This window comes from Plectrocnemia conspersa, unplaced genomic scaffold (assembly GCF_051122295.1).
Source record: "Plectrocnemia conspersa isolate PC_06_02 unplaced genomic scaffold, ASM5112229v1 ptg000001l, whole genome shotgun sequence".
NCBI lineage: Eukaryota > Metazoa > Arthropoda > Insecta > Trichoptera > Polycentropodidae > Plectrocnemia > Plectrocnemia conspersa.
The window spans coordinates 22959600-23220636 of NW_028277165.1; the positions used below are offsets into that span (position 1 = coordinate 22959600).

The 261037-nt window shown below is 32.1% G+C and overlaps 12 protein-coding genes, 4 non-coding genes and 1 pseudogene across 25 annotated transcripts; 12 read left to right on the forward strand and 5 right to left on the reverse strand.

The window, feature by feature from the left end:
- Window positions 1-209: 209 nt before the first annotated feature.
- On the forward strand, window positions 210-16080 carry Spt6 (transcription elongation factor Spt6). 2 transcript variants are annotated; one of them, XM_088194583.1, is made up of 25 exons: window positions 210-344; window positions 533-623; window positions 5094-5296; window positions 5361-5480; window positions 5548-5714; window positions 5782-6169; window positions 6244-6429; window positions 6503-6645; window positions 6708-6842; window positions 6909-7066; window positions 7136-7445; window positions 7514-7856; window positions 7929-8357; window positions 8856-8993; window positions 10638-10933; window positions 11004-11205; window positions 11289-11585; window positions 11655-11902; window positions 11971-12175; window positions 12260-12356; window positions 13102-13313; window positions 13378-13728; window positions 13799-14016; window positions 14079-14453; window positions 14888-16080. In XM_088194583.1, the coding sequence occupies exons 1-25, from the start codon at window positions 306-308 to the stop codon at window positions 15105-15107; spliced, it is 5571 nt and encodes a 1856-aa protein (XP_088050709.1). In that variant the 5' UTR covers window positions 210-305; the 3' UTR covers window positions 15108-16080. The 2 variants fall into 2 exon arrangements, with proteins under 2 accessions (XP_088050709.1, XP_088050719.1); XM_088194593.1 differs by having other exon boundaries at window positions 14082-14453.
- Window positions 16081-16324: 244 nt separating this feature from the next.
- LOC148239265 (uncharacterized) lies at window positions 16325-29995 on the forward strand. Of its 6 annotated transcripts, none has more exons than XM_088194632.1 (8): window positions 16325-16366; window positions 21422-21859; window positions 23310-23857; window positions 24391-24827; window positions 24896-25062; window positions 26226-26365; window positions 26442-26637; window positions 26706-29995. In XM_088194632.1, the coding sequence occupies exons 2-8, from the start codon at window positions 21511-21513 to the stop codon at window positions 26792-26794; spliced, it is 1926 nt and encodes a 641-aa protein (XP_088050758.1). In that variant the 5' UTR covers window positions 16325-16366; window positions 21422-21510; the 3' UTR covers window positions 26795-29995. The 6 variants fall into 6 exon arrangements, with proteins under 6 accessions (XP_088050758.1, XP_088050751.1, XP_088050733.1 ...); XM_088194625.1 differs by lacking the exon at window positions 16325-16366 and adding an exon at window positions 17489-17638; XM_088194607.1 differs by lacking the exon at window positions 16325-16366 and adding an exon at window positions 17489-17625.
- An 88-nt stretch (window positions 29996-30083) lies between these two features.
- Window positions 30084-47448, forward strand: LOC148239266 (uncharacterized). 2 transcript variants are annotated; one of them, XR_015811020.1, is made up of 8 exons: window positions 30084-30111; window positions 30192-30310; window positions 33889-34294; window positions 35845-36356; window positions 36739-37172; window positions 37238-37393; window positions 40633-40922; window positions 46873-47448. XR_015811020.1 is itself a non-coding variant. In XM_088194654.1 (6 exons), exons 2-6 carry the CDS (start codon window positions 33985-33987, stop codon window positions 46889-46891), a joined length of 1431 nt encoding a protein of 476 aa, XP_088050780.1. In that variant the 5' UTR covers window positions 32944-33031; window positions 33889-33984; the 3' UTR covers window positions 46892-47448. The 2 variants fall into 2 exon arrangements, 1 of the variants encoding a protein (XP_088050780.1); XM_088194654.1 differs by lacking the exons at window positions 30084-30111; window positions 30192-30310; window positions 40633-40922 and adding an exon at window positions 32944-33031.
- A 5670-nt stretch (window positions 47449-53118) lies between these two features.
- On the forward strand, window positions 53119-58872 carry LOC148239267 (phospholipase A1-like). 2 transcript variants are annotated; one of them, XM_088186511.1, is made up of 10 exons: window positions 53119-53664; window positions 53733-53881; window positions 53946-54233; window positions 54301-54404; window positions 54465-54592; window positions 55030-55170; window positions 55242-55340; window positions 57828-57939; window positions 58006-58130; window positions 58625-58872. In XM_088186511.1, the coding sequence occupies exons 1-10, from the start codon at window positions 53589-53591 to the stop codon at window positions 58786-58788; spliced, it is 1386 nt and encodes a 461-aa protein (XP_088042637.1). In that variant the 5' UTR covers window positions 53119-53588; the 3' UTR covers window positions 58789-58872. The 2 variants fall into 2 exon arrangements, with proteins under 2 accessions (XP_088042637.1, XP_088042717.1); XM_088186591.1 differs by having other exon boundaries at window positions 53387-53664; window positions 58304-58872.
- A 1858-nt stretch (window positions 58873-60730) lies between these two features.
- On the reverse strand, window positions 60731-77932 carry LOC148239268 (uncharacterized). Its single transcript, XM_088181391.1, has 15 exons — window positions 77706-77932; window positions 77164-77290; window positions 75414-77101; window positions 68312-70938; window positions 68144-68157; window positions 63940-63986; window positions 63846-63876; window positions 63701-63768; window positions 63606-63633; window positions 63236-63547; window positions 63112-63164; window positions 63022-63049; window positions 61340-62964; window positions 60944-61022; window positions 60731-60886 (listed from the first exon to the last, which is right to left on the reverse strand). The coding sequence occupies exons 1-15, from the start codon at window positions 77829-77831 to the stop codon at window positions 60837-60839; spliced, it is 6903 nt and encodes a 2300-aa protein (XP_088037517.1). The 5' UTR covers window positions 77832-77932; the 3' UTR covers window positions 60731-60836.
- On the forward strand, window positions 65310-67270 carry LOC148239269 (pre-rRNA-processing protein TSR2 homolog). Its single transcript, XM_088186714.1, has 5 exons — window positions 65310-65382; window positions 65467-65633; window positions 65704-65842; window positions 65905-66038; window positions 66109-67270. Exons 2-5 carry the CDS (start codon window positions 65517-65519, stop codon window positions 66238-66240), a joined length of 522 nt encoding a protein of 173 aa, XP_088042840.1. The 5' UTR covers window positions 65310-65382; window positions 65467-65516; the 3' UTR covers window positions 66241-67270.
- A 2011-nt stretch (window positions 77933-79943) lies between the features above and the next one.
- mus101 (mutagen-sensitive 101) lies at window positions 79944-89898 on the forward strand. Its single transcript, XM_088185141.1, has 24 exons — window positions 79944-80059; window positions 80313-80464; window positions 81063-81195; window positions 81257-81364; window positions 81435-81694; window positions 81765-81940; window positions 83296-83399; window positions 83469-83594; window positions 83669-83902; window positions 84525-84732; window positions 84801-84962; window positions 85029-85210; window positions 85281-85444; window positions 85857-86056; window positions 86128-86604; window positions 86669-86812; window positions 86964-87100; window positions 88029-88121; window positions 88208-88252; window positions 88370-88541; window positions 88615-88754; window positions 88835-89035; window positions 89102-89322; window positions 89394-89898. Exons 1-24 carry the CDS (start codon window positions 79979-79981, stop codon window positions 89599-89601), a joined length of 4128 nt encoding a protein of 1375 aa, XP_088041267.1. The 5' UTR covers window positions 79944-79978; the 3' UTR covers window positions 89602-89898.
- Window positions 89690-93242, reverse strand: LOC148239271 (uncharacterized). Its single transcript, XM_088185154.1, has 2 exons — window positions 92762-93242; window positions 89690-91212 (listed from the first exon to the last, which is right to left on the reverse strand). Exons 1-2 carry the CDS (start codon window positions 93027-93029, stop codon window positions 90518-90520), a joined length of 963 nt encoding a protein of 320 aa, XP_088041280.1. The 5' UTR covers window positions 93030-93242; the 3' UTR covers window positions 89690-90517.
- LOC148239272 (uncharacterized) lies at window positions 91477-92181 on the forward strand (annotated as a pseudogene).
- Window positions 93243-94991: 1749 nt separating the features above from the next.
- Window positions 94992-156599, forward strand: LOC148239273 (uncharacterized). Its single transcript, XM_088199822.1, has 10 exons — window positions 94992-95157; window positions 99260-99700; window positions 152910-153091; window positions 154027-154122; window positions 154198-154303; window positions 154376-154515; window positions 154584-154748; window positions 154941-155075; window positions 155189-155340; window positions 155413-156599. Exons 2-10 carry the CDS (start codon window positions 99501-99503, stop codon window positions 155632-155634), a joined length of 1398 nt encoding a protein of 465 aa, XP_088055948.1. The 5' UTR covers window positions 94992-95157; window positions 99260-99500; the 3' UTR covers window positions 155635-156599.
- LOC148239274 (putative multidrug resistance-associated protein lethal(2)03659) lies at window positions 111221-190778 on the reverse strand. Of its 2 annotated transcripts, XM_088199788.1 has the most exons (23): window positions 190647-190778; window positions 175862-175950; window positions 172472-172557; window positions 172248-172392; window positions 171972-172179; window positions 171401-171623; window positions 171179-171335; window positions 170888-171090; window positions 170375-170774; window positions 170157-170299; window positions 169943-170095; window positions 169686-169879; window positions 169415-169612; window positions 167489-167688; window positions 166960-167114; window positions 166671-166897; window positions 166340-166490; window positions 165511-165741; window positions 165324-165441; window positions 164460-164699; window positions 164205-164391; window positions 163966-164138; window positions 163489-163892 (listed from the first exon to the last, which is right to left on the reverse strand). In XM_088199788.1, the coding sequence occupies exons 2-23, from the start codon at window positions 175942-175944 to the stop codon at window positions 163619-163621; spliced, it is 4149 nt and encodes a 1382-aa protein (XP_088055914.1). In that variant the 5' UTR covers window positions 175945-175950; window positions 190647-190778; the 3' UTR covers window positions 163489-163618. The 2 variants fall into 2 exon arrangements, with proteins under 2 accessions (XP_088055924.1, XP_088055914.1); XM_088199798.1 differs by lacking the exons at window positions 163489-163892; window positions 163966-164138; window positions 164205-164391; ... (1 more) ...; window positions 165324-165441; window positions 165511-165741 and adding an exon at window positions 111221-111651 and having other exon boundaries at window positions 166328-166490.
- LOC148239275 (uncharacterized) lies at window positions 158270-160328 on the forward strand. Its single transcript, XM_088191937.1, has one exon. The coding sequence runs from the start codon at window positions 158311-158313 to the stop codon at window positions 160291-160293; it is 1983 nt and encodes a 660-aa protein (XP_088048063.1). The 5' UTR covers window positions 158270-158310; the 3' UTR covers window positions 160294-160328.
- A 2228-nt stretch (window positions 190779-193006) lies between the features above and the next one.
- Window positions 193007-198818, reverse strand: Uxs (UDP-xylose synthase). Its single transcript, XM_088199809.1, has 9 exons — window positions 198732-198818; window positions 197970-198442; window positions 197721-197900; window positions 197551-197656; window positions 197379-197492; window positions 197115-197302; window positions 194001-194133; window positions 193791-193927; window positions 193007-193726 (listed from the first exon to the last, which is right to left on the reverse strand). Exons 1-9 carry the CDS (start codon window positions 198787-198789, stop codon window positions 193604-193606), a joined length of 1512 nt encoding a protein of 503 aa, XP_088055935.1. The 5' UTR covers window positions 198790-198818; the 3' UTR covers window positions 193007-193603.
- A 10624-nt stretch (window positions 198819-209442) lies between these two features.
- Window positions 209443-209515, forward strand: TRNAR-CCU (transfer RNA arginine (anticodon CCU)). The gene has a single exon. It is a non-coding gene; the product is annotated as a tRNA-Arg (tRNA).
- A 10507-nt stretch (window positions 209516-220022) lies between these two features.
- Window positions 220023-220104, forward strand: TRNAS-GCU (transfer RNA serine (anticodon GCU)). The gene has a single exon. It is a non-coding gene; the product is annotated as a tRNA-Ser (tRNA).
- A 13696-nt stretch (window positions 220105-233800) lies between these two features.
- Window positions 233801-233882, reverse strand: TRNAS-GCU (transfer RNA serine (anticodon GCU)). The gene has a single exon. It is a non-coding gene; the product is annotated as a tRNA-Ser (tRNA).
- Window positions 233883-237364: 3482 nt separating this feature from the next.
- TRNAS-GCU (transfer RNA serine (anticodon GCU)) lies at window positions 237365-237446 on the forward strand. The gene has a single exon. It is a non-coding gene; the product is annotated as a tRNA-Ser (tRNA).
- Window positions 237447-261037: the final 23591 nt, after the last annotated feature.

A 261037-nucleotide genomic window follows, 5' to 3' on the forward strand; every position in this document is an offset into this window, starting at 1 on the left:
CTTTATTTGATAAAATTAGTTCCTAGTTAAAATGATTTCCAAAAAAATGACTAGATAAAAACTTTTTCTTTTTTTTTAATTTATTTGAACCTAAATTTTAATTATGTATTTTTAATAACAAAAACTGCATTTACATGTTTTTTTAAATTATTTCCGAGAGCGTTCGCATTCAGTGTTGCCATAAGGGCTATAAACGTCAGGGGGCTTCTGTCGCGACGGGCCGCGTGAAGTTAGCGGTGGTAGGCGCGACAGCTGCGACTTCAAGGCCCTCGCCCCCTTGACCGGCGTCTCCCGAGCCACCGGTGATGGCCGACTTCCTAGACTCCGAGGCCGAGGAAAGCGAGGTTAGTCCGCCATTTTCCATTCGCACTGATGCGCCAATGCCGTAACGAAAAACTACGCGTCCTTTACCCTTTCAACCCCAAACACGCGCCAATATCCTCCAGTTCTGCTTTGACGTTTTGAGGTTATCTCGAATCAGCTACGCCCCCGTTCGCAACGACGCTAACCATATTTTACGTTGTATTTATAGCAGGAGACCGACGACGAACAGCAGCATACCACCGAGAGGCGGAAGCCCAAAAGGAAAGTCGTCCAGAGTGACGACGAGGAGGAAGAGGAAGGTTTGTATTACTGTGTTTTTATTTGCATGACCTCCATACATCAATCAATATATTTCAAAATGAGGTTATGTTTTACAACACTTGATATTACCAATCAAATTTGCCTAATTTAATCATAATATCTAACTAATGAATCTTTCTAGTTGTGACAAGTAGTTATTTGGTTTAGTAACTTGCCGGTCTCCTACACTTCGGCGATTTCAATATTCCTGCAACAGTTTGTATGGAATTTCAAACATGTTAACAACCGTTATTTATTTCTATTGAGTATTACTCTCCGTCATAATCGCCTAATGCGAGGCCTGTTATTTGTTACCCTATTGTAACGCATTATAATTTACAATATATAAATTAAAACATTTTTAAACTGTGAGTAACAAAATGATTTTCGTTATCAAATTTTCAAAAAGATCTTGGAGGGCTGATGCATAAAATGAAAATTTACACGCAGTTAGCATTACTATCTACACTACCATGAGTTGTGGTATATAAGTTACGCTATTTTCATTCAGAAGAATATTGTAAAAATGCTAAAAAAAATTATAGGTCATTATAAACAAAGTAAACAAGCAAATATATATTTATTCCTGCTCTCTACCAAGTAGTTTCCTAATTTAAGGTACACAAATGCGATGGAATAATATGTACTTAGTGCTAGAACGTTTGTCCGTACAAAAGGACACGGAAAATATAACGGTTAAAAGCTCAGATATACATATATATTTTATAATAGATTACTTATTTCATTAAAATAAATGCAATACCTTTAATTTCCAGTGCTTCGACTGGTGTTGTATCGTTGTCTGTCTTCACCTATAATTCATACTACACAATCTTTATAATGTTTCTCTATCAATTTTGTGTTTAATAATTCCCTTGTGGGTTTTAATTCTGCTGCATCATTTCTAAATTCGATTGCATCCCAAGCTCAACAATTTGATTGGTTATATTAGAAGTTTCGCTAGCATCTGAGTTCTTGACCTTGTCCCAAGATTTTTATATTCAATTCAGTGTATCAAATACTTCAAAAAGTCTCTTATGATTAATAAAATATATTAGTTCATATTTGCAAAATGCGTGATAAAACCTTTTCATATAACTGATAAGGACTAGGAGGAGGAATTGATTAGACAAAAGACTTGTAAATGAGTAGAAGTTGTATTGGTTCTGACTTCACTCTCTCTATTTCCTTCCTCTATATATATTTAACATGTGATGATCTTTAATGGATTTTACCAGCAACAGTACCTTATTGTTCTTGGTATCAAGTATCAAGATAACATTATCGAAAATCAATCCCTTGTTTACACTTATAGTTTCACTATAAACAAACGTTCATATAACTTGATTCCTGCAATTAACAAATTACGTCACAGTAATATTAAATTATATAATATTAAAAATACATATTACAAATCAAGATTATATAACATAACTATGTGAAAAGAAAGACAAACACTTGAAATCGTTTTATATCTGTTTAAAATATTATTCCTTTCCACCATAAAGAGCTTAACATTAATTAATTAATTTCAATTCACTATTTGATATAGTTACTCTAATGTTGGTATTGGTGATAAGACTTTTCTGTTTTCTGTAGTTCTACCATTTACGGATATGTCCAAGACAAGTTTTTTGCTGAAAGTAGCTGAATACATATTACTCAACATTCGTCTATAAATCTATCCTTATAGTTTACCTGCTTAACCCTAATATTTTTTTTATGCTATTCTTGTCTGAAAATATATGTATTGATATAGGCCAGGACTGTCCAGTCCTACCTTAAGCAACTTTTTTATTGAAATAATAGAATACACTCATATGTGCGTTTGTATCAGAGACATTTGACACTCATAAATCAGGAAATGAAACACTATGGTCCTAGTATTTTTTTAACATGTTTCTATTCAAGATATGCCTATTACGCAAATTATCAAATACAATTTCAACATATTTACTGGAATACATATCAATTAATTGGTAAAAAAACAGAAGCTGTAAGCTTCAAATAATTTTTCAGGGAATCTATTTAGAGTTGCGTATTATATCCAGATAGTAAAATATATACACGAACCAGATGATAAAATATTTATGTATAAAATCCACAAAAATTAAAACCAAAGTTTAGTTTGTCAGGTCCTTAAGTTGTTTGATTCAATTCTGACGTTGTTTGTACCTATTTTACACGCGTCGATAATTGCTGGTCGATTGTTGACTTTCGTTTTATGTTAGAAAAACGCTCATAGATTATTTTAATCCAGTTGAGTAAATATAAATAGTAGCGATGACATTCTGAGACAACGATAATTTTTCTTAGGCAATGAGTCAGACCAAAAAATTCAGAAGATTTTAATAAGCCTATTGACTTCTTTCAACTTCACAAATGAGCGCGGACAAATGGGCGTGCGTCAAAAGAGCGCTGCATTATAAGCGCTGCATCATAAGAGCGTTTATCAAAGTAGCGCTGTAACAAAATAGCGTGTGTCAAATGCGCAGACAGTCATATGAGCGTTTGACAAAAGAGAGCACGTCATAAAAGCGCAAAAATACTTGGAGAAAATCAAGTAATGAATATTTTAGGAATTAGGTATACAAAATATATGTAAATTGAGAGAAATTTACAAAGAATAAAAATTCACGAGATATAGGCGGTAAAATTAGTATTTTATGTGCCAGAGCGTAATGACAATTAAAATGATTAGCCAATGAAAACATTATTATTTATTAATTATTACGTACGTACGAATGTATGACTCCCCATCCCCATACGTACGATATACATATATTTTTACTAAAATGAAACGCTGCTTTTGAATTTATCATTAGATTTGTTCTGTAATGTTTCATTAAATTGACAAATAATTATCGACTCAACTTGCAATAAATGCGTACAGTTATAGGGCAGGTATATGGCTAGTCAGACCTTATATCTTATATATAATTGTTCTAATATATATATATATACATACCTACATACAAATAAAGTTTATTTTCGAAAATATATTTGTTTATTTATTTTAATTTGATAGAAAAATTTTCTGTTAAATAAAGTTTTATACCTACTTTATCATTGATTAGTAATACCATTTAAAGATATAATACTGAAGTTCTTCATTGATAATAAAATCCAATTTAATGATTCGAACAAAAATTAATAGTTGACTGATATTAGTTTGATCAGTACTTTTGTCCAGACACAACGAAGAGTATTCGCATTTTGATATTTTGTCACACAACTTTTTAGAAACGTATTCACATGTGGTCCACTCGTCAACCATCTGATGAGATAATGCCACTGTTTCGAATTTTCCAGCTAATTTGAGGTCGCCAAATTATTTTGCCATTTCTATCGCACATATCTTCACTATTACACCGTCACTAAATGTTTTTCTTCGCTTTCGCTAGCTTCAAAGCTACATTACCAAGCGATACTTTCTTGAAAAATGTTTGCTGCGTCAGTTTCTTCTTGCATCTCCGTTATAAATATAATTTTTTTAATAAATTCAGTATAGTGTCGTTTCACATTGTACTCTTTAGGTAATGCTATAATTTGTATGCAAACAAGGCACTTTTGTAATCGAATTCCCATCAGCTTCGGTACACTCGTTTTTCTTCTTCAATTTTTCATTTCTTGCCAAACATGATAACAACAAAAAAGCGCTCTGATCCCGGCAAATGATAACATACGATAAGACAATGATGTCCTTACATCTTGACTGTTATACATATCTTATACAAAATCTACCAGAGATCTGCGTGCTTCAAAGAATTATTTCGTGGGCCGCGTGTTGAACAGTCCTGTTATAAACCAAACATATTTATCGAATTTGGAACTAAACATACAAAAATGTAATACTCAACTATCTATTCCTCTATATGTGTTACCGAGCACTTTTACTAAGACGGCGTTGACATGTTTTTACAATTCCAAGAAATTAGACTGAACACATTGAAACCAAATTGGTCATTTTAACCCTTTGCGCTCCAAAGACATTTTCAAAAGTTTTTCAACGACAGTCATTTTCAGTGAATTTGTCAATAATTATGTTTGAATTACCGCAGAAATACAGATGATCACGGCGATAGGTTGTGACACAGATTATTGTATCAAGCACCAGATGTTGAATGAATGGGTATTTGATCGTAGAATCAAAAATTTGTCTCTTAAAACCATTACCTGATATTTCAAAAGCAAAAAAATAACAAAATAGATTTAAATTATTTAAAAAATGTCGAGCTCACCTTGACATAATCGTTGAAAGGGTTAATTTCTTATCTTCATATTGCAAAAAAATCTCGCTTTTCAGTCAAAAGCATTTGCCATCGTAGTGTGAACAATTGCTTAGATTAGTAAGAGTTTCTTGAGATTCTTATAAAAGTTTAAAATTTCTGTTTTAATTTAGTTCTAGCGTAATATATGATGAATATGAAGTGTATCATAAAAGACCATAAACACAAAATAACTTGCAGATGACGAAGAACGCATCCGTGAAGAACTCAAAGATCTAATCGACGATAATCCTATAGAAGAAGAATCTGGTAGCGATGGTGAAGATTCGGACGTATCGGGCAATTCTAAAAAGCGTAAGAAAAGCGACGACGAACTCGATGATCGGTTAGAAGATGAAGATTATGACTTAATTGAGGAAAATCTTGGTGTCAAAGTCGAAAGAGTACGTATCATGATTTTTATTTATAAACCAACCATTATACTCATATGAATGTGACATTATACAGAAAAAGTTTAAACGCCTTCGTCGCATACAAGATGATGAAAGCGACGGTGAACAACAAGAAGACGATGGACTAGATCGTGAAGTTATCGCTGATCAACTATTCATCGGTGGATCTGACGATGTGAGTTGTTTTATATTTGATATAAATTACTTTATAATTGTATTTTGATATATATTTTTAACTTTAGGAGGAGGAACGTAGGTCGGAAAGATCTCATCAAAAAGAACAGCATGAAACATTTGATGAAGAACGCAGCGATGAAGATTATTCTGATGCCGATGATTTTATTGTCGATGACGACGGACGTCCGATTGCAGAAAAGAAGAAAAAAAGAAGGCCGATCTTCACGGATGCGTAAATATTTTTTCTTCGTTTCAGTGTTATGAGTTATGATATCTGATTAATTGAAATATTTGTTTAGCTCTCTTCAAGAAGGTCAGGATATCTTCGGTGTAGACTTTGATTATGATGAATTCGATAAGCACGATATTGATGAGTACGAAGATGAAGACGAAGATCTCGACGAGTACACGGACGAAGAAGAAGGCGAAGCTAGAGCCAGGAAAGCGAAAAAAGTCAAAGCTAAGCGTCCGACTAAAAAGTCAATCTTTGAAATATACGAACCTAGCGAGTTAAAGCGAGGACACTTTACGGATCTCGACAACGAAATTAGGAATACGGACATTCCGGAGCGGATGCAAATTCGCGAAGTTCCGGTAACACCGACAGCTGAAGGTTCGAGTGAATTAGACGATGAAGCTGAATGGATTTATCGCCAAGCTTTCACTAAGCCGTCAATTTCGCAACAAGTATATTTTTATGTGCTACTATAAATAGTATTTTGTGTGTATTTTATTACATGATATCAATTCATTATAAACAGGATGGTCCTGAAGGTAGAGATAGAGTACGGAAAGGTCCTCAAACTGTCGGCAAGATTCGTACGGCTCTCGATTACATGAGAAATCAATCTTTAGAGGTTCCTTTCATTGCTTTTTATCGTAAGGAATATGTCCAACCAGAACTGAACATGAATGATTTGTGGAAAATTTATCGTTTCGATGCTAAGGTTTGAATTTTATCATAGCATGTATAGAAAAATCTTTGACGTCTTTTTAAATGTACTTTTTCAATTATTTCAGTGGTGCCAATTACGATCGCGTAAAGAAAACTTATTAAAATTGTTTGATAAGATGCGAAACTATCAATTGGATCAACTGATGAAAAATCCTGATGCTCCTATTCCAGACAATGTTAGATTAATTAAAGATGATGATATTGATAGGTGAGTGTTTATTATTTTATGTTTTTAAATATATTTTTTATAATTGTTAATTTTATCCTTAGATTGAAAGCTGTGCAAACATCTGAAGAATTAAAAGACGTTCATACTCATTTCTTATTATATTATTCACCGGATATTCCCAAAATGCAAGAATCTTGGAAGGCTAAAGAGAAGGAAAAAGCAAGAGAGGCTCGACGGTAAATACCATTATTGGCCATCCTATCGATTGAAGAACTTTAGTTTATATTAAATCTATATTATAGCACTCAGCGTCGTTTAGCCATGGAAGCTAAAGGTGACGATGCTTACATTGATTATGTAGATGATGAAGAACCTGAAATAGTTGAGGATACACAACCTGACACTTTAAAACAAGCTTGTCGTGGTGGACCTTATGCTATGTGTAGAAAAGCTGGACTTGGTAAATATTAATCTAATAATACATTATATATTCTTATAAAAAAATATAATTATGATTATTTTATTGCAGATGGTTTTGTTAAAAAATTTGGTTTGACGCCGGAACAATACGCTGAAAATTTACGAGATAACTACCAAAGGCATGAAGTAGAACAAGATCCAAACGAGCCATTAGTAACAGCTGAACAATATGTTTGCGATAAGTTCCCAATTTCTACGGATATAATTCACGCAGCTAAATATATGGCTGCTACTCAGCTTGCTAGAGAGCCATTGTTAAGATCGTGCGTCAGAGAAGTGTTCTACGAAAGATGCAAAGTCACTGTTGTTCCCACGAAGAAAGGCTTGAAAGAGATTGATGAGAATCATCCGTGCTATGCGTATGTATTATGACTGTTTGTGTATTTTTATATCATCGATTGTTTTGTATAATTGTAGTTTATTATAGAATGAAATTCATCAAAACTAAGCCGGTTAGGGATTTAGTCGGCGATCAGTTTTTAAAGCTCGTCATGGCTGAAGAAGATAAATTGCTTGCTGTTACTCTGAGTGATAACATCGAAGGCAATACGAGTTCCTCATATTTAGAAGAAGTGAAACAGCTCTTCCAAAAAGATGAGTTTGCCAAAAATGTGGAAGATTGGAACAATTTGAGGGCAGAGTGTGTATCGCTAGCTCTTACCAGAATGGTTTTGCCTGATCTAAGGAAAGAGTTACACGCTCTTCTATTAGCAGAAGCGAGAGAATTTGTTCTTAAAGCGTGTTGTAGAAAACTTTATAATTGGATCAAAGTAATATAAATTTGTGTATACTTCAATACAATTAAACTTGATCTATCAATTTCTAATTTACTTGAATTTTAGGTATCCCCATACTCCGTCGATTTCCCTGATGAAGACGACGACGACTGGGTCACTACCAAAGGTCTAAGGATCATGGGACTCGCTTATGTACCAGACTTTTCTCAAGCAGCTTTCTGTTGTGTTGTCGCGCCCGATAGCGATGTGATCGATCATCTACGGTTGCCTCATCTGCTAAAGCGAAAAAACTCTTATAATAATTCCGAAAAGTACTTAAAAGAATCAGATTTGTCTGCGTTGAAGAACTTCATCATGGCCAAGAAGCCTCACGTGATAGTTATAGGCGGCGAATCGAGAGAGGCAATCATGGTCAAAGCGGATCTGACTGATATTATATCGCAACTGGTTGATGAAGAGCAATTCCCACGAATTCCAGTCGAAATTGCCGATAATCACCTTCCTAAAGTGTATGCAAACTCCAACAAGGGAATGGTATGTTTTGTTTTATCGCTACATAACACTACAAGATTTTCGCTACCTCGATTTATCTGTACCATTAGTTTTTTTCTGTAAGATCTTGTTTTTAGATATCGTTGATTTTATTTTTGGCCAAATTCATAGTTTTTCAACAGCTGGTGAGCCATGACAATAAATAATACCCAAGGATAGTTACTTAATATTGATTGATTTGAGCTATAAACGCTTCTATCGTGATAAATTTTGTGTTACAAGCAGAGCATCGATAACACCTGTATGTTAAAGCAAATTAAAATATTTCAACAAAAAATATCAAGTTGAAGGATACAATATAACTGGGAACAAAACGCAGGCGAAGTCAGGTATGAAAACTAGTCAATTATAAAAATACGCGATTCAGCTGAAATCAGTGTAATTCTACATATAAATCGAGTTGTCTAATCTTTGTGGTAAAAATCTTGTGGTCGGTTATCGAATGCCAATTTCTATGATTGATCCATTTTAATGTTTTAGAGTGATTTTCGAGAATATCCTGATGTCTTGAGACAAGCAGTTTCCTTGGCCAGAGTTATTCAAGATCCACTTGTGGAATACTCGCAGTTATGTTCGGCTGACGAAGAAATCTTGTGTCTTCGGTTTCATCCCTTACAGGTTTGTATCACTAACTTTATAAATATAGTCCACACAGTTTTATTTGGTTTCGCAATCAATAAAAACCCTATCCCTATCACAATATTCAGCAAACATAAATTGTTTAAAAATATAAAATAATTGTTCCATAAAACGAATTGTTTATACATTACTGTTAGATGGATTATGTGCGAGGGAGCATTGGTCGGAACAGTGAACACCTCATGTATAACTGTAACGAATCCTTTTCGGAATATATACCTTACATAAATGAACAAACAATTCATTTTATGGAACAAAGTATTTATTTAAATGCACATATCCCTATTAAATCGCACTCATTGCTTAACCACTTCCTGGTAACAGTATTTTTTGTTTAAAAATCACCCTTTTCTATGCAGCGGTATGTAAAACAATTTAAGACATTCTTATAAATTTAATTTTCAACAAAAATAGCTATGATTATTTTCTCAAGAAATTTGCTGATGTTTGAGATAAAAATTCACAAAATACAAATGTTAATTAAACATTATTGTTTACTCATGCATGACCGGAAAGGGCTTAACACATTGTTTTCGGGTGATTTCGCGCATTGTTTCAAGCCTGGCGCGGGCCATTTTTTAGCAGCCGCGGAATTTTTCGGAAACGAAGAATTTCCGCGCTTTTTTTCGGAAACTCGCCATAACTTTTATACTATACAATATAAAATTATGAAATTTTAAACATAGACTGACCATAAACAGTACTATCAAATGAAGAAGAAACATGGAGGTTGACAGTTTTATATTCACTGAAAACTTGCGTTTATTTTGCACATAAAAGTACTATAAAAATGTATGTAATAAAAAATCGAATTAAACACTAAATAAAACTAAAATATGGCACAATCTGTTTTTATGAATAGTTTTTCAACGTATGATATCTCTAAAAACACGTACCTCTGTGTAGAGGTATGTCAAAAGATACATAGCTACACTTTTGGTCCAATTATCAATAATCAGATAAATTATCCACACAAAATTCATCGTCAGATTTATTTTTATCGGGTGAAAACATTTCGGGGTGTAAAACTATTTTTTAGACAACCGAACGACCGAACATTTACGCGTAACTGTAATGATGTCTTTTTTTTTATAACAAGTCACAGATGTCGCAATGACTGTTTATTGTTATCTACCCCAGGTCAAGTTTCATTGGAATTTGTTTTGTTTTCTCACTCCCAACCATCCCTTCTTTTACATCAGGTAGAAAGTAATTCCTCGAAGTATCTTGAATAGAATTGAACATAATAGAAGATATTTGGGATAACAGGAATTGTTTATAGTTCGTTATTTAATTTTTTGTACGGAATAAAAATTCAATATCAAAATTAGTACAATACATTTGGTGGAAATGTAATAAATGGGACGACGAATAAAATAATGTCTTTACTAAATATCAAAGCAGTGACATCTAGCTGCTGACAACAAAAAAAAATGCAGTTCAAATTACACGGATAAACACGTGAGCCGACTTCTAGCAACAGACTACAAAAAACGGATTTTTACGGGTTCCGCAATCCAGCAGCAGTTCCGCAAAAACGGAAAAATCCGTGTCCCGACAACAATGTGTTAAGAGGCTTTATACCTTAATATATGATGTTGCTGACGTGATATTCAATTTCAGGATCAAATACCGCGCGAGGAGTTAATAGAGAACCTGTACTTGGAATTTGTGAATCGTACTAATGAAGTCGGTGTGGACATTAATATGGCCGTTCAAGTCGGGCTCACAGTCAATTTAATTCAGTTCATATGCGGATTGGGTCCGAGAAAAGGTCAAGCTCTGATCAAAATGCTCAAGCAGACCAATCAGAGACTGGAGAACAGAACGCAACTAGTCACAATCTGTCATATGGGTCCGAAAGTTTTCATAAACTGTTCCGGGTTCATCAAGATCGATACAAACAGCTTAGGGGATAGGTAAATATATATTTTAATAAATCAATAACTGTTCATAGGCAGGTTTTTTAGTATAATTGTTATTTATTAGCACGGAAGCTTATGTGGAAGTGTTGGACGGATCGAGAGTACATCCCGAAACGTACGAATGGGCTAGAAAGATGGCTGTGGATGCTTTAGAATATGAAGACGAAGACGCTAATCCGGCCGGTGCTTTAGAGGAAATCTTAGATGCTCCCGAGCGACTTAAAGATCTAGATCTAGATGCTTTTGCTGAAGAGTTAGAAAGACAAGTAATATTATTGTGACAATTTGCATTAAAGCATTATTTATAATAATATACTTTTCATGGCTTATTGCTGTATTTTATTTGCAGGGTTTCGGTAATAAAAGCATCACCTTATACGACATTCGTGCTGAGTTAAATTGTCGATATAAAGATCTGCGAGTCAGCCACAGACCTCCAAATCCTGGCGAACTATTCGATATATTGACAAAAGAAACGCCGGAAACTTTTTACATTGGCAAAATGGTGCTTGCTACAGTGATCGGTATATCGCACAGGAAACCTGCTCGGGAGCAACTAGATCAGGCGAATCCTGTGAGGAACGAAGCGACGGGTATGTGGCAGTGTCAGTTTTGTAGAAAGAATGATTTTTCAGAATTGTCAGAGGTATATTTCAAATCAATTTATGGTATGTTTTGGTAAAAATAAGTTTTGAAAATAAATATTTATTTGCAGGTGTGGAGCCATTTCGATGCCGGCGCTTGTCCCGGTCAAGCCACAGGAGTCAGAGTGCGTCTCGATAACGGTCTATCTGGATACATTCACGTGAAGAACTTGTCGGATAAACACGTCGACGATCCAGCAGAAAGAGTCAGATCCGGACAAACTATACACTGTAGAGTAATTAAAATCGACGTAGAACGCTTCTCAGTCGAATGTTCTTCTAAAAGTTCTGATCTTCTAGATAAAAATAGTGACTGGAGGTGATTAAATTATTTTGTATATTTGCTGTATTTAACAACTGATTCTATATCAATTTTTAACAATACAGGCCAACCAAAGATCCTTTCTATGATCAAGAATCTGAGGATAAAGAGACTAAGAAGGAGATCGACGCTAAGCAGATCAAGCAGCGGCAACAGTATACAAAACGGGTTATTGTGCATCCTTCTTTCCATAACATATCATTCTCTCAGGCCGAAAAGTTAATGGCTAATATGGAGCAAGGAGATTCGATAATTAGACCGAGTAGTAAGGTGAGTCTCAAAACTTGAAAAAGTATGTAAATATATTAATCATAAATATGTAACTTATTTCTGATGCGCTTATGTTTTTAATAGGGCTCTGATCATTTGACTGTCACATGGAAAGTATGCGAAGGAATTTATCAACATATAGACGTTCGAGAAGAAGGAAAAGAAAATGCGTATTCCTTAGGTGTGATTCTATTATAATTTCTAAATATATTCGGTTAAGACTCATATTTTTCGGGTCTAATTTTTAGTGCGGTTGTGGTCAAAATTTATATTAAACTGTTCAAATTTAAATTGGACTCGTTAAAATTTATATTAAATGGTAAGAATTATTTTGATAAGACGGTCAGAATCATTTTTTCAGTTGGCAATAGTGTTATCATTAGTGTTATTGCTGTAAAGCTGAAGATTGGTTCAACTGGTAGATCTGTCATTCACATATTGACAGTTCATTATCGTTATGATTATCAAAGTGTTTTAGGCAACTTGTTCAATTGGACACGACATTGTCAGATATCAACACAATAATCAAGCGTGCTCTTCGCCGCCGCTCTATCGTTATTCCTGCTTCATTCATCGCTCTGAATACCTTCGCGTCTTACTTACAATTAAACAGATTTGTTGAGTTATTTATGGGGTGCGAACGAAATATTTTATAAGATATTTCTAAAATAAATAATTTATTTCCCATTAATATTTATAAATGTAATAAAAAAAATTTAATTCACATGAATGCTCTATATTTTAATTCTGATCGTCTTATATTTTTATTTTGACCTTATGCTATTTTTATTCTAACCATTTGATATTTAATCTGACCCTGAATAACATAATTATGCCCAAGCTGTTAATAAAATTCTGACCGAGATTTGCTTTTTATTCTGATTATTTAATTTGTTGCTAAAAATTACCATTATTTTGATATATAGGTAGTAGTTTATGGATTGGCCGTGAAGAGTTTGAAGATTTAGATGAAATTGTAGCCCGTCACGTAAACCCAATGGCTGGACACGCTAGAGATCTATTGAATTTCAAGTATTATAAGGATTTAGGTGGCATGAAAGATAAAGCCGAAGAGGCGTTGCGAGAAGAAAAAAAGAAAAACTCTAATAAGATTCATTATTTTATATCTGCAGCAAAGGTAAATCAAAATATATATATATTGATTTAAAAATATACATATAACATGTTCTTTTTTTTTACAGAACTACCCTGGCAAGTTCATGCTGTCGTATCTTCCTGTGCAGAGATGCAGACACGAATTCGTAACAATAACCCCCGAGGGCTTCCGATTTAGGCAACAAATTTTCGATTCAGTGACCAGCTTACTGAGGTGGTTCAAAGAACACTTCAAAGATCCCATTCCTGGAACGCCAGTCATCACTCCCCGAGGGAGCAACGCTTCCGTCAGAACGCCATACCAACCGCACACTCCCGGAGGAGGCATGTCCTCGGATGCGATCCAAAGGGTAGCTCAAAGCATGCCACAACACATGCTCCATTCGTTATCTCAGGTCGCAACATATCCACACACCCCCGCTATGTACATAAATACGGTAAGCTATTTTAATAATAATAAATAATGAGGATAATTGTGAAAGAAATTCATTCAACGATTTTTTATAGCCATATACTCCATCTGCTCAAACCCCTTACATGACTCCATATGGCACTCCTCATGGAACGCCTCAACCACAAATGCCTAGCACACCTCGCCCTACACCTAGTGCCAACAATGATGGATTTTTACATCCCGGTGCAGTCACACCCCGCAGGCATCAACCGTCACCAGCAACAAATAGTCATTATTATAATCAACATTCTAATTCGAGGGATTCTAATAGGTATGTTTCTTGCCTCTTTGTTATATTATATAAGGAAAGTATAACTAATCTGTTGTTGATAGTAGGGTTCTTGATAGTGGAAGAGGCAGTGACAGCGGAAGAGGCGGCGATAGCGGTAGAGGCGGCGACAGCGGTAGAGGCGGTGACAGTGGTAGAGGCGGTGATAGTGGAAGAGGCGGTGATAGTGGTAGAGGTGGTGATAGCGGAAGAGGCAGCGACAGTGGTAGAGGCGGCGACAGTGGCAGAGGTGGTGATAGCGGAAGAGGCGGCGACAGCGGAAGAGACGGTGGAAGAGGTGGAGATAGTGGCAGGCCTGTCCCGTCATATACCAACGATCCGATGGATTGGCAGAAGGCAGCCGAAGCTTGGGCGAAACTACAAAACAAGGATTCGAGCGGAACACCTAGGAGCGACGGAAGAAACACTCCGAGGGGCAGGTGAGGCTATTTTTAAAACATTAAGTTTTGTGTAAATACACCCTTAAAATATATCTTATCTAAAAAAAATAGGATTATTTTTTGATTAATTAAAAGCCAATCTTTAGAATAGGGCACTTCTTATGTTATTTTGTTTGTTCGCTTGAGTGGAATTTTGAGAAAAATAAGTAGCAGGAAGTCATGCCTAGGTTTCACTGGTTTTTAATATTTAATTATACAAGTAAGATTAGTTCAAATTTATCTCTATAGAAGTTAAATTCGGACCAAATGGCTTTTGCACAATCTTCAAGTGTCCAGTCCTGATGTTGTCGATCCCATTTCATTTTTTAAAGGCCATAGTTTTATTATATATGTCTCAAAATTTACACCTAGTAATATAATTACTCAGAACTTTAAATGAGAAAATCCTAAAACTTGTAATTTTAAAATTTCAGCACAACAAGAACGCCTCGCTATGACGACTCTAGCATCGGCCGAAGAACTCCTCAATACGATTCTAGAAATCCTCAACCGTCGCCCGGCGGCAGGTCTTCTCGTCAGTCGGGGCACTTGAGTACGAGATCGCCTCGTTCGGCTCGTAGCACACCTCACACCAACACGTCACCGCGATCCATGTCCTTCGGCGATGCTACTCCATTATACGACGAAAACTAATTCGTATAGTGCAATTTTGAATTTTCTGCTTAACACTCGGAAAACCTGACAGAAAATGTTTGTGATGTAAATATAATACACGTAATAGGGTTGTTTCTCAAAGAAAGGCTTGTATAAATCCTAAATATATATATAGATAGATCTATATAGTAATTATAAATTATTATCGTCGTGTTTGTTTATAACTGCGACATTTTCCTTTGTATCGCTATTGTTTTAATTACCGTTTATTTGTTGAACTCAATTTAAATAATTAATATTTAAACTGATTCGCGCTAGGTATGGCAATTTCTTGTTATACCCGTTTCGACGAGGATGGAGATCCGTGTAATTAATTTTTCAATTATTAACGAATCAACGCAAGTCAGAAAATATTTTTTTCTGAAACGATATTTATGTATCTATTTATATGATTAATGTACAGTTACTATAACATTATTGATTTGTTATTAGATATAAGTTTTTATACCTCTTTTTAGGTTGATCGCAAAGTGATGAGGCGGAAATTAACCGTGAATTTTGCTTTACGTATGTTCGTATTCCGTATTAAAAAATACATATCTCGTTTGCGACATTATTTGTGGATATTGCAATAATTTTCGCTTTGGGTTGCCAAATGTTATTATTTTTGCCGTAATGTTAAGTATAATATATTTCCCGTCCCGTTAATAGTGCATCGTTCAAAAAATGTAGCATTATTCAAACGCGAGTAAGAACCAACTCAAAATGTAACAAACGACGCACATTTCTCAAAAATCTAATATGATCTCCGTGTATGCACGTGTAATTAGTCAATGATATCTGTTTATAAGTAAACATATTACACTCGCATACATCTGTGTTGAATTTAAAATACTAACTAAAAATATTTTTCCGCAATACGATAATTGTATCAAACGATTTATATGTTTTTTTTAATAAAAATACATTTGATTTTATTGACTGATGGAATATATTTACTTGTACAAGACAATCAAAGGTTGTTTTATTTATTACCAATTGCACACAACGTCTAGTAGGCATTGTTGTGCTTTTTTGTGCCCACGTTTTTTACGCATTGAAAGTTGAGCAATCTCAGCAGCGGCATCGTTTATAATTATGCGCATTTATTTTCATGAAGGTTAATTTGGTTTCGTCGCGGGAGATCGGACCCACGCGATGTCAAAGGGGGAATCTCCTCATTTACAGTCAGTCATAACTGACGCCCCGCGCTGGTGTGACGGTAATTAAACATTTTTCACACATTCTGCGCTAAATACGTAAGTCGCGCCCGTTAAAATTTATTTTTTAATTCGCGAATAAAAGCACTATTTTTAGTGACCATGTGCGTACATTTTTAGCGGTTTGCCATAATCGTAATTTGATTTATTATTATACCGCCGCTTTCTAACCGTGAATTCTTTACATATGTAAATATCGTTTTGAAATAAAATTGTCAGACTGCAAAATTAGAAATGGAAATCAGCAAATTAACAAGTTCAAAACTCAATTATAAATACATATGTAGATTTCGTTATTAATTGAATATTTTCTGACTAATAAAATTTGTGAATGAAAAATTAACTAAAGCTCTATTGGTACTCCCACATTTTTTTAATTACTTATTGCATTTAATTGCTAGCTATAGGTGTCTGTATTAGACTTTGGATGTATGCAGTAATTAATCATTACTTAATTGAGCGAATGCAGCACAATTATATACGCTCGAGGCCTCTTATTGATTTTATTTTTCCGTGCATATTTAAAATAATCTATCAACGAGTAAAATATTATAAAAAAAACAAACAAATTATTTTCTCCGAGAAGATTAAAAGAGGACAGATTGCCGCGAAAGCTAAAAAAAAGAATGGGGGGTCATGGAAATATTTGTTTAAAAATTATCTCGGAATTTTTAAGAAAGACAAATTCCTGAAAAAGCCAAAAAAAGTCGTCACGGAAATTTTTGTTAAACAACCATCTCAGGTTTTTCGTATAAGGAAAATTAATTGCTGAATGAGCTAAACTTAAATAATGCCATTTAGAAAATTTTTCGAGAAATCGAGGAGATATCGATATCTTTTTTAATATAATCAAATTCACTGTTTTGACCAAGAGCTTAGGTGCGAGCGAAATATTTTATAAGATATTTTATATATTTACTTAAATTTAAATTAAAGTGGCAAATTTAGTTGAAAATAGTTGTTTGTTGGTGAAGTATTACATTATTGCACTGCGTGTTTATTCCATTTGAATAAAATAAAATAACAAGTTTTGAAGAAATTAAAAAAAATTTTGTTTAATAAATTAAATGTAATAAAAGCAAGTGTTTACGGCGATAAATTATAAAAATCATAATAAATTCGTAGAAATTTTGTAACACGCACCAGACGCGGAACATCCTTAGCGGACAAATAGTAACGTCTCGGTGGTCACGTCTGGGGAGCGGCGCTGTCGTTGCCGCCTCCGACCGCCTCCGCCCCCGCCTCCTTGCGCGTCAACGTCTTTCCGAAGACAGACCCAATCCGGGACGCGATGCCTAGTGAGTTTCTACGGTAAAACCACCGCGTGCAAGATCGTCGACCCCCGATAATTGTTTTGTGAACGCCCCGACGACACATCTAAATATTTACAATAAATATTATACATCGCATAAAAAGTGGCCTCTGACTTGAAATTGCAATACTCCGATCCTCGACGATCGGAATATTGCAGAATAGACGAAGCGAATCCTTATAACGATCATAACATTAATGCGATCGAAAAGTGGCCGTGTTCCTTTTCTTCTTCTTTTCGCTCATATTTTGTGTTTCGATTTTATGCAGTCTTAACTTTTTTATAGTCGGCCATGAATGACACACGAGTCGTATTTACAAACGTCAAAGGAGGCGCCACCGTCTTTCGGTCACGTGACAGTTTTGACAGGCGGCGCTCAGTGAGTCATGGCCTCGTATGCGTCAGTTTGTCCATGAAAGCGAAATGCAAATTGCGCCTTTATTGGCGAACCGTCGCTGTGCGCCGCATCCTGATTAACGCTCGCATTTCGACTGGGTGTGTTTGTGCATACGGATGTGTCGCTGTTCAACTTCATTCGAGTATGTGTACTGTTCTAATTACGCTGCTGATTGTCACGTATAAAATACGTTTTACACTTTTTGTACCAAATTCAAAATATAAAAACAGCTGTATTTCTATAATGTTTCTAAATTATCTGCGGTCCGGTCTGCATATATATTGTGTATGATTAGTAAATTAGCATTATGCAAATTGTTTTGAGGCCGCATTGCTTTCGACTGATACATATCGATGTTCATATGTATATTTTTATCCTACGACTCGCTAACAATTATTAAAAAGAATTAATAATGGATGTTATCAAATTGCATATTTTGACTTCTATAGCAGTACAATATATTGCAGAAGGTCTCATCTTGCAACTTCTGAAATACAACACCACACTATATTTTTCTTGTTGACTGAAGTCGATTTTGTAGTAACGAGCAAACTGCCAAAGATAAAAAATTAAATTAAAACCACAAAAATACAATTTTACTGTTTAATCATTTATTTTATAAAAATAAATGATTAAACAGTAAAATTGTATCAATAATTACAAAACTTAATTGAAATCGTGTATAATCACTAATAACCAATAATCACAAAAGATATTATTTTGTGGTTGCACCCCCCTTTAGCCTTCAACACTGCTAAAATAATGAAAGACATGGAATTAATTAACTATTCAACTAGTTTACGGTCCAATTCATCGTGGCACACTATTGATCACTTTATAGATTCTTGTTTGCTCGTTGACTTGTGTAATTGATTTTTTTAGCCATTTAAGCAATATCTCCGTATATGTACAGTGATCGATCATTCACTATTTTGCGGTACCCTAGATAGTTATATACATATATAACTGAAGAAATAAATAAAAAACATTATTTTCATGTAATAAAACGTTCAATTTGGTTTAATGTAAATGTTTTCTATACAAAATAATACCAATAAATTAAAGAGTACGAAATAAATGAGCATAACAAAAAATATTTTATACTCATTTTATAAAAAAATATTGAGAGGCTCTGAATTGATTTGAATTTTGAAGCATTTTACTCGCTACGTTAATGTAGCTTAAAATATCACACTAAATTATAATACAACAAAGAAATTCATGGTCTCTAATTTTAAATGCTAAATTTTTAGCTTCATATTTTGTGTTATTGTTTTTGTCATTATCATTATCGTCGATTAATGCCTCCAATATTATTCTTTAATGGAAAAAGTGCATTAATTATTGGTTTCCACCAAATATCTGATAAAGACGTTAGTGTGATTTTAATAAATTGTTTTAATACATCCCACTAATCAGTCGAAGCAATTAAAACATTGTAGAGGTTTTGTATAATTCTGAAAAAAGATACTATCGTTTCCGCGTTCACTTTAGCACTATCAATGACCACCAAGTATGTGCCGTACATGCAACGTAAAAGAGTTGAATGTATGTCTTTGAACTCTGTTGTTTACCACGAATATTCGCTCCATTATCATATCCTTGACCGCATAATTTTTTTTAATCTAAATTTCATTCTTTAATTGTATTTAATATGTACGTAAACAAACTACTTCTATAAAGCCCAAAAAAGTTATTCTACGGAAAGCACATTATTGTGGCTCCTGCCTTTGTTTTAACTAGCAAATTATGATTTATTTTATATTTAAACTGTTACTTTTATGATAAAAAGTATGGTGGTTTTTGACTTGTTATACGACTATACACTATACCTAAACCGTATTTTGACCAATAGGAGAGTATAAAATATAAATAATAATAAATAAAAACAAATAAAATCGTGCGTCGCCGTCACAGTGTGAACGCTTGTTACCGAGCATTCCCACTGTGGCTGCTCCGACACGATTTTATTGCTTTTGATGTGAATTTTTGACTTCTGGGAAGTGATAATCGTTTTTGCGCCCTCCTATTGACCAAAATTCGGTTTGAATATACTTTGATCAACCCTCTTATATCAGAAGTCCATAGTGGTATCAGTAAGGATCTCTATCATATTTTTTAAATATAGTGTTATATCCAAGTGCAGACTAACTATGGATCAATATGCGAGATGCGACGTCCGTCTGTACTACTTCTGCTTATTTATCCCCGAGAGATTAGTTGCCTTAGTTTGTATTTTTGACTTGATCTAATGAAAGTACTTAAATTATGATTTGTTTTAGAACTTTCACTAGGCTAAGTTTGGGTTAGATATGAAATGTATGTTTCGCAACTGTCAAATTGACTTTCATAAACATTTTAGAACAGCATATAATTTCACTAGCACCTATCAGTTAAGTAATATTTTCGCTAGTAGAAATATATATCTACTGATGAAAATGTATTCGGATTTCACTAGTGAAAATATAAATTCACTGAAAAATACACATTCACTGCAACATTTATACATCGCATGTAAATAAATATATATATTACTACGTTTAGAAAAGTTGAAATCATATAATTTTACTAGCACATGGCAGATAAATTATATTTTCACTAGTAAATATATATATATCTACCAGTGAAAATGTATTCTGATATATCACTGAAATGACATATTTTTAAAAATATTTTCGGTCTAGATTCGAGACTATTTTTTAGATTTTCTTTGAGGATTTCTGGTTTAGAATCAGGGACGTTATTTCAGATTTTTCCAGTTAGCAAGTCAACGGTTGTTTTTTTATATTTCGATTTCATTAAATGGCATGCATTTTTCTGGCCGAATCCAACAGAAAGCGAATGCTTCCACTTGCCTCTCCCCAAATGACATCACTGTTCGAGAAGTGATGCATTTTTTTCAACGCTAATATATGTAATAGCAACATAAATAATAAATATGTTCCATTCACACACAGACAAAATCTACTCGATTCTTGTGGCAAAGTTTTATGGTTTTAAAGAATTTATAACCCAATTTTTTTTTTTAATTCAAGGAAATATATTACAATTAGTTTGAAAGTAAATACATACCATAAAATAAATGTCTACATTCTTGAGTCTTAATTGGCTCACTGTATATAATTGTAATATAATGTAAAATGAACCATGTTTACTGATGATGTTACCTTGAACGACGCATTATTGAAATATATCTTAACACAAACTAGAACACTCCGTGCAGTAATTTAATACCATAACCATTAACCGTTGAATACACATATTTATCAGCATTTTTATCAATACAAATTTTGATGCAATAAAAGATAAACAATATAATTTGAACATTAAAGATAAAATCTTATCTTTAAAGTTTATACTGATTTTATTTTATTTATAATTTTAGGTTCATTTTGAAGATTACAAACGAAATTAACAGTGTAGTGTTAGAGAGGATAATGGTATTTGGCAGACAGTAAAAGAGACGTTTTAAGAATGCCTGGACCTCCGCCTCCACCGCCGCCTCCGATGGGCGCTCCGCCTCCGCCGTCCATGCCTGTCTTCAGCTCCAGCAAGTCTGGAGCCGGGGACGGCAGGAATCAACTCCTGCAGTCTATAAGACAGGGCTCTAAGCTCAAGAAGACTGTTACGGTGGACAAGAGTGCGCCGTTAATCTCCGGAAAGAGTGCGAATGTGGAAAGCAGCGCAGGATCTGGAGCGGGAGGAGCCATCGGGAACGGAATCGGAGCAAGAGGGCCCCCCGTGAACGGCGGTGGTCCCATGGGCTTAGGCGGATTGTTCGCAGGGGGAATGCCAAAGTTGAAACCGACCGGACGAGGAATAGGTTTGATATTAATTTTTATTTTGCATTAGATTATGCTTTTTATCTAATTTAGTACAATATATGTCTTAATCTGTTGTAAACTACGCATTTTCTCTTTATCAATGCATGAGTTAAAAAACTTTTTATGATTAAGCTTCCATAATTTTTTATTTGATGTTAATTATACATATTGCTTTATGTTACCAAAAAATGTCATTCGCATAACGTACACAAGATTAACTGTAAATTTTTGTTTAAAAGAAAATACATATAGTTTATACCAACATGGTTTTATTAAACATATGCTTACGTCATAGTCTCACACGTATGTAATAATATTTTGTTTATTATATATCATCATCCACTGTCTTGAGTCAAAATGAGACGTTTAACCATCTGAGTTATATAAAAATTTGGATTTGTATGTACGTCCATATTTTAGTTTTGAAATGACTTCATTGTACTACTTATTTCATCTTCGCTCAAATTCATAGCAACGCATTCTTTTATGCCAGCTAAACTTGTTTATTTTTTTACACATGGCTATTGTGACAACCCATAGCCCTTTGTAGTAATTATTTCTTGAACATTCCTTAGACAGTACGCTATATGGTATCTTATACATTTAAAGTTATTTCTGCTTGTCCTTGCGCTAATACAACAATATATTTTTCCTTTGGTGGTTTATTTATTACTGAGCTGCTTTCATTGTAAATTGTTGTTTTATTAATCATTCAAAAGTTTTGATTTTTTATGGTGTTTTATAACTAAAATAAATTTCCTCTTGCTTTGTGTTAATTAGTTCATTTTAGACTTCTTTTTGACAAAAATATTATATTGATCCATTACTAAATACCCTTTACAAGCACAGGCAAACTTTGAGAATGATAGTATATTTAATTAGCCCAAGGTAGACCTCCTATTCTAAAGCCATATTGCCAAAATTGGTATATTAAAATATAAAAAATCCATAATTTATTATCAAATTATATAATTATATAATTTACTTTGTTTAGATCATCAATACACAAAAATTAATCTTTGCTACGTTTCACATGCAAGAGATTAAAATATATAATTATAGTTTGAACTCAGTACTATGAAGGAATATTGTTAATCCCTTTTATCTGACGCCATCAATGTATATAACTGATATCGTTTTTAATGTTAGTCATTTATGAATCTTTGTGATAATGCATGACCTTAGTGGTTACGATGTTTAATTTGTGGTTTTTGTTATATAATATAAATATAGATTGTGCATGCGTAATTTATATGTAACTTTTTTTGTGTTAATGCATGATTAATGTTTTCATATTGTTCTTAAATTTGCTTAACGGGAAAAAAAAAACATCACTACCGGGATAACTGCGATCGAAATTATTACACATATAAATTACGCGGTGTTACTCATTACTGATGGGATGCCCTTTTGAAAATAAAGATAATTTCTATTATTTAAATTTCGCAGTTGCAGCTCAAACTTTATCAAATAGTGTTGCAAAACCATCTTTGAACACTCAGTTATCCCAAGAGAGATCGTCTACGAAAAGTCACGGTTGGAGTCCGCAACCTGATAAAAAATCAGACATCGCACCAAAGCCGACGGCTCACAATGGCAAAAACATGACATTGCCTAATCCGAATAAGAGGAATTCGGCCCACAAATCGCAACAGAGATATCAACAGCCGAACGCGTCCACCGTGCCACAACCGCTTGCTTTGAATCAGGGTAGCCAGCATGTTAGAAACATAGTTCAGAGTAGATTCACTGCGAACGTGCATGCCGACGTGTCGCCCGTAGTCGTTGAAAAGCATAAGTTTTCCACTTTGAATAACACTAAAAAAAGTCAAATTAGTCAGTTATTAAATCAAACCCTCGGTGGGGGTGTCGCAGGGGGTAGCAAACCGGATCAGCAAGGGCCGAGGAGACCACAGGGCGCGAATGCGTCTAATAGGGCTCCTCCGCCACAGCCGCCGCCTCCTCAGCCATCTTCGTTGAAGACAAACCCTCCACAGGTATGAGCATATCACATTATATTTTTTTTAAATTAGTTAATAAGATTGTATAAATGAAAAAGTATGCGAGCACTGAGCATTCATGGCCTTAAGATTTATATGGAGTTACTTGCTCAAAAGCATTACAATGTACATTATTTCCATGTATATTTTGACAGCCCCTATGAGATAGATCTACTATGTATACAATTATATTGATATAAAACTTTTTGAATAAACTAACTGGTCTTGTGAACACCATTTTTTCAATGCATATCCCTAAAATGATGATGCGTTAATAAATAGATCATATAAGTGTAAACTGACTTATGTAAAAGCGTCGCAAGGAAATTTAATTTAACGTTTGGAAAATTGGAAAAAAATACTGAAAACAAGAATCTTCATTTTGTGATGCTTATTGCTTAAAGAGGACGATACTTTATTTGTACTGCAATGTAGCGATTTGGTTCATCTACTTCTATTCAATTTATGATTCTTAAATGAATCATCAGCGATATTATTGTGGTTTTTAACCTTATTTAAAAATGTTTCAGCCGCCACAAGAATCTGCAACTAGTCCAACCATAACACAAAGAATAACCAGCTTACACAATCAACCTGAAGAAGTCGTTGTGAGAAACGCAGTCCCAAACGCCAGCAGCTTACATAGAAACTCGTTCAAATTCGGCGCACCGGCTCCGTTGAAAATTCCTGAACCGACTGGGTGGACCACTTCACTCAACCAAGATTCCAATTACGGTGGAAGCATGCCTTCTTTAGTCCAATCGATCCCGACACCGATTGCAGTCGCTGAATCCGACACTCACTTATCAGACAGCGGTCCCAAGATAATAAGTCACGGAAAACCGAACGTTGCTCCGAAGCCTCCAGGCATTCAGCCAATCAGTGGAGGTTCAACTGCTCAATCGCCCAAAATATTAAACGCTAACGGGAGACCTGTGTCAAGAGCTCAAAGTTTCAAAGTGACAAGGTATTACATATAAAGAATAATTTATTTTATATTGTTTTTATTAATGAGCCTTTTTTCTTTATAAATAGATCTCCTCCAGCGACGCCCAATCCTGCAGATTCTATGTCTATGGGTATGATGATAAATAATGGCTTCAGCACATTGAGGCCAAACAAGATTTCACAGTCACAGGAAGCTGTGAATAAACGGCCTTTGCCGATTATTCCGAAAACAAATGCACCTCAACCTCCACCAGGTATAGAAATTATCTTTAACCCTTTGACCTGTATCGCTGTACATGCATAGTTGTCGATCTTTCACTGTTTTGTAGTACCTCAGATACTTTTATATTAACCCTTTAAACGCCAGCGACTTTTTAGTGAGCCACCTGTTATTTCTCTTCAAGGGTCAGTATCTCTTTCTAAAAATAAATATAAAATACTTGGTTTAATGATAAATGAAGCTAGTACAATACACTTAAATAATTAAAAAAATATATTTTGCAAATAATTAGTCAACTTGTTTTAAAAAATGAATTTGTAAAAAAAATAATTAACATAAAACGAACCGGCGAGTTGCTGGCGTTTAAGTGGTTAATGACAATCTAACCCTTTCACCACAGCTGATATTTTTATGCGCCATTTCGAAAGTTGCTAATATGTTGGTGAGCATCTATTTATGCTATAAGTTATTTCAATAAATTAAAGTATTTTTTAACCTTAAATTATACAAAAAAAAACATGTTAACAGGCTCAAAGGTTCAGAACACCTTTAGGTGTCTAATGCACACTCACGATTTTCTTGACGACTTCTATAAGTGTCATCCGCAGTTAAAGGATTAAATGGGCAATATATAAAATAATTGTTCCATAAAACGAATTGTTTGTGCATTACTGCCGGACATATTAAGTGCGCGAGCGAGCATTTGTCAGAACAGTGAACACCCCATGAATAACTGCAACGAATTTTTTTCCAAAGAAAAATCCAAAAATTTACCTTTAATAAATGCACAAAAATTTCTTATTTCACCCTTTGGATGCTAAACAACGATATATCATCGTTCGTCATATAAAATAAGTGCTAACAAAGATATAAAAATATTCTATCTACAATTTTTTATTATTAGAATAATAACAGAAGTGCAATGAAAAAATAATTTCAACGATTCGTAAAAATGATTATTTTCCTGTTTTTTGAGAATGTTCAATCACAAAAAACCATGTTTGAAAAATAAGATATTTATACAACGTATGTTTAAATTGTTTGCTCTTAATCTCCCTTTATAATTTTCTATCTGTAACTGCCGCATTTTCTTAATTGATACTATTATTTTCAAGCTATGAAACTATACAACTTAGACTGGATCTTCTAAAATATCTACTTTTAATGTGTTTTATGAATATTTGTTTTCTGTTACAGGATTGAGAATGCCTGGAAGGCCTTTGCGGCCACCGATGCATTGTCCACCGCCTCCTCCAAGCCGACCGACAAATCTACCGCCTCCACCTCCTCCTCCGCACCGCCATCCAGTTCCTCCAGCGCCTTTATCAAACACTGATGTAAATATATTATTATTAAATTTGCTTTAGGTTGTATATATCATTGTTATAAACGTTTTTATTTATAAATTCGCAGTTGGGACATGGTGGAAATCCACCACAACCTCCAGTGAGAGGATCTTCAATGCGCAATGTAGAAAAAGATCTAGATAACCGATTTGGGGATCGGTTTCGTACGATCAATCATTTTTCCTTCCCAGATGCATTTCTTAGAATTGAAAAAACATATTCTAGCACACTAATAGAACATTCACATTCAACAAACGCCAATGGTATATTTTTTTGTGTTGAATTGCTTAATAATAATATTTACAATGCTAATGACGACTTTTATACGCAGCTAACAAACAACAAGCTCCACCACCGCCTCCGATGATGCACATCCAACTCGGAAACAAGATGTGGCCAGACAACACGTCAGCCTGCTAGCACCAACTATCGGTCGAGCGGAAATCAGCCACATCGACCGAGCCTCCAAGTATCTCTAGAAGCCCAATTCACGAGCATATTTCTCTGCCGTCGCCTTCAGCAAAACTGCAAGACCACCAGCGCTCTACGTGGATAAGTGCCCCCATTTTACAAAACAGTACGTGTGAAGTTCTCCGTGATCCATGCAAATTATTGTGTGAAAGTTCGTCGTTACTCGCCTTGATACCGTGTTCGAGATTCGCCCCGGTCAAGTTGGAAAGAGACTTTGAAGAAGTTAAAGAGTGTGTACAACAGACTAGTAGTAGTGATACGGAAAATGTGCCTGAGTTACTGGACGACGATGATATGTGCATGAGCGTGATAGAAGGTAATCTGTTAGATGAGATAATGTCTTCGGTTTCATCACTGGAATTCGAAACTAAATCGTCTGAAGAGTCATTGTTAGATGAGCCTGTTGAAGTAATTCAAGAAGAAGTTAAAGAAATTGAGCAAACGAACGTTGAAAATTGGAACTCGGATGGCGATGACAGTTTCAAAGACGTAATAGACGCCATCAACAGGCTTTGCGACACAATGTCTTCGTCCGGTTCCGAAGATCATTGCACACAGAGTACACCGAACACATATCGTAACGATTCAGGCGAAGAGCGTTGCCAATTCAATTCTCTTCCGAATGATCCTTCAGTTAATTTTGACGACTATTTTACTAAAAGCAACGGAGATTACTATAACAGCGCTTTTACATGCAACTCGCAAGAGATCATATTTTTCGATAACAATCGAACTGTCCAAGATGATGATTCTATCGAACTCATCGAAGAGCTAGACGAGCGCGTTATTTTGGCAAATGATAATAATTTACATAGCCTAGATAATTCTTCTTCCAATGACCAAAATAATTTACCGCAGCGTGATACTAATGTTAGTGTTATTATTCCTGAAGATGCTTTACCCGAATCGCACTCTCCGAATCTTGAAGAGATACCTGCGCCTGGCCACGTGGCTGCTATGAGGATGAGATTCGAAACAATCACATGCGTCAGCACGATGCGGCTGCTGAAAAAGGCGGACGAGTGATCGCTCGAGATCGTATTAAATAGCAATAGTCTATATTTCAATTATCTATGATTAATCCTGTAGATAGTATTGTTTAAATTTTTGGATCTTAGAAATATCTACGGAAATATTCTCCAAACATATTTTTTTATCTGCTAATATTATATTATGGTTTTTGATCATCGATGATAATATAACGAATACTAGCCAAACTTTTTCAGTAAAATAACATTCAATATTTTTGCTCAAAAAATTAAAAGTTATAGATGTCTTGTTGACTTTGTTATTTTAATATTTATAATCGACGTTTCGGAGAATATTTTCGCATCATATTAATCACTATAGACTGATTTGAAACGTATCTGTAATATTTTGACGTCATGATTTTTCAGAAGAGGATCAAAGGATTCCATCTTGTCAAACTGATTGTTATGTGTCAAATGTTATATATCAATTAACTTGTACTGACTTCAGTTATATATTACTTTATTATATATGTAGGTGGAAAAGTTGAAAAAGTGAATTTTAAAACGCTCAAAAATATTAATTACATATTATATAATAAATACTACTTAGTCTCGACTTATAATTCCAAACTGTAATGGAACATTATATTAATTAATGATAGAAAGAAAGAGATACTCGTTGCAGAGTTATATATTTTTTCCTTCGGTGGTGTGTGAACGTAGCGATTAGAAGTTTGTCATTGTAACCATTGTAACGGTAATTATCATAATATAATCAATTTATAATTTATGTTATATATTAAAATGAAAGATAGTGTTACATTAACTGTATTATTATATACGCGAGTTGAAGGTTCAATTTGTTATAAATTTAACATAAAAAAGTTACCTTAATTTTACGGAATATTAATTATTTTTAATATTATTTTTATTTTGGATGGATATTTTAGTATGTAAATTCCATTGCTCACTACTAAAGCTATGATTGTTTGATTTTACCTCTTGTGGGACGAGTGATGGTTTTATAGTTAAAATTGTGCATGGAAGTGGTTGTGATGTAGTTAGTTTATTAAATACTATTTTGTGCCAGAACATCGTTCAGTGAATATACTTTTTGAAAGGTTTCGTTATTCTATCTACTATTTTATGTTCTTTCAAATAAGATTTATATAAGTTATGTTGAATCTGTCCAATTCGATCTTAAATAAGAATAGGTTGAATCGACAAAATTTACGATTATAAAAAGTCACTTGTTAACGAGTTCACGGTGCAAATTTTTAAATTTACTTAAACAAATGTAATGTTTATCCTTATAGAATATTGTAATGTTTATCCTTATAAATCTAACGCAATAATATTCAACTCGAATATTAACACATGATTGATGATAAAAAATATATCGAGCACAAAGATTATAATAATTAATTACGAGTCATTTTTTTCAACTTTATACAGAAAGATACTAGTCATTCGGCTTTCATAGCAATATTTATGTAAACGTGTATAATTAGTCTTGTTAATTTTTGATACACATGAACAAAATCGTTAAACTCCATTGTATGCATTTTAAGTTAACATACTATACGTATGTGAATATATTTTTTTAATCTGTACGATATTTTTTATTTTTTTATATAAGGTCTACAATTCAAGCGTAATGTGTGTTTACATATGGAAACGAAAACATTTTTATATTAAACTAGCTTTATTATGCAGTATTTCGTATTACGACCATTAGCGTATTAATTTGTATTGCATTTAGGGAGGTATTATTCAAAAAATAGTATTTTTTACGTTTAAATATTAGAATAATTGTAATGAAGCGATAGTTAATTAACACTTACTCTACCTTAAAGGCCTGTATTTAAACCAGAACTGACCTTTGTATATGTATAATGTAATATTATGCCTATTTAATACTGACCGACATGTATGTAGTACTTTAAGGAATCAGTGCCTATTCTTTTAATTGTTTTTTTTTCTTTTTAATTATTAGTAACACTTTTTTACATTGTTTTTATGCACATAATGGCAATATGTTGTTAAAGTTTGTACATACAGATTTATGTATTCAAGTTATTGTTGTTCGTATTATTGTAAATAGCAATGTAACTATTTAACCTGTACAAAATAAACATGATTTATTAATACATAATCCAAAAAAATAACAATTTTTAAATCGAGTTGTTTTATTTTCATATCAAATATATTGTCAATTGTCTACATAACAAATGAACACATCAAATAAAGTGGTAGTCATGTATACTAGTTGTTAATGTGTCATTGACATGTATGGTAAAATGCTTATAGCTCTTGCATTTAAAACTACTTTTCTGCCTCAGATCTTAATTTTTAAAATTCTTTGCTTTACTCAGGATTTTTCTCCACCCCGCTTCATCTTGATCCACGCAGCGCCAACACTGATGCCGAGCGTTCGGAGATCCTTTTGTGTTTCGTACAGCCATTTGCGATCTAACTGCATCAATACTATCAGGTTTACAGAACAATAATCACTTTACGGGTTTCAAGCCCTCCATACCGAATATACACATGTCATATATCCGACCCTTTTAATATACTGATGCAATTCGTAGACTAAAAATCTTCGTTCGAAAGCCTGCAGCTGCTGGTGCTCAGTGTCCAGATCTCACACGCATATACCCAGTAGTGTAGTGGTACTGGAATATTGTTTCAGTACATTTTTTCACGACCGGAATGCGCTCCGGTATGATTTGTTAGCAGAGCTGTTAAAATTTATTTGAGTTATAACTACATGGAATCCATTGCGTGCACCACTGCCGTTATCGGTAATAATGCCCTACGAGTCCAACCCTTCGGGTGGGCACCCAGCTTGTAACGGCCGGGTGAGCGGTTCCCTACCTCCGTAGTACTAAATATGTTATTGGAGATATATTAATTTTTCTCCCGAGTGCTAAAAAGAAAGGTTCTCGTTGACTAGCCGGCATTGCATGCATTGTGTATCATCCTAGTAATAGCACCACCCCCCAGGTTTACAATGGGTGCTTATGCTACCTCACCCGTGGCCTTTAGCCCTCGGAACCCCAGTAGGGGCCGTGCCGCGCATGCTTGCATTACTTTTCTATGCTTTATTCGTCCTAGGTATTGCTTTGTTCTCGCGTCCAATGTCCCCCCCCCCCACAATAGTAATTTAAAATTACTATATAATAGTTGTTAATCGTATTTATATTTATAATTATTTAATAAATTAACGCATGGATGGCGGGACTAGCGCCCAACTTAAAGCTACCGATAGTAAGGTGGACATCCTTTGATGATGCTAGTCCTCCTTCCAAAAAATTTCCAAAAAAAACCTTTTTAGCTCCCGCAGAAATTTGTATTATTAAAAAAAAAAACGTGGTGAACTTTTTATTTGTATGGTCCTCCTTTGATATTTTTAAAATCTGGTCACCTTCCAATAGCACATTTTTAAACCACACACTGCACAATCCAACTACAACGCAACAAACAAAATAACCAGGGTAACTTATTTTTAGTAGTACTTATATTTTTAGAACTACACAGCTACTTGCCTTAATAGACTTGTAAATAGTATGTCTGAATGGTGAATGTACTTTTGAAGTGTATGTGTAGACCGCAAATAAATATGATTGAAATCAATCTCGGTGCTAAAATTATTTTTGCATAAGCAAGAGTTCCCATATAAATAAATTTATCAATTCAGACATTCTCGGAATGTATCATTCTCGTAATTCTATTGATTCCGCTGCGCGTTGTAAATCCTGGTACGCCTCTACAACTGCTCTCTTGTAAACTAAGCCGTGCAAAATTTCCCCTCTAATTTTTTCGGGTCTTGAGGCCGAAAGGGTGTGACTTTGCAGTCAAAATACGCGTCGGAAAAATCTGGTAACAGTTTATTATCAAGTTGTACAATTTACCAAAGCGAAATAGTGTCGAGTTCAATGACGAATCCATGGAATCCATGGGGGATGTTTTGAAAAAAATATTTACCTGTTAAAAAATAAAAAAAACTTAAGCGACACTTATACCAACACATTTACAAATACTAATTAAATAAAGAATGTCTTATAAAATATACTGTTGGGGGCATATTTATTTATTTTATTATAACCACAACTAGGCGACACTTTGGTAACCCTGCCGTGACGGCTACAGAGGGCAACACATTATTTGGTGGACTTCGACGGGAGTTTGACGAACGACGGCACCTTGTACGCCGATCACATATATAATTAAATGACACGTAACTAAATTGTAAATTTTCAAATAAATACTACTGCAGCGGCTCAATATGTGTGTAAATGCCACCCGTCACCATCTGTCCGTAAAAATACATAAAAATAAATTTAAATATGGTTTTAATGAGACTTTTATGGTAGTTCAGCTTCGTTTACCAAAGTAAATATATATATTTCGAAATTTTTGGTTGTCAATCTTAATAAATTTAATTTGGCAATGTGCTTTTTTTTATCCAAAGATTTTTAATCCAAAATTTCCCAATCTTGGATACTTCTCTGCTGATAATAACTTAAAAAATCTTATTATCTTGTCCGAAAAGTGAACTTCTATATTACCCGACTTTTTTCTATAAAGCATGCAATTCAATATATTTATTGTATTAATTTTATTTATTTGGGAAATAACTTGGCTATTTGCATATATAATGTATAAAAGAAGTCATACTTATAGACAAATAAAGTTAAAGCAAAATATATTTTTAATTCCCCTCTTCGCGACGCCTCTGCGCCCTATTGTTTAATTAATAATCATTAAAACCATAATACACCCATTTCTCGATTCACATTGAAGATATTTTAATTTATTCATTGTTATTTAATTTTATAATTTGCTGATTAATTTTAGAATTAAGTGGTCGCTTAAATTAAGAGATACTAAATTGTAAATAAACATTGGGTTTCTTTGCTGGATTTTATTATCTTTATGATAAATATTTATATATGCATTTATAAATATAATTCAGATAATATACATGATATTCATAAGTACACATCATATTAACATTACAACAAATCAGCAATGGCGAACCTTTTTAAGGCAGCGGGACAAAATTATGTGAAAGGGAAATGATTAGTAGTTTACTTTTGCGCATAAAATACAAAATCTACCAGAGGTCCGCGTGCCGCGTGTTGGACAGTCCTGCCGTATCATATACCGATATCTTCAGTTCGTTCTTGTCTTTTGAGAAAAACAGGCGGTAATATTTTTCTGTTTTTTTTTTTTAAATAATATTAAAATAAATGATATAGTTTCAGAATTAAATAACTTAATTAGCGTAAATTCCTAGTTTCAATTTGAATTGTTAATATTAACATAGTAGATAGTAGTTAAATATGTTGTATTTTTTTATTATTTAGTTTATTCCGCATGAGTAAAAACAACTTTCTGCGGTTACAATTTGATACATTAAAATTATAATTACGCCAGATTCGTACGTACGTATTGCCAAAAAGTATGAGTACATATTTTATAATCCCCCAACTACATGCACCCAAATAGCACGTCTCCAATTGATCGTGCTATTGGGGGTTTTACTGTATGTCTTTCATGTGAACATCGAAAGCAAAATTTAACAAATTTTTAAAGCACTATTTTAACTAACATGATTTTAATTTTAATTTACTTGTAAATCTCCAAACGCAAGACATGCATACTATGTATGTTAGATGACTATGAATATGTGCATAATAAATGTTTAATCTACTTTTATTCGATAATTTATTTTGAAACCTATATAAAAAAATGACTTTGCTAAAAAAATATTATTTAATGAATATCCTTTATTAATTATTATATTTATATTGTCACTTTTTGTAATTAGAGAATTATTTACAGTGTATGTGATATGGAAAGTTTTATTAAATATCAAAAAATATAGAAAGTTTTATAGGATTATTTCATGAATCTTAATACAACTGAATACACACATTTATCAGCATATTAATCAAAACAAATTTTGATTCGATAAAAGATGAACAATATAATTTGAACATTCAAGATAAAATCTTATCTTTCAAGTACATGTGTATATACTGATTTTATTTATAATTTTAGTTTCTATTTGAAGATTCCAAACGACATGAACAGTGTAGTGTCCGAGAGAATGATGTTATTTGGCAGACAGTAAAAGAATGCTTGGACCGCCGCCCAATGGGCGCTCCGCCTCCGCCGTCCATCCCAGTCTTCAACTCCGGCAAACCTGGAGCCGGGGACGGCAGAAATCAACTCCTACAGTCTATAAGACAGGGCTCTACGCTCAAGAAGACGGATACGGTGGACACGAGTTCGCCGTTAATCTCCGGAAAGAGTACGAACGTGGAAAGCAGCGCAGGATCCGGAGAGGGAGGAACCATCGGGAACGGAATCGGAGCGAGAAGACCCAACGGCGGTGGTCCCATGGACTTAAGCAGATTATTCGCAGGCGGAATGCCAAAGTTGAAACCAACTGGACCAGAAATAGGTATTTTGAATTAGATTATGCATTTTATCTAATTTAGTATGATAAATGATTAAGCTGTTATAAATTACGCATTGCTTTTATAGCAATGATTCGAAAAACTTTTTACTTCTTATGATTATGCTTTTATTATTTTGTAGTTGATGTTAATTATAGATGACAATTTATATGAATATATATATATATATATATATATATATATATATATATATATATATATATATATATATATATATATATATATATATATATATATATATATATATATATATATATATATATATATATATATATATATATATATATATATATATATATATATATATATATATATATATATATATATATATATATATATATATATATATATATATATATATATATATATATATATATATATATATATATATATATATATATATATATATATATATATATATATATATATATATATATATATATATATATATATATATATATATATATATATAATAATAATAATTTTTCCATAAAAAGAATTCTTCGTGCATTACTGTTGCTCAAAACAGTGCACACCTTATGAATAACTCTCTGCAACGAATCCTTTTCCGAAGATTTACTTTATATTAATGCACAGGCAATCAGTTTAATGAAACAAAGTATCTATTCAAATGCACATAATGTTGCGTGTAAGGATACGCGTGCTGGTTAGTTCTTAGCTCGGAGTGGTCCAACCGCTTCGTAACGACTATCGGAGCCGACTGACTGTCAAAACCAGGACAATCCCGAACGCTGTAAGACGGCGTTCGCGAACGCATAAAAACTATGATTAGTTTCAGAATTTTCATTTAGTTAGGTTTGGATTTGACCCACAAATGGACATTTCACCACTGTCAAATTGCGTTTCATACACATTATAGAGCAGCATATAAAATTACCAGCGCCAATCAGTTAATATATATTTTCGCTAGTAGAAATAGAAGCATATATAAACCAAATTTTGTTAATATACAAAAATAATTATATATAATTAAAATAATACACAACAAAATAATACATAGAAATAAACAATAAAAAAAATCAGAAAATATTAAAATTACTTCAATTTAAAGGGGTGGCAAATCGATTGAAATTATTACACATATAAATTACGCGGTGTTACACTGATGCCCTTTTGAAAAAACTGATAATTTATTTTGATGCAATCCAACCCCTGCTTTTTAGCGAAGTATGGTACGGAGCGTTTTCTTGCTGGAATCGGAGTAGCGTGGTCTGTGCTTAGAAATATGTTTCAGTAGGAATCTGTTAAAATGGATTCCAACATTGAAATATAAATGTCAATACTCATACTACCTACGCCTGCTGTTGTCATGCAACACTAGAACATAACGCTTCCGCCATTATATTTGACTTTGGGTACTACGCAATAAGCTAGATATTCTCCTCCGACTCTTCAACGCACGTATACCACACCATAGGTCGCAAAAACTTAAAAAAATATAATTATTTGAATTATTTAAATTAAATAAAATTTCTAAATAAAAAATATAATTCCTGTTATTTAAATTTCGCAGTTGCAGCTCAAACTTCGTCAAGTAATGTCGCAAAACCATCTCTGAACACTCAGTTATTCCAAGAGAGATCGCCTACGAAAAGTCAGGTTTTGAGTCCGCAACCTGATAAAAAATCATACATCGCACCAAAGCCGACGGCTCACAATAGCATATATAAGACATTGCCTAATCCGAAGAAGAGGACTGAGGACCACAAATCGCAACAGATACATCAACAGCCGAACGCGTCTACCGTGCCACAACCGCTTAGCCAGCATCTTAAAAACATAGAGCAGAGTAGATTCACTGCGAACGTGCATGCCAATGAGTCGCCTGTAGTCGTTGTAAAGCATAAGTTTTCCGCTTTGAATAACACTAAAAAAAGCCAGTTATCAAACCAAACCCTCGGTGGGGGTAGCAAACTGCATCAGCAAGGGCCAATAAGACCACAGGACGCAAACGCGTTTAACAGGACTCCTCCGCCACAGTCGCAGCCTTCTCGGTCGATTTTGTTGAGAACGAATCTAACACAGGTATATCGCATTATATATGTGCATAAAAGTAAAATATATGAAAATATAGAATTACAAGGCGCGTATGGGCGTGTGTTACATGCGGAACGCATGTAACACACACCCTTATCTCTCACTCACTCTCGTCATTTAACACGCGAGCGAGCGAAAGGGAAAGTATCTCACGGTACGCGCCTGCTATTGACATAAATAACACTTTGTATACGGAAAATGAGAATCTTCGCTTCGTGACGCTTATCGGTTAAATACGGGAGACGAGGAGAAAACTTTTTTGTACTTCAATGTGGGGATTTCGTTCCTCTACTCCTATAAAATTTATGATTCTAAAATAAATCATCAGCGATATTATCAAGGCTTATAAATCTTTTAAAATATGTTTCAGCCGCCGGAAGAATTTGCAACTTGTCCAACCATAACACGAAGAATAACCATCTTACACAATCAACCCAAGAAAATCGTCGTGAGAAACGCAGTCCCTAACACCAGCAGCTTACATAAGAACTCGTTCAAATTCGGTGCACCGACTACGCTGAAAATTTTTAAGCCTTCCCCGTGGACCACTTCGCTCAACCAAGATTCCAATTACGGAGGAAGCATGCCTTCTTTATTCCAATCGACTCCGAAGTCGATAGCAGTCGCCAAATCTGAACCTCACTTATCAGACAGCGGTCCCAAGATAAGTCACAGAAAACCGAACGTTGCTTCAAAGCCTCCAGGGATTCTACCAATCAGCGAAGGTTCATTTGCTCATATGCCTAAAATATTATACGCTAACGGGAGACCTTTGTCAAGGGTTCAACATTTCAAATTGACGAGGTATTATATAAAGAATATAATTTTATATTATGTTTTTATTAATGAGCTTTTTTTCGTATATATAGATCTCCTCCGGCTACACCCAATCCTGAAGATTCTATGTCGCTCGGTATGATGATAAATAATGGCTACTGCACATTGAGGCCAAACAATATTTCACATCCACAGAAAAATTCTTTTGCCGATTATTTCGAAAACAAACGCGCTTCAACCTCCACCAGGTAAAGAAATCATCTTTAAACTGTTCTTTTAAGAATATTCTTTCTACAATTTATTATTATTAGAGTAAAATTAGTTATAACATAAGTACGATAAAAAAATATTTCCAACGATTACTATGTTTCCGTTTATTGAGAATTTTATGAGAATCACACAGAACCATGTTTAAAAAATAGAAAGACTGAACTCGTGCAATACGATATTTACAGTGCTTACCTTTTTTATGCATACTAAAAGAAATAAAAGGAGTGGAACATTGCCTTCAAAAGTATTTTAATAATAAGCATTATAAATCAAAGGAACAGAGTTTATTTTTTTATGCTGCTCCGTTTGTGTTAAAATTTGTTTGCAAATTATTGTTGATTTAATTACTTTCTGAACATTAAAAAATATTACATTTAGTTGGGAGAAAATACCCAACGAATATAAATGAGTAGCAGGAAATTTAGGTATTTGATCTGAATTTTCAGATCGACGAAAGAGGAAGGCCGAGAAATAACAAAGAATCAAAAATAACACCAGCTAAATTAAATAAATTTAATGTTTTTACAGATTGTATTATTGGTAATTTGACAAACAAATTTGATACAGCAAATGAAGTAAATAATGCTTTCAGTTTCATATGGTTATTTCGCGACTTGAATGATGATGAGATTCGGGAAAAGGTTAAAAAAGGACGTCCTCAGGGGGAAGGACAGGTTGGGGCAATTGCCCACCCCCCCCCTGATTCTTAAATAGAAATTCTCAGGTTATCCCTCAAAAAAATGTAAGAAAAACAGTCTTAAATCTATCCCAAAATATTTTTTAAACTATCATTTCAGTGAAATTATATCGAAATATATACAGAAAATTCATCACAGCCGAAATATAGAAATGTAAGTGTAAATCGCACTAAAAAATACATATGTATATATTTACCAGCGAAAATATAATTTATCTGGCAGTTGCTAGTAAAATTATATGATTTCATTTACATTTACACACTTATCATTATTTATTTCCAAGTATAAATGAATAAATTTTACAGTAAATGTGTATTTTTCAGTAAAGTTATATTTTCACTAGTGAAGTCCAAATACATTTTCATCAGTAGATGTATCTTTCTACGAGCCGTGACTTCTGAAAAGTGATAATTACTTTTTGCGCCCTCCTATTGGTCAAATTTCGGTTTAGATTTGATTCATTCAATTCTTACTTATCGTAAATCGCGATATTGTTATAAAAAATCTTAATATAAACGCTAGATTACCGAGAATTTCCACTGTTACGGCGACGGCACGATTTTATTGCTTTTGACGTGGATTTTTGTGTAAAATATGAATGTCATTTAATAAAATACTATGAAACTTGATGTAATGGAAATTTTAAAAAACGACCACACATCCTTTATACGTATTGCAAAAAAAATATGAGTATTTTCTATCCCCCTAACTACACGCATCCAAATAACACGTCCCTAATTTACTGTGTTATGGGTTAATTCTTATTACTCATACAACTCGTAGTCTCAAAAATGTTCTTAAAAGTCTGCAGCTGCTGGTTCGCTGCGGAAAATAAGAAGAATTAAAAATTACGCACCTGGTTTGCAAGCAGGTGACCTCCTAGGCGCGAACCAGCTCATAAAAAAATCACTATCATTGAATTATATCACTGTTTTGTGGTCATCACTGTTTAAACAATATTCTGTAAATTTCAGTTGTTGTGTTAATAATTTATTAATAATGTTTTTTTTAATTAACTTCTTCTGAGATCATGTCTGATTCCAGAAGTTGGCGACCCACATTTTTGATTAGTTTCAATATGGTAAATCAACACACAACTAAAAAATATATGACAAAACTGTATATTAAATCTATATAAAGCAGTACCAGACAATTGTAGCTCATTTAACGCACTTAATAGTTATTCTAATTTCTAGAACATGAAATTCAATGAAAAATTTGTTTTAGAATATGTACAGATTTTGCAAAAGTGAAAAATGTTGCTCACCTAAACATCAGGAGTTTGTATTCTATTGTATAAAATAAATTGTTAAGCTTTTTTTTCATCGGGAGTTGCGGCAAAGAAAACGTCGTATCAGATGTTAAATAGATAATTGTAGTATTATTGTTAATAAAATAATTTATATAAATGCGCAATATGTGCATCAGCAATATACATTAGTGATAAGCCACGTTCTACTTAACTAATCAAAACGATATGTACGTGAGCTACGCTGATTTTGCTAGATTTATAAATGGCACGTTGTAGGTGTTGGCAAGTTCCTCTATGATTCACTATAAAACAACGTAACATTATTTAGATATTTTTTCTGTAAATTTTCTTTAAATTTTTTTTTTTTTTAAATTACTTTTTATCATATTATTTTTAACCCTTAACCCTTACATGCGGAATTAAATTTCATAAAAAGTCACGAAATGAGTCAATTATCCAAAAAAAAGTGAAGTTGAAGATTTAATTACGATTTTTTTATTTGTATATAGTTAGTTATACCTTCAAAATTAAAAAAATAATAATATCTATTTTAAAAATTAAAAATCTGCCTCCTTCTGCAAATTCCTTTCCCTTTTTCTTGCATGATGAGGGCATGATACTGCACACTTGATAATTGCGTTGGTATTTTTTGTCCTCATACTTCGTCGGAAAATGCTAGCCTATCAATATTCGACTTTTCGTTGGGTCCTTTATCTTTCTTCCTCTTCTGATAATTGTTTTTTTTTTATAAATTCTAAAATTGTAAACAGTGAAATTCGAGGTGCACCAATACTCTTCGACTTCAGAATTAAACTGAATGTAAGCTATATAATATATTATAATGGAATTCATTGGAATGACAGATCTTTGACTAAAAAAAATTGGGTCACTCCCCCCCAGAGCTCTTGTGATGTACAAAAAAATAACATGTGTTCTAATTGTTGGTAATAAAAGTAATTAAATGAGGGTAGAAAGCCATTGGAACATACCATCATAATAACATCATTATACATCTTATACATCGTAAAAAAATATGTGTTAAATTTGAGACAAAGACCTGCTTTATAATATTCCGATATATACGCTCCTCGCACTTAAGAGATGCGTTTTTTCTTGACTGTGAGATCTATCCGCTTCTCGCACTTACGGGACATGCGATGTGAAGCGGATTTTTCCGCTCCTCGCACGTAAAGGGTTAAAAGTATGGTTGTTTTTGACTGTTTATGACTCTATACACTGTATATCTAAAATGAATTTAGACCAATAGGAAAGCGCAAACAACAATTATCCCATCTCAAAAGTAAAAAATCTACGTCAAAAGAAATAAAATCGTGCCGTCGCCGTCACAGTGGGAACGCTCGGTAACGAGCGACGTCATAAATTTGGTATTTATGATATGGTCACGTTTGTTAATTTTTCATTGATTCACGTCAAAGAAAAAAAGCACGTATTTTATTAATATAAAAGCAGAGAATTTCGTTAAAGAATTATCAGTTCTGTTCTTACTGTTCAACCAGCAAGATGGCTACCAACGTGTTTGCTTTGATATTCCTTAGTGTAAGTATAAAAATAATGTAATATATATAAAACCAGTATCGTATCGATAAATATATAATATTTAACGATGAAGTTTTGCTTTATATTTATTTACGGTACTAACTAATTTAAGGGGCATATGTATTTTATGTGAAATGTATTATTAAAAGATAATTTTGCCGCATAGCACAATTTTTTTGGATAATTGACTTTAAACTAATATTTTTAATAATTGATTTAGAAGTAAATTTATCGCGAAGACTTTAAATATTTTATTCATAAATATCTATAATATTATATGAAAACATTTTTAAAAATACCTATATATATATATATATATATATATATATATATATATATATATATATATATATATATATATATATATATATATATATATATATATATATATATATATATATATATATATATATATATATATATTTTTTTTTTTTTTTTTTTTTTTTTTGTGAGGGGGGAAATCTTCAAAAGACAGCGCGTTGCTAGTGTGAGATTTCTACTCACTAAAACCCCCCTCCGCTCCTGCTGCCTCCCGGCACGTCCGTTAGGTAGTACTTCGAGAGGCAGCTGGGCCCGGCGCACTTCTTGCGCTCTTCGTTTCTTTCGGGATCCGAGGGGCACGCCTCAGCGTTGGGTCACCCCTCGATCTCCTCGTCTTATCTTGTCGTCTTCTACTCCGTGAGACGCTTTCGTTGTGCTATTGGCCGTTTGTCGGTTGGGCGCCTTGCGGTAGTCGTCGTCGGCTCCTGTCCTCCTCTTCTTTGGCCTGCATCACGCTCGAGGCAAAAGCCACCCACGCTGACCACTTGTTCTTGTTTTGGAGCATGGACGGGACCATCTGCTCGGGTGATACTTCTGCTTCTTCCCCGAGGGCTTCCTTGAGCCGGGACCTTTCTTGGGTCCACGCCACGCACTTGAACAGTGTGTGGTCAGCATCGTCGACTGGCTCCTCGCAGTGGTGGCACCCCTCTGTTGGCTCCTTTCCGATCTTTTTTAAGAAGGACCCGAAGCAGCCGTGTCCAGTGAGCACTTGGGTCAAGTAGTAGCTCAGCTCGCCGTGGCCCCTCTGGCACCATGCCTTGAGGTTCGGGATGAGCTTCTGGGTCCACCGGCCCTTGAGCGTCGTGTCCCACCGTTCTTGCCATCGGTCGAGCGTGCGCTTTCTGGCGTCGTTCCTTGGCAGGCCTTCGTGCATCTCCTGCCTCTCTAGCGCGAGCAGGTCGATTGGCGGTATGCCGGTCACGGTCAGCGTCGCAGCCTCAGAGACCGTACGGTAGGCAGATGCGACCCTCAACGCACTTCGTCTCTGGACTCTGGCCAGTTTCAGCCTCGTTCGTTCCACCCTCATGGAGTCGGCCCAGACTGGGGCCCCATATAGTAGGATGGAATGGACCACTTCGTTGTAAAGCCGTCTTCGTTTCGACTTTGGTCCGCCGATGTTTGGCATCAGTCTGGCCAGTTCTCCAGCGACGCGGGCGGCCTTCGCCGCTGCCTGCTCTGCATGGACTGTGAAGCGGAGCTTGTCGTCAAGGTGCACTCCAAGGTATTTCATTGACCTGGCGTATGGCACCTTGAAGCCGTCGAAGACAAGTTTGGGAGGTTCTGTCTTTCTTCGTCTGGTGAAGAACACTGCCTCTGTCTTGTGAACTGCGAGCTCCAGCCCGGCGCCGTCCAGCCATCTCTTGACTGAGTGCAGTGCCTCTTGTCCAGCTAACTGTAGGGCAGTTGTTGACTTTCCGGTGATTAGGATGGCGACGTCGTCGGCAGAGGCTACCATGCTGGCTTCCTCGGGCATGGGCACTCTTAGCAGTCCGTCGTACATGACGTTCCAAAGAGCGGGTCCGAGGACCGACCCCTGGGGAACGCCTGCCGTGACCGCTCGTTGAGTGCTCACGCCCATGCTGTCGTACTCCAGCACCCTGTCCGAGAAGTAGTTCTCAATCATGCGGATCAGGTATGCCGGAGTGCCGATTTTAACCAGTGCGTCAAGGGTTGAGCGCCATCGCGCCGAGTTGAATGCATTTTTTATGTCTATCGCGATCAGCACGACGTTCTTGCTTTGCTTGACGCTCCCTTGCCAGGCTTCGCGAATAGTCGTAACTACGCGGCCTATGGCGTCTATCGTGGAGCGTCCGCGGCGGAAGCCGTACTGATGCGGTGAGAGTCCCCTATCTGTGTCCTCCAGGGTGCGTTGAAGGCGCTCGAGGATCATCCTCTCTTGTAGTTTGCCCAGTCCGTCCAGCATGCATAGTGGTCGGTACGCAGAGGGGCCGGGCGTCGCCTTGTTGCCCTTCGGGATGAGGACGAGCCTTTGGCGCTTCCATGAAGCATCAAAGACTCCCTCAGAGAGACAGGCGTTGAAGGCGGAAAGAAGCAGCGCGGGGTCTTTTTCTGCGATTCGCTTGATCACGGCGTTTGGGACGCCGTCGGGTCCCGGAGCCCTTGCAGAGTTGATGCGCTTCGCTGCTCCTTGCAGTTCCTCCTTTGAGAACGGTAGGAACTCCTCTTCTGCAGCTGCCTGGCCGCTGTGCAGTGCTTTGTCAGTCGTGGGGTGCTGCGGGAACAGTCCTTCGACCACCGCCTCCATGTTGCCGGCATTGTTGAGGAAGTGGTCTTTGTTTTTGTCCACCAGCTTATTTCTGACGATCCTGTATGGCCTCCCCCAGGGATCTTCGTCGATTGCCTTGCACATTTCGGACCAGCACCGCGCCTTGCTCTCCTTTATCGCACGGCGCAGGGCGCTTCTCGCCTCCTTGTAGCTGCGGTGTTTTTCTTCGCTGCCGTGGTGTCTTTGCGCGCCTCTCCGGGCGGCTAGGCACGTGCGTCGAAGGTCGGCAATGTCATCGGTCCACCAGTATGCTGATCTGCGGCGGGTGTTGCCCCCGAGTCTGGGCATCGAGGCATCGCAGGCGTCGCGCAGGAGCTCGTTCAGCGAGCGTACTACGCTTTCCGCTCCGGCTTCAGCGTGCGCGGCGGTCTTGATAGCCTCGCTCTTCGCTGCAATCGCTTCGTCCAGTGCTGCGACGTTCAGCTTTCTCACACTCCATCCGCGTTTGACCTCTGGCGGTGGTCTCTGGTTGCGGATGGTGAGCTCAAAACTGATATATCTGTGGTCGCTGTGCGAGTATTTTTCTAGCACTTGCCAGCCTCGGATCATGCCCGCTGTCAGTTCGTCAGCAAAGGTCACATCGATGACCGACCCTGAGCCGCCCCGGGCGAAGGTGAAGCCTCTTCCTACGTTGGCCGCGTGTAGGTGGAGGTTCGAGGCCATCTCGCAGAGCAAGTTGCCTCTTCGGTCGGTCACCGTGGAGCCCCATTCAGCGGCTTTGGCGTTGAAGTCGCCGGCGATGATGACCGGCGCAGCCGATGATCGGACGCTCTCCTCGAGGTCAGCAAGGCCGCGGGCGAAGTCTTTGATTGGTGCGTTGGGCGAGAAATAGCAGCTGTAGACTCTGGTCCCGTCCAGCTCGATCCAGGTCCATCCTTCGGTGCTGGCCGTCTCGGCGCTGGTTACGCGCAGTCGGGTCGAGGGCACGTGTATGGCTGCCCTTGAGGTCGCATCCGAGTACCAGCTGCGTGGGAGGTTGCGGTACTGCTCAGACACGATGACTACGTCCGCTAGCTCCTCGGCGATCGTCTGCTGTAGTAGGTCCTGGGCGGCCCTGCAGCCATGTAGGTTTATTTGGAGGAACCGTGTCATTGTTTGGCCTTGCCTCCTCGCGCCAGTGCGTCTCTGAAGGACCTGCAGTGGCTGCTCCCGCTGGGGTGTGCCGCGTCTGTAAGATTTTCACTTTTTTGGCTGCATAGTGAGCAGCGTGGTTGGTTTTTGCAGGCGGCGATTTGGTGCCCTAGTTGTCCGCACCCTCTGCATTCCTGAGACCTGTCTGGACCGCTGCATCTTGCTGCGGTGTGCCCGAAGTCCATGCAGCGAAAGCATCGGAGAACTTCGATGCGCTCGCGCACTCGGCATCTCACCAGGCCGATCTTGATGCGCCCTATTTTTAAGAGGGCGGCGGCTTTGCTGGTGCGTGGTATTCTCGCGACGCACACTTGCGTGCCGCTGTGCGCGGGTCGGAGGTTCAGCGTTTCGATGAGGCTCTGGTGTTCTTCGCCGAGGGAAGCCATTAAGGCCATGGTGACGTCATTCTTGGTCACACCTTCGTCCAGATCTTTTATTATCACGACTCGGGTGGGGACCGTGCACCGTATTGTGGCTTTTGGCCCAGCTACCTCAGCTAAGATTGCTTGCAGTTCGTTTGAGCCTTCGCCGTTTTTTCCTAAGGTGAAGGCGAGCTCCCCCTTTGGTGTCCGTCTGATTGAGCGGATGTCGACTTTTGTGTCCTTGGCAGCCTTGTGGACATTGCGCAGGACGTTTGCGTAGGACGCTGGCGCCGGGTTGTCTGTGCCTGGGCAAGAGACTGTTATGGTCACCGCCCTGTGTCTTTGCGGTCTGGCTTTCGGTTGTTGGTAGGGAGCTGCCTCGTCTTTTTTCGCAGCCTTCTTTTTTGGTTGTGGGCGCTCTGCTTGCCTCTTCGCCTCCTTGCTGGGTGGTTCCGTGCGTTTTTTCCTGCCCTTCTTTTGGACTACATTCCATTCCTGTGGGGGCAGTGGATGGGGTGCGTTCATCTCAGGAGTTTGCGAGGGTCCAGGTGGCGGCGTCTGGGTGGATGCTGAAGGTCGCTCCGTCCCCTTGTCCTCCGATCTGTTGTTTGGGAGAGGCGTGTTGGAGGCTGCTGTGTGAGTGTTCTCCCTTTGTTGCTCGATTTCAGAGAGAGCTAGTTTTATTTTCAGGATGCCCTCCCTGATTGGCACGTGCACGGTCGGGTGGCTCTTGATGTATGTGCAGAGCTCCTCCACTATCTCCTGCGTTTTTCTTAGCTGCTTGGCGTAGTGTGCCTCCATTGCGATGGGTGGCAACACTGGACCGTGCGCGTCGGCGCGCTCGCGAACTGCGTTGCTGGCGTGCGCTTTGACAGCTGTCAGTTTTGACAGCTGTCAAATTATATATATATATATATATATATATATATATATATATATATATATATATATATATATATATATATATATATATATATATATATATATATATATATATATATATATATATATATATATATATATATATATATATATATATATATATATATATATATATATATATATATATATATATATATATATATATATATATATATATATATATATATATATATATATATATATATATATATATATATATATATATATATATATATATATATATATATATATATATATATATATATATATATATATATATATATATATATATATATATATATATATATATATATATATATATATATATATATATATATATATATATATATATATATATATATATATATATATATATATATATATATATATATATATATATATTCTCATATTTACATGAAATTGTAGTTTTGTATTTGGAAGAATAAAAAAATCTTTCCAATTTAATTTTATATCTTACTAACATAAAATCTAACCAATTTTTTTATCTTGTCTAGAAATGTTAGTCTAATGTAACATTCATCGTAACGTACTACATATATTTTTATATTTTTTTATATATATAATATTTCTGTATTTAATATCAATATATTATTCTAGCTGAACTGTTATACTCATTAAACTATAATAGTATTATTTTGGGTTTCAATTCGGCAAAGTATTAACCACATTTTAGTATTTAAAATTGGTATTAAAATTTATAAACTATTTTTAAAAACCTACAAATTTTAACACTTGGATCCAACTACCTCAAAGTATTTTACGAATATACACATTTATCAGATACACTATACTTCCACTGTAAAATTATACTGAAAAATGGATTCTTATACTTAATTCTTAAATTTCATCCGCATTTAAATAATCCATATTGAAACTGATTGATTTTATATCGCTTATTATGTTTCAGATGTTCGTTGTTGGAATAAACTGCAATGAAAGTAAATTTAAAGACGATTCGGAATTCAGTACTCCAATCATCTATATTACGTTTAAACGTCTTGAAGCTCTGAGGAAGGATTTGCTGTGGTATCAGCTGATGACATTCTTGCTTTATGTTGCTATTATGTTAATCGGATGCGCTTATTTCTACCACTTTATCAACAAAAAAAATATTAATAACCGTGATAGCAAAACTATAACTGTGAAGAATATTCCTAAACAAATAATCGAACAAAGCACACCGATCGAAAAAAAATATGAATGTCTCCAATATCATCTAGACTTGAAGCACATGATCAAGAAGATAATATCAAGAGTTCAGCGGTCGATAAAACATGATGAAATGATTCAAAATCCAGTAAATGAAACCGATTGCGGATATGGAAATAAAGAAAAAAATGAATTGTCCGAAAATCTATCAGTCGTGTGAGTCTGAAAATCTATCAGTCAAAAATCTATAAGTGGTCTAAACCTATTTTATTTAAATCATTGTAATGTAATCAATATTTTGGACTTAATAAACATATTTGGCAAATATATAAAATATTTTTTTATTGTAAGAGTACACCTTTTCTTCCAAGTTCTACAGCTCTGGATGGGCTTGGCTGCCTCCAAAAGATTTCTCCACTGTCCTGTTCCCTACTCTACCTACTCTACCGAATTTAAATACTGACCTAATAAATAGATACTTTACAATTATCGTTCTTTTTCATATAAAATATTATGATTTTTATTTCATTAATATTAATATAAATTCATACTAAAATTTAATGTATTTAAAAATTATTTAATAAAAAAGAGAAACAACATCTTTGTAGTTTGTCCCCGGAACGCCACTGTGAATCCTTATATTTGAGTATTAACTACCATACTTTTTAGTTTGAGAATCGCTGACATCTTTATAATAACTTATGAATTATTATGTATATTATAATTTATAATCAATAGATATCACTTAATAGTGCATTTTTATATAAATAAAAAAATGCACTAATATTCACAAGACATTGCTCTCTCAGATTTTCATATGTTCCAGTCTCTGTAGAAGCAGAGCTGAATCACCTGTTTCACTCTGCATGGCAAGAATCTTAATTCCATGGAAGCTTTCGAAAACCGCCACACACTTTTTCTTAAAGAAAAGCCAAACTCATTCTACAAAAATGAAATGGAAAAACTAATAAAACATTGGAAAATAATTATACAGGAGGACTGTGGCTGTATAATTAATTAATAAAACTGTTTATTAATTAATTATTTTTTCAATTCAGGCACGAGCTTAAGTGTAATATAATATAATATAAATTGAACCACGTTCATGGGCGATGTTACCTTGAACAACAGTAATTGAAATATGTCTTAATACAATTTTTAACACTCTTTACAGTAAGTTAATACCATTACCATTAATCATCGCATATACACATTTATCAGCATTTTTATTAATACAAATTTTGATTCGGTTAAAGATAAACGATATAATTTGAACATTAATGATAAAATCTTATCTTTAAAGTTTATATTGATTTTATTTTATTTATAATTTAGATTCATTTGAAGACTCTGCACGAAATTAACAGTCTAGTGTCCGAGAGGATAATAGTATTTGTCAGACAATGAAAAAATGCCTGGACCTCCACCTCCACCGCCGCCTCCGCCGTCCAAGCATGTCTTCATCTCCAACAAGTCTGGAGCCGCGGACGGCAGGAATCAACTCTTGCAGTCTATAAGACAGGGCTCTAAGCTCAAAAAGACGGTTACGATGGACAAGAGTGCACCGTTAATCTCCGGAAAGAGTGCGAATGTGGAAAGCAGCGCAGGATCAGAAGCGAGAGGGCCCCCCGTGAACGTCGGTAGTCCCGTGGGCTTAGGCGGATTGTTCGCAGGGGGAATGCCAAAGTTAAAACCAACTGGACGAGGAATAGGTTTGCTACTTATTTTTTTTGTTGCATTAGATTATGCTTTTGATCTAATTTAGTATAATATATGCCTTAATCTGTCCTTAAACTACGCATTCTTTTTTTTATCAATGCATGAGTTGAAAAACTTTCTCTTTGTGATTACGCTTTCATTATTTTATATTTATATTTTAAATACTATTTATTGCTTTGTTATTTATATTTTAAATACCTTTATAATAAAATCAATAAATAATTTTTGTTTACCATAGTAATATTTTAAACAAGTGTAACTGTTTATAATTATGTTGTCATGATAATAAACAACTAATATTTTTTGTTAGAGAGAAACAAACATTTAGTTTATTATGTCTAACAAATATATTTTTAACACACGGCTATTGTGACAACTCATAGCACCTTGTGGTAATTATTTCTTGAACATTACTTAGACAGTATGATATATGATATCTTATGTATTTATAAGTTCTTTCGTCTTAACCTTGCGTTAATACAACAATGTTATATTTTTATGGAGCTGCTTTCATTGTAAATTGTTGTTTTACTAATCATCCAAAATTTTTTATTTTCTCTGTTGTTTTATTACTAAAATATATTTCCTTTACTTCATAGTAATTAGTTCATTGTTTCCGCTACATTACGTATTGGGCATTTTAGACATCTTTATGATATCTATCGATTATTAAACACAATTTACAAGCACAGATAAACTTTGATAATATTCATCATGATTTAATCTTCTGGTTTGAAACAAAATTGGTAGTCAAATTACCAAAATTCCTTCATAAAACATAATTTTTTTATAATTTATTATAAAATTACATAATTTACTTTGACTGTTTACATTATCAAATGCAAGAGATTAAAACATATAAATATAATTATGATTCAGTACTGTGAAGACATATTATTAATCGCTTTACAACTGATATCGTTTTTTATGCGAGTCATAAATAAATTATTAATCTTTGTGATAATGTATATATGGTTTGTGGTTTTTGTTATATAATATTAAAAATTTATTATTATTTCAGCTTTTTTTAGGGAAGGGAAGCAAAATTTCGCCATTCAGTGGTCGTTTTTTAATATTTCGATTTCATCAAGATTCATAGTATTTCATTATATGACATGCATTTTTCTAGCGATATTCAAAGCACGTCAAAAGCAATAAAATCGTGCCTTCGCCGTCGCAGTAGAAACGCCCGGTTATATAGCATTCATATTAATACCTTTTATAACAATATTACCACTTACAATAAGTAAGAAACATATCTAAACCGAATTTTGACCAATAGGAGAGCGCTAAAAACAATTATCCCTTCTCAGAAGTCAAAAATCCACGTCAAAAGCAATAAAATCATGCCGTCGCCGTCGCAGTGGGAACGCTCGTTACCGAGCGTTCCCACTGCGACGGCGCCGACACGATTTTATTGCTTTTGACGTGAATTTTTGACTTCTGAGAAGTGATAATTGTTTTTGCGACCTCCTATTGACCAAAATTCGATTTGAATATACTTTAATCAATACTCTCATATCAAAAGTCTGTAGTAATATCAATAAGGATAAAGATATTTTTAAAACGTAGTGTAATATCCATGTGCAGACGAACTATGATGCTTTATACGAGATGCGAAGTCTGTCTGTACTTTTTCTTCCGCTTATTTTCCCCTGAGAGATGAGTTGGCAATATGCAACATAATTTTTACACTTATACAAACTTCAATATCTCATTTGAATATCTATTATAAAAATATATTATACATTATTTAATCAATTTTATTATCAATTCATACATATGTGTATCTACAGGCTTGGCCATAATAATGGGGCACCCAAATACATGTGTTATATCCTTAAAAATCGTGAAAATATAAATAAAAAACCGATTAAGATTGTTAAGTGTTTATTTTTAATATTTAGTAGGTATACCCTTGGCTGTAGTGGGTCCGTTCAATCTGCCTTTTTTACTCGCAGCTCAATTTTGGTATGCGATTGTGTTGGGCAACCTTTCCTTTTATTTTTTTCCATAAATGCCCTATAAAATCTAGTGACTGTGTAACTGTAGACCATACTAAAATCATCAAACCATTTGATGCAATCCAACCCCTGCTTTTTAACGAAATATGGTACGGAGCGTTTTCTTGCTGGATTGGAGTAGCATGGTCTGTGCTTAGAAATATTTTTCAGTAGGAATCTGTTGAAATGGATTCCAACATTGAAATATAAATGTCAACACTCATACTACTCTCGCAAATGCACAGGTTTCCTGCGCTTGCTGCTGTCATGCAAATCCAGAACATAATGCTTCCGCCACAATATTTGACTTTGGGTACTACGCAATAAACTAGATATTCTCTTCCGACTTTTCTACGCATGTATACCTCACCAAAAGTCCCAAAAACTTTAAAAAATATTTAAAAAGTATGATTATTTCAATTAATTAAGTTAAATAAAATTTCTATATAAAAAATATAACCAGCATCTTAAAACTCATTTTACATACTTATTTCTAATTTTGAAAAAGAATTTTAACCGTAAAATATTCTGGATTTTGCAAATATTTGATTAATGACATCATTGCCTTCTTCGGTTATATAATTTTTCTTTGATTGCCCGTTGAAATTTTGAGCTTAGCGCAGAATTGATATTTTCAAATTGTTCTAACAAAAAATATGCCCCCTTCGGCTGTCAATAACAATCATGATACAATTGGCAATAACAGCTCTTGCTACTTTACAAAAACAATGCAAAAAAACACCTTTATGAATTATTGAAAAATAAAAATTACCCTTAATCGTTTTGCATTCAGCCGATTCTCATGCGCATTTTTTCTTATTGGAGTGGTTTCTTAGATCACCAAAGCAAAGATAAAGCTGCCAGCGGGTTAAAAATTTGTAAACAATTTTTTTGTCATTCACAGACCTTCCAATAAGTATGCTTTTTAGGCATGAACCCACCTTCACTTATGCACGATACGTTATAAAAATGGCAGTGGTTGTCAACCTTTTAAAAATATTCGTACAAATTTAATTTTATATAATAAAAAATGCTTTATAAAATTTCTCGAGAAATCAGAAAACTTCTCTAAAAATAAGAATTCTCTATTTGCCCTTTTTTCGAGAAGAAACACTAGGTCACGACAAAAGAAAAACGCATACGGGCTGAATCTATCCATTTTTCTTTAAATTCTTTAAAGTTTATTGCAAACACATGTTATTAATACTAAACTTATTCATTGAGGTAAAATGATGAAGAATTCGGCAATTTCTCGCTATCCGGGAGTTTTTTCACTTATGGCAATACTTGTATGCGAGCGTCTTGACGAAAATAAAAACCATTATATAAAACCCAAATCTATTTTTTTTTACTTTTTTAGATGGCAATATATTTTTTCAATTATGTTTTAAATATGACCCCAATGAGAATGCGCAAAAAACAAATATTTCTTCTCAGAAGTCAAAAATTCACGTCAAAAGCAATAAAATCATGACGATGCCGTCGCAGTGGAAACGCTTTTTCTAAATTGCTGTTTTTTTTAATTAGGATTTTATTAAAATTCATAGTATTTTTTTATTTTTTGGCCAAATTCAAAGGAGGGCAAATGCCCCCCCAAATGATATTGTTCATGATTAACTGTCTAAGTGCCAAGCGAAATTAGACGGTGTATGCTAAGAATGCTAAGCATTTATTTTTGCAAATTCAGATGGTTTTATAAATATATTTAAACAAAAACATTTCTGAAAATTTTTATTTTTTAGTATGAACCACTATTTATTATAAAAACAAAATTAAATCCAGTTTATACAAGTAAATACACAAAAAGTATAAAAAAAAAATATTTCATAATTTTACAAAAAAAAATACAAACATAGAAACGGACACCCTCGTCCTAGCGGCATTCATGTCGTCGTTCATAAGCGGACACCGTCCTTACGTCATTCAAACGGATAAAGCAGTAATGTATTGTAATATTTTTACCCTCGATACTCTTGAAGAGCTAAATTCATTTTTCTATTAAGTTAATGTTCATGCAGTGGCGTAGCTAGAGTAAGTGGTGCCTGGGGCGATCCTTAAAATTGCCCCCCCCCCCTATATATTTTTGCATGGTCATAAAATCAGCATTTCTTATAATAATTAATTGGTTATTGTTAAACTCTTGCTATTCGTGGATATATATTTATATATATTAGTGCATTTAGGGTTAAGTACCACACTAGACGATCCCATCGCAAATATGCCGCCCCCAAGCAAGTGCCGCCCGGGGCGGCCTGCCTCCCTCGCCCCACCGTAGCTACGCCACTGTGTTCATGATTTTCCATATTCACGGTTCAGACGTTATTATAAGAAATGACCTGATAGAATAAATTACAATTCAAAAAGACTAGCATTTAGAGTAATTAAAAATTAGTGAACAACAAATATATTTTATCTAAAACTTCTCCGAGTGTATTTGCTAAAATATTTTTTTTTTTTTTAATTTGCATTATTTACGTCTCACTAAAAATGTTGTATAATATATAGTTTTTTGACACTGCCATCTATGCAAATTGCTTAGAAACTATGTTTGTATATTTTTTGTCTCACTTTCCACTGCAGTTTATTTATAGCATGTGACGTTCTGTGGTTTCATAAAATATTCTAATTATCGCCAACATCAGTCTTACTACCAACAGCTACTAGTAAACACGTATGTCGCGTCTAATTTACTAACAGGTTTATTCTATACGTGGATACGCGTACTAAATACAACCTCAATCTTTATTGCAAAATGTTAAAAACTATTTTGCTTTCTCTCTTCATACAAAATCTACTGTTACAAAATGTAATATGTGTTGATGAAAATCGTAAGTAAATTATTTTTTAAAATAATTTTTGCTTTAAATATTATAAATTATATGTTTATTAAATTTAGTGGAGAGCTACATTAATAGTTCTGACATTGAATTGCTAGAAAAGTATGATGAAAGTACAACTGAATCTCAAGCAAAAGGTGCTGAAAATACAGAAACATCAACTAATATTCACGATCAATATTTGAAGGAAATACTAGAGCAAGAAAACGTATGATCTTAATAATACTCTCATAACCTCTAAAAATAAGTTAGTAAATAAACATATATTTTAGAATAAAGCTGATTCAGAAGAAGTCGACTGCTTTGGATTTGGAAATGTGACGCGAAAAATGAGCTGGATTCTAAACTTGAAACCGAAAAGTACAAACGAAATCTTGACTGATTTTTACTTTTCTAGCAGAAAACAAAGGCAGAAAGTTCAAGTCATAAATGGGAAAGAACTAATATTGAAATGGGTTTATTATGATCCTAAAATACCGACTATTATTATAGTTCATGGATTCATGAGTTACGGTGGTGCTTCTTGGGTCACTAATATGACGAACGCGTTTTTGGATTGGGTATTTATTAAATTAATTATATTTTGTAACAATACAATTACATCAATAAGCACTATTTCTTTTCCAGAAAGATGTTAATGTTATAACTGTAGATTGGAGTAGAGGTGGAAGAACTTGGAAGTACTGGAGGGCTGTAGCTAACACAAGAACTGTTGGAACAGAACTAGCAGAGTAATAATAACAATTACTTATGTTATCAATTGAGTGTATGCTTAAATTGCTTGGTTATAGTTTTCTAGGAAGATTGATAGATCAAACGAAGGCAAATACGAAAGATTTCCATTTTCTTGGACATAGTCTAGGTGCACATATTTGTTCTTATGCTGCAGTTAAACTGAAAGGAGTTGGAAGAATTACTGGTAAGAACTGTTGTTGATTAAGTAAATAACATTAAACTCTTTTCCTCATAGATTAAATTTATTTAATTTTTCCTTGTTGCATTTATTTTTGCAGTAAATGGGGACTTACCTTTTCTATGTTGTTTATTTAATGTTTTTATCAGTACTTAGTCATTATCTTGTGGTCATGAACATAGATTGTAAACGTTTTCTTAATTTCTTAGTAGATGCAATTTTAATGAAAACGATAAATTTTAAGACCTTTAGATATGCTATAATGATAACTTCATAAACATTGGTCTCATCGTAATTACATTAGAGCTTACTTGTTTATTTTCATGCAAAGCATTGTGAACAATTAACAACATCGAAGCGGTTTTTACGAATAACAAACCTAAGTAAACATGCTCTAATTGATATTGCGGTTTTAATTTATTTTTGTATAATAATAATTCCAGGTTTAGATCCAGCTCAACCATGTTTCAAAACAACTGACATGAACATGCTATTGGATAAATCAGATGCTGATTTCGTAGATGTAATACACACGAATGGCAGAAATATGTCAAAATTGGGCCTGGGTGTCCAACGAGCCTTTGGTATGTATTATTATTATTATTACAACATGAGATAATTATTTTGATTGTATTACTGTTTATTGTAATATCAGGACATCAAGACTTTTATCCCAACGGCGGTATGAAGCAACCAGGCTGTCACAACAAATCGTTATCATTCTTCTCCAGGATCAATCCATTATCTGCAGCTAGTGAGTATTGCTTACAATGTTTAGCGTAATATTAGTAATAAATAGCAATTAGTATAGATAATTGACAATATTATTTTGGTACATATTGTATGTCTTTATGCATATAAAAATCATCAATTTTGTATTTATAATAGATCTGATTTTATAAAATACAACAATATTATTAGGACGTATTGGGCGTTAAAATAGTATGTTTTTTTATTATATATAATAATATTCAGACAGTTTTAAAATGTTTAGAATTAGATTAATAATTTTTAATTAAGCTTATTAAATTATTAAAAATATAACATAATAATTATAAATTTACCAAAAAAATCTTATCATATTTATAAGATTTTCGTAGCATTATTGTAAAATTATATTACAGCTAATTTTATTAATTACCAATCATAATTATTAAATATTATATACAGAATAGCTAGTGTTTCTTCTCGAGAAATTCTCAAATCGAGTATTCTCATTTCTCGAGAAACTTTATAAATCATTTTTTTATTATATGAGATTAAATTTGTGCGATTTTAAAAAATTACAACATTTGCCCATTTTATAACGCTGCATAAGTAAAGGTGTGTTCGTGCCTAATATGCATACTTCTTGGAAGGTATTTAATAGAGGGCTAGGAATCACAAAAAAAATGTTTACAAATTTTTATCACTAGCCTTAATTTAAAATTTAAAATTTTAGCTCGCTTAATTTTTGCTTGAGTAATAAAAGACGACACTCAGATAAGAAACCTTCCGAAGGTGCTCGTGCCAGATGTTTGAAAATATGCATACTTTCTCGGAAGATCAAAAGTATTTTAATGACCAAAAATATGATTTTAAATATAACTATATAATATTTTTACTTTTTGCATCTAATAAAATGCTTTTTTTACTACTGTTTAATTTCGCAAATATTTTATAGTATTTTTAAATGTGCTTCGTCAGCTACCTAAAAATATTATTCACCATTCAATGCCGTTAAGTTAATTCTTGTTTCAAGGTTATTATTTGTTGTTACGTTTTAGCTAATTATAGTTAAACAGAGCAAATACTATAACCTCGGAAATGTAATTCAATATTTCATACATTGCTATGATATCCAATATCATTAGTGAAAAAAATTAAAATACTTGATAAATTGAATAATATAAAAAACACGTAAATTTCACTTTTTTTTACTTCACTATATAAACACATTCCTGAATAATAAAGTCAGATTTTCTTTTTGTTTGTTTGCCTTATCTTTTTGTTCGTTATAATAATATTATTTATCTAAAATAGTGCTGTCCAACTGGCGGCCGCCCGTGAACTTACTTAGCGGCCGGAAAAAAAAACATATTTTTAAAATTAAAAAAAGTGAGCTAAAACTGTCATCTCTTACATTTTTGTTCGTTTACCCAGTATTTGTACAATCAAAACAAGTATTTTTAGCCTCCAAGAGCAAAAGATCTTTTGGCCCCCAAAATGTTTGCAAAAGAAAAAATGGCCCACGAACTAAAAAAGTTGGAGAGAGCTGATCTAGAATATGCTCTAAAGCAACACGGTCTAGATGGGCAATCAAGCGATATTTAACCGAAAAGTAAAAGAACAATAGTATTTTTTGCATGGTAGAATATACTATCGGAACTTACGGGTGATTAACGTCTCGGGACGGATATGATATTATGTGGTTTGTGCAATATTTCCAATTATTAACGCAATTATTTGGTCACGAGATCTCTCTTCCATTGTTTTGTGAATATATTGTGTGTGTGCTTCGACGATCGAGACGGGTTGATTTCTCTTTTCTTTGTTCTAAATAGTCATTAGCGTGAAATATATTATTTATTTTGTTCATGTCTTAGAAACGTAAATCACAACTAGAGATTGCAATAATACCGGGATTTTCAATTACGGTATTACCGAGAAAAAAAATTATCAATACCGGTATTGAAGTATATTCTTGAAATGTTTTTCTGTGCTGCTCGAAGGTCGTCTATGGCCTTGGCACTTAGATCAGCCAAAATAAGTCATATAAATAAAAACAAGTACCCAGTTTTTTCTACACACTGAGATAAAAAAATCCACTTCCAACTATATAATGCACCACTTTTGGCGCTTATGCATACACAATTAAGCCTTCTCTGACATAATTCATCAAGAAAGAGCTAATAACCACAAGTACGTAATTTCGTGAATACTACTACAGTAACGACCTAGTTTGCTTTTATATAATCACCTTGATTTAATTTATTCAAGTGTTAGTGCCATGGTTAGCAAAAAAAATACCTCCATGAACTGCATTAAATTCTTTTCCATATAGGAAAATAATAGCATTTGCAATAAATCATATTTCTATCAAAATCTACCTAGCAAATGACTTTAGAACACTAGTTTCTCAAATAACGTCCTTTACTGACAAATTGTAAAATATGATATCTCTAATATGTTGTACCGCTAATTCTTATTTCTCAACTCTACATCACCACATTCATGCAAATATAATTATCTCTTTTTTAAGGATTTAAACGAGCCAAATGTAATCACGGTCGTTCTCATCTTTTGTTTACTGAAAGTTTGAAGAAAAACAACTGCACTCTAATAGGACACTCTTGGAATATGGCTTATTCGAGGTGAAATTGCGAATTTTATAATCCTTAAAAAATATAACCTTATTGTTTATTATGTATTTATTTCAGTGTCAATGTTACCATTGCAACTCCTTGCACAGAAGGCACGTGTGCAGAATTAGGAATCAATGCAATCAACTCTCCAGCTCGAGGAACCTTTTACGTGATAACTACATCTGAAAAACCATATTGTGGTAATGAATTAAATTAGCTTACTATAACAAATTAAAAATATAATGTGTAGTATATAATGTATAATCTAAAAATAACGACAGATTTATAATTTTACATATAAATCAAATTATCTAATCTTAGTGACAAAAGTGCATATGTGTTTCTCAAACAATATTTTACTGGAAATTTTCAGATATTTCGAGAGCTTCATCTACTTAATTGTACTAGAAAACGTGTATAAAAGTTCACCTGTATTCACTATCACAGTCAATTCGTTATTTCTTAAAGCCAAATGATATAAGTACTAATTATCACTAATAAAATAGTAAGACAGATTTTTTGCAAAAAATCTTTATGATCAATATATATTAGAATAATGCAATTTTGAAACATATAAACATTGATTTCCTTCGGTTACTTGTTGTTGAATTTTTAGCACTTGTATCTGTTGGCTTCTATGGTTGTCATGTGTGTCATGGTCATAGTTTACATGTAGTTATTATTTTATTGTCAGATTCGAAAGCGATAGATCCAGAAATGGATTTGCTCAGCGATATCAAACTCACGCAGATCTACTCAGCGGTATCATATTCACAAAGCTCCACTGCGAAATACGAACCATATTTTAGATTAATTATGTTTATGTTGTTCGGCATATTTGTGTTTTATTTTAATTAAAAAATGTGATATTTATTAGTCATTAATAATATATGTATATAAGCAAATATAGCGGTTGATGAAAATACATTTTTGGAACTATAATTTTATATTATTTCTTAAAATTATGTATGTAATAAAATCTTTTTACCTTTGTGGCACCAGCGGTGGTAGTTAAGCAGTTCTCTCCGGAACGCCGTTCATGTAAAAGGTTTGGCAACGAATCGTTTTTATAGTTTAAAAATATTGTGTTTTATAATTAAAATAATTTTTACCCCATATAAAACTCATTTTCTTCTTCATCATAAAGCATTTTTATACGCAAGCATAATATAAACAACACTGCTACTGATAAATGCATTCCCATAATTCTGAACTGTTGGGTATATCATTCGAACCACCTTTAATTCATCAATTCATCGTCAGGTGCACTTTTGTCATTTCCTTATTATTTTCTTCCTTCTGACAGTTCCGTAATTAACATTTAGCAAGGTGTGTTTTGCTTGTTTCTCAAGCTCTTTAAAATCTACTCTAATTGTCTTGAAATGACTCATACAAACCTGCACAAGCACTCAATAACAGATCTAATTTTTAAATTACTTGATTGACCTTGTGACAATGATACTAACATACGTTTCCAAAAATGCAACTTTAACACAAATAATTATTGTATTTTATGTAAAAGATTATCTCCTTTAAGGCTAGTATCACCCATTAGATTAACATCAAAGTACAAGTGACTGAGGGCATCAGTGATAGCACTGTAATTTTACAAAATAGCTTCTATGGCTTTTGCCCGTGTCTCCAAAATATTTAGACCCTTTCGACTATGGTCCAGATGTGATTTTAGAATTACCCATCTCTTTGCAGAGGATGAAAAGAAGATAAAAAAATGATTGACAACGCCAAAACGTCAAGGCAATAATCAACAACTGAACGCCCACCAGCGCATGGAACGAATCTTTCATATTTGATTTTGTCAATGATTTTTTGCTACATTGTCATAGGACCGCTCTCAGCATTTTCTGAAGTCAATGTCAAGCTCAGTAGTGAGATAGTTAAACACTAAATCAACTATGTTTTATCCTGAATCAGCTTTTTCCAGGGATCGGTTTTTAATATTTACATTTCATTAAGATTGCTAGTATTTATTTTCTGTTAGATTAGAATTCACATCAAAAGCAATAAAATCTTGCCGTCGCCATCGCAGTGGAAACGCTTCTATTGACCAAAATCCGGTTTGAATACACTTCGACCAATACTCTCATACTATATTAATATCATTAATGATAGCTACCATATTTTTAAAACATCGTGTAATATCCAAGTAAAGACAAACTATGGAGCAATATGCGAGATGCGAAGTGTCTGTACTTCTTCTTCCGCTTATTTTTCCACTGAGAGATGAGTTGGTTTGATTTGTATTTTGGACTTTACCTAATGTAACTTTCATTCGGTTTGGTTTGGGTTTGAACAGAAAATGGACGTTTCGCAACTGGCAAATATAGTTTCATGGGCATTATAGAGCACCAAATAGTTTCACTAGCGCCTATCAGTTAATTTATATTTTCGCTAGTAAACATGTATACCTACTAGTGAACATTAATTTACATACTGATTGATGTAAGCATGTAAAAATGGATCGAATTTTTTTACTAGTTCAAATAGACCAAGATAATTTCCGTAATTTAGAGATCCAAATTGTTATTATTCACCTAGGCCGGAGGTCCTTGACTGTAGCCTAGCCTATAAGGAGATTCGGCCCTGTCCACAACCCTGCTTTATACACATAAGAAAATTGGGATAGTTATTGTGTAAACAAATTGTAATCATACAAGAAGTATAAATTTATATTATTATATTTGTCAAAAATCATTTTACAATTAAACAGGATATTTTATAAATTTATCTACCAACACTATATATATTATAAATAATATAATAAATAAAAACTATTAGATTGCATAATAATATAAATATATTTAAAGATATAACTGTCTTTTAAATAATATTCAATTAACGATTTTCCATAACAAGTCTTAAAAAATATGTATAGTTATATATTGCTTTTAAGTTTCAATAATTTCAGCGTCAAATTCTTGTTTAATATTGTTGTATTCTATAAAAAAATATCTTCTATAACATAAAAAATACTATCTATATATTTTTATCTCACCTATCTCAAGCATATCATCCATTTCCTCGATATGATTTTCATAGTCATTCTCAACAAATTCCTTCTTTATATCTTCAACCTTAAAAAAATAATATGTAATTAATATAGCAATCAAACTCATAAAAATAAACTTTACCATCGATATCAGACATGTCTGTTTTTTACGTCTACTTTACAGAAATGTAGAGAAAGTGAACATCTTTAAAACGAGTTATTTTAAATATCACATTATATTTTTAAAAATCAATTTAAAATTGCGTTTTATTCCAAAGTGATTATATTTTTAGTCCAGCAAAGTTATGATCATTCTCAGACATAAGCATAAACAACAAATTAATACATTTCAAAACTGATATTGATTCTTGACGTCACAAATAATATTACTATTTGATTCACCTTAACGTTCACTGATTCTGAAAAATTTTCCATGTGTATAATTGCATTTGCCTTATTTTTCTTCATGTGAACATTTATATGTTTACGAAAACTTGATTCAGACAAAAACGTCTTTCTGCATTCGGTGCATTCAAAATTATAAGCATTATGCTTATGCTTAAGTGCATTTTTCTTTGATTTATCAAAGAAATGCAAATGAAATATCAGATTTCGCTTTCTTTTAAACGCTTTATTGCACATCTCACATTTGTAGTTGTATATTATCTGAGCTACTTTATTTTTGTGCATTTTGTATGTATGACGCAAGAGTCGCGACTTTGTTTCATACGCTTTATTACAGCTCTTGCATTTATAATCATAAGATAGTTTATGTTTTTTTCTATGATTTTCTAGGTAAAATTTAGTTTTAAATGATTTTTCGCAATGATTACATTTATGGTCTTGAGTACTTTGATGTATTTCCGTATGTCTTTGTAGACCGAGTTTGGTTTTGAATACTTTATTGCAAGTTGTGCATTTGTAGTCATAAGCATTTCGATGACTTTTCATATGGTAAATAATATACGATTTTGCTTTGAATGACTTTTTGCATATGTCGCATATATAGTTCATATTTTTATGTAAACGTTTATGGTGCCTAAGCGAAAACATCGAACTAAACAGCTTTTCGCAAAGAGAACATTTAAAATTCATCCCTCTCTCGTGTTTGTCTGTGTGAAATAAGAGCAAACTCTCATTTGAAAAACATTTTCTACAATAGTTGCATCTAAACGTGGAACCGTTATGATTGCTCATATGATTGATGAGAGATATTTTAACTTTAAACGATTTATCGCAAAAATCACATATGAATCTGTCAGAATCATTATGAATCTTTAAATGCTTCAAAAGGTAATGTCTAGCTCTAAATGGCTTTGTGCATATTTCACATTTATGATTTAACATTTCTACGTGCAGATTTAGATGCTTCTTGAGACCGCCCTTGCGAGTGAAAAACTTCCCGCATTTTAAACATTCATGTTTCTTAGTGCCCTCGTTGTATGCCATGTGGATTTTAAAATCCATTTCTTTATCTTTCGATTCATCGTAGACATACGCATGAGTCTTCTTATGTTTTAAAAATGAATATTTAGTTTTAAAAGATTTTTCACAAATGTCACATTTATAGGTATGCAAGATCGTATGTGTCTTCATATGCTGTTGAAGATTACGATTATTGTTAAAGAAACTATCGCAGAGCGTGCATTTAAATTCCGTTTCTTCCTCGTGACTTTTCATGTGAAACAATAGCATTCTTTTATTACTAAAAGACTTTTCACACTGCAAACATTCAAATTTGATAGGATCTGTATGCTTTTTCATATGATTTATAAGATAAAACATTATTTTAAATGTTTTTTCGCATATTTGACATTTATATTTGTAAGAATCGCTATGAATTCTCATATGTTTTATTAGGTAAGATTCCAATTTAAACGTTTTTCCACACACATCACAATGAAAAGGCAAATGATCGGAATGCACAACTAAATGACGATTGAGACAGCCCTTGCGATCGAAAGATTTTGGACAAAGCGTGCATTTAAATCTCTTTTCTTCTTCTTGAAACTTGTCTAAATCATCATCTAAAATAAACGGTACTTTAAAGTAATTTTCTTAAATAATAAAATATTCAAGATTACCTTTTAATCCAGATGTTCCTTCTAATAACTGTTTAAAAGAATTAAAATTAATTAAATTAAGTTAATTTTAAAATATTCCACTGTACATACCTCTCCATTAACACATTGATCTAAATGACGATTATGGCAAGCATTGTTTGATTCTAAAAGTATGATTAAATTAGAATATAAAATAGTATTTTCTATTTTAATTTGATTAATTCAAGATCTTGACCATTTTGATTAAACGCTTCCCCAATATTATCTTCGTTATGCTGCTTCATATGATTTATTAAATAAAACTTCATTTTAAACGACTTTCCGCACACGTCGCATGAATATATGTATGGATCACTATGAACTTTCACATGTTTTACTAAGTATGATTCCATTTTGAATGCTTTTCCACATACATAACACTGATAAGGTGAAGCATCTGAATGTACAATTAAATGACGCTTAAGGCAGCCTTTACGAACAAAAGCTTTTGGACAAAGTGTGCATTTATATATCTTTTCTTCCTCTGGAACTTTGCATGTTTCATCACCTAAAACAAAAACACATTAAAAAATATTCCTCAACGCTAAGAGCATTTTTATGGTTACCTTTTAATTCAGATTTCTCTTCTACTAACTGCTCAAAACAACTTGAATTAAAACATATAATAAGCTTTTATTTTAAAACATTGCACCGTACATACCTCCACTTTAATGCATTGTTGGATTAATGAGGGATCTAAATCATGCTCGTCACTATCACCTCTGGATTCTGAAAATATGATTGTTTATAATTAAATAAAGAAATTTAACCATTTTGATTAAATGTTGTTCTAATATGATCATTACCATGACTATTATCGACTTTACTTCCTCCACCCTAAAACACAAAAAAATACATTAACTAATATATTATTAAATGTTAAAATAAATCATTTCTGACCTTAAAATCATTTTTAGCACTTCCTTCTGTATTTTCATCTTCTGATTCTACAAAATTAACCATAAATATAATATTTTAAAACTATATAATTTAAAATATATTATGTTACCGGTTGAAATTAGTTTTGATAACATCGTTGCGGTTAATCAACAAACAGAATTCGACGCCAAATGGCAAACGTCAAATGATGATAATTTTTTGGTCTAAGCAATATTATGAGTGACTAAAATCTAAAATTTATAAAATTACATTTATTTTTTTTATTCTAAATATTTCTAATTATTAAAGAATGATCTCACTTTACTTTCGATACCTTTAAAAAACACAAATGAAAGGATATTTTCGTATTTTTTTTAATAACCAAACATTTGATATGATTTATTTTTTAAAATATAAAATCAATTAATGGCCACATCTGGACCTTTTTCAACATCCGATCCTTTCGATGTAATTACTGATAACTTTTTCGTACATCTCGGGCGCTATCTCGACTATTACTTAGCGGACGTTGCTCCAACCTTTCCGTTTTGTCAGCTTAGATATGACGTAGCCCTACAAAATAAATTTAACTACGTTAAATCGCATGATTTTTGCTTTCAGTTGACATTACCAAAACGTGAAATAACGCGACGTTGGAATTTTCACGCAATACAATCAATTGGGCACCTTATGTGTGGCAAGTTGCGCTGTCTTGATGTAACCACGTTTCTTTCACATCGATATCTTCGATTTTGCGGCATAATAATAACTATTCATGCGCCTATAGCGCTCACAGTCGACTGTTACAGTCCAGCCTTCATCGCATCCGCACAAAATAGTCACTTTTTGGGCATGTAATAATCTCTCATGAATCACGTGAAGATTTTCTTCGCCCCATATGCGGCAATTTTGCTTATTAACATACACGGAGAGGTAGAAATGTGTCTCATCAGAAAAGAATTAAAAATTCAGAAAGTTATCTGAATTTTTACGGGTGTGTGTACAAGTTTAGATGCAAAATTCGCAAAAGGGACATAAGAAATATCATTGTTTAGCTGCCGTTGCAATTTTACCTCTTCAAAATAATTTTAGAGATTGCCTTAGCAAATTTTTTACAAATTTTTGCTATTTTCAAAATCTGGTCAACTTATCCAATACGATACAAATAAACATAAATATTTTATTACTTTAAAAATGTACAATTTACTAATCTAACTATATTACGCAGTCCAATCAAGTCTTTGCTAATAAATTTAATTAAATTTTATTCTGAATTTAAAATATAATTAAATTATTTTTAATTATTTATAAATGCAAATATTTAATTCTATATTCGATTACTTACAATAGATATTTTTTAAATATAAATTTACATATGGCTTAAAAATCACGTGTTATGGCGAAGTATTGTTTTTAATATGTTGACGTTCCTTCGCAGACGATGTGTTCTATTTCAATTTTGAGGTTAGTTTACAATATTTTTTTGCTAGAAATGTACATATTGCTTAAGATTTTTAACACAAATATATATAACTTTACTCGTTTCAGAATTGAGTGTAAATTATAGATCATATAAACTATACAGCTTTAAACACATCATGTCTCATCCAGCTTATCAAATGCAATTTACATCAGTAGTCGAAAGAATATTCAACAGATGGACAGCTCTGCAATTAGCTATAAACAATGGAATGGGAGGACACAATCCTAAACAAGTAATAAACGAATTCTAGGTAAAATTAAATGTTTTTCTATAAACAAATGCTTATAAAACTGATATTTCAGACTGCAGAAATGATGACAGATTATATCACCGGTTATTGTTTATCTCATCAAAATTTGGACGTTGGAGAACTGAAGTTGATATTGGACGATATTATGAATGAAGAATTTGATACAATATGTGAAGACAACTCTACACAAGGTATTTTATATGAATTAATAATTACAAAAAAAAGATTATATCACGTCTTTATCTGATTTTAGAAATAGCAGAGTCACTCGTCAAGTATATTTGCATGTGTCGTTCTAATATGGTCGCCGAGATGATGATGGAAGTAGCAAGCCTGAGTCCCTGTAGATTAGATCGTTCCAGACAGCAAGTGTTAAATACTTTACCCGTATGTCTCCCCGAATATTGTGCTATTGCAATAATTTCATATTTTTTTTAAATATTCTTTATAATTTCAGATTCAACCTAATGAAGTTATACACGATGACGATGAATTATGCGAAGAAGACGAAGAATCAAATCAACAGGACGAACCGATGGAAGAAGACGTTGAACCTGGTTGGACTGTTGTCAAAACAAAACGAAAATAATGTCATATGCATAAATACATATTAAATTTGAATGTAAGGGTTTGAAAAAATCACACACAGATACGTTTTAATTCGTTTAATAATCCCAAAAGGAATCAACAATTTCACAATTACAATAATTTACACATAAACAGGTAGACTTTCAGTTATCATTATTGTTTTCTTTTCTAAAATAAAAAATAACGTTCTATTTCCAACGTTGTAACAGTGTAACTTTAAGTGCATAGTGTAAAAAATCATTTAGAAGCAATTCAATATCATTTCTATAAATAATAAGCCAATGTTGTAAAAAAATGTGAGATTTTGGTTGCGAGACCCATATTTGTATTACACATTCACTTAGAAGATAATGTAGGTATACACAACAAAGTATTGTCAAGTATTCAAGAACCGAACTTAAACTACATAACCATATAAATTAAGGGTTGCCGTCTTCCACTAATAAATCTTAGATTAAATTGAGTTCTTGAGTACTTGACAAACACACAATCTTATATTTTAACACAAACACACACACCATCAAAAAAATTTGCTCATAAGACTAAAAGTTACACGATTAAAATTCAATATGACACTTCAGTGACTCGTTCGCATTATTACATTTTCAAAAAAATCAATATCATATAAACGAGATTCGTATAACAATTTAATTAAAAATATTTATTTACATATATAAAAATGAGAATGTAACACGTTTAAGTATATACATTATTTTTTAAGCAACTAAGATAATATCATCATGAAAACAATATTTTTGGGTCACCTTATACGTTTGTAGATCATGGATCCAAATTTAAAATGGAATGCCTTAAACATCTAAATTACGTCCGTCGTCAAATTGTAAAACAGTATAAAACATTTTTTATACGCATTATAGAAATATATACAACATAACTGTATAATGTACATAATGGTCATAGTATATTATTAAATTGATTAATAAGAATTTAATTATTTAATCCATACAATTATAATTATTTCGATGATGTATTTTGTGCCAATAAAAAATCACCATTCTCAAATTTATAAACATCCCTTGACCTTACTTTGAAAAATTCACCCTACACTATTAATTCATTAACACTAAAAATACTTTTTAGCTGATGTTACAAAGATAATAAATAAATGAACATATAAAACAAACATTTTTTTAAAGATACCATAACCTGATTTACATGTAAAATTGTGGTTCCCACTAGACTAAAAATGCAGGTCATTTTTAAAATCTGTATGCCACAGAAATAAAACTTGACTGCATCTAAATAGCAAATTTGTAGAAATAGTGGTCATAATTTTCGATATATGATGCCACAATGTAGCCACTTTTTGTATGGCATATGGAAAATTTATTTAGATATTTACAAATTAACAGTCAACACAGTTCAGTTAAGTAAATTTCTAAAATATTCTAAAAAATACATAAATACTGAAATCATTGACAAAAGGTGTACACATATGTAAATTTTATATATATACATAAGATCGAATATGATCCCAAAAAGAATATTTTTCATCTGACCTGCTACACATTTGTATAGCAGTTTTTCACGATTGCCACCAAAAGATTTTTTTAAGTTATAAACAAATTTCATTAAATATTAAATCACTATATGGTCTATATCTCTGCTATAGGTAATATTTCTATCGAAATTTATCTTAAAATTACGTGCTGGAAGAAAAACTAACGGCAATAATAATCTAGATCCACATACATACAAAAATCAGGTTATACTATCTTTGTGGCAACAAATACGTATTGGGTGTCGCAATAAAGAAGCACAGTAATAATGGCAAGTAATACTATAAGTTAAGATCGATCGCCCTAAGGATCATTAGAAGTTTTAACGTTTTATTATAGAAAAGTATAAATCTCTTCTCAAAAACATATTTACAATCCAAATACTTCGGGAACGAGATCTTTCAATATACAGATAAAATTGTAAATACGAAATTGACTAGCATATACACGCATGTCCTTTAATAAATGCTCCTACTTAATAATTAATAAATACGCTACTTCTATTTATAAATCACTCGAAGTACCATAATTAACAACAAATAAAAGTTTTACGTTTCATTCAAGCCATGGTCCATATAGTTGTAATGATGATCGATCGGTTCGCTCTTGATGAAAATGTCGCACTCTTCGCCCTCTTTGTTTTCGTTGCCGGCAGAACTTAAAGATATCGTCGACGATATGACCGGCGAGAAATTATCGAACGAAGTTTGCGACATATTATCTCCGTTACTTACCATGGACGAGTCCAAGTCAGATTTAATGGCAACTGCCGAAAAATCTGTATGATTGTAGCTAGAATCCTCCTCGATCGTGTTAATCATCTTATTATTGCCGTCGTATAATCGCTTAATTTCAAATGGTTTATAATCGGCGATAGTGAGACTCATTAAGTCGCCGTCGAACTCAACGGCCGTATCCGGATTTACTGTAGATTTACCACAATCGTGATCCATGTAAGCTTGATGCGATAAGAAATATTTATAACATTGGCCACACTGTATATCTTGATGGTATTTATAATGGCGGTATATATTCGAGAATGACTTTTTACATATCAGGCATTCGACAGCCGGGAATTCGGCTCGGTAATCTAAAGTCTCATTTATATTGTGTTCGACTTTTAAATGATCAAAATACTCTTGGTGTCTATTAAAAGTGGTAGAGCAAATTCGGCATTGTAACGGATTATCGTTAAACTTTTGATTTCTGTGAGACGCAAAGTGATACTTTAAAGTTGACTTCATTGAGAATCGCTTGCTGCATAATCTGCATCCATAACTTTGATTGTTATAATGGTTATAGTTGTGCTTTGATTTACAATTTTGACCCGTGAAGGGTTTAAAACAAAAATCGCACTCTTCTACCCAATCCGCATCAGAAGCGTCCGTCTCAACCTTGACTTTTTTATCCATTTCATCGTCACTCTCTATTTCGCACACATGCTCACCGAACAATATCTCTGAATAGAAATGCTTCAAACACTTCTTACATTTATACTTTTCATGATACATAAGGTGCCGCTGTAGATTTGCAAATTCTTTGTTGCATATATTGCACTTTTCGCTGGGATTATCGAGCACTTCGCTCCAAACTAACGTTTCGTTGTGAACCAACGTCAAATGATTGCTATAAGAACGAATAGTTGTAAAGTTTTCGTCGCAATGTTCGCACGTTATTGGATTGTCTTCAAACGACTCGGAATAATGTTGCACTTTATGTTTTTTAAACTGTATCGGTCGCAGAGCCTTTTCACAAAATTTGCACTTCAAGATTGAGACATAAAAATGTGACTTTCGATGCGATAACATCTTTTCTTCGCAATGGAACACAGAGAAGCAAAAATCACACGGTGATACTTTTTTAACACCTGAATTACTATCAGGTTCGGCGTTATGTTGTACCTTCAAATGACAATACAGTTTTATAGCGACTGAAAACGGTTTTAAACACACGTGGCACTTCATCTTCTTTTCATACTGATCCGAATTACCTAAAACTTTCTTTTTCTCGCAATGATACTTCACGTGAGTCGCTACAAAGCCTTTCGAATTAAAATATTTACAGCAGTAGTTGCAACGACGTTCGTTATGCCACATTAGATGTCGCTGATATGTGCTCTCGCTACTAAGGATCTTCTCACAAATATGACACTGTTTATCTTTCAGATCCGTAGGCTCGATAGCATCATCTTTATCCAGCTTCGTAACATAATCTTCGATTATATCATGATCGTTTTGTAGATGCGTTCGCAACTCTTGTCTACGAATGAATTTCTTATCGCAATTTTCACACTTTAACGGATTGCTCAAATGATACTGTTGCAGATGTAATTTTGTTAGATGCAATAAATGCATCTTCATCGTAGCTGATTTCTTACAACATATAGTACATTTGAACAAATTCGGTGTCAGATTGTGTACCGGAATATGTTCTTGCAGTTCTTCGGGACTGTTGAAGTATTTTTGACAAAAAACACACTGATTAGCTTTCATGCTTTCAGTGTCAATCTCGATCCTCTCAATTTTAATCGGTTCCAAAGGGGCGATTTCCATAATGGACTTACTACTCTTAACAATCAGATGCTTCCTGTCCGGATGGATATTGGAAAGGTGCTTATAATATCCGCCTTGAGTTGCAAACACCAAGTCGCAAAACGAACAGTGGAACTTGCCCGATTTTAATTTTTTATCAGTTAATAACTCTGGATTGGCAATATCTATTTGTATGTTGTGATTAGTCAACATGTGCGTTACTAAAGCATATTTGGCAACGAATTGCTTATTACAATGAGTACATTTGAACTCTACTTTCTTTTTATTATTACTTGCTTGCTGACCTCTCTTATGGCAAGTAATATGATACTGTAACGAATTATGAGTATCAAAGTATTTTTTGCAAATGTGACACTTGTGCTTCGTAGCCATGCCCATGTCTTTGATGCTGACATTATGAAAGCCTTTCATGTGCTTCGCGTAGTAGTTGGAATACGGAAAAGTCTTGTTGCATAAATAACATTGGAAGGTGCCCGAATTGCTATGCCACGATATATGAGCGATGTACGAACGCATGTTTTTGGATGGTTTATTGCATAGCTTGCACACAAGCAAAGAAGTATCTATGTTTTTATCGTTATAGTGCTCTTTCATGTGCTGACGGTGCTCATTTTCATCATAGAATTCCTGAAAAAATTATATAGATCATTTATTATTTTTAAAACATTTTTGTATCAATATTAACAAAGGTAAATTAAAAATAAAGATAGACCATTTAAAAATAATACTTACAATAAAACCCAAAAAATCAAAAACATGACATGAGGTACACTATGAAAATGGCATGTGTATATTACATAATAGTAAGCTATATCTATTCATTGCCTGGCATTTGATAATGTTAATCGAAAAATGGCACTTGGAAAAACTCCAACAGTTTTGATCTGCGGGCCGGATTACAATTTTTCGAAGACCAGTGAGCCACAACCCGATATTAAGTACCACTTTTTTTAAAAAACACTTTTAGATAAATAGTAATTATATAATGCATATCATTTTTCATGAACTGCATTAATATCTCTTGAATTTTGTTTTTAAGTTAGATGGCACCTACATACCATGGTGTGACAAGATCTTAAACTTCTCAGTATTGTAGTCAGCTGAACGATACAGAGCAAACATGTCAAAATAATTCTGTTTTTATAACAAGTAAATTACACTTTTGGTTTTAATATTGTACATACATACACTCACATCAAATTATTTCGATATTGAATTATTATATTTTAATAGATGGAGAAAAAAATAAAAATATACAGTGAATGCAAAGCATTTAAAGAACAATGGAGACTTCTAATATTTCATGATTGATGCTGGAAATAAGGCAATCTGTTTAATTTGCAAAGAAAGTCCTCAAATAATATAATGTAAAACGTCAGGAAAATTTGAAAATTTATTGAAAAACGAGCTTTACTCCCAGCAGCTGATTATCAAGAATTTGAATTCTGGACAAGAAAGGAAAGCCATTCACTAATGGAAAAATAATCAAGCAATGCATGATCAAAGCAGCAGAAGAAATATGTCCAGATAAAGCTACTTTATTCAATCAAATAACTTTGTCTGGAAACACAGTGGTGCGAAGAATAGAAGAATGAATCAAGATATTGGCGAAAACTTATCATCTCAGACGACTGAAGCTATTCAACAGCTGGAATGGATTCCTTCAAATTTATGAGGAAATGCTTGATGTTCATAGCATGCACGGAACAACTAAAGGAAAGGATATTTTTAAATGTGTAGAAAAAAATATTCAGAAAAACAACTTAACAATGAGATAAATTAAAGTGTATCACAACTTATGGCGGTAGAAACATATGCGGCCAAAAAGAAGGCCTAGTTGGTCATTTAATTAAGGCTGTACAAAACTACAACTGCCCAAAACCATCATTTATCAACAAGCTGTATGTGGAAAATATTACTCAGTAATATGATGTCTGTCCTATTAACTGATAATTTTATTCGGTCGTACGCACTAAACCATCGGCAATTCGGTGAATTTATTTCAGAAATTAACATACCTTATCATACTTCGATTCGCTAATTAAGCTGTGAAAGTTTTGGCACGTTTTTTTGAACTCCGGATGGAAATTAAGACCTCTAGCTGAGTCGAGTATCAATTAACAAATAATTGTTTCGTTCATTTCAAGGCATGTAAAGAATTTAGTCTATGGATTCCTAGTGACTAAGAGGGCTAAACATCTAGTAATTTCTGTAGCTATAAGCCATAGGTTATGCTGTATAAAGGAAAAATTATAAATTACAGCCACATATGTGCATATGCACCTATTAAGACAAATTGGAAGAAAAGTAGAATTTCATGAACTCTTGGACAAATATGGGGGGGGGGGGGGCAAATGCCTCACCCCCCTTAAATTTGGCCAGAAAAATGCATGTCATTTAATGATATATTATGAATCTTAACTAAACCGAAATATTAAAAAACCGATACTGACTGGCAAACTTTTGACCCCCCCCCCAGGAAAAATCTGAAATGACATTCCTGATTTTAAACCAAAAATTCTCAGGTTATCCCGCAAAGAAAATCTAAATAAAGTCTCAAAAATATTTTTTAAAATATGTCATTTCAAAATCGTCGCAGTCGCAGTGGGAACGCTCATTACCATGGCAAAAGCAATAAAATGCTTTTGCTGTGGATTTTTGACTTCTGGGAAGGGATAGTTGTTTTTTGTGCTCTCCTATTGGTCAGAATTCGGTTTATATATACTTTATTCGGTCAGAATTCGGTTTATATATTATATATGTAATATTGTAAAAAAGTATTTTTATGAAAGTGTTTCCACCGCAAAGACAGGGTTTTACTTTTTTGACGTGAATTCCAAATAGGGACACTTGAATTAGGGCATAAAAATACTTGTCATTTAATGAAATATGTACTATGATTCTTAATGAAATGGAAATTTAAAAAAAAATTACATTCCTGCTTATGACGAATGCCCCGGACATGACATACATGACATAATTATACTTGGAGATATGAATGCTAGTGGGTAAGAATCAATTTGCCTAACTAACAATAGGCAAATACAGTTTACATAATATCAGTAGCAACAATGGCTAATTAACTTCACCGCATCACATAGCATGGTAATTGAAGGAACCTTGTTCCAACACGGAAACATACATAAAGGAACATGGCATACTCCAAACAGAAATATGTGTAACCAAATAAAACATGTTCTAATATTAGCCAGACATTGCTCAAACTGGATGTAAGAAGTTTCAGAGGCATAAATGTGCATTAGGACCACATACTGGTAATGTAAGCAAACAATCAGAGATAACATAAATACATTACAAACAACCTGAAAATCTTAGATAAAGAGAATAAGTACGTGTCAAAATTGAAATCTGCATTAGCAGAAAACCCTCTAGACTTCAGATATCAATTCCACTTGAATAAAACTCAGGGGTACTATACATAAAGCAGCAGAAAATCAATTGGGGAAAATTAGGACGACACAAAATACCAGAATAGTATGATGAAAAATGTAAGCATGTAACTATGAACAAAAACCAAGTATATAAAAAAAATGTAATAAAGAAACTATGAGAAGGTACAAGAATGTTATGCACTAAAAGAAGAGAAAAAAAGCGAGTTCATAGAAGGAAAAAAATAATTTTTAAAAAAGAACAGTTGGATCAATTAGAAATATTAAATAACAAAAATAAGAGTAGACTATTCTAATTCTACCAAAACATAAATAGATCGAGATAAAGCTATAAGCCACAAGTAACCTGTTGCCGAAATGATAGTGGGGAGATAAACCCAGATATGCCCAAGAAATTTTGCTCTTTTTAAATTAAAAAAAAACCGCACAGCTTCACCAGACGACAAACAACACTAGACTTAACAATATTCCGGTTTTTATTGTTTAGGAGTTATTATTAGACCCTTTTTATGAGTTCATTCACGTTTTGACTCATGTAAAAGTAATAAAAACGTCATAATTGTAAAAAACAGTGGCACGATTTTAGTGACCTACCCATAGGACAGTAGGCATATCTGGGTTTTAAACGATAGGGGAGATGTACTAAATAGATGGTCAGAGCACTTCAGTAAAATACTGAGTAATTATGATTATATTGGCAATGATAATTACGAAATGGTATTAAAAAAAAATCAAAATCATTTTATTTTTTTATGATTTTTCCTGGTTAGCTAAAGATTGCTTATTTGTCTGATTTTTACTTCTTTGAATGAACTAAATTTAAGCCTCCAATGTGTAGCTACAAATATATTTGAATAGTTAAAAATAAAATAAAAGCGATTATAAAAAATCGACTTGTGGTCGAAACGCATTAACAACTGTGTATATGAGACTTTTCTAACACTTCCAATAATAAAACACGGCAGATTTTTGTTGAAAATATAATAGTTCTAAAATTAATTATTTTCCTAGACCTGATTCTGGCAACAAAGATCCATTTAACATGGAAGTTACTAATGCTTAACATATTTTTGTATTTGGACAACATATTCTAATTGAATTGTCATGCAATACATCTTTGAGACTACATTTCAAAAAACTGAACTCATAATTTTTTTCTCACAAAAAACCGATTACTTTTCACATACACAAAACACTTCAGCAATGGATTCCGTTCTGCACACCATATTTATGTAAACAGACTTTTTCGGTATTATCTATGAAATCAAAATATAAAAACAAACTCAATATAGAAGTGGACCTAAGAATAAAATTTTCTATGTACAGTAGTATTAGATACTTTTAATAAACATCAACATATTTACCACAAAGTATTTAAATACTTTAAGCAAAATTCACTCAATCTTCCAGTTTAATTTTATCTTATAGAAGAATGTGTTAATAGGGAAAAGTATTACCCTATGAGAAACAATTGTCAACCTAATACTGGTACATAAACTAAAATAAGTCTGTGCATACTGACGAGTTATAACCGGCAAATAGAAAAACCTAAATATAGCAACCTAAAACTGATCTCGGTGGAAAACTATCATAAACTATAATATCCAAATTGGTGCGAGGCTCAGAAAAAATATAATAAATAAACCATCTTTAACTTTTGATTTACCCTGGGTCGTAAAAAAAATACTTTACCTCATCGCACACCATGCATGTAATCAAATTTTGTTCCGAGTTGGTATCTCTCTCGTGCAATCTCATATGTCCCTGATACGTCTTCAACGATTTCAAACTTTCGTTGCATATCGTACACGTATAACCGATGCTCGCGATCGACGTTTGCGACTGATCGTTATCGTACTCCAATTCAGGTACAAATTCTATTTCGACAGTATCGCAATCGTTGGGTAGATCGCTCGTGACTTCGCAGAAATTAGTTATGCTCGCATCGAACACCTCCTCTTCGTCTTCCGCCTCATCTTTCACTTCGCCCTCGTGTACTTTATAATGAATTTGGAAAGTTTTCGTGTTGGTAAATTTCATACTGCACTGCGGACACATGTACTCGTTCTTAGGTTTTTCGTTCATTTTTATGTGCACTTGATTGTGCAGCTTTCGTTCGCGTTTATTCGACAGTATCAAATTGCAATGCAAACACCTAGAAGATAACTTCGAGTAGTTGAATGCTGATTTGTCATCTCCCTCGATACCGTCGGCTATTTCCATCGAAACTACCTGCATCGTATGCTTTTTCTTTTTATGTATTGCCAGTGATTTCGCGTATTGGAAGGACTTATCGCATAAATCGCAAGTGTTGTTACTCTCTTCGAATTCCTGTTTAATCGTCATCGTATCTCGGTGAGATTTCATATGGTTTATGATGGATGATTTGAATCTGAATTTTTTGTTACATTTTGGGCATTTGTAAGGAATGGCAAACTTAGATGAATTCTTAGGTCTGATGTCGACATTGTTCAAGTGCTTTGATATGTGCGTAGCGAGTTTGAACTGATTATCAAAAACCATAAAGCACTTATGACATTTAAACGAGTTATTCATGGCTGGTTTCAAAATGGTCCAAGCTTGCGGAGCGCCGCCATTTTCCTCGCTATAAATATGCACCAATCTGATGTGTTTGACGAAAGCTTTTCTATTTAAATAGTTGAGATCGCATGTGATGCATGACATTTTTTTGAGGCCGTTCACTTCTACGCATTTATAAAAATGTCTGAGCATCGCCATGTACGACGTCAATTCCATATCACAATTGGAACATTGCGGTTTCTGATTTTTCGAGTTGGTTTTGCTCTCTCCTCCGCACTCTAAATTCTTTTCCAAATGGAACACGAGATGGAATCTTTTCTTGAAGACTCTCGTACAATTCGGACATTCGAACTCGCCCGATTCGTTGCCGGGACAATCTCTCAAGTGCTTCGCAAAAATATATTTCTTTACACAGGTATGTTCACAATGTTTGCAAGTGAAACTCGCGTCTTTCGTAGCGTTCAGACCCTGCGATGAATTATTTGCTCCGACATTAGTCTTTGCTAATTCGTCCCTCTTATGCGATCGCATATGTGATGATTTACCCTTGTTCGTCTTAAACGTTGCAAAGCATAATTCACACTTAATCTTTTTCTTAGTCGTAGACGCCAGACTAACCGAACTCGAATCGGACAATCTGCGTATCTTTATATTCATAGGATGAGTATTTTCAAACGATAAAGTATCAGAGACATCGACGCTGTAACTCTCCTCTAATAAATTAGCCGTAGGCGAATACTTGGTAATGATGTCTTCGCCTCGATTTCTCTTCAAAGATCTTTGCCGCCTCTCGTCATTTTCGGTGCTCTGATTACCGTGCACGGCCGTGATCGTAATATCTGTAATGAAGAAATTGCTTAATATATCGCTTGCTTTTTTTTTATTTCTTAAAGTAACTTACTAGGTTTAAATGATTTCCTCAGTTCGGCATCGGATCTTTCACACTGTTGTTTGAAAATAAATGCAGAGCTCAATTTTTCAACGCATTCACTGCAGATCTTGTCGGGAAGTCCGTCACCTTCGAATATCTGTCGATTTAAAATGAAGATTATGTTCAAATGAAAAAAACAGTATTGCCGAAGAATGCGTTACATCACTCTAAAAAAAATCAATTAAAAACAACAGATGATGTTTTTAAGTGTTAATAGGCTTTTATTATAAACATGAAAATCTAAAGGGGTTAAAATAAAGATGGAGGCGATACATCCATCCCCTCCGTTTAGTACATATTATATACGTTAGTAATCGAAACGAAACGACGATGACAAAATGACGAACGTGTGTTTCACTTTCGCGTCGCCTGAAAGCGATGCTAGAACCGATATGTCAACGCCGAATAGCAGAAGAGCATAAAAATTGACCGAAAGGCGTTCTAACCGAGGGGGCGTAGCCCGCTGTTGTACGTAAACATAAACAATCGTTACGGTTCGGAATACAACTCGCCTTGACTTCCGAGCAAGCCATCGCCATCCTTGCCAACTGTATGGAGTTGTCCTCGGCGAATATGGAGTAGAAGTCGCCGAGCTTGAGGCAGAGCCGGCACTTGCTGAGCGCCCCCAGAGCGGCCATTGCGCCGCCCCCGCGCTTTGGGCTCCGAGGCACACGAAAATTTCGACACCGGCGCTCGATAAGCGACCCGCGCGGGCTCTCGATCGCGACTCTACCACTGTGGTCATAACAATCTAAATTACCGGCATATCACACATTTTTTTATAACGCTTGACCATTTTCAACCTTATCGGCGATTCTTATATGATATAAATTAGAATAAATTGCTAAACATGTATTTCAAATATTATTAGTCGTTATGAAGATAGAACAATAGTAATCAAAGAATATGTTTTTTTGAAGATGAATAAATAAAAACAATAAGTACAAAATTATGAAAAATTTACACTTTCTTTTAACATTTCTTAAAACAAAATACCAAGATCTCAAGAAATCAAGAACTGTAAGCAGATCATAAGTAATGTACGTTATTTTTTTCTCTCAATATTTGCATCAAAAAAATTAAATAAATATTTATTATTTTTTTATCAAAAAATTGCTTTTTTTTAAATCTTTGCTTAATAAACTATATTACCTATCCGTGTTAAATAAAAATAAAAATACGACAATTATCTTAGTTCAAACTATGAATAAGTACCCAAATTACTTTTCTTCTGAGAGAGAGTAAGTGACGAATAAACAAGGGTTGGCACTAGTTTATGAGTTTGTTGCCACCTTAACCCTTTCACCGAGGCTGACAGTTTTGCGCGCCGTTTCGAAATTCGCTAATATATTCGGTAATATGCCATCAGTTATTTAAGAATTATTTCAATACATTTAAGTGTCTTTCAACCTTAAATTATAAAAAACATATTACAAGGCTCAAAGGTTCATGACGATAATAAGCATTTTAAGATTTATAATTTAAAGGACGAACGATGATGGGTATCAATTACACACTGACTGAGCCGCTGCAGTATTATTTTATTGTGAGTAATAAAGTTTTTATATTTTGGGTATGAAAATATATATGAGTAAATGGTGAACGAGGAAGCACCGGCCGTTGTCTCCCTGTCTAGGTCCACCAAAAGAATATCCAGCCCTCCGCTCCACTCACGTCAGTATTACCAGAGTGTCACCAAGTTTTGACCATAATGAAGAAATAAAAAAATATGTAAATATGCCCCCCCCCCTCTACAATAGTAATTTAAATTAACTATATAATAGTTGTCAGTCGTATTAACATTTATCATTATTTATTAAATTTACGCATTTAACCCTTTCGCGGACACTTGAAAATGTATGTAGACATGTAAGTATAGGGAAAATGTAAGTACCCTGGAACACTAAAATATGTAAAAAAAATTAAAAAACAATTTTTAAATGTCTAAAAGTTAATATTTTATGACTTTTTAATGCAAAATAAAATTCAATAATTGAATAGACATGTTGAATAAATGGAATATTATTTATTTATACCATATATTAATCGTTTGAGGAAAGGAATAATACGATATCAACTAATTCACTCTATCAACACCGGGCATATATTTCGTGTATTCTGCAATTTCGATTGGCTTAATTTTAATATTTCCATGCCTATTTATTATTTAATTTTTTTTTGTTATACACCACCATTTTTATGGCGTCTTTTCACCTCAGTGCAACTGACATTTTGTCTAAAATAATTTATAAGTAATTTATAAGTAGATGTGTCATAGCAATTATAAGCCTTAATAAATAGTAAAGGTTATTTTCAAATATCGCCGATTACCTTTAATAATTTTGAGAGTTCTATAATTCTCAGTGGCTTCTGATAGTGTGCCCGCGGTTGCACTTATACTCGCTAATTCCATATATTTTTAGCAATGTTGTTTGAAAATTTTGAAGGAAATGGGACGCTCTTATTTTGATATTTCGTCGCCCCTTTGGAGCTGGTACCTCAGATCAAAAACTGGAGAATCTTGATGCAGGACCAGAAGAACTGGACAAAATTCTTCGAGGAGGCAAAGATCCATATTGGGTTGTTGGGCCAAAAATGAATATTTTACAAACAATTTAATAATTTCTGTTCGCTAAAAATGTAGTGCAGCAAATTTAAATATTTTGTAAACAAGAGATTTTTGTCTTTCAGAAAAATATATTCACAAAATTATTATCGCTTATCCTTTTTTATATTTGCATTATGGCAACATTACAAGAGTTGGCGCCGGCCATAGGCGGTGAAAATGTCGGTGGCCGTTCGATTCGTGGCCTACGAAGCCAATGAGTCCTCAAGGAGCGACCCTGACATGCAAAATGCTTTTGACGTGAGTGTAATTTCGTAATAACATTTTCTTTTTTCGCGACACGTCCGCTCTGTGTCATTTGTTTGTATACATCTCCTTATCATATGTAAAAACAATTTATTTTTAAGAATAACTAATAACTACAATTTTGCGCTTTGTACGTTGAATACAAACATCAACCTTAAAAAGCTTATACAATTAAGATAAAAAAATAGTAATTATATGATAGAGGCATTTTGTGATATTGCTTATGTATCAATTTGCTATTTTTCAGTTATGCGAACAGTATAGATCGAACGGAATGGACGCCGAATGGATCTCGAGCGAAGACTGCCTTAATATGACTGAATTCACTAAAAAAGACGTATTCGTATTGCATAAATTCAAAGGACCCGTTTTTGATAAATTAGTCACCACAACAGCAGTGTGAGTATTATTTTATTTACCAATTTGTGACAAATTAAATCATTTAAAAATTGATACTTCCCTGTTATTAAGGGTCAAATTTATTCTAAAAAAGTATTTACATTAAATTATAAATGACATTTTTAAAGTATTTAAACAAATACAAGTGGCGCTGTTTTATACATAAACTTATTTTGTTACTTCATAAAATATAATGAACTTGTCAATTTATATATAAAGTTTCTATTCAATTCATAAAAGTTAGAATATGTGTTGAACATTCGGTGTAAATTGTAAATGACAGGGATTTACTTGTGCGCTCTATTCAATTCTATAATAAATCGATGACAGCACTGCGGTGGCGAAAATTGGAAACACCAATAATTCTTTGAAAAATATTTAATTTCAATATATCTACAAATGTTTTTTACATTTGTTAAAGATTTTACTATTCTGTTTAAGCAATTTTCAACCCTAACATATATGAAACAACTGCGATATAAGGTTCAAAAGTTGATGACGCTAGATCCGTTATCTGCGCTTAGAGCTTGTTCGCCATGACGCCTAGAGACGTCAAACACGGTGAAAGAGTTAATATATAATTGTATTATTTTTACAGAGTAATAGGTCCTAGATGTTTATCCTGTTGTCTAACAGAAGGATCGGAAATTCCACCCGGGCCGGATCCCGTTTTTACAATTGCCATGAGAAATCTTGTAGTAACGATAAGTCTCTTGGATGCTGATACAAAAGTAAAACTTTAAAATATATTATATCTATTTTGTCATATTGAAATTTTATTAATTGCTTTAGATAAAGTTTGGTATAAAAATCAAACGGATGGGCGGAAGATATGAAAATGTTTTGAGTGAAGAAACAACACATTTAATCTCGGGGACTGTTTTATCTGATAAATATATAGTAAACAACTTTATTTTCTGTTTTCATAAACGATGAAGCATCAATTATTAATATATTGTCAATATTTTAGAAAGCTACTGCTCGTAAAATTAAAATAATGTCTCCAGAGTGGGTGAACGCCGTGTGGGAGAGTTCACTCGAAAAGAACATATCAGCAACAAGTCCACAATTCGATAAATACTCACTGCCCGTATTCTTCAATTTGTATATGTGCTCCACTGGATTCACCAAATCTAAAAAAAAAGAATTGACAAATTTAGTCGAAAGCAACGGCGGTATAATGATGAAAACTTATGAAACTGAAAAAGTTAAAATCTTGGTTGTAGATATGTGAGTTAAGCGACGAAGTACTGTTAGGTATATTTTGATTAAATATTAAGTTTAAATTTTATATTTTCAGAAGCGCTATTACTTCCGAAAAATATAAGGTATCCCAGCAATTTGATATTCCGTGCGTTTCGGCAGATTGGGTACATAAATCAGTCGAATTGGGATACTCAGTAGACTATAAGGATTATATCATGCAGACTACTAAAACATCCAGTCCAAACAGACCGTCACAGTTGCCGAATATGTGTAAGAAATTATTACACTAATATCAAAAATAATATATAAAAATAATATATATCAAAAATAATAATATAATAATATAATATGGTAAATAAAAATAATAATTGCAATGTTAAAAACATATAAACATGTTATTTTATTAATATTTTTAACACATCGCTTATCGGACATTATTCCTAAAAATGCGACTGTGCTTATTTACGAAAATTAGAACCTAAACTTTTTTTTTTAAACCATCGTGACTTTTTAATTAGTTAACGTTTTAACGTCATATTTAAAATACAGTTTCGTAATGATCGTTTTTTTTATTTACAATGGTAAAATCAGTAAACATTAAACTGGATTGCGTACCAATAACATAAAAAATAAATTTATTTTTAAAATCAAATATATATATTTAAAAAATAAAAACAATACAAATTATGATAAATTAATAATGAAATTCTTTCACTTATTTTTAAAACCACAAATATCAGTCATGTGTTTATCAGTCTTCAAACATTCTTCAGAAGAAGATATCGCCGTTGCAACATTGTATTGGTCAGAATATGACCCTCCAGGAAGCTTAAACAATTTTGAAGGTGTGCCAGTTCGTTGATGATGCTTCGTTTCTGACTATCAGAGGAGACGAACCAATATCGGGGAAAAAATCACTGTAAATAAGTAACTTCGGTCCACTCGTGAAAATGGAGAGATATTATAGTCTCAAAATAAAAATATTAATTATTGTAATAGTTTGAACCAATCCTAGAATGAAAACTCCATATTTTAGAAAAACAGTGAGTCCATACCACGCAAACATAAATATTAAATTTAAAATTTCATTAGTGTTAAAATATATTGTGCAAATATCAAGCCAAATGACTAAGTTGCATGGTTGGATGCCGTGCGACTATCAACATATTGACCGTAAAGTGTTAAAAATTATTTAAATACATTTTTATTTTTTTTGTATTTTTTGTTTGATTCACAGCTTTATGGTAACTGATTTAATTATTACGAATATATAATATGTGGGATATATTCATAGAAAAAATCTGTAAACACCGCCTTTAAACGAAATTTTTTTACATAAGTTTTGTGCCTCTAGAAGTTTGGGTATCGATTTTTTTCAATTATATTAGTTAGTATAATATTATTAACATCTTTGGCTAGAGCACTAAATGAATATGTTACGGTAAATACGCAGTTTAACGTGTGATAAAGTTGAAATTACGAAAAGCACAAATTTGTGCACATGGTATTCAATGTGTTAAAATGCACTATTTTCGATTTTCACTCAAATATTCATCATTGTCGCCAAAACGTAAGCTACAAACATTTCGATTGATAATAAAAAACTTTCTTTTTACTATTTACAGCTTTAGACTTTTCCATTATACCTAATATAAGATCATTGGACAATAACGAAACGTTTATGACGATGGCCAGCGATATGACTGATTCTAGCTCAACAACAAAAAGAGTTACCCACATTTTAAATAAAAATATATAAATATTAATATCCCTTTAATTATTGATTGATACTTTTAAGGAGATTGTGAAGAATCCGAAAAGAGTCAATAGATTCGACCCAATTGCTAAAGAACTAGCACAAATCGTCGACTCAATCGATATCAAAGATGTCAAAAGATCTGGGTTATTCTTGGATGGATGTTTTGTAAATTACAAATTAATATATTATCTCATGTATACTAAGTAAAGAAAATATTATTTTGTTGTGTGTATTTTTAGATTTTTGTATATGGCTTAACTGCAACTAGACGAGAAAAATTGCAGAGAGTTGTAGCCAGAGCTGGTGCTGTGCGATATGATCAACCAGTAGAAGCCGTCACTCACGCTATTTGCGGAGATCCTTCCTCAGCATCTCAGAGTACGTATCAGAGTACAATGCCTTGCGCTGTACATGTTACAGTGCGTTGGCTGGCTGATAGTATTCATGCTCGAAAAGCGTTGGAAGAGACACCGGTGAGTTCCCTTAAATTAAAAAATTTAGATTTTTTCCATAAAAATTGGATAACTCGATTTATAAATTAAATTATACACTATAACTTTGTTTTTGAAAATCCTCAATAAAATTCAACGTTTTTCCAACACTTGAAAGATAGATACACTCTCTCATTTAAAAATACATAATGTAACCAGCCTTACATTATTTTAATATGAACTCTATTGCATTATCTATCATACTCAACGATAAAAATATGTATTAAATTTTTACTTTCAAATAAATAGTACTATATATATATATAAAAAGTAATGACAGATTTGAACCAATTGAGTTATTTTATCTTTATGGGATAAAAGTGCAAAATGTATGTGTTTACTGAAATGGTTGTGTTATGGCAGATGGGAATACATAAAAAAATGATTGTTTTTGTTACATTGTATTATATATCACGATTAATAATTTAGCTTGTATGTGTTTTACTACTAATACTACAACCATCACCAGAGTACTGTTATTGATGTACCTTTTTACTATGTAATAAATTGTAATAAAAAAACAATGTTTTAAAATGAAATCTCCTGCCTTCAAAACACTACCAAAATATGACTCAAGTTATATTTAATTAAAAACAAATTTTAGTATCTGGTATTCAGTGGCGATAAACTTAGTGATAATAAAAAGAAGAACGTTTTGTCTTCAGCATCGCCAATGAGCAAACGAAATTTGCAATTATTACAAACACCGTTGCAATTGCCTCCTGTGCCATTGTTCTCTTTAGATGAAGACGAAGAAAAAGATGAAGTTATTCAACAATATATAGATCATAAAAATAAAACCACCGTGAACGGTAAGCAAATATATATTTAAATTTTATCATCTTAGAATATTGATGATTGTTTCTAATATTACTTTTAGAAGACAAAGATACCCTTGAAGAGTATGTGGCCGATAACACTAAAAGCGATACCACAATGAAATCTAAAGATAAATCTAGTGTCGATAATAACCAAGAGAAAACTTTAACTCAAGCTCAAAATTCTGACGATGATTCTGAAGTGCAAGAAATGATATTTGAAGGTAACTGGCGACCTAAGTGTCTTATATTTCTTTTTAAATGCAAGGAAACTAAATTAATATTTTTAGGTATAACTTTCGAGTTGCAAGATATAGATGATGCGAGTGAGCAAATCACGGAACGTATCCTCGAATCGGGAGGCGTAATGGTGCCGCCAGGTAAAGGCGGTTCATATATTATCGTTCCGATGGATTGTGACGATGTTAAAGTAACTAGCGAAGACTCGAAAATTGTCACTTCACTGTGGCTGGTGAATGTTTATAAAATTTTACATCTTAAAATACACGAGTATGTAGGTCTTATTAATATTGTGCTTTAAGGATGACTGTATATTGAAGAAAACACTGCTCCCTGTCGAATATTACCATAAGCCAGTGAAAACGACTGACGCCAAGCCTCTGGAAAATCTCGTTTTCGCCATATCCACATACACAGGAAGCGAACGAGAGTTTTTAATGGAAGTTGCTACTCTTTTCGGGGCTAGGTATAATCCAAATATTTCTGTATACAGTAGTACCTCAGTTTTTGTTGTCTTCGGTTATCGTCGATTTTTTTCGCGAAAAATTTGTCTCGGTTTTCGTCGGTTGCCTCGAATTTCACAGCGTATGCGACGTTGTTTATTGTGTGAGCATCTAGCCAAACAATTCCATTGCTTGCCAGTGTTAGTGTTTTTGTGTTTTTTTTTATTGATTGCGAGTGTTAATTCATACTACAATTACATGCTTCGTAATGTTAATACATACTACAAATAATTGCCTCGGATTTCAACAATTGTTTTTGGACGGATTATCGACTAAAACCGAGGTACCACTGTAGTCTCAAACTTTTAAGTAGATGTCAATAAATACAAGTTAGGGTTTTAACTCATATTTCATAATTTACTTCTTACAACATAGAGTTCAACCCTCACTGCAAAGACGCGACACTGCCAATGCATTTCGTTCCACTCATCTAATTTGCAGTGAAGCATCCAGTGCAAAGTACAATGGCGCCGTAAATTGGGGCCTGCCGGTGGTAACTAGTCAATGGTTGTTGAATTGCGTAATGGCTAACGAAAGATTATCTGAAAAGCCATATTTGCTTGGTAAAAGCGCTGGTAAATATAATTATAATTTATTTAAATAAAATAGAATTTGTTTTGCACATCATAAAAATGAACTATTGCAGAACTATACAAGATCCCTGATGATAGTGTAAGGAGCAATGCAAATGAAAAAGCCAACATTACAAGTAAAAACAATAAAGAAAATGAAACTGTTAGTGAAAAACTTGATTCTATAATTACAAATATTCAAGTGCATAAGAATACTGACGATAGCATAAAGGGCGCTGCAAACGTAACTTACAAAGAAAATGAAACTACAAGTGTAAAAACTGATGCACTTATTGAAAATGTTCAAACAGAGCCTAAAATCGTAAACATGAAAAAGGAAGAGCAAGCCAAGCTTTTTACGCCGCCGACTAAAGCGAGCAAACCGAATGCAACTCCTTTACCGAGATCTAGCTCTAAGCTATTAGCAGATAATAACGTAGATATGTCACCGGGATCCCGTTACATCGCTATGGCTAGACAAGGTCTACTAGGTTTTGAATCTCAAGAATCGCCTAAAAGAGTTTCAGAAGCTCCTCGGTCTTCTCCACATAGTAAGTTTTATAATTATTTTATGTATTGATAAGAATGCTTATTGATTGAATGCAATAATTACAGATTTGACTATGAGCACACCTCCAATTGATAATGCTTTGGCTACTCCCAACCTTGCACTGTTCTCTCCGACGACTAGAAGAAGAGTGATGGCAATAAAAAGAGGCGAAAGACCATCCAATCCACCAAGAACTCCGAAAAATATTTGTAAGTAATTAATTTTATAACCTAAGTAAACTAAGCTTAACTGTGACTCATCTCTGTGTGAAATTACAAGCATGCAAATGTAATCATACCATTGTCATCGTGTTCGGGGAATATTATTAGTAGATATTGTAAAATAATTGTTTAATTTTAGTTGAATCATCTATAGCAACTCCGGAAAGTCCGTTTGGATCTGCCTTAAATATGCCTAAGGAGTCTCGTAAAAGATTGAAAAAGTTGTGCGACGATTTGAAAACGCCATCTGCAAAACTGATTGAAAAGCAAGAAACTGTGAGTATAGAACTTTGGGTGCATCAAATAAAATCTCGAAATTGCGATAAAAGAAAGACTGCCATTGTAATTAGACACGGTGAATTTTATTTTTGACATTTATGGCAAAATTTAGGGTAAGCAAATGACGTCCCTGTGTTTCAAAATGAATAAATACGAAAATTCCAGTATTCCTAGATCTATAATGATAAAGAATGGAACATTCCTATCGTAGGTTTTACCGAAAGTGTTCTCCATGTTTTCATTTCTTTATGTGAAAAAAAAAACAAATTTATTTTTCAAATAAATAAAGTTTGTGAAAAACAAAATTAGCTTAAAAACATAATTTTATCGAATTTATTATATAGACGATAGCTAATAATGTTTTGAACGAATTTTGATATACATAAAGATCTGATCCATATCGCTGTTTGTTTTGTGCGAATTTGCATGTGAATTGAATAACTAGAAATAAATTAACAGTGATCGAATTATTGAACTGATTGAAATAAAATCTTTGCGTCTTTAAACATTTTGCCTTTCCAACATTTTGTTTCTAACGAATGAATTATGCGAATTCGGTCATAGTAAACACCGCCACAAACATTATATTCATAAATATTTTTTGAAAACATTTTTTTTTTTTTTGAGGAGCGTCAAATTGTCATTCATTTCTGAATAAAATAAAGGCACATAAAGGATCATGGGTTTTAGAGCAGCACTAGTAACTCGGGTATATTGAGAAAAAAAACATATGTGTTACTCAAGTATACAAATTGTTTCATTCTAAGATTTTTTCAAATTTAATCTGAGATAGTAAAAACGAATATTTGTTTGAAAACTCTAGACCTGGATCCCACGAGATTTTATAGAAGAATATGTGCATTTTTTATTGACCCAAGAATATATAGAAAAAATATATATTTATCTAATTGTGTGCCACTTATAGCCTGTTTCAGAACTCTGTAAAAAATATTTTACAAATCGGATAAATAGTGGTGCTATAGAAAAACCGGCAGCTGCTAGAGCGCTCGATATTGATGTAAGCCATAATATTATATAATACATAGTTGACTGAAAAGTGCAATTTTATATCTGTTTTACTTAAATTTAATAAATATTTGATAGAATGCTGATACTCCACCAGCTAAACAGAGGAAATTGAGCGAAAATGTGAGTAATTTTTATATATTTTATTCCTTACATTAACAGAATTTTCAATATATAATAAATAATTCCACAATCAAGATAGGATTCATAATAAATCAGTAAAATATCATTTTATTTTAGGTATCTGTGAATTCTGAATTGCAACTACAGCTACAGCAATTAAATTCCATCTTAACGGACTCTTCAAATTGTACGCCAAAATCATTTAAAGGCAAACGAAGTTTTCATTCATCGCCTGCGCAAACATCTACTTTCAAAACCGACACTTGTTTAGAGCACATCAATGAAGCTGGTAAGTAACTTTTAAGTTTGAAGTTTCTTTATCATTTATATTATTATGAAAAATGGCGTATCTTCCTTTTTAGTTCAGATAGAGACTGTGGATTCGCAATTGAACACGGTTGGATGGGATGATATGTCTGAATCTGGATTAGTAGTAAAAAATCCTCTTGTAAACGAAGAACCACCAAAAGTATACAAATTCATGATTTCAACGAATGTTGATGTAATTAATTTAAAATAATTATTAATCGTTTATATTTTATATATTAATATGTATCTACAATGATTATCGTTATATTACAGAATGCTGAGGAAATAAAAATGATCATTGAACGATTAGGAGGCGAAGTGTTAGACAATACAGGCGTTGATCTTACTGCATCACATTTGTTGTGTACACGTCTTGGCAGGTCAGAAAAGTTCTTGGGTTGCCTGGCCGCCGGTAAATGGATTCTTCATCCATCTTACATAGTCAGATGTCAGGAAGCTGGAGTGTTTATTGATGTAATTATTTTGTTATAAGCTTACCATTATAATTAGTTGTTTATCGCATATATTTTAAATAAACAGGAGGAGTTGTACGAATGGGGTAATCCAAAATCAGATTACTGTGGTAATGAAGAAAATGAAAAAAAATTTGCGGCAGCTGTATATCGCTGGCGATTAAAGCGTACGAATTCCGAACCACCTCCATTTGAAAACTTCAAAATCATCATGCATGTCCAGGAAGAAAGGAAATGTCCACTATTACGGGTTCTTCTTGCTGGAGGCGGAGAAGTCGTAGAAGCTAGGTTATTTTTTTTTTTTGATATAATGATTTTTTTATATGACGATTTTTTATATCTTTATCAAATATTTTCAGTCCACCGTATAGGGGATCCATAAACGCGACTCATTGCCTTGTTGAACAAAAAAGATTGGGTCTGTCACAAAGCGACATGGCTTACTTTGCTTCACGTCGAATTCCAGTGTGTCCTCCTCTGCTCCTCAACTCGATATTAGTTGAAAGTACACCACCGACTGCTCTAGAATCAGCTTACCCTGAATACAGGCAGTTATTAAAAGATTGAGTTTAATCAAAATAATTTATTGTTTATATATTTGATAATTAAAATATTATTTTATTTAAATATTGTTATCGCTCAATAAACAAGTACTAATAATTTTTTTTTAATGTATTATCAGTGCCTTTATAATACAATATAAAAGTACAATAATCTATGTACTGAAATAATGAAAGTAACTTAATATTTAATACAATTGAAAAAAAAATTATGTTAAATATAACCATAATTAAAACAAAATTGTAATGTTAAGCGAAATAAATCCTTAATAAACTATAAGCAATAAATATTTTTAAACTTTTACCTTGATTGCATTAATTACTAAATATTGTTATTTATTACATACTGTAGTGAAGAAAATAAAACTTTAAATTGCCAACTAAAACATAAGTGTTGTCCAATATTTTTAGACATGCAGTCCGATTTTGGATTTAACAGACATTTGACTGCCATGACAATAAAATTCTAGGGCTAGGCGCGCACTAGGCAACTGGCTGCCGCAGCCAAGATTTTGCGCAGCCAGTCGTGTCATTTGCGTCCAGCGAGATGGAAGTGGAGGACACAATAATTATCTATCTCTTGCATCAAAAGAAACAAAAAGCAAAAAACGCTATTGGATTCACCCCCTTATTCTTGAGCTGCACACAAAAGGCGCATTTCACAATTACTTTATGGATCTTCGCAACAATCCAGATCGTATTTTTAATTATACAAGAATGTCGGTGCAGTCATTTAATATCCTATTGGAAATTTTAAGAGAATCAATTACATGTACTATATATATATAGAAAACATATTTACGTAACTAATATTAATAACACTCATGTAGGTATATATACACATTTATACATAATAACAAATTAGTTAAACAGTAAAAACATTTATATATATATATATATGTACATATAGATAATTTAAGATTTTAATTATTTAATAAATCATTAACAGAATCTTGGGACGATAAAGTGGTGCAAGTCGGCGAAAGTGCCTCGTCAAATATTTCATTGGAATCATTGCTTGAAGCAGTCATGGAATATATAGGGCCATGTCCACTGCCAGACGTTCCTGGTCCATGGTCTGCCTGTGTTGTATATTCACAGTGATATGTTTCTGGTGCACCAGAGTAGCCACGGTGAAATTGTCCATGTGGCGTACGATGACTTTCCAATGAATCACTTTGTAATCTATTAATTACATCGATAATTTCCCTTTTTGCTGTCAGTTTTCGGTGGTCGGGAATCCTTTTGAAGTCATTCACCAGCGAAAGCATGAACAATCTGTCTGAATCAAATTCCAGATTCTGATCACGGTCCTCTCTCGCTGCGATACATTTTTTGAGTTCGTCTATCAAGCCATCACCTTCCGTTTTTTTCTTCTTATCGCTAACAGGTGAATAACTCTGGACAGAATCATCATTGTTTTCAGGAACATCTGTTTCATTGATGCTACTTTGCGTTTTATTATTTACAGTAGTATCTTTGAGAAACCGCAGCTGACCAAAATACGTATAGGGTCTCTTACGTGAAGCAGCTGATTCACTTTTGGCAGCTGCTCTGCGTCTCAATTCCCTGCTGAAACACGATCTGATGTTTTTCCACTTTAGCTGTAATGATTTTCCTGAAAAATAATAATAATCGTTAATAATTTGTTAATGATATCTCGCTCTGGCAGAATTGAGTCATAATTATCGTTAAATAATAATTATCATAATCGGATTTACTACTGTCAGAGAAATTATTTATAAAGTATGCTTGGCGATTTGGGATAAAATGAGACATACAGTTTCCCGAATTGACGAAAGAAAAATGGACTGAGATAGCAAATGGATTTAATAAAAATGCGAATTATCCCAATTGTTATTGACGGGAAACATGACGGGTAATAAAACCATGCAATTTAGGCTCACTCTACTATAATTATAAAAACTATTTTTCAATTGTTCTACTTGCTGTATGCGATGCGGATTACAATATTATTTATATAGATGTTGGAGCTTATGGAAAATGTAGTGACTCATCTGTTTATAGAAACTCAACTTTGTATGAAAATATGGACAAGAAAAATTTAAATATACCGGAATAAAGGCCTATATAAAACAATGGTGCACCAATGCCATATGTCATTGTTTGAGACAAAACATTTGGTTTATCTGAAAATTTAATGCGTCCTTTTGGAGGAAAAGGTTTAACCTACAAAAAAAGAATCTTTAATTATCGTACGTTTGGCATTCTGGCAAATAAGTGGACAATTTTCCACCACCCAATGGATGTTCAAGAAGAATTTGCAATTGCCATAGTAAAATCGTGCTGTATTTTACATAATTTTGTGCGAGAAAGAGATAGGTATAAATTCCATGACACATTATACGTCCTCCGGAATAAGAAATTCCGGTACGTCCCTCAACTAGAAAAAGCCAATTATCTGCATCTTACAGAGATTCGTTTGCTAATTATTTTGTAGATGAAAATCCACTAGAATGGCAAGACAGAGTGGCAGGTTAGATTATATTTATTGTAAGCAATCTGTGAATTATATTTAATGAAATTAACTAACCGAACTTTGTCTTTTATTTTCGATTAAATTGAAAAAGAGAGTGTAAATTTCAAACTAAATTGGCGTATCAGAATTCAAAGAAACGCCAATCGGGATCTATGGATTTAAAAAATATATTTTATGTCGATGTTTCGAGTATATATTGTAGAAACCATGGCCGATATTGCTAACTTCTGAGAATTTTTGCGCTAGTCTCAAGTAAATACTTGTTTGACGCATAGGCGATCAGAATTTTACCAAAATAAAGCGTTTATTTATTAAAAACATGCTTAAAAAAATACGATGTAAATATATTTATAAAAAATACAAGTAATTTTATTTTGCTCTCATTTTCATGGTATAAGTATTATTCTTAAAATCCACAATTAACATTTTTATCGCAAATTAAATAAAATAATTCTCTCATTTTTTATACGCATCGTGTAAGTTCAGAAATTCCCACATTTTAAGAGAAAGCATCACAAATTAAAAAGTTGTAAAATCCAGTAATCAGCCCCTATCTAATGGTAGATAAAATCAACAAAAAATCGACAAAATTTTTTTAAAATCCATAGATCTCGTCCATACATGCAGCAAATTAAAAAAATGTTTATAATTTATAAAATTATCTTACGTAATTCGTTCTTTTCATTTTCGGGTAAATTCTCCTTACACATTGAATTTGTTATTTCCTTCCATATCCTTCTCTTGAGACGGTGATCATTATATTCTGCCAGTGATTTATCCCAGATTGGGGCTCGGCTTTCAATTTCTTCTATTAACTTTGCCGTATTGTAAAACATCGTGAATCTCGTAAGGACACAAAAAACGTATAACCTCAACGGCAAGCGCACGGGGACTGTATGCCTAGTGTGTGGTCTACCAAAGGAGCCCCGCCCCATACATTCATTGCGTTGTCTCTGTTGTTTCTGGTTGCGAGGAGCCACTAGCTGCGAGCAATCATTTGTTGCGAGCAGCCAGTGACGGAGGCTACGGTTAACGCAACCAGAGCATCCGTAGCTTCCGGCGTACGCGGCATCTCAGGTACCCAATACATTTCTATGTGCTGTCAAAAAGATTTCCAGCAGAGAAAATCTGTCACACCAGTGCTACCAGAGTGCCGCCAAGTTTTGGCCCTAACAAAATCTAATTGATTATATATAAATATAAATGGGCCCCCTACAATTATTTTGGCGGACAGATACTGATGGGTGGTAATTAGACACAGATTGAGCAACTGTTGTGGTATTTTATTGAGATATAGTTGAGTTTACATGTTATTTATGAAAGTGAACGGTGGGCGAGGCACCACCGCCATTGTCTATACGTCGAAGTCCACCAAAAAAATCTGCCACCAGAGATTGTTCGACAAGTTTGATGTGCTTAAATTGTCTTAGTCTTCAACAAAGCTCTTGTTGGAGTGGTAATTAGATTAATCTGCGAAAATCTGCGTTCACATTCACTTAACAAAAAATATGTAAATGTAATCTTTCGTTAAAATTTTTATTTATTGTATGATCATGCATTGTTTCTTTAAAATGATTCAAAGTTATTCAACACAGCACAATTCTACAAAACTAGATGACACCCATCGGATATTTAAAATTATTTCAATTATCAGCAATTCAATCCCAAGTAATTCTGCACAGTAACGCAACTCTCAATTACTATTGTTGAAAATATTTGACGTAAAGTTTACCAATAAATTATTTGAATTTATTTACTCCTGATGTTTCTTTGATATCATCACTTATTGATAAAATTATAGTCTGTGACTAAAACAATGCCAAACTAGAACATAAAGAAAACATTATGGCAGAATTTTTTTCACTCCATTTGTACACCTTAACAACACAGCAACGATGTCACATACAAGAGAAACCAAATATTTTTTAAATAGTCATCCCATAAGAGTGAGAGACATTGGGGTTAAGAAATCGAATACTTCTTTTGCCGTTTCATTTATTAACATGACCCTATTATTACCATGAATTATTACATATTAAAATACATAGTTACATATGAAAATATAACTGATATTATTTAGAAACGAGTTAAAAGATTAAAACGTTCAACAGTCTAAACAAACTATAAAAGTTAATTCAACTTTAGTTATCGAACACATAAATTAAGGATATCTTCAGATTTTTATTAATCGAACGTTTGAAGTATTTCGTTAATTATGAAAAATACTATTAATTAAATGGCCGCCTCTGGACCTTTTGCAGCAGCCGATTCTTTCGATGACTTTTTTGTACATTTCGGGCGGTATCTCAGCAATTTTTTGGTGGATGTTGGCTTTTAGGTGCTCCAACGTTTCTGGTTTGTCGGCGTAGACACGAAAAATCCAACGGCGTTAAGTAGTAGGTATAATCTTGGTATATTAAGTGGCATTAAATATATTATCATTTCGTAACCCTATTATATGCCACCACGTCCACACCGAGAAGCCCGCAAAATAAAAAACATCACTATAAAATATTTTTTTTAGAAAAGTAATTCGTTACACGCTTTAAAAATAGTTTTTTGATTTGCGTTGTTTTTCTTACATTATTTGTACTGTTTTTTTTATTAGACTATTCGGGTCAGTAAAAATTTTTGTTCCTAACAACCATATATGTGGTCTAGTCTTGACATCGTAACACATTAAAAAATAATATTTGCAGAACTGAAATGGGTCACTTCAAATCATCAAACAGGTCACTTGGTGACCAACGGGTCATAGGTTGCCGAGCCCTGCTATAGAGTAATAATAAAATATTTGAATAAATTACTTTTATTCTACTGTTACAATATAGGGGTAATATCGAACAGCCGCACGCCTCGGCACATCACTGCTGCGCTCGTTTGTCATTTTTGAAGCCAGTCACATGGCGCCGTGCTCGTGTTCGGTTGCGTCGATAGACAGTGTGGCGGTGACGTTTTTCAATACGACACTTTCACCGGTCGCGGTTTTTCCGATCGCACATTCGACACTGACACAAAACGGACGGACTACGTAGATTTAATTTCGCTTTGAGGAATCAGCAGGTTAGTCGAGCACTCGCACATCGATTTTCGCATATAAATGGTGAAAATATCTATTTTTTGTAATTTGGTACTTTACATTGTAATATAATCATATCATCCTGTGAATTAATCACCGCAACGAGTGTTTATTTTAACAATAAAAATTTGCGGTTTTAATATCATTATATTTATAAATAAGTATTTCAATGACAAGAAAATTTAATTAAAAATGATAAAGTACTTATTTTTGTTCTACATTAGTATTATATGATGTAATTTTTAACTAATTTAAGAGGACTATTATAAGTAGTAACGTGTTTTAATCTATCGGAATCTTTATTTAGATGTGTTTTTATTTTAAAGATTTTACCTGTTTGAACATGATTCTAACTCCTCCGTGACGTCATCATCGTATCTTCTCTTCTCCGAATTCGGATTTCCCCTTATGTTTATACACCTATACCTGTTTATATTCGCACAAGTTGCGACTACAAAATACGCCGAGATGATGCAAGACGTTAGAGATGCATAGGAAGAAAAGTGGTATCTGATAAAGATACCACCGACATGCCTAAGTTGCGCATGGTCATAGAAATAAAGAGTAGCATTTTTGTTTCTAGTCGTTCCGCATTTTCAAAACACTTTCTCGCAGATAAATCCATTTCGGTGAAGACAATATTATAATGGTATTGTATCTAGGTCGCGCTTATTGTTCACATTCGCACACAATGTTAGGAAAGTCGTTTTTATCAGTGATCTTCAATATCGCAATAATTTTATATAGGTCATTTTAAAGGGGGGAGTTTTATGGATGTTCGCACGCTAACTGTCACACTTCCGAGTAGCGATTGGCATCTAAAACAAACATCGTAGTGCGATTATGATTCTCGGATTTCATTTCAGGGATAATTAAGCGACCGCTGCACTGAAAACAGATAACTCTTTTCCAAGAAAGAGTTTCGTTTTGGCACAGGCCATAAAGCATATCGTTTTTCCGTTATCGCTGTCTCAAGCTTATCGGCGACGTTCAAAAGAAATAGCATCTGTGTAACAGTTTTTAATTTGTCTGTTAGTTAAGTTGGCTTCTTTGGAGATTACTTTGGTCGTTTTGTTTCGATCTAATGACATAACCTATTTTTGAGCCGGATCTGATTACTATTACGATCGCAGATAACGTCAAATGAACAGTGATCGATATAATACATATAATTTTGAGCTCTGACGCAATCTTGTTTTTTAAAAAATAAATACATTCCTTTCGAAATACGCATGGTGCCGCAATTCTAGGGAGAAGCAATCGAATTTCCCTCGTATTTTTCAGGTCAGAATTTATATTGAAAGGTCAGAAAACATCGGTCAAAATTAAACGGCTAGAATACATATTAGATGGTTAGAATTTATATTAAATGGCAAGACAGATCCAAATACCAGGGATTAGCTCTTGACTCCAAACTGACATGGAAATCCCATATAGATAAAATTACTTCAAAAGTAAAGTCAACTCGTGCTCGCTCATATCCATTACTATACAGAAAGCAATTTAAATGTAAATAACAAACTGCTTCTGTATAATCCGATCATCCGACCAGTTATTTCATATGCATCCTCCCCCGTCTGGGTATTATACTTAATTACCGAAAATATTCCAAATCGTTACAAACGCAACAAAATATTTCTCTAAGAATGGCGACAAATGCTCACTGGTTTGTCCGTAACTTGAACAATCCTGAAGATGCCAAAGTGGATATTTTACGGGACCACTTCACATTAATTACCATAAAATAAATCAAAATCATTCTAATCCATTAATTAAAAAACTTTTTAAAACTATAAACAAATAAACATTAAATAACATAAAATACCGTTAAAAATGCTAGTTGATGTGCTCAAATGCTCAAAAAATAGAAAGGAAATTAATTACCCAGGTAATGGCTCATGCCAAGGAACTGGGAAATAAAATATTAGACATTATACATTTTAACAGATGGTCAGAATCATTTTTTTCAATCAACATTTATTACACGTATTTTAACCTCACGGTCAGTTTTATGTAAAGGGGTACATTTGCCCCCCCCCCCCCCCCAAATATTGTACTTTATTTTAAAATAATTTAATATAATATATCTTTGCGTTTATTTTCGTCACGATATCTTGAAAAGCTTGCTCTGCTGTTTTTTTATAAATTTGGGAAAATTATTTATTTACTCACGTATTTGCAAATATAACAATATGTGTGTAAGAAATATAGGAATTGTTCAGAAACACTTTTCAGAGTAGTTCCGAAATATAGCGAGAGTTAAAAAACATATTTCATATACATTACATTAATTTACTTTTATTTATTTTTAAATTACGATCAACTATTATAACTATAATTATGTTTATATCCATCACCATTCATTAATATATTTTGTTTAACAAATCAGCAGATTTCATAATCAAGATTATCCGTATGCTTCCGATTTTTAAATCAAAAATACCTAATTGCCCCATTATTATTTAACCCGGATATTTTTTTGTAAAACCGGATAAAATTATTTAAAAAATAGTGCATGAATTGATTTTTTTACTTTGTGTCGTGTTAATGTTTAAATTAAATAAATTTTCCTATAAAATTTCCTTTATTTAACCCTGTTAGTGCCAAGCGAAATTAGGCGGTGTAAGCTAAGAATGACAAGCATTTTTGACGTTTTTATCAATATATTTAAAAAAAATATTTCTGAAATTTAAATTTTTTCGTGTGCACTTCTATTAATTATAGGATCAAAATAAAACTTGGTTTATACCAACCAGTGCCCAAAAAGTATCGAAAAAATATACAAAAAAAAATACGAAAATAAGAACGGACACCCGCGTTCTAGCGGCATTCATGTCGTTCGTATTTGCCATATGAGCAATGATCACCGAACCGTTTTAATTGAATGTTATATTTTCGACAGATACTTCTATGATTTAAATTTTACAGAGATTTTCTTTTTGTAAAATTTAAATCAATAAATGTTATATTTATATTTTCAGTGTATGTTGTTTACAGAATTTTATTTTATTTTAACTTAAATACGATTTTTTTGAGAAGTATCTCATTATTTTAACGAATCACACATTTTTGTGGCAACATTTAGGGTAAGCAAATGCACCCCCCAAATGACGCCCTGTGTCTCAAAATGAATAATGAAAAGTCATAATGTATTTATTTCATTATTTTGTTTTTTGCGCTCTCCTATTAATCAAAATTCGGTTTAGATGTGCCTTAGATTTGCTGAGTCGTAATATTGTTATAAAAAATCTTGCGTGAACGCTTCCACTGCGACGGCAACGGCAAAATTTTAATACTTTTGCTGTGTATTCTAAGCAGGGACGTCATTTACCGAATTTGTATTTGGCCAGAAAAGTGCATGTCATTTAATTGAATACTATGAATCTTAATGAAGTCGAAGTATTAAAAAAACGACCACTGATGAGTCAACTTTTGCCCCCCTCCTCTCCCCTCCTGTCATTATTAAGGTGATTTAGTGCTTGCAACATTGTCAAATGTCAACACAACAAATTAAGCGTGCTCTCCTATGCCGCTCTGTCGTTATTCCCGCTTCGTTCGTCGCTTTAAATACCTTCGTGTCCTACATACAATTAAATAGATTCATTGAGACTTATTTATGGGGTGTTCAATGTTCTGACCATCGCTCAATTGCTCGCACCTAATCTGTTTAACATTTATAGTGTGAGCGAGCGAAATATTTAAAAAAAAATATTGCAAATTTATCACATGATCATCATCTTATATTTTTATTTTGACAATATGCTATTTTTATTCTAACCATTTGATATTTATTCTGACCTTAAATAATATAATTATGACCATTCATAATTTTGATACTGATCGTCCTATATTTTTATTCTGACCAGGGTTTGATTTAAATTCCGACCATTTAATTTGTTGCAATTATATGCCTGCGAATCATCAGGCTTTCTTTATAATGTCGCAGTTTGAATATATCTGACAAATACGGCGCATGCGTAGTACGCGCAACTATATTTTTTTCAAATGAAATAGTTGAATTTTATTAAATTAATTCATTTATGTATCTAAAATAATCGATTTATATAATTTTATTTAAATTTTCAGGTTCGACGTGATCGATCGTCGAGATTCGCGAACGCGCACCGCTAGTTTTTGATTTATTTTCGGCAGTGCATAATTTAAAATTGATAATCGTACCGAACGGTTTTGTGTTTGTTCACGAATAGTAGCCATTGAACACACAAATACGAGTCGTGTTACTGTGCAAACAATCTTTTGTCCGACGCAAATATTTGCCATATATGCTATAATCTAGTTCGGATTAATTCGTATAAAAAGTGTCAAGATGTCTTGGGGAGTAATTTTATTGTTGGCGTGTGTATCGTGCTCGACGGCCGAGCTGGTGGACTATTGCACGACGAATACGTTCATCTCTAACTCTTCGTGGATGCAGTTCACCAAAGAGGCCACCACGACGGAGTACGTGGTGAAGAACAAGTTCAAGAGCTTGCACTGCTGCGCCAAAGGATACAGAAGCATAGAATGGTAAGATTTTTTTTAAATAAAATTTATCATTAAATCGATACTATTTAACCACTCGCACACCATATACGATTAACATAATTTATTAACCGATGCAATAATGGTTTCTTGGAACGGAATCACAATACCGCTATGTAAATCGATCGTCATACACACACACAATGGCAAACTTTTAATGATGCTATTTTATTTACTATAGTATGTAATAACGTGTCGCATGACTAATTTGCCCGAAAGCGAGACTTTTGTTTCGACTATAGTACCGTGAATGATGAACTGTTATCTAGAATAAAAACGGTTCCACAATAGTAGAAACTGTTGGGCGTCGCTGCGCTGCATAAAATCGCAAATATGTCCAAATGTGTGCATACACGGGACAATGGCCGCGAATAATCCGGGGAGAATGTCTTTTGTTGTCTTTCACACTCTGTCCATTGAATTTTGTGACACTCGCAAATGGCAGCTTTCTACGGTTCTGTATTGTCATCTCATTTTCCGGACGGGACGAGCAATCGAAGTGCATTGTTGCGTGTCTATTTGTTGTGGATAATCACCCCTATTCACGGGGAAAATGTCTACATTCTGGATTCACAGATTGTTGCACCCTCCAACTACTGCACGATTCGATCGTTTAATGCGATTTGTTTGCTCGTGCACCTGGATGAGCACATAGCTCAATTAGGGATTATAATCTCCTAATTTTATATATAATTTATGATTTTAGATTTCATTTTGTAAATTTGTGTCGTAGTGTATTTTGCAGAAGTACAGACCGTTGCACTTGTATGATTAATACTACTACAGATAGGAGAGTATTGGTCAAAGTATATTCAAACCTAATTTTGGTCAATAGGCGAGCGCAAAAACAATTATCATTTCTCAGAAGTCAAAAATTTACGTCAAAAGCAATAAAATCATGTCGGCGCCGTCGCAGTGGGAACGCTCGGTAACGAGCGTTTCCACTGTTACTTTCACTAGCGCTTATCAGTTAAATTATATTTTCGTTAGTAGAAATATATATCTACAGGTCTAGTAAAAATATAACATAAAAATACACATTCACTGTAACATTTATACATCGAATGTAAGTATGCACTACACATACAACCTGCCAGATAATACCTATATATTTAAAAATATATATTTACCGGTGAAAATGTACTTCGATATAATTTCACTGAAATTACATATTTAAAAAAATATTTTCTGGATAGATTCGAAACTGCTTTTCTTAGATTTACTTTGAGGGATAACCCAAGAATTTCTGGCTTAGAATCAGGGACGATTTCTTTAAGATTCATAGTATTTCATTAAATTACGTGCATTTTTGTGGCCAAATTCAAGAGGGGGGGGGGGGTTCTGCTTCCTGCCCCCCCCCCCTCCAAATGTCACTGAAGTCTCAGTATCGCTGAAATGGTCGCTAACTTCGAACATTTTAAATTCAGGATAGTCCTAATATTTTATTAACGATAGTTATTATATATTTTATTAAGTATAGTTATTATATAATATTTCACTAACCAGTGAATATTATGGTTCGTTCATTTTTATCCATGTGATCAATGAAAAAATACATCAAAAAGCTTAAAAAAAATATTTTTATAGAACATAAATTAAAAAAAATATATTAAAAATATGTAGCTCGGTTTAAATTCAAATGTAAAGGACGTCCGTTGATGCAATACAACTTATACGTCAAATCAAATGCTTATAAAAATAGCAAACATTTGTTTTAACGTGTTTGAGCATAAAATTCTAGGAAAGTAACGGACCATAAAAGTTAAATCTTTCATGAAAAAAAAATTGTTCCTTGTGAGCGCTGCGCCGCCGCGCGACCAACGGCGGGTTAAAAAAGTGGGTTCTTTGGAATAGTTCGTACAAAATGTTTCCACTTTTGAAAAAAAAGCTAATTTTCAACATAGTTTCTCAACACTTGAGGGACTTAACTGTGTTTTTACTATAATATTTATATTCATAATTTCTGTTAGTGGTCCATGAAACGTTTTTCATATTTTCAGTGATCCACAGGTGTAAACATATTGAAAAACACTGTTCTATACCTTGGCTAAGTCATTGATTGATAAATTCAAAGTTGAATTCTATCCTCTAATAAATAAATCAATTTATATTTAAAAAAATGAAGCAGTAGTACTTATTAAGTATCGTTAATATCAATACTATATTAACTAAAAAACATTTTTAGTTGTGTCGTTATTGTAGCGTATCATGTAAATTTTACACGAACCTTTTAATTACGATTGAATCCTATAATATCTCGATTTTAATTGAATATAGATACTACATATACATATAGATGAAATTTAATACGCAATACGTAGCTCGACATCCGCATTGGAATATATAGAAAAAAATCTCATTGAATGCACTCAGTTCACGTTTTTGTAGTCGCGCTCGACTAACTCTATCTGCTTTTTTTTCTATCATCCACTCACAATGTGTATTGGCGGAGCAAATGCTATTATGGAAGGACTCTCAATTTATTCTCCCTTAAAAGGCACTCATGCCGGGACCATTATTCTCACCTTTGCTTTGTGCCAATGCGTATACACATAATATATTTTTTTAAACGGGATCGTTTCAGGTAAACCTCACACAATGTAACACGAGGAGAGAAAAAAAATCTTACGGCCGATTTCAATTAAGACGATCATCTCTATAATATATCAAATTTGGTCCAATTAAGACCACTCTTGATTAATTAAATTCCGAGAATATCCCGCTGATGCGTTTCCATCGACATCAGCGTCCGGATCACAGGCTCTTAAACTGTATTTCGCCTAATATTATATACATTTTAAAACGAAATTATAAAGCCATTATTCTTGTTCTAGGAACTGTATTTTAAATCGCGTCATTGCAATTATTATAATTGTGTGCTCTACGTTTGAGTGTTTTTTTCGGAAATTTTACTGATGCAATCATATGAGCACGTGTTCTTGTGTAATCAGAAAAGCCGATAAAGTGCAATTAAATGGATCGTATGTACTAATTCCAATAGTTTAGTTTGTGAAAGCTTATGAGTTAATCGTATAAAGCTGATCATGAAAGGAGGCTATATTCACCGAACTATTAGGATCTCTGCTTTGCATTCATAATATTATAATTGGTTAGTTATGCATATATTTAACACAAACTTTCAAAAACAGGTGCTTTTTGAAATCATGATTTATATTTAATATAGAACAGTTCTTGCTACCATAGACATGACAATCTTTTTTTTAAATACGTTTATTTCAATAATATAAATAATTTTACAGACATACTAATTATATATAATATTTATGTTACTGGTTATTAGCTTAATGTATTAAAAAAAAAATATAAGACAAAACGTTTGTGGTTATAATTTGAAGAAAAAATTAAAAAACATGTGAAAGAAAAAATATTTAGTGATAGTTTGAGTACATTTCATCGAAGAACTGGAATTGTTGATATGTTGTCTTTAACCTTTAAAGCAATATGTGATTTGAAATTTTGTGCTTGTATTTAAATCTAATGTTTGTATTGTACCGATATACAAGATTAGTGGGTTTGTATGGTTTCGCGAATTTTTTGGTGTAAAAATGAGTGTTCTATGATTCTTTTTATTTTAAGGCTAATACGCATTTTTTTAAGATTAGTATAAAAATGTGTGCTATATATTATTTTTATAGCTTTGTTTTGAATGACTTGTAATTTAGAAAAAATAGTATTTCTGGCGTTTCTCCAGACCGGATATGCATATGTTCGAATGGGTCTAATTAATTGTTTATAGATTAAAAAAAAATATATTTAACGCGCTCTTTCTATTAAATATCGGGTTATAATGGACCGCAATGTCGACAAGCCCTTAAGAGCGAAGTTACAAAATGTTTATTAAGTCCAGGGCCAATGATTCATTAAAAAACAATGATTCCACATGACAAAAATGGATATGAAATAGTATTTGCATTATATTTTTAGTGACGACCCTGAACCATCAAGTACATTTATAATTAACTTGTTTTATCTTGAGCAAGTCAGATTTTTTTTTTCATATGCATGTATCAACACTAAAACGAACATTTATTGTCTATTAAATTATCATATATTTTATTAGGGTGCTCGAATCATAGTTTGGTACAAGAAAAAAAATTCTTCGAGGTCATGTTCAAATTGTCAGAAAATCGATAGAGCCTACCTTTAAACGTGTGTATGAAATACGCCTATGATTTCTCAGAACCATAAACGTAGTAATAATCATTTCCGACACGTGAAAAACCAACCACCTGTTGGTCGGAGTCACGGAACGAATGTTGCCTTTCGCACGTGGTCGCTTTTCCAAGAAACCGAGAAAAGTCAGACTCGTAAACGGAAAATTCGACCCCTGACTCGCGTTTCCAAGAAATGTATACTTTTTGCCAAGAAGATAGAAAAAAATGTGCGGGAAGCACGACATCGTGTGGCAGAGGATCGATAAGGGTAGACACGCAGAGAGTATAGAATGTTAAAAGCGACAGTGACAATGACATAGGAGCGGTCATTGTCAGGATACATTTGTATCAAAACTTACACCATGCCATTTTTTTAATCCAATAGTATTATTTATGCATAAACAGAACTCATGTAATTATATTATCAGTGTCGAATAAATGACCCTCCCATTCGATGAACTTTTTAAAAAGATTTTTTTAATGCAATTTAAAATTTAAATTACTGCCATTTTAATCTAGTTTAAATATAGAACCAGTTTTTTCAACACGACATGTACTGATCATTTTTGTAATGTCTCCAGTCCAATGATAAATAAAAGGCATACATTACATAATGGGTAAAATAATATTTATTGTAAATATATTTACGTCTTACCTAATTCTTCCAATAATACATTTTCCTTTTCCCAAAAGTCATTTTAGATATTAAAAAAACATTTATAGCAAGAAAAACTCTAGTTTATATATATATTTGACTCGCATGAAAAAGTGGAGTTGATCACCTTCACTTGCTGTGTCTATTTTCCATCTGTTATCTATAACTTCGCGACACATTTGCGATCATTTTAAAAAGAAACATAATCATAAAATTAGTTATATTTTTATGGGTAAAAACAGGTAAATTCCGAATATAATTGCGCACCCGATAATTCCGCACATTAATATAAGATTGAAATTTTAAATATATTGATTCCACATTTGATATTTTATATACACATCAAACTGGAAAATGTGAAATTTAATGACATAAATATGGCAGTAACAAATTCAAGTTTTCTTCTGTGTGCAGATGATTTAAAACTGTTTAAATGCATTCAATCTGTTGCGGACTCATATCTACAGCAGTGCCTGTCAAACTGTGCGCCGATACGAACAATACCTGATTTAATTATAATTTTAATAAATTATTTCTATTATTTTAATCCATTTTTAGTGAAGAGAAAATATCAGGTTGTACCACATGAACTTGTTTTGTCAGTATAGATACGATTTATACACAACATGTAAATATCTAAAATACAATAATTATCTTTCCAAAATTACTGACCTTTAGGTTATTATAATAATTACGTTTACTCTCGATATTTATAAAAGTTTTTGTTATAGAATGTATTCTAACATTTAATTTTTTTAGAAATTAATTTAATTAATTGTATTAAATGGTTTTCCATTGGAGATTGATGAAACATATGGTATTGATCATATATATATATATTAAAAAATACCTATGCCCTTAATGATGTTAATACCATATTGACAATTTTATTTTAATTTGGCACTGAATTAACTATAGTTAAACTTATTTAAATTTAAGTTTTTAAACGAATACGGATTATATCTTCTGATGGGTATATTCTACCTCCCTTATTTTTTAAGTCGATTAATGAACTACTGTTTTCACAAAATAAAACATCACAGCACGTTTAGCATTTTAATAATTTTTTTGCTTGTTAAACATCTGAGCTTTTTAAGCCCATTTTCTGAAAGACTCGCCTATGACTGTCGTTAATCGACATATATTTAATATTTGTATCATTAAAGTTTAATATTTTATGATTTTTTTCGTACTTCTATTTATTGTGTATTTTAATAATACTATACATAATTATTTAATCAACGAAATGCATTGGAATAATTTAGTAGGACACAATGGTTTTAATTTGAATAAATATAAGTATATATATTTTTTCATCGGGTATTCTTTTAGCTTTTTAGGATTACACTTCTCTGAACGATTAATAGTTCCATTTCAAAGCATACAATAGAAGCGCTTTCAGCACAGCCACACACCACCGTCAGTTTTCATGGCATTTCTTCGTATCCAAAGCCCTCGACCGACAGCTTACATCGAAATCGATAAATTGAAAATACTCCGTAATCCGTCGCCTTCGGCGAATTGTCGTTCGATTAAAAACCGCAACGACGTATTACATACATACACTTTGTCATATTCGGTTTCAGCAACCGTCGGTGCGCGAGCGAGCCACCTTTTGTTGCACGGCCATTATCAATCAAAAAGCATTAACCCGATTTCCGTACCGGTTTTATGTACAGTCGAGTGTTTACATCGTTAGGTGTGCTTTTGCCATGACTCACAATGATGAATCATAGTTTAGCCTATTACGCGATCTTTCAAATGTTGACAGATGCACGACTCGAATCGAAACTTGTCCGCTAAAGAATTGATTCTATGTATAAACACTCAAGTTTTTGCGCGTCCTTCGTCCGAATGACCATCACGTGGGTGGCTCTCGATTGTCTCCGTAATTTATATACGAAGTTTACGTGACTGAGTTGGGATTTAATCAAAAGTTGTGGATTAAAATTTCACTTTTGCGTGGGTCTGCTTAATGGTTCCCTGGAGGTCAGAGTTAAACCTTGATTTCTCTTTTATATGGCTGTAAGATCTAATCTAGTCGAGGATTGTTTATAGAGCAGCGAGTATTTGTATATATAATATGTAGGTCGTCGCGTTTTTAAACCGAATATAGGGAAAATATAATATATGTACATATCAGGCGCGGGCGGTGAGATAATTTCCCTCTCGGTCGCTCGCGTGTTAAACGACGAGAGTGAGTGAGAGATAAGAGCATGCGGTCAGCATGCTCTTATCACTCTTGTTACTTAACACGCGAGCGATCGAAAGGGAAAGTATAATATTTCACCGCCCACCCCTGGTACATATGTATGTTATCCAAACTGTACCAACTTAATCATTTTTATTTTTTATTATTATTAATTTATTTAGCTAATTGTTTATACTATATATTGAATTCAGTTTTACATCAATATAGATAAGAAATTAAACAATTCCCGGATCTGTATCGCGCACTTTCGTGTCTTCGCGTGATTAATATTTTACCTTGACAGTAATATAATAAAAAAATGTAACCATATCATGCCGAATTTTCAGAATACCGAAAAGTTGACGCACGAATGTCACGCGATCGATTGATTGACGCGTTTATTAATCCACCAAAGAAAGGCTTGTTTATGTAACGCGCTTCTAAGAAATAAAGTGTGTATGTGTGTAGATTTTACATGCGATTCTATAACTGTGTCATTAATAACTAGGTTGTTTCTATTGAATATTTTAAACATTGGCCATGAATTTGACTGCTACTGGTATTTTTAATCTAAAATTAACTTGGTTTTACAACTTTACGTTACTGCGAATTTTGGTTCAAATGTAACTAGCTGACCGCGTGCGATAAACATGCTTTTGTACATTGTGCAGATCAAACGTGAAGTTTAAAATTTGGACGATTCCCAAAAATATAGGTATAGAATAAAATAACATCGCTTCAGAATATAATCCTGTAATAATAATAAAGTTTTCAGAATAAGAAGTTCTTGGAAAAGGCATAATAATAAAGAGATATAGCTTTAAATTTGAATATTATTTTAGAACACAGATTTAACCAAAATTTCCAGGAATTCCACTCATTAAATAAATATAAAATATTATTTTATGGTACGAAGTTATTTTTATATCAATATAACAAATTATAATAAAGAGTTATATCAAAATCGAAATATATCTCGCAGCACTGCTTATCCTGTATATTAAAATGACCAGACGTTCTTTTATATTCAAAAAACCTTTTTTTAAGCTTCCGTTGCAAATTCTCCCCATCAAAAAATTTTCAAAGATGGCATTTGAACAACATTTTCGAAATGCCTTTTTTTATGCTCCCGCAGCAATAATGATCTTTTTATTTTTAGTGTCGTTTGATATTTTCAAAATCTGGTCACCTTATGTATATGTTACAGTGAATGCAAATATAAATGTAATCATTTTTTTCTCTCAATATACCCTAATGACTAGTACCGCTCCAAAATCTATGGTCTTGATGCGCCTTTATTTTGATTCGAAATGCGAGACAATGATACGCTTCTCAACAAAAAATACTTTTACGCCTTCGAAAAATATTTGTAAATAGAAAGTTTATCCGCGGTATCTACTATGACCAAAATTCGCAGAATTCGTTCGTTGAACGAAACAAAATGTTGGAAAGGCCCACCTTTATTAGCGTGAAACGCTTATCTCAAAAACAGGTGTGAGTTGCAAATGCTTGTGAATTCGTTTTACGTTATTATTTTTGTTGTTTAAGACGCAAAGATTATATTTCAATCAGTTCCATGAATTTAAATCGTTTTATCATTTTTTATGAATTAATTCAATTGCATCTGATCTTAATCCTTTTGATTTTAAAAAGCTGAAATTGCGTTCCTGATCAAAAAGTATGCAAAATAATAAATTAAGCAGTTTCGTTGTGACGCTTTTACTTCGCACAGTGTGTAATGCATATTTCACAATTCGAAACGATTATGAAAGTAATTAAATATTAATTTAAGTAATTATTACTAACCAATAATTATTTTTTAATTAAATATTATTTATGGTACAAACCGAGAAAAAATTACATATATCTATATTTGAATATTCAATACTACGAATAATTAAGAACCCTAATTTGAGACCATTTCTGCCTTAGAATCAGCTTTTTATAATATTTTTATTTCGCTTAGGTTTATACTATTTAATTAAATGAAACATTTTTTCTGGCCAAATTAAAGGGGGTAAATTATGTTTCCCCCCCCCCCCAAATAACGTCACTGGTTTACACAATTTCGACATTACATTTTAATTGAATTGATGACGGTGAAACGAGGCTTGCAAAAATAAGATTAAAGAACTTCAGTTTTATGCGAAGTTCTTATTTAAAATATATTTTTAACGTTTGGTTAACAGCCAGGTCGCGCTATTTATTTTCACAGACAACTCGTTTTGACTCATCAGATAATTGATAAAAAAAGTTATATTTATTCCCATGAGTCCCAAAGCATTTATATAATCATGTTCTGAATATAAATAAATGTATATGAATGAAAAATTTTAGCTGATTGTCCTTGAGATATTAAGTTAATGTTTACATTATCTCTCGGTTACCATAATTCTGCATCAAGAGTTTAGGTAAATAACCCCAAGTAAATATTTAATTTAAAACGTTGCTGTTTTTGCGTCATCAAAGTCGATTGAAAATTCATTCAAGAATTATATCTACTTCAAGATGTAATCTCATAGCATTCCTAAAAATATCTTCATCACTCTTTTTCGCCGACTTGCATAAAATCGGCAACGCGGCTCATCCGCGCCGATTATCCAACGGGGCCGAATCGGCGATGCTGTTAAATTGTAATCTAATATACCTAAATATATAATAACCAGACTCGCATCCATCTCAGAATTCGTCTTCTGCATTGCCTGGCTTTCGCGGTTGCTGTAGCACAGGTAAATTTTTCCGAGAATCCGAGAAGGACCCTCCCTGGCACACAATGAACACTGCTACCTTCACCTGTAGTTGTATGTGTAGCAACAACGATCCTTCGCGTGTGCTATCCATTCTATGAAATTTAATATGCCTTATCCTGGGCGTTATTGTTTTTGCCCGACTACTACCTGTCGTTTCGCAAAATGTTTATCGAATGGATTATCCATATTCGCCTACCATACACCTTTAGCGGTTTAGCCGATTACGGCGGTGTGGGGTATTCGATTTAGTCCCAACAATGCATTCTATGGTTTGAGTGAGCCATCGTTCCAGGTACGGCCTTCGCAATTGAAACAACGGTTTTGCACCCGAGGATTACCTGCTTCTATTGTAACGCTTCCAAAAATAGTTTTTTCTTCTTTCTTCATTGAACAATCAAAGCCGCTTCAGAAGTGACACTACAATTACCGAGTACCCGCAGACCCCCCCAAACGCATGAATAGTAAACCTTGACTTTATTATCTTACACATTTCGCTCCGCTCCTGTAATGCAATATTTAGATACGAGATTTTTTTACCCATAGGATGACTTCATTTATTTGTTGTGTTATTTTTCTGCACGCAAGTGTATCACGTTATATTTTATGTCCGAGCGCTCTATGGATGTTGATATAATTCAAACTGACACATTAATTTCGCGTCGTTTTGTTTCGGTCGTGGTGGTTGTCAGAATTTGTATTATTTACGATTTTGGAGGTGTCATGTTTTGGTATGCAGGTAAAACCCGAGATTTCGTAAATCGATAAGCGATCGTTCGAATCGACGAGGCTCGTAATTTCGATTGCTTTATCGCATTTTGTACTTGTCGATAACTAGTGAGATATTTCAATTTGTTGATGATTATTATTAATAATTGGTTACGCTAAACTGCTGTTCTTAATCTATATTCCAAAACAACTTGTATCAAGGCATGGGAATTGTATAAAATATTTCTTTACCAGAATATTTTCGATACCTGATACAATGGAATCACCAATTTTAGGATAAGATATACAAGGTGTATCACTATTTATTTCATATACCTTTATAAATGACTGCCATTTTATCCGATGGAAATTTAACGGAGAGCTTATTTATCATAACAGTTATAAATTAACAGATAGCTTAACCTACAATTTCTTGTTCAAATACGTTATATTAACTATAAACCATTCATGAAAAATTCTTACATACATACATATTAATCTAGCCATTTATTAATTATTACCATCAAGTATAAGAATAATACATATAGCTTAAAATAATAATGTAAATATAATACAATGTTTTAAATAAATTAGATTATTCACGCTCAGGACGATAATCCAAAAAATATATAAAAAGTATTGAAGACCTCGTCATTATGAGCGTGTTGTGATGACATCACTGCGAAATTAATATATTTTTTTTATTATATAATATGATATATTTTATGAGTTCAAGTTGCTCATTATTAGAGAACTTTCAATAGCTAATATGTATGAGCTCAATTTGAATTAATCATCACGATATTCATTAAATCTAAGAAAACCTAATCTGTGATGATCGATGAGAATTATCATTATATATTAATCCGAACACAAAAGTTCATATGGGATTCGAACTCAGGTCTTTCAATTTTTTTTAACATTTACTTTACGGATTATTTTTGAATATACATATTTATATGTTTGTGTATAAAATATCATATATTTTCATTGTTTTCATCGTCCGAAAAGTGTGCTTGAATTTTTTTGTTTACAAATGTGAAAAAGTTTGAGAACCGCTGGTTTACTCAATTTAATTTTTTTTATTTCAATTCCTAGATTATTCGTTTTTATAATTTTAAAATCAAGATAATCAATTTTAAAATCTTATAATAAGGAAATGTAATAATTTATTTTTATTTCCGGCCAACCACATGTTGAGAACCACTTAATAATTTATGCATTAATACATTTATATCATGTTTAGAAAAATTCATTGAAATATTCGGACTTGTTCGTATTTGTCCAAATATAATAAAAAAAAAATTCAAAATATAATGAAAATTCATATGTACATGTATTTAGTCATCTCTTAAAAAAAACAAATAATTTTAATTTGCCATAGACGCCAATTGGCGTCCGCGGTGCTTAACGTTCGGCACGCTCAGGACGCCGATTGGCGTGACCGGTAGGTAAAAGTGCTAATGGTATAATTTTCGTTGATTTTCATTGTTGAAAAATATTTTTTTAGCTCCCCCTTATGGTAGAGCAGCTCAATTATTTTACTCTCCGCATCTTGTTAATCTACTATACACAATTTTGTTAACTACTGTTATATTCTTTGGTCTGTGGTTACCATACAGTTTTTTTGCGTTGATCTATATTTTTTAGGTTTTAAATGCGTTAATTCATTGAATAATTATAATATGACAATCAATCACTATTTAGTTAATTTGAATGACTAATAATTGCGAAAGATGATGAAGTAGTATTTGATTATTATATTTAATGTATGTATCAGCTTATGTTTTTTTTTAACATATTTTTTTAACCAGCTTAGTTTTTCTGCATTAAATAAACTAGGGCCATCCCTTCATATATGTATAAATAAAAAATTATATTGTCCGATTTTATAAAATACAATGTCTCTTTTTTTAAATACAACAATATTTTAGTACAATTCGATTCGATTAATATTTTTAAAATCAAATTGTTTTCTTGTAATCTAATATTCACGTACAGCTATATTTAAACTTGTTTTGCGGAACACTTATGTTTTATAACTTACAATTCGCTACGGATTTCCCGTGTTAAATTAAATTAGCGGTTCCAATGAAATAACATTTAAAGTGTAAGATTTTGAATACCAGTTTATTAGTATATTATATGTATTTGTATATATTTGTGTGCTAATTAAACACAGATTGTGCCGCTTTATTGAAGTTATCGTGTAACAGTTATTGAATGTTATGAATGAGCTAGCGGACGAGGCGCCGCTGATCACCGTCTTTCCGTCGTAGTCAACCCCCACATATTATACATACTATATGAAGCATACTTCACAACGTTTCAATAATTTCCGTTGTTTGTTTAGTATCAAATCATCGATCCATAGAAATGGCGATGAGGTATTTAAAATAAAATATTTTTCACGTTAATTATAATAAATTATCAGGCAAATATTGATTGCTGGTTTGTCGGTGTTGTTTTTATTGTGTGTGTAATTACGGCTGATATCTTATTCTAAATAATTATTATTTCTAGGAATATTTAACTAGTATAAATATTTAACAATTTTACTAAATTATCATCATTCGCGCTCTGCTTCTCAATATCTTTCACCTGTTAACCTCGCACTTTTCCGAGTATTTTGTAATTATATAAATGTATACGCATTTAAATATGTAATTGCTCGTTGAAAAGAGTGCACACCTGTAGACCGTGGATAACGACATGCCAAATCGATTCCGCGAATGCTTTCATATTGCAATTTCAGAAAACTACATTGAAACCCTTGTGTTCAAAGATGATTTATTTGGCGCCGATTCGCAATAATAATTGGAAGAGATGATGGATGTATGTAGATGTTCGGTTGGTGCCCAACAAAGGGCATTGTATTCGATCTATAAATTTTCTAAAATTTTGTGAGCAAAAAATATATTATACAACGCGGGAGAGCAGGGTCGAAGCTCGGGGATTTTTATTATTAAAGTCTTGCGAATCTGTCTGGCGCCCGAAAGGTTCGAAGGCTTCGCGGGTGGACATAAAAACTCCTGAATGGGCTGGTCGCGAGCGGCAAAGGCTTCTAAAAAAGAACCATAAACAAAGAATTCCATGTCGTGACGCATAATTAACTCGTCCGGTCGGTCTCTCGGTATTGGTCAAGTCGGGACAGGACACGGTATGACAAAAACGACGCGATGATGCATGGCAGGGTCAGTTTTTTTGAACGACGCCAAAGGGCAGCGTCTACTTAAAGGTAGGGTCACACGGAATGATGACAGGGGCGGATTATAAAGAAAAAATATAATTCAAGCTCGTTAAAACCAGATCAAGATTGAAACAAACCTAGAGAAAGATTTCAATTGGTAATTTAAAATTGAGCTATCGTGGTGGTTTTATTTAAAACAAGCACTAAAAGCGAAAGGCGCATTTTTCAAATTATATTGTTTATATTTTACAGTGAATGTATTATTTTAATGAACAATATATAAAATAATTGTACCATAAAATGAATTGTTTGTGCAACACTGTTGAACAGATTATTGTTCAGAACAGTGAACACCCCATTAACAACTCTCTGCAATGAATCCTTTTCGGAAGAAAAAATCCGTTTTATGGAATAAATGATTTAAATGCACATATCTCTTAAAATAATTCCCTGTTAAATCGCACCCAGTAAAGTTACGTTTTACTAGTTTTACAAATGCAGCCAGTATAATGTATCGAAAGTAGTGTTTTGTAAATTTGTTTAAGATAGGTTTGGGTTTGAACATGAAAGACACGTTTCGCAACAGTCAAATTAAGTTATGTAGAGCAGCACTTTCGCTTGTAGAAATATATATCTACCAGTGAAAATGTATTCGGATATGATTTTACTGAAACGCCAGTGAAAATATCACTTCCTTGATACATATAATTCACATTCATTGTAATATATACATTTTTTCCTTTTATATTAAATGCTATCCTTTCTAATGTTTACTAAGCTGAACTCATCATCTACTTTGAAACGTTTTTGCCTAAATCCAGTAGGAAGCAGCGCCACAAGTATTTTTTAATAAAAATACTTGTGGCGCTAAAATACTTACAAACGCATATATTTTGCTTTCAAAAGGGATAATTGCAAAACTTATATGTTTAGTTATATTCGTATATTATTTCTAAAGAACCCATTATACTAACACATATGTATATTTTTAAGTAAAATGCTTTCTTTTAATATATGAATGTATTTATCTAGTCTTTCCTTGACCTGATAAGATGGATATTCTAACGCTTGAATAATAATAATAATATTAATTACATTAATATCAAATTGTGTATTAACCTTCGGATATCTTTGTTTATTGTAAATCATTTTATAATTAGTTTACTTAGTCTAATGTTATTTACTTAGATAATTTTATAATACAATATACGCATCTTGCTTTTACAATTGCATTACAATTTTTATTAAAAATATGTATTATAATTGCATAATTATAAATTTAATTACGGTTTAAATTAGTTTGGAGTTGAGTTGAATCAGTGGGTTTATTTTGGATTGCATTTTTAATTATTATCGAGTTTATTTGCACTTTTAAAGTAACATAATAATGGCACAAACTTAACTTATTTTTTATATATATTTGATTTACGTAATTCCGCATGAGTAAGAAATAACTCATTCTGCGGTTACAATTTGATACATTAAAATTATAAATATAATACGTTAACATATAGAAAAATATAATAAGTACACTTAAAATATTTATTATTAAATTTTAAAAGAACAAATAATAAAAATAAAAAGCATAGTAAAGAAAAACAAAAATTACAATTATTTTCGAGGAATATTTTTCGCCTTCCGTGGCTTCCTTCTTTCTGTTCTTGGTCTTCAATACTTACCATCAAAGAAGAATTTTTAAATACGGCTTTATTAAATTGAACACATGCGTTCTTCTGGTTGCGAAGTCAGTCTCGCTGCTCCTCTAAAACATATTTTTGATCTAATTCTCAAGACATCATTTCCTGATCTATGGAAAACTAAACTTCTGTCTTTCGCCAAAACGGTGACAGAATCTCTCGATGCGGGAATTCAAGTAGACGTCGTATATACAGATTTTGAGAAGGCCTTCGACAAGGTTTGTCATGGGTTATTATTAAAAAAAATGTAAAACCTCAAACAAAATTCTAAATAGTTTCGTAATATATGATACTATTTAGAATTACAAGCATCTACATATTTTATTATTATGATCATGACTTTTAATATATATAATGGTTGTTGGTTGGAAGCCATTTTGGAATTCAGCTTCTGCTACCATCCCTCATTTCACGAGTCATTGTTCGCTCGGGAGATTTTCCGAACAGATAGGCTTCCCATTGAAAACGACAATGCCACTTCTCACATGTCCTCTCTCTCTTTGCGGTTTCGATCTCAAAGAACGAGGAAACAAGGGTCACATTGGCTCGATCGATCGGTTCGGTAGCGCCGGCGATCCTGACCCTTTGGAGCTCTCGTCGAAACCGAGATAGACTTCTATCCGCCTATGTGTGTATTGTCGTCCCCAAACCAAAGAGTGTGTGTTTTTTTATTTCATTTTACCCAAAACGTTGTTCTTTTGAGTGTTCCGCCTGTTGAACAACATAATGGGACGCGAAGAATTACATTATGCGTTTTTTGTCGCTTTGATTTATTTGGTCGTTTTTTGATTGTTTGCCTTTCTTGTTAGGATTGTTCCAGTAAACTGGGCCGTATCGAGTTTTTCGGTTCGACGTGGGATATAATGATGTTTTATTATCGTAGAATATAAATATTAAAAATAATAATTGATCGCAAACATACACTTCCACTACATTTCAGCTACAGCTCCTCGCTAATTAAAACATAGTCTAGATACCTTGTTAACTAATGTGTTAGGCCGACGGTCGAAGTTCCATTTCATTATAATTTTCCATTTCACAGGCGCCAGCTTTGTATTATTTGATTGTCTGGAATATAAAAATTCATAATACTTTTTAAACATTGAGATGATTATCTTGATTTTTTGGTATAAAAAAACACTCGCCTCACACGTAGATTTTAAACATTGTGCAACGACCTGAGTTCTCTCGCGTTATAAACACAAACCTTACACACAATATTTTTTTAATACCCGCATGTGAAAATTTTCGGGTTCCGAAAGATAGCATCTTACGTGGGACCGTAGAGTTTGTGTGAAGAAGGAATGTCGGTGTGATTTGTTTCTGTTTATCGCATCAAAAGACTTGCACAAACACATTCGGGTGGCAACTACTCACTGCCTTAATATGTTATTTTTAGATTATTGGTTGTTGTCAGGTGTGTGCGACAGGAAGTCTGCAAGGCGATATGTGCCAAAAAAGGATTCGTTTTCGTCGTAGGTCGACATCCTGGCGTCGGACGACAGGAAACAAGTCCGGACGACAACCTTCCCTTATCGATACATCTTCGCATTATTGATTCCTCATAGTCGGCTTCTAAGCACGTGAATGTATTTCAAATTGTTTGTTGTTGGCTCGATGTTGGCTTTTTGTTGCCCACCCAGACGTCTATTTGTCGAAGGTAGACGAACTGGGGTCAATGTCAAGTACAGAATTTACTATGGACGATGGACAAAGGTATTTTTAAGTTCTAAATTAAACCAATTGTAGCTTAAGATTTAAATTAGCATATGAATAAGAGGCGGAGGCAAAAAAGGCGAACAAAATGGACATAATAAAACCCATGTTTTTCTTTATTTTTATTTTATTTTATTTACCATCTGGTTAAAAATACTGCAATATAATAAATGAAATAATCAAACGCCGTTGGTTAAATGTGCAAAAGAAATCTTCCAGACAGGCTACATATGTATGTATGTATTTATTAGAATTATTATTTCTCATTAGAAATTTCTTAGATTTGTTTTTAAAAGATAATCAGATAATTTCTGGTTTAGAATCGGGAATGTCATTTTAACTTTATCCGGTGGGTGGGGGGGGGGGGAGGGGCAAAAGTTTGTCATTCCGTGATTGTTTTTTTTTAATATTTTGATTTCATTAAATTCATGGTATTTCATTAAATGGCACGCATTTTTCTGACCAAATTCAAAGGTGAGCCTCCACCTCCCCCTCCCCCCTCCGATACTAGTAATAACTCAAGAACCTTTTCTTTTTTGGGGATTCCGAATTATAGACAGTCGCATAGCTATAGTTTGTGATGCTCGGGGTGACTCTTAATTTTGCCCCCTCCCCCCCACACCAAAAATTATCTAATACAAAATCTGTAACTTAATGCATGTCTTCAATATTCCAAAATTTTGCGACCCTTTTTTAAACCCCCCCCCTCCCGGTTTCAGTTCATACATACATGCATATTAAAAAAATTGTGCTAACAATTTTCAAGTTTGAAGAAATATGTTATTAAGAATTTCATTATTTTATCACGTGCTCGAATGGAACAAACAATCTGGAACATCTGGTGTAGCTTCGACATTTACTGATTCTAAGAAACTGGTTGGGAAAAAATATTTGTATCTATAATAAGGGCGGCATTTTATGATCGGCCGAGTCATAAAATCAGTATTTTAAACTGTTGCTTATTGTTCTCATATATTCAATTTAGCTCTTAGCTATTTGTGAATATATATTTTTTTAGCGCATTCTGTTTATAAACCACATTACACGAACGGTCCTTCCATCGTGAAAATTCCGCCCCTAAGTCGGTTCCGGCCGAGGCGGTCCGAGGCTAAATTTAATTAAATTCAAAGTTGACGGACCAGATTTTGTTTATAAAATTCGTGAAGTTGAATTATGTAAGATATTTATATTCATTTCATATTTCAAAAATACCTTACTATTTTTTTTTATTAAATATTTTTTTATCGGTGTAACAAAGTAATTCAAACTATTATATGTATACGTATACTTTTTTTCATATTTATTTATATCTATATGTTTATTTTTAATTGAGTACAATATATTCAGAAATATAAAAGCAAATCAACAAAAGTTGATAAAGCAATGATAATATGGAAAATTAATTTTTTTAACGGACCTTAAACAGGTTTATCGGAAATTAAAGTACAAAAAAATATTTACAAAACAGCGTTTTAGAGCTACTTTATTTAATCGGTCGAAAAAGTAATTATCACTGTTAGTTAGTTATTCTTAAAACTATGACTCCCTTCAAGCTTCTTCGAACTAGTGAAAGCTATTCGGGTTTTTCCTGCAATTACCCAAATGCGACACGCATTCCGTGAAAAATGGATTTTCAAGTTGAATTTCAATGTTGAAATAATCAATATAATATTATATACTAACCTACATAAATCTGTGTAAGTAACTGGGTCATCTCGACTAATCTCGGTTTATCGGATAGCTGACCGGATTCCCTAGTATCGATCCAGCTCGCTGTCTCTTCTGCCTTATTGTGGTCATAAATCGTCTCGACTGCACTCTAGTATTCAGTCTTTGGAACAAATGGCATCTCGAAGCCCTTAAATCTTGTTTTCTAGCGCATAACGTATTCGCAACGTGGTTCTCCTGGGTACTTCCAGCACGCGATGCGACCCACCATCGTGCATAATAAAAGACCAGCCAGCCTGTTGCATACATTAAAAGTTGCATACATTCCGAGACAATGGCTCCTTTGGGCACGAAGAGCTTTTCTCTCGTTAAAAAATGCAACTTTTGGTGCTGGAGATTTCGCTCTTTCTATTGATTGAGTCATACTGATTTTTGAGGCGTTTCCTTTAAATTACATGGTTGAGTATGATTCATTTATCTTGAGGCTACATGCAAATAAATCAACTCGAAACTTATAATAAATATAGGCTTGCTTTATATTATTATCACAATGGAAAAACCAGTGAAAAGACGATCGCCGCAATTTAATTATGAAAAATGCTTGTCAAACTATTTGTGGTTTTGAGGTTTAATGTCCGCAATACCGGCATTCATTGTGTACCGTTGAAATACATGATTAATTATAGATATTGTACGTTGCGCAATCTCGTCCAATGGTCGGCAAATGTTTTATTGACAATTTAAAACAAACATTTTAAGTAATAATTTTCAGTCAATAAAAATGTGTTCTATTGAATGCAGTATACTCTCGATTGCTGGGGAGGGAGGCCACGGATGAATCGAACAATCGATTTTTATTTGGTTTTAAAATATGTATAACATTTTTATTTGGGATTCTTGTTTGCTTTTGAGAATCTCTCAATAATTTTCGAATATTTTACTGATAATTATTATATCGCTGTATTTAAATCTACTTTACTTGATATAGTTTAATTTTTGACTGTTATTTTCTCATTACGAGTCAATTAGCACCACAAATATTTTGATTACAATGGAGTATCACATTATTATTCGCATTTTTTTTTAAAGAAAACAAGTTAAATTAATCGTGATTTTCCTTAAAAAAAATTTATCCTGCTTTTGTACATTTTTTCCGTCTTCGTTATAAAAATGTAAAGACACTTAACAATGTTGAGAAACGCTGGAATGTATTTATTATTTGTATGTGTATTTATATTCGAAGAATAATTTCCATCTTATGATTCATACCATTTTATAGCTGTTCTCTGAATCGAAAATGAGCTCTCTGAAATATCGAGTTGTGAATTATGTGATTGGATTGTGTTTTATGTTATTAGGTTATATTTAACACTTGGCTTGATATTTCTTCAACAAAAAGTGTCGACTCACAAGCGAAACACTCTATTTTGTGGTGCACTTAAAAGTAGCTCTCAACTTTCCACGTACATCGTGAAAATAGCCAATGTTTTAGTGCTAAATTAATTAAAGCTTTAATTTTATTTTTACTGTATAATTGACTTTTTATTAAAATTTATTTAGCGTGGGATAAATCCGAAAGAGCCGTACACAGTGATTCGGATTTACCCGCATCTAGCACATAAAAGGTTAAGCAGCCTAAATCAGAAAAATGAAGAAAAGCAACACACGTCTGTTGTAAAAACGAAATTTGAGAATACGATGGCCCCGAGGCACCAGACGTACAAATTATACACCAATTTCCAGACAGACCCAAAGATTGGATAATTCTGGTGCTCCTTGCAATCCTTCAGAAAATTAGTTGAATTTTAGTTGCGTTACAATACAATCCGCTGCATATCCAGTTTCCATGTACACAAGGTAGTGCATATTGTGTTACGTCATTGACCGGAAATTGCTATCCGGGTTCAATCTCGATAATTGCGTAGTCGCGTATTGCCCATTGTTTCAATCGAACTCCAGGAATTCTCTATAGATTGGTGCTGATTGACTAGGTATCTATGAGCACGGTTAATTTTATGATTTCGCACGCGCACGCGCAAAGCATTCGATGCAAATTAGGTTCGATCTAATAGACCTATTGTATATTATAAGCAGCTGCTTAAATATTTATTCGATAGCTTTCTTAATGTGTATTTTAAAAATTCAGGAAATTCAATGATTCAATTTTTACATAAAAAAAATAGTATCTATGTAAAACAAATATCTTGATTATTTATATAAAATTTTTAAGGTAATTTTTAGGTAAATCTGTGCCTTGGAATCTTCATGATAAAATAGAGCTTTCGTTTAATTTATATTGCGATTTTGTAACGACTGTGCTCCAGTAATATTTATTATGATAAATATGTTTTTATTTCACATAAAAATTGTGCTTTATCATGCGTATCAGATTATAAATCAAATGCTTATGTAATACATGAATAAATGAATATGTATCTTCCTTTCGTGTATTATTCATAATTTTCTCGCATGCTAAAGCGTGTTATGTTATAATAATCCACGTTTTCGTATTGCAGCCCGCGAAATTATTTTCTTGCGTGACCTTATTTAACATTTTGACACAATATTAAAAATTGTTCTGCTTGGTATACATGCGCAATGTGTATGAGGAGGGGAGGGAGTTTAATTAATTTTGAAGCTAAGTACATTTTCGAATGCTTCGCTTATGTCATCTTCGCTAAAACACCAGATGACGACATCAAAAATATGATGGACGTGAGTTTTTCTTTTGAAGTGAGTCGAGGATTATAATCAAAGATGTGTGAAAAGATTGGGAGGAAGACGTGCACTAGACACGTGAAGTTTTTTGAACAACTTCCAAAACATTTCCGCGAATTGTTATACGATGTTTATCTCAGCTTTTATATCACAATTCACTGGAAACATTGAGATAGCTTTTCATTATCCTAATGACATCTCTATGACTGCGCTAATGTGACAGATTTAAATATAAAAATTAACAATCGCTTCATCGGATTACTTTGGCTGCTAAACAACGATATATCGTTGTTCGCGATGACATTAAATAAATACTAACGACGATCATTATGCTAGAAAATCTATATTAATTTGGGTGTGTGTTAGTGTTTTAATAGCATGAAACAGATTTTTTATATATATTTAATTTCATTGTTGAGTAAAATGAACTGATGAATATGTGACAAAATAAGATTTTGGAAAATATCAGTGAAAATATTAAAATATCTCTCTGAACGGATCAGTTTTTGTTTATAAAATTCGCGATATTAAATGGTAGAATTATTTAATAATAATTTGCACCTCTAAAACCGATTGGACATATTTCAAAAATACGTTTCTATTTTTTTTAGTAAATATTTTTTTATTGCTCAAACAAATATAAAACGAATTAATACTATTTATGTATACGTTGATTTTTTTTATTGAGTACGATATATTCGGAAAAGTAAAATAAAATTAAAAAGGTCGATGATAAAGAAAATTTATTTTCTTTTATCAGTGAATGGGGGCAGTAATATAAATTTGCAAAATTACGTTATTTAATCAATAATAATATATTGTTAAATAAATCAAGGTTTGGTTCACACTAAAAAATTGCTAGCAATATTTTTTTATATACAAAATATGTATTAATAATATAGCATATATGCATTTTTGTGCGCAATTTTTAATATCTACATTCTATGTTAAAGTTTAAGTTTAACAAAGTGAATGTGTTGATTTCATTGTTTCAACTTGCTTGTGTTTATTTTAGTTTAATAACAGGAAATCATAAAAAAACTACAGAGTAGGATTATACACGTTTGTAATAGTATCTGGCTCATCTTCGCGTTGTTCCAAATCGCTTTCTGCGAAAAGCACGTGTTTAGATCGGGGAAAAACATAAATGCGCTAAATTCGAGATTCGCAGATGTTCCCGCAAAGCGTTTTACGACTTTTTGAGCGATACGGTAATTTAACCCTTCTGGTCTAGTAATGCAGACTCGTTTTATTAAATTTGCATATTTATAGTATTTCTTTAAAGCGTTTAAACGTATGTATTCGGGCAAACTTTCGCTGTCATGATTTTACTAGTCGAATTCTTCGGACTTGACATAATAAAAGTTCTAAAATTATAATTAGTTAGAGAACATTCATTAGGTTAGGTTTGGGTTTGAACAGCAAATGAACGTTTCGCAATTGTCAAATTGAGCTTAATCGATATTTTACAGCCACATATCAATTAAATTATATCTATTGGTGAAAATATAACTTTACCAAAAAATACATATTCACTGTAACATTTATACATCAGATGTAAATAAATAATGATAAGCATATAAATATATATTACTACATATAGTAAAGTTTAAATCATATAATTGTACTAGCACCTATCAGATAATTTATATTTTCACTAGTAATCTACTAGAAAAATATATATCTAAAAATATATAACAACCACATGAAACTGCCTGTATTATTTATTTATTTTTCTGTATTAAATCCAGTTGTCAAATTACTGGTAATACAATACTAAATTTACTGCTACTAATTTACATTCGTTGAATATTTTCTCTCATGTCTAATATATTTTTAAACGTTCAAAAAGCAATAATTTGCATACACATTTTAGCACAAACAGAGCCACGTCAAAGAACTACAATATGTCCCTTTGAATATTTTTTTTTGTTATAGTATTGCTTATGAAGTGGGTGCTTTTGAAGGCAATGTATGTATAAAAAGGGCCGAAAGAACTTTTATTTCATTAGTATATACATCTCAACTACTGTATTCATTACACAGGGATTTAATCTGGGTTCTCTGCTATTTTTGCTCCTTTTATTACCAACGATTCACTCGTCTTTACCAGAAAGACCTAAAGTCGCTGAGGAGGTAGTCAATCAACAATCGATTACCTTTCAGCTTCATCAAGTGTCACGTCGACACATTTTCCAGATATTTTTGCCCGGCGGAATTCTCTTACAGTTTTAACGGATGTATTTTAAGCAGAAATACTTCCGTCTAACGACTTGGGAGTGATAAGAGATGCTCGCTTTTGATATGCGGAGCGCGTGTCACTTTAATAATTTATTGGCGATTCGCGTTCTGTACGATACGCTATTTCGTAGCGTCCTCGAATATCAATTTTTTTAATAAAAATTTGACAACGTTGGGATTAAGTCCCTTTCCTTTTCAATTGAAGTGGACTTGTATGTAGTCATCAAAGCATCGAACAACTTTTGCATATTTTTATAATAATTCCTCTACTTCTATATATTTGTAATTCGTTTTGTAGAATTTTTGATGTAATATCTGATGTTTTGGCTTATATATTTTTATTTTCAAATGCTGCATTGATAGGATCAGCCAATCTTTCATTCATAAGATTAAGGCAAATCTTCCGTAGAAGCAAATTGCATATCCAATGTTTGTATATTTTTTTAAAGGCACGAGATATTGGCTTCTTTTAAATAAAATTTCCCGGGAAAATTTTGGATTTTCACCGTAAACGAAAAGCAAAAAAAATCTGTATAATCCACAAATAACACGTGAAACAATCAACACAAATTTATTACAGCTACTCCGTATTAAATACCAAGATATATAAATGTAGTTACGTAAATACAATAGTTAGTAACTGTAAAGATATTTGGACTACAAATATAATCAAACATTTCTATATTACGTCAAATATGTCGAAATAAAATTAGTGTAAAATATAAAACAACTATTAATTTATTTTTATTAAATGTAAAAAGATTTAGATTTTTTATCTTCATAAATTGCCATTTTCTGTCTCATAAAAAATATTTTTATTAAAAAGAAATTTGCTTATAAATTACAATTTTATACACTGGTATACGTCTTCTATGGATTATCTCAATCATTATGGCAATAGATTATTAATAAAATTACATTTTCGTATTCCTTCCACGACTGATAGAAACATAATATTATAATATAATTCGTTACTTGTTATGATTAATGAATCAGATGTAATACTTAGATAAAGAAGACATAGACAACAATATCCACTAACTGCTTTCAAATGAATGGAAGTATACTTTTTGATTTATTCGTGCAATATAATAGTTACGTATAAATGCACCATTACTGATTGATTTTCATTTCCCAGAATTATCAACATCCGAATAATATAATGTATGACTTTTGAGCGCTTGGTCGATTGCTCGTTGTCCAAAATTTGTATTGTTGCCGCTCTCTCGTATTACCATCATTAGTAAATTTATATATATTATTGTACACAAAGGACCGCACGCATGCTCGAATTGGTTAATAATACATTTATAGTTTATAAAGAAGAGACTATTTTGATCCGCATTTTGCAAACTGTTAAAACCCTTTTAATGCTCGAATGTGACGTCACGGTGTGTGGTCTTTCTAGGAACGCGTGCTGTCATGTAGCGATTTCCATTGTGATTCTATTGAAAATGCGCTATTATTTATTTTATTTTATGTATTAAATTCCGGGTATTTTTCAGTAAAATAATTGGCGTGCCGAATGTATGTTTGTAGTCGAATTTCTGATCGGAATCCGGATATCAAACACTAGTATGAAATAGGTTATTGGAAAACCATGTACTTAAAAAAAAGCAGAATGTCAACGAATGAAAAAATGTATCTTGAGTTTTATATGTACATATATTAATAAATATTTAACAAGTACGATAAATATTTAAAAGAAAAAAAAAACAGTAAAAATTTAATTTTTTCTTGGTTGGCAAACCTGTTTTATTTTATTTTTTTTTAGATTCGCGAATGTGTCAGTTTTTCAGGTCTAATGCGCATAACAGTTATGCTTGCAGTGTGTACTTAAAAAAAGCCATATCAATTCCTATTCCTGAAGTTGTAAAGGAAAACCTGCTTGCAATATTCATCGCCAACCAAATTATGTGTGATATTATTGCTCTTATAAACCATATCAATACTTATTTATACAAAAATGCTCTTACAAGCTTCTTTTGATAATATGTAACCTTATTGTTGAAATTCTGATTACGGTCTGATAACAATAACCGACATTTTCATATACAAATATTAGGTTTATTCAACCATTTGAAATATGCATGCATTGTATACTAACGTGTGTATACTGTAAACATAATTAGAAACGTATTTTACGGTGGATGAATGCTCCTGAAATGGTGCATGATATTTCAGGTTGGATGACTAAATAAAATTATTAAATTTAACGTGCTATTCATTTTAAAATGTCAGTATCAACGGAGAGTTCGTAACTAAGTTTATTTTAATTTCAATTTAATTTCAATGTATGTATATAGAAATACGCTATTTAAAATCAGCTCAATTGATTATGACATGTGAATAATATTGTTGTATTTTATAAAATCGGACAATGTAAAAAAAATTTTTTGTGTTTTTTTCACATATATGTATGTACTAGTTAGGACAAACATACATTTTACATATACGTATAAATCTGTAGCTAATTAACTTAACATTCGTATGAGAGGTATAAGATGCGAATCCGTGCGCTATAAAGCATTCTTATAATCAGGGTATATGTAAATAAAATAAATAATAAACTAATTACAAAGTTAATTTAACATTTATTATTAACACGACTCCGGGCTTATTCCTATAATAACTAAATGATGCAATTCTTTATATATTAAAATATTATACAATCCTGCTTAAAATTAATAGACTTATATTTTTCAATCAAATTAATACATTATATTCTCGATTATCCGGGCTAATGCTGGGGAGGGAGTAACGAATAATTCGAACAATAAATTTTTCTTTGGTTTTAAAATATGTATAATATTTTTACAATACAGATTGTCATTTTTTATGTAGTTTGTGATTCTTATTAATTTTTGAGAATCTCTCAATAATTTTCGAATATCAGTACGTTAGTATTTTATTCACATTTATTCTTACAATCACTATCTTAATCTTCTGTTTGAGTGACAATATCAACGAAATCCGCATCATTTAAACATTGAAAACCCGAATCATTTGCATCGCGATTAAACCGCTCCTCAATATTTTTCCAATCGACATTTTCAAAGCATTTTAAGTTTTCTATTAACCTGCATATTTCAGATGTACTTGCCTCTGTTTCATCAGAATCCAATACACCTATTTCCACGTTAGGAAAAATCTTTCTCCACGATCGAACAAGTGTTACTGGCTTTACGTTTGACCAAGATTGTGCTATTCCATGCATATCATCAAATGTAGTAATTTTTTCCGGAAATTGATCAAGCCATCATCTTCTTCAGCAAGAATTTTGAGAAGACTAGCACGGCAAAGCCGTTTCATTGCTGATATAACACTTTGGTCCATGGATTGAATTAAACTTGTAACATTAGCCAGTAAAATGTTTGCATCTATTCGTTTTCAATATGCTTTCATTCGGATGAGAAGGATCATTATCTTTTAAAAATACTGTTTTTGTGGAAACTATTACTTAAAAATACTATCATTTCAGGAAACTATTTGCTTTTGAATTAATCTTTAAAAATCTATCCATCCATGCTCTTTTTGGTTAAAATAATCAACAGAAAGTCTACCTAAATGATCTAGATATTTTGTTTTTCCAATGACGGTTTTTTTTAGATGATTTATTAAAAAAATATCTATTTAAATATCTACAGATAATCGAAAGTACAAATAAAGAAAATTACTTGAAATTGTTTTACTTGTAGTTGTGTTATTTTATTTAAATACGATATTAAGAGGCAAATGACATCAGACACTTTTTATATGATTACGAAATTTAAAATTTATTAAAAAAATAATATTTCAATCACGTATAATCCGCAAACCCGAAAATTTGCACTACGCTGTTTTCTGTTCCAGAGCTTGAAATAGAATTTCGTGGAATCATAATTAACCTCATAAACTGTCACTAGTGTGAAATTTCTTATATTTCATTTGCACCTGTTACACTTTCCTAGTTACGGCTTTAGTACTTTATATTAATAACATTTTTACAAGTCACTTTTATAACATTGCTTCTCTTCGAGTATAAGAAGCATTTTGAAAAACAGTGCTGTACTGATGTCCTCTAATTTTAGTCTTATCATTTTATTACATGAAGTCGTTGTGGTTAAATAGATTGAGCGACATTACGCATGACTCAAACTACACTATCGCCCCCTTGTTCATCGTTTACCGATCGTTGGACCGTTTATATCATTGTTTTAACGATTTCGAAGAAATGATAAAAGCATTTCCTCTCCGTTCAACGTCAGTGCATTCTCGCATGGATGCGCTTTATTGCATGTCTAGTTTTCCGACGGATTGATTGTCGGTTCTGCGTATGCAATTACCGGCCTGTTTAACTATATTATATTATACATTATAATACACGTGTAGAGCAGTAGCAGCAGTGGTAGAAAAAATCGACCATAATAAGTCGTAATTAGCTGCAGCGGACGTTTCTCGAAAACGCTTTCATGTGCAACAATTATGTATTTTTTTTTTTTGTTAAATTATAATTATAATTTATAAATCACTTTTATCTCTCATCTCGTTGCTTATTATAATGCTATTTAATGCGATGTGTTTAGTTAATTCGATATTGTATGCTAATAACGATGTTTGATTAATTTTTCATTGTGTTATATAAAGAAGCGAAAGTGATATCGATGCGCGCGCGTGCCACAAACCCGATTGTTTAAAATTTATTTATTTATTCAACATCATGCAAATCTGATCCGAATGTGCTTGTTTGTATGATTTTCAGTGTCAGCTTTACGCGTTGTAACTAAAAATAGATTTGTTTGTGAGTAAGATGCACTATTAGACCTCGGATCTGTTTTCTTCAAATTCATGCATATATAATATTATATTAAAATTTTAAAACATTATTTTTAATTATGAAATAGTTTTTCATATTAATTATGTTATGTATAATAAAAGTAGTATCTGTTAACCTAAACCTAACCTTATGAAAGTTCTAAAACTAATTATAGTCCAAAATACAAAATTAAGCCAACTTATCTCTCAGGGGAAAATAAGCGGAAGAATAAGTACAGACATACATAGCATCTAACATATTGCTCCATATTTTGTCTGCATTTCGATAATACACCATGTTTTAAAAATAAGATAGCTATTCTTACCGACTATGGACTTCTAATATAATAGGGCTGATCAATGAATTTTGGTCAATAGGAGAGCGCAAAAACAATTATCACTTCTCAGAAGTCAAAAATTCACGTCAAAAGCAATAAAATCGTTTCGTCTCCGTCGCAGTGGAAACGCTCGTTGCCGAGCTATATGAGATGGGCTGACCAAAGTATATTCAAACCGAATTTTGGTCAATAGGAGGGCGCAAAAAACAATTATCCCTCCTCGGAAGTCAAAAATTCACGTCAAAAGCAATAAAATCGTGTCGGTGCCGTCGCAGTGGGAACGCTCGGTAACGAGCGTTCCCGCTGCGACGGCACCGACACGATTTTATTACTTTTGACGTGGATTTTTGACTTCTGAGAAGGGATAATGGTTTTTGCGCTCTTCTATTGGTCAAAGTTCGGTTTAGATGTGCTTTATTCGATTCTCACTTTTTCTAAAAATATTTCACCGCGATGGGTACGACTTTATTGCTTTTGACTTGAGGTGAAAATCCACTATATGCCTTTACTAAGCAGCAAAGAAAACGGCTAATTATCAAGTTAATATTACGAGTAGATAATTTTAATAATTTTACTGACTAATTAAAATATGTCGCAACGGTGGCTAATTTTTATATTTATTTGTAGCAACTCGTACCTATTATTATTTATTCAAGAAATTATATTAAAGTTAAAAAATATATAAAATTATATTTTTGTCATTGAGGCCCGGAATCATTGTTTTCCTAAGGCTTGGTTCCACTCTCGGCGGCCCTAATAAAAATGTTCATACCCAAACCTAACCTAGACGAATTATCAAATCTAACTTGATCTAATTCAAAAATTATAGTTAGATTTAGAACTTTCATTTAAATCAAGATTATTTTAGGTTTGGGTTTAAACAGCAAATAGACGTTTCGTAACTGTCAAATTGAGTTACATCAACAGTAGGACGACACTCACTTGTTAAGACCAAAATGTTATGATTATAACAAAACAGTTCCACTGATATTGACCAATAAAATGAATTGTTTGATACATTTTCACTGGCCTAGTTAGTGAAATTATGTTTTTACTAGCGAAAAAAATATTTCATTTAAAAATATACATTTACTGTAACAACTCTATGAGAATGATAATATAACTAATTCATGCGGTTAACGAAATTTGATATGAGTAGGCGGGGCATTTTATATGTTATTATTAATGGAAATATGATAATGGAATATATTATAATAACATTTATCAAGTGTCAGGAAATGACAGACCGAATTATAAATTGATTAGATAGGGGGTTAATTAATAACATGAAAACGAGGAAAAACTACTATTATTAGTCATATAATATAATCGATTAAATTAAATTTAATTTTTATAATTAGTACGCAGAGGTAAAATGTAGAGATACGTAAATGTTTTAAATAGATAAATGGAATTCAGTTTTCACTCCTGGATTTTTATTGTGAAATTATTTTGCGCAAATTATTATTATTATATATAGACAACGATCGTGCGTCGCAACTTTCTGCAACGTTGATCGCATCGCAACAATGCGAAGCTTCCAAGAAGTTTCCAAAGCTTTCGGCACGCACTGTACCACGTCGGGCTTGCACGAACGATCATTTTTTTCACCAGCGACGTCCAACCTTTTCGCTCAGATTTATCACTAGAATTTGAGCGGGTGAATCCGATACTTTGCGATAACGCGAATACTCGATCAAACACGCTTACTTCTTATTCGTCAAAATCGAACAGGTGTGACGAAAAAAGTTGGTCGATCGCTGCAGGTGGTCGATAAAGCGACAGCTGATGGATTTTCTTGGTAAATATCGCAATTGCGACTCATAAGCCCACCCACTGGGTTTTTTTTACGTAATTTTTCTGCCGCTTAGCAATTTTTTAATTAATAAACTCCTTATTGATTATTGCTTTTATACAGAAGGAAAATACACGTGTTTTTCGGACGAAATTCTTCCTGTTTTGTTGTGATTGTTTAAATGTCAATCTCGGCTTACGTCATTTAGCTGCTAAACTGGTAATTTGATCATAATTACCATAATAATGCGGCGTTGGACGTCATCCGATGAATTTATATTACCTTAATTAATTTAATATACAAATTAGTTATATTTTGGCAAATTGTTTCAGAAGTGATTTATTACAATATTATCATATAATTTATTTGATCGATTATCTCAGATTAGGTATTCATATCTATACAATAATTCTAATTGAAGTAAGTTTCTATGATTTATGACTTTAATCTTCCATGTTTAAATAAAAATCAATATCTCGAGAAACAATGTTGCAGAAGAAAACATTAAAAGAAAAGAAAAATATCCTGAAATGATTTTATTTTTCTGTAATGTTAAAAGTTCACGGTCTTATCTACATTTGTCTTAATACATAAACTAAGTAGTCATAAATCTATTAAGTTACTACCATTGTTACTAGTTAATTGAGAGTACTATAATTATTTATGTATAGCGGTATTTTATTTTTACTGTTTTTCCGTTATCTATAAAGCATAGGTTTTTTCAATTGCCTATACTGAAAACTTACGGAGATAAAAATAAATTTACATTTTACAGTCTGGTGTTAGTTGTTACCCCTTTATAATAAAACTAATAACTAGTTTCGCACCCGTATAAGTATAAACGAAGAATATACTAAGTTACTATAATATATTTATTTATAAATTTATGAAATATGCAGTATATTATTATTATATACATATACTATTTATATGCATATAAATTTATTATATATATATATTACCAAGAAATTATTCATGATTTAGATTCAGTTTTTGAGTTGTCTTGAAAACTGAAGGATCGATTTCTCCATTGTTTCATAGTCGCCGTGCGGCATTTTGTTTTATCTCATTTTCTCGCGGTCATCGTCGCGTTTTCAGCCGCGACAAAGGGTTAAGTGGTATATCGGGTGTATGTACGTATACCGGTTCGTCCCGGGGACGACGGCGTCTCGCTGTCATACAAGTTGACATACAAGTTTTTTGTCGCCAGAGTCGTACATCACTAGGGTCGATCGGTATACGCGTCACGGACGTCGGTGTCGATTAACGATGTCAACTACAAATTTTTGCCCCCACCACTTTTTGCATTTTTCTTAATTGTATATATTTTGTATTTAATTATTAACAAAAAAAATATTGACGCATACCGCATCAACACAACCACTGCACCTTATTCGTTTTAAAATCGCATTCCTAGATCAAGAATACATTGTAAAATATTTTCACACAGCGAAAATTCTGAACATAAATGATTAAAGTTGAACGTTAAATTTCAATATATTTTTTGTTCGCGCAATAATCATGTCATATATATTTGTAATGGCTATTGAAACTTTATATTCTTGTGCTATTTCTCTAAACGTTATCAGTGAACCGATCTGGCTTCATTAAAAAATGGATCGCCCACTGCTTCAATAATGTCTGGCATCTGAAAAAATAGTGAGTTAACTGATCCTAATGGTTGGACGCTCATGATAAAAAGTCGCCGGCGAAATTTGTAAAGGGACAGATAAAATTGCTTGAATCTGATGCAAAAATCGAAACGTGTGTAGGATGCTTATGCGTTACTAAATGCACAGAGATCCGAACACAATAGAGTTGAAAAGTTTATCGTCATATAGAATATATTATAGATAGACATAAAATAGTCATTGTCTAGTGATTCCTGGAAAGTTCAGCTGTGAGTATACGATATTATATACACACAGTTTGATAGATAAACGTTTTTTTGCTGCTTTCATTGTTATGGAGACAGCACAATAGCAGAGTTTATTAATTTTTTTTTGTTTTTTTTTGTTTCAGGTGAGTCAACTCAATGTGTAATAAATATAAACTGAGCTTCTGTAAGTGACATTTATTTTTATCTTCTATAATGGATTAATCGGGGTTATACATATATTCATAAACATATAATTTGCACATCCACTGATAACCTAACGTTGAAAACAAAGACTTAATTACGAAAGTGACGAAAGCAATGATTGAGAATGTGTCGATTTTATCAGCATCAGCCAAAGTATTCAAAATCATTCTTCATAAATATATTTCAAACCATACCGAAAAATACTTGCTTGATCAGCAGCATAATTTTCGTGTATCAAGATCAGTAGCAGCGAATATGCTCTGTTTTTCTAATTTTGTGATGAAAAATCTCAGTAAAGATGTCATCTACGATTCTACACTGATATTTTATATATGCTTTTGATAAATTTTGTCATACTTTATTAATAATTGCACTTTTCAAATTCTTGTATTCCTTAAAATATCACTAAGGATTGTAAACTACTTCAATATGATGTTGCAAATCTATATGCGTGATCATCCGCTATTAGATTACCATTTAGCATTAAAAAATGATATATTCTAGAGCAAAAACACCATTTAAATTTGATAATATATACCAAAATGCTACATAGCATGTAAGCGATACCCGATTTGGCTGTCTTATTTCAATAGGAATATTGCTTCTCTTAGTATATATAACACATACAATAATAAAAATGTAATTGAAAAGCTCGAGGGCACCGTGTGCCTTGTATAATCACTTGCGTGGTACCCTTGAAAATGTTTCTTTGATCTGATTGCCAAATAATGCAACCTACTCACTTTTAATAGAATATGCTGGGATATGATTCCCTCGAATGTATTTAGAAAAGCACTTTTTCAAGCTGTTAGTAGCGAATATATACACAGTTCGTTTTTGTGCGCAACCAGCGTTTCTAAGTATTATTTGAACAGTAGTATTGCACAACTCATTCGTCGGATGGTATTGATTTGTTCTCATCCAGGTACTCACAGTTGGTGGACGCATTGTGGTTAGGGATTGCAATACCGGTATTACAAAATAAAATATCTGTAGCGCCGAAAATATTGTTTTATTTTTTTAAAAACGATATCTCCATGGCTTAGAACTACGAAAACGACGAAGCCCATATTGCTTGAAAGCAAAAGCGTATAATAAAATGATCCTCATTGTAGGGGATTAACCAAGTAATTTTATCGGGGTAGTATATTTCGGCGCAAATTTTTAAAATTTAATTCAACGTGTTCTATATTTTTGTATATGCGCGATGTGTTAACCAAAAAGTGAATAGAACAGTACCTCGCAGTTCCCAATAATTCTGTTATGTAACAGAGGAATGATCGCGCCTTTTTTATGATAGGGATGGCTGGCGAAGTAAAAACAAAAGCAAGTATTTCATGCACTAAATTTGTACATTTTTATCTCCATTCAGACATATGCTTACCAAAATAATTTAAGGAATACGCTTCACTAAACATAGGTGTTAAATATTAGCAATAATTATATTTAAGTAAAAAACGTAATTGAAAACATTGCTCGAAATGTATGTTTTTTTAAAAAAAAATTTTTTATTGGAAAATAGTACAATGTATTTATTTTTCAGCTATCAACTAAATATATTTTGTAATAGAAAATGTAATTAAAATTTGTTGACTGGTGTTTTTTTTAAAATCAAACTTGATAAATATTTTATTTTTTAAAGTAAATAAATATGTTTTTTTTGTTGCAACATTTAAATATTATTGGTTTTTATTGCCTCACATTGAGAGCACACAACATACATATGTATAACAATAATTTTTCAAGAAAAAAATTCGCATGCGTTAGTCTAAATTGTCTGTAATTTAAAAGAGTATTTTTTATTGTGCATTGGTGTAAAGCTGTTATACCCTGCAGGTTTATTAGAATTAAAAGTACTTAGTTTAATATCAAAATCTGATTATAAAATAGTTTGTGTTATTAATTAAAATTGGAAGAATGGAATCCGCAAAGCAGCAAATAAAATTTTATTGAAAAAAATACAGTGATTGATTGAAATCTATATTATAAAATAGTTGGCTTGTACTCCGACCATGTGTTCGTTGATAATAGCTCTAGCGTATTTTATGCCACAACGGATTATTATGTTTAAAGCCTTACAGGTTTTATTGTTTAATTTTAATTGCGAAATCCTTCAATACAGCACGTGTCTATAAAACCTCTCACACACCTATCAATGAAGTACATACTCGTTATTCATCCAAAACATGAGGCAAAAAGCACGCGACTACTCCAAGTGCTCAAACAGAGTGAACCTCCTCCTCTGACGCGATGGGGATGTTACACTCTGTCTCTTGGAACGTTTCGATTTTAATAATGGCCCTTGAGTTATTGCCTCGCAAGAGAGCAGATTGCAAAAACCGGTTCTGGCGATGGCCGGGTTCATTCAATCGCGAATTGGACGAACGATTCGGCGCCGAGGCCGAAACGAGGGAGATTGTAGGGGGCCGAGGTAGTACATATACCCATCTACAACCATCCTCCTGGATGACCATTTGTAAAAAAAAGCCTTTCATTCGATGCGCTCGAAGCATACCCGGCTATAACGACGGCCGGCGTTGCGGAACTAATGTCGCCGACGTGTTCGTGAAGGATATTTCGCGAGATAAATTGGCAAAATTGTTCGAACATGACAGGCCGACAAAGCGAAAATGCAATTTGAAATTTCAGTCGATCGACTCGAAACACGGCTTCTCTGAATTCGGGCTTCGACGAAACACAGTATTTTCAAGCTATATCCATTGCTAAATTGCATTTCCATCTTAATAAACGCCTTTATCTATTTTTCTCAAGGAAATATATAGTTTCCATTTATCAATATATATATATACATACATAAATATATACTTTTAGTGCTATTTGGCAAACCGAATTTATAAATAGTAGGTAGATCTTATCAAAAAACAGACTTTTGACTTGAAAATCTGCAGTACTTTTAGAAGATCGAGGTCATTCCTTAGACATTTTTCGAAAATACTGCAGTTACTTAAATAAATTTGCAATGTACAAACGCATGGGTTAATGGAACCTCTCCCGCTGCCCATGCAGTGTGCTTTGCTCGTTCAATTTATAATTTAAAGGAACGTTAAAAAGTACATGTGAATATTATTCGAACGTTTCATAACAAATTTCATTCTTTGCTTTGATTTACGCGATACCTGAAATGTATCTACTACGTTGAGTGTAGTATGTATTACGTTTAATGTTGCACAGCAATAATTATATATTCGTAATCATTTTACTGTGTGTATGCACTAGAACTTTACTTAGCATGATTCTTCTCATCTGCAACCCTTCGAAACAATCTGTGCATAAATTATAGCGATATTGCTTTCCGAAAAGAAATTGTCATGCATAATGTACGTTTAGTAAATCAAAAATCAATCAATTGTCAAATCAACATTGTAGCGGTAGGTGCATTATCAATTAGCGCATATTCTAACCATGACGATTGCTCGCTCTTGTGCACCAGTGCCAAAATATAATTATTTTTATAGTGAAAAGAGTATCAATCGATATCTAGAGTGCAGCAGCGCTTGCGCTTTCCTCATATACGTGATTCATCCTAAATGAGATTACGTGATTCAGCTGAAAAGTGCTCGCTACGTAGAAATCTCAAAAGCGTCACGTTGGATGTTGTTATATGTCTCGAATCTCAATATCTCTCGGAGATGTATTTAATACAAGCACGAGCTTATATCTGATATTTATTTATTTTAATACACGGACAGATAAAAACCATAGAAAATATATTCACAGAAATAATTAGATTAAATTGTATACAATAATGAACATGCGTCCTCCAACTGCGAGTACCTAGATGAAAACAAATCATTATCTACTGTCTTGTATGCGGTATTTTTTTATTTTAATACATATAAGATATGTCTATCAGATATGTACGACCTAGCTCGATTTTAATCAATCGTCACGATATTCATCCGTGAGATTAGAAAAATCCAGGTAAACATAATCTGTGATTATCAATCGGAATGATAATTATATAATATTCACTAATTCCGATCTCCCGGATACGATAAAAAATTAAAAACACCAAAGTCCGTATAGGATTCGAACCCAGGTCTTTCAAGTCAATAGTCTGAGACTTATACCTGTGCTGGTAATATAATATATGTATTATATATGTTTCCGCAATCTCCGGATTGTGTATATTCCCCACAAGCAGCTTGAATAAGTCCTTTTCCAAGTAAACCCTAGGGAATCGTATCCCAGCACACTTTGTAGAATTTTTGTGTGAAATAAAAATGGACAATATATTCCCTCGTGTACAGTTATCTGATGAACTTTTTTTATACATTTTTTTATTAAAAGTGTGTCGATTACATTATTTGGCAACCTGACAAAAGAAACATGCTCGAGGGTACAAGTTTATACAAGGTACACAGTGCCCTTGAGCTCCTCAATTGATGCGCGTATGTTTTCTATAAGCTGATGAAATCTGTATTCCTCTTGAAATAAGGCGATTACCATTTCAATGCGAAGCGATCCATTTTATAATTTTAAGTTGTATTTTACTTCTTGAATATGTAATGGAATGGATATATGTATATGGTTTATAATTACATATCGATAGCTTAAGTTTAAAATTGCTACCTTCATAATTGTCAATACAGGAAAGATCGACGATTGTGTATAGTCAATTATGTATAGTAAATCAAGATATTTTAGATTTACCTGGTTCTTATAAATTTTCTGTATTTTCATCAGTTATTTCTATCATGTGTCTCATTTTTAAAGCAAAACGTTTCCGATTATTTTCTAAACCATTGATTATTGAACACAAACATCTGCTAATCGACTGAATCATTATTACGAGATTTGGTCGCCACCATTATGACTAATTGCTTGACATTGAAAGCGAATTCTCGGGACAAAGATCTCTCCTATTAATTTCCCTAGTCCACATAAGCCTTCCAACGGACTAGGATTTTCTATTTATTTATTTAGCTTCTCTATATTTTGATTTACGCATTAGTCATCTTGTCCTTTTCTGGGTTACCCACATGCTCTTCAAAAGGCTATATCAAGGCGAATGTTTGATGATCTCACCAATTTGCGTGGACAAGCAAATGATCACAATTTCTATTATAAATCGGTTGATGCATTCTGTATTATATTTAGGTTTATATGTAGTATATAATAATTTATTTGTACATAAAAATCTAAATTAATATTTGAATCTCAAGGTTCACGCGTATTTTATGTTTAAAAATGACTTCACAAGAACATATGTATATTATATATATGACATAACAATGTCGTTAGCTATGTTCTTTTTAATTTACAGAATATTTAAAATATCTAGCCGTTTATTAAATATGTATCATTTTAATTTGTCTATTTAACTATTTGCAAAATATTCGTTCATATATGTTCATAACAATTAATAACCGAAAAACAAAATAATGAAGAAAAAACACTTTGTAATTGCCGAAATTTTAAAAAATACCCATATTTCATGGTCAATATTGTGTGGCTGTGGACTTTTTCAATGGCTGTAATTTAATTTTAAATCATTATGAAATAAATGTAATATTTTTTTGCGGCATATTTTTCGACAGCTGTTGTAATTGAAGTTAGTACTGATTTAATGTTTGAAACACTTAATACTCTATTATATTATTTATAACATTAATTTATTTGTGTATGATTGTGTATTCACTATTCAGTCTGTATTTTTAAGAATATATTTCAATATTTTGTCGTTTACTATTTTATATTCGAATAGTTAAAAATAACGAATATTTGGAAACCCTAGTTTTATCCGTCTTCAATTACTGCTCCAGAGTTCTGGGTCAATATCTTCTTATATAATTAAATTTAACTTTTTTTATTCCGATTTATTTTTGGTCTAATTGAAATAATGCATTTTTATAATTTTGCTTGATTTAGTAGTAACCAAATTGTTTATAATATTTCTTGTAAGTAACTTTAAACGTAGGTTTACCGGAGAATTTGGAAACAATTTACTGATTTATTTATATAAATACATATGTATTTTGCAGTAGATACTTTTATGACATTTTTGTTATTTTCGGACGTTTGTAAAGAAATAAAACCTTGACACATTTGGCGTCTGCGGCACTATTTCTCATGACTTAAAATTATGTACAAGTAATTATTTTGAACAATGGTTCATATAAAAAGGTTAACTAATTTTTATCTATGTTTATTATTCACAGTAGGCCATAGTTGTTTATCACTGATCATAAGCGGAACAAAATATTCGTTATTTCATCTGCCGCTTTTCACACTCTGTAAAAATTATAATCTTTGTCTTTTTGATGTTTTACCTCCATAATAAACAACGCGCCTATTTCTTAGAGAATAATAAACATTTTGACACCAAAGAAGCGTTTGATATTTTCTGAAGTTGTAACTGTTTATTGAGTATTATAAAGTCTGTATAATGACGTTGTTTATTCACAAGACGTGTGAGAAGCTTTTAAGTAGTTTTGAAATACATAATGCTATCATAATTAGCTGATATTTATGTAGACTTTCGAAAAAGAAAAAACCTCTTTTCAAAATGTTTCGTAATGCAACTTTACCTTGTATTGTACATTCAGACCGCGATATTGCAATACTTTCGTTATTGTCTCAGAATTCTACAGAACCATTTTGAAACCAATGCAACGAATTGTACTGCAAATTATATAACTGTGCATTTCGGTTCCATTGCGGTTTTGATTTAATTTGTAATATTTTACGTTTAAATAAATTAATTTGACTAGTTATATTTACTTTGAACGATAATTGGTACCAAATTGATGAGGTTTATGTTCTATATTAATACATTTAATTATTCATTTCAATATTTCGGTCCGGTGAATATGGAGGCTGCTAAAAAACTTTCCAACCGAGTTTGCTGAATCAATCTATAATATATAATCACTCAATCGTGTTAAAAGTTTACTCACTTCTTCCATCACTGTTTCCCCTTGTTTTTTAACACTTTAAAATAATTAATTTCTTTGGAATCTCACCATACAAGAAGAACAGCATTTTAGGATGCAATCCGGATTTAGGGGTTGAAATTGCCTTTTCTATATTAGGTAGTCAGTGTTTTTCTCGATCACATTTCAGTAAAGGACCCACTTTTCGTTCCCAGTGATTTTGGAGAAATGTGTTGATCCTCATTGCTTTGCAGTAATCGGATAATTCACGGGGATCCCAAACCCAAATATTTAAAAAAATAATTAGGTAGTAGATCATTAAGTATCGACCTTGTTTGATAATTATTCGATGATTACTATTAGATATGCTAATGACTATTCATCCCCCAAGTTGTTGGAATCAGATTTAATTTTTTAAACCATCTTTGGCATTGTCTGACATAAATCGCACAAATATTTTTTTTGTGGCAGCTGTTTCTTTTCATATAAAATTCATACAATATGCAGCTCCGTAGAAATAAATTTGAAGGACAAATAAAAGGATCACGTAAAATAGTATTTTTTTTATATACATGTTTACTACTCAGGTATGCCGAATGGGTGGGGGGGGAGAGGGGACAAATTAATAGCTATCCTTACCGATATTGCTATGGACTTCTAATGTAAAAGGGCTAATCAAGGTATATTCAAAATGAATTTTGGTCAATTGGAGAGCGCAAAAACAATTATCAAATCGAAAGCAATAAAATCACGTCGGTGTCGTCGCAGTGGGAACGGCGACGGCACGATTTTATTGCTTTCGACGTGGATTTTTGACTTCTGAAAAGGGATAATTATTTTTAGCGCTCTCGTATTGAGCAAAATTCAGTTTAGATGTACTTTATTCGATTCTGGAATCGATCGTGGGAACGCTCATTACCGAGCGTTCCCACTGCAACGGCGCCAACACGAGTTTATTGCTTTTGACGTGAATTTTTGCCTTCTGAGAAGTGATAATTGTTGTTTGCGCTCTCCTATTGGGCAATATTCGGTTTAGATATACTTTATTTGGTTCTCACTCGTAATATTGCTAAACGCTTGATAATCGAGCGTTTTCACCGCGATGGCACGATTTTATTGCTTTTGACCTGGACTGGAAATTCACTATATGATAACACTAAGCAGCAAAGAAAACACGACTAATTATCAGATAAATATTATCAGTAGATATTTTTAATATTTTTTAATGCCTAATTAAAATATTTCGCATTAAATATGATTTCAGAAAATATGTCGCAACGGTGGCTAATTTTTATATTTATTTGTAGCATCGAAAGGGTTAACTTGTACCTATTATTATTTAAAAAAAATATATTACGATGTTAAAAAATATATAAAATGCCATTTTTGTCATGAGGCCCGGAATCATTGTTTTTCCAGGGCCTAGGTTCGCTCTCTGTCGCCTTGTCCGAAATTAATAATTTTCATAAACTATAGGACATACACATAACGACATTACTTCTGGGTACCCATAATTTATAATATATTATTATATTATACAGATATGAAACAACTACATATATTTAATAACTCACTACATTTACGTACATTTAATATTTTAATAAAATGCTTTTTTAATATTTTTTCAAAAAATATTAAAAAAGTTTTTTTGTATAAACTTTTCATAAAATCATTTATCTAATACAATACATTATCAAATAATTTCCACGAAGTAATTATTGTCTAATCTCAATCAACTACACCGCCTACCAATGGACGCATTATAGGATAGTGTCGGCGTATTCAGTCATTCGTACATCATCTTCTATCGGTTAGCTTTCCAGGAATGGAATTATTGCATGTTCCGTTTAATTATATGGTGTTTTGGCCACCGCCAACGGTTCGATGGCTGTTGATTATTATTCCCCGCCGAAACGTTTTCTCGGAAGCAACCACTACTGCCAACGCTGACTGAGCGTTCGATCTTTGAGATTAGGTTGAATATTCCGTTTCTGTGTTCTTCCCATGCATATTACACTTATGATTGATATAGCTGTATTTCTCCATGATGGATGGTCGCCTCTCATTTCTGATCCCACGCGTTATTATCGTCGGAAGTCTGATAATTTGAAAGCTAGTAATGAGCACGTATCGGTTGAGGGTTATTACGGAAAATCTCTAATTAGCACCCAAGCTTCGGAAAGAAAATATTGCTTTGGATAATAAAAAATGTATTGCTATTAGTTGGGACACATCGCAATTCAAGTATAAATATATACCATTCCCATTATATATTTTCTTAAGAGAAACATAATAAAATATGTAAGATAATAGTCAGTACTAAAACAAAATATTAAAAAAAAATTGTATTGAAGGACGCAAGAGAGATATAATTTTAATAATTATATTTTACTTATAGGTTTTGTTACCATTATTTTTAGTATCAATATTTTTAAACTACAGTAGTCATTATGTCATTAATTATATCAAATAGCGAATCTCTTATCCAATAAATTAGCGAATAATGCGAATTGTAACAATAATTTATTTAAATTGAACAATGATATTGATTTATTTGTATATGTACTTATACGCTGATTTTCACTATATCACTAGATATTATTTAAATTAAATTAAGACCATCGTGACCTAACAGGTTACCCCAATCCGTCACGATAGCTAAAAAATACAATACACAAAAAATATATATAAAATAATACCTAATTTAAAAATAGAAAAAAAATCATAAATATTAAAATTAAACGATACGAACCGGATCAGCTCCTCGTAGCTGACATTAATTATATGCCAGCGCGTATTAACCCTTTATGTGGTATGGCCGTACATGTACGGTGATCGATCTTTCACTGTTTTGAGGTAACAGAAAGTTATTTATTTATATATATAACTGAAGAAGTAATGAATATATTTATGTAATATTCTTTTAAATTTGATTTATAAAATAATATCAAAGAATTAAAGAGTACGAAATAAATGAACATAACAAAAAATATGTTATATTAATAAAAAAAATTCTCCTATTGGTCAAAATTCGGTTCAGCTAAGCTTCATTCGATTCCCACTTATTTAAGTCGTAATATTTTTATAAAAAGTATTAATATGAACGCCAGATAATCGAGCATTCATCTAGCTCCTTAATACGCTGGCATTGTACATTCATATATGTAATGTCAGATACGAGGAGCTGGTCCGATTCGTATCATTAAAATTAATATTTACGTTTTTTCCTTTTTTATTTTTTGTGTATTGTATTAATACAATGGATATATTTTTTACCATCGTGACGCTTCGTGGTAACTTGGTAGGTCAAGATGGTTATAATTTAATGTAAATAAATCACAGCATAACATTCATAGAACGAACAAAGCTTTTCAATGAAAAGTACTTTACGATGAATAAGGCAAACAGGTATTGAACAAAATTTTCTATAGAAAGAACTATAAATTAGATTTCTAAATATTCGGCAGAATACATACATAAAAATAGGCGAAGCACCGGATGAAAGAAGTAACTTTTCTTAAATATAGAAAAATAAAGAATTTTCTTAAATATATTTCGTAAAATTTGTTTTTAGAATCCGTTTACAAATGTGTAATTTAAAGTAAATTTTTGAAGCCTTGACATTAATACAAAACATTAAAACTGCAACTCTTTAAAATTCTACATATGTATTATGTATGTATTAATGTCGAAGCTGCTCTCCGAATAGTTTTCACTGTTTCCGTTTCTAGCAAGTTAAAATTATTTTAAATAAACTGTAGAAAATATTTTCATAATATCGTTTAAAATATTAATTATGATGATGTATTCAATGAAATGAAAGCCTTAAAGGTACAATTAAATTAATTATTTTTGCCTTTGAATTTAAATAAAATGTATACACAACACATATTTGTAAACAATTTATAATTTTTGGAAAAACCTTTCACATAGCAAATAAAAAGCTAGTCACGCCACTGATCATATACACCTACTGCTGATTTTTTCAATTAAAAAAGCACGTGGCTACAAGAATTGTGTGCTTACATCTCTAATGGCCTATAAATGTCATTCTTATTTCTCTGTACAATCGTTCCGCTAAACGCCATCAAAATCGCATTGTCATTCAATTTGAGCTTCTGCTTTTTTTGGACACGCGGCACGTGTCAGAATCGGGCCGAGGTCCTAGAATCGAACGCACTATGTTTGCAAATCGAACTGCCAAACTTTTTTTTGGGCTCTTGACCCGCGAGTGCTGTCAATTAGTATTCCGGCGAGATGGAAAAGAGTGTCATAATGGGATACGACACCTTAACTAACCAACTTGATTTACTTTGCCCGACACATTGAGGGCAAGCTGTGTCAAATGCTATATCTATATCATCATTATAAATTTGTGTTCCGCGTATCAGTAACAGAAATATGTTAATAGAATTTAAACAGGTCTAGGTATATAGGGTTGCGAGAAGAGAACCCGCGTCACGATCTTGCAAGTCACCCTGTTACACACCTATTGTCACGCCTCGTGAAGATCAGATAGGGAACTGGTTCGTCGCTCCATAATATATTACATTATAAATTATTTATGTATCATAAATTTGTTTCACTTTTATTTAATTATAAACGTAATGGCTCTGACTGCAGGTATTAAAAATAAATAAAATATTATGTTATTTTGTGTAAAATTAAAGAATGTAGTACAGTGTTAATTGTTTGTAATTAAAGGAAAAACTTACTTTGAAGAATAGTTATTCTAGAATTACAAAAGAACAGGTACAAAATTTTATTTTAAATATACAGGTTTGAAACGGTCGTTTAACGAGTGTGAGAATATGGCAATTTTGCGACCCGTATTTTTGATTTGTAATATGTTTATAGCACTTGCAGAAAGGTTTGAATAAATATTATGATTTTTTAGTTTATTCCTTCTATTGTCACGTAAGGTCTACACTGTAAATAAATCATAAATAGATTTATGGCGTTCTTAATTCGTAGAAAGTTTTGTTCTTACGGTTAATGCGTTAATTTCAATAAAGCTTTTAATGTACACTGATGGGTCACTGTGAATCCCACAATTTTATTAAAAAAATAATCAATAAATAATATTTACTGTACTTGAATGTTTATCTGTCGGACAAAATATATTGGAACCTTGAATTATTTTGCAGTTGAAGGAATAACTTGACATTATAATTTTATCGCTTTCGCCGGATATTCGCGAACAAAATGACAGTATGACATTTTCTGACCTCTTTAGAGAATCTAAATCACTTTGTAGAGAGAAAGAGTTCGCAACAGATCGATGCATTTAATCAAGCTTAAATCATCTGCATATTAAAAAATACTTGAATCTGTATCTGCTGTTTTTATGTCAATTATAAATATCGGGAATAGCAGAGGGCCCTAGGTTAGACCCTTGAGGTACCCCTGATGGTGAAATATTCTTTCGAAGGTCGGAATTTGTTAAATTTTGCTTCTAGAATTCATATATTATTTTAACAAAGCGTTTGGCTTTGATGACCGCCTTTAATCATAAAATCTTAAGTGATTCAGTGTGTTTCAGTGTTTAGGTCCTGAACTTTGTGCCTCTGCACCTATTTTCCTTGCCTAGTTATGAAATCGCAGGATTGCTAATATTAATAGCTTCTGAATTTTACTCGATTCATTCCCTATATGAATCATATTTAACACATTATTGATAACATATATTAGATAATGTCCTACAAAAAATAAACTGCGCTAAGATAAGCGATACTTTCACGGTTCATATTATCTCATGCTACGATATCGTTTATCATTTCTACGATAATTGATGATAAACCTTTGTCAATGAAAAATATCAATGCATATGTATGTATGTGTATACACTGTCAGATATAGAATACATTTGTATGCATATTTGGGACAGGTACGGGTTATTTTTATGGCATCGTTTTAATTTTACAGAGCTATAAAAATATAATAGAAACAAAATTGCCCGAATTAGGGGCGAGGCATTCTTTCAGGTCTATCCGGGAACCTGTTAAAGTAGAAATTCTCAGGAACGGTTTTATTAATCATAATTGGAACAATAAAATTCGCTCGGTCTAGGCGGAGGAGGAAAAAAAGAGCAATGGCTCGAGGAAAGGATAGAGTTACGAGTAGATAATAGAAAAAGATCTGAGCGGATGCGAACTGGATTCCTTCGGCTTACAATATGAATCAAAGATATTATGTTTCAGAATATCATAGAACAGTGATTGGAGAAAAAATGGTGGAGATGATAACAAGACTATGAAGTAGCATTCCAGCTCATATTAAAGTCGAGACTATTGAATTTTTAATTATGTAATATAATCAAATCAATACAACATGTGGTTCTCGAAACGCAATAAGCCTTGAAAAAGTAGATGATATACACATATTATTTTTAATTATGATTTCATTAATTTCCCTCGCAATATCAGTTAGTATTCGGTGCGCGTTTTCCTTTCCTTTTGATAGATTACTGTGTTATTTTTAGTATGTGTATATAGAAAAAAAACTGACACATCACGTCTGAAAGTGTTACCGACTCATCGAGCCCCACTTTACCGGCGATTGAGACGAAAATAAGAGTAAATTATAGATCGACGGCTCTTCCCCACAGAGATTGTTGCACAGTCACCGTCCAGGCCCTATTATGTAGCTCTGGTGCATATTTTTATTGCTCTAGTCAGATTTTTTGTAACGTCACACCTACTCGAAAAGTTCCGAGTATTTTCATTTTTACATCTCGTTTTAGAGAGGAATACTCATTAAATCGATACGTCTCAAACTTTATCTGTATTACTAAAAACTAATGAATGAAACACTACCGAATTATTTTGACAAATTTTAGATTAATTAAATAATATTATGTATGCAGATACAAGTACCTAAAACTATTTGCTTCGAAAACGAGAAATACTTGCGTCAATTAATGTAAAAGTCGATTTAAGAGATGATACTAATTGCAGCGTCATTTTGCTCAAAGTTGCTATTTTTTTATAGTTTATTTCTTAATTAATTTCTTCAACTTCGAATCCACGTGATTTTCATAAGTTAAATTATCCCCAAATTAGACAGCCTTATGCATTTTAAAACACTAAAACTGCATTAGAACATGGTTGTCTATGAAGTCCTTAAACACAGGTATCGTTCTTGATTGAAATATTTAAAGTTTAAATATGTTTATTCTCTTTGCTTTAACCTTCGAGTATCGAAACCTTTATTTTCTACTTAGCTTTGCCTTTACCATGACCTGGCCTACCGAGAAGCGGGGGGAGAGGGCCCAACATTATTATTTAAAGGGACAGATTGTAGTTTTTTGTCACGACTCCGTTTGTATTAAAATTTGTTTGCAAATAAATTATTGTTGACTATTGTTTTTTGAACGTTTTAAAAATATTAACATGAGAGAAAATATTCAAGAAATTAGTAACAGGTATTCGAGCTTAAAATTCAGATCCAATACCTAAGGAAAAAGCAAAGAAATAACAAAAACTAAACAACAGCACCAGCTGAATTATATAAATTCAATGTTTTTTTATAGATTGTATTATCAGTAATTTGACAACTGAATTTAATGCAGCAAAATAAATAAATAATACATTCAAAATCTAGAAAAAAAAAACAGTCTCGAATCTATCCCAAAAATATTTTTTAAAATATGTCGTTTCAGTAAAATCATATCAGAATACATTTTCACCAGTAGATATATATTTTTACCAGTGAAAGTATAATTTATATGGCTGGTGCTAGTACAATTATATGATTTCAACTTTTCTATATGTAGTAATATATATCATTATTTATTTACATCCGATGTATAAATGTTACAGTGAATGTGTATTTTTTGGTAAAGTTATATTTTTACTAGTAAAGTCCAAATACATTTTTTCCAGTAGATGTATATTTCTACTGGCGAAAATATAATTTAACTGATATGCTGCTTTAAAATGTCGATGAAGCTCAATTTGACAATTGCAAAACGTCCATTTGCTGTTCAAACCCAAACCTAACATAATTAAAGTTATACAACTAATTAGTTTTAGAACTTTTATCTCAGGGGAAAATAAGCGAAAGAATGATTACAGACATTGCATAAATAATTTGTCTGCATTTCGATATTACACTGTTTAAAAAATATGATAGCTATCCTTTCCGATATTACTATGGACTTATAATATAAGAGGGCTGATCAAAATATTTTTAAACCGAATTTTGGTCAATAGGAGAGCGCAAAAACAATTATCCCTTCTCAGAAGGCAAAAATTCACGTCAAAAGCAATAAAATCGTGTCGGCGCATTCGCAGTGGGAACGCTCGGTAACGAGCGTTCCCACTGCGACGGCGACGACACGATTTTATTGCTTTTGACGTGGATTTTTGACTTCTGAGAAGGGATAATTGTTATTGCGCTCTCCTATTGGTCAAAATTCAGTTTAGATGTGCTTTAATCGATGCTCACTCGTAAAATTGTTATTAAAAGTTTAATATAAACGCTTGATAATCAAGAATTTTCACTGCGATGGCACGATTTAATTGCTTTTGACTTGGACTGAAAATTCATTATGTGGCAACACTGAGCAGTATAGAAATCACGACTAATTATCAGGTGGCAAATTTTTATATTTATTTGTAGCATAGAAAGGGTTAAGTCGTACCTATTATTATTTATTTAAAAAATATATTACGATGTTAAAAAGTATATAAAATGCCATTTTTGTCATGAGGCCCGGAATCATTGTTTTCCCAGGACCCGGATTCGTTCTCGGCGGCCCTGATCACGACAATAAATAAGTCACAAGGATAGCGCTCTATGTGACGAGTTGAATGCTTCTATCGTGGCAGATCAAACCGATTCGATAAAAGATATTTGAATATAACTTAATATTTTACCAAAATCAAAATAGAATACAACCTGTCCTGGTTTATGCTGAACGTTAAATATGTCTTATTAGTCTTTTCGTTCAAAAATTTTGTTTCAAAATACTTTGTTGATTTTTCAGCGCGTGCGATGTTAGTGTTGTAGAAAAATGGTTAGTGGATTTAGATACACAATTGAATTAATTTGGCGTTACAATCATTCCTTGCATCGGATTGAAGCGGACGTAGAATTTAATTAAAATAATTGAGTGTTCCGTATCGACGGGGCGCCAATAAACAAGCAACACCTCGTTATCTGGACCCTATAGAATTTGAGGCCCCCATGCGGCGGCCAAATTCGGTTTATGCCCACTACACGTAATGACCGGGCCTGAGTTTTTCAATTATTCGATGTCGAGATTCGAACGTTTTTATTTTCAATTGTAAAAAAATATTATAATTGTACTCTAATTGACGCTCCAAAAACACTTATTTCAAGAAGAACTGATAATGCACCTTTTCCTATTAAATGAAGCAACTTCTTAAGACGTTACTTTTAAATTAATCTGTTAATAATGAACTACTTTCACCATTGTGTTATTTGGAAAAACTAAAATTGAAACTGAGTATTATTTTACTCGCTGATCTCGATCAGTGTGTCACGGCATGGAAATGACCGTTTCGATACACGTCAACTCTCAAGAGCGCATCTTTTTCTCATTCTTTGTCCCATCTAACTCCGTAGAAGGTCTAGTAGGGGGCAATCGTAGCGTACCGGTCGTTCCTTTTTCAGACCAATCCGCGTAACTCCACTTCTAGGAGCAAACGGTCCGAGGCGGTTGAGCGACCAAGACGTTTTTCCAGCTAAGCACCAGTCTGTCATGTGGCTCCAATTAGATCTCCCTCTGTGTGTAGACTGCAGCTGCCGAGATCTCCATTATTGCGTTACGGTTCGGATTCGATTCGCGGAACCCAGATCCCGGAGAATGAGTATATCTAAACATTTCCCTAGATATACATATATATGATGTTCGCAAGGAAGACGTCTTGTTTGCTTATGCAAGGCGAGCTTCTGCGAAAACGGGTTAAGATGAGACAAGGAGGCGAAATTTTAATCGGAAATAAGATACAACTTTTACATTCCAGTGCTTCTTTCTGGGTATCTTATAGCTATGAATGTTTTTGAAATAGACTACCTAAGCTAATTAAAATTGCTTTGCCTAGGTTGCATATGTTTATTTGTGAAAATATACTATTCGATATTAAACGAGTGGTATAAGTCGCTGATTATTGACCTGAAAGACCTGGGTACAAATTCTATCGTGTCCGGGGAGATTGGAATTAATGATTTTTATATAATTTTAAATCTGAACGATGATCACAATTTTTTCTTATTTATCTAATCTCATAATCATGATCAATTAAAATCGAGCTAGCTTATAGAAGTGTGAAAAGAGGGGATCGATCTTAAAATAATTGAAAATCTGTATTTATCGATGCCAGAAAATACAAGAATTTATTAAAAATTGAGGTGAAATTACGTCAAAATATAAAAGTGTTTTATTTACAAGCTTCTAATTTTTAAATGTCCTCGATATTGTTTTCTTTTAATTGAACCAAAAAATAGGGTCGCGCGCACGTGTTGAGTTAGAGGCTCGCCATTATGCACTTGCTGGGACGACAAAAAAATGCACCTATCCTAGAATTTACGCAATTATACCTTTCTAATTTTACAATACCCGTATTTTTTTTTAAAGTTAACAATTATAATTATCTATTATATATTAAAAAAACGTTTAAAAAATGCATCAAAGATGATAAAATAATCAAAATACGTATAAGAACCGCCATGTCAACTTTCAATTGGCCACAGCTGTATATACATACATAAATACCAAAACATTCATCTTCAATATTTTGTAATTTTTGCAACAATCTAATTTATTAAACATGTCTAATATTGCTGCATAATGACTTTTTTATATAATAATTTATGAACTGGAGGACTTAATAAACGCAATTGAGAGTCTTAAAGATTTATATTTGGTTCAACTTCCGAACATTATGTTTTGCGATTCGCTCTGTACTCTATAAGATAAATTAGGAAAGAGATAAGTGTTCCGAAAAGTGGCTCACTTGAGAAGCAAATACGTCTTAGTATTGATTAAATGTTATTTTGAAGCAGTGCTTCAACTGCCTATATAATTTTATAGTATACATATAATACATAGCCATAGACTGAGCTCGCTTAAAGTGATACACGATTCAATCTCGGAAAGTTTAACTTGTAAAACATTTTTATTGTTTCTACGACATTATATGATCAGTTCAGAAACTGACTTGCTACATTAATAATGAACTCTCTTATTTAATCAATTTTTATATACTGCAATCGGTAAGATGTTAACTACTTATGTTGAAAATCCGTTCCGCCGCAACAATCGATCAAAATTATGCAGCAACTGATGCGCAGGTGCACTGTCCACAATTGCATCTGACACGAAACATTGAAGCAAAACGTCAAATTATCGCAATTATTCGTTCCCCTTACAGCAGCAAATCGACGGAAGCTTTCATTCGAGTGTTCCGCTTCGAATTATCATGTTTTTCCCTCGAGTCGAGCTATGATTTTGCTAAAGCTCCGGTTCAATAACTACCACGCCACGATTGATGTCGTAAGAAATTATTATAACACCGGTTCAAGACTGCTGCTACTGCTGCTTTTTTTGAAAATACACGTATGTACAAGATGCCGGCAGATGCGAAAAAACACTTGTTACGGTTCTGCAGAAGCATGCGCTCTTTATAGGGGGGCGGCTTTGGTTCGGTTCTCCTCGTCGGCGCGGCTCAGAAGTAGAGAACCTTTCTGTGAGTAATTCTTGGCATTCTGAGATGAAATGCGACTGCTTTTCAATTGAGGGCGAAACCACATAAGAAATAATGTTGGTATCCAAGGTACATAGCTGCGGTGGCGATGCAACTGCATATAATATAATTTGATGCGATCTTTGTTGCATGTCCATAATTTTTTAAAGGCTTATTCTATTCTCAATTTTTTTCTAGAATGAAATAATTTGTACACTTGAGCAACACAGGTAGTCGCTTTTTTTTATCAATATATCCGAGTGACTAGTGCCGCTCTAAAATCCATATTTCGAAATGCGAGACAATGAGACGCTCCTTCTCAGCAAAAAATGCTTACGAAAATCATTTGTGAATAGAATGTTTGTGGCCGTGCTTACTATGACTGAATTCGCAGAATTCGTTCGTTGAACGAAACGAAATGTTGACAAGGCCCACCCTTTATTATCGTTTAACGCTTATCTCAAATTGTTATTAAGTTAAGATTTATTTGTATTTATTTATTTTTAGCGATTAATTTATTTCTAGTTATTTAATTTATATGCAAATTTGCACAAACCAAACCGATCTTTATGTATATCATATTTGTTACAAACATTTAGCTATTGTATATACAATAAATTCGACAAAATGATATATTTAAAATGTTCCATCAATTTAGCTGAATTAATTCAATCGCAGCTGATCTTAATTTTGGTGATTTAATTTATATGCAATTCCGAACAATACAAACGATGAAACGACTCTGGTCTATGTATTATATATACTACATTGAATTTGTTCCAAAAACTATATACAAGATATAGTAAGTTATTGAATATGAATTCGAATAAAATTATGTATTTAACCTCATTTTCTTTTTCACAAATTATTCAATTGAAAAATTTATCACATCGTGAAATGAAAGCATTGAGAATTGAAACGGTCGTTTTGCAGAAATTCAATATTACTTCGTAGAAATAAGCATTAACGAAAGTGCACTTTCGGTAAAACCTACGATAGGAATAGTTCATTCTTTATCTTTATGTATATTTTCTCAAATATTGTTACTATGTATGTACATAAAGAATTTTCGTATTTATTCATTTCGTGGGAATATGTAGTTAATTACGGTTAAGAATACATTATTCTACTTGAGAAAATGCGTATAATGTTTTAGCCAGCTGCTCTCAAACTTTTTATTTTCTGTTATGATCAAACATCGACATATGTATTCACGTAAATGAATCGTTTAACCTTTTCTGATAACTCTTTATACGAACGAAGCTATTGTCTATTGTTATAATTATAGAAAGGTAATGTATCAATATTTCCTATTGATAATCAATTGTACATTTCAATTTACAAATGTCATATCATGATTGTTTGTAATGGCTACCGTGTTTATATTTATCGATTCCATTTAAAATGCTTAAAAACAATATATTGCGATAAAAACAAGCAGAAATAATCGAAGATCAATAGCGAAAAACCTTGAGAGATTATAACAAACCCGGAAACGTTTCTGTGAATCAAATAAAACCTTGTAAATTATAACATCTCAGTTGAAAGCCAGATCCTATTGCTGTTCCTGTTCATTTTTTATTCCTCGCATACTTACTAAGCATTGAAATACATGACTGATTTTTACATTTAAGAACCTAAAACATCGACGACCGACCAAATGCATTGATATGCATAATCCGATACGTCCAACCCAGCGTGGCTTCCTTCGCTTGTCCGTAAATTATCCTTCAAAAAAATATCGATTTCAATCCTTTGAACGCAGGTGATAATTTCGTATGCCAATTAGACCCGCGTGGGAACTTACATGACCGCCGAATTCGAACGGAAGTTGAACGAACCATTTACAGATTTTTTTATTGCACTTACAGGTACAAAGATTCGCGCGCGTATCCGTGGGCCGGCGATGTGTCTTCGTTCATCCTGTACCCGGAGGCCGCAAATCAAACTGTCTACACCCAACTGGCCACCGAGTACGACAGCGGCAACTACACGTGCCTGCTCAAGAACGACACGCACCACATGCTGCACACGATCATACTCACTTCAGTCGGTGAGTACTCTAATTATCAGTTGGTAATGCGGTCTGAATGTTTTCAACACATTTCTTATGTGTTCAACTGCACCCGGCCAGAGCCACGCCTGAGTTTTTTTAATTCACACTTAGCCTGTACGTCTGTAACCTACATTGTACATTTCTAATTGTCAGTGGATATATAAAGTCTGTTTTTTTAGAGGTATGGAACTTTAAAATGAAATAAAACACTGGCAATGGCCATGGTATTGGCTTTATTGGAAAGATACTTTTATGCCAGTATTTAAATATGATTTCTAGAAGTCCAATTTTCGAGCAGCTGGGGCCGTATATCGGTAATAACGCGGCGAATGTTGGCTTCCAAGTCGTCCATCGTCTCTGGTTTATCTGCGTAGACTAGCGACTTCATATATCCCCATAGAAAAGAATCCAAAGGTGTTAAATCACACGACCTTGAAGGCCAATTCACAAGTCCATTAAGCGCTCATCGAATGTTGGAACCAAAGCTCTTCGCAAGAGGGCGCAAAAACAATTATCGCTTCTCAGAAGTCAAAAATTCACGTCAAAAGCAATAAAATCGTGTCGTCGCCGTCGCAATTTTCCCACTGCGATGACACGATTTTATTGCTTTTGACGTGGATTTCAAACTTTGAATTTGGCTAGAAAAATCCATGTCATTTAATGAAATAATATGAATCTTAACAAAATGGAAATATTAAAAAAACGACCACTGAATGGCCAACTTTTTCCCCCTCCCGGAAAAAGCTGAAATGACAAAAGTAGGCTGGGTTTTGAAGGACTTTTTCATTGATGAGTGCCTAAAAATAAGTAAAATCCTTTTGCATATTTTTATTACAAGAATCAAGTTTTTTAGTAACTTTGCGATTAATTTATATGAAAGATTATAGGTTAATTTATATTAATATTGAACCTAATATTTTAATCATTTACAGAGAAACCATCTCCGGAGCCTCGTGCTACATTCAGACCTACCGATAAATGGTCAGCGCTTGGATCTAGTATCAGACTCTATTGCGAAGCCTTCGTTGGTGAGTTTTATTGAATAAAATTATTAAATTAAATAATAAAATTAGGTGCAAAATAACCGATTATATTTTTTTCAGGCCGTATAAACCTTCCGGATGCTCATAGCGAAATATCTTGGAAGCGTATTTACCCCGAGGGCTCTAAGCATAGCACTCAACAAGTTCCACAACATCAGATTCAAAGGTTACCTATTTTTTTTTTAAATAAATGTATGAATATTTTTTTCTGATACTAAAAGTGATTGTTGCATTACAGAGAGTACCGAGACGATAGCCAAATAATCGGAGCTTATTTTAGCATCAATCACATCAGATCTGACGATTATGGGCAATACATGTGCTCCGTCACTAATGGTGACTCATTGATTGAAATGCCAGTGTGGCTCCATCATAAAGGTATTAAATGTTCTATCGATTGAGACCACGATTAAGTTGATAAATGCTGATCAAATTTACTTTTTCAGTGTCGAAAGTTATCACTCAAGATAACTCGATTCCGTGGAAAGATCTCACGTTCTTCACTATCATTTCAATTTTGATTATATTGACACTGAGTGCATTGTACATACGCTTTGGATCGCAAATGGTAGTAAGATGCAAAAGCATTGGAGTGATCGGATCTAAAAATGGTAATTATTATGATTAGAATGACTTTTAAAAATTAGAAATCAATATCAATCAGTGAAATAAATAAATAAATAAAAAAATGCTGTATTTATTGATAATAAATTAAATTTTCCTATTGAGGATAAATAAAAAAACTAAACAATTATTTGAAAAAACTAATGACAGATTATAAATTGTGTTATTTTATGTTACAGTCAATAAAGAATACGACGTACTAGTCCTTTCGTCTGATGTTGAAGCTTCGACGACAGAGGTGATGGTGACTATATTAAATGACAAATATGGCTTCAAATCGTCGACTTGCCTCCTATCCAAAGAATCTACTAATTGTAAGATTTATTTTATATTTATCACTGATCGGTTTCGGTTACAACACTTATTAACAATTTATTAATATAATAACTTTTGGTGAAGTGTATAATTAATATTAATATATTTTTAGGGTACAATGAAGCGATTCAATTATCGCGAATGAGCCACAGCATAATCGCCGTAATATCACCCGCTCATTATTCTCCGACACATTTAAAAGAAATCATTGCCAAATTGCACACACTCACACATGGTTCAAGGCCAATCATTGTATGTTTACAGGTAACGGCGTCGTAAATTTTTACAAATAGCATAAATCCGTATAATTCAAAATAATCATCAATGATCTTTCAGGAATTGCCTAAAATTCAAATCGAGCCCAAAGACGCCAACGGGGAGAACCTTCAAATTTTGATCAACAAGTCTAAATTGGTGCTGTGGCGGAATCTGCGAGACGAGAGTATATTCCTGGAACTCCAAAGACTGCTGCCGTTGCCGTGCAAGAAGGCCAAGAAAGTGGAATCGAATCTGAGAATCGATGCTAACTCTGAATGCGATCCTGCCGTCATGGTGTAAATCCCTATGACTTTAGAATGGATATTCAATTGAAAAGGAAACATGTTGATCACTGTGTTTAAAAGTAACGATGTGGTTTTAGATATTCGAATGCCTATTTGTATATACGTGATTGTTTAAAATAGGCCAATCTCAATTTGTGATTACGTTTACGTGAGGAAGAAAGGAGAGTGATTTTGTCGTGCGTCAGATATTGAACGCAATGATGATAATAAATTAGTCAGTATTTTAGTTATGTAGAAAATTGCGATTTTATTATAAAATATTCATTTTGGCTTACTTCTAAGTACTCGTTAAGAATGTACATAAATATAATTGTGATAAATATTTTTTCTACATATGTTAATCTAAGATGTGTATTAATAAAATTTGGTGATATCAAAGAATGTAATCGTGTTATATAAACGGTATAAAATAAAACAAATAATTATAAAAATGGTAATGAAATTATTTATTTTATAATAGTTTAAAATTAGCATGCATTTTCTTTTTTATATCGAAGGAGGCCATACAATAGCGCAATTTTGTTGTATAGTAGTGATAAAGTTTTGTTTTCTGTTTACTTTTCTCAAATTATTTTGAAAATTGTAATTGATAAAAATTGTACTGATTATGTTTTTTTTATTATTTATTTTTAGTTTTATGCTTAGGAATTATTGCCTAATTTTTTCAACATTTCTCATTTAATGGACGCGGACTAAAGATCGCACTTGAGTTATGCTGCTCTTCAGGCTATTATAAGAAGTTATCGACTTTTAGAAATGAATTTAGTTTTGTAAAAATAATTTCATTAACATTGAAATGTAATGTTAAGCATGTTTTTCATTTATATTTTTAAGATTATCGGTTCAATTCCGTCAACAAGCATTCCACTGTTGAGAAAAATGTGTAACTCTGTATATAGTCTATAAGATTTGGAACTGAAATTTTGTATTTGATGAGTAATAAACGTTAATCGGCAAATATTACTAAGGGTTTTATTAATATCTTATTAAAAAATAAGTATAACAATTATTTACCGATATTTAAAAAAATAGTTTATATTTTTTTTTATATTACAGTTATATTATTTGTAATAAATATTTAATTTAATGATAATAACTTTTATTTAAATGATAAGATCAGGTAAATTAATGTTAAAAATTATTAATAAAGGATTTTCATAATATGACTTCGTTTATTTTATTATATTTTTAATTTTCTTTAATAAAAAAGTAAACATTATTATTTATGCATAGTGCTGGCACTTTATATACATTTTGTATTTGCAATTGTTTCTGGGGTAGTTTTAATACCATTGTTTAATATTTTGCTCTATTACAAAAGTAACGTGGTACAAAACACGACAGTACATAAATCAAAACAGGTAGTGCAGCACTGTACATAGCCAAAGTAATACTTTTGTGACGGGTTTTGGCATCTAATAATCATAGTAAAAATTTAGCAAAATCCCAGTTAGAGATAAATTTAAGACCTTTAAAAAATGCTAATTTTAGTATTGTGATAAATATTATATACAAAGACATGTAGATATTTGTTAGTTAGCATGGCTCCATGCTCAAAAAACACTAGTTGTTACCCCCCCCCTCGCATGTTAGCCAATCGGGGTTTTTATGAATTAATTATATGAAATGAAAATTAATATAAAAAGCCAACAAATTAAATAGTCAGAATTTAAATCAACTATGTATCAGAATGAAAATCAAATCTCGGTCAGAATTTTTTGAACAGCACGGGAAGCACAGTGGGGAGTATCAACTAGTGGTTGTTGAGCGTTGCACCGGGTTAACTTACACGTACCAATATTTATTTATAAATAAATATAATGGGCATACATCTATAAAATATTAAAATACTAAATATAAATTATTTTCCAAATGAAGGGGACAATACAGAACATCGCTTTTAATAAATTCTTATACATGTTACAGACAAGTGTCAATTTCGACAATGCATACATTAACTAGGCAATCTATGCACTGTCAAATCACTATAGTTACAGTACACACTAAAGAATTTATGAACAATGTAACTAGTTATTATATGCTCTTACTGTTCAATGATTGTCAAAGTATTCAAAATATTCAACGTACACTGAAGTTGCCATTCTAAAAAAAACAAAAAACTTCAATAGAATATGCCAATTCTAGAGACATAAATATTAAAAAATCGTAATTATCTTTTTAATCACATGTATGTACATATAATTTTTTTTTAAATATCGTTTAAATTTAAAGCGTTGTGGTCTGGGTTGCATAGCAGCAGCAGGGGTAGGAAACCTCTACACTTACGAGGGTAGTATGAATGGTGACATTTTTATTTCCATGTTTGAGTCCATTTTAATGGATTCCTGCTAGAAATTATTTCCAAGCACACCACGTTACCATCCGATTCCAGCAAGAAGACGCTTCGTGCCATAACGTAACGGCTGGCTTGCGTTAAAGGATTTGACACTTTAGAATGGCCTACACAGTTACCAGACTTAAAATCTATAGAGCATTGACGGGAAAAAATTAAAAGGAAAAGTTGCCCAGCACAATTGCAAATCCAAAATTGAATTATATTTTTTTTACGAATTAATCCTATAAATACAAATATTTGAAAAATATCTATGGATTAAGACCAAGCTGACTATGGCAACACTATTGCATACGACAAACGTCAAAACAACCGATCATGAAGCTGGTGAAGTTAGGCTCTGTCATTTTACAAGACTTCACTAAGTTTCCCAATAGCATAGTCGAATCTCAGCACGGCGACTTTGCAATAATACTAGAAAAAGGAATAGAAGTAATCCATTTGCGACCCACTAAAATAGGTTATGTTTCTGAAAACTCGCCGCCTAAGTTCGAACAGACGTTCATGAATACGCCGAACGGTTGTCCTACGAGAAACGCAGGATATAATGAAAAACACGATAGGTATTTGAATCCAGATGACGTAGCCGAAGTCAGTTTAAATCCTTTGCTTGTACCCGAATCGCATTGGTTAATATCTCCTTCGCCCAATGTCACAAAAGTAGATTGGGGACCGCCTGGATTGCTTCAAGGTCAAGTTTCTCCCTTGGCTGTATTGACGAATATGGGATATGTTTCTGTTTATGAACGTACAGACAGATTAACAAGTCTTGTTGATATACCTCAATGTATTTATGACGATTTAGTACTTAAAAAACACTTACATACATTAAACGATAGTGAAAATTATATGAAAAAATTGAGAGAAAATTGCGACGCCTTACAGTCAACCGGAATAGGGTGGTGCGATCGAGTTTCAAAGAAAGAAACGTATGAAACTTATTTCGTCACGGCCCAAAAAAACGGTCAAATCTACATATGGAACATGATGTCAGCCAAGACTTACGAAACAGACGTGCAGTTCGTTTTGAAGCATACTTTCAATTGTAACATACGCCACGTTAACATGATACATTGGATTAGTTTAAATGGAACTAGATCCATATTAGTTTTGTGTAACGACCAAGGCTTAGTTGAAGCATTTCAACTAGAGATTATAGCAAATGAGTTTAAAATATTGAAACAGAACAAGATTTGGTCCGAAGAGGATAAAATGGACGTTAATGTGATAAAGTCGTTCCTCTGGGAGTCGGAATTTTTGTGTTTGGTATTCACCAAAAAGTCGTTCATCATCTCTGTGATAATAGACGATCAATTGAACGTCAAGTACAAGTGTTTCGAAAATTTAGGCAATATTCAGATAACGGGCCTTAAAATGACACAGCAAAATGAGTTCGCAATTTCAACTTTAACTGGTCAAATGTTCAAATTGAATCTTACACCGAATAAGTTCAAAAAAGTGATTAAGTACGAACAAATTGAATTTGATTATGATTTTGCTCACTGGGCTCTTTATGGATTGGGTACTTCTAGTAATAATGCTTTTAATTTGTTACTAGTATCCCCCTGTAGAGCTGTAGATAAAGTATGCGGAAAAACGGTATCAAAATTAGTGTTTTGTTATAACGACAGCAGAAATCACATAGAAGAATTGAAAATGAACAGAACGATGCTACTCACGGATTATTGGGACAGTTTAGATTTGGCCAAAATCATTTCTTTTAAGAATAAATATGCTAAAGAAGATTGGCCTACAGAATTATTTGATAACATGACTTCGTATGAAATGAAACTTTGCATGTGGTCGCAATATACAATCCAAGAGATCAACAACAAAAAGGCTACTCTGAATGAAGACATGCTGAAAGTCATTCTTTACGAACATGTCAAAAAAATGCTGGGCTATTACGTTAATCTCCCAATTGATTATCTGTTGAGCGAATTTCAATTGAAGACGATAATGTTGTACATGAAGTACATAGACAATTACGACGGTGAAATCAATCGGAAGTTTCCGAGCGATTTGATGATCAAAGCCATAGATTTATTCGAGGTCAAGCTCTGCAAGGTTAATTCTTTCTGCGAATGGTGCCAAGAAGAAATAAAGACGATTTGGTGCTCACAAAAACATCCAAGACAGTGGTGTTGCGTTACTTTGCAGAATATTCCAAACTCAAAATGTTTGTTCTGTCCGAATTGTGGACATTTAGCGCATCCTGATTTGTTGATGGAATCTCCTCTGTGTACGTTTTGCGATATTCACTTTCAAAGATATTATCATACAATTGATAAAGAAATGTAAAAGGATTAAAAATAAAAATTATTTATTTGTTTTAATAATAGTTTTATTTAATTACCTCAGCTTATGTAAAATTAGGTAATATCAAACTATATTCTGGCAGCTTTTACTACTTTAAAATCTAAAAATATGTATTTTATTTATTTCTCAGTGCCTTTTCTTCCTAGAGAAAATCTTCAAAAGACCAGTATTGCTAGTTGGTAATAGTGAGGGATTGTTACCCACTAAAACTCCTCATCTCCTATCACCTCTCTGGGAAAAACTTTCACAGAATGATTTAGAGAGGCAGCTTCTTGGGCTATGTTTTGGCTGCTCTTAAGACCTTTGTTCAGGTTTTAAGGTCCCTCTTCTGGTTCGCTCGCCCCGTTTCTTAGCAGAACTCACGCACAATACGAATTGACCCCAAGCTGACCACGAATCTGCATCTTTCAGCATGGATGGGATCATGCCCTTTGGCTATATATGTTCTTCACTAAGAGCTTCTCTCTTCTGTCCATGCTGGGCAGTTGAAGAGCGTGTGGGCGGCGTTGTCGGGTTCGTCTTACCTATTCTATGTAGGTAAGTTCTGAAGCAACCGTGTCCAGTGAGTGCTGTGTGAAGTGGTAATTCAACTCGCCATGTTTTCTTTGACTCCAAGTCTCAAGGTTCACGATGAGTCTTCGCATCCACCGCCTTTTGGTGGAGGTGTCCCACTGCATGCGCCACTTTGTAATGATCGGCTTTCTGGCTTCTTCCTTGATTCGCCCTCTATATACTTCTTGTCTCTCGATAGGCGGAATTTCGGATACAGCCAAGGTAGCATCCTCTGAAACTGTGCAGTATGCCGAGGCGACTCTCAACGCATTTCGCTGTTGAACTCGAGCCAACATGAGCCTCGTCCTTTCCATCGTAAAGTAGACGGCCTCTGTTTTATGGACAATTAGTTGAAGTCCTGCGCCGTCCATTCACCTCTTTACTCTTCGCATGGTTTCTTACCCGGCCAAGCGCAGAAACGTGTTGCTTATTCTCATCACGACAATGGTAATGTCGTCGGCGAAGGCGACTAAAGTTGCTTCTTCAGGCATGGGCGTTCTCAGCAGCCCGTCGTACATGACGTTCCATAGAGCCGGTCCTAGTACGAACCCCTGAGGTACGCCTACTGTGACGCTGCGCTGCGAGCTCACACCCATGTATTGGTACTCCAGGACCCTGTCGGAGAAGTAACTTTCAATCATATGAGTGAGGTATGCTGGGGTGCCAATTTTCATAACTGTTTCGAGAGTGGAGCGCCTTCGTGTCGTGTTGAATGCATTGCACACGTCCAGCTTAATGACGACTGCATTTTGGCTTGTTTTGATGCTCATTTGCGACGCATTGTGTATGATTTCGACGACTTTTTTTGTGGCGTCGAAGGTGGAGCGTCCAGGGTGGAAGCCAAACTGCTGCGGTGACAGTCCTATCTCCTCATTCTCGAGACTATAACTATATTATGAATCTTAATGTAATCGAAATATTAAAAAGACTGGTCAACTTTTGCCCCCCCCCCCAAAAATTTTAAAGCGACAATTTTAAAGACTGCCCCAGGCGGCACATAGCCTAGCTATGCCACTGGCTATATACCTATCTCTACTGACACCCGTCAAATTGACGGGTTTGGTAAATAGCCCTATTGAATTTGTTCCATTAGTGAATTTATTACATTTGAAAGAACATAATCATAGTGTAACAACTTGTATGATGCAATGAGGTGTCATTGGTGTGAAGAAATTTTTTGTTTCAAACTAAAATTCGAAGGACTATTTAACATTAGGTGTATTATGATTTATGGGATAATCAAGTTTATGAGCATTCTAAAGGGAACGACTGGTATATAAAAAGGTCTCTTTGAGTATTTATTTTATTACGGCTCGAACTTGGTGGCACTCTGATAACATTGACCTGACGGTGGCACATTCTCCTGGTATACTTTGCCGGATAAACAACAGCCGGTGCTGCCTCTTTCACCGATTACTTTCATATTCTAAATGTAAGCTAAACTATAACTCAATAAAATGCTACTGCAGCGGCTCAATCTGTATCTAATTGCCACCAGTAGCCGAAAGTGCAAGTAAATAAACCTATCTTCAGTAATAGAGTAGTGGTTTTTGTGAGAAGACGTGATCGGTTTTAAATTTTAGTAATATGTACGAATATTTGAAAAGAAAAATCCATTTATTGTAAGATTTTTTTTCAAATAAAATGATTTTATAATATTTATTTTTATTTACAATCATTTTAATTTTATCTTCACCCATCTTGAAGCATAATATATTTGGGATTATTGAAAACAAAATTCTAATATCAATGAAGAAGATTCTGATACAAGTTCTGAGGTGAAAGTGAATACGAGTTTGAGATTCCCGAATCCGTTGAAAACGGAAAAAAAGTTTTGGGTCGTTAATCGAAGAGCCGTATAGTGAGGTATGGGTGTACTGTGAAATAAAAATAAGTATTTAATAACATATTTTTAATTTATTAAACATTATTTATTTTTTTACAATAAACAGTATTGAATCATATATTACAACATAATTTATGTACCAATTATTATCACAAATATATAATTTTGATTTATTGACCATTTAAAAATAATTTTTATAACTATTGAATTGTTTAAATATCAATTAAGATAAATATTTCATTCATTTAATACAATAATACCTTGGTAAAAAGGAAATACAGCTTTAAAGTTAACAAAATTAAATTTTAGTTAATTATTATCATTATAATATAAATATCAATTCGAATAAGCTTCGAAAAACATGTATAAAAAAATATTTGCAAAGGACATTATTATTGAAGTATCAATTACAGGCACATTGTTTATAGAATTTATAAGAATATTTTATATAAAGTATTATTTATAATATAAAAGCTCAGATATATATTTAGCTAATAAATGGGACGGTTTTTCACATTTAACAATTTGTCACATTTAATATGAAACATAATTATGATTTATATTCTAATTACAATCATTATGCACTTATTTTATATAAATATAATTATATACATATATATATGTACTAATATATAATAGTTCGATATTACGTTACATAATTACATAATGTATACATTTGTATAAAATTAAAAAGATTCAACATATATTTTTTGTACATCTTGATTACAAAATAAATCAAGGCATTGAATGCCTATAAATCCCAGTTTAAAATAAAAAAACTAGTAAATAATACAAATACACTAGCAAAATAATCACACAATCGATTGCTTCAACAATAATATTTAATACTTGAACAATATTAAAAACAATTTAAAAATAAAAAAGCTATCACAAAAATGTTTATTATAATTATTCTTTTTCACTGTGTATTTTTTCATAAGACTGTTGTGCTATTCTAAGTAAAGCTTCAGACATACTCTTGCCAGTTTGTTGCACCATACCCTTGAAAATTCCGTCTTCCTTCAACAGCAACATATACGGATGATCGAATTCAATTAAAGTTCCAGCGTCCATGACTAAAACTTTATCCGAATCCATCACAGTGTGAAGACGATGGGCTATTGTAAGAACAGTGCAGTTGGCAAATTTCTTTCGTATCGTAGTTTGAATCAATGCATCAGTCCTTTAATTAAAATAAACGTATATTAATATAAAATGTCTATCATATGTACAATTTTATTAGAATAATCTATTACTGTGGATCAACATTGGCAGTGGCTTCGTCTAATACTAGTATTTTGTTACGGCGTACAATGGCACGGGCGAGGCAAATCAACTGTCTTTGACCTACACTGAAGTTAGTTCCGCCTTCTGACATCTTTGAATTGAGACCTCCGGCTAGGTCCATGATGGCTTCTTTTAATTCAACCTAAAATTTGAAATAATAAATGCTGCATAAGTCTTGAACCAGATTTTAAGGAATATTAATGTTTACCTCTTCTAGAGCCTTCCAAAGAACCTCATCGCTAAATTCATCGAATGGATCCAAATTTTTTCTCATCGTGCCAGAGAAAAGCACTGGCTCTTGAGGAATTATAGAAATCTTCCTACGGAGTTCATGGAGTCCCAATTTGGACGTATCAATACCGTCAATATCAATTAAACCGTCAACGTAAGCTAATCTAAAAGTTTTTAAAATTTCATAATTAACCAGATCAACGAGAAAGAAGCAATAAATACAAAGCAATACCTAAATAAGGCACTAATGATTGAGGTTTTTCCGGCACCAGTTCGTCCCACAATTCCAAGTTTGTCACGAGGCTCCAATCGGAAGCTCAAATTGCGAAGCACGTTAGAGCCTTCTGGGCTGTATCGTAAGTATACATCTTTCATTTCTAAAGCTCCTTCTTCGGGCCACGTTGGACGGGGGCGTTTATCTGGTGGACTCTCGAGGGGTGGCTCCTTTTCGATGTCTGTATATTCAACGACTCTGAAATTTTAAAAGAATTTTTACTATGCACTTCTTTCGCTCACTACGGGGGGTGGGGATCCCGCTCATCTGGCCGTAAAAAGCTGGGTGCCCGCCCATAAGGGTTGGACTTGTAGGGCCCAAGTACTGGTAACGGCAGTGGTGTACGTAACGGATACCAAAATAGCTATACACCTATGCACTTCTTTATCAGTGTTAAAAAAAAAACAAATACTTCCTTTACACAGATAAAAAAGCTACAATTTTTTATCTCTCGAAATCTCATATGGTATATAAACCCACATAAAGGGACTTCAAATCTCAATTATTATTAACTATATTTCTTAGTATAGCAAAGAAATATGCACACATCTTAAAATTATAGCTTACTACAAATAATATATATGTACAGTAGACTCCCCAATAACACGATAAATTGAGGATGTGCTATTTGAATCCCCGTTATTTTATATGTGAGCGAGCCAAAGGGAGGATATCTCATCACACGTGCCTGATTCGTACGTACATATTGCAAAAAATTGTGTAAGTATTTTCTAGTCCCCCAACTACACGCACCCAATTTACCGTGTTATTGGGGGGTCTACTGTATATGAGATTATTGCTTTTATGTAATATAATACATACCTCTCAACGCTAGTCATTTGATTTTCAAGTTCAGTGCTTTGTCGCATTCCCCATTGGAACATTCCCGTTAAACCAATTGCTTGAGTTATGGCCAAACCAACGTTACCACCAAGTACATCTACGTAAATATAAAATTTTAAAAATGCACATTTAAAAATATGTACATATGACAGTTAATTTTACTTACCGCTATCCATTATTAGAAAACTGAGAGTGACGAGTGCAATGTATATGACGCACACGACATCCAGCCAAAATCCAAAAGCTCTAGATGTAGCTATGAACATGTAGAAGGCCGAGCTGTGCAAATCTTGATGAGAGTCAAACTCTCTCTCCAGATCTTTTTGAGCTTCGAAAGCTCTGATTGTGATCATACCTTGCAGTGAAGCGTTCAGATGAGAAAACACAGGACTACGAGCTGTAAGATCAGATATTATTGTACTTGATTAGTCATGTTTAATAATAAAGAGTGAGAATCAATCTATACGACGTGAAGCTGATTTAATGATAGCGTCGAAAGGATATCATAAAATATAATATCGACAATAATAATATTATGTTTCATTACTTCTTATAAATATAAAATTTGTCACACAATAAAAAGGAGTTAAGATATTTGATAAGTGAGTTAAATGAGACTGTGCAAAGTATTGTGGTGTAGTGTAGTCAGTAACAGCCAGTTTTATTAAATAGTAAAATGTATTTTGTAACAAGATTAATAATAATTAAGTTAATAATTCACGTGAACTTTATTTGATAAGGTCGTTTCTAGAATCAATAAAACTGTGGAAAAGAATTTTTAGTTTCTTAATGAGAAAAGAGAGATAAATGAGTTAACTTCTTTAGAGTCTGAAAAAACTTCTATCTCGTTGAAAATAATATATAGCCCTTATTAATTTCACTGCGGAAGACATCTATATGAGTCATCGATAATCGCAGGTATGGTTATGGAGTTACATTAAAAAATGTATTAATTTATTAAGAAATATGAAATGTAAAAATACAAATTAACTTACTCACTCCCTCGAGTCGTTTCACGTTCCTGGATGTCGATAGGTAATATATTCTCAATAGATAGAATATGAAGGCAGCGCCAAGAGTTGGTAGTAGAAGCCAAAAATTAACGATTGCGACGACGGTGACAATACCGATGAGGGTCAATCCGATCTTTTGAAAAGTAAAAAAGTTTGACATTGAATTTCCACTGTGTTCTATCAAATGAACTTCACTAATGTTATTATGCAGTCTTTAGATATGTCAGGAATTACAAATGTTTGATGATATCTACTATTTTAGATTCATAGATTCTAACCTAATTAATCCTAAATATATATTTGATTTTAATACTTGTAGAACGTCAATGGCGGCACTTGGTAAAACTTCGTCAATCGAGCCCATATCTTTTGAAAATCTGTTCAATATGCGACCGGACGGATTAGTGTGGAAGAATCGCATTGATGCTCGCGTAATGGAATGGAACATGTTGTTGTGCAAGTTTGTCGAAGCTCGCATAGCGAGGTAGAAGAACACAAAGGAGCGTACGAGTGTCATAAATATCAACATTATGATGATTGCTACAATAAAAATAAATCACATAAAATTATGAACTATAAAAATAATATATCTAGATATTCACCTGTATAAATATATATAAAATCGGCTCTAGTTAAATAAAAATTGCCATTGTCTAAAATTGGATCAGTTAGATCACGGAATCCGATTTCAATGGAATTGACAGGAGCGTCTCCTGTGTTGGTGCTATTTTTTGCGAAGAGTTCTTCAATGTTTACCCTGTTGAAATAAATATGTTTAATTAACTTTTATTGTACTCAGTGGGAGGAACAAATAGATTTATTACTTTTGTGAAATGAGTGACGATGCAATTACAATAACAATCCTAATAAACCATTATTTATATACATACAGAAGGTTTTTAAGTTAACGTCAAATGCTATCTAAGACTCATTATTGATATCTCTCGACTTCAGCAGAAAAAAATATTAAAGTAGTTAGTTAGAAACATTTAATTATTACAATTAACTTTGCAGACAACTTTGAAATTAGTCACCAAGTTGAAGTGAAGTTAAGGCCACTAAATAAATATGTTTGAATATATCACTCTGCACTTTTACTCGTAAATATATTTAAAAAAAAATATGGTGTACCAGTATGTAGTCCAGTAATCGCTTCCAGAAGCTAATAGTTGACTCACAATCGACAGCAAAAACATGCTTGCTAATAAGAACCATGGTCCTGTAGCTTTAGCATATGATTTATAAACATGACTGCCCACGGAACCTTTACTACGCTGTTCCTCTTCACCGTCTTGCTGTTCCAATGCGGGATTTTCTTCCGCTGAATCTGACTGTAAATTAATCAAATCATTATTTATATACGATAAAAAAATATCTAAATTAAGCAAATAGAAAATATCCCATTTACATATATAAATAAAATAACAAAAAGTATCGAGGTTTTAATCTATATACAGAAGACCCCCCAATAACACGGTAAATTGGGGATGTGCTATTTGGGTACCTGTTAGTTTATGTGTGAGCAAGCCAAAGGGAAGATATCTCATCACACATGCGTGATTAGTATGTATGTATTACACAAAATTGTATGAGTATTTTCTAGTCACCCAAATAGCGTGTTCTTAATTTACCGTGTTTATGTACATATGTATGTATACTATTATATATAGTTATTTACATGTATATAAAAAAATAATTACGTTACTAAATATTTTACGCTCTTTAATTGATCTAAATATTTTTTCACAGATAAACTTTAGGACCCTGCTTAACACATATGTACACATTCACTTCCCAAATGTATATTATATTGAGTGCCATCTATTATAAATTTTGCTCAGTTGTATCATGAGGAAATTAAAATCACACCACCCCACTTCCCATCTCACCATTTTTTCCAAGACTAAATTTAGCAATCAGCAATTTTTAGTGCCTGTGCAAAACTAAGGCACCTATCATTAATCAAACGCGTTTTTAAAAATTGAAAGAACCTTTTTTCCGTTGATTAGAATATTTGACATTGAGAAAGGTTAGATTTGTGTACTTTTCCTGAAGAATCGTCTTTCGAACTATGTATGTAAATAATGAAAATGTTTCTCTTTAACTAGTCACAGGTATGTATGGCTATAAAGTGATAAAGAAGGGCAACAAATTAAATGGTGAGAATTTAAATCAACTTTGGGTCAGAAAAAAAATATTATAACATTTATAAATATAAATATAAATGGGCAAAAAAATATTTATTTAAGAAATATCTTATAAAATATTTTGCTCGCACCTTAACTATTGCACAAGTTAGGAGCGAACGAGCGAGCGTTGGTTCTCAACAGTGAACACCCCATGAATAACTTTTAACGAATCTATTCAATTGTATGTAAGACGCGAAGGTAAAGGCGACGAACGAAGCGGGAATAACGACAGAACGGCAGCGGACGTCATTTCAGCTTTTTCCGTGCCATCGCAATGGAAACGCCCGGTTATCTAGCGTTCATATTAAGATTTTTTATAACAATATTGTGACTTAAATAAATGAAAATCGAATGAAGCCTATCTAAACCGAATTTTGACCAAAAAGAAGGCGTAAAAAACAATTATCCCTTCTCAGAAATCCAAAATCCACGTCAAAAGCAATAAAATCGTGCCGCCGCCAGTACGATTTTAATCAACTATGGAGCAATATGTGAGTGTCTTAGGCATAGGCTCAGTAAAGAGTGAAATTGGTAGATATATAACATTAAATATAGTAATAGACTGGAGAATCATTCTAACCAGCTAGCTGTAAGACTTGCAAAACCTAGGAACCATATTAGAATATTGAAACATACACAGCAAATGGATCTTGAAAAGTATCACACCAGTTTTGATAGCTAGTTGAATACGGGAAATAGTTAGTGAGCTTCTACTCGAGTCAATTCAGTTTAACATAAAGTATGCTTATTGTTTTCGCTAGAAACAGATTGTAGATTAAGAGAAAAAAAATAATATAAATTCTGACCACATACGTATTTTAACCCGAAAAATACGAGCCATAAAGAAGTCTATATTAAATACACTTACAGAATGAGTACTGCTAAAGCTACTCTTGTGTCGGCGCAATTCTCGATTGCTCGTCGTTCCGTCCTCCATATCGATTCCGTCAATTACTGTAGTCTTCTCCTCTTCAGTCTTCAACAGTTCGGCAAAATCAAGACCGGAGGCTTGCAGCGAATCAAAAGTACCCTCAGCGGCAACAACACCATTTTTCAATATAAATATCTGTTGAATTAGATTAAGTCATATTATTGAATAATTTATTATTTTAAAAAATTATAATGGAATACAAACTCACATAATCAACTTTATCCAAGTATTGCAATTGGTGAGTTATTAAAATTCTGGTTTTTCCCCGCAAGTATGATGATATGCAGTTATCAAAGAGTGAACGTCCCACGTGAGCATCCACGGCCGATAAAGGATCGTCTAGTAAATAAATATCCATTTTGCGATACACGGCACGAGCCAAATTGATCCTAGCCCTTTGTCCTAATATAAAAATAATCAAAATACAATCGAGCGTTAGCCGATTAAATGCAATGGAATACCTACCACCGCTAAGACTGACTCCTCTTTCTCCGACTATGGTCTTGTCTCCGCGAGGGAATAGAGAGAAGTCTTTGTCCAATTCGCATTTTCGAACTACCATATTGTAACGGGTTCTTTCCATTGGAGCTCCGAATAAAATGTTCTGTCTAATTGTACCTGTCGAATGAAATTATTATAGTAATCTTCGATTGATAACAATATATTTTTGATCAATTACCAACGAAAAGCCAGGGTTCTTGAGAAGCGTATGACATACTTCCATTAACTTCGACTGTTCCCTTTTCGATCGGCAGTTCTTTGAGTATCACATTCAAAAGCGAACTCTTACCAGCTCCTACGGGTCCAATTACTGCTATTAAACTATAAAATAAAATATATCATGTAATGAAAAATAAATTTTTATTATTATATAAAATTAAAATCTATTGTATATACCTTCCAGGTTTGATCTTCATAGTTAAATCGGTCAACGTATTATCGGTTTGATCTAGTGTCCATTTTGCGCATACGTTACTTAATGAAACTACAAAATCTTTTGAAGGATTCGCACTCCTTACTCTCATCGCCATATCGTCTAAGATCTCTTTATTTTCTTCTTCATCTAAATGTCGATATACAGCTCTCTCGTTGATGCCGTCTGTATTAGTTTCCTTCTTTGCATTGTTAACGTTAATGTCCAAGCTGTTCTTGGACTTTCCGTTTTGATCAGTCTTATTGGTATCTTCTGAATTTGTTACGTTGCTAGAAGCTGGCAATGGTTTTACGGTTTCTTCGTATAGCAAAAATTTCTCTATACGACCGATCGAAATGCCAGCTTCGGCTATTTGTGCTATGCCTAAAAATGTTTTGATTCAGTATCAAAGAATAAAGATTGATGCACAAATAAATGTATATATCTCTTTATGTGCCGTAGCATTTTTTTAATTATACTTTGTTATATGTACACACCTGAAGGGAAGAAGATAGTCATTGATTGTCTCAATAAATTATAATACGATGTTATAATGAAGACCTTCTCAGCCGATATGGAATTGCCGAGCAATACGTAAGCTAAAATGCTCGTAAACAGTGACACTCTCGTGACGAACATGATGAACGATACAAGAACACCGCGAATGTATGACATACGACGGATTTCTTTGATTTCTCGTCTGAAATAAAGATACAAGAATAAAAATGATCAAAACAAGGCAGACGGTCTGCAGTAATAGAGCGAATATTCTCAATAAAAAATCATACTTTCTCGCCATGTGTACCATATGAGCAAAAGGATCTTCCCACGTGTACATTTTGATCACTTGTATTCCGCTTATGATCTCGTTCATTAGCCTAACACGTTCGTCTGTGCGCAAAGCAGTTTTTAAACGTAATATTGACGTTCTGTTGCCAAGCCATGCTTAAATATGAAATAAATTATAGTCCACACAATGTATGCTTATATATTATTTTTTAAATACTAACCTTGGAACGGTATAAATAATAACATAAATGCTACTCCAATCACAGCCGATTCTCCAATTTCTAGCCACATTAGGTAAGTCATTATGACAGTGCTGAGCGGGCCGACCCATAAGTAATGCAAAAATATAATGGCGACATCGAAACGGTTGACGTCGTTTGATAGCAAATTTACGACTTGACCTACAGTCGTCTCTCCTAGAGCGGTTCTCGATAGTCTCAAAGACTGAAAAATTTCAAATAATGCAATCATTAGAAATGAATAAAATATACCAGTGCATATGAAATGTCGGATTTTAGAACAATAATTAGCATTCTAATTAACATAAATTTTTGGTCTTATTGCAAAGTCCTAGCGTTTTAAGTTTGAGTGTATTGACGTATTTATCTCCTAAAATTAGAATTTGGTTCTGTTAATCTTAAATTGTATGACCTAAATGAGATTAACAAAAAGTCGAAGATAAGAAAGACTATATTTAAGACATATCTCGGAAAGTCTGACTCTGCCAACTGATAATGCTAAAAATCTGACACACATATACACACAATATGTTTTTATTATCTAATAAAATACCTTTCTGTAAATGAGAGAGCAACTGGCAACTCGAAACTTCATACCCATGTGTATGATACCCAACATGTACGGATGTACGATGAATATGCTTAACGCTGAACATAATATTACTAAGCCGGCGTTCAAATAAGCGTCTCCTTTGTCCTTATTTTCGTTTCCAGGACTATAATATTTGACTAAACGACCTAAAAATAGTGGTTGAATTATCCTGCAATTTTAAAATGATCATTATTAATTGCTTAGCATATAAAATCATATTTATGTAAATGTGTATACCTAATACAGCACTCCATGAGGAATAACAATACCCCGTAAAAAGCGCATTTGAAGCCATACGCTCTAATAATAACACGTAATAAGCTAGGTTTCTTCTTTTTTAACTCGTCATTCCATAATCTCTCGAAATTATTACCTAATGTACCTGTTGTTGACAGAGAACAAATCCTATATTTAGTCATAGTGTATATGAAAGTAAGATGTGTTATTTTGTATGATATTACTTGATGTGTGCTCTTTTAGTGGTTCGTAAAGATCTGCTACATCCAGATCTTTCTTGAAACCTTTGTAAAAAAATGATGAAGTCCATCTGGAAAAAATAAGATTTTTTAGATACATAAAATTGCATGTTTTATCTATTATCATATGATTTTTTTTAATATATATGCACATATATATTTATATTCTATATTTAATTATATATGTATAATACATTCTCGCATATCAATACAAAAAATTGCAGTGTGGTAAAAATATTATTTATATTACTTTACAATGACCAAGCAAGACCCGTTATCAATTTTTGCATTTTATTTGTTTTTCAAATCCTTGATACTGCCCGCAAACTATTTTTAAATCTTGCTGAAATTTAACAGCTCGTCCGATATTTGAATCAGTATTTTAAACCATATTTTCTAATTAACTGGCCAATTGTAGAATTTTAGCAATATTTTCGAGGTGAATTTATTTGGTTTGTCAGAATTATCAATAACACTGATCTTCAAGATACGATTTATTGGTTTCAGTTACCATCAAAGCTGTAGAGTTATTTAAAATTTTACCGACTCCAAATTTATCTTATGGTCTGAATCCGACTACAACTTTAACAATTTTAATAAGATTATTTTTTGCCAGGATATAATTGATATCAATAAAAATAATGTTGACGATTTTCAAAATATAATAAAAAGAAAATTATAAAAAGGAATCTGTTAATTTTAACGACTCCGACTCCACAGCTCTGATTACTGTAGGATTTAATTCTTCGTACATTTCTTAGTCAACGAACAACTCGCCACTGTCGGCGAAATCTAAGTTATCAAATCCTTCTCCCAATGCAGTTATTAAATTTAAAATATTATAATGTTCTTCATCTATTATTGGAATTAATTGGTAAGGATAGGTTCTTGAACCGATCCTTATCACATGTAACTGCATCTCGTATGGTTAAAGGTCGAATACATACGATTTATGTATATAAATATACCAGGCGCATACGGTGAACGTAGAACGAAGGGAATGCATCTCACAGTATGCGCCTGATATATACATATGTATATATTAACCATTTCAACGCTACAGAAAAATATAATTCTGAAATTATATTTTATGGGAAATATTACAATTAGGCATTTAAAAATTATTAATGTACCGACCACACACAAATACCCACGTTTAAAAGGGTCTTTTTCTCAAAACTAGTGTTAATTTACTGTGACCAAAATGATCATCCAGCAACAAGGAAACAAGACAATAGCGTAAAGGATTTGGACCACACAGCCCTCGTTACGATCACATAAGTAACACGAGTTTTGTTCTTACTGTAAATATTTTAAGTGTAGTATCTTAATTGTTTTTAAAATAAACATATCACTATATTTGCAGGATCGTCATTTGGGAAAGGGAGTAGATGGGGGTATTTGCGCCTCCCCTCCTTTAATTTGTCCAGAAATGTGCATGGTATTCAATAAAATAATATGAATCTTAATGAAATCGAAATATTAAAAAAACGACAACTGACTGGCGAACTTTTGACCCCCATGAATAAAGCTAAAATGTCGTTCCTGATTCTAAATCAGAAATTATTGGGTTATCCCTCAAAGAAAATCTAAAAAACAGTCTCGAAACACAGCATTTCAGAGTCATTATGGAATACATTTTCACTGGTAAATATATATTGTTATCAGTGAAAATATAATTTATCTGTCAAGTGCTAGTAAAATTATATGATTTCAACTTTTTCATATGTACATTTACATACTTTTCATTATATATTTATGTATATGTGGTGTATTACAGTGAAGGTGTATTTTTCAGTTATATTTTCGCTAGTGAAGTTCAAATACATTTTCACCAGTAGATATATACATATATTGCTACTAGCGAAAATATAATTGCAGCTTGAAAATATAATAGTTTATTTATATGCTGCTCTATGAAACTCAATTTGACAGTTGCGAAACGTCCATTTGTTATTCAAACCCAAACCTAACCAATTATAAGTTTAGAAGTTTAATTAGGTTAAGTTCAAAATACAAATTTAGCCAACTGATCTCTCAAGGGATAAAAAGCGTAAGATGTATGTAGACAAAAAAATTGAATTTGAGGAAACATTGTAATTATATAATAAAAAAATAGTAGAAAAATAGGTATATTATTTAGGATAAGAAATATGTTAAGTATAAATACAAAAAAAATAATCTTCAATAGTTTGAATTATATTGCTCCTACTTTGTGCAACAATATTATATATGCTTAATAAATTAGATAAAACAGTGTTGCATAGTATTTAATAAAAAATAAAGATGTATATAGATTTAATACTAGAAATATAGATAATTTAGGAATAGTTAAGTATAAGAAAATGAGTACGGCCAAGTGAAAATTGTACAGAGTGTATACAAGTCGAATTTTGGTCAATAGGAGTGCGCAAAAACAATTATCACTTCTTAGAAGTCAAAAATTCACATCAAAAGCAATAAAATCGTGTCTGTGCAGTAATAGTGGGAACGCTCGGTAACGAGCGTTAGGTAAAATTTGGCAACACTGATGCACAAAGTTTGTATGGAAGCGTCATGAAGAAAATGAAAACCAATATATAAAATTTTTTAAATATTTTTTTTATCTTTTCTCCAGAGATGGCACTATATTTCCTTCAATTATTTTTTCAATATGACCTCTATAAATCTCATAAAACGCTCGTAAAACGGTTGACGTCAGTAGACGTCCATAATGCATACATTTTTTTCTTGACCGCATTAAAGTGAAACGCGTAAATCGAGGTAAAAAATCAGAAAAGTTTCTTGAGATACCTTTATAAGAAGATATTTGGTTATTATACTTTCTTGCATCCCAGTGTCTTTTTGCGCGGAACGTTGTTTGTCACTAAGAATTTCTTCAAACTACTGAATGGTTCTGTTGACAATCAAACTATTCTTGAAGAATTTGTTTTACAATCAGGAACGTCTTTGAGAACAACGAACGTGTCCTCTTTTGATGCATATTAGAGCCAGGACGTCCGTACTAGCCAACTCTCACATGGCTGTCTCCGTCTGGTTCCTTAATACGCTGTCAGTTACGAGGAGCTGATCCAGTTTGAATCATTTAATTTTAATATTTTTTTATTATTATATATTTTTAGTGTTTGTATACAAATAACACAAACTTGTTGGGTTACGATGATCTTAATTTAGTTTAAATAAATAAATGTATAATATATGGTAAGAAACCGTACTAATTGAACATGTCTGATATTGATTCTAGACGTCACATACAGGTGTTATATATCTATATTTTGTTTATAAACCATGAATAGTGCATATCATCGATTACCATCTAAATATTATTAAATTATAAGCTGATATTATGCATAACAATAAAATTAAAAAACTTACGCGAAAGTCAACGCCGACAGAGGATTGCAATTCTCGCGTGGACTAGTTTTTCTTGCCTCCTTCTTTTTTTCAACATTTTCCATCGCAGCCTGAAACAAAGAATCTCATTTTTAGCCTATCACCATTTGTCTTCTCGCACATATCTTCCCAATTCATATAGATTGAAATGAGTTACTGAGTTAAATAACTCAATCGACATTGTAACATAACCAATTGAACCAAACATCTGCAAACGAAACGCATGACAAGATCATCCGACAAAACATTGTTGTTGACACGCAACAAAAATATAATTACACCATTTAGATTATAATGACGAAATAAAAAAATGTCAACAATACAGATAATGATAACCGGCGCCTAGGTATTTCTAATGTTGACTAGATAAATAAGATAAATCTGCGCCAAATTCTATCTAGCACACCGTAATCACTTTTTAACAAAAATAATACAATAAGTCTTGAGTAATCAACTTAACTATGTTATAAATATTTAGCGGTTAAATAAATAACAAAACAAAAATGGACACTGGATTGTCAAAAGTAAATGCAGATATATACAAATTCAATTTAAACGGAGGATTGGCTTACATTGATTACTGTTATCAATTACTTTATAAACATATTCTAATGACAACGCGATTTATTGTTAATTTGTCCGACAATAACAAGCATGGTAAAAATTAGTTAATCAGCATCTAATTAAAATTAAAAACGAAACATGATATAGTGCGCATCATTATAATCGTATAATATTAATTTTAATGAATACTCTCGTGGTAAAAAAAGGATTAAGCAAACTTTAAACATATGTATTTTTAGTACATAAATATTTAGGATTACATACGAATTATATTTTCCATGGTTTTAATTTACACAATTTTATGTATTCCTTGATATATTCAAGTTTTATTATAGTATAAATATAGTTTTGTGACCTCTGAAAGATCGTTAAAATTCACTGAAATGGGTTTAATAAATTGGGACGTGTTCTGAATATTTTAAAGCTCTAATTAAATCATTGATAAGCACCGCGTAATAAAATACGCGTATATACATTTTATGGTAGAAAATAAATAAAAAACATAATTTAAACATCATTAAAAAAACGATTACATATTTTATTATATTGTAGTTTATTTACACTCCACATGTCAAACATGCGTTATATAGCGTTGAGTAAATATATATTATATGCGGCCCGCGAGAGAACTAGGATTAAAATTTAGAGCTAAATTTAGAGCTAAAATTTGCATTTTGATAAACTTTTGGTCAGTGTTGAAAACTGATAATATAAATGAATGATTAGTATTTATATTTAATGGTTTGATTATCAGTTTATTTTTTTATTTAATTATTTTTAAAGAAGCTTATGAATATTTTTGCAAATGATGTTTATTTTGATTGCTTCTATCAAATTTTAACAATTATTTTATTAAGAAATGTGGGTTAAGTTTCTTTTATGTTATAACGTCATATATTTCAAATAAAAATGTTTAAAACGGTGCAGTCAGTCAGGACGTATAAAATTTAAACTATGTGAGAGATAAGTGCGTGCGGAACGCGTGTAACGCACGCCATTATCTCGCACTCGCTCTCGTCACATAACACGCGAGCGAGCGAAAGGGAAAGTATCTCACCGTACGCGCCTGGTGTATAGTCCATCCAAGAAGTAATTTTTTACTTTTTTGTAATCAACAAAACAATTCCTGTAATATTCTATTAGTATTTTTATTGAATAATATATTAAATCTATTATATCAACATGGAAAGTGATTATAAAACTGCTATCATGTTTTTGAGTTAAATATGTATGTATATAAATAAACAAAATAAGTAAAAAAGTGATATTTTTCCTTTTCCTAACAATTTAAATTATAAAAGGAAAAATTAATTGAGCGTGTAATTTCACATGGTCACACTATTATATTTCTCACCAATACTGTGTCGATGAGCGTCCACATCTTAGATCAAGTGTACATATGTATTTTATTTTATTAGTTTTAGTGCAGAATTATAACCATAGTTAAAAACACTGTCATATCTATACCGCGTAAAAATGTAGTATTTACTAAATACAAATTGCCTATAAAAATATGTTGTTTCGATATAATGGAGTAGAAAATTATAGTATAAAATAACGGGTACTTGTTAATTAACACGGTGCAACGCTCAAAAACCACCAGTTGTTATACTTTAGCGCATGCGCGCCTGCAGTTATAAAATTTGACAGTTGCGAAACGTCCATTTGCTGTTCAAACATAAACCTAACCTAAATGAATATAATGGTTGATTTGTTTAAGTAAGATTTGGGTTTGAACAGCCCGGAAAATGCAGAGGTGATTCATTTCCATTCCATATTATAAATTCATTATCACTCACTGCAGACACACATGCGCACAGCAGTGAGTCACGGGTTGCGTTGCGCCGTGCTAATTATCAAATACCAAATGACGAATATTGGAAATATAACGATATAAGCTGTTTTTATACTTAAGTATTTTAAAACGACATATGTATATTAAATGTTGACAACAATGTTAAATGCGATGCGCTAAGTCTAGTATTTTCATCTGCTTAATATCAACAGAGATAGCATAACTATATTATGTGCTTTTATACCGGCAATGGGACAAATATACAAATATTTGCTAATGTAATATTTATATGGATTTAATTTATGTTGATTATGTATATGTGATTTTTATAGTACTTGATAAATGATAATCCACTTAACTATATCTCTAATTGTATCTTCTATTATATTATTAAACACATTATAACTCGTGTGTTTACATAGCTATCACGACTGCACCCTTCTAGTATCGATTTTCACTATACACAGAGATATACCTAAGTATTAATCAGCTAATTGTATTGTAGTATAATATATTTTTAAAATATTGTAATCAATGTGTGTAGGTGAATCATACGAATTGTGAAATATTTTTTAAACATAAATATAAAAATAGTATAATATAACAGTATACTATAATCGACGATATACTGATAACACGAAAACTTCCGGTATTCTAAATGTATTATAATATCTTGATACCTAAAACCTTGTATTAGAATAATCATAATATAACTGTTGAAATGATAGGCGTTACCCCAAAACGTTCCAGCGTAACATAATTGAGGACGAAAATAAAAATTAATTAAGAACGCCATTAGCTAAATCCTTAAAATATATACACTTATTCACATATTTACGCGGTAGAGAAATAACATTTTTTTAAACGTATTTGGTTCACAAATGAACTACATCAGGAACCACTCCCACTGCCCATGAAGTGAGTCATGAGATGCTTTATCGCTGAAAATGTTGATCGTACTTTATGAGTTAAAGTAACGTTAAAAAGTAAATACTATTCAATGGTTTTGTTAAAAAAATCGTTCTATGGCTCGATTTATCCATTTTCGACCTACGCGATATTTTCTGGAACGCATGTACCGCGTAAATCGAAGTATGCGTGAAATTTGTTCTATGAAGTCTTGAAGAAATTAGGATCAGAATATAAAACTACATTTTCATCATCTGGTAATAAATAACGCATGTCGTGCTTTTAAAACTGAGACTTTGGAACAAACTCTGCTAATAAGAATTGCAAATATTGATATCATCCTTAACATTATATTGTTTTTGTAAGCTGCAGCAGTAATAAAATGTTTAAAAAGACAGTTTTTTAGATATGGGGTTGTAATTTATTTTTTTATTTGAATTGAATTAAGACCATAGTAGGTTACCCCAATGCGTCACCATGGTCGAAAACAGTGATTGTATTATTACAATACACAAAAATATAAAATAATACACAAAAAATAAAATATCAAAATTAAATGATACTAAGATAACTGGACCAGCTCTTCGTAGCTAACATTAAACAGGTCAATGTGTAATGCCAGCGTATTAAGGAGCCGGATGGCCACAGTCATAGGCGAGTCGGCAAGTGCGGACATCCTAGCCCCAACGACTATAAAAAAAAGACGCGATCGTGATTTTCGAAGACGTTTTAGAACCCAAAACTGGAATTCCTCAAGTATAGCTGGATTGTCGACAGCACCCTTCAGTAATTTGGCGCTGGGATATAAGAACGGATAATAACCAAATGTCCTTTTGTAAAGGTATCTTAAAAATCTGTTTTGAATCTTTGAATAACCGAGTTAAATCATCCGAGCAACTGAGGTTCGACAATTTTTTTAATAATAATCCATGACAAACTTTGTCGAAGGCCTTCTCAAAATCTGTATATCGACGTTTACTTGAATTCACTGCGACTTGTCTATAGTTTATACACAATTTGTCACCCTTTTTATGAATAGGGGTGACTTTTGTGCATTTCCATAGATCAAGAAATGACGATGTCTTGAGAATTAGATCAAAAATACGTTTTATAATATGATTTTTGTTTAGAAGTTTAAGAAACACCGATCTAGGACACAATATTTGTTATTTGCTAGTAGCGCATTTAAGAGTACCAACAAAATGCAACGAAAAACCGCAAATTATATAGGAAAAATTCCGCAAAACTGCACAAAACAATTACACATTACAATGTAAACAGCGGTGTGTATTGTAATAATACGATTAATTAAATGATCCCATACTTATGTTTTTTTAGTATGCTCATGAGATGTCAATTGATTTTTATTTACACAGATAAGTGTAAAACTAATTATACATTCTTGATCTTCAAACATTTATAGATGAAGAACATGTTTAGTGACATATACATTGTATTGATTTTGACATTTTAAAATAATTTAAAACCATAATACAAAGTTTTATGATGGGAATAATGATTGAAATGTTAAGCAATATGTTTTGAAATGCATACTATTTGTAGATTATATATTTTGATAAAACCAAAGTAGGAAACATAGATAACCTAATTCAAAAAATATAGGTCGGTTGCATAACCAAAAACACTAGCTTCTGATTAGTGTTTTTATATGTTTAATACGACTTCTTGTGGGGTAAATCTGCATTTCAATACCGCACAATGTTAAAATACCAGTCTTATACAATAGATGCTCTTCTTGTCTACGTTTCTGTATTTATGTCAAGTAACCATATAACTATGATATGTTCAATATTGATTCTAAAAGTCACACGTTTCCATTATACGGAAGGTTAAAAGAAGCAAGTGTTTTCAAAGCAAAATTACTTCTAGCTGACTTCATAGCCGTTAAAAATCACTCTCGTGAGAATGGAGGAAACAATGGCATTAATGAGTTGTGTACTGAATTCAGTTACCAGAACAGAGCATACATTACTATTTATGAGCCGAGTATTTTTTTTGTCAATATTCTGAAATATATGTTTTTATTTTTTCACTCTTTTCCATACCTACATTTTAATTAGCAGAGAAAATATATTTATTTCATTATATTAAATAATTGTATTTAAATAAAAAAAATCATGAAAAATTGTGGTTGAGATACGGTAAATATATAAATTGCATAGAAATGCGTTAAACCACTTCCATGACATTTTTTTTTAAATTAATTGATATTATTTATTACACATATTCATGACTTAGTTACATCATTAAATTCAGTCCCAACACAAAGGGCAATATAATATAGCCGGCGAATAATTTGTTTGTACTTGCCCACTCGCCTTTAAATCAAAATTACTAAAATATTCGAAGCGAAATTAAATTCACGAACTGCAGTTAAATTTAAAATACAGCTGGAGCAACATCATTGAAATTGAATCGTCGATTACAACACTACGACCGTGACTTTACATAGACCTAACAATGAATACAGCTTCCGCCATTCAATTATAATGTTAAATCGTAAAAACCTCGCAACGAAAATCATTAAATACTATTAACATGTCACCAACAAGGTTTAGGTAATGAAAACGCTTACGTTACAGGTTGTAAATATAATTATTTATTAACAACTCACAGTTTTGTGGAAAAACAGTGAAAACTAATCTAAATACAATATGCCAACTGAAGTACCACTTTAATACTAGTTTATCTTAGCTACTGTAACTAGACTATATGCAAGATTTTATCAATATTGATTAGATACCACAATTCTGGCATGCGTTACAGTAGTGCTATTTTCAGATTGAGTTATTTGTAAAAATAAGCCAAATAATTGGAGACAAAATAATGTTTATTATTTGCGTATAATCTTTTTTATCATTGAAAATAGTGTATATAAAAGGTTTAGTATACATTTTTATATGTTTCATTATTTACTCTTAATAAGCAATTATATTGAGTTGTGACGTTATTCTATTTCAAATTAAAGGTTTTCCGAAATGCAAACCAAGTGGGACGAAGCCTAAATGCCATGACCGAATTTCTTTACAATGTAATGAGGTCAACGATGTACTACCATAAAAGACAACATAAGAAGAATACACATGACAATCTAATCGATATGAGTTGTACAAATATTTTATCTATTTTTAACTGTGCAGTGTATAATAAATATGTTATAATTTGAACACTTTTATTATGGTATATAAATACATTCTAATATTTATTTAAGTTAAATCAATACTAGTAAAAGTTGCACCATATTTTTTAATATCCGATAAATATACTTATTTAGAAATGATTGATTAACTTTTAAGATTAGTTGAGTTTTCATTGAAATTAGTTATCTAAGCATTCTAGGATTAGTTTGTTTATTTTGATTTAAGTCAGACGGTACTTAATTTATCGATTGCGATTTGGAAAGAAAAAGCAATAAACAGATTAGCGATTATTCATCTCTAGTACATTTTCTATTTTTATCTTTATTTTTTTTATTACTGAATAATCTGACTGTTTTCACAATGCATCCCGATGGCTATTATATAAACAATAATAAACTTTTTTATTAAAGAAACAGTTATGAGAACCATCGCAAATGGTGAGATGGATGGCTCGTGCAAGAGAAGCGTACTCAAGCGCTGACGTCCTGGCTGCAACGGCAAGAACAAGGAATGCGATCGCGACTCTTTGGAGCACTATAAAGCTCGCAGCCGAAAGTCACCGATAATTGACGGGTTGTGAACACAGCTCTTTAACAACTTTTAACTAGCTAAAACACTATAGGATAAAAATACGGATACGACCCATACTTGTAGATATTGCAGATATATTTTTAATTTATTTTCAATAACAATGAGTATATCGCTTCACTCGGATTCCAGACAATGGAACCGATAAATTATGGCGCGAATCGTCAATAAATTATTTAAGTGACACGCGCTCCGCATAACGGAGCCGAGCATCATCGACACCGTATCGCAAACTTTGGCGATATGCATAGAACATCTCCGTCCCTGCTCCAACGTCTCTCCTAAGTCATCGTCGGATATATTTTTGATTAAAACACATTTGATCTGGAAAATGTGATAAGTGTGACACAGCGACTCCATGAATCTCTGTAAAGAGAGGAATCCGAATGTGTGCCAATGCTCTGAAACACTATCAGGTCATCAGCATATAATACATATTCCGAGTAATTAATTACCGCATTTATGTAAGAGCAGAGGATCCAGATTGGATCCCTGTAGTACCCTACAATGAGCAAAATACTTGATTGCCATAGCTATTACAGATTTAAATTAGCGGGATAGAACTAAATATTAATATTGTTATTTATATATTATAAGAGAAACATCACTTCCTAACGACACTTTGTTTATGTGATGAATGAAATGATTGCGTGCTTACTATCGCGTGTGCTATTAATACTCACATACAGGGCCAGCGCTAAAAACTGCGGGACCCAAGGTAAGAATCTCTAAAAAGAGTTTGTAAAAATAAGTACAAGATGCTCTATTTATAAGCTATCAAAATCAATAATTTATCAATCGTTATCATTTACGTATGTATAACGATAACAATTTGAAGACGTCCGTGCGCTGCGAGTGTCAGAATAACAGTGAAGTAGTTGGAACGTTTATAACAACTTTGATATACAAGACGATCTTGCTTTTGTAAAATTCCAAGAAATAGAAATGCATTGGAAATCTATTTGGCACTCAAATATATTTAGGCGGGGTGCGGCCGGGCCTGCTCACATACATAAGTGACTAGGCTTTTATAGGTATTACATAATAGTTATTATTAAACTTAAATGTAACGTTTAGCTCATAAGTTTTGAGTTAAAAACGGTCTTGATGCACTTTGAATGTTAATTGTCATAAAATATATGATATTTATTTTTATGAAAATAAACTTATAAAAAATAATTGAGAACAGGAGGTACATACAATTATTGTTTAATATAAAACAAGGTACAAGTACGTAGCGATTGAATTTCACTCGAATGAATGTTGAATAATTAGACTTTGGAGCTACTGACTTGAGTTGACTGAATAGCAACAGTTCAAAGAACAGATGATGAATCGAATAGATATTTTTAACAAAAAACTAAAGTATGGTGTTTAAAACTTCACTGGCGAAGATCTAATAATAAACAATATAAAAAAGGGCTTCAATACAAATGAGTATATAACGATTGTGGTTAAAAATAACATGATGATTTAAGGAAAATATCTAAATAAAACAACAATTACGTATGTTGCAATTGTCATGTGGTAAAAAATACAACTTGCTGAAAAAAATGCATTAGTCCAATTGGCAAATTAGTTTATATCCGGAGAATGAGAAAATTGTGAAATTAATAAAAAAAAAACAAGTTTTTTTGCGACAGGTCGTCGTAAAAATCCAAACGAGTTCTTGTGTAAATCCTTGGAAATACTGACCTTGTCGGCATGAGAAGAAAGAGAGGATGAGTTTTTATGTATTTAACGGTCTTTATACATTTGATAATAAATACAATATGATTTAAATAACTTTACAGTAAATCCTTGAACTATTTGAAAATCGCGAAATATATTGCGTAACATGCAAGTCATATTATTATCATAAAAACATCACTTGCAACCAGCGTGTAGTTTCATGTTTATGATCTAGTAAGTAATGCTCATTATTTAATAATGATTTTTTTATCATTTTTTAATCGAAAGTCCAGGAATAATTATAATTTAATTAAGAGAGGGTCAGTGCAATGTGTTGGCAACTATTTAAAATAAATTTTGCTTATTAAAAACACACCTGTTGATTTATTTTATTTTATGATTCATCATTGTCAGAAAACCTTCGATTATTATGTATGTACAGTAGACCCCTCCAATTTACCGTGTTATTGGGGGTCTACTGTATTGTGCTATTTGAGTGCGTGTAGTTCGAGGACTAGAAAATACTCATATTTTGCAGTGCGTACGTACGAATCGCTCACACATAAAGTATCGGGCATATAAATAGCATGTCCCCAATTTACCGTGTTATTGGGGGGGTCTACTGTACTTATTATTTCTTGAAAATTGTCTTAATCATAGTGCAATAAAATTAGGAAGAAGCGTGCATTTTTTATGGGAGACACGTATTTTGTATTATTAAAAATTACTTCATGAGTCGAAAAATGTATCATGAATCTTTGGAAGATATAGATAGTACTTAATTTATTTACATTTAATATTATTTAACCGAAAAATATGCTAAAAACATTTGAGGTTATGTCATGCAATTTCTTCGTAAAAAAATATTGTAAATATTTTCTTAAGAAATACGTTTTAATGGTATTTTTTAAGTCTTCAAAAATGAAAAATGGAATCCCAAAAATTACAAACGCTGTTGACCGACTGACAAGAGGAACTGACAGATTAGGTAAAATAACAAAGTATGTAAAATAATAAATCAAGCATTTTCCTTTTGACCCCCTCATTTATCAGTAATTTGCACAGCATTGTGTTATGAATATTTTATAAAATTCAAAAAGTTTAACGATTATGCAAGTAATTAATTGATTTATTTCACTAATTGGTTGAATAAAGTATTATTGGTAAAAACCTAGAAAAGAATTACGAATAAAATTCGAATACTTTATCCATTTTTTATTCAATATTCGAATAGTTGAAAACAGCGAATAATTGAGATTCCTAGTTAGGAGTAACTAACAAAGCAATAATTCTAATCGTTTGTACGAGACAGAAAAACTACAGAACTTTGTAAAGCAGAAATATAATAGTAAAAAAAGCAATTATATTTTCTGTACCATAAAAAATATTACAATAGTATTTACTAGGAAAAACATTGAATTTTTCAATGTTTCATACGCCTTCTTATATACTAGGAAATGTAAATAAAATAAAAATGATAATATTTGTATAAATTCCCTAGATCAGGAAAAGTTAGGAATGTTTTTTCAGTGTGTAAATAAATTTGACTTTAACTAGAGCAGTAAAAATAATCTACGAAGATTTAAATTTTTATTTAATCTTTCTCATTTTAATTATAGTGCTCTAATTTACTCTTTGATCTCTGACGTATATCTATTTTAGGCGCATCTCTCAATACCACAGGAATAAGCATATAATTAATATGCGAGGTTAATAATATGTTTTAAAATATCATAATTTATTTGTTGCTTATATAGATATTTTGATATGTATAATACCAATTAAGCATTCGTAGAAAAAATATTGCTGAACTCGCTACAAGGTTTTCCTCGAAGATAAAAGTGCAACTTTAAATTTGAGCTAAAATTGTGTAGCAACGCAAGAGCCGGTTTTATGATGATGGTTATTCTTATACCCGCACTTCACTCTCCGAAAGTTGTCCTAGTGGAAGTTCGACCGAAGTCGGTCAAGGTCGCAGTTTTTCGAAGAGCGTTCGCACAGCCGGGAATTTCATACGCGTGCACGCTTCTCAACCTCGCGTATTATAACTACGTGCGTGTTTTAAACACAAAAAAAATTAAAGCCAAATGGAGAAAAAGGAGATGGTGGATGATTGCAATGCACCGGAATAGATCAATGTTAGTAAATAAGACATTTTATGTTGAATCGAGGCTTCACTGTCACTAATAAATAATAAACAGGAAACGTTCAAGTGTGCAACTAATGAATAATTTCTATTATTTTTTAAGGAAAAGTATGGAAAGTCAATTTGCTGAATTGAGATTTTATATACAATATATAGCTTAGGTCTTTCTCTTTATGATACATGCAAAATTGACTGCGGATTTTTGCGGTTTTTAACACATTGCATACCTTAAAAATGTATTATTCTTAAAAATGGGACGGGGCTTAGTCGCGAAAGTTACGACCTAAAAATTTGTTCAGAATCACCAAATATACACATATTTAAAAAAAAAACGATACCGGGTATGATAAAATGCTAGTCAAATACTTTTTCTTAATATAAAACAGCAAATTTGTGACATATACAATTTTTTTTTTTTACGCTACGCGGCTAAATTTTTTTATTACGCTACGCACGGCCGTTAAACACGGAATTCCTCTTCCTCGGGCCTACAATTAAAGAAATGTTAACGTCAAATTTAAAATACAGTTTTGTAATGATTGTAATTTTTTAATAATATGGTTACCGTGGTAAAATCAGTAAACGTCAAATTGTGGATCGCGTACTAATGAAATAAAATAAAAATTTGTTTGGAATGACTAAATATATACATATTTAAAAAAACGATACCGAGTATGATAAAATGCTAGTCAAATACTTTTTCTTAATAAAAAACAGCAAATTTGTGACATATACAATTTTTTTTTTTACGCTACGCGGCGAAATTCGCACGACCGTTCAACACGGAATTCCTATTCCTCGGGCCTACAATTAAAGAAATACTTTAAATAATTGTATTTTTTAGCACTTATAATATTATATATTTGACTAAGAGCACTTATGGAATCAACTAAAGTGGAGAAATAATTTTGGCCGTCCAGATCGGGCAAAAATACCAAACAGTGGCGCGATCGTGAAGACGCCTATATTAAAATTGAATCGTTCTATCTCAGTTTGCGATAAACCATCTCTATCTCTCTCTCTCGTCACGCGAGAGAGCGAAAGGGAAAGTATCTCGCCGCTCGCGCTCGAAGCGTTTTCGGGTATGACTTTCGGAAAGCGAGGGAATTTTCGGAGGCGACGAAGTCGGCCGCCTCGACCCAAATTACCCCCATTTTACCTCCCGTTCGCGGTGACCTCGGAGAACTTGCGAGAGATTTTAGCGCGGGGACAACCGAGCTCGACCGAAGTAAGCCCGAATTTTCACATTATATTTCCCGTCCTTGGCCAACTGTCGCCTACTTTCGGAGAGTGAAGTGGAAGCTTGAGAATAACCATGGCAAAATAATGACACACCACACAAACAGCACAATTCCCATAATTAGACAGAGCTGTAATAGTTGATTCGTAGTGTAAATTTGTTTTTATCATTATGCATTTTGAACAATAAGCATTTTTTAAATGCCATTGTTTTTCCCATATATAAAATTAGATACTTTGATAAAACATGTTTAGCGTTCTTTTACAGGGGTGCGATTTAACCGGAAATTATTTTAAGAGATATGTGCATATAAAACGAATTGTTTGTGCATTTATCTAAGGGGTTTTTTTTCTGAAAAGAATTCGTTACAGAGAGTTATTCATAAGGTGTTCGTTGTTCTGACCAATGCTCGCTCGCACCTAATCTGTCAACAGTAATGCACAAACGATTCGTTTTATGGGTCAATTATTTTATATATTGCTCATTTAAATTGTCTTCCTTTTAAAGCAGTGATAATATACGACCAAGCTAATTACAAGCAATTGTAATTGGTTGACCAGACAATACTTAATAGGAAGTATACGAAGATGGTTCGCTTCGAAATTTTAGTGAGTTATCATAACGGGAGGATTGACCATAGGTGGCAATCGGACGACCGATGAATAGATTACAATATTGGTAATAACAGTATTGGAGCAAAAATGTATCTTCCTACTGGTATTACAAAATGAAATACCGGTAGTACCGAAAATATTTTTTATTCTTTTTTAAAACCGGTACACCTTTTTTGTTGAAAACGATATATCCTTGGCTTAGAACTACGAAAATGACGATGCCCATATTGAGAAGCGGAGAATAAAATGATAAATTATCTTAGGTAGTTTTATCGGGGTAGGATAGCAAAGTAGAATAATATTATCGCTTTTAGTCTTAAAGGGTCGAAATATCGGCCCACCTTACCTATGCAAAAAAATCCACCGTTCAATATTTCGACGCAAATTTTAAAAATTTAATTCAACATGGTCGATATTTTTGTACGATATGCGCAACGTGATCATCTCTAGCAGGTCTTACGATACCAAGAATTTCTTAGTAATTCTCTTATGTAACAAAGAAATAACAGCGGCGCCACGGGCCCTTTACTATGATAGGAATAGCTGGCGAAGTGAAAATAAAAGCAGGTATTGTATACACGAAATTCTTCTAACTATTTGTATATTTTCATCTCCATTAAGACATGTTTACTCAAATAGTCCACGGAATATGCTTCACTAAGAAGAAAAACTTGGCGCCCGTAATTCCAAAAATATTTTTTTTATAATTAATGAAAAAGTTTAATTAAAATAATTAATATATCGAAAGAACAGTTGCCGGGGAATTTGAATGCTTTGATTTTTCTAATCAATCAATAATAATGTCCATACCGGTAATACCGATATTGAAAATTTCGGTATTGCAATCCTTAGCCATGCTAAAGATCATTATGGGCGGAATTGCAACAGGAGCGGTTTTTAAATGGACTTAATAATTTTGTTACGCTGGCAAAAAACGGACTGTTTTAGAACGCAGCTAAAAGGAAAATTTGCAATGCACGGCCAAATATGCTTTTTAATTAAAAAACAGTGTCCCATTTTTCAGTATTTCCTTTAACGGATATGTCAATTTATTGATAAAATATCACCCTTCCCCCTCAAATTAACGGACTATTCTACTGAATATTTAGCTCTTACCGTTTCAAATATTGCTACAATAATAAATATAGTATCAGTGTAAAATGTCGTCGAATCATCATTATCATTTTTCTCTCAATACGCGCAAATTTCCATTGTCATCGCCATTATTACGCAAACAGTATTCCTAGCAATAACTAACAGTAATAATCGTTTCGTTTCATTGGAGCGAGATCCTTTTATTTACTCTGTGATAACGATCTGATAAAAGCGCGGTTTCTTTTACTTTGTTAGGAAAAACTCCCGAGTCATTCGCGTTTGTTTTACGAACGGGTTTAATATGGTTAATCATATGTTGTACAATTGTTTGCAAATCGTTCATTGTGTATGTCGCTGATTGTTTTATCAGCGTTCGAGTGGTGATAATGCTATGCGAATCTGCGGGTCTTCCTTGATGACGACATACATGGCAGTAGGTTGGGTTCGAAGCCGGCGAGCGTTAGCGAGAACAACAAACAAACGGTGCATGTTCGAATGCAAAACGATCGATGATGAAATAGCGACCGGTTGCCAATGTCAATGTCTCTATGATTGTTTTATTAAAAAGCGAAGGTGAACTTCAATCGACGGTAAGAGAGCGATGGACCAGATAAACAGATGTATCGTTTAACTAAATAAATAAAAAAGATTGACATTTACTGAAAAAACAGATTGGCAACCGGTGAGATTTAGTAGCGCCATTTTGAAAAATAAAAATATTTAAATTCCTATATTTCAGCCGGTCAATGAAATTTAAGTCATGCATTGCAAAAGTCAGCTTATGACCAAATATTTTTTTCTAAACGGTGGTGTCGAATTGAAGTTTAATTTTATTAACGATAAAAGCTCGAATCAATCGAAGAGCGAAATAATACATTATGCATAAGAAATCTTATAGGTTATGAATTTGTGTTTTCCAAATATATATTATAAGGTTGTGGGATAAAAAAGCATACGTGAAATATAAAAAAAAACAAAGATTACCTTAGAAACGACTGCGTATGTCTCAAAATGTTCTTATATAGCGCGATGTTATTTGAAGCTCAAACGAAAAGGGCGCTCGCACACAAAGCACGACCGCACGGGCGCACACGCGGATCGCTCCACTGTCTCACTATTGCAAAATGAACGAATGCGCGCTTTTGACGTACCGATGAAAATGTTGCTATTGCGCATGCGCATTGCATACTAACGTTTTTACATTCTAGTCAATAAATTACCTTAATCAAAGTAATCTGATAAAATAATACAAATGTTACGTTTGATACTTTATTTTAAGATTGCACAAAAATAATAATTTAATTTTGGCAACAGGTGGTTATAAACGTTTCAACGAAATGTTGCTCAACCTAAATAGCATTATTTTCGACCATTAAATAAAAAAGTAAATACTGACCATTGCAATAAATTTAAAATGAAACACCATAAAGGAATCATATCTCATTCCAACTGTCGATATATTACATTATGCATAGAGAAAATAATAATAGCAATTTAACGGTTCTAATTTATTATCAATATTTAAAATAATCGAATTTAAACTATTTCCCCCACTCTTATACAAATAAGAAGGGGATAAAAAGAAAAAATAACAATAAAAAAGTGGTTAACTTTTGGCCGTGTTACTTATGAAATGTGCGGAACAGTGGTGTGAAATTAATAGTATCCATATCCGAAGGTTAAGGTTGAGTAATTTGCCTATATTTAGAAAATATTAAAGGAAGACACCAAAAATAAAAAGGCCATATTGGGAATTTTTGTTCAAGGAGGACAAATAATCGCAAATTGTTACGGGACTAGAAGAGTAAAAAGGTCATTTCGTAAATTTTAGTTCAAGGACGAAAGAAGAACAAAACTTTTGAGGAGGACAATCTTTAGCGAAGTGTAATGTTCTTCGTTATAGTTCTGCACCCCGTGTAATAAGGACCATTCTAGTTCTATGAAATGCATTCAACATTATATAGCAAGATTGATGTATATCTCGATTCTTATGTAAAATTACACGCATGTAAGAAGAGGGGGAGGCGATCAACTGAAAATAGGGACCGGCTTTTTCGTCTGTTCTCGAAGGCAGCTTAACTGTTACTGTTTTTGGATAGTTATTATCGCCTTTCTTCTACTGGCAGGGGGTTTTAGCAAAGAAAATTTCTGTGATTTTCACGACTCGTCGTGAAAATCACAGAAATCTTAACTCTTCTTAAATTACCTAGTTCGTTGAGGTATAAAATTAGTTTGCCCTTAATATTCTCAAATTATCTAGAAACATACTTTAGATTGGTTCGCTCTTAATATTCTCAACACACCATATATAATATTTAAATTATTATACATTTGTATATCGTTAGGTCTAAAAGTGTTGCATGTATCATATTTTAATGAATGCAAGAAAAAATCCTGACTGAAAAACTTAGTGACAGGTAGTGAGGCCAGACGTCTGATGAAGTTGGCAAAACAATCAAATACATTAATATTTAAGAATATAAGAATCAGTGATAATTTTTTTAATTTTCAAAACAATTTTTTCCATTGTTTTTTCGATATTATTATGTTTATAAAATACATATAACAAAGGATTTATCAAACAAGGAGAACGTAGATTGTTAAATTATATACTACCGAAAATGTCTCATATTTGGATATTCAAATCAACTTGCCCTAACCGTAGGTGAGTTTGCGTTAAATATGTACACATATGTTTTTTTTAATTATTTTCTGTTACATTTAAGTAAACAGTCCGCAAATAATATATATTACCATATGCATCACAATCTATTGATTTATTAAAAAAAATATTCATTTTGTAAGTAAAATTTATGTAACAAATCACAAAAGTATGCCATATTTAAAGACAAGCATGACTTTACAGTTTTTACTATACTGGGAAGCTTTAGTAGTCGATTATAGTAAATTAGGGAACAATAACATATCAAATGACAGTATTAATGTATTTTTACACTTCAAAATCTGGTTGATTGGTGTTTCGCTAGAATTAGTTAAATCTATTGGATCTTCATGTCTAAACAACATGATTATGATTGTATTTTGAAAGTCAATATAATCTAAAACAGAAAATTACTCGCAAAGGAGCCGAGCATACAAAAATGGATAAAAATATGTATACAAATAAAAAGTGCTCAATAGGAACATAAAATTTTATTATATTTATGAAATTTACCAATACCAATAACAATAATGGCAAGGGACATTGATTAATTAAATTTTAAAGCTCACCACAGAACATCCGACACCTATGTAAAATAAAAAAAATAAATTCAACAGAAATTAATTTAAACACAACACTTTTAATTATTTCAATAGCTTTTATATATATATAAAAAAAATAATATATTTAGAGTTTTATTATTTGTTATTAATCAATCACAATTGAGGTACGAGTTGTTTTGTTCAAATTTGAACGAATAATTACAGTTGTCACAATAACTGTAACAACTAAGATCAATTTTATACATAACGCAAAAATACATTTAATTAAGAATACATTAAAATCTCTTCCCTATGATCATTCTACCCTGTCTTTTTGTCATTTTTCAACACAAAAGAACAATACGAGTGCTTTTTTATGTGTTTTTAACAGTTGTCACACTACTCCGCCTATCGTCTATAACCATACGACTAGAATGAAATATAAATTTATTGAATCGTTAGGTAAGACCGTAACATAAATTTTGCTAAACCTACTTCGAGGCACTTGAACAATGCATAAGTGAGTTAAGAATGCTATTGAACATGATTAAAAAATTGCAGTTCTTAGTGCTGTTATAGATAACAATGTTGATTAGAGAAAACAAGTATTGAAAATAATGTATAAAAACCAATTAAATGCACCGAGCACCGATAACACAATTCTTTTTTAAGTATTTTATTATAAAACTAAACAACAATTCAACCGGTTACCAGTAAATAGTATGTGACTTGCATTATTATTTAATCTTTTCAGATCGAAGATATTCAGGTGCATAGAAATTTCTTTCTGAGTGACTCTTTCTGCTCAATTCGTTCCTAAAATAGTCTATTGTCTTCTTAAGGCCGTCTTTCAGTGGTATCTAAAATTGTTTGATTTGTTGATTATTTTAAATCCAAATTTTAAAATTAAAAAAATGAACAAACCTTCGGCTCCCAATTTAGATGAGTTCTAGCTCTAGTGATATCGGGGCGTCTTCTTTGAGGGTCATCTTCGACAGGATCTTGTTTAGAAACAGTACTCTTACAACCCTCTACTAAACTTTTGATTATAATTGCAAATTCTAAAATTTTAAGAAAAAACTAAATATTATTACAATACATATAAATATATTATTTTACATATATATGAACTACCTTCGATTGTATGTTCAACAGGATTACCCAGATTCACGGGTTGCGTATAGTTAGACGCCATCAAAGCCACTACACCGTCGACAAGATCTGTTACATATTGAAAGGATCTCGTTTGCTTACCGTTGCCGTAGATCTATAAAAACAATAATTTAATATTATTATTTCAATTGTAGAAAGAGAACATGATAGATGATTTATTATCATTTTGTTAGAGGATTTATTATCATTTTGTATGAATCATGCATTGCATCGAATAACTCGTGATTGATTTTCTCACTTAGTGTGTTGTGCTATACATGTACAGCAAAGCCTTTCCTTATTGCTGTATATAAAATAGGCAACTTTTGTAAATATAATACAACACAAAAAATCCGAAACGTTTGCCAAAACAATCTTTAAGGAAACTTTGTTTTTTTGTTATATTTTGTAAGGTTAAAAGTCATACAAATAAGCTTAATTATGGCATATTCTCGGTCATAAATATTGCAACCTAAAAAGAAGAAAAAACTTTTCAGCTCAACACCTTATGTATAAAAGGAAACACTTTTGTAAGAAACTATTAAATTACTGATTTTAAAAATCAAAATGTTGTGATGTGTTCTTTGTATATGTTACAATGAATCGGTGAAATCGCTAATCGTGTAATATGGGCAAAAATACTCAATCATTAATTAATTGCTTCATTCATGAATTAGGCAAATTATCTGCCGAGCACATGCATTAAACCAATGAGATAGTGGCGCACCGGTAGTGTTTTTTGGAACTTTTTTGGCATTCTAAATGAAGATGAACATCACTGTAGTTAATGATTGATTTATTTTTATATAATCAAATGACATTTGGTCTAGTTACGAAAAATACCAACGAGGCGCTATTATTTACTTTGTTTAATGCACGAAATCGGGGACGTCATATCAGCTTTTTCCAGAGCGGAGGGGAGGGGCAAAATTTACCAGTCAGTAGTCGTTTTTATAAAATTTATAATATCTCATTAAATGACATGTATTTTTGTAATCAAATTCTAGGATCCCTGTTTAAAATTCACATCAAAAGCAATTAAATTGTGCCGTCACAGTGGAAACTCTCTGTTATTAAGATTATTCATATTAAGACTACAATGTAGCATACGTGAGAATCAAATGAAGCATATCTAAACTGAATTTTAACCAATAGGAGAGCGCGAAAAACAATTATTCCTTCTCAGAAGTCAAAAATCCATGTCAAAAGCAGTAGTAAAATCGTGCCACTATGGAGCAATATGCGAGGTCTGTCTACTTCTTCAGCTGAGAGTTGAGTTTTTATTTTGGATTTAGATTTAATGAAATAACTATAATTATTTAATTCCTGTAGGTTTGGGTTTGGGTTTGAACAGCAAAACCGGACTGCCTCAAAGCGGTACGCTCGGAAAATAATAACCGCGAGCAAGACCGCCACCGATGCAACATGTTCAGTCATGAGGAGTACAAACCCAAAATCGACACATTAAATTCATCGGAAGATGGCTGGTGTGATCCAGCCGAAATATCACGGTAAACGCGAGCAATCCGATAACGCCTCAATAACATATATGTATATATATATATATATATAATATATTTACTGGTGAAAATTTATTCCGATAAGATTTCACTGAAATGATATATTTAAAAAAAAAATTCGGGATAGATTCGACTGTTTTCTTTATGGGATAACCCGAGAAATTGTGGTTTAGAATCAAGGATGTTATTTCAGATTATTTCAGGGGAGAGGAGGGAGGCAAAAGTTGGCCAGTCAGTGATCGTTTTTTTTAATATTTCGATTTCATTAAAATTCATAGTATTTCATTAAATGACATGCATTTTTCTGGCCAAATTCTAGGTGGGGTAAAGGCCCTTACCTGCCCCCCCCCCCCCCGTAAATGATGTCCCTGCCTGAAATAAGCAAAACAATTCCTGTCGAATTCACACATTCGGCATACAATTTGCGTAATTCATGAATGAAGCAACAGAGTAATAAGTGATTTACCATTTCACGTAATAAGCGATTATACAGATTTGGTGTAAAATATATATTTAGGATAATAGTCAAATATATTAATTGACAAATTGTTTCCTGCAAAAGTTTATTACATTAACTTATTAATATTTTCTATTTTATTTATGGATCTAAAATACGAGAAAACATTTCAACACCAGTTTGGTGACGAAAAACATTCGGTGTAAGATTAAGTTTCATAAGCACTTACTAATAAGTGTTTAGCTCTAGTTTTAAAGATACTATATCACTGGAAATCTATTATCATTACTATATTATCAGAAATCATTAAAAATGATGACGGATGGCTTTTAAGCATAAATAAATTTTGATACATCTCCAAAATATAATGTATCATAAAAGTTTTGAAGTAACAACTATTGTTAACCCTTTGAGTGGTGAGTTCATTTATACATATTTCCGTTAGTATGTTATACTGCATTTATAGTAAAATATAAAAAAAATTAGCGATTTTTAACGTTTTATTGCTTAAATGTATTTTATTACTTTTTTGTATTAGTATTTATATTTTTGAATTTCATTAATTTATTTTACATATTTTTTATTTACATGCAGAGGCTCTCAATACTTTTTATAAAATTAATATAAAATATTTTTTGTTATGTGCATTTACATATTTCACTCTTCAATTTATTGATATTATTTTATATTTAATTTTATAATATTTAATAATTATGTTTTTTCTTTATTATTTCTTCAGTTATATATGTAAATATATAACTATCTGAAGTACCTCTAAACATTAAAAGATCGACCACCGTACATGTACGGTGATACCGCTCAAAGGATAATAGTTGACCATTTTGTAGTTGGAAAATTTACACCCAAAGCCTTCGATATGCTGATTTTTTTAGTAGATTATGTTACTATAAATATACTATAATAAAATATAAATAATTGTGAAGCAGTAATATGTGGATTATGAAACTATAAAAAATTCAGCAAAATTTTATAATGAAATCGATTGGTATTTAACAAAATTTTAATTTAAATGCAACAATAAAATCCAAGCAAGCGTTGCATACAAAATTAAATTACACCTATTACGATTATTATAACAGAAAGTATTAAATAACAAACCGTTATCGATTGATTTTGTAATGCTTGCATTATAAAATTTGATACGACTCTTCCGTCGTTGGCGTGCATTCTAGGTCCATAAGTATTGAAAATTCTAGCTACGCATATTTTTACTCTTTCCTGTTTAGCATACGCATAACCGAGGGTTTCCGATACTCTTTTTCCTTCATCGTAACAAGCTCTTGGACCTATTTCATTGATTAAAAACATAAATTAGACAAACATATATCCATCATAACATAAGCATAAATATTGTTCAATTACCAATTGGATTTACATGACCCCAATACGTTTCTGGTTGCGGATGAACATCTGGATCACCGTATACTTCAGATGTGGAAGCAATTAAAATTTTAGCACCGACTCTTTTAGCAAGACCTATAAATAAACTCTATGAGTATAAATCCTTGAAGCATTAATAGCTTTAATTCTTTACCGAGCATGTTTATAGTTCCGACTGTATTAGTTTTTATGGTTTTCACCGGATTGAACATATAGTGAGGTGGTGAAGCTGGACTCGCCAAATGATATATTTCATCAACCTATTTTTTATTATTATATTAAAAATTAATTAATTTGTTCAATATCTTGATATTTAATACTTACTTCAATGAATAGAGGATTAACAATATCATGGTGAATCAATTCAAAGTTTTCGTGACCCAACCAATGCTCTACGTTTCTCTTCCTGCCGGTGAAAAAATTATCAACGACTATTACTTCATGGCCTTGCATCATGAGAACGTCGACTAAATGCGAACCGACGAAACCGGCTCCGCCAGTTACCTGCAGGAGAATCGAATTGTTCTATAAGTTGATCGTTAATTTTTAAAACAAAAATATGGTATACATTACCAATATCCTCTTTCTAGCTTTATAATTCAAATAGAGTACATCCGGATGCTGTTTTGGTAATCGTATTTCCATAGCTGAGATTTTTTCCTCCAGTTCTCTGATCTTCTGTTTAGCCTGCTCTAAATCCATGATATCGTTGTTCCTATTAGCTTTAAGTTCAGCTTCAATCTCGTACGGTTTTATTTGTTCTCTAGCGTCGTTTGGTATTTGGCTCTCTTCGATTTTCTTCTTAAAATCGTTGACCAAGTTCTCGTCTACTTCATTCTCCTCGATGTTGAAGTTCATACGTCTAGGCAGTGGCTGCTTCGGTTTATCTTTGACTGGCGCAAAGTGCCGCGGATTGTCCAAAGGCTGTTCGATTGCGTTATCATTATACACGTTATCTACAAAGTCATCAACGTGTGTTTTTTGATGCGATTTTTTTACGCTTGATAAATTGTCCGATCGGACAAAGCTCTTATAGAACGCCAGTACTGAAAACCGTAAATAATTCTGATTAATACAACAACGAAAATTCATTAATTTAATTTAAAAATACACAAATAAATATTTTTTAACAGTTTATTTCACCTGTTTTTTTCATTTAATAATTAATTGCATTATAATATAATACATTTAATGCATTTCATGTTTTAAATAAATTTTAAAGATCATTGAACAATGGCATATTTTTATGTGTTTGTATGAGAAACGGCTGCTGCCATGATGGCAAAAATTAGTTCAGTGCTTAGACAATATTGCGTAGAATAAGTGTGTACTTACGAAGAATGACACCGACGAATGTGGCGAGAGCTGCTCGTAACTGTTTACGGCGCGGCATGGCCCGCCGCCTCCTTCCACCATCATTACGCGATTGCCATGATGTGACGTTTTCTGGTAGCTCTTTTGACAAGCGCTAAAGTAGAAGCTAAAAGAGTGCTATCATATTAAATGTTTATTTCGCGTTATAAAAAATATAAATGATACTTAAATAATTTTATCATGTATAATTAGGATTATTTAATTTTAATAAATTTAATTTATATATCTCTGTGCTCATTGAATATTTCATATTTATTAAATTGCACTTAATTAGCTTTAATAAACCAAGTAAAAAAAATACTTTTTGCAATCTTTTTGGAGAATATTTTGGAGAGAACATAACTTCATATTCATATAATACTCCTATTATCTATGATATCAAAACCAGTAAAAACGATAGAAAATATATCATACCTGCTTATTTCCCAGCTATTTGAAAAATTTCTTCTTCCTTAAAACAAGTAGCTTATTTCAACTCAAACGTTTGTCTTTCATGAAGTAAGTTTATCGGATCACAATTTTTTCAGTTAGTATGTTCATTGATCAGTATTTTTAAAGAATAGCCAGTATTTATATTATATGTTCTGTATTTGAGCCTCAGGGTCAGTTTTATGTTGACAGATAGTCAGCATAATGATACATGGTCATTTTTAAGGTGTTTTAGGGGCGATTTATTTCGTTGGGTTCACAACATTATCAGATGTCAACAGAACAAGCCAAACGTGCTCTTCGCCGCCGCTCTGTCGGTTTTCCCGCTTCGTTAGTCGGTCTCAATACCTTCGCGCTTTACATACAATTAAATAGATTCGTTGAGAGTTATTCATGGGGTGTTCAATGTTCTGACCAACGTATCTCGCTACCGCTCGCTCGCACCTAATCTGTAACAGCTTTTGTGCGAGCGATATATACATATTATAAGATATTTCTAAACATAAATAATTTATTGCCCATTTATATTTATAAATGTTAAAATATTTTTTAAATTCACATGATCGTCTTATATTTTAACTCTGATCATCCTATATTTTTGTTCTGACAGTATGCTATTATTATTCTAACTATTTGATATTTATTCTGAACTTGAAAAATATAATTATAACTAGGCTGTTAATAAAATATCTGACCAAGATTTGTCCTATATTTTTATTCTGACCCAAAGTTGATTTTAATTCTGACCATTTAATTTGTTGCCTTAGAAAAGTGTTATTTGGCGTGCAAAATACCAGCCGCGGTGAAAGAGCTAATAAATGTATCAGCTGTCATTGAAAGCTATTCTGCAAATGAATTTTAAATTGGTGCATTGGGACGGTGATACGGATGAAACAGCTTTTCTCTTAACCCAGAATGCTATACTTATAATAAGCTACTACTAAACTGTCACTTAATAAACTACGAATAGGTAAACAAATGTGGCGTATCAAATTTAATGATAACTCAATTTAACTAATAAAAGAATCAATCTTTTACCGAAAACGAGCAATAAGAAGTCGTATTGTATCTTGGATGCGAAGTGCGATGAAATGAACACGTAAAAACTAAATGTAAATAACTTTGTTGGTGAATTGTACTGGCTTCTCTGAAGACATGCTGCATTGTCAAAATATAATAAATTTACAATATAAAGCCTATCTAGACATATAATATCTAGTTATGGTGATATACAAGGAAAACAATGAATCCATCCATAGTGTTCCATAATGAGGCTTAAAAATAAAAACTTGATAAAGATAGCATTAATCATGTGTATGGGTAATTTGCTAATTGTTGCTGGCAACATGAGATGATTACGACATTCGACTTCGTCCAGTGAGATAAAACTCGTTAAATCTACATGTGATTGAGGTCATCTATGGATGATATTTTCATAAGAATTATCTGACACATGTATGTAAGAAAAATGATGATCGTTATAAACTTATTATTTTATTCTCATCGGAAACTGCTACTGCGGTGGGACTTTATTTCGATAGTAGATTTTTGAATATATACTCATTTTATTGTTATTACTATGTTGGCATTTGGTCTTGATAACACGAGCATATTATTGCTTTTAATAAAAAATAATTTAATTAAATTTCCACTTGCTTTTTTATTTAATTTAATCCTGGAGGTATTGTTATTTATATACAAATGTTTTTAATCTTATTAGTTTCTTAGTTTTTCATAAAGGGGGAAGCGTTGATGACCGAGGGTGCAGAGAATGACTAGTGGCAAGGGATACGATTCCAATAACACGGGATCAAGTGATAATCCACGAATAATCTCATGAAATTCCACCCTTTGGCATGTTCATTGACTGTCAAACGTTTATTATTCAATACATTAGAGCTACCTATGCACAACCCTAAGCTGGCAAGTTTTTATGTATATAATAATTAAATATTTATTTTAATAAATTATTTTAAATATACAACATTACTTTTGCGTAATTTTAATAACGCGTATGATATCCGATTAGAGCTCTCCCCCGAAATCCGATTTGATTATTAATTCAGCACGGACTATACCCTCCGGGGATCAACCGTGGTTTTAATAAAGTTTTAATTTGAACACATAGCCCACGGCTAAATAAACACAATAATGTTTTTACACCCCGAAAGACATCGCTTAATCATCATGGGGGGCGACATTATTTTGTGCGAATTTTTATTGAACTTCCCTCTACTCTATACTAGTCTATAAAAAACAATCTAGAGACAGATGTACGAATTTCACGAAGAAAATTAGTGTTATAAAAATTCACAATAGATTTATAAAAATGTTCGCGGGGGGTGTGTTATTGTTTTTTTAACAACAAAATAAAACGTAGAACTGTTTTTCGCCACGTCTATTTATCAAAGATAAAAGGTGCACGGGTCTTTTGTGATCAGCTTGAAGATCATTATTCAGGATCAAACCTTTAGTTTGGCAGATCATTTGAATTGCATCAGTCAAATATAACAGGTGTATTTTCTGCCAAAATAAAAAATAAACTTTTATTGAAAGTAATATTTTAGATATGAAATAATTTAAATTAAAGCATTGATATATTAATAAAAAATATATTATTATCAAAAAAATCAAAAAATCAAATGGACCGTGATTGATTGATTTTGCATTTTTTCCGTATGGTAACTCCATCGGCGCTGACATTCAAAATTGGCGCGAAATGTAATAAGCCAACACAATGGCGAACCTCGCCTCTTTTTTGATACCTGCATCAATTGTTTCCGATTATTGTTATTGTTTGCAAAGATCGCAGATGTTGTCCAAGTCGACTATTAATCATATCTTGTCGTTTCCCTTTTTTACGCTTTTTTATCCAACGTATTCAGCAATCGCCCACACACGTACATAGCGAACGTGTGTGGGTTACTTTACTCATTAAAATATTATTATAAAACATATAAGTATTTTAAATATTAAAGTAAGGTTTTATAATAATATTTTAATGAGTTCTTAATATAATAATATTTATTATGAATATAATAAATATTATTATATTAAGAACTCGAGGCAGATATTCTATGAACTTAGACATTTACCAATGTCATGTATTTTTAATATTTATAACACAACTACTCAGTTTTATGAAGTACAACTGAATCAACATATAAAGTCTTCTAGTTAATTTAATAGATATTTTAATAACTTCTCAAATTGAAAAGAACGTATGCCATTATTAATAGTTACTAGTATTTTTTTCAAGGGCATGCATGACAACCTTAAATATTATTGTCATATTTTTCAGTAAAATTAGATTAAATTAAAACTAATGATTAACTTATATCTTTTGTTGACTCATTAAATATAACACTTGATCTCATTCTAAAAAATAAAAAGTAAACACACCTGGACCTACAAAGCCAAACGTAAAAATACGTTTATATAAATAATATGCTTACAATTTAGTTTTAATCATTCTTGCAGTAAATATATATCTTAGTATAGTGGATATTTTAACTCAATTTTTTTTAATTTCAGGTAAAAAGTACACGGGTTATTCGTTAAAGAAAATCTATAGAAAAGGAAATCTATATAAAATATATTTCCAAGATATGTCATTTCAGTAAAATCATATCGGAATACATCTTCCCCAGTGAAACCATAATTTGTAATTTTCAATAGTGAAATTCAAATACATTTTCAGCGCTAGATAAACATTTCTACTAGCGAAAATGTCCACGAAACTCAATTTATCAGTTGCGAAGCGTCCATTTGCTGATCAAACCCAAACCACTGCGACGGCACGATTTTATTGATTGTGGCGTGAATTCTAAATAAATTCGTCATTTAGGAGTGGGGTAGTTGGGGTAATTTCCCCCATTATGAATTTGGCCAGAAAAAATCATTTAATGAAGTACCATGAATCTTAATGAAATCGAAATATTAAAAATACGACCACTGACTTGCCAATTTTCTGCAGTTATCATGTTCTTCTTTTCGGTACTGCTTAATGAGAATGCGCTATTAAAAAAATATATTTTATAACTTATTATCAACATGTTATGTTGCTTTATTATAAATATTAATTATCAGAACTAAATAAAATGTCAATATCTTGAGAAGAATTCCTCCGAGATGATATTTATTTCGCATTTGTATTCTAGTGCTTTTTTACTAAGAGTGTTGAGATATAATTTATTACATTATTGGCGTAGCGTCTATTCAGTGAAGCACTTTTTGAAGTTCCTTAGTGGTAGTATCGCCAACCCAGTAATGCTCAGAAATTTTCAGCTGCGATTTTAAAGTGCTCTAGAGAGTCGCGATCGCATCCCTTATTCTTAACTCTTGCGGTCACAACATCAAGGCTCGAGAACGCTCATTTTGTACGAGCCATCCAGCTTCTCAACGAGCTTGCCGAACTCAATGAAGTTTTTAGCGATAGTTATGGGAATCTGGAAAAATATAGGATGTTAATCTATTTTAGGTTTGCATCATAATTGTATTTTATTTTTTAAATATTTTAATGTACAATTCTTGTTTGTGTAGTGATCAAAATGAACTATTGATGGTTAGTTTAAATCGTCTTATCACATTTTTGTGAGTGGTAACCACTTTTGTGTATCTCCAAATGTATGTGAATAGGGTATTTTGCAAAGAAAGAATACTAAAATAAAATAAGGTGTCTTGGACCAGATTTAGTTTTAACTTACTAAACCCATATATGATATTATATGTCATGCATATTGTTAATTTTGCATTTAACCTTGCTTATCCTTTCACTTCTAACACACTTTTATGTACACATGATAAAACCGTTTAAAGTGACATTATAACAAAAAAATCAATATCAAAAGCTAAAACATTAAATTTAGAGAAAAAATTGTATCTAGTCCTCAAAAAGGTTAATTCTTACTTGAAATATGTATATATGCACTACTTATTAAATCGACTAAAACATCGTTGTTTTTAATTTTTGATAGACTAGTTGACCCAAAAAAAAGAATGATGCTATAAAAACCGATATGTCATGATTCGTAAGGAAAAGGTGAATAAAATTACAGATCCATTAAATCTTTCTTATGTAACTGTATTTTGTTACTGTTACCTTTCAGTAGATAATAACGCATCAAATAAATATAAGTTTCTTGGTCTGTTTTGAAAGGTGATGAAAAATTGATACTGTATCATAATTTCACAAGAAAACACAATTGGATATGATTTTAATTTAAATATTGAAATATCATATTATCCACAAAAAATATTAAATAAAAATTGTACTTGATTGATTGTTTCTGCATTTTTTCGCATGGAAACTTCATTGGCGCTAACATTCAAAATTGGCACGAAATTTAATAGACCAACACGGCGGACCTTGCCTTTTAAAAAGTGAGTGCCGCATCAAATAAACATTGTTCTGAATATGTACCGTTCTTGGGGTGTTTTAAATGATGCAGAAAAACTTTATCATAATTAAAATTACAATGTTGATTAGATATTACTTATTAGGTTGTTCAGACAATTCTAGTATATTTAATATTAAAAGAAGATAAGTTTTACCTTAAAATTAAAATTATTTTTGAGTACTAATTTATGATTTTTCATTGAACTGAATTTATAATTATAATTTTTTTTTTGAGGAATAATACTATACAATGTTTTTATGAATTTTATTTTAAAATAATTAAACGTGTCATATAATGAACCACTTTCTTTTTATAACCTCTATAAGTATATATAAAGAAGCAAAAAAATCTTTTGCCAATTCATCGTACGAAAACACCTGGATGGCTAATAATGAAGGCTGTTACCTTTGGCCCTTTTGAGCACGTGAGAACCGTTGCGGATCGATTAATGGGTCCATACATAATATATAACATACGAGTATATACACACATGTAAAAATTGCTCGAATATCATCAGCGAGCCGATAATGGAAATTTTCTTTATCCATAACGAAGCATCACGAACAAATTCCGTTTTGACCTTTTCCACTCGGCGCTCATTGCTCCGTCACGTTTTCGCAGAGTTCAATGCTACCGTTGATTTTTTAATCATTTATAATTATGCACAAAAAATCATCGATGATTATTCATCGGTAAATTAACGTCAAAATCGTAGACGCCATGGTAAATTTTATTATTAATATTTTTTTCTCTTCATCATTTAATTATGTCTGTGTTCGATTCCGGAAATCAGATCTTGTGACGATATAGCGAAGTCATCTTTGGTGAACCCGAAGGAATCTTACAGGTCCGAGTTCCGAGCTGATGCCGTGGTGTGTTGGAATGAAGACAAAAAAGTGACCGGCTGACATACCGATATTAATTAATTACGAGTGAGTTGAACTTTTTTGTCTTCTCAGAATGTTGTTGGCATCCTAAACGATTTGTGTTGCAATGCTTTTATTCGATAAGGATACGCGTGTACAGGGCCGTTGCGAGGTTATTTTAGCACCCTAGATAAATCAGTACGTTAGTTATCCAATATTTTTTCTAAAAAAAAATGGGAAATATGACTTTTGATTAAACATATTTCCTATAATTTATATAATAAATGTTACTTTTCTGTTTAACTCTTACTGAAACTATAATGATATATTTTTTTACAGAACGTCTGCTGCGATGTTATTGTTATATACAATAGTATATACGATTAAAATGAACTATTTAACTTAAAAAGTCTATTTTTTTCAATTCAATAAATGATACCAGTTGCAGCGCGTTTAGTAACAATAGTAAAATAAAAAGTTACCAGTTATTCAGTTGACTTTATAAGTCATCTAATTTTCTTTCAATTTTAAAATAATGCAAAATATTTGATTTTCTACTAAATTATGTCATTTTCTGAAGAAATACTGAAAAATATTTATTATTATTGTCTATACATTTTTACGGCGCAGTCTGTAGAATAAGGTATTCAATTTATATCCATGGGAAAACAGGTGAATCATTTGCACACGCATCAAACATTCTGACAATGGATGTTCCGTTACATATGAAAAAGGAGGTCCCAAACACAAAAATGGTCCATTGGCTCCATTCTGAACGGACAAAACGCCGTTTAATATAGTGTGGACCTTTTTTTCTTGGGCGAGTCTATTAAAATTTTATTTACAAAATGCGGCTCGGTGTCATCTGGGGTCCGTTTCATATTTTAATATCGCAGGTACGCCACAATGACGTCGGATAAAAAATTATCATTTTCGAATTTGTTGGCGAATGGAAAACTAAGGGCGCCTTCACACGACGTGATGTTAAAAAAAGTCTATTCCTTGACCATAATTTATGATTGTATTATATTGAATTATAATATATGAATCGTCGACTACATATTAACATAAAATTTACAATTAATGTTTAAATATACATACACATTCAAATCGAGATGCTGTTTCTAGATCATAGTACTATTTCAATGATGTATTTGATTTATTATGCGAAAGTATTTATCGGCAAAGATAAATTTAGAAAAATAATCTTTAACCAAAACGGTGATGAAATATCTCGAGTAGACGACATATATACAGATTTTGAGAAGGCCTTCGACAAGGTTTGTCATAGGTTATTATTAATTAATTGTCGGACCTCAGTTGTTCGGATGATTTAACTCTATGGCGGCCGACTGTCGAATGAGTATTTTACCCCTTTGAGGGTTCCTCAAGGGACTAATTTGGGATCCCTACTCATCACGTTATTTATTAATGAGATAAATAAGGAATGCATTTCACTTTGACAATCCGTCAGTTATTCGCGATACTTCGCAGCATTATTGAATCGGAATCTATAATTTCGAATTCTTCTTCCTGTGGTTATCTCCTGAGAGTTAAGTTCGCTTAGTTTATATTTTGGACTCTAACTAGTTTAAAACTTTCATTGGGTCAAGTTGGGTTTGCTTAATTAGTGTAGATTAGATTTGGGTTTTAATAGAAAATGGACGTTTTACAACTGTCAAATTGAGTTTCATAGACATTTTAAAGCAGCAAATAATTTCACTAGTGGATATAATTTTGTATTATATTTTCGCTAGTAGAAATATATATTTACTGGTGATAATATAAATAAATAATTATTAGTATGTAAATGTATATATTACTAGATACACATAGAAACTTCACTAGTGAAAATATAACTTCACTGAAAAATACACACTCACTGTAACATTTATACATCTCATGTAAATAAATAATGATAAGTATGTAAGTTTATATATTACTACGCTTAGAAAAGTTGAAATCATATCATTTTACTAGCACCTGCCAGATAAAGTATGTTTTCACTTGACAGTTCTTTTCAGATTTTCTTTGAGGGTTAACCCGAAAATCAGGGACGTCATTTCAGCTTTTTTCCAAGGAGGTGGGGAAAAAGTTTGTCAGTGAGTGATCGTTTTTTTAATATTTTGATTTCATTAAAATTTATAGTATTTCCTTAAATGACATACATTTTTTGACCAAATTCTAGGGGGGGGGGGTAAAATACTAATGGGCTTATACAAAATTTGACTTTCCTAAAAATCTATAACCTTATGCATGTCTTCAATATTCCAAAATTTTCTAAGGCCTCTTTTGACCCCCCCCCCCTCAGCTTCGGTTCATACCCTTTACATAAGTTTGATGAAATAAGGTAATTATTATCTGGCATTTCATTATTTTGGCACGACTCGAACAAACAATAGGGAACATTTGGCGTAACTTCGACTTTTCCGATTCTAAAAATGTTTGTATCTATAGGTGCGGCTTATTGTTTTTATATATATAACTTAGCTATTTGTGTATATTTTTAAGCGCATTGAATTTAAAAACCACATTACACGAACGGTCCTTCCATCGCGAAAATGCCGCCTCCAAGTCAGTGCCGCCCGATATTAGATAAGTTTTTAGTTTTGAAAATATTAAAATATCTCTCTGGAAAGCTCTTAATTTAATTAAATTCAGGTGACGGAAGTTGACATATTAACTGATCATAATTGTGCACCATAATTGTTTTTTTTTTAATATTTAAAGATATATTTATTTTTTGTATAATACTATATAATGACGCATTGGAGGAAAAATTGGAGGATCAGATTAATAAAAAATAAAATTTTTAGGATGAAGTTGAACTAAATTAGCATGACCTAAATATTCTAGTATAGTTTATATCATTTAAAATATAAGTTGGAATTAGAGTGTGTGGCACGATAGTAATATATAAGAGCAATGATAGTATAAAAATAGCTATATTTTTATACTAAAAATAGATTAGGTTATTTTATATTTTGTAACTTGAGTTTCTTAATTAAATGTCTGCCACCATACATATGTTTATTTCTCTAAGTAGTATTTTCTGGATGAGTTTTCGATAAAAAAATTAAGCTCTTTTTCCAAATGTTTTATTATAATTATAACATTATTGCTTTCTATAAGTAAAATGCTTTTTATTGCCTGAAGTACAACATATGAGCATAATATATCAATGGTATTTTTTGTTTTTTAGTGATTATTGTATGTTTTAAAACTGCTAATATTAAAGACGATATATAATTATTTTCTCACAAATTTATTAAATATACACATTGAGTAGGCAGTGGACATGTTTCATTATTGTGTTCGCTATATAAATAGTGAATCACACAAAACAAACATCAGCAGTGTGTGATACCGTCCTAAGAATCATCGTTTTATTATTTTCCCAAAAGGAAGATCGTTAGACCTCTGTCAAATATGATATTATTCTGAAATATCATCGTTTATTATAAACCATTGTCGTGTTTCTTCTTCTTCTCGTTTTGTTTTTTTCCTCTTCTTCTTTATTCCTCTTCTTCGTGTTATTTTCGTCCCTGACCATATAATACATTCCTCCTTGCGGGACACGTTTAACGAAATGTTCAAATATTTTTTACCGACACCTAAATCATGTTAAATTAACATTTCAAACCTTGTACCATACACGTGTGATATACGATTCCTTTATGCATATATTAATGTATATTTGGCGGACTCCAACAAAAGCTATTACTTTTGGAAACGTCTATATTGCTTGTGATATTATGTAATTCGGTATGTTTGTACAAGTGTTTGGTGAATGAATTGGTTTATTTGTGGCTTTGAAAGAGCAACGTCAGGTGTGTAGTCTATATTTATATGTTTATGCGTGTGGTGTAAATGACATCAGAAATAACGTGGCTAAAGATAACTGGTATCAATGTGTGAATATTTTTATCACAAATTTAGATTGGTTGGAAAACGCTCGTCGGCTACTCGAACAACACCGCCTCTGTGGCCCAATGGATAAGGCATCGGCCTCCTAAGCCGAGGATTGTGGGTTCGAGTCCCACCAGAGGTAAACGAGTTATATATTTTATCGGCGCTTCGTATATATTTAATTGCTGATTGTTCACGGTAATTAAGTAGACAATGAACTTTAAATGATATGCACAAATATGCCTATGGTTTCTAGTTCTGTTAATTTTTTATTACTTAGAAAGTGAACATTGTTGATTTATTAGAAATATAAATCTATAACCATTATATTTGAGCATTAAAGTGAATTGAAAATTTATTGTATAACAGTTAATTTTAGTAATATGCATTTTATGATCGATCGTGATCGACACTTTGCTTTTAAATTAATATAAATTATGCACAGTCAGCATTAATCAGATTATAATATGTATTGATAAGTAGGTACATAAATTGTTGCTTAAAAAAATTGTACATAATATCTGTTGATGAAAATCAATATACATAGATTTCGACATATTCGTGTCAGATCTTATCTTGTGAATTCTAAAATTATATATCCTAAATTACACATAATCTTACTTCAATGGTCAGTTTGATATTTTGATGAGAAATCGATGCATTTTTAATCAAATAATCAAATCGATTTAATCAGTTATACGTGTACAAACTTAACAACAACAGAACGATATGGTTGATTGGGAGTTGATAGCAAAATATGATAATTATGCGTTGTTTGCTATTAAGATAAAATAATTTAACGAGCTTGTAAATATTTGCACTTATTTAATATATAGTGTATGTCAAAAATGTATTATTTTTTGGAAATATTATATTTTTTAATTTTTTAACACTTTTGCTTCTACAAAATACTAAATTAACATTTTAATTACATTTTAACTTTCGAGATATTTAAATATTATTTACAATTTAATCTGTATATTTATAATTTGTAGCAAAATACATATTTTTTGCTAAGTATAATGATGATGAAGTTCCAAATCTTTAATATTTAGTTTTTTGAGAAATAAAACTTTAGTTAATTCCAAAATTAGAATTGAATCATTATGCAGTGGCTTGCTTATTTATTAAATAAAAATATCATGTTTCATTAGAAAGTACTAATGACATTTTTATGAAGGACATATGATAAATACGATTAAATGTAATGTAATTCTTACATATTTATGAAACAGAACATTTTGCCTTTTCTTGAAGTTATTTTCAGTAATAAGATAAAAACACATGTAGAATATAGCATGTACATTTTAGCCCATTCCTGGTTAAATTAAATATTTATCTTTAATATTTCATTTGCTTTCCATACAATGCAAAAAATAGTCCAGTGGTCTTTTTTGTCAAATGTGTCAGTTAACATCTTCTTTCTTGATACTTATTTGAGTAAGTGTAGCAGTTAGCATGTTCTTTCTTGATACTTTTAAGTATAAAAATCGCTACGATTGCTCTATATTTTTAGTTAAAGTTTGCTAGTATGTGAAGTAGATATATATATTTTTTTTATTTTTAGGAATACGCAATAATTTTCTGGGATTAATATATAATATGTTTTTAAACTATCGTAGAAAACAAATACTTTTCCTGATGAATGTAGAATTACGAATGTGATTCTCATACATAAAAAAGTAAATAACAATTAAAGGTCTCTGTCGATTTTATCAGCGCCAGCCAAAGTATTCGAAATCATTATTCATAAGTATGCTTCAAACCATATTGAAGAATACTTGATTGATTAACAGCATGGTTTTCGTTTATCGAGATTAATAGGAACAAATCTGTACTGTTTCTCCAATTTTGTGACGAAAAATCGCAATATAAGCAATCATGTAGATGTATGTCATTTACACCGATTTTGATAAAATTTGTCATGTTTTGATTCTAAAAAGAAATATAGATTGGGGCTTTCCACAAAATGATTAACTTTTTAAGTCATCGATAATTTGTTCAATATGGGCAACACAAATCGTTTGAATATATTGGAAATACCTCAAGGTTCTGATTTTGACCCATTAGTGTATTTTTTGACGCGGCTTAGTTTGTGTTAATTTTTTTGCAAATTACTATGGTTATTCCTAAAATAAAATCTAGAAAAAACAGTCTCGAATATATCCCGAAAATATTTTTAACATAGTATTTCAGTAAAATCATATCGGAATACATTTTCACCAGTAGATATATATTTTTACCAGTAGAAATATAAATTATCTGTCAGGTGCTAGTAAAATAATATGATTTTAACTCTTCTATACGTAGTAATATATTGTAGTAGTATATTTACATACTTTTCATTATATATTTACATTCGATATATAAATTTTACAGCGAATGTGTATTTTTTGGTAATGTTATATTCTCACTAGTTAGCTCCAAGCATATTTTAACCACTAGATATATATTTATACTAGCGAAAATATCACGCTGCTCTAAAATGTCTATGAAACTCAATTTGACAGTTGCGAAACGTCCATTTTCTGTTCAAACGTTCCAAAATTAATTACAGTTTTAGAACTTTCATTAGGTCAAGTCCAAAATACAAACCAAGCCAACTCATTTCTCAGGGGAAAGTAAGCGGAAAAATAAGTGCAGACAGACATTATTCTATTTTAAAAATACGATAGCTATCCTTACTAATATAAGAGGGCTGATCAAAGTATTTTCAAACCAAATTTTGGTCAATAGAAGAGCGCAAAAACAATTATCACTTCTCGGAAGGCAAAAATTCACGTCAAAAGCAATAAAATCGTGTCGGCGCCATCACAGTGGGAACGCTCGGTAACGAGCGTTCCCACTGTGATGGCGCCGGCACGATTTTATTGCTTTTGACGTGGATTTTTGACTTCTGAGAAGGGATAATTGTTTTTTGCGCTCTTCTATTGGGCAAAATTTGGTTTAGATGTGCTTTATTCGATTCTCACTCGTAATATTGTTATAAAAAATTTAATATAAACCCTTGATAATCAAACGTCTTAACCGCGATGGCGCGATTTTATTGCTTTGGACATGGACTGGAAATTCACTACATGGTAACTTTGAGCAGCATTGAGCAGTTAACTCGTACCTATTATTATTTATTTAAGAAATTATATTACGATCTAAAAAACATATAAAGTTCCATTTTTGTCATGAGGCCCGGAATCGTTGTTTTTCCAGGACTCGGGTTCACTCCCTGCGGCCCTGTATATAACACAGGCTTCTGCCAAAGTGTAGCACCTGGACTACTCTAAAAAAGTAAGAGACTGCTTCCACTTAGCATGTTCTTAATAATTCTAATTGAAAAATGGGCCTGAGTTCGCTCTCGGCGGTCCTGGCTTTAACCGCACAGAACTGTTTTGGGTATCCTATTTCAAGAAGATTACAGACTTTATCAGAATATAGAAATATATGCAATAAAGCCTTGAAGATGTTGGGATTTGTTTTGAGGAGCTCGAGGGCATTGTGTATCTTGTATAATCAGATATTGCGTTGTAATTTTGAGCATGCTTCTATTCTCTGGTTGCCACTCTAAATAGAAATGTCTAAAAAATGTTTCTCAGATCCCTGTACTTGAATATAAATATTAACAACTTTTATTTCCCACATAATTCCTATTCATTAAAAATGCTGGAATATTTTTTTTCTTTCTAAGCTTTTATTGTAACTAGACAATTTTTGAGTATTGTTAGATTGTAGTGTGACAGACTATAACAAGTTTGTAGTGTGACAGACTATAACATTTCTAAATAATATTTTGAATGATTTCTTGATGTTATTTTTTTTGTAACCTTAAAACCAAATCAGCATTTTAAGTTTAGCCATGACTCAAATATTCAGTTTATTTCGTAAATTGTGAAATAAATTAAAACAATAATAAAATTAATATAGATTAAATCTAAAACCACTGATCTGTTTTGCAGACGACATTAATATAGTATTTCGCGTTTTATTACTAACATAAAAACCCCGGCGGGCTCTCTCCCCTTTTTGTAGACAAAACCGTGATTTCATTTATCACTTACCAAAGCCGCAAGTGATCCTGTAGGAATTAAATTATGTAAGTGCGCAAACACCCACCCCCTAACGCCGCCCAACCCTTGCGGAACGGGGGTGTATTTGAGTCCATTACGACACCCCACGCAAAAAGGAACGAACAATCACACGTCCCATAAAACGACAATCGTGTAATAAAATGACGCGCGAAACGCTTAGTAAAATAATAAAAAATCTGACGTTTTCAACGCTAAAAATATTTTCAACCAAATTAGACGTAGAAATTATTATTAGTTTTTTTTTACTTCGACTTTTGTTCAGACGTTTTAAAGACAACAATTCGATTCGTCTGAAATCGTTGTTGGATAACAACTTAAAAGTAGCTAGGAGTGTTTTTAATAGTTTTTATTAATCTAGGAAAATCACAAAAAAGACTAAGACTAATTTGTACACAGAAAATGAAGACTCTATAGAAGAAATAAAAGCACTAGAAAAATAATAAATTAAATTTCTTCAATATTATTGTAAAAAAATCACAGTAGAATTGTAATTTGCATAGCAGTCGTTCGTGAATAAATCTAACTCTAAAGCTTTAATAATACTGATTCTTTAAGTAGCTTTATAGAAAAAGTCTGGTATCATAAAACTAGGTTTACAAAAAGTCAAGTGAAATCTAAATTTCATCTAATTACTCGTTTCTAATTTATTTTAGAATTTGATCGCCTTCAAATTTTTTTGTTTTTTTTTTTCTGTTACATATTCTCAATGTTTTTCTGCATACATATTTAAGTGATCTTCCAACTCTATCACAAATTAATTATATTTTTAACAGCTAGAATATATATATATTTCAATGTTTTTGTTGTGTTGTTCTGGATTGATTTTTTCCATAATATTTTCATTGCACATTTTTATATAATATAATATCAAAATAATAATTATAAGGTATATCTTGTAATACATATTTATATGAAATCAATATAAATAGCTTAACTCACGAGTGAAAAGGGTTAATTTTGGACATAAGCCCTCTTGAATGATATACAACCACAACCAACAAATAGATAAGTAAACAAACATAAACCTATTACGAATGGTTAATCCTATTGTATCTTTGAACACGTACAACCTTTCAATTATTTCCACAAATATTTGCTTTTATCCATACCTGAGATTCTTGAGAGTCAATTTTGGCATTTGGGGGAATTTTTTTGAATATTTGACCCGCTAATCTGACAAGTGACTGACACTTGGTTATTGCACTTTTGAAGAACTTCATATTCCCAGCTAATAAACAAAGGTATACCTACAACTATGTTGTTATTTATTACTCATGTTAAATTCCAAATGATTTTTTAAATGTTGAATGATGGACACTCGCCGGACTATGACTGATGATCTACGATTCCCTATAAATATGATTGTGTTCTTTTCGTAATTAAACGTCTCTAGAATTGGACCGGTGGGTTTTATGTGTTTTCGGTCGATCTGTCGGTCGTGCTTTTGAATTTTTTTTTTTATAGCATAACATTATCAGTGTCACATCTAGTGACTTACAGGTAACAGGTTTGTTTCTAGATTAGCTACCTTTTGTTGGTTGACTCGCTGCCGAGACCTACCTGGACATCAGGGGAGACAAGACAGGTGATATAAAGTGTAAATATATTTTTAGAATGTAATATATAAAAATATGTTTTTATTTGATTAGTTAAACATTAAAAATAAATTAATTTTTAATTCTATTGAAATGAATCCATAAACACGGATTAACATTTTTATATTTGGAAAGTAATGATGTCCAGCTATTTCTAATGTGCTTATTTTTTAGTCACCATATATGTCAAGACTCGAACCTACACTCTTCTTTGGCACCCAACGCGTGCATTCTTCAGTTTTAAAAATGATATTCGTCGAATGTGTAACGAATGTTAACAGTATAAAATCTATATACATATATAAATATAATATATTTTTTTAATTAACGTTATTATTTGATTTTTACAGATTTTAACACTTTACTTACCTTTGAGAGATGGGAGGGCTTGCGTATGGGGCCTATTTGTGCTCTCATCTTATTCTCACCATCATCCTTCTCAATTAATTTCAATAGCAGCCTACTTATACCATAGAGCATATAAGCTTTCCGATAATGACTATAAATCTAAGTAATTAAAAAGGTTGAAACAGCATTGAAATGAAACGGATTTACTAATATTTGTAATAAAAAAAAATATTATTTTAAAATCAGAGAATATTGAAAAATATGGCATGTTTGAGGGATCTCGGAAAAGATAAAATTTGTATATTAAACTATTTTTAAATATCATATTAAATTAAAAACCATTTTACCAAATCGAAAAGATAAATCAGAAGGAGCTTATCAAATTTCCTGTGGCAATTGCGACAAAATTTACATTGGTCAGACAAACCGTAAAATTTGGCAGAAAAAAATATAACACAAAAGCAATTAAATTTTTTTATAAAAAATCAGCATTAGTAAACCATACTTTCGATGAAAACCATCACATAAATTTTTGTACAACAAAATTTTATTATTAAATATTAAGAACTCAATTTTTAGAAATAATGGAGCAATCGAAATATAAATTAAAAAAATAGCAATAAATAAGAGAGACAACGCAAAAGGATTTTTAAATACTTGGTTACCGGTTTTAAAACAAGGTAAATTCAATTTAAATATAATTCTATTGAAAATGTATATAAAATCACTTACACAAACACATGTTTAAAAAGTTAATGCACTTATTGTTACCATAGTTACAGACAAACTGTGGGAAAAACAAGGCGGCAATCTGGTAACACTGACATGATTACGGTGAAGGGCAACACATTTATTTGGTGGACTTGGATGGGAAGACGACGACCGGTGGCGCCTCGTCCGCTGATCTCTCGTATTATAATGATTTTTTTTATTAATAGGCATGTAACTAATTGTAAACAAATTTAATAAACTTATACTACAGTGACCACCTGTTGCCATTCGTTCACCAAAAAACAAAAACGATGGAAAAATCATACGACCAAGTCGAAGCCGACTCACTTAAAAAATCTGCGGCGACCTAAATAAGATCCAGAATTAACCCAAGATGATGACAAGATAAGGCTCATCTCCTAAAGTTAAGTAAAAATTTAAACACAAATATATAGATATGTATGTATATATCATATATTCTATCTCATGTGTACATATATTGTTATTTCTAACTTGAAAAATTATTTAAATAACACATTAGTTTCAATCTGACTCTCTTGTGTAGTTTGTGCCGCCCGGTAAGGTTCTTTAATTTTCCGCTCCTTAAACACAGCAAAAAATATATACTTATTAATCGTTTTACGCGGTTAGAAAAAAACTTTTTTTAAATATTCCAAGTAAATCATATTTGGTTCCACGTGCTTAGCTTGGCAATGTACAAACCCATGGATTTGTACATTGCACTTGACCTACATCTGGAACCTATCCCACTGCCCATGCAGTGTGACCTGAGTTGTTTTTTGAGAGCACGCGTGTCGCTGAGGATTTTTTTCATTTACCATATAATAAAAAAAACGTTAAAATATAGACATTAATACTATTCGATCATTTTATTACAAATTTATTTCTATGCCTAGATTTACGGAATATTTCCTGATACGTATCTACCGCGTAAATCGAGGAATGAGTGTACTAAGGAAACATAAATTAAAATAAAAAAACATCACCCATACTAAGGAATATAACGTGTAGAAAATGTTATTAATAGACCAAAAATGGCGCCCCCAAAAATTTGTCAACGCCACTGATCTTGATGCTATGGTTGTTAAAAAATAATCATATGATTATTAGTCTTATTATTTAAATACACCACTGATTATATATGTTCATATGTTTATGTATCTACTATTACGCAATTCAAACATATTTCTGAAATATTTAATCAATTAAATAGTCACTAAATGTTTGCGGTTTAATACACCTGTGTAGATAAGAATCTACAACCTTTCCTTCTCTATCTGTCATTTGTATCTCATCTCAATGTCAGATCTTTTTTTTACTGTAGAACTAACAAGATTAAATGTTTTTTTCGAAAATCAACTCTACCGCCACAAGTCTCAGAACATCCTATAAACCACAAACATTTCAATATAATAAGCCTTATGATATATATTAATAAAGGTCAGATTTGCTTGCGAGCGCTTTTGGATATGGACATTTGAGAGATTCGCGAGTTTGACAGTTTTTATCGTCCGAGTTACAGCCGTTTTGTGAAATATGACTTTTGTGGCATGCGGACAACCGAGAGATGATTTTTGTTTTACGACCGCAGCAGAAATTCCCAAGGGACGGTCCGATCCGACCCTGGACGAGCATTGGGTCAGGGGGACTCGGTCCATCACTATACATACTATACAGACAATGATGGATGATTCGCTTCGAAAACGAACTCGAGGCAAATTGTTGTCGAATCACCGCGCAAAAATTTTCAATCAGCCACAACCGTATAGTAATTGAAAACTTATCGCTCTTCTATCTGTAAGTAATGGAAATATTATGATTGTAAATAAACACAATGAATGTGAAATAGAGTCGTAACTTTCCCACCGGCAGAAGTGATAGAGTAGGAGTCTTATTTTATATTTTAGCACAAACGTCGCTGTAAAAAAAAAACTAATATCACATAAACTATTTATTTTGAAAAAGTAGATTTATAAAACAGGAAAGAGTAGATTTATAAAAAATCTATTATATATAGTTATACTGATCAATCGATTTACGTGATTAAAAAAAAAACATTTTTTTAGTACTACAAATCAAACATATACGGTTTAGCGGCGTACAAACGAAAGGGATTACTCACTTCTTGCACTTGACCTACATCTGGAACCTTTCCCACTGTCCATGCAGCGTGTCCTGATTTGCTTTTTGGAATGCTCGCGTATCGCTGAAGATTTTGCTCGTTAAAGAAACGTTAATCAGTACACTTGAATAGCATTCGATCGTTTATTATAAATTTTGTTCTATGCCTTGATTTACGCGATATTTTGTGGAACGCATTAACCGCGAAAATCAAAGGATTAACATTATGATCTCATGTTTATTACGTTTCAAAATAGTAGATAATGGAAAGCAAAATACTGTATTATCGCCACCTAACTTCCAGTTACCAATTGACTCCACCTGCAATTCTTGGTATTTGGTCTATTCGCATGAGCTAATTCCTACCTGGCGGTGTTAATGCCTTTTTGTATAGTAATATATACAGATACCTACACACAATACACCTGTGGACCGTTTCGGCAAAGGTGAGTGTTCCGCCGTTTGACTTATTGCCAGAGATTCCCGGAAAGGAGTATCTTTTTATGGTATTTCTTTTATTTTTTCGGTCACCGGTGACAGAGACCGCCCTGTCCAGCGACAAGTCATTAATGACATATTTACGACATTCTTTTAAAACGGCGGTTTATCACAGAATCCAAATATTTTGGCCGGGTCTTGTCTATGTGTGTGTATGTATTATATTATTATATATGTATATGAAGCGAAGAAAAGACAGATTAAAATATAAGATGTAATAATTATAAATTAAAATAAACTATATTACAATAAAATAATATAGCACAAAGTGTATTAAATGATTCTAACACGTATCAAGATTTTTTGTGAAAAGTTTCACGCTCTTAATTTAATGATTTTATAGTACAAATTAAAATTAAAAAAAATCTTCTGACCCTTCTGCAAGGTGTGTTTAATATTGCTTTTTAACACAATTTCTAAATAATAGTTATGGACGTGGACGTCGCGCTGGAACAAGGGATGCGAAGAGAGAAGCGGCGACTGTGATCTTTGATGGTTTGAAGTTTGTACGAACTTTAAAGTGAATTTTCAAGTGTGAATGTTAGTATAGGTGTCAGAGAAAGTGATCGTTGGTTCCCGTTGGTATAAATCCATGCCCTTAACCATAGAAGATTTTATTTTTCGCCTCTTTCAGTGGGCCTGTCAATTACAAAAGGGTGGCTGTTAAGCTATTTTTTTGATACAGATTACGAATGGTTGGCAATCTCGAATCTCTTCTCAATGAATTTGCAAATTTTGATTCAATGTACTTAATGTGCAAAAAGTTTTTCTCACGTTGGTCTCCCATTTTAACAAACAAGTCCATTTTTGGTCTTAGACGTATACCACGTTCACCGGTGTTTTATGATTAAATAGCATACTTTAGCTAAAAAGTTTTCGTCTCTTTGATAATATCCTCTTATAAAGATATATTGAGAACCTTTTTTTAACTTTTGATTTCAAATTATAAATCACTATTCAAGAATCGTCATTTATTCGCATTCTAAATAGGTTTCATAGATGATATTTTATTTAAGAATATTTTTTTAAGTCTTTCAACATTTATTACGGGTTGCCATTGGTTACTACTAATAAATAATAATTCATAACGATAAATATCTAATAAGACTTAGGTACATACATACATATAGATTTAAAAAAATACACATGGTCTTTTTATATTCGATATTTATTACACATGTAAAATTATGCGTGAATTTGTTAGTAGACATGTTATGTGTCATTCAATATTATGCGTTGAAATCGACGTGCGCAATTTGATGGAAGGCATCGAGACGAGGTGGCCGAGTGGTTAAGGCGTTGGACTGCTAATCCAATGTGCTCTGCACGCGTGGGTTCGAATCCCATCCTCGTCGATAGGCATTTTTTCGTTTATCTTTTTCTGTTGCCTGTTTAATATTATCAGTATATTTTATTATTGATTACAAACATTTTTTAGTAACATAATATATATCAGCGAAATATTTTAAATAATTTGCAATATTAGTGAAAAATATGTTTACATACATATGTTATATGACCTTAATGGTAAATTCGAAATATCTGCTTCAAAAATAAGAATTAAAATATATACTAGGATGATAGATCTTAAGTATTATATAAGTCTTCAATAAAACATTTTTTTAATTATGTTGTGGCAGGGAGAATGTATTTATTTTTTTCGGAATCATATAATAACCAAGAAAAGTAAAAGAGTGATTTGGCGATGGAATTTTCGGCGAGTGATGCAAATCTAAGGAGCTTTGTTTCCAAGAAACCCCTTCCCTCCGCCAGATTTTATTTATTTGTTACAAATCTGAAAATCGTTACTTTGCAGGTTTCCCCAATACGTTATGATGGCTTTTATACAAATAACTTGTATTCAATATTTCATATATATACAATTTAATCCACATTAGGAGTCACAGTTAGTAATCACCGATTCTACATTCTCGGACCCAACATCGAGGCTTTGTCTTTGACCTTCATAGCAGGTCGTTTTTGACCGATCGGCACCCTCACTGTAGACCAACTCACAAATGGCCTGACACCGGGGCTTCGCCCTTGGTTGGTTAGGCCCACGCAGAAGACACGGCGCACCCGGGAGATTATGCAGCCTTAGAGCTCTAGCCTACATATATAAAAATGTTTTTGCTAAAAATGCGAGATAACTCAATATTTGTATTAGTTTTTCTCTAAAAGTTCGTTACGATTTTATTTTTTGATGTTAATCTTCCATTGCAACATGACAATGTGTTAGCAAATGTTACAGTGGGGTAAACATAATTAACAACTACTAAGTATGTAGTAAGACTCAGGACTAAAATCAAAATGTGTATGGATCTTAGATGTTCAACTTTGTTATGCGGAGCGCGTGTCACTTTAATAATTTATTGCTGATTCGCGTTTTGTACGTTCTAAAATATGGCTTCATTGTCTAGAATCCGAGTGAAGATATCTCTGTACGGGTCATATCCGTGTTTGTATTCTAGTGCTTTTTTAATTGAGCGTTGGTATAAAATTCATTGCATTCTCGGCGTAGCGACTACTCAATAAAGCGCTTTTAAGGTTGCTAAAAGGGTGGTGTTGACAATCCAATGTTCAGTGATTTCTTCTCAATAAGCTTGCCAACTACAAGGATGCTTTCGGCGATAGCTATGAAGAGCTAGAAAAAATGTAGGATAGTGTTTATTTATTTAGGTGTTTTTTAGTTATTGTTTTTAAATGTTTATAATTATTTGTATAATTTACATCATGATCAAGTTGATCAGATTTGTAATAAAAGAAATAAAAAAGCCAGTGGCATCTACTTTATTAATTATAAACTATTATTACAGTTTAAAATCAATAGATGTCACTTTGCATGGCTTTATATTTTATTGTAATTATTTATCATAAAAGATTAGGAAAATCTAAGAAAACAAAATCTGTGATGATCGATCGGAATTATAATTGTGTTGTATTCACTAATTCCGATCTCCCAGTTACAATAAAAATTAAAAAACAATAGGGTCCATATGAAATTTGAACTCAGGTCTTTCAGGTATTAGTCACCAACTTATAGCACTGGTCAATATAAAATGGTTTTGTTTTTGAAAATGTTCTGCAAAATGTATCTTCTATAAATATTAAATTTGTTTATTTATTATTAATTATGATTGAGTACTTAGTTATTGCGACAGAAAAATGACAAAACTGTTGTATATTATGGGAATTCATATGGGACGTTAACTAACCATTGAATTAAATTTTGAATTATAACTAAATATATTGACAAAATAGTCTCAAAATTAAAAAACAATTTGCATAACATAAAAGGTATTTAATGAGTAAAAAAAAAAAAAAAAATACGCATTACTAATAAATAAAAAACAATATGGAGTGACTTTTGTGGATAAGTTTTGGGAGAGTTGAAGGGTGGACCTTGACTTTTAGTGATAAAGAAAAATATGGAGAAGAAAAATAATAATATGTATTAGATAAGTAACGTTCACAATTAAGTTCTTGCCTAAACCAACGATCGTAAAGTTGAGACAGAACGCGTGTTTTTGAACTTTCCAAAGTCAAACAATGGCGGCAACAAGTCGTAATCCAGGTGATTCCCGACTCGGTGCCTGTTGGTGACAGCTCATAAAGGCGGAGACAAAGGATTCGATGCTGCATGCATCTTCGACTGTCGGGGCACTAGTAGTAGTGCAATTATTATCTATCTCAATACTTTTTGATTATGGCTAGATAACTGCGCTTAAAAAATATTGGCTTGTTTGACCATCGGGTAGATTTAACTGAAATGACATGTTTAAAAAAATGTTTTCGGAATAGATTCGAGACTGTTTTTTCTAGATTTTCTTTTATGTATATCCCCATGACATTAAATATAATTCAGATGGTCCTGTTGTTGATTTTTCGTTATTTCTTTGCTTCTTTGCTAGGTATTGATCTGAATTTTCAGATTAAATACCTAAGTTTACTGCTACTAATTTACATTCATCGAATATTTTCTCTCATGTCTAATATTTTTATACGTTCAAAAAGCATTAAAGTCAATAATAATTTGCAATCAAATTTTAACACAAACGGAGCCGCTTCAAAATACTACAATCTGTCCCTTTGAATAATAATGTTTATTGTGAAAGTATTACATAGAAAGTGGGTGCTTTTGAAGGCAATGTTCCGCTCCTTTTATTTCTTGAATGTATAAAAAGGGCTGAAGGAATTTATGCCTGAAATATATCAGTACATCATTATATAAGGTCGGTTTCTACTTTTTTTATAAATATACTTACTATGATTTTTTCCAGAGTCGGGCTCCGGGAATTCGTGCCCTACCCCTCACCTTCTCTAGTAAAAGAGGCTGGAGAATACGTCTGAGCAACGGCTTTATTGATATATTTTGTCAACTTATGCACTTGCCCTGTTGTAAAATGTTTATTTACATATTTACAAAGGCAAATTGATTGTTCGGTCGTAGAATAAATTCGTCTATTATGGATTTAATTTTTTTAATAGTTAGATACTTATCAGTCTGTAAGAAGCAAAATCGTATGGTTTCAGTTTAATTATAATTTGAGTAATCTTCCATTGGGTTAGAAGGTAGTTGAATATGATGGTCATTAATTTGACGACTTTCACCGGCAATTCTTTTATTACTTTCAAGAATGAAACAATGCTTTATTATTAAAAAACAGATACTTCTTTTTGTTAACATATAAATATCTGAACCTTAATTCTTAATAAAAAATAATGAATATTTGGAAACTGTAGTATCCATAAATTAGGACTTGTTATAATATTTGTTTAAGTGCCAATGAGAGGATTAAGTTTGCTTATTTAATTGGGTTCAGTGTTTCGACTGGTTTTATATGTAATTTTAATAGCAAGCACGGCGGAAAATCTGGTTTCATGCAAATAAGTTCTGAATGGTATTAGCGACTCTAAAGCTCTTTCTGAAATTAATAATCATTTGGCTTTTTTTTTCTAAGCAAGTTAAAATTTTTTTTATTAAATTTGCTTTGCAGCACAAAATTGCATAAAACTTATCCTTGTTTTAAATGTGAAAACCATAAGGTATAACTTGCTCAGAAAAATATTTTCTCTAATCCAGTTTATATTTAGAATTATAATCGTAAGTTCAGCGCATTGTGTATTCATATCTAAAATTATTTCTTCATTCATATAATTTAATTAACGTTTTTATCCAATATTTATTAACTGTTTATTTTTTACATTTTAAAAAGAGCACTTCATTAAAATTTTGACATAAAAATACAATCAACTATTGGTACGCGTATCACTGGCTAAGAATCGCTACTATCTTGGTTTCCCGTTTTTTTACACCAGATTTGTTTATACAGTATGTTAAATTGGAAATCTTCTTTATTTAGAGACATCTCTCGTACCTAACTATAATGTTTTTTTAATAATTGATAAACTATATTTTAAGCAATTATTTTTGCAAGCTTTTCTTTTGTAGTTTTTTGTGAGTTTTTAATATCAAAAAAATATTCATTGCGACATTGCCGTATATTAAAAAAGTGATTTTATAAATATAATTAGTGGTTATATAGATTACATCATAATTATGTAAGCGAAATGATAAGATAAAAAATCATACAACATAGGTCACTAAATCTATAAAGGTTGCCGACCTGTACCAGAAAAAAATATTTCAAGCGTTAGCAATACTGACGAAAAGTTTTTATGATCTAAATGAGAGCAAAAGTTTCCCATTCGAGTTTTCCAAACGTCTAGTAAATTCGTTGCTGTTCACATACTCGAGTGTATTACATATGTATATGTAGGTACAATTTTCCGTATTAAAAAAATGTTTGCTTCTTAAAAAGTAGTTGTTACATAGAAAGGAGGCTGACTGATCCAATTAAAGTAATTCAGGTACCTCGAGTGTATAACACGCTTTTTAAAATGTTCTAAAACTTGACTTTTAAAAAATAAACTAATTCTCTTCGATGTTTACATTATTTACAAAGCCATTTTATTTTAGAAAAGTAAACAATTTGGTATCAATTCATTTGAGTAGAATGTGGTTTCAATTTCAACAATGCCATGTTCTATAAAAATATATTTTACTAAATACATACTTACTAAAAATCTTCCTGCAAGATTTGCCATGACGAATATACACCTCGGGATATTAAGATGACGTGTTTTCATCGATTAGATTATACTGTATTTATACGTTAAGGATTTTCCCTTACATATTTTCAATTACAGGAGACATTTTGTGTTGTGCTATGCACATTGCATCCTGCGAGTTTTCCTATCGATTGGCCAGGAAACGGAAGGCTTCGCAAGGAGATGCTCCCCTTCAGCGGGCGATCGATGGCCACGCCCCCCGCTGGGCGTCCCCATGGCAACCGAAGGGCCCCTCGTGCAAACACACGCACATACACACATACATTCCATACACACATAGGACACGCACGCGCGACCTACGCAAGGAAAGTTGTGGAAAAGCGAGCGTAATGTAGTGATTCACGTCTACGTGGAACTGAGTCATTCTGAATCTGACGTAATGTTGTGATATGTCTGAAACTATGAAAATTGTAGTATTCATTTTAAAAACTGTCTTTCGAAAATCGTTTTATGGAGCCAATCAGTCTTGGTTACGTTCTACATGCATATTTTTGTCACATGGAAAAATACGTTTAGCCACTTCAAATGATTGTCTAGTCATTTTTTACTCATATTTCTTATATTTTTAACTGTAAATCAGGAGTAAGAAAACTATTTTGTGAAAGGCTAGATCGTTAATTAAAAAAGAGCCATTTAAAAACATTGATTTCTCTAAAATTTACAATTTTAAAATTAAAATTGTATATTCGAATTCATGTATTATGAATTTTGGCATCAATCGAAAATTGCTTAAAATACGTATCTCTAGTAATAAGCTTTACTTATGAAAATAATGTATGTAATTGCTTTTTTGAGATAAAATATCATCAATCTGGAGCTCGAAGCTCGTCACTTCTTGTCGTCAAAATTTATTGCATATGGTCATATGTTAATCAGGCGCGTATGATGAGATTCTTTCTCTTTCGCTCGCTCGCGTGTTAAGTGTCGAGAGTGAGTGAGAGATGAGGGTGTGCGTAACGCACGTAACGCACGCCCTTATTTCTCAAAGTTTCTCAATTATGCAATCGAATGAATTTTAAAAATCTAAATGTGTTGCGCACTTCCATATAGGTTCTAAAAACGCTGCTAAAAAGCAGTTCGAGCTTAAAAATATATAAGCTGTAAATTTTTGTGAGAATAGAGATTTAACCTATTTTCTGGTAGATGAAGCAGTTTGACATAAATGATTTATGTTAAACTGCTCTATATACTAGAAATATATATGCTTTATGTACTAGAAATATATATGAAACTTACACTGAGGTAAACCGCATTATAAGTTTCATATATAAGAAGTCCCATGATATTTTTTAGCAAAGGCCAATATCTAGCACCATTTTGTTAAAAAAAATGAATCGTTCCTCCGAGTTCAAAACATGACCGTGCCATCAAATAGCGCAAGTCAGGATATTCGGCTTCCATTTATTTACCATAAAAAAATCACGGAACTGGCAACAGTTAAGTTCATCGATGACATAACTGGTTCAATAACACATTGTAGATTGAGATGTTTCACACAAAGTACATGATATGATGCAAATACAATGAATAATCAGAGACTTTGAGCATTTTTTGTACACCTTATTTTTAATATATTTTACCATCGTACGTGACACTTAAATGTTAGTGTTGTGTATGTAACAATCTAGATTTATATAAAAAGTAAATCAAAGCCTATATTTTTTTATAATTTAAATGCGACGAAATATGAATGGTTTTATTACTATTATTTTATGAAATCTATTTCAGAAGTATGAGTAGTTCAATAACCTATATTTATGATAGTAATTAACAGTTATTTTATGATTTTATGATTAATAATTAGGAAACGTTCACAAAGAGTTTTAATATTCTAAATAAATAACGGTTATTTGTTTCGTGGGTTAAAACATTCAGGATACACACCCAGTTTTCCCCTCGGGAAACTAAACTATGTAAACCTTAACGAAACACACATACACTCAAAATTCCCTTTGAACACAAAAACATCTTTGCACTCAATTGATATAAAATACATGATCCTACAAAATGCACAAACGTACATACGCCGTTTGTTCAGTAAAGAAAAGCGCAAACGTGGAATCTCTTCATTCATCTAAAGCCGTAATTTTAACCACCAAAATAAGGAATATGTTTCCAGTTTTCAGTGTGTTTAAGGTTGAAAATCCTGTGTGTTAAAACGACTTGCTTTTTAACGTTTTGGTCTGGCGGATCGCAATGGACGCGAAACTGTACGCGACGATCTGCGTTTGACAGACAGCGAGGGTGATACTACCAGGCTGATAAAGCTAAAGGGGTGAAAAACGTATGGTTCAAGAGCTATTTCACTCCTCTTTGTGGCAATCACAATCGAACATGGTAAATCTATTGTATTAAAAATATATAGACAACCCAGGTGAATAAATAAAATTATATTTTTATTCAAAGTAAAAATGTTTGCAATATATGATAATGTTGCTGGGGATGGGGTGAGTTCTTTATCGTCTCGATTGCTGTGAATATTTTCAACGGTTTTCCAGTTCCAGGCGAATTTTCACTCACCGTAAAATGCTATAATATATTGTAGCTATGTACAATATATGTATATTTATAGTATTTACATAAATAAAAACCTTAAACTGATTTTAAGTATTTATAATTGTTTTTGTTGAGTGAATCTGCGAGTTGTTGTGGCGGAGTGCAGATTTATGAGGTTACTTGTTAATTGATTCACCTAATTAATAATAAATTTATTAACAATAATCTTCAGATGCTAATGGAAAATAATATTTTTTTTTATAAAATATTACTCTGACATATGTGTATGTACAATCTAACCATATTGATCATTAAGCATTTGATCTTTTTGTAATATTATTTGTAATCATTTAAAATAAGATTCTACTGGGTATTTTCTAACGTGTTATTATTTCTTCCATGTTCTTAATTACCATGAAAAGGATAAAAAATTCTATAAAAATCACTTATTGTTATTTGACTGATTGTATAATTAAATTGTAATCATATCAAAAAAATATATAAATCGAATTCGTTAAATACAATTTCTTTTTATTACTTCCATTTAAATTATTTAAAAACCAAAATAAAAAATCGTAGGATGTAACTACATCTTCAAATAATATTGGTATCTACCGAATAAAGTCTTTCCAATATCCATGGATCTGATCTGTGGAATATATTATTTTTATTCCTTACAATCAAGCTTTTATGAAATGGTCTACAATAATGTCAGACAATAAAATTATCAAAAATAAGAAAGTGAATAATTTATAATATTACTGAATAATAATATTATTTACTTTTTTATGTATATAAAATATTTTTATATTTATTTATATAATGAAGATAAATTAAAAAGTCTATTTATTAACAAACTTATATTTCTAAAATCGAGCGTCCCCTAAAAGGTGATGAGGTATCCTTTTTTTAAACGTTATGAATGTTGTGGATGACCAAAGATAAATGAAGATAAGATAAGCGTGGCATAAAAAATCGATTTTGGATCATTAATCAACCGAAACGTTGCGTTTTTTTATTATTTATTTATTTGAAAAATTGTACAACTTGCCTTGCCATATATCATCAACCAAAATACATATGTATGCATTTATACGAAATTATTAAAAATAAAAAATATTTTTGAAAGGATTCTATATAACATTATAATAAAATTACGCATCCTTACAAGCGACGATAATATATTAATTTGCCAAAGAAGATCCCTAAGACCCAATATCTCTTTGTTCGTCGCTTTTTTGAGATCTTTCACGGTCGTCGTCTTCGAAGATGATATTCTCCGACCCTGGATCGCTTCCATGATCATCACTCATGCGTCTTTGTTGTGATCGCCGTCGACGACTTCGGTGTATATTAAAAAGAAATATATTTATATTCCATTGTTGAAATAATGACCGCCATTGTGTTGAGGTATCGGTACACAAAAGATTTGGACCAGCAACTTGTTGTGATGCTGTCCATTAATTTATACTATTATATGTATATAACATATAGGGATATCGAATATAAAATAATATTTTATGTAATGAATTTTTTTATTTTTAAAAGTTATTTCTGTTCATCAAACGTGAAAGTGACAGTATCGCCGCCCTTTTGATTATCATCCCCCACCGATCACGAACAGAAAAGTAACTCAAAAAATCTCTCAAAAGAATATTATGATTAATCATTTGCTGGACTTTAATTTAGTGCGCTGGAAATAGGGGAGGGAGCGAAATTGATTTTGTTACATTTATAAATAATTGTATCGATCCTGAATATAATTTAAATTTTGATTAAAATTATAGCTGGTTTGGTTAAAAATGCTATTACTTAGACTTTTTCGATGAATATATTTTTAACATTAACGTCAGATTTTTTTCACATTTGTGCTTATGATGTTATTTGCGAGTGAAATAATAAATATTTTATTAAATAATTTTAAAGTTGACTACTTAATTTTTTTTACAGATGTCTAAATATATGTATGATATTATACAATATATAATATATACATGTATTATATATACATATATACAATATACAATCTATAAAAAATAATTTTATAACATATTGATATTAGATCTATACATTTATAATAACATACATGTGGCCTGCCAAGAGAAACATGGCAGAAAAGGTAAAACGCTAACAAATAATAAAAGAGATTTCAGAATGATATTTACTTTTCATAACAGCCAGATGATAGACACGAAGAAAAACCAGGACACCAGGACCTTACAATATATAAGCCTCAATATAAAAAAAGACGAAAGGTAATATTTTGAAAAACAATGGAATAAACAAAAGAAGTTGTTTGTTATTTATTTTAACGCGCATTGTTTAATTCGTTCAGTGTCTATCAAAATTTTAATCGTAACGGCAAAATTAAATACAACGGTTTTTTTGAGTAAGGTTAAAGTATATATACAGAATTCAGGGAAATCTATCGATTCTGAAGACATTTCACCAGTTTCTACCACATCTTACCGTGCTATCGATCCAACAGAAAAGCTTTCGTATAAGCTAAAAAAGCATTAGCCAATAAATCTAAAAAATGGAGAGCAATATGTGAGAAAAAAATGACGTGCTTATTCTGCAAGTGGAATAAGGAAAGATACGGCATATATTTGCAAAAAAAGTGAAATTCCTCTTCATAGTAACGAATGTTTTAATACGTATCAAAATATATTGAAATAAATAAAAAAGTGTAAATAATAAAAATAAATAAAAAAAGGATATAGTGTGGTTTTGAAGTGTAATTGTGAAAATAAATATGTACGTGAAAAAGTAAAAAAGTGTAAATAATAAAAATAAATATAAATAAGGATATAGTGTGGTTTATAAGTGTAATTCCGTGACAGTTGTACGCAGAAAATGGACGCCGAAAATTTTGGTGAGTGCAAATTATATTATACTATAAATAGATACTATTTTATAAATTGTTTATACAAAAATTTATAGAAGCATTACAAAAAACTGGTTTGTAACCATTGTAACCATTTTAAATTTGCACAAAATTTTAGGGATAAAAAAAATATTTATTCGTTCATGTTGTTAAAAACATTTAATTTCAAATTCGAATTGATAAGCATTTTCATATTGAATTAACCATTACAATGAAAATTATACTTACTGACCTTACAGGTTCGCAATCACAGACATAATGTGTTTTTTTTTTTTAAATTTATTCATGGCTCTATATGAGTGAAATCTTACCATACTGATGGGGAGGTTTCGGGGTGTTTGCCAAGGTTGTTGGTTCCATTCAATCAGGGGGTGGTTCCTAGGGGTGTTGGGGAGCCTCCGAAGATTTGACGACGACACGTGCAGCACACACTCCCGACCAGAATCCCGGTCTGGTGATGATCCCTATTGTCCCCATCAGATTCGAAGGGTTTGGACCATTAAGCACATGATAAATGCCCCTTCATAATTATTATATATTTTTGTTGCATCTCCGACAGCTATGGTACATGCCGTTTTATTGTATAACACCCTCTTTTATATTTTTTTAAGAATTTTATCGGGTACGCTTGAAATGTTGGATTTTTACATAAAATATTTTTTTTAATCCAATCCAATATTTCTAATTCATAGTTAAATAAGGGCATAATAAATAAAAACGGTACTTGTGGTTTTAATTTACATTTTCTAATAATAGAGTAGAATCTGAACATATTTTTTTGCGAATGAAAATATGTACAAAAATAATTTATTTAAAAAAAATAAGAAAACATGACAAGGACACTAAAAATGTAATTAGCTACAAGTACGTGTAAATTTTTTTACCATCAAAAAATTATTCTTGATTCATAAATGTGTTAAAAGTTGAATATTAATTTACTTTCTTTAAATCTTATTGTACTAAAAAATATATTGAGGTTTTGCATGAGCATGCATAAATATGGTATTTTTAATTTAGGAAATTGCCTTTACCAAATTTACCTTATTTAAAGAACAACCATTGTCACAAAAAATATTTTTTACAGGAGAGAGTAAAAACTATTTTTTTCTTTGATAACAAATTTAAATATAAACATAAATTTCTATAAGAAATAAAATATAATAGATTAAAAATAGAGCAATCTGTCGTTTTCCGGTAATGTTTTTACATTGTCTGTTTTTTTTTTGATGAAACTTTATTTTTTTAATATATTTATTTACAATTTGCGCATATTTACCGCTTAACATTATTGAATGCATACATTAAAAATACTAAAAAATATGTAAAATAGGAAAAAAATATTGTAATTAGTAGATAATTGTTAGAAAATATTACAAAAACAAGTCGAACTTAAGATTATGACAATAATAAAAAGTGGTATTAGTAAACACATACATACATACAATAAATTATATTTAAAAGTTGCATTATGCATAGAAGTTATTGAATTTTTATTTTTTTTCGAGATCGTATTCTAACTATTAGTTTCACCGTAATTTTTCCTGATAAGCACGTGGCTTGTAGGTTCTTTGTCTTTATATTATAAAAAAAAACTCATTCGAGTGATTTAATCAACATTTTCCAAACATAACGACAGATGTAAAATAAATGATGTTATTTAATTATTTGATAATAAATATGATACATTTATTAAATTTGGTATAATAACAAATGATTTTATTTATTGATTTTATTTCACCATAGAGAAAAAAACGGTTCATTAAGTATGTTGTTAACTAAAATAGAAGTTGTAAAATGACCGTTGGGTCAATATTATTTATAGATAAAAAATGAAGTTGTATGTATTTTTCAAATTTATAGTATCAGAGATTATTTGTACATGTTGCACATTTTTTCTTTATTTTTTTTAGGTAATATAATAAATTAATATCCTTTCGATATTCAAGAAAATGTAATTTTGTTTATGTAACAGAAACATGATATGCACGTACAGACTAGAAAATATCTGTTCTATGTATGCACGTGATGCGTTTGCTCTTGTGTTTTTGTGGCGTTTTTGTAATATGAGGTGCTCAATCCTCGTGTTTAGAATAGGGTTGCCAAGGGCCGACAGTTTCTAGAATTATTTATACATCACATTGCATATATAACTTTTTATACGAAATTTTATCAATATTATAATTTATATTTACACGAAATATGAGAAAAAATATTATTGCTTATTTGAAGGAAAAAGACATACATATATTATCATTCAGTTTTAAACTTATTCATGTATTGTTTAGGTAAGTAGTTCTTCATACAAAATATCTGAACAAAATTTTTTTGTGACGATGGTGGTTTTACGATATTTTTTTTCTTTAACGTAGCTTGTAGAGAATGCCCAGCATTATCAATTTCGACTCATATGGTCTTCAATTATGAGAAGACATTACAGAATATGTGTAATTTTTAAATGAACATTAGCTTTCTTATAAAACAATAAAATTTTAAATTATACCCTTTGGTATAAAATAAAAAAATTACAGGAAAATATTTTTAACTAAAGTATTTATTATTTATTATAAAATTTATTTGATCAATTTAAAGCTAAACATTATAGAATGTTAAAAAGTGCAATATGTTGTCAAAATATCTCGAAATTATTTTATGTCAGCTAACATGTTTTTGCTTTGAAATCAGATACTCTTCTACAATAATTAATTCAATTTATAAAATCACTTAGGCTATTATGAATATTTATAGTTCAATGCCCTCTGTTGATTAAAACATGTCTGTAATCAATGACCGATATGTTTCTTTGTTTAGTTACTTACGAACTTCCGATCTCATTACGACTTTTGCATACAAATTGGTATTTTTGTTATATGCACATAACCAAAGTGCGCATTCTCTTATGCTTATGGAAAAAAGTAGATTGTGAATTGAAAGTATATAAACGCGATAATAGTAAGAGATAAAGATGTTAATGAAGCAGGGATTCTCAATTTAAAATTTCACATTTTTAAATTGTTATCTGTAGATATGATTATCATTTTAATATTACAGACACTAGCATAATGCATTATGTACAACTATGTTTATCAATTATTTGAACATTAAATAGGAAATGGATGAAGTATTTGACTATTTGGATATATTCGTAATTTTATTCGATATTTTTTTATTTACCCAATTAATGTAAGTGTAATTAAAATAAGATCACTAAAGGTACACTGAAGTTCACGGTGACAATGTTGAAAAATAAATAAAGCGGTCGCAAAAATGACACAAATAAAAATAATATATTATGGACTGCGTATCTTAACTTCCTAATATCATCTTGGTTTTTAGTAACATATTTGTGTCATGAATGAAAATTCTATGGTGTTGCGGAAATGGAACTATGATTAGTTCATCACTTGACGGATTATGGTTCTCAAGTCAATTCAATAGCTATCACTTATTATCAAACGTTATTTTCTGCGTAGTTTTTGGTGTGAAAGTTATATTCTTTTGTTTTATAGTTTCAAAAATCTATGATGAAAAATATGTATCGACGAGGATGGGATTCGAACCCACGCGTGCAGAGCACATTGGATTAGCAGTCCAACGCCTTAACCACTCGGCCACCTCGTCTCGTGTGTGAGCGCAATCACTTCTTCCACATTTCTTCTAATCTCGTGTAAACTGAACAGTTGTATAAACATTATTAAATTTTGACAACCACTGAATTATTGTATTTTAATTATAATTCGTAACGTGTCGCTTTAAAATGAGCCGTTATCAACAACGTGACCCAAAAATTCCGTTCGAATAATTAAATATTGCCCTATCGATCATACCGCGATCCCTTTTTGCGCACAAACGCATATGTGTCATTTTTTTAATATAATATAAATTCGAGGGGTGATGCATCCGGGTCGCATCGTCCTGATCTATGGTCTTGACTTCCATCCCACAACAATGAATGATAAATATAAATATTATTATTGTTCACCCCCGCGAGGGCGCCACCCTTGTGGAACGACACTGTTCGCTATCCGGTTTCAATAAGACGGGGTAGGATTTTTCGCAACGTTATACAAAATGTACAGCATATAATGTTTATTTTTATTCTAAGAAATTTAATTTTTTTGAGATGAGCTAAGTAACTCTATGAGGTGTATTTTATAAGAAAAAATACTAAAAAAGTTCGTTACCTCTATGTTATATTTTGTTGCCAGCTTTGATCATATATATTAACTGATTGTTCAACTGTAATCGAATTTGTTTTTATATATTGGGGTTAAATATTAGAACGATTTTTAAAAAATATTTTCTTGATTTCTCCAAACCATGCGTGATAAAGAATCGTCTTTTTAAACCTTTTTTTATATGTAAATATTAAATTAAAATCAAGTTCTTCTAGTGATATGTCCTTTTAGAATTGTAATCCAGATAATTCACTGCCGAAATGATTGATTGTTTTAGTAGAAAGTACACAATAAAACAGTATCTTAACGTTAATGTAAATTGTAAATAAATAATGTTAGTACTATGTTTTTTGCTCTATTAATTCGTAAATTTTTAACTTTGTCAAATTTTATTTTTGTCAAAGTTCATCTTGGTTTTTAGTAACATTTGTGTCATGAATAAAAATTCTATGGTGTTGCGGAAATGGAACTATGATTAGTTCATCACTTGACGGTATATGTTTTTCAAGTCAATTCAAAAGCTATCACTTATTATCAAATATTTAAAGGACGCAAATAAACGAAGGAGATATTACAGATCGTGTAATACAGTAGCGTAGTTATGGGGGGTGGAGGGGGCGGGCCGCCCCGGGCGGCACTTGCTTGGGGGTGGCATACTCGCGATGGGATCATCTACTGTGGTTCTTAAGCCTAAATGCACTAAAACATATAAAAATCCATGAATAACAAGAGCTTAATAATAACCAATTTATTATTTTAATAAATGCTGATTTTATGACCCTGCAAAAAATGTATGGGCGGGGGCGGCAATTTTAAGGATCGCCCTGGGCGGCACATACCCTAGCTACGCCACTAGTGTAATATCTCCTTCGATTATTTGCGAAAGGGTTTTCATGTTCCTGTATTTATACCCAAATCGTAATGATTTTTTTAATAACAGCTGTTGCTACTTTACATTTTTAATATTTTGAACATGAAAAAATTCTTTTGGATTGAGGTTCGCCAACAGACAAATTTTACGGCATAACTCTTTGAGAAGCCTCCATACATTTTTGCAATCTGCCGATTCCCATGCAGAGCGGCTTCTTTTTATCTGGTTTTTAATATAGTTCTTAGGTAATAAAGGTAATAAGGCCAATTTGAATAGATTTAAAAATCGTTTTTTTTCACTTTTTTTCAAAACTTTTTGCCATTGAAATGCTTTTAATTTTTATTAAAAGCTTCTAAGAAAACATGCATATTTTCAAACATCTGGAATGGAACCACCCTTTCTTATGCAGTGGTATAAAAAATTGCAAAACATCTTCAAATATTTGTACAAATTTAATTTTTACAAAAAATACTATCTGAAATTTTTTTGTGCAAATTTTTCGAGAATTTCTCGAGAAAAACACTAGTTAGCAACAGTGTAGTAACAATACTAGCTAGGGTAATGTTAGCAAAAAGTTGTTGCGTACTATACATTTTTCACATTTTGAACAAGAGATGGATTGTTGAAAATATGAGATTGAGGTTCACCGATAGTCAAATTTTACGGCGTAGCTCTTTGGAAAGCTCCCATACATTTCTTCAATCTGTCAATTCGTATGCGGAACAGTTTATTTTTATCTGATTATTAATATATTTCTGAAATAATGAAAGCAATAGTTGAGAAAATCGTTAAAATTTTTTGCAATTCAAATACCTTCTAATTCTATTAAAAGCTTCGAAGAAAGCATGCGTTTTTTTGTACATTTTAAATGGACCCACTTTTGCTTATGTAGCAGTATAAAAAAAACGCGGCGGTTGTAAGACATTTTAAAATATTCATACTAATTTAATTTTATCAAAAAAGTTTAGTGAAAATTCTCGATTTGGCAAACTTCCTCGAATTTTTCTAGAGAATATACAGTAGTTGGTAGCAGTATAGTAGCAATACTAGCTGTTTTTACTATATTTCAGTAAGAGGTATTTTTCACATAGTTTTGATCTCGTACTACATACTACAGTATATATTTTTTAATTTGGTCAAAGTGTGTCTGTTTAATTTAATGAAACGACAACGTTTACTTTTAGTCTTTTGAGAGGAGTCTTAATATTAAAACTAATACTATAGCGGTTACCAAATTTTGAGTTAACTTCAGTATCATTATTAATTAATATTTCGATTTAGTTAGCTAATCACAAAGCGACGATTTCCTTTTATTTTGTTTTCTTATCATTGATAAAAATAAATTAAAGAATTAGGAACCGATAGTTTTTTAGAATAGTAATAAAGTATAAGTAATAAAGCTTACTTTTTCTTCAGTTCATTTAATTAAAATAAAGTTTGACAATAATTATTTGTTTCTATAAGAAACACGAAAGAAATCAATATATTTAGTAGCATATGTCCCTGAACTAAATGCTTACAAGTTATTAATGATCGAACCAAAGCTTATAACGGAATCTTATATAGGTAGTACCAGTTGAACTTAAATCAGTTTGTTAATCGAAAATAGGATCTTAATAATGTTTATTTTTATTAAATATATGATACTATATTGAATTATACGAGTAGATTATTTACGACTCAAGCTTACATTTTCATAAGAATGACTATGGCCGCAACAAAGCCGCTTTATTATGAAGACGTATTCTTCTTGGCCCTTCGCCATGTCAAGTGCACGGCCCTTCGGCGGTGTCAAGTGCAACTGAAGCGACTGTACCAACACCCTCGCCCTCGACATCCATCAAATGGGGGTTGGATACGCACAATTAAACGCGAAATCACTATAATTTATCGAGTGCGCGCACACGCGGTTCACACGTGTCCAAACAAGAAGATGCATACATACATATTATATATAAATCGATAAAGCAGCTTCGATGTTTAATCAATTGCTTTCAATTCGACACACATTTTTGATGCGTTGTGGCAGAAATGGTGACCGAGTTCGGACACAAGACGAGGTGGCCGAGTGGTTAAGGCGTTGGACTGCTAATCCAATGTGCTCTGCACGCGTGGGTTCGAATCCCATCCTCGTCGATAGGATTTTTTTGGCTGTGTGTATTATATGAATCTTACATGGAGTGTGTAAACACAAGCCAATACAGGCAATGATTAGTATTAATTTTATCAGAATTTCTTTGAATATTGATTAGAAACATATATTTCACACATACTCGATTTTCTATGCTTTTAAACAATGTGATTTTTTTATGGGAGATAACATTTCTTCGTGTTTACTCAAAAGTCATATAGATATATTTTCTATAACATCTCCATCCGCTCCATCGCGTCCATTGTGATCGTTTAGGGCGGAGTTGGTGTCAAGTACACTGGAAATGCGTGGAACGATTTCCACCCCTGCAATTTGACCGTTTAATTGCCGTTCAGCTAGAATCATTGCTTTGACAATATTTACCCTAGCATAAACTACATGTACACAAAATTATTATGGCATATAAATACGAATTTAAATTGTTTAATTTTAAGACAAACATACGAAAAAATTTACATTGATAAAATGGAAACTAAGAGCGATTGGCTTTATCGTAAATTAAGCAAACCTAGAAAGCCTAAATATGGGCCGACTATGGGCCGAATTGCATACTATACAAAATAAATGCAACGGCAATGGTCAGGGCCGAAAATGGGAAAATAATGATTCCGGGCCTTATGACAAAAATGGCAATTATATATTTTTTAACTTCATAATATAATTTATTGTATAATTAAAAACAGGTACTTCTACAAAAAATTAGCCGCTATTAGGCATTAAAAATTATTAAAAATATTTACCTGATAATCAGCATTTACTGCTCAGTGTTGCCATATAGTGAATTTTCAGTCCATGTCCAAAGCAATAAAATCGTGTCATCCGGTGAAAACGCTTGTTTATCAAGCATTTATATTAGGACTTTTTATAACAATGTTAAGAGTGAGAATCAAATAAAGCATATCTAAACCGAATTTTGACCAATAGGAGACCGCAAAAATCAATTATCCCTTCTCAGAAGTCAAAAATCCACGTCAAAAGCAATAAAATCGTGACGTCGCCGTCGCAGTGGGAACGCTCGTTACCGAGCGTTCCCACTGCAACGGCGCCGACACGATTTTATTACTTTTTGACGTGAATTTTTGCCTTCTGAGAAGTGATAATTGTTTTTGCGATCTCCTATTGACCAAAATTTGGTTTGAATATACCTTAATCAGCTATATTATATTAGGAATCCATAGTATCATCGGTAAGGATAGATTATCATATTTTTAAAAATTGTGTAATATCGAAATGCAGACAAACTATGGAGTAATGTCTATTTGTACTTATTCTTCCGCTTATTTCCCCCTGTAAGATGAGTTGACTTAGTTTGTGTGTTGGATTTGACAGAGTAAATGTCTGAATAAAACAAATAATTATATAGCACAATGCTTTTATTTATGCTTGTAGGTATAACTATTTTATATAAAATACTAAAAAACTTTAATTATATTACTTTAATGGAAAGTATACGCATACGTTCACATCTTTATACACATACGTTCATATCTTTTGGACACGTCACAAGTTTCATTACGTGTTGATTGTCTGACAGTCGCTAAGAGACTGAGAGAGTACGCGATATGCGTCGCATCGCTAGGCACTTCATCTGGCGGCCATTAGGTTTGTCTCATATTCCCTTCTGCTGCCGTCACAGAAATGAATATAAATTTTATTTAAAAAAAATATTTTACTGTTTTAGAGTACGCTTGGGATAAGGATGCCGGTTTGTTATTGTGTGCGTGCACATGTATATGAGAGGGAGAAGCGATGTAGCGTGTACTTCATTGTCTCGCTTTCTCTTTTAAGGACATTCGTTGATTCGACAACGCTGGTATTCGTCATTAAAGTCCAGTGTGGCACAGAAGTTCGATCTTCTCTAGTGATTTATTTAAAATAATTTTGTGTTGATATTGGTTTAACCCAGATATGCCCACTGTCCCATGGATAGGTCACTGTACTCGTGCCACTGTTTTTTATTTATAAATTAAATTTTAAGAGAACAAAATTTCTTGGGCATATCTGGGTTAATTGATATCAAGGCTTCAAATATACACTAAGTTATTCGTTCTCATACCCGTGGATTAAAATATTTTAATTATTTTTCCATTAATCCGTACGTTGTTGGTTTTTTTACACTATACTCTGTAAGGCTTAAAAAAGTTATTATTCTTATCGTTGCGCCAGTGATATTTTTTTAATTTATTCAATGGATTCTAATGATTTAATAGAGTCGTCGAGCCATTAAACAATCTGCGAATAATTTCTTTCCCCATTTTATATATTTTTGCTTTTGAAGAATAGCTAAAGACTTCATTATTTTTTTGACTAGTGAAAGATTTTGAAATTTGCATATATTTAATTAATGACATCAATGTCTGGTTTCTTTGATTATATAATATATTTTTAATTGTCCGTTGAAATTTCCAACTTAGCTCAGATGTACGTATGTTAAATAAACATATATTTTCTTTTAAAATAAAAAAATTAAATATTCTGAGCGAAATTGTTTTGAGCCACACAGTTCACGCACACAATATCAAACCGGAATCCTTATCCCGAGCGTACTCTTCTTCAATAAATCTTCATATTTTTTGGCAAATATTTTTTTTGCATTTTGCGACCCAAAAACGTTTTTTTGGGATCCATTACTGTCATAGCAAGTAAAATCATAATTAAGCCGAAAATCTTGAAAGAGTTTTCGTAGACGTCGTTTACGAATCTCCACTTGCTTTTAAAAAGTGTTTCAATATCTTCAGTGAAAGTTTATATAGAAAAAACGTTCCTAATGAGATCGTAGGAATAATCTGATGGCATACGAGATCGAAAAAATAAAACAGTATGGCACTTTCTAAAACTGAAGCCCATCTCCATAGAGAATCTAAATTAATCTGCAGAGAGGAGCTTTTGTAGCATATCGAATGCATGTTAATGCATATGCAGAACAAAACTTGAATTTGTAACTGCCGTATTTGTGTCACAAATTAATAACATAATGATTGTTATTGAAATATGGGTTGGATGTGTATTCTCTTTTATATTTTCTGAACATCGATCGATGATGGTGTTGATCTGATATTTAAAAAATATCTTTATATTATGGTGAAACTTAAATTTACTTACAATATCGTATTTTAAATGTTAACTCGCATGTTTAGGGCATTCGTTTAATTATTTACTTTAAGCATTCAAAAGCTGTCCGCCAACGGTTTCCAAACCGCGATAACTCACTATACTTTATGCAAATCGAGTTTTGATTATCAATTTTTATGGTCGCCGTTTTCTGGCGCTCATTTGCGACACAACCGTTTTAATTTCGGCCCGTTTGCTTTGTTCGCGCAATAATTTAATGCGAATAATGCATAAATGGCCGGGGCCGGTGGACAACGGTCATCTCGCTGGAAAATAAATTATTGAAATTGTTTTTCGGGCATATTTTTTATCGGTGGCGCTACGCCAAAGAAGAGACGATGATGGCGCCTGAATAATGCCTAGAGTTCCGTTTCCAAAAACGACAGTTTATTGCTGAATTTGGAGAAGCGAAGTCCTTTTTGTTTGTTTGATGGAGTGATTGATTACATAGAATGACAAGTAACAAATTAAAATCTTATATTCTTTATTGAACCATCTACGTAAGTTCTTAAAAAAATATAACTTGATGTGACGCCTAAAATCAATATCAGACATGTCACATTTACTCGTTTATTTTAGTTAAAACCAGAAAAAAATAATGTTTATTTCGTTATTAAATACGATGTTTATTTTCGTTTATTGTCTTGAATTGAAAACAATATATATATTAATTAGTTGCATCATTGAAGCAACTAAAATCCATGAAGTAATTGTTTTTTATTTATATAAAATTAAGAACAACTATTAAATATTTTTTTAATGTGATTTAATTTTTATTTGTCTGGGTTTAATATAACTTTTTCCGGACCACTCTACATTAGTAGTTTTTTATAACTTAAAACTAGTTTTAATTGTATTAATATTGTTGGGACCACAAGCTGAAAAAAAACCACACAAGAATTCAATGACAAAAGGAAGAATGTTTCACTCTATCATTATAAATATTATTTGGTTAATTGTCCATTATTGTAATTTACACAACACCAATGATTCTCAACACATTTTTAAACTACAGGATTTTTTTTATTACTTTAATATATTAACACTAAATATATTTATGTATGCACATAACAATTACATACATATTTTTATACTTGATGTTTGGTTATATTTGTCCTTTGTATGATATTTCTCGAAACAATTTTTCATATGAAGATATGATTTTAAATTACGTTAATAAACATCTCCTTTGTTTTTTTCCCACCACTTTATTTTACATAATATGGGAATACTACATGGGAATAGTACCTATTTGATAAACAGCGCCTAGTCCACATCCTGACAATTTTTTCGTCCATCGGTGCAAACACTATAAGTTCGTTCATTTATATGTTACAACTTATCCCTTGCGTATTTTTTTATTGCTTGTGTTAGTGAAATATATATCAGCAAGCAATATAATTGGCAGGGTGATCGAATTCGTGTTTCATATGTTGGCAGCACTGTAAATCAGACAGCTGTCAATAATCGCGCGTGTTCAAAACGTCGTTTCAACTTTTTCAAGAAGGTCAAAGATTAGCCAGCAGTGATCGTTTTTTTGTTATTTCAATTTTATGATATTTTTCAGTAAATTATATGCATTTTTTGACCAAGTTCAGTCTTTGTTAAGAGCAATAAAATCGTGCTGTCGCCGTCGCAGTGGAAACGCTCGGTTATCCAGCGTATATTTTATGACTTTTATTAATTAAAGTACGACTTTCAAAAAAACATCTAAACCGAATGTTGCCCAATAGGAGAGCGCAAAAACAATTATCACTTCTCAGAAGTCAAAAATCCACGTCAAAAGCAATAAAATCGTGACGTCGCCGTCGCGATTGCGCAGTGGGATTAAATATACTTTGATCGGCCCTCTTATATTATAAGTCCATAATAATATCGGTAAGGTTCTAAAACTATAATTAACTTTAAAACTTTCATTAGGTTTGGTTTGGGTTTGAACAGCAAATGGACGTTTCGCATCTATTAAATTGAATTTTATGGACACCATTTAATTAATACGGCCATTTAATTAATATTTCTATTCATAATTAAATAAATACAGCAAATAAGCAATTAATAAAAAAAAATCCGAAAATTTTTATTTTTTCTTAAATGTTCAGAAACTGTAGTTGGATTACCCTTCATATATGATAACCTTCAGCATGAACAATGTATTGCCAATATCTTTCGTAGAACTGAAGGACTGACTACTCTGGATTAAAATAAATCATTCAGCCTAATTAATTCTGGCGACGTTATAGACCTATAATAGGCACAATTGATTCGTCAACATCAACTTTACGATTCGGAATTAAATGCTCTTAAAATATATTGTCTGAATATTGAGTTGAATTAAAAATAGAATTTTTATTTATTTAAAGAAAATATATACGTTAATGTAAAAACAAAACTTTGTAAATTGAGAACCATGGGTAAGCTTAAAGGTTAGCACAGACTGGTCAAAATTTTTTTTCCAAAATCCATCAAAGGATTAACAGATTTAACGACGAATTTTAGTAATTTTACAATTCCAGGTTACTGTAATATATTGATAGAAGTATCTCTGAGTAACTAATGAAATAAAACACTGGAAATTTTATAATCAAATCATTTAAATTAACTTCAGAAAATATAAAATATATTGGGCATGATATAAATGCCTTTGGACTGCAATGGTAAAACCATTTTGGACACGACATATGCCTCTGGACTTTTAATGGTTAAAGCATCAGAAAAATTCCGTTACGTGAATCTATGTACATGTTGAACTTATAAATAATGTTTCAATGTATATGTTGTAATTATTAATTTAAGAAAAAATTTATTAAATGTAGATTCTAAATATTAAAGTACTAATTAAAACATATTATGGAGAGGATTTTTTCAATATTTAAAATAATATTAAATATTTTAGAATCATTTAGAACTTCTGAAGATACCCCGTAATGAATATGTATCGTCGATATTCTCGAAAGACAGATTTGACTCGTCTTTGCAATTCAAAACGAATCAACCGTAAAAACGACATAATTTACATTATTTTCTGTTCTAGAATATAATAATGTAATTTATCATTTTTGGAATTCAACTGGAATCTCGAGAAGCGGCCAGTTAGCGTTCCAAAGCGTTTTTCTAGCGTCAATTCTTACATTGGCGTTGATGAGATAATTAAAGAATTTCGCTTGCCACAGGGAATTCACTAAATATTTTTTACTACAGATCCTCCCTGCTCTTAATTTATTCATCTGCGTTAAAATCGCATTCTGCATTATCGATTCGCGAATTAATTTTACATATTGACGTTACGTCCTGACGTCCTGTCCCATCTTGTCTGTCCTCTTTTTTCGGTCGGTCGCCGCTGCAGCTTTTTGTGCAAAAGCTCAGATTTTCCTCGGACTTGCGCGTATTTTATGAATCGATCTGTGCTATGGTTATGGCCGCAAATTGGCGTTTTCAACCGCTGGTTATTTTTTTGCTAAAATGGCGCCAAACGGCGGCCGGTTGTTTTCTGCACAGGGAGAATTAATTAATATATTCGACGTTGAGGACGCATTGCAAATTAAAGATTTAAATAGAAGTTCGATTAGTATTATGCGCAAGTGTTTCAATATGTTTAAATGTTAAATCAATATTAAAGTTGAAACAAATAGGCATATAATCGTGAATACGAAATTGTGACAAAAACATACATTGTCAAATAAGCTTAGAACAATATATATTATATATGTTTTTATAAAAAAATATTGTGTCAAATTTTCAAAGATTCCAATATCTCATTATATAATGTATTACAAAATAATATCGTTTAATTAATACTTTTTTTCACATATTTTTTTTATGTATCTGATTCTACCACTCTATATAAAAATAAGTAAGTTTAACTTTAACTTATACCTGAATTGTATAAAATCACAATTTTATTTTATTTAGTAGGAATAATTTAAATAATCAACTAAAATTACAAGTTGTTTTGAAAAAGCATTTATTATATTTTTTAGTGTAATATATCATATTTTTATTGACTCTTTCCAATTTGATAGATCATTAATCCAGGCAATAAGCCCGCATTTGGAATGCATCTGACAAGCAACCCTATGACATAAAACTGATCTAAAGATTACGTTAGAATAGTGTCAATTTACCTAAAATAATCAGAGGGTTGATCACTGCAATAACAATAATAGAAACACTCACATAATATGTTTTCTAATTAATGTCCATATGGAAATTTCTCATGTCGTTCGGGAGGAAAACAGTAGAAAATGATGTGGGTCTTTGTCTTTTTTGAATTAACTTTGCTTATCTTTATACGAACGTTAGACTTATCTTAATTAACGTCACAAATCTCACCGTTGGTTGCCAGGTGTGTTATCCCACTGATGGGGTGGTCTTGGGACAGATGGCACATTCGACCGCGAATGCCGGGCGTATCAGTGTTAACATCTCAGATCGATCAGCTCTAGTGGTTGATGTCATTCTTTCACACGTACGAAAGACAAAACACGATACTAAATATTACATACATATCGATTTAATCTTGTAATTATATCAAAACACCACCTCTTTAAAATCTTAGTGAATAATTGTCACAACTTTAAGCTTGATTAGTTATAAACACAACTATTTCAAATGATCGATTTGTCAACGGTCCAGTTTTAGACGTTAGGTGTGTTGAATTTATAAAGTAACCATATCATTTTTATTTTTTACAGGTGTCTTTATTTATGTTCGTCACTTTTGCGCCGCAACGGCGACCTAAGATTAACATTCTCGCCTATTCATAATTAATCGAAACGTCTAGTCGGGTTTCGACGGTGACAATTAATTAATATCATATAAAATTAATTATCACGACCCACGCTCAAAATTATTAACAGTCTCACTGGTGATGTCACACATATGACCATTTTAACTAATGATTTAGTAGAATATGCAATTATGAATCATCTTTATAGTTATTTTATTTTTCAATAAAAAAATCAAATATTCGGATAACTAGCAATAGTTATCCGAATTGGTTTGGCCCTAACAGCTACGAAAGCGTCTACATAAATAAAATTTAAACTGGTTATTTAAAAAGCATTTGTCAGAACATTTAAATTATTTATATAAAGTAAACCTTCTTGCAAATTTAAATAATCCTCGCTTCCGCTCGTTCGCATCTAATAAATTTAAATTTTAAAACATATTTATGTAACAAAACGTTCTTGGCCACGTTCATAGCCGTTAGGGCCAAACAATGAATGTGATGCAGGGGAGAGCTCTTCACTGAAAACTGATAATGTCAATGTCACGAAATAAGCAACGAATTTATTAAATATGATACACTGTTCACCTATACTAGTAACAACTATGTCAATAATGAATAAAACTGCTTATGTATCGAAGTTAATATTTATTTATGCATTAACTGGCTGCCATAAATACTGAGTCAATACATACAGTACGGAAAGCAATCAATCTGCGTAAATGGAAGCGTTCGCTCAATTTCCCCTATTAGACGTGGTAAACTAACCAAGGAGGCTTCCCATATTTTTTTCGTAGCACCATACCGTAGTCCAATACGAGAATTAATCGTATTCATCGACTACCTTGTTCATAATCCTGTCCGTCTCGTACGACGGCTGTCTGTCCGTTCGTAACGCCTGACGAGAAGAAATATTGAAGTCAATTTGTTATGTTAAAGTTGTTGCTCAAATTTAAACGGTTCATTTTTTCTATCTGTACTGGACGCGAGGGGTGTTTGGAAAGTCTGGTGATATGAAATAAATATTGACGTGAGTTGATATTATTCTAATATCTAATTTGGATTGACTTTCTAAGTATAGTTACAAATCTGTTTTTCTATACATTTATTAAAAAAAATAGGAAATTAAAATGCCAGAGAATTCTTTAATAAAATATTAAATAAAACTTTGTGCTGATTTTGAAATAAATAATAAATACATTCATTGTGTTTATTCCTAAAATAAAATTTAGATAACACAGACCCGAATCAATCTCGAAAATATTTTTTTAAATATGTCATTTCAGTAAAAGCATATTGGAATACATTTTCACCAGTAGATATGTGCTAGTGCAGGCAGGTGCTAGTAAAATTATATGATTTCAAGTTTTTTTTATATATTGTAATATATATACTATGTATAAATATTACAGTGAATGTATATTTTTTTGGTAAAGTTATATTTTCACCAGTAGATGTATATGTCTATTAGCGAAAAAATAATTCAACTGATAGGCGCTAATAACTGCTCTAAAATGTCTATGAAACTCAATTTGACAGTTACGAAACGTCCATTTGCTGTTCAAAATCAAATCTAACTTAATGAAAGTTCTAAAATTAATTATTAAAACTAATTGAAACTGCGATTTTTTTGATCTTTGCTTGCTCGAAGTTGAATATGTCTCTTCTTGGTTGAAGGTCTCTTTAAGTTTGGGTGCTTTAAACTTTGATGTGAATGTTCAAAACTGTGTCAGACAAAGTGTGAAAGAGGAAGTCATCAGACTAACTGTCTAAGGGCAAGTGATCAGATTAAAAGTACGAGTAGAAAAGATTCTTGAGTGCCAGGGTCCTAGTATTTATACTCCTAGCCTCTCTATGCTGGTCCGCCATTTTTTGGTGGGATTACCAATAAGAGAAGAGTGGGGGAATTTTACGAATATAAATTTTTGTTGACCGATAAGGTAGATTGGAAAAGGCCACGCGCGTTATCTACTCTCAAGGCGATGATTCTTAATCTTTTATGATTTATGGCGCATATATAATCTGTTAAGTTGTCTCCCAACGGCGTTTTTTGTTAAATGAAGAAAACCATTTTCTTCTTTACCGGTAAAAAATGGTTTTATTTTGAGCAAAACTGGCCTTTTTACGGTATAGAGGAGTGGTTCAAATGATGAACCCGACAGTTAGACAGTTGGCGAACGTGATCGAAAAAATGACACTCTCCGACCATAAAAGGGTAAAACTAGCGACCCTATAATTTTAAACTTCATACGACCTTGACATTGAATCAAAAGTGCTAAGACTTTCACCTAGATGTCTTTCAAAAAACTTTCTAAAATCTCTGATTTTTCCGAATTATAATAGCTATAGAAAGTGGAAAACATGACTAAAAATATATATGTATATATTCTTATTTAAAAAAAAAAATTTATTCTTAACCAAATTATATAAAAAAATTGCGCAAAGTACAAAACAAACATATAAAATTAAAATTTAATAATTAATTAAATTTAAACATCTAATATGTGCGTGTGCAAAAAAGTGGAGTCAAACTACACAATTCCGAAAAAAAAACATTTTTTTTTAAGAATCAGTTGAAAGTAACGTCAATGTATAATACAATAGATCACATGTGTTCGAATAAATTGGTCTACGGAATTAGGTAGAAACTCAATTTAACAAAAAAGGGATATGATTGAGTTTATCGTAATTCGTGCGAATTAACTCGTCCACGGGGAAATTGGATCACATATTTTAAGAGAATATAATTGTTAGTAGAGATTAAGCGATTAAAATTAAAAGTATTTTGTGGATTAGATGTAGAACATTATAACTTGTTTGCCAATCTAAAATACTGCCTGTGATGATACAGCGGTAGACTAATATATAGATAAAATATAATAGCAATAACAATAATAATATATAGAAATTATTACATAGACTCTTTTCTATTATACCAGGCATACCTTCAACAAAAAATCAAATTCGATATCTCATCCACGATCTTCAAACACATCAAATATCATACACACATTTTTCTATAATTTATTTTATCCATCATCCAATCCCATGCCATAGATTACAACCCCTATGGGTGGCAGACTTCTCTAAAATTATACATAATATTATATAACCACCCGTCATATCCTGCCTAAAGATGTCGTAAACAGGGTTAAAAATTATATTCTCCAGTGGCGTCGCGCGATCGGGTGCCCCTCGCGGTTTCATCTCGAGGCATTCCGTAAAGTCATCGTTTTTTTAGTCAGCATCCCCGCGAGATAAATAGCCGGCGTCCCTGTCGATCCACGGCTCAGATAATAGATAGACAATCCGGTACGGAATTAATTGATTGTTTGTTTGTGTATTAATTTGTAGGGGACTGATTGGAATAGTCTATAAATAAGCACTTATATATAGTTAAAACAGTAATAATATAATATTATTAACTATGAATTATTTTTAATTTATATAGAACTATATTTTTTTATTTTCTTCTAAAGAAAATAATAAAAAAAATCTTCTTCATTAGTTTAATTACGATAAATTGAAATGACAAATGTTTTAATTATAAAAATTGTAGATAAATTAGTCAAAAATATTTTGTATTATAATAAAATATATAGTAGGGTCTCTTTCATTCCGAAAAATAAAGATAGTTTAATAAAAAAACATTTAATAATAATAAATCATGAAATGTTATTTTACAGTGATTTTACTGTAAATTATATAAATTATATGATGACTTTTCTGTAGACGAAATAATAAATGTTCTCACATTTTAGTGAAAAAAAATAATTATTATAATCTCGTATATATTTTATATATAATATAATAAAATATGTATATATTTTTAAAGTTATTTAATTCATCATTATAAAAAGTATCCCAGTTATTGACAAATGTCTTTAGATAGAAAAGACGTACTTTTAGATGTACCAGTTGTTAAATAATATTGTATTATTAGTGATTAAATTCATAGCTAATAAATATGCTATCACTAAAAATAAGATTCATAAACTAATCTTCATGCATACTAGCTTAAAATAAATGAGTACAATAAATGAATAACATTGTTTCTATGATATTTTATATTGATTCGTATATTTACATTTCTATTCTATTTATATTTATACAATTATATAATACAAGAAATTATACTATATATATATATTTTAAAATCCCGTAAAAATTCTAAACTCCTAAATTCAGTTTTAAAATAATGTAATATATATTGTAAATACATATATCAAATTTAAATTATTTCCGAGTACATTGTAAAAGCAAATGTTTTAAATGACAAAATTGGCGAAATATAAGGAAAAGTTCAGGAAAATTCTTTAATAGTTTTTTTAAAATTATTTATAAATTCTGATATAACAACAAATTATTCAATAGGTAATAAATATACAATTTCTGAAATTCCACTTATTAAATAAATATTTGAAACCTAATTGAACTCACATAACTCCAAAAAACTAAACGTTATTAACTTTCTATAATAAAAATTAATATGGCTATTTGTTTTATATGAAACGACACACGCGAGTGGCCATGGCTTTTCTAATGGATCGAATCCAGTTTTGGTTTCGATCGACGTATTGAGAGACACACATATTATAATACACGAAAAGTATATTATGGTACTGTATGCTCACCTTATTATTATTGTATTGGTAGATACAAATATTTATGTATTACGTGTGTGCCTATTAAGCGCATGGTTTCGTGTTTAACGATTGTTATTACCCGTCTAAATAATAAAAGCCGAGACATTAGTGCTTTTAAAGGGACATTAACGTAAATCGAAGCCGAGGCTAGAAGAAAAATATAATTAATCTCGTATTGTAAATTTATTGAGAATATTGCGCAATGCTTCATTTGAGCTATTGAACATTATAAAAATTAGAGAATTACCAAATCATTGACAAAAAAGTTGTGTAATGAATAAATATGGTATTTTTATGTTCGATAAGGTGACTTGATATTATTCTGGATTCTGACTAAAATAATTGTTTTATTATAATTATTTATATGAGTATTAATTTTAATTTTGATCACTAAAAAATTGGATGTTTGTATACAATTTATACAAAGTATTACATATATTGAATAAAATTGATTTGGATTTTTTATTTTTAATAACATGCAATCTATATATAATTCTTATAATATATACTTCATTTTTTCTCCTTTATCACAGCAACTAGGCACTTGGGTAGTGAAAAATAAATTTATCATATAGGGAGTCTCCCACTGGAGGCCGTTTTTAAATAATTAATATACAATTATAGTATATTTCATTTAGTTCAGTTTAGTTTAGTTTAGTACTTGCCAGTATGATACTGGACTTTTACAATTTTTTGGTCACCTGATAAATCTCCGCTCCCAAAAGCGTTGATCGTTTTAATGGCTCTCTAACAATCGCACAAGCAAGAAGACCTGTGTCATCCCGAAGATGTCACATTTACGATCGTCCCAATAATACGAGTCGCTTTCCCAGATTCACTAAATAAACACATGGGGATACACATACCGAACGAATGGTTTTACAACGTCATAAATAATGCTTATTATTTTTTTACACCCAGGACGCGTACGTATATTATCCAATAAAATTAGGATATTTTATTATTTTTCTGTGATTCTCGGGACACACGGCAATGCATTATTTTGTATGAATGTACGACCATATTATAATTTTCCTAAAGGTGCTTACATAAAAATGAATCAAATTATAATACATAATTTAAAATGGGCGATTGTGGGCTTAGTCTATTTTACGTATAACAACTTGGTTGTTTTGGGTATAATATTGATTTTTTTGTAAGCTTTGGATTTATACGTGAGTTAACTATCTACATTCATCATCGAAATCTTTCGAACACATCAGTAATGTTTTTTGTTTTAAATATATAATTATTATAAATACTTATTATTCTTTGGTTATGAGACTTGGTATATGTATCAAAATAGTGGGAGCAAAGTAGCATTATTAAAAAAAATCACATAAAAGTTGAGTTAGCCAATTTACACTTTGGGTCATTGATATATTTATTATTTGTCTTTAAAGGTATAACAAGGCAAAAAATTATGTGTTGGAAGTATATACAGGTGTACGATAAATAATGGAAAATAATGTGTGTATGTGCACCTCGGTCGATAATATGTAAGGTGTACATATGTAAAGTCCGTAGTGGCGCCGACTGGGACAGACTATTTCAAGCCTTTTAATATTCTCAAATATTATATATGAATGACCCTTTGAAAAGGCCTTATCACACGCTGAGTTTTATTAAAGAGATCGACTTGTTTCAGTGCTATTTTCAAATAATATAGGAAATCTGAAATTTCATATTATTTATTTAAAAAGTAAATAGAAAATGTAAGATAAATGTTGTTTGATTTTCCCATGTGCAGATTCAGAAATATATTGCATTATCTTGTTTTAGATAATTATTTACACCCATTTTGCAGACATAAATTTGCTCAAAACAATTAAACAACAATGTAATAAGCTTTACTTTTGAGAGTAATTCTTTTTTTGAGATAACTGAAGTTCTAAGTTCATCACTTCCTATCGTCAAAATTTATTACAAATGCTCAACTGCTAATTCTGGTCTGTAATTGTGATTTTATGTACTTTATCTTTGAAAATGCCTTTTCACATAGGTGCTGCAAAATAATAATATAAATCTCAAGGTATATGATTTAAATTGTTTAGTCAAATAGATTTTTACAAATCGATATATATTCTGTTCTTGCATCATGATTTGAAAAACGCTGCTAGAATTGTAGTTCGAGCTCAGAAAATATATTTGAAGCAATTTTTATTGGAATGGAAGTTTCACTTATTTTTACATTTTTGACACCATAAGAAATACACTAACTTGACACAATTTGGGACTCAATCAATGATTGTAATAACATATAATAATTTGAGAAATTTTCTAAATTTAATCTGCAGGTGAATAATACAATAAATAATCGGAGGCTTTGCAAGCTTTGAATTTTTAATTGCCTATTGATGTTACTCACAATGTGCCGAAATGTTGAAAAATTGAAACATATATATTTTTCTAGAACACATTTCTTCAAAAATGAAATATAACTTAATAAATTCACCATTGATAAATTATAGTTAATATATATAATAATAAGCTTGTTGTGAAAAATCTCAAAATAAAAATCATGGTGGTTTAGCTATTAAACTGCTGTATATTAGGGCAAGTCAGAATATTCGGCTTCCATTTTTTATTAAAAACATCACGAAACTGACAACGGTTATACAGTTCACCGCTGACACAACTGGTTCAATAACATATATTAATCTGATATATTTACAAAAAAACCTGCTGGTGAATAATGCAACAAATAATCAATTTTGTTTTTTTAACTATTTAATTGGCTATTGATGTTACTCACAATGTGCTCAGCCTTTTTTGTAACTGTTCTTGCCGAAAGGCTAAAATATTAAAATATATACTATATTTTCCCGGGACACATTTCTTCATATGCAACAATCAATCATAAATTGATTCACCATCAGTAAATATTTTTTCTTTATTAGTTAATAAATATGATTCTTGGGAACTGTTATTAGTTTAAAAAATCTAATTTAAGCCATTAAACTGCTGTATAATAAAGTAAGACAGGATATTCAGCTCGCATTTTTAATTAAAAACATCACGATACTGACAACGATTAGGTCCACGAGTAAAAATAAAGTTCACTACTGACACAACTAGTTTGAGTTATTTACCTACAAAGCCCATAAACACTTCAAAAGCCTCATGCATTTTTCAAAATCTTGAAATCATTTGAATTGCTATTTAATTGGCTATTGATGTTACTCACAATGTGCCGAAAGGCTTGAAAGATTGAAATGTAACTATTTTCTTGGAACACATTTCTATGGCTGCAACAATAAAACATTACTTAATTACACTTTCTGAAGAATATTTAATTTTTTCTATTATTTAATATATTTCATAGAAAAAACGCTATAATCAGAGTGAAAAAAACTTCTTGTTTAATAAAACTTTGTTACGCAAATTGAGCCCTATTGATGACTAGATGTCTAGATTACCTGAACTTTATGGAATACTCTATTTTGGCGAAGTTTGTAAGGTGTAAGAAATTGTTAATTTTAAAAAATAGTGCTTTATTTTCATGTAGACTAATGTGTAGCAACCGAAGCTGTGTTCAGATTTATTTTTTTAGTTATCGTTTATATGTTATTTTAATCATGTATTCTATACATTGTATAGTATAAAATCATTTACGATTTACATAGTAAAATTACATCAGACATATTCAGACATTTAAATTATTACAAAATTAAAAATAATTGTTTATGTAGAGAAAAAAACATTTTCGTCTATGAAACTCGTATTGTAATAGTTACATGCTCCTCTGTAGCACATAAATTCATATTGTCACAATAAAAAGTCAACATCACACGCATATATTCAAAATTATGCTTCAAATATACAACCGGACACTTTTTTTTAGAATAACGTTAAGTCAAATAATTAAAGAACACTAAACGTTCGAATACTTGTCGACGTGATTTTTTTCATAGACACTAATAGCCAGAAAATAAAATAGTAACCGACCAATTCTCAATCCCAAAAACTTTTATCTACGTACAATCATTGTGTATGTTTCATAACTTTTTATGACTATTATTTTTAACTTTAATCACATTCAAGATTATTTATGCTATGGATTTGAAGATTTTTATTTATATTTTTTTATACCTTTTATCAAAGTCTCAGTATCTCCACATAGATTCCTATTTCAGGTTTAATAACTATTCGCTCATGTGAATTTGTGTGTGTTTTCGTACGCAATGATTTACTCGCGCTTGTCGCACATTGGCTTCATACAGGATTTATTATCCTGATCCCTCGGTACGTAAGTACCCATTTGATACATGTAAAGCTACCCATGTTCCTGAACTTCTGGATAATGATCGGACAAGCGGCACAATTTATGGATGGATCTTTAATAACGTCCACGAATAACGCGGCTTCCTCGCTAAAATTTAGATCAAGCTGTATTTTTATTTACTTTCCGAGCTTCTTGATTTTCTACATAGCATGCAAAAATATAGTTATAACTATTTCTGCGAATTATACAGCAACACTGAGCTAGTTTTCAAGACGTTGTAGTGAAGTGTCGACGATATTGTATATTAGTTACAGTCGGTTTAAACAAATAGCGTTTCTGCTTGAATTACAGATTTTAAAATAAATATTTACGTTTTTTATATCTAAAATCCCAGACTTAACGATTTGTTTTATGTAATTTTAGGGTAAAATTAATTTGTTTGATATGTATAATATAAATCAATGAAATATATTTTTTTTCATTATCATATTTATGGCATATTAATCATTTGAATTTTAACTTCTTCATTATTTTTATCAGAAAATAATGAATTAATTTATGAATAAATTTATTCTAATTAAAATAATAATATAAAGAAACTGTCTTATTAAGCAAAAGTTTCACATCATGATGGGGCAAAATTTCGCATTCAAATTTTTCCTACATATAATTTGAAACCCATCTGTATAATTTTGCAGAGCCGCCGTTGATACACACTGTAGATTAAATAATCAAGCAATTCGGAAAACGTCACAAGATTTTGCTTTTTTTAGAGTACGCTCGGGATAAGGATGCCGGTTTGTTATTGTGTGCGTGTACATGTATATGAGAGGGAGAAGCGATGTAGCGTGTACTTCGTTGTCTCGCTTTCTCTTTTAAGGACAGTCGCTGATTCGTCAACGCTGGTATTCGTCATTAAAGTGCAGTGTGGCACAGAAGTTCGATCTTCTCTAGTGATTTATTTTAAATAATTTTGTGTTGATATTGATTTAACCCAGATATGCCCACTGTCCCATGGGTAGGTCACTAAACTCGTGCCACTGTTTTTTATTTATAGATTAAATCTTAAGAGAACAAAATTTCTTGGGCATATCTGGGTTAATTGATATCAAGGCTTCAAATATACACTGTAAGTTTTTCGTTCTCTTACCCGTGGATTAAAATATTTTAATAATTTTTCCATTAATCCGTACGTTGTTGGTTTTTTTACACTATTCTCTGTAAGGCTTAAAAAAGTTATTATTTTTATCGTTGCGCCAATGATCATTTTTTAATATATTCAATGGATTCTAATGATTTAATAGAGTCGTCGAGCCATTAAAGAATCTGCGAATAATTTCTTTCCCAATTTATGTATTTTTACTTTTGATGAATAGCTAAAGAGTTCATTATTTTTTTGACTAGTGAAAGATTTTGAATTTTGCAAATATTTAATTAATGACATCAATGTCTGGTTTCTTCGATTATATAATATATTTTTAATTGTCCGTTGAAATTTCCAACTTAGCTCAGATGTATGTATGTTAAATAAACATATATTTTATGTTAAAATAAAAAAATTAAATATTCTGAGCGAAATTGTTTTGAGCCACACAGTTCACGCACACAATAACAAACCGGAATCCTTATCCCGAGCGTACTTCTACTGCTTTAAAAATAATGTGCTTAGATGAAACTAAGTTAAGTAGATATTCTATATACCTTGAAAGACAATGCAAAAAAATGTTCTGCCCATAGAATGAAAATTTACAAAAAATAAAATATACTGAAACACGTCAATTAATTTCACAAATAAATCTGACTGCAAACTATGAATATATACATAGAGATAGCACATATTGCAAAATTTTCTTAAGTATTCCAGTAATTTTCGCTTCAGTGGAAAGATCCTTCAGTAAACCTAAGCTGATCAAAAAGTTTTTAACATATTAAATAGCTCATTCTAGTCTGATTAATTGGTGTATACTTTCGATTAAAATCTAAGTAACACAATTATTAGACATAACCAAAATTATAGTCGATTTTGCCTCCTCAAAGGCGAGAGATAACTTTTAAAATAAAATATATTTTTCCTCAAGGATGGCTATGAAAATTAAACAGAATAATTATAAATTAGTCTTAGAGTATAAAACGGTAGTTTTGTTGAACTTGTTACAAACGGTCCTCTGCAATTGATAGTTTATAAAAATCTACATTTTATTATTTAATTACAGAAATCCCAATTTCTGTGTCATATTTCTATACAAAGACTAACATTTAAACCGACATATTCTTTAGAAGGTTTTTAGTAAAATGCAACTAACGAAAATATATTTTTTATATGTGTATTTTTTTTTATACCTATAACAAATTTTTTTTGGGGTGACGCGCAAATTTAGTCTTTGCACCAGGAACAGCTTTTTAATTGTACGACTCTGTTGGGGTATAGTGTATTTTTAATATTATTTTGAGGGAAATATTTTAATTGTGATATATGGAATCAAACATTAATTTTCGTTTGCTTTACTCTACTGTAATAATTATTACGGATTAGTTAAACTTAAACTTGTGCAAAATCAAGGTCGCCACGAATAACGGTTTGTTAAACTTGGCTCACTGTAAGATTCAGAGGCTGAACTATGATGTAATTTCAACTCAAATATATTTTGTGTGGAAAAAGTTTAATTATTTATTAGATAGTCTTAAATAATAAAATAAACAATTAATGAAATTGTTCCTTTTATAACAATCATTAAACAAACTGATCGTTTAGAAAGTTAATAGCTTTAAATTGATATCAATGTGAGTTATTGTGTTAAAACAATTTTCTGTTGTTGCACCATGCCAATTTAGTGGCGAGCTGTTATCAGATGCTGTGAACAATGAGGAAAGAAACGCGTTCAATTTCATCGATAGATAATCTCGTCACGTGTATGTGTGCAATATATATTTATCTGTGGTAGTGTATGGGTAAGTGAATTACCGGTTTTAAGGCTCGAGCTTGACGTTTCGCAAGTAAAAACACGGCAGCCCCAGGACAAATGGTCCAATATGGCCGACCGTGAGTAATTTTAAATGGCGGACGTGGGAAAGGAACGACCGGAAAATCGGGAAATTAAAAAATATATATCTGCAATATTCAGCTTGTCTATCTGGAATATGTAATTCACTAAGATTCAGAGACAAAACTTTGAGCTACCTAACTAATTCACCGGATAGTTTTAGTTTAAGTTAATTATATAATATTATTTAAAACAAAAATGAATAATGTTAAATAATTAATAAAAACATACTATAGATACAGCTTTTTCTTCATACACACAATTGTGGTTAGCTTTTGATACTCATGGGCTGCAAATAAATTTATTTATTATTACAAATTTGATTTTAACCAAATATCTTTTAAAGTAAATACATTTATTCAACTTAAAACGGTAATCAAATTCAAGTCATTTCTTCCCTATCTTTATTGTAACTAAATATAATATATATATATATAGAAGTTGGTAGCATATACTTAATTGATTTATTACATAGCACTAATAGTAGAAAAGCATGTAAAATTATTGTTAATTTATGCAATTACATTTAAAAGATGTACTCCCTTACCTGATTCCGCCACTGATAAGATTCACCCTATTTTATGAACATTAATATTTTATTTTTATTTATCAAAATATGCTGACATGTTATAAATTATACAGTGTCTATTGGTTATAAATCGAGAAATATAAATATGTATATTAACGGCGGCGGGGGAGATAAAAATATTTTTCCACCTTTTTCTGCGTCTACCGACTCGATCGTGGTTCTTTTTCCGAAATCTTGCGCCGTGTTTACATGCATAAATCAAGACCCAACAAAGATGGAGCGGACCAACATTAAGATAAAGATCAGCTGAGTTCATCTTTGCGCCGATTCAGGCGTCGCCAACTTTCGGCGATAGAATCAAACTATTGAGTAATTTTACCCCCGAACTACTAATGCTAGTTTTAAATGTGCCATTGAAAACACAATAAGTTATCCTAGAGTGAATTGTATTTTTATCACAAAGATAAAATAACACGATTTATATTACACTTGTTATAATCTTTAACCTACAAAAGCTTTCAGACACTCTCTTAATAGTTAGTTTATTTTGGATAATAAATTATTGTTTTATGAAAATATTCAACAACTTTTGCATAATTCTATGCCCTATATATTGAATAATTTATTTTTATATGATGTTAAAAAACTGTTTTTAATGCTTAATGTATATTTACATATGTAATATTTAAGAATACGTAAATAAAAATAAAAAATAATGTCTGAATATATAACAGATGTTATTATATGATATTAATTTCAAAATATTTAACTCTTACATTTCTCATAATTTTACTTAAAAATAGAGAAAACTATTAATCGGTTTTGAATTAAAAGTAAATTATATTTGACAATCAGACAATCACCTATATTCAGAATTTTTGTGTGCGCAATTTTTGTTTGTGCAATAATCCAGTCACCGTGAATATTTATATTCGTCTTTAAAAACCAAATGATTTTCTGAACACATTATTTTCGGTAGTGGCAAAAATTGTGCTCAATTTTTATTTTTTTTTGTTATTTTTGTTATCATAGTGATTTAGAGTTGATAGCTATTTTTTGTTTTAATATGTACTAGGTATATAGTTTTAATTTTGCAATTTATTTAAAACAATTTAAAAAATTATTCTACAATTAAAATGTGTATTTTAAATTTAAAAGTAAATGTAATAGTCTATATCCTACGACAATAATTAAAATGCAGGGCTTAGTTTATTAATTTAATGACAGATTAAATAATAGTTTACTCTTTTTTAATATTTTCTAAGACTAAATATAAACAGTTTATAAATATAGTTACTAGAAAGTTTGAACTACTCTTTCAAAAACTTGTCGTAATTATTTGTTTTAATTATCAGGGAGAGAGAAGGGAAAATTTCCTGGGGCCCAACTCTGGAAAAAATCATAGCAAGAATATATTTATAAAAAAAGTAAAAATTGACATAAAATAATGAATCAGAACTAAATTACAGTTGTTTGAAATTTACCAATATACTAATGTATTTCAGGTATAAGTTCCATATCATACAAGAAATAAAAGTAGCGGAACATTGCCTTCAAAAACACCCACTTTCTAGGTAGTGCTCTCACAATAAACATTATTATTAAAAATGACAGATTTTTGACGCAGCTCTGTTTGTGCTAAATTTTTTTGCAAATTATTGTTGACTTTATTGCTTTTTGAACGTATAAAAATTATTAGACATGAGAGGAAATATTCAACAAATGTAAATTAGTAGCAGTAAATTTAGGTATTCGATCTGAAAATTGAATACCACCAGCTGAATTATACAAATTTAATGCTTTTATAGATTGTATTATTGGAAATTTGACAAGTAGATTTAATGCAGCAAAATCTGTTTCATGTGCTTATTCCTAAAAGAAAATTTAGAAAAAACAGTCTCGAATCTTTCCCGAAATATTTTTAAAAATATGTTATTTCAGTAAAATCATATCGGAATACATTTTCACTAGTAGATATATATTTTTACCAGTGAAAATATAAATTATCTGCCAGGTACCAGAAAATTATATGTTATATGTAGTAATATATATATATTTACATATATATCATCATTTATTTACATCCGGTGTATAACTTTTTGGTATAATTTTATTTTTACTACCAAATTCATTTTCACCAGTAGATATATATTTCTACTAGCCAAAATATAATTTAACTGTAGGTGCTAATATGTTGCTCTAAAATGACTTTGAAACTCAATTTGACAGTTTGAGACTCAATTTGCTGTTCAAACCCAAACCTAACCTAATGAAAGTTCTAAAACTAATTCTAGTTTTAGAGCTTTTATTAGGTCAAGTCCAAAATACAAACTAAGCCAGCTCATCTGTTAAGGAAAAATATGCGGAACAATGCGTACAGACAAACATCGCATCCCACGTATTGCTCTATAGTTTGATATTACACTATGATATAAAAATATGATAGCTATCCTTATCGATAATACTATAGACTTCTAATATATGAGAGCTGATCAAAGTATATTCAAACCGAATTTTGGTCAATAGGAGAGCGAAAAAACAATTATCACTTCTCGGAAGGCAAAAATTCACGTCAAAATCAATAAAATCGTGTCGGCGCCGTCGCAGTGGGAACGCTCGGTAACGAGCGTTCCCACTGCTACGGCGACGGCACGATTTTATTGATTTTGACGTGGATTTTTGACTTCTGAGAAGTGATAATTGTTTTTTGGGCTCTCATATTGGGCAAAATTCGGTTTTTATGTGCTTTATTCGATTCTCACTCGTAATTTTGTTATAAAAAGTCTTAATATAAACGCTTGATAATCGAGCGTTTTCATCGCGATGGCACTATTTTATTTCTTTTGACCTTAACTGAAAATTAACTATATGGCAACACTGAACAGCAAAGAAAACATGACTAATTATCAGATAAATGAGTAGATTTTTTAATAATTTTTAATCCCTAATTAACATATTTCGCATAAAATATGATTTCAGAAAATGTGTCGCAACGGTGGCTAATGCTTATATTTATTTGTAGCATAGAAAGGGTTAACTCGTACCTATTATTATTTATTCAAGAAATTATATTACGATGTTAAAAAATATATAAAATGCCATTTTTGTCATGATGCCCGGAATCATTGTTTTTCCTGGGTCCGAGTTCGGTACATATGTTCAATACACATATGCTATACTTTTGTAGGCGTATGATGACATCATCTATTTCAAAAGTATGTTCAAAATAAAACATTCATGTGAAAATTTAGATATTCATTTTTCCTTAATGTCTTATATGTATTTACTATACATTTT

What these genes read in the sequence shown, in the direction of transcription:
- LOC148239275 (XM_088191937.1), top strand. Translation starts at nt 158,311, where the DNA reads ATGAAGCTGGTGAAGTTAGGCTCTGTCATTTTACAAGACTTCACTAAG.
- LOC148239265 (XM_088194632.1), top strand. Translation starts at nt 21,511, where the DNA reads ATGCCTGGACCTCCGCCTCCACCGCCGCCTCCGATGGGCGCTCCGCCT. An exon ending in CAAAGTTTCAAAGTGACAAG is followed by an intron (nt 24,828 to 24,895) that starts GTATTACATATA and finishes CTTTATAAATAG; the next exon opens with ATCTCCTCCAGCGACGCCCA. An exon ending in ACATTCAACAAACGCCAATG is followed by an intron (nt 26,638 to 26,705) that starts GTATATTTTTTT and finishes TTTTATACGCAG; the next exon opens with CTAACAAACAACAAGCTCCA.
- LOC148239271 (XM_088185154.1), bottom strand. Translation starts at nt 93,029, where the DNA reads ATGGGGCGGGGCTCCTTTGGTAGACCACACACTAGGCATACAGTCCCC. An exon ending in AAATGAAAAGAACGAATTAC is followed by an intron (nt 91,213 to 92,761) that starts GTAAGATAATTT and finishes ATTATTTTTCAG; the next exon opens with GAAAATCATTACAGCTAAAG.
- LOC148239273 (XM_088199822.1), top strand. Translation starts at nt 99,501, where the DNA reads ATGTCTTGGGGAGTAATTTTATTGTTGGCGTGTGTATCGTGCTCGACG. An exon ending in GGATACAGAAGCATAGAATG is followed by an intron (nt 99,701 to 152,909) that starts GTAAGATTTTTT and finishes TTGCACTTACAG; the next exon opens with GTACAAAGATTCGCGCGCGT. An exon ending in AGTGATCGGATCTAAAAATG is followed by an intron (nt 154,749 to 154,940) that starts GTAATTATTATG and finishes TTTATGTTACAG; the next exon opens with TCAATAAAGAATACGACGTA.
- LOC148239274 (XM_088199788.1), bottom strand. Translation starts at nt 175,944, where the DNA reads ATGGAAAATGTTGAAAAAAAGAAGGAGGCAAGAAAAACTAGTCCACGC. An exon ending in AGAACCCTGGCTTTTCGTTG is followed by an intron (nt 170,096 to 170,156) that starts GTAATTGATCAA and finishes TTCATTCGACAG; the next exon opens with GTACAATTAGACAGAACATT. An exon ending in ACTTGGATAAAGTTGATTAT is followed by an intron (nt 169,613 to 169,685) that starts GTGAGTTTGTAT and finishes CTAATTCAACAG; the next exon opens with ATATTTATATTGAAAAATGG.
- LOC148239268 (XM_088181391.1), bottom strand. Translation starts at nt 77,831, where the DNA reads ATGGCCGCTCTGGGGGCGCTCAGCAAGTGCCGGCTCTGCCTCAAGCTC. An exon ending in GTGCTAAAAATGATTTTAAG is followed by an intron (nt 63,877 to 63,939) that starts GTCAGAAATGAT and finishes TTTGTGTTTTAG; the next exon opens with GGTGGAGGAAGTAAAGTCGA. An exon ending in CAGAATCAGTGAACGTTAAG is followed by an intron (nt 61,023 to 61,339) that starts GTGAATCAAATA and finishes TATTTTTTTAAG; the next exon opens with GTTGAAGATATAAAGAAGGA.
- LOC148239269 (XM_088186714.1), top strand. Translation starts at nt 65,517, where the DNA reads ATGTCTCATCCAGCTTATCAAATGCAATTTACATCAGTAGTCGAAAGA. An exon ending in TGAAGACAACTCTACACAAG is followed by an intron (nt 65,843 to 65,904) that starts GTATTTTATATG and finishes ATCTGATTTTAG; the next exon opens with AAATAGCAGAGTCACTCGTC. An exon ending in AAGTGTTAAATACTTTACCC is followed by an intron (nt 66,039 to 66,108) that starts GTATGTCTCCCC and finishes TTATAATTTCAG; the next exon opens with ATTCAACCTAATGAAGTTAT.
- Spt6 (XM_088194583.1), top strand. Translation starts at nt 306, where the DNA reads ATGGCCGACTTCCTAGACTCCGAGGCCGAGGAAAGCGAG. An exon ending in AGGCCGATCTTCACGGATGC is followed by an intron (nt 5,715 to 5,781) that starts GTAAATATTTTT and finishes ATATTTGTTTAG; the next exon opens with CTCTCTTCAAGAAGGTCAGG. An exon ending in CAAACTCCAACAAGGGAATG is followed by an intron (nt 8,358 to 8,855) that starts GTATGTTTTGTT and finishes TTAATGTTTTAG; the next exon opens with AGTGATTTTCGAGAATATCC.
- LOC148239266 (XM_088194654.1), top strand. Translation starts at nt 33,985, where the DNA reads ATGGGCGCTCCGCCTCCGCCGTCCATCCCAGTCTTCAACTCCGGCAAA. An exon ending in TGAGAACGAATCTAACACAG is followed by an intron (nt 36,357 to 36,738) that starts GTATATCGCATT and finishes AATATGTTTCAG; the next exon opens with CCGCCGGAAGAATTTGCAAC. An exon ending in CAACATTTCAAATTGACGAG is followed by an intron (nt 37,173 to 37,237) that starts GTATTATATAAA and finishes TCGTATATATAG; the next exon opens with ATCTCCTCCGGCTACACCCA.
- Uxs (XM_088199809.1), bottom strand. Translation starts at nt 198,789, where the DNA reads ATGCCGCGCCGTAAACAGTTACGAGCAGCTCTCGCCACATTCGTCGGT. An exon ending in CGGAACTATAAACATGCTCG is followed by an intron (nt 197,493 to 197,550) that starts GTAAAGAATTAA and finishes GTTTATTTATAG; the next exon opens with GTCTTGCTAAAAGAGTCGGT. An exon ending in TGTTGAACATACAATCGAAG is followed by an intron (nt 193,928 to 194,000) that starts GTAGTTCATATA and finishes TTAAAATTTTAG; the next exon opens with AATTTGCAATTATAATCAAA.
- LOC148239267 (XM_088186511.1), top strand. Translation starts at nt 53,589, where the DNA reads ATGTTAAAAACTATTTTGCTTTCTCTCTTCATACAAAATCTACTGTTA. An exon ending in CGAACGCGTTTTTGGATTGG is followed by an intron (nt 54,234 to 54,300) that starts GTATTTATTAAA and finishes TTTCTTTTCCAG; the next exon opens with AAAGATGTTAATGTTATAAC. An exon ending in AGGAGTTGGAAGAATTACTG is followed by an intron (nt 54,593 to 55,029) that starts GTAAGAACTGTT and finishes TAATAATTCCAG; the next exon opens with GTTTAGATCCAGCTCAACCA.
- mus101 (XM_088185141.1), top strand. Translation starts at nt 79,979, where the DNA reads ATGTCGGTGGCCGTTCGATTCGTGGCCTACGAAGCCAATGAGTCCTCA. An exon ending in AAATAAAACCACCGTGAACG is followed by an intron (nt 84,733 to 84,800) that starts GTAAGCAAATAT and finishes TATTACTTTTAG; the next exon opens with AAGACAAAGATACCCTTGAA. An exon ending in TGATTGAAAAGCAAGAAACT is followed by an intron (nt 87,101 to 88,028) that starts GTGAGTATAGAA and finishes TGCCACTTATAG; the next exon opens with CCTGTTTCAGAACTCTGTAA.